Genomic DNA, 247,500 nt, shown 5'->3' with positions numbered 1-247,500 from the left:
ATGGCCTCATGGACATTCCCAATGCTCATTATTTACCTCACCAGCTGTTTGCATGTTTAATTTAACATTATGTCACCAAACTCAGATGTTCCAGAATTCAGGTCTCTGCTTTTGTACATCAGAACCTCTGATGGTTTGATCCATTTTTTAATCCACGATGAATCCTCCCCTCCCCTCCTCTCCTCTCCTCCCCCACCCTCCTCTCCTCTCCTCTCCTCTCCTCTCCTCTCCTCTCATCCCCTCCCCTCCCCTCCTCTCCTCTCCTCTCCTCTCCTCTCCTCTCCTCTCCTCTCCTCTCCTCTCCTCTCCTCTCCTCTCCCCTCCCCTCCCCTCCTCTCCTCTCCTCTCCTCTCCTCTCCTCTCCTCTCCTCTCCTCTCCTCTCCTCTCCTCTCCTCTCCTCCCCTCTCCCCCTCTCCTCTTCTCTTCTCTCCTCTCCTCTCCTCTCCTCTCCTCTCCTCTCCTCTCCTCTCCTCTCCTCCCCTCCCCTCCTCTCCTGATTGCATGCAGCAGAACAGCACAACTCTCTTTCGGTCCACTCTCAAATTCCCTTTAATCTTTCTTTCCTGCTCCTGCTCTCATTCCTCCGCAGCATGTGGATCCTCACAGTTATGATGATGGACATTTCTTTGATGTGCACGTAAGACCAGTCCCTGCAGGTGCACCTGACAGCTGGGAGGGGGGTTGGTGATGGCCTCAGTCAGAAGGTGCAGTGCAGACTCACCTCCTGATGTCAGTCTGTCCATCAGCCTGTCATAAGTTGCCTCCACCTTCCTTCCTTGTGTCAGCTGAAACCTGAAGAGAGAGGAGAATCTCCTTCACTTCTCCTTCAGTCAGAGCTCATCTTTTCATCTATTCCCAAAGAACGCCTCCACGTGTGTTCGTTCTGTGGCTGTCACACTGAGTCCTTTTAAAATCAGTCCCCAGCTGAAGAAATGCAATTTACACATGCCCGATGGGTGACACAGCAGCTCACCAGCCACTCTCAATTATCAAGGATATCTTCACCAACATTACCCACGATGCAGTGGGGTTGTTTGTATCTGGTCCTTTCATTACCAGCATCCCAATAAGATGAGTTTTGTTGGAGGTGTGGGGAATTAACGAGTCTGGAGTCAGTATGGGAAAGAGAATGGAGAACCAGGGTTCAGGATTTGTTGTATTGTGGATTAAAATGTGATTAAACTGATCTAAAATGTGCTGTGATTCAAATGAAGGAAAAAGAGGTGATAGAGGTGATTTCAGCAGCTCGCAGCGGCTCACACCTGCATCTGTCTGAGGGGAAACGACGGGAGAAAAATCAGTTTCATCTTCTTGTGGCGGTAACAAAACAAGAGACGTTCCCAAATGTTACCAGCGGGAACAATCTGGTGGGAAGAACTCGCGTCAGGTGTTCTGCCTCCGCTCCTCCTGAGATTTCCTCATTTGGGGTAAGTTCATGTGCTAAAAGGTTTCTCCGATAAGACTGTGAAAGCAGTAACATCGAGCAGGGAAAGAGGCCAATCTACCTTCTGTAACACCACCCATGCAAACGAGTTCTCCTCATTAACCCAGTGGGTTCTCTAAATAAGGAGCTCTCCTGATCACCAGACTCTGCTTCACTCTGCACATCACCCACTGGAGCTTCGTCCACTCACGGTAAAGTAGGTGCGTTGACCTTCTCTCCCTCCTTCTGATTACCACTCTGCTTTTCTCTAAAAGTGGAAGCTGATCTAATCAGAGCTGATCCAATGCAGCACCATGATCCAATTCTCTTCTTCTACCTTTCTCGCATTACCATTCTGTTTCACCATGCAACTCTTCAGGCCGGTTTTCCTGCTGTTCTCCTGAGGCGTCTTTCCTCGCCTTTTCCTGTGGCACCCATTAATTATAAATGAGACAGAGGTCTCTAAAGAGACGCTGCGGTGATGGTACAGGGCCAAGGGCGGGCAGGAAAGCCTGGGAATTTGAGGTCCTCTTCCTTGAAGAGGACCTAGAGAGTAAAGGTCCTGCAGCCCTGATGTGTTTCTCAGGAAGTGGCTCATTAATGCCATTATTTCTCATTTGCAGAGATGTAAAGAGCGGCAGCACTGAGCAGCGTTACTCAGCGGTGCAAGGCTGAGCCTTTGTTGTAATCAGGTTCAGGGGTGGGGGGTTACAACATGACAACTGAGTGCATTCAGTTTTTTCTGTGCAGTGACAACTTTAACCTTGAAAACAACCTTGCAGCGGGGCGGGGGTCATATTATCTCTTTTCTGCAGATTCTCTGCAGCATTTGGGACCCTGATGCACTCTTCTGTACAATATGGGTGCTTGTCAGACAGAAAATGATTAATGAGGAGCTCTATTTAAGACTTTTTCATAATTACAGAGAAAATAGAGGGAAGCAAAGTAAATCCATGGAGGGAAAACCCTTACAGTAAGACATCTATGATGAATTGAGAGCTGAGCCTCTATCGCGTGTTCTACAGAGAGCCCCATTAATGTTAAAGCTCTTTGACCTAGAAGTTTTCCACCTTATTAAATGTACGGCTGAGGACACGTGATGATGGCTGTGTGAAAATGGAGGAATTCCCCCCTCTGGGAAGACATTAAACCCAGTTTTAATTTCATATTGATAACTGGAATCAAGCCACAATGGCTGCTCTGTAGAACCCATGTTCAGTGACGATAACAATGTAATGAAATAATACTTTGGACCGCAGCGGCTTCCCTCATTGATGTTAATTACTGTCCTCTGTAAAATATCAAACCAAAATTCACACATCCAAACCTTTAAACAGTTTGTGCTTCATTGATGAGGTAAAGCAGCTTTGTGGTGCTTCGGCAATCATTTGGAGAACAATATAAAAATCCTTTATGAAACATTTCTTTTCTGCTCAACTCCTGATTCAAGCTGCCCAGACGGTTAATTGAACATTTTATATCCAAAGCAAAAAAAATAAAAAATTATTCAAGGCTTTTGTGTGCGTGGGACTGCTTTACATAAAATCGGATTTTCTTGCTTTGTATCATCCTGGAATTCACTTTGTTCACATCCTGTTCTTGCTTGACGGCTTTAGGAGAAATGACTGTCTATATTTGTCCTTTAAATCCATCTCAGATCAGCACAGATCAGCTCCGTCTCAACTGACCTTTAAATCCCCGCAGAAAACTCCCTTTTTCATTGGCTTCTACATCAGTTTAAGTGGTGCCTTTCTACTGTTTATACGGTTTACTGTCGTTAGCTAGCCTGCATACTCAGTGTCCCGGGAGAGAGTGCATGTTTGTCTCTGGATGTCATGGTGGATCCTGCACATTAGCCTTCTTATAACGGAAAATATGACGCTTGTTAAAACTCCTATAAATGACCAAATATGAAGTGAGAAGCTTGGATGAAGAAACCTGGTTCGTTTATCTGGGTAACTGATGGTGTCCTCGGCCAGGAACCATCTGCTGGGCTGGTTTAGTTAAACTTGAGCAGCACAAGTTTGAGAATAACAAATAAAACCCACATAAAAAGGGCAAAGAAGCAATAAAGAGTTTAAACATCTACAAACTATGTTCCCACTGGCCAGACTTCGGTAACGCGGCGGAGCTGCCAGCATGCAGACACGTCATTGTCTCCATATGTCAACAGGCAACAGGCTGCAGCTCAAACAGCTGAGTCAGGATCACCGTTTGACCTTTACATCCCAGCGCACACATGCAAATGGGATACAAAAGATTTGGGCTTACAGTGAAACATGTGGTGATGAAAAATCATGAGTTTTAAAGGAGAAAAGGCTTCTCTGGAGTCTCAAGGAGCCTCGTCACTGGAGGAGCTTTGATTTTACTCCTCGCTGCTCTTTGTGCAAGTGGAGCTTGAGACTTTCAGCTCAAGAGAAACTTTGAGATTGTGCAGATAATGTTGGCCTCTGTAGAGCTTTTACAGGCAAAAAGAAAGCAACAAAAACTTCCAGAGACACGTAAAACTGTGCTGCAACATCTGGGCCTCATTTCTGGCTCTGTTGATAATACAGTTTGACACAAGAAGAAGAGTTTTTTTCGGCTTTTAATTAGTGTATTTAATCTTTTATGTTATGTAATAACTTTGCTTTCAGGACTTTGCAAATCCACAAAAGGAGCAATTAACTGTAATGAAAACTCCTGGTGCCGTCTTTGAAACAGGCTGGTGGCTGGTGAAACTGAGGCAGGATGCATACTAATCCCCTGGCCAGAGGTGGTTGCAAATCCATGTTTAAATTTTAAACACATTCAGTAAAAAATGGAAGCGAGACCAGGATTTAGTTCATGAATATCCAGTATTAAACAAGCAAAACACATAACACACACAAAAAATAAATGTTTTAGCAGTTAAAAGTGCAATAAAAGCAAAATTGATCTGAAAATCATTAGAGGACATGATTCTGGGTGAAGAGAAGGATCCTTTTCCCTCTCCTGCACACTGATCAGCTGCCAGAGTCACAGCTGTGGGCAACCCCGCCTGAGTCCTAGTTTGCCCCGCGCACCTGTGGCGAATCAGCACCGTAACGAGCCCCCTTTTTAGTTCCCGGAGTTACGCTGCCTCCCTGCCAGATTGTCCTGTGATTCTCATGACTCTCCAGTGTTTTGCTGCTTGCCTTTTGCCTGGACTTGACCCTGCCTGTCCCCGATGAGTCGGTCCTGCCCGCTCCCCTGTGAGTCCTGTCTGCCTTCTGTTCCTGTAAATAAAACTGTGTTCAACCGAACTCTGGTGTTGCTCTTGGGTTCTCATCTGGTCCCTGACAGCCGGGCTGCATGTGGGTCGTGCATATAGGATGCTACCTGGGCAGGTTTTGGTGCCATGTATTGTGAAAAAAATCACATTCAGGCAAATAAAAACTCAATTTGTAATACATCTCTGGTAAAACGTGCTGTGGCTGGAATAATACAAATCAGTAAGAACAATAATTATTCTTATTTCACCTGTCATGCACTCAGGCGTTAGTTTTGACATCAATGATTTCTGCTGCTTGAAATTCCTGATTCCTCCCAGTCTTCCCTGCAGCTGCAGTTGTTTTTGGAGCTCTGTCTGTTTCCCACTTCTTTTTCCACATCCTGGCAGCAAATCCTCTCAGTAAATTAGCCAGACACACCTGCAGAGGGAGAATTTATGTGGTGCTAATGTTTAGCATTGGTGCTATTTTAGGCAAGTTCCTCTTCCCTGTTAGTAAGTTTCACTGTGTGCAGACAAAACCCAACGCTGATAACAGGCTGGAACAGACACAACAGATCCAACAGAATCATTCTGGCTTCCATTTTTCCATTTGCAATATACCTGATCAACTTACTTTTAAACTGCACATCAGACTAAATTAGTCAGGTCGTTAATCAGGCTCAGCATCACTGGCACGTAATCAAAACAGCGCTGACGAGGGTCAAGAGAGGAGACGTCAAGAAGTTTTGGTGACAAAGGAAAGTAATAAACAGGCAATAAAAATGCATCGTGTGCAGGTGGGAGGGGAGAGAAAGCAAACGTCTCTTCTTCTCCACCGTCACTGACAACATGTCACAGAGCCCCTCATCCGAGAAGGTTCATCATCCCCTGTGAAGACAACCTCTGCAGGGTAAAAATAGGACGTCTTCCAGCTTCAGAGAGGTTCTCAAAATAATCCCAGAAATAAAAATAACTACACGCTTTCTGGAAACCATTCTGAGCGCTGATGCGCTGGTCAAAACGTCGATGAAGGTTTATGCTTCGCTGAACGCCACCACCACCTACGTTGCCCAACCAGGATCCTTGCTGACATATCACCAAAGAGGTTTAAGTCCAGAAGATCAAACAGTGACCCTAAAGGTGAAGATGTTTCCCTGTCTGGGCAGTTTTGGCGCCCCAGCCCGTGAGCTAAAGGTCCAGAGAGGCTGTTCAAGTCTTTGTCTTTATAAAAGTCACATGAGGAAAAGGAAGAAATAGTGTTGGCGTGTTACAGAACCATTTAATCCACTTGTTGCCCTGAGAAACTAATTACATAGTTTTGCCTGCTGTCAGTTCTATTTTTGATGCCAACTTCAGTGAGCATATACAATTTCCACAAGTGCTCCCCCGCCGCTCTGTTTATCTGCAGCTCCAGATGAGTGCAGATAAGACTCTGAATTATTGATGCACTCTGCCAGATTGTCATCGATAGCCGCGGCCGCTAACACAGAGCCCACAGACTGTAATGAGCAGATTGATGGAGATGGGTTTTGATTTCCATTGGCAGCTTGTGTCTCCTCCGCCACTGCAGCGTAGCAAATCAAACAGCTGGAGCAGAAGCTGCGGTCTCTCACACACAGATTTAGACGTCCACTGATGATGTCAGCACAGGGCTCCTGCCCTCACCCCCTTTCTTTGGTCAATATTGAAATGTTTAATTGTTTCTTGTTCCCACAAAATTCTCCGGAGAGTTTGGTCAAATCACATTTCAAAGGCTGCTAAAAATACACATTTGCTGTCAGCAGCACTAATGAAATAATTCATGTCCTCGCTGAGATGAACCGTGCCAAAACCACTTCCAGGAATGAAACAGTATCCGTGTGAAATAGATCAGAGCTGCTGTTTACTGTGCTGCTGCTGCTGCAGAATTTGGGTCAGTTGCAAATCCTCTCTGAGCTCGGGATGATCTGGATGGCTGGTGGAAACACTGTCCTCAATGCCAGCCGTCCAGCTGCCAGAAGTCGTCCACCGGGGACACGTGAAGCGGCCCGGTAGCCCCAAACGGTGCTGCCTGTGGAGCCTCAGAGGAGCAGACTCACTTTAATCCGTCGTTTCTGTCTGTAAGGGATGTTTTATAGCCTCACCTGTGAATTGTTCATCGGGTTTTCTCGTCCTGGAAACATTTCTTGTTTGAGTTTGAAAACCAGCTTTTGGGGTCATTTCAGGCTGCTTTGCTTCCTGCCCATGTGAAGCTTCACTCACCCTCATAGCTTCCACCTGTGTTTAAACCTGTGTTTTAATCGTCTTCGTCCTCCCCGTCCAGTTACACCGCGGTGGGAGATCCCTTCGTATTCTAGACCGAACACACAGACGCCCGTCCTCGATTCTTCACATGCTGATCATTTTGATTCTATCGGCTGGAGTTTGAACCCCACGCTCAGCGTAAAGATGATGATGATGATGATGAGAGAGAAGGTCAGGACGTGCTCCTGTAGTTACCGGGGTTGCGAGATCCAAAATGGCTCCGTTAGTTTTCTCTGTTCAATTACAGCAAAACCTCATCATCATTCCGGAAGCAGCCCGGGTTTGCCAGATGTTTCTCGGGATCACACGGAGACTTCGGCGGCGCCGCCGTGCTCGTGCCTCAGCGTGACTCCAGGGGTGTTTCAGAAGCTGCAGCACAGGCGAACCAACACTGCAATCATCCTGTCGAGGATTTGTGGCAGCTCTGTGTTGGAAGTAGTCCAAAGCTATGATTGTAATTGTTTTCCTCTGACACCGCCAACAACAGCGCAGCACACGTGACTGACATCTACACCACGCTGTCAGGTAGAATAAGAGACCTGAAGGAGACGCCGTCCAACCTGCTGCCGGGAAGAGAAAAAGAGAGGAATCAACCGTGAAACGGCAGTCGGAGGACGGCGGGCTGCTCCAGCAATCTTTAAAAATGGATCTGGATCATCATCGTCCGAGTCCAAAGACTGCAAATTAAAAATTAAACTGATTCCTATAAAATGTGTCTGCCTTTGCGATTCTAGCAATTCTCTCCCAACACACACACACACACACACACACACACACACACACACACACACACACACACTCAGACTGTTTTTGGCAGCTGTTTTGGGCTCAAATGAAGGCCTGTGAAGATGTTCCTGCTGCAGCGGTGGTGAGCAAAGCGCTAGCGTGGACCAACAAAAGCAAAACAAACCATTTCCCTCAGCTGTTTGGTGAATCAGCCCACCTTTGTTTATCCCCCTCCAGTGTGCCTGAGAAGATGGCGAAGACTGAGAACAGATGGAGCCGAAGCCTTGAACCATCTACAGGGAGCAGCAGCAGCCGCATGAGGAGGAAGAGCAGGACTGGGATGGCCTCTACACAGGATGCAAAAGTGATGAAGCCCACTCCATTATTGGAACAAATGAGTGGCTTTGTTTTAAACATGAGAGCTGGTTTGTTCCCGGCCAGGAGCACTGAGAATGAATGATTTATGCGGCGATGTTACCATTGAAGGACTCGGAGGGGGCAGAGAGGAGGGCCGAGGCGAATGGAGGAATCGATGATACTGGCAACGATCACAGCCTGCTATCTGGGTGAGAAGGTCAAGAGGTGGAAGCCATTCATGGACAATATTCGTTGGGGAAAAGGGGTTTAAAGTGCTGCATTATTAATATGGTGACAGATGAACAATCAGCAAAAGTGTCCTTGAGTCCTGTCCAGATCCGAAATCGAGTGAAGAACAGGAAGCGGACGCGACTGGAATGAGCAGCTGTTCTGCCGCTAGACTGACTCTTCTCTTTTTGTGGCCACATCTTTGAGTAAGAGTTGCCACTAAACACACAAGTATTTGGTCCAAACACTCTTCACTTGAGTCAGAAGCTCAGTAATAATCACAGATGTTTTCCAAAGACAAGAACTTCTCCATGAAAAGAAGTGTCTGTTGGATGAGCTCCAAACCTCCAGTGGTGACCTCCTCAGCCTGAGGAACTCATCCAGAGTTCTTAGAGTGGCTAAAGTGGGATGAAGGTTCCTCTGAACAATATCTAGCTGTGGGTGGAGCTTTGCTGCTGTGGATGAAGGTTCATCATCCTCATCATCACTAAGATGCTCGCAGGCTGACCTGCTAATGTTGGTGGATCGAACGCGACCTCGAAGAAGGTTCCTGGAGTAGCCCCTCAAGTTTGAATAACATCATTCCCAACTGCTGCCAGTTAGAAGAGGGTGTGAATGAAGTGGTCTCTTAGAGTCATTCAGTATCGTTTCCCTTCATATTCCCAGTGTTTCAGGAAAACATTGCACTTGATTTTGTGTGTTATGAAACCATTAGCTCCTCTAATAGCGGCCAGAGGAAGCAGAATGACTGCGGGAAGAACCAAACTCTCCAGCGTTTACTTACTTGCTGTAATGTGAGGCTGAGCGAGGCAGCGCCGACTCACTTACTGAAGCACTCCACTCATTCAAAGGTTCAAAGATCAACAACACAGAAACAACACAGTTTACACAGGTGGAAAAGAGCACAATCTATTAGCTGATCTCACCCAACAAACTCACTCCCCAGCACACGCACACACACACACACACACACACACACACACACGCAGATCCAGAGATCCCTGCAGGGATCAGCTGAGGAGGGAATATTTGATATAAACAAGAGGATCACTGTGAATGTTTATTAATTCCACTGATGCAGACGGTGAAGCTAAACCCTGAGACTCACCACAACTGCAGAATAAAGCTGAGTAAACAACATTAGCATATTACTAATACAGCTTATTATTATTTATTCTGTTATCTTTCTATCTACCTTGCCATAGAACATCCACAAAAGCCTCCCTAATACTGATTAACTCTCTGCTCAAGACTGCGCTTCAGTTTTACAGCTTTAAAATCCAGTGAGAGGAAACATGTTCCGATATATTCCCTGTGTTATTGTGATTTATTCATATGTCAGAGGATTTCTGTTTGTGTATTAACACTTTGCATTTCTCTGATCCTCTACCAGAGAAAATAACAGAAGCTCAGGCCTGAAGTTCTTTTAATATGGAGGATGTGTCCAGAGACGTGGACGTGGTGGGTGCAGCGTGGAAAATAAGCGCCATGAATTTCTTAGCTGAAGATAAAAGCAAAGCAAAATGAGGAAATGGATGATGTTGCTGCTCAGTTCTTCACATTTTGCACATTCAGCCTTCAGATCTTTGTGTTGTGAGTTAAAAATAACCTCGCTCCCAGCTCTGGACAGCGGAACCTCCTGAGACAGCAAATCTGAACAATGCTGCCAACAAGCGGTGACTTTTGTTACTGCAGGTTTACGGATGAACCCCGAAATTAACTGGAATGTTGATGAAAAGCAAATCTCTCAATTACACAATAAAAATTTATAGACATGACAATGTAATACACCCTCTCTCTCTCCCTCTCTCTCTCTCTCTCTCTCTCTCTCTCTCTCTCTCTCTCTCTCTCTCTCTCTATATATATATATATATATACATATATATATATATATATATACACAGTATATATACTGTACATACATATAAAGGTATAGATATATAGTCATGGATATACATCAACAGATCTTTTATTAGTCGAACATATAGAGAGACTTCTATAATAATATTTAGTTATTCATAAATGTTGAATCATCTTATGATTTAAAGTGTCCAACATATGATATAAATTAGTTATTGATACCAATAATGGAAATATATTTTTTATACTTTAATCATGGCTTAGGCATTGTTTCAAGACATTTTTTATTTATTGCCACTTGACTTTATTTTATTGCTGACTGGTTTTTTAGACAATCCCCCATGTGAACAGCAGATGTACCCCCCGCTGCTAAATCTGCTGCATCACTTTTCTGCAGCATTTCAAATCTGCAACATTTCAAATCTGGGAATAAAATATACTGAGTTGAGCATAAAAAAAAGTTTTTATAGTTAGAAATGGCTCCCTTTGATCTTTTGAGTCAGAATGTTTAAATGATGAAATCAGAAAATTAATTCAAAAGAAGCATCAAACAGCAGGTATAACTTCACTAAATTCAAATGATGTTCTCAAGCTACAAAGCAAAATAAGAGCCCCCACATTGACTTTAACGCTTAATGCTGTCACGGACAGATGGTTGAAAATGTCAGGAGGATAAAGTGAGAATGCAGACACTTCCTCTATAACAACTGCAGAAAGGAAAAAATAGTAGTAATTTTAAAATGTCACAATGGTGGGAGCACAACCAATCTGCCTGCTGTGCTCGATCAGTTCTTCATTGGAGGAAAAATACACGTCAAAGACAACGGGAGATAAAAAGGGATCAAAATACAGAAGAGGGAATTGGCTGGCAGTGGAGGATCATTAGTGAATTTAAGGCAGGAATTCACAGAGATGCCGAATGTGGCTCTCAAGAGAAATAAAAAATAATAGAAAAAAAGAAAGTTTCAGACTCAAGGTGAGGGTGGAAAAAGTTTTGCAGACGTCATCTCTCCAGGCTTAAAGTGTTAAAGTGTGTTTAATTCAAAACAAATTAGTGAATCATTTAACAGAATTGTTTTTCTGTTTGAAGTACTTTTATCACTTATCAACAGCCACCCCAGAAACTCAGCTGGGAGACTGACATTGAGCTGAAGAAAGGTTTCCATGGGATAAACCCTCAATCATAATAATAACGTACTCAAAGAAAGAAAGAAAAAACACCAAAACACTTAGTTTTTACGTCTTTTACTGGCTCAAATCTTATCTGGTGGTTATTTGCACTCCATCCAATAGAGGGCAGTGATGCGCCCAGTGTGTCGTTGCTCTGACGTAATTATACCGAAGAAGAAGCTTCCGGTGCAGCAGCTGGGCATCATCATGCCTAGTGCTGTGATGATGGAGGAAAATTTTGATAAGTTATTAGACCAATGTGAAACTCAAGAGCTGGAGGTAAGCGTTGGATGCCAGAATGCATATTCCCTTTCGTGCTGTAGTAAATGTCAATCCCTGCTGTCCCCCTTTGACAGATTTGTTTGTGACAGTTACCTGAAGGTAGGCTAGCACCAGGGCTAAGCAGACAAGTTGTTTCAATCTTTCCGAGAAAACTCTATTTTAGATAATTTTTGCTTGAGGTGTGCTTTGAATCAACTCGTAGACCAACGAATACCATGTAAATACAGTAGGCAATCAAACTGTATCGTCATTCCTACTCTTGTTGCTGTTAGCGCACAGCAGATAGCTGAGCTAGCTAACGCAACTCATCATTACATTCATAGTTACTCCCGTTTATTTATTTATTTTCTGCATCTAAAACGTGTAATGTTGATCTCAAACTCGGGAAAGACCTTGTTCGTAAATATACAGATGTTACAAGAATTCGATAACCGCTGTAAACTGTTTCTCTATGTTACGCTTTGTGGTATTGAATGAGGAGACTACAGTGAAATGTTCTAGATAATAATTAGTCGATGAGATTTGTCACGTTATACGTTAAGTTTTCTTTGGATGCATTTCCTTATGTCATTCATGTGAACAGGCTCCAGGGGGCATCGCCACTCCTCAGGTCTACGCTCAGCTGCTGTCTCTCTATTTCCTTCATAATGACATGTGAGTTGACTCCACGCAAACTGCAGCTGGGATCGGAACCCTTCGCAGTTGGTGTTTGGCCTCCTGAAAGTGAGGCACAGCACCGGCTTAATTTAGAGACAAAAGCCTTCAGGAAATAAAGAGAAAAATCCCCAAGTCATTGTAATGTTGTGGTGTTTTGTCAAACAGGAATAATGCCAGATATCTGTGGAAACGGACCCCACAGGCAATAAAGTCGGTAAGCAAAAGGTTTACTCACCCATACACCTCTAAATGATAAATAGCCCACCATATTTCTTCTAATTGACATATATATCTTTTATCTACATGAAATAGGACTTTTGTCCATGTCAGTTATTAATTTTTATTTTCAAACCTCCTAATGTGGTTGTTTTTAATAGTTTTTAGAAGCTCGTAGTTCACACCCAGGGGCCTGACGGGGGGGGGGGGGGGGCTTGTGTTAATGTCCACAGTTTACAGGAGTCACTGATTCGGGGCCCCTCTGGTTGTATCTAGGAAATCAAATGCTTCAATGTTTATGTGCAGGCAAACCCTGAATTAACGGCTATTTGGGCTGTCGGCCAGCGGATTTGGCAGCGCGACTTTCCAGGAATCTACACAGCGATTGCAGCCTTCCAGTGGTCGGAGAATATTCTTCCAGTCATGGAAGCCCTTCGAGGTAAACATCTAATCGTATCGATTTCTCCATCTATCAGTTTGTCAAACAACCATTACGAGGAAAGATAATGTTTCATTGTGCTTTCCTAGCATGAATTTCCATCAATTTTATTATATTATTCACTCATAGGGAAGTGCACGTGCAGGCATGTTATGTTTTATGGAATTTAGGATCGATTTGGTTGTTTTGTTGACATGAAATGATTTCCCTCGTGCTCAGAGGTTTGGCTGTCTGTGTTGTAAGAGCGTAAGAATAGCTTCTCCTGCGTGTTCTCGGTACCTTGTGTTGATGTCCTCGAGCTGCTGATGTGGATGGTGTCATAAGACAGTTGCGCAATAACTGCTGATGACATCTCGGTTGGGGCTGTGAAGTGGTGAATTTAATGGAATTAAATTTAATCACCTGGATGGAACATGGAACATAAACATGGTGGCAAAAACAATAAATCGGAGCGTCTAAATGACCGAAACAGCGCAGGACTCGTGCACTGTTGACATCAACATGTTTACCATTTAGACCTGGCTGTGCCCCCCAGCAGAGGCTCCTGAGTCATGTCACATGGACCCTGGTGTTCTCAGCACAGTCCACCGTTTCTGACCTTGCCAAGAGGATACAAAGTGCCCACTGGGACATGTGACACATGCAGGGGTGGGGGGGGGTGCATTTCTTTGAAAAGGTCCCAAGGCAGCAAGCAAGCAAGAATGTGTGCTCTGGTTGGTGGAGCGGATCAGATGACACCAGCTGTGAGGGGCTGCTATAAAGGAGAGAGCGGCTAAAGCTCAGCCAGATTAGTCGTCCGCACATGAGGCAGGACATAGCGAGGACAACACCACAGGAGGGGGACAGTTTTCTTTCGTGAGAGTTAGTCAGGTCAGCAGTCTGACTGTAGACGAAAACCTTTGCAGGATGGACGTTCAGAGGACAGGATCGATGGTTCGGCCACCGAGCCCCATGGATAGCCTGGAGAAGCAGCTGAGCTGCCCCATCTGTCTGGACATGTTCACCAAGCCTGTGGTCATCCTGCCCTGCCAGCACAACCTGTGCCGCAGTTGTGCCAGCGACCTCTACGACTCCCGCAACCCGTACCGCTTTTCTGGCGGCGTCTTCCGTTGTCCTACCTGCCGATTTGAGGTCGTTCTTGACCGCCACGGTGTGCACGGCCTCCAGCGCAACCTGTTGGTGGAAAATATTATCGATATTTACAAGCAGCAGCAAGAACTCAGCGGCGGCGGCGGCAACACAGAAACCAGCCTGAAGACTAAAGAATCGAACGAGCCCATGTGCCAGGAGCACGAAGGGGAGAAGATCAACATCTACTGCGTGACCTGCCAGGTCCCCACCTGCTCGCTCTGCAAAGTCTTTGGCCAGCATAAAGACTGCGAGGTTGCAACTTTAATGACCGTTTACGAGAACCAGAAGGCTGAGCTGAGCAACGCCATCGACACCCTGGTAGCCAGCAACGGGCGCCTCCAGGCCCTGCTCAACCAGATGGAGGACGCCTGCCGTGCGGTTCAGGACAACGCCCAGAATGCTAAGCAAGGGCTCTCTGAACGCTTTGACCTGTTGTACGCTGTCCTCGAAGAGCGCAAGGCCTTTCTCCTGGACCAGATCGGCAAAGAGCAAGATCAGAAGGTGGCGTCCCTCCGGGAGCTGGCCAAGCGTTACGGCGAGCGACTGCAGGCCAGTACAGAGCTCACGGACACGGCTGTGAGGGCGCTGGAGCAAGGCGGCGCTGCGGAATTCTTGGTGGCCTCCAAGAACATCATCACGCAAACCAAAGACGCAGCCAAGTCCTCCATGGGACAGGACAGGCCAGAGCCTGGGTTTGAGAAGATGGACCATTTCACCGTGTCAACAGAGCACGTGGAAGCTGTCCTGGCCAAAATGGACTTTGGAGTCACTGACGATGAATTTGAGGATGCAGAAGAAGAAGAGGAAGAGGAGGAGGAGGAGGAGGAGGAGGAGGAGGAGGAGGAGGAGGAGGAGGAAGAAGAATAATAATAATAATTGAATATGGACTGTGGAAAAAAAAAATAGGTTGTTTTTCGTTAGTTTTTGGTACAGGGAGGGTCTGATGCAGAGAAAGAAATGAAGAAATCGGTTGTTGATGAGCTCAAAGGGCTTGAATCTTTTCAGTGCAATATTTCAGTGTTATTTTCTTAACTTTTTTTTATACTTTTGTACTTCTGATCAATTTGAATGGACAATTTCTGTTGATAGATGTAAATACAGACCGAAGATTGATCCTTTTTCTTGTATGTAACATCTGAGAAGCTTTGGAGTCACTGTTTAAGTTTGTGATGGATCCGTGATCAGTTCCTGTAGGCACCAACCCTCTATAATGGAATGTGGAATAAAACTGCATGATGTTAAACAGCCAGTCGCTTCACTGCCAAACAAAAGGAAGAAACAGAATTTTATTTAAGTCGCAGTTCAGTTTTTAGACCCCCTTCCCTCAGGCCAGGGCTGCTCTTACTTGGCAATATGCTGCATTTAAAAATAAAAGTCCTTGCCATGCCCTGTCTGCTTTGCCTTTGCTGGTGAAAACTTGGGGCTATATTTAAGAGGTGAGAGGGGGAGAAATGATAGCGACCCTTGAATAGATTGTCAGGACGGGCCAGGTCCTGTTTCTCTGCCATAAACCTCACGGACCTCTTGCTCAGCAGCTCCCACCCAGCCCCAGAGCGTCAGGAGGGCAGACTAAGAAAGGCCAGTCCAGCTGCCACATGAGTCAGTGCTTAACGGTCGAGGGGCCAGAGGTAAAAATACACGTGTGCTTTGAGGACCGGGTTACAAAAAAGCCCCCTGTGGTGACCTGGTTGGTACTATTTGGAACGTCTGCTCAGAGACCTCATTTCATTTCCTGAACATTCCAGTTCTAGACGGTTGTTCCGTCACAAAAGAGCAGATTTATGATCTGAGATAAGAGTTCCCATTTAACTGATGGGACTTTTCCACCCACAAGTGTGGGAAAACAATCTGACTTCATGGTGAAACAATATTTCATCAGACATCACAACATGATTCTATCTTTCAAACGTGGTTAAAGCACAACTGACAAACAAAAAAATGGCTGTTTTGACAGTCTTTCAGGTTCTAGTTTCTTTCACCTCATTTGAGACAACAGGAGGCTGTTTGGAGGAGCGGGCGGGAGAAGGTTCTGGACAAATCTCTGGCCTTCCTCACAGCTGTCTCGCCTCATCCCACTTGTTATTGTTACTGCTGCTAGCTGCTCCAACAGACCGTGTTGGTACACACTACGCGTTGCTAGGCTATAAAACAGGCAAGGCCACAACCCCTGCGGCCTCTCTGTGATAGAGGCCGCGGCGGCAGCAGATACGTGCTGCTGGAATCACCTCGTACACTTGAAGTTATCTCCTCCGTTCCAAGGCAGGTCGGATATTTAGAGCAGCCGTGACGTTATGGAAGCCAAAGGTGGCGTCTGCTGATAAACGGGGCGGCCTGTGAAGGGACCGGTCTCCGTCCATCACGCCATTCGCCATACAGCAGAAAGAATCAGAGAAATCCACCGCTTTTGTTTGGAGGTTGTCCACATCATGGGGCAAAGCTGTCACTGTAGCCTCCTCAAGATGTAACATCTGACGGTCGAACAGATTTGTGTTTTACTGCTCACCCGAACGCTCAATTGGAGCATTACGAGAGGAGCCTGAACCAAAACCAAGAAGGGATTATCCAAAGAATGTTCGTCAGCGACTGCTAATAATGCTGGTTTGTTGCGACGTTTCCTTGTGATAACGAACAAACCCACTCAACGCACGAACGCACCCCTGTTGTTGGTATTCACAGAGAGCACGCGGCAACGAGCGTACAGTCTGGTCGCTCAGGCGTACACGTCCATCTCCGCAGAAGACTTTGCTGCTTTTGTGGGCTACTCAGTGGAGGAGGCAGTTAAAGGTATGGATGTTTCCACAGGCTGTAATAGAGTTAATGTCCCTCTCTTTACTGTTGTAGGGGGACTCACCCCCCCTGTTTTTTCTTTTCTTTCCCCCAAAGGTGTTGTGAGCCAAGGCTGGCAAGCAGACCCTGCTACCAGGATGGTTATGCCCAAAAAGCCCGGTAGGTGGCAGTGTCGTGCTGTGAAATATTTGGAATTCCGGCCTCCACCTCTCTGTCTTAAGTGGATGAAGCTAAATGTGGAGAGTCGTGATTTAGGAGCCATTTCACTCCAGCAGAGATAAAAGACTCAAATCATTTGAAATGTTAAAACTCCCTCCAAGTCTTCTTCATCCTTTTCATTCCTCGTGTGGTTATTTGTGTTGGACTTCTATCATGTCCTCAATTCCAAGGAGACATTTACTGATCTGTTGATCCAACTCGTTGGATAAATGTGATTGATGTAGAGAGAGAAAATAGCTGCAGCAAAACTAGCAAAAACCCATCTTTGACATTTTCTGGCCTCCCGTGAACGTTAAAAGAACAATTTCCCTTTATTTGTCATTTACTTCACACATCAGTGCTGCTTCAAACAGTTTTGGAGGATTGCAAAAATAAAAGATTTGGTTTTCCAAAAAGCCTTTTTGTGACTTCTGGCGAGGGCAGAAGTCAGGGGTTAAAAGGCGAACACGTGGGCTTGTAAACCACCCAGCTCCATCTGGGGGGACGCGGGGAGATAGATGGTGCTTGGCACGCTGAGGAATCCCCCTCTGACTCAGCTTCTCCTCCTCTCTCCACAGATCCTCCCCCAGTCTCATTGGTTCCAAATGAGCAGCAGTTGGCCAGACTCACTGACTACGTGGCTTTCCTCGAGAACTGACAACCCACCGCGGCCGCATCCCCTTGTCTTTTTGTGTAGCCTGAAATTTGGACAGACCCTTTTCCCACGTCCAGCAGGGACCCCCCCCCCCTCCCCATAAAGTGAAAGCAGAGCGGCAGCCATGGTCCTCTCTATGTTCGACTCGCTCTCCCCCCGCTGCTGCCGAGTTAAATCCACCCAATAAGTTCCCTCGTCAGTTCTTATCGACGCACTTGGTTCGTGTTCTTTTGTTCCTGCAGCCCAGCTGAAATATCTGATGTTTGGAAGGAGGTGGAACATGTGGAAGAGGAATAGAGCCGCTTTTGAGAACTTTTCAGTTCTTAGATGTATAAATAAAGAGGCAATTATCCAAAACTTGTTAGAATTCTGATAAAGTAATTCAAACACATTTCTGTGCGACGATACAAGAAGAAGAGTTTGAATTCACAAGGAATTCTGAAGTTTCTCCACATGTGGCTGGAAGCCTTCCGCCGGCTCAGGAATGCCTTTCCCATCGGTGTCTGTCCCCCCTCCTCTCCCTCCAGCACCCTTCGGTCATCAGCTGAGTGGTTTTCAGGATATTCAGCACGTATGCATCAACATATGGATTCACTCTTTATGACTGTCCACTTCTTGTTTTGACTGCTGAATAAATATATAGTTGTTTCTTATTCAGTCTTGTGTTGTTGTTTACAGCACAGACTGCTTCCATTCATGGTTGATTATTGGCTTCTGTTTGGCTCTTGTTACCTTTTAATATCCAGTAATTTAAGGAGAAAAAGGAGCCTTTTAACCCCTGATGGAACAATAGTGGAAGGTTATATCTATTCATTCTAATAAAATACACACACTCTCAGTTAAAACCTGACGGCTGCAAATGCCCTTTTTATTGTATAAATGGAATGTTGCTGCCTTGTAAAAAGTCCCTCCTCACCAGACCGACTTGCTTTCATTCAAATATTACAGATTTTCTACACATCAAGACTCATCCCTTTAAATCTATGTATAGACGGTGTTTTTCTATAGCAGCACGTGTTGCAGCCGCCGAGATGCCAGGACCACTGGGCAGGAGTGTGAACAGTAACTGACCCGGGGTCTGTCATCAGGGCCAGTCTGAGCCTATATTTAGTCTATAGCTGGGTAACCGGAGAACCCAGATCAGATAAAGCTTCACTTATTGTCCCCCCAGAGCTTTTTAGAAGGTGTGTCTGCTTCATTTCTCAGAATGTTCAAATGCAATACATTTACTCCCCCTCTGTGTGTGTGTGTGTCTGTGTCTCATGAACATTCCCAGTGCTCATTATTTACCTCACCAGCTGTTTGCATGTTAACTTGTGTGTCTCTGTCATATTTTTATGTGTGTGTGTCTGTATCTCTCACTGTATCGATGTTGTGGCAACAGGTTGTAATGTAAACAGTTGTACCCCCAGTCACGTGGCCGGTTAGCTCAGTTGGTTAGAGCGTGGTGCTAATAACGCCAAGGTCGCGGGTTCGATCCCCGTACGGGCCATGTACTTTTTCTTGACTATATTGAATTTATATTATATTTTTTTATCTATCTAAATATCAAAGAAAGTTTGGAGTGTCACCATCTCGAATCCCAAACCAAGGAAAAGATTATGGGCAACAGCCCATTTAATAAAATATCCCTCTGCAACTGACCCAGAACAATGATGGTTTATCAGTGTCCCTGGTGTGACCTGATAAGCTTCCCAGGTTTTCAGAGGTGGGCTTTCCATGCCTATGCGGCATTTTCAGATGCTAAAATTCTTTTAGGCGGTTAATGCTGAGCAGCTCAGCAACTGTCAATAAACCAGCTCAGTTTTACAGGTTCCTTATTAAAAATGTCAAAGCTGTTGCAGAGCAGATGGGAGGACACTTTGAAGTGAGGCCATAAGGTCAAGAGTTTCCACAAAAGCATTTTTACTGAATGCTGAGGCTACTTACGGCATATACACATGTTTGACTTGGTGCCGCGGTTTCAGCGAAGTTTTGGAGGTTTTCACTGCTGTTTGCAGCATGAAACACTCAGACAAGCACATGTTGCTGCCCACAGCCTCGACAGTCCACAGAACTCATACTTTTACAATGTGCTGGGAATTCAATTAGTAACCTTTTGTTAAAGTCTGAGTGTATCTGACAACAACAAATATTAACACTCTTGCTCTCTGGTGCTCAGGTGGAGCTGCAGGGTCTTAGGCTCTGTTGAATGAGGTCATCTTTTCCAGGGGTCAGAGGTCACCTCTGACTATCATCATAGAACATGACATGACAGAGGACTCTTAAGATGGTATTCCCACACAGATACAGGCTAATGTGCTTGTTTGTCTTTTGGGATTTGGGCAAATTATCTCTAAAACCTAATGTTTAGTTATAAAAAAGGAGCTTGTTTAAATCTGGGCAGACTTGTAACATTAATGAGGCACAGAGAGTGTCTGATGCTCACTGAACATCATGTAAACTGGTGTATAATGGACTGAAGGGGGTCAGTGAACTCTTTTTTCAAGCATACCATCGAGTTCTTTCTAAGATAGTTCTGAGGTCTCCCATGGCCAAATACCAGATCCGTCTTGGTTCAGGATGCTTCTGATTCCACACACGTCACTCACCCTGAATCCATCAAACCAGCCCCAGACCATCTCGCTGGCTCATTGTGTTTGGTATCAGAGGCGCCTTAAGCTTCAGGAAAATGTGGAAAATGTGGCCTCATGCATATGAGCCGTTAGTGAACTGTCGGGGATCTGGCAGTTCCACTGTTTGGCCAGTAGGAGGCATCGTTTGCTAACATCTGGGGTGATGGCGGTTTAACTGGCAGGTTTTAATCATTAAAGCGTTCGAGCAATTAACAAAGTAACGTTTAGTCTGCATTATAAAATGCAGGACCATTTATTTCACAGAAAGATTTTTTTTTTTTTATTTCCCTTTCCAGTTGCAACTTTGGGGAATTGTTTGACAGAGAGCAGCAAACGCTCCCTCACATTCATGGAGCAAATGTTTCCATGTGGGATGATGAGTCATGAGAGCAGGAGGATGTGGGAGAGAGAAGAGGGGATGAGAAAAAAGAGAGAGAGCTCGGGGAGGAGGAAGAGGAAGAGCGTGACGGAGGAAACCTCGCAGAGACATTTGTGCATCAGAGCCAACTGGATGGACGAGTGAACGAGAGAGACTGGAAACTTGATGAATGAAATTAAAATCAATTGTCCACCACTTGATTATGAACAACGTGGAAAATATGGCAGCGTTTCAATACATCCCGCCAACATTCCAACATTTACGCAGATTTCCCTGAACTTTACGGCCACAATTCTGGACCTATTATCAGAATTCAGATCCTCGTTCCAAGTTTAATCTGATCATTTTTTGATTTAACCTCAGACGGGTTCCGTTGTCAGATTCCCACATGTGGCTCCAAACATCCTCCGGCATTCCAGTGAAACAAAGGAAAGATAATGAAAATCTTTCTCTGTGATTCCAAAACTGCTTATTTCACGTTTGCACACACGTTGGAGGTGACAGAGGTGTGAAGATCCGTCCTCTCGCACATTAGAAACGGCCGGCAGTTTGTTTTGGGTGCAGATGTTTTCCGCTCAAAAACAAGTGAAACGTTCCCAGAACAGAGTCGTGACCCCGGATCCTCTCATCCAGGAGCCGTTCTATTCCAAAGATGAGATCCTGAAGGTGCCGACAGGGAGCTAAAGCGGCTCTGCTGCACTCATTGGAGCTTTTATGGGCCCAACATGTTTCCTTCACTCGTGTTCTGATCCAAAACTGTCTCACATTCACATTTTGTTGAGTGGAAGAAAAAACAAAAGAATAGTGGACACAAAATATCATGTATTACAAACTAAACATAAAAAAGAAGTTTATACCGAAAGATTTTTTTTTTTTTTTAACTGAAGACCATTTTACAGTTGTGTAATTATTGGTTTTATTTATAATGAGAAGCTATAAAAACGGTCTGACTGAGAATTAAAGGGAATCCAGACCCGATCCTTGAGGGCCGGATCCAGCCGGGAATTCTATCCTACCAGGCAGACGAGCTCCCACCTGATCCCAGGTCAAAATAGCTGAGTACCTGGCCCAGCTGACAGGAAGCGACACAGTTTTTCCTTCACTGAACGTTCATCCGAGGTTGCCTGATTTTGTTTCCTGGAGCTGTGGAGTTTGGGCCAGTTGCTGCGGCCAAAAGCTGCAGAACTTTCCCAGTTTCAGTTGCTCCATCAGGTGCAGAGGCAGCTTCAGCTTCTGCACACGTTCACAAGGTTCCTTCACTTTTGTCTCATTTTTCCCAGGCGGCTGGAAAATCTTCCGCTCCCCAGACTTGAGAAAGACCCCGTTTGACATCTGGAGCGTATTGTGTGTGTTGCCGTAGTAATAAATCATTTCAGGTTGATGATTTTAGCGGCTCCGCTTTGACCCCTGGAACAGTGACCTTTGTATAAAGGAGTTTTCTCTTTCGGGTGTTTTTCCCTCTGGCGGGAATGTCGGCCATGATCTAACCGGCTCACATCAGCGGACTCTCCTCCACATTTCCTGTTGGCAAAGATTAACTGGCCACATTATTTATCTTTCCTCTGCCAGCCCACAGCTCCTCCACACATCAACTTGGTGCCATTTACAGTAAAAAGCAGCTGTAACTATTAAAAAGTCTAATATATAAAGTCCAAACTCAACATTTCTGGATTGGAGCTTTTCTCCCATTTGCTCCCTTTATTGATGGCAACTTTCGGAAATCTGATAAAAAGAGTCAAATGAAACCCAGATATTGGTGATTTTTTCTGCTCTGGACTTGGAGCAGTCGTGACTGGATGACGGTTAAGAGGACGTAAATTAAGTAGCATTTAAATCTCGTCCAGGCTGTTGGGGTGATTGGACAGGCTGATGTAAAGCAGCGCAGCTAACGCAGTAAATCTGATGGGAATCAGTCCAGAGAATCAACTCTGGTGACACCTCACGTCTCTAAATCCTTCCTCTGTGGAGTTCTCAGGAACATGTTGGGGATTTGAAGCCGGACGTTGAGTGAAGCTGCTGAGAGGATCCTGTGAAGGTGAGCAGAGAAGGTCGAGAGCTTGGTCACGTCTCTGTGATCTGACACTTCCTGAAAACGTCCTCATCAGTAAAAAAGAAACCGCTTCCACTGGGATGAAGTTCTGACCTCATGGTCACTCATCTCTGCTTGGAAAGGAGAACTCATCGCAGCTCAGGACATCAAAGACTTCCATTAACTCCACTCACATAAACACACGAAGCAACATTTTCTTTGGTTTATTTGTGTGTTTGTTTCCTCTTGGCAGCGCCGTCGGTGTTAACCACACACACGTAATCCCCACAGAAAAACAACTTTATGCATTTGAAAATAGTTTAACGTGCAGCCAAATCCAGCCGGACAGAAGAGTGGAACGTTTTCACATCTGTCCAAACATTTGAGAATAACGATGCATCGTGGAAATTACAACCGTCGTTGATTATTTTGTGATCCTTACACATTTCCATGGGAAAGCAAACATGAGGCCAGCGAGGAGATTACCGTAAATAAAGACCACCTTGTTTATCAGCCCATCAGAGGAAAACATGGCCTCCACCCAACAATGCTGTCATCCAGTTATCTGAGCATCCTCGACCCTCAGACCGTCTCCTGCTCGTGTTCCCCTATTTTAAAAGTGGACACACCAACGCTGACGACGGTAAACGGGGAGTTAAAGGTGTGTTATTCTGCAGTGAACGCGGGTTTAACCTCTTTCAAATGAATCAGATCTGTATCCCATTTTGAAAAACTGTGTGTGTCGGATGCTTTGGGCTGATTTTCTCCAATAAAACTATGATACAAACATTGATGCAGCGATTCTGCAGCATTTAAAAGGGAAACGGTCTCAGATTCAGCCCTCAACGCTCCCTCCCACCGACCCTCCTCCGATCGGCTGGTTGTTCCTGAGTCCTGGAACGTTCCAGCTTGCGTAGCTCTTGTGTGATTGGTGTTGACTCTCTCTCCTCACCTGCTGCTCCTCATTCCTCTGCCCGTCACACCAGATTCTCATCAGCTCGTCCAGGACCGGGGAGAAATGAAGCGCCGCCTCATCGTTTGCAGATCAGTCCTGAATCGGACTTTAATGGCAGCTGAGCAGCAACAACTGCAGGAAATCTCAGCGCAGCAGCTGTAAATAAAGCAGCTGAAGGTTGTGTTTAGTCTAGCCAGCGTGCTAACATGCGTGCTGACCTTAATGGAACTCCTGGCTAACACTTGCGTCCACCATCTTGTTCTCATGAACGTGGCTGAGGTGGAAAATGTGAAGCGCACGTACACCTGCGAGGACAAACAGCCGGTTGAGACAATTAAATTTGGGTGTCTTAAGGTCCGAAACAAACGTCTGCGGCTGCCAGGTTTCGGGGTGGTGTTTGCAGATTGCAGCAGATTGTGGTTATGCTAAGAACATGATAGCTGCTAACTTCCAAATGCTAACTTCAGCTCATCTACACAGGGGGGAAATCTGACCACAACATCTAAACGGCTGTGATAAACTTATTTCCCAGTACAGTGCATGAGTGCTTGTTCTTTCCAGCCTCTCTGTGGGAGTTCTCCTCTGGAGGGAAATTAGTTTGGGATGGGACACAGACACACAAACCAGTGGGAACTGGGAGAGGAAGTGAATGTGGTTGCAATCTTGTCACAGCTCAGTGAGGAACAGTGACATTTTTTCCACAAAAACAATTGATTTAATTTGGTTTAGTTTGAGTTTTGAGGGGAAAGTAAACAGCAACTAATCAATGACAACCTTTTAACGGAGAGGCAGGTTATTGTAATGGAGTATAACTTATCAGATGTTGCTGGTTCCCAGTCCTGAACATTTGTGTTGAGTCCGTTTGTGTTTGTGTAATGAGTCATAATGGGCCTGTGGAAAAACACATGTAATAATTAGTGTGAAATTCATGAGCCCTGCTAATGCATGTCTCATTTTCAGCAGCGTTGGACAGATGGGACTTCTTAGTTTTATGGCGCCAACACACAAGAAACAGAAGGTTTATGTCTGAAATGTGGACTCTGCTCTTAAACGGCACAATGGAGCCGTTGTTGCCGTTTCCTTCGCTTCACAAAAGGCATATAAAGAAAAGCAGAGTGAAAACACATGTTTGGAGATGTGTCGTTAGAGTCTTTCATTAACGCCTTGTTTTCTCATTGTGGGTCTCAGTTTTCATATTTACTGATTCTACAACCAAACTGAGAACATTTTTACAAACTGAGGACATTTTGGCCGGTCCCCATAATTCATTTTGACATTAATTAACATTAAAACTTAAGACTGAGTTTAGCTTAGGGTCAAGGTTAAGGTTAAGGGGTTAGTGGTGATGTGAGGGTGGGGAACGGTAAGGCCAACGGAGATCTCCAAAAAGATAGAAATACGTGTGTGTGTGTGTGTGCGTGTGTGTGTGTGTGTGTGTGTGTGTGTGCGTGTGTGTGTGTGTGTGTGTGAGAGAGAGAGATTCCCTGAGAACAATGCTGACTCATAACATGTGCTGCATTCTGTGTTTGCTGTTGGAACATCAATGAGAACTTAAGTACATGCAGACTATTAAATTGAAGCCATTTGTGGAAAATAAATTGAAAAGTGTCTCAAAATCTTTCCGGAGTTCTGCGGTCATTTTCCCAGGATTTGGACAGAAATGAGCCTCTGATGCTGAAAGGTCTCCGAAAACATCCATCAGGCTTCTTACGTGATCGACTCCACCTGTGGATCCTACGATCTGTACCGGGCTGACAACAGCCAATCACAAAGAATTCTAGTGGAGTCGTGGTCACATGACCTGTATGAGGTCAAAGTGTGTGATTTTGTCATTTATATCAGAAGATAAAACTGAGAAGTGTCGCTTTTACAGTACAAACTGGACGTCATTCCGCCATAATCAAGTTCCAGATGATCAACTTGTATCAGTCTTATTTTGAAAGAATCCTGACATCTTTAATCATCTCTGATCTGCCCTGATCACTGGGAGAACCACGAGGCCGAAACCTCGATCTGGTGGGCAAAGCTATGAAAGCAAAGCTCAGGGGCCTCGTTGCTCTCAGGTCCTGGTGAACTGATGTTGGGGGAAGCTGCAGAACGTCGTCCGTAGCCCAACACAGCCAGCAGAGGGTCACCGATGGACCCGTGTGCTGCTCCAGTGGCTCTTCCTCCTCCTCCCCCTCCTCCTCCCCTTCCTCCTCTTCCTCCCACGTTCCTCGTTTCATTTCACCTAGATCACCATTTGGAAAGTAGCTGAGCTGACCACAACTGCACGAACATTCAGCTCCAAGAATCCACTGAAAACACACTTAATGATGAGGTTTGTGGAATGTGTGCAGACGGAGCCGAAGCGCTTTGATGTGCAGAGCTGGCGTGCCGACGTGCTGGCGGCCGTGCATGAATCACGGGCCGGCAGACAAACCCACACAGCTACTGGTTTGCTCACGGTGGAGCCAGTTCATGGGAACGCTCTTCTTGCTTCTTTTGGCTCCCGGTAATGTTAAGGAGGACCTGACAGTCAGGGGCTGTGCCTTTTATTTCAGTTTCCATGAGCGGCTGCCTGCTGACGGGTTTTCCCTGGCTGGTTCGAGCTGAACGTTCTGCTCACCGTGGAAATGATGACAGAACAACCAGGCGCTGCAGACTAGTGTGTGTTCCTCCCCTTGGCTCGACCTGCGGCTCCTGTTGGGTGAAAGGAAACCAGTGTGCTGAGTTTCAGAACCACCTCTGTCTCGGGCCCCCGTCAAGATGTTCCGTCAGTCACCAACGTGCTCAACAAGGTGCTGATACGACGTTTTCCTTGTTAACTGTTTTAAACAGAAACACCCGAGCACCACTGCGGTTTATTCAGAATCCACGTTGTTGGACTGAGGTACCAGCACAGCCCATAAAGTTTCGCCTGACGTGCACTTCAGCTTCAGTAATTCAACGGGTTCCCACAGAACGTTCCCAGAACGCCGGAAATTCAAAGCAGAAATCCGGTCTGGAATTCTCTGAAGGACCAAAAGGAGGAAATGTGATGAGACACAGACAGACAGACAGGCAGGCAGGCAGGCAGGCAGGCAGGCAGGCAGGCAGGCAGGCAGACAGACAGACAGACAGACAGACAGACAGACAGACAGACAGACAGACAGACAGAACATGCCCTCGATGATAACTGGGACTCATGAAGGCGCTGATGGGGGCTTCTGATGAAGGTTCTGCACGGACCAGTTCCGGCCTTGGGCTGCAGAACAGCCCAGCACATGAACATGAGTTGGATTTTACAAAGGGAACGAGTGATGGAATGGAGGGAAATTAGGAAGAGTTCATCAAAACAAAACTCTTTCAAACAAGCTGGAGGGAAAACATCTGGATGTTTTGGCTGGAGACACAAATGTCCCCGAGAAGGTCTCCTCTATCACTGACAAAATATTTAATGTTGGACGCTCCAGACGATGACAAGACGCCACTCAAAGTCCTCTCATTTCTCCAAATGTTCCCAAAGTTTCCCTCTGAGTGTAAATCGGATTTTGACGGCAAACCGACCTCTTGCTCGGTCAAATGAAATGTTCGATTTTTTCATCTGGACCAGAGCCGCAACTGGTCGGTTCCCCTCACGGTTCCTGGAGGTGGAGGGCAGGTTTCAAAAACACTGCAATTATGTGGAGTCGGCTGAATTCCTGCCTGGGTCATTCCGGACTTTAATGTAAACATCTCAGTCATTAATCCTGACGCTCTACCTCCCTCCCACCGCCCCCCCCACCCCCCACCCCACACACACACACACACACTTTGAGCCAGTTGAGGTCCATCACTGAACAACGCCGGCTGTGTTGGGACCAGATAGCGTGTGGAGAACAGACACTCTCTGCTCTGTTTTGTCCTTTTCCTCATCCCATCCTGTTTTATTTTGAAGTCTGGTGTCATCCTGGGCTTCCTGTCAAGTCTCCCGCCTGTGTGATTGGGTTGCCCTCCCTAATGTGTTCCACCTGTGTCTCGTTGCCTCCCTCCACCTTCTTTATCAGCTGTACTTTGCCTTCCTGCTGTTCCAGATTGTCTTGTGAGTGTTCTGGTGTTCTTGGTTCCGTCAGTGTTCTCTGGGAGTCCCTGACCTTTGAGTCTCTGGGATATTCGTAGCGCTGCCTCATTATTTGACCCCCCCCCCCCCAGTAATTGAGTACTTTAGAATGAAGGGGCACCACTGTCGCTGGTCATGTGACGCATCTTTCCTGGGACATTTAAAGATTGTCTACGTTTACATCTGTTTGTTCTGATTCCAAATAAAGAAAATTAGAGAGTTTATTAGAGAGTCTCATTCATTTTTATTTCCTCTTTGCTCAATGAAACACAAAGTTCAGCAAAACCAAATGAAACATGATGACTAAAGTCTGACAGGTACATTCCATTTTTCATTAGCTGTGTGACTCTGAGTGAGTGAATTCTGAAGCGCTTCAGAATCCGAGCACGTGGTTCTGCCGCTCCAGTACACGCGCCGCCGTACTAGACCTGCGAAACCGTTGCTGTGGATGGCGTGACTGTGAAGTAGTGATAGAGCCATTCCCCAGGGATCAGGTGAGCTCCATGAAAGGAATGAATCAATAAAAGTGAACGTGGAATGTAGAAAAATGAAATAACAACAGATACTGGATTGAATAATGCCGTTTTTGAATGTGTCTTTGCTCATCTCTGTCCAAGATATTCATATGTTTCTTGTTTAATTATAAAACTGCCTTTAAAAAAAAAAACACATTAATGATGTCGGCGCCAGAAACATGACTGAATGTATTTAATAACTTTACTTGTAAAAACATACAAACTAGCACCAGTACGTTAAACAAACATGCAGCAAATCTCCCTTCTTCCCTTTTTGATGTGAAAAATGACGACTTCAAGAATTTAGGGGGGCTAAAGTCCGTGAATCCAGTGCAGTCACCATTACGTTGGTATTGCAGCCTGACAATGGTCAGTTCTCCTTAGAATCCCCAGAACAGAAGGTGAACATCTCGCCACGGGTTGTTGGTTCTATGTTCTTATTGCAGCGGCGACTCGTTTGACGTTTGCTGCCAATGGAAGAGAAACGTGCAGAGAAATTGAATCAGCAGACGGGAAAAAACAATTTCAAGTGGAGCAAATTTAAACAGAAGCCAGATTAAACTAAATGATTTAATCTGGACTGCAGGTGATTATGTATCTGCTTATTTAATGTAACCAGAAAAATGAAACTAAAATATCCTATTTAACTTTTGGACTCATGAATGAGAGCCGCTTCCACAACAAGAGTCAGTTGAGCAGCATATCGGCACCGGTCCATACTGGGACGGCTGGAAATGTCCCCACAGAGACAGTAAAACCACATGACCTCCGGTTTAGAATTCACCAAGTGCCGAGAGTAAAACAAACAAGACTGTTTTCTTTCTGGTTTAATCTCAGAGATTATCGGACGGCCAAAACCACGAGACAGTGAAGAAGTGTACCTTGTTTCCCACACGCCTTCAGACACTGCTCGTGCGTCTCAAAGCGGTTGGCGTTTCCACCGCAGCCGCCGTACCAGAAGCGCGTGCAGCTCCCGGTGGCTGCATCATGGTGCCATTTGAGGACAAACTTGGCACAGGGTCCCTCCGATTTGGGGAGCTGGCAGATGTTCACAGCTGCAGCGAGCGCTGAGAAGAAAGAAACAAAAAAAAAAACGGGTTTACGTGCAGCTCTGTGAGGAACAGCTCTATCTGCACTTATTAAATGAGCGTTACACGTAATGAGACGTAATAACTGAGTGTTGCCAGTGAGCCGTTGTGGAGTGGAAATCTTTATAAATCCTCTAATAAAAGGCTGAAGGAAAGCAGAGCAGACATAAAATACGGCACATGACGTTCTGAGTAAACAGCGGGAAGACGTGCTGCCAGATTTCTCCAGCAGTCAAACCGGCTGAACGAGGCTTTCCGTTACTCTGTGGTTGCTGCTTGGCTCACTCCCTCACACAAAGCCAAGGAGTCTCCGGCTGCACCCTTGGCCCCCTCCTCTTTCTGTCACTCATTTAAGACCATCTGAGACAGCGAGGAGGTGGGAGGCTTTCTGGTGGTGAACAAAAATGCCGTGGAGATCGTGGAAGTACAATTACGCACCATGGATCTATCATCTAACCTTGGCGACCTGATGTGGCCAGATGTGCAGCCAAAATCAGAGGTGGTCTGAAATGCTTGACTCAAACTAGTTTTTGATGATGTCAAGCACTTTCTCTTCCTATTGGCATTCACGGAAACCGCATCAAACAAAATGGTTAAAAGTTTCCCCAAGACAGAAAAAAGAGAGCAACGTAGATGTTCTTGGTTCCCAAAAGCAAAGGAGCAGAAATGCTAAAAAACCTCTGGGCTTCATTGGCGGCTAACCCCCTGGAAGAGCTTCGGTTGGAGCGTGGTTGCTGTTTGCTGCTTACATGTGCACAGCGGTGTTCAGGTCTTACCGGGAGGGGGGAGGATCTCCTCCTGTTCAGTCTGTGGCACCTTTGGTCGAGGTTCCGACACTGCTGAAATGGAAAATCAAAATTCATCTCAATAGGTGCAGCAGCTGAAAAACTACCCATGTAACACATAATAAGACGATAAAGAAAAGGCTCGTTTTTATTCCCTCCCATCCCATCACAGCTGTGAACCATAATTTACCCAACATGCACTGAGATCAGCTCAGACTGTCAGGGAGAGACTGAGATGACGGCAGCAGAAAGATTTCCCTACTAATTTCACACATAAATGCCAAGACTCACTTCTGTGGTTTATATTAACCAGTAAAAGCTAATAGTGAAGGTTTATAAGCTGCTTAAAAACTGCCTCCAGGTGATATTTTTTTAAGTGTTAAATTGAGCACTGATGGGGACCTAGATGATGTTATGCTGTCAAAACAACACAAAACGAGATGACGTTTAAAAGCGGAGGCGAGTTTGAGTGTAAACGTTAAACGTTCGGTTCAACAGAAGGAAAGAGCGGTTTGTCATACCAGCTCTCGAAGAAGCGGCCGGGCCCCTCGATCACAGAGGACCATCCCCCGAGCAGCCATTTTCCCAAAGTAACCTGTAATCTTTTGTAATCTTGTGGAATGAAAACACGCCGCTACCTCTGGATGCGACCACAGCTTACTTAGCTTCTTTCCTTCCTTTTCTTCTTGTTCTAGTTTTAAAATGTTGATTAAAACACAGCTGTACGCTCTGTCACGGCTTTGTTGTTTGTGTCATTTCCTGTCATATGGTTTTTAAAGTTTTATGTTTATTTTCCCATGTTTGTTCTTCCTGTGTTGTGGTTTCGACCTCATGTCTGCCTGGTTTCCATAGAGTCCTCCCCTTCTTACACCTCCCAAATCAAAAAGTCTTTACCTATAATGAACTGCAGTGAGACAACAAAACGGTCTATCACACCTCAGACACTGGCTAAAGGTCAGATTTCAAGGTTAAACCCTATTTAAGACAGCAGGTAATAAATTGCATTCTCAATAAACCCTTCTGTTGGTACTTCGGCCCTAAATGATGATCTGAACTGATTTGTTCTCACTGTAAATTTCAGTTGTACCAGATTGGTCAATCGTTTATTTATGCGCCACATAAACTCTTCCCAGTTAAACATCTGGAGACTAAACCCATAAAAGATGTGCCATATGACGCCATCGCGCTAGGAGGAGCTTTATCCCGGCGAGTCTGCCGATGACTTACCTGACCTCAAGCAGTATTTCAAGCAGTGGGTCTTGGAGTTGAACCTATTTCTATTTCCTCCACAGCCTCCATAAAAGAACTGTGAACAGATCCTGTTCTTTCTGTCAAAGAACCATTTAGCCTCATAGCCTCTGCACGGCATTCCGGGATCATAGTCAAGAGTGCATGGGTCTGCAAAGTTATTAACAGGAACATGCAGCATAAAAGAGACAACAGCAATCATCAAAGACAGCGACTCTGTTAGGTATTAGGTAGCAGATCCTCAGAAAAGAGTTAAATGAAAATGACTACATGATGAACATGCTGCAGACAGCTAAGAAAGGTTTAGTGTCAAGACTTTAACGAGAGGAGCACATTTTAAACATCACTACGCTCTCCTTTCAGCCATTCCTCGACAGCTTTCACAGTTTTTCTTCTGTTCAATTTGCAGCCTATATTTTCTACTTAAGGGCTTCGCTACACAAAAAACAACGAGCAGTAGTTTAGTGTGAGTAGATAAAGTTTAGGAGCTGACCCACAGGTTGTTTGGAACATGCTGGTCACTTGATTCACAGCACATTTGTATAGCAGCTGAGATGAAGGTCTGAGCATTACAACAGCTGCGTTAGGTTAAACCGCCAGATTTTATTTATGTGACTAACATACCGCAGAGCCAAACATAAACATACGCAGCACATTAGCGTCATTAAAAGCAGAAAAATGCCAGATGGATTACTGGGAGATAACTGGTTTGGGCCTTATGTGGCACATTGTTGGAATCGCCAGAAACGACAGAAGCTGGCGGCACAGTCACTCACCGGGGGCCGTTTTGGACCTTCGTTTACTGCCGCCGCGGCTGGTGGGCCTGTGCACGGGTCTGGGATCTGCAGGCTCTGTCAAAGAAAAGAGCCGTCGTGAACGTGCATCTGACAGCCTGTGATGCCACAGAGAGACTGTTTGACTCAACTCCTACCACAAAGGTAGGATTCTACCGTGGTTTGCTCTTCTAAGGGGGCATTTTGTCAGATAAAAGGGGAAGAAGGTTGTTGGGGGGGCTTGTTTGAGGACTCACTGGTGGTCATGATGCCTTTACGGGTGGAGACAACTTGGCCGTCTTCAGTGCGGGCAGTGACCACAGCGTGATACGTCTGAGAGCTGTCCAGCTCGCCCACCATCAGTTCCGTGCCGGACACGTTGGTCTTCAGAATCACAACATGGTCACGCAGGCGCGTCACGGTCACCTCAAAGTAGACAAAGAGCTTGGGCTCTGGGTTGCTCCAGTGCAGCTTCAGGCTGCTGGAGGTGACGTTGGCGATGTGAAGCGGCTCTTCCTCTGTCAGGGGGGCAACAACCAGTGAAGTCTAGGATCTACCCCCACTATCAGTGCATGCATTGGTGAATAAAAAAACACCAAATCCTACCTGTGTGCTTTTCTGTGACCACTGATTGGTGGTTTTCATGATGCTTCTGTTGTGGCCTGTAAAAAAAAAAAAAAAAAAGACAGCTCATATAATAATTAAGGTTTCCAAATCACAGAATGAAGAATTTAGACTGTCTGTACTCACTGGTCCTCCTTTTGCTGTGGGGATGTGAAGGGGTTTTTGTACGGCTGGTCACTCTGGAACCACTTGCAGTTTTTAGAGACTTCCGGTGACATGAAGAAAGCATTTTCAACTGAAAAGGAAAAGCAGGATTCACTCAAGCAGCCTGTGAATGCTGCCAAATAATTGGAACTCATTATGAGGAACTCGCTGCAGTCTGGAGCACAATTAGTGAATAATGTTGCTAAATGTTTGGGAGGATCCAGGTGTGGCATGTTTCATGGATAAACCGTTTTGAATTCATGAATAAAACAGACAGATGTGAACTCACTGCTGATGTATTTTGGCATCAGCTGGCCGAAGGTCTGCAATTGTCGCTCGTAAAACTGTGATAAGCTGTTCAGACGCTTGAAGAAGACATCGGTTGGCTCGCTCGCCATGTGTGACAGCACGCGGACGTCTGCAGCGCTCAACTTCTCACCCACGCCAAAGATGACCAGGAAGAAGCCCCTGCATTTGGCCTCGGTGGCAACGCGCGTCAGCTGCACTGCGTCTTCTTCCACACTTCCTGTCACAAAGAGCACCAGAACCTTCCTGTCCCGCTGCAGAGGGGCCTTCTCGAACACATGCTCCATGGTTGCTTCCACGGCTGCTGCCAGCGCACGTCCGCCCTCTAACTGTGGAGTCTTCTCCAGGAGAAATTTGACAATTTCCTGAGCTGAGTGGTGTTGGGTGAGCCCGACGTCCACGTGGAGAGGAGAGCTGGTTTTGTTGTGGATGTATTCGTACGGTGCTTGCTGGATCACAGCCACTCTGGCGTGGTGGAGAGATGATGTAGGGTTGGAAGACACCTGGAGCTGCTCTACTATGTGCGCTATGTAGCGTTTAATCTCTGTGAAGACTGTTGGGTAGGTGGACTCAGAGCCGTCCACGAGGAAAGCCATATCAATGTCAACGTCTGTAGCGGAGGATCTTCTGTCTCGGCCAGCTGGTGGTGGCACGTAGTCACAAGCTTGGTCTGGAGCGCAGGTATCTGAAAAGACAAATAGATAATAATGACCCCTTCTGTTGTCAGAAACCCTAGCGCTGTAAGGATGGGCTTGTGCAGCTGGGCCTCGTGGCTTTGGAACCACCGAAGAGCTTACCAAAGCAGACGTGACAGCTCATAACCTTCTGGATGACTGAATTGTATTGGGCACTTCCCGGGTTAGGAAGGAGAATCACCTGTCCAAGTGCCGTGTTGTTGACCTGGTGCATAAAGAAAGTCAGAAATTGAGTTTGTCTGAGCAGCAGATAACTCAGATCCATTCACAGCTGAAATCTTTTAGCTGCATAAGCAGATTGTGGTTTCACCTGCAGGGCTTTGGTGAGCGCTCTGTCTTCACGGTTTACCAAGAACAAAGAGGAAATTCCAGCATCGTGAAGGCGAAGTGCTGCGTTAGTAAGTGTTTGCAGTTGCCCAGCTGGTCCTCCGACGAAGAAGATGGCCACCTTCCTCATGAGGAAACCACTGCGCACTCTCTTGAAGGTGTTGTGGGCCACAAAGTTCATGGCGTTGTCCAGCTTGCGCTCCTTCCTGGTCTGCAGCGTCTGCAGCCCCTCGATGTGTTGAAGCAGGGCCCGTTTCTTCATTGCGTCAGCGAAGCGGATCTCGGTGGTGACTTCATCATTGTACAGGGTCAAAGCAACGCGAGCGCCTCTGGGACAGTTGCTCTCAGAAATGGTGATGTCTCTGACCAGGCGCAGGACTGCGTCACGCATGTTGTTGAAGTTCTGGCGGTTGTTGCTCTGAGAGACGTCCAGGGCGAACGCCAGCTCGGTGGGGTAAAGAGGGCATTCCTGCTTACCTAATGTGCACATGGACGTCGAGCATACACGCGTGATCAAGTAAGAGCGACGTGCACTGTTTAGCTGTTTATTTTTTACTTACCAAAGCAGCAAGCTGGAAAAGCACAACACAACATAAGGTGAGAAATGAACCCCGCAGTCATTTGTGTTTTTATAGGGCTTTTTCTTATACTTACGACAATTATCCCTGATTTTCCTGACCAGCTCACATTGCTATGGACAGAAATTTAGAGAACATGTTAAAAGAATCTGTTGAAATGAATTTTATATCAACCTAGTAGAATAAAAATTGAATCCATACCACAACCCCTGGTCCCCTCGGTCCTTTCTCTCCCTGAGAAAGTGGTGACAAAATATAAGACGTGGAAATGACACAAGTGTGATTCTTTTGGGAGCATCCATTCCTTCATATGCAGAGAAGTTTAAATTACTTACAAAAGGCCCTGGATATCCAACCTCTCCCTTCTGTCCGGGTGCACCAGAGTTTCCAGCAACACCCTTTCGAAGTAGAGAGATGTCTTTTAAATAGGACATTCATCCATATCACTGGCTACCAAACCTGAATTCCCTATTGAGCAAATACATCATTAAACAAATAATTCAGTTATATCAGCAAGATTTTACCCTCTGTCCCAGATTTCCTCTGGCTCCAGGTATGCCCTTGGAGCCTGGATCACCGGCAGCTCCCTGGAGAATTCAATGAAAATAAATGACTAGACACCCTCAAATTAAAGGCACAAAACCTATTTTCATGCTGTGTCACCTTTTGACCTGGGAATCCTGGGAAACCCTCATCACCCTGCGGAGTGGGAAAAGAACTTTTAGTTATCAACATATCTAATTTTCATTAAAAAAAATCCTTAAACTTATTTCAGTTTTATTTTTATTACCTTTCTTCCATCAGGCCCCAAGCCGCCATACCCATCCCTACCATCTTCACCCTGAAAAAGAAAAAGCATTTTCATCAAGCATACTGTTCATTCATTCATTCATTCATTCATTCAGTTCAGTTCAGTTCAGTTCCTTTAGTAAAGACAAACAGAAACAGTTTCATCCTTACAGATTCTCCACGTGGACCAAGAGGTCCGACCACACCCTTAGGTCCTGTATCTCCTGGCTCTCCCTACAGACACCGAGGCAGAAATGTTTTATTAGGAAGTGAAGCTTTAAATAAAACGCCGTTGCTGTTTTCCAATTTCGTGTTCACGTGTGCTCAGTCAGTGATCTATGCTCCTAAGACTGTGTGAAGAAGAATGTCTCTTCCTCTGTGGTACCTTACGACCCGTTGGTCCTCTTCTGCCCTTGTCTCCAGCCGCACCGGGGTTACCTCCTGGACCCTGGTAGTACGACATCATTATTTGACATGTCCTTTTTGCACTTTCAGTATGGGTAGTTTTGACTTAATTGTTTTTAATGTTATTCTACTTCATGTTTTCAGAGAAACAACTGACATACCTTCTCATTTTAAAATAAAAATCATTTTACAACTGAAAATATATTCTTTCTATTCTATACTAATTATAAATGTGTTCCTATAACAAATATATGCTTTCTCACCCTGGGTCCAGGGTTCCCTTCTTCTCCTATGGTGCCTGGTACACCATTTGGTCCAGGTGGTCCCTTCAAAATGCAAGAAAGTGATGAGACAGTGTCTCATTTGTGTCATGTTTTAGTAATAATGTAATAACATGAATTTCTAATTAATGGGAAATCCCGCTTCAAACATTTGTCGTGTGGACCCTGCAGTTGAAAAAAGTATGATGCAGTTCAGTGCGACTGAAGTTCTGGGCTTCTGTTTGTATTATTAAGAAAATGTAGTGCAGCCAAACGTCAGCTTACTCTGGGTCCTCCGATACCAGGCTCTCCTGCAGGACCAGACACTCCTGGACCACCAGGGTTTCCCTTTGAACAGCAAATTGTGGTTACAACCAATGTTACTGAGGCTGACTCGAATGTTGAGCAATGCATGATTTCATTCAAAAAACACACTTACAGGCAGTCCGGGTGAGCCTCTTCTACCATCAGGTCCCTGATGTGTGAGAGCAAAAACGAGACTCAAATAAGAATCCAAAATGGTTTACACCTCCCCGTTAAGCCAAAATGATGATAGTCAGCTGTTTACCGTTCTTCCGAGTTCTCCAACCGCCCCCTTTGCTCCATCTTCTCCAGGTGCTCCCTATCATTGCAGAGAAAATATATCAAATTAAAGACACTCACTGCAAGACAAACAGCCATCCGGTATTAAAACAATTAAAGCACTTGGGAGAAAAATGCGGAAGGATAAGAAATACCACTGGTCCAGCATCCCCAGGGTCTCCTTTAGGTCCTTGTTTAGTGTTATCTTTTCCACTTGTTCCCTGTTAAACAGGTCAGAAGACTCGTGACCTCAGTGTTTATTTTCTAAATTAATAATCTAATGTTTTCCAGTAACACTCACCGGGTCCCCTCTGATTCCTGTTGGTCCTCTCTCTCCAGCTTGTCCTTTGAGACCTTTGGGACCCTGAAATTATGAGTAAATACACATTGGCAAAAATGCAATGACTAAGGCCAAGCAGACAGACTGCAAAATAAAGTACTCACTCTTCTACCAGGATTTCCTCGGTCTCCTGGAGGTCCGGACACTCCACCTTTGCCCTTGAAAAATGTGTGAAATGCCATGAAATTAATAGCTTTGTCTAAAACTGTTCACTTTCACACACACTGACGCCTGTGAGTCCACTGCTTAATTTATGTTAAAATATAATCCAGATGATGTCTTGGCCTTTTTTTCCCCCATGATTTTCCCTCTTTAAACTGTGTTATACTTGCATGCATCATCGTATGAAATGAACTTACCTCTTCTCCATTAATTCCATCAAGTCCGATGTCTCCATATTCTCCCTGAAAAAATGTGCCACTTAGTCAGGAAATCCGTTTATCCTTGAATTGTTTTCTTTTTGAAAACAGACCAAAGAAAACTCACCGTTTCTCCTGAATACCCACGACCACCCTGAGGAGAAGCAGAAAAACAGTTAGACCATAGATAATTAAAGTCACATTACAGACATTAAAGATGTTTCTTTTTTTTACCTTGACGCCCCGCTGACCTGGGCATCCCTGAAATCCTTGAGTTCCATTCACACCAGGAAGGCCTCTTTCCCCCTGTCATAAAATGGAGCCAGTTAAATATTTAATAAATTAGAGTTTTGGTGAATTTTTTTTTCACTGCAGCTTTTGGAGCATGCAAGTTTTTTGTGAGCTGTTTGTTCACACTTACAGATGTACCCTCATCTCCAGGATGTCCTTGACTTCCTTGTAATCCTGGACTACCCTAAAAAAACAAAAAAATATATATTATAATATTTCTTTTACATCACATAATACCTGAATGGCCTGGATTACTACCTTAGTCCCTGCAGTTCCAACTGATCCACGGTCACCTCTGGTGCCGATACACTTGCACGGTACTGCGCAGCACTGCCTCTCTGCAATGTTGTCCTATAGGGTAAAAGAAAACTGAACGTTAGGCAAGGGTTGGAGTAAACACCAAAATCCAGTTCTTACTTATGTCTACTTACCAGCTCTTCCATTAGTTCATAGTCCAAGTCCATGACATTGAGTCGCAGAGGTCTGGTGTACCTGAAGCCACGGCCAAACTCTAGCTGCAACGCCTCCTCAAATTTAGGCACCCGCTCCAACCCAACCAGGATGAAACTGCTCACTCCTGTTTTTCACAGGGAACACAGCCTGTTGTGATTTCACATAACCTTATAAATAGAGTTGTAGTCCTAAATCATCCTTTTACCTGACTGCTGAAGTTCTTCGACGCGGTTTTTCATTTCAACAAATGGTGCATCGAGACCATCAGTGAGATGAACAACAATCTAAAGACAAAAAATAACTGAATACTTTCAATCATTTTCCATATGATTTAATTGGTAATTTTACACTTATTGTATAAATGTAAAACTAGTGTATTAACCATGAACCTGCTGTGAGTCCTTCATTGATATATAATTACTTCTATCATTATTTTGAAAACTCTCCCTGGATCTAACAGTGCTTTTCAGATGTAGTACATTTTTGACCACTGAACCCTGGATAAGTCCCGTTTTACACAGGATTGATAAATAGACATGTCCAAACACATTCACACCATTACCCATTCAAAACCCCCACAACAAAGGTAGAAAGGGAGTTCAGAGCTGGAAGGCAACAGTACATATTAAAACACCACACCAGCACCGTTCTGCATAACAGCCCCACTTTGAAAGAAACTGTGATGTTATATTAATGAAAACATTGAAATACAATCACACTTTTTCAATAACAGACCTTGACGGCATTGTCCTGTCTGCCTTTGAACCTCTTGGTGTAGGCTGAGATGGTCTTGCCATTGAGGACAAATGGACCACGGGAACGCAGTGCCCTGAAGGCCTCAAATAGTTCATCAGCATTATCTGTGAAGTCAAGGTGGGCAGGCTCAGAAGCGGAGTCCATGGCCAGGATGCCCACTTGCACTGATGGAATCTGCCCGGATGTGCAACTGATAGCTGCCATTTTGGAGATTCTTTGCAGAATGCTGCTCATCTTGCTCTGGAGGTTAGGTTGAGCAATGAAGATGTTCTGGGCAGATACATCAAATCCCACCAACACCTCTATGTTGCATGTGGCTGGAAAACAAATAATGGTTCATTCGAAGGCAAACATTTTTAGGAAGACAAATGTTGTCTAGGAATTTAAGTTTTCAAATTTGTTAAACAGTTGACTAAACAAATGTCTTACTTGTTAGACTTTCCAGCAGATCAGTACACAGCCTCCCTTTGACTTCATCTTCCAAGGTTTCCAGGATTTGCTCCAGATGATCATTAAGTCCATCCACATCGCTTGCCCGTGCCACCATAGTTGATGCACTTGCAAGGTTTTGTAGCTCACTTTCGTTGTCACCTATTCCTAAAGCAAAGACTCTCACTCGCTTGTTTTTCAGACCAAGGGCAGCTGTCTTGCTCTCATCTGCTAATTTTCCTCCGGTGACAACCATGAGGACTTGAGGAACACCCTGATCTATTCTACTACCTCTTTCTTTGGTAAAGTGAACATCTTGAACATGGCGAATGGCTGCACCTGTGTTGACTTTATTTCCTCCTTTGTACTCTACCTGTTTGATGGCATCCATAATGTCTTTCCTGTTCTTGTAAGTGTTGAGGTAGAAAGCATCATTCACATCGGTGGCATATTGTGCCAAGCCAAATTGCAAGTTATCTCTCTCGGTAAAGAAAAGGTCAACAATATTTGAAATGAATGTCATTAAATTATCAAAGTTGACCCTGCCCAGGTTTATGGAGCCATCTACCAAAAACACGATATCAGCCGTCTTGGGTGCAGGCAAGTCTGCTGTTGGGAGAAGAAATAAAGGGTGTTAAAGTTTAAAAATTGAGAATTTGGTGACTAAAGAAACCATGATAATAAAGCTGAGGTGAGCAGAGTAAGAGATAAAAGCAAATTGGTGTCTAAATTGTGCACTACTCACTAGGTTGCTCATAATCTGGACTAGGCAACACTGGGATGGTCCCATTCAGTCTGGTAATCAACCTCTCTCGAATTTGCGGCAGACCCGAGAATGTAGGAACTTGAAGAACATCCTCTGGGCTGGTAGCAAGTTGGACTAGCTGCTTTGTGTTAGCACCAGCTGCACCAACGCCGATGCAGTTGACCTGAGAACTTTTGAGCAAAGGTCCATAGATGGAAACATCCTGTGGAGACCGTCCCCCTGTGATAACAATTAGATGCTGCGAAGCATCAAATTGACGACTGCCGGAGGAGGGTTTAAACTCATTCTCTGTTACGTACTTGAGTGCATCACCTAAATCTGATGACTGACCGCCCATCAGACGAAGTCTTTTGATAGCTGATATAACAGCTTGCTTGTTGTTGTGCGAATTTAGGGAGAATTCTGTTTTAACTTTATCTGAATACTGGACAATGGCCACACGCACTTGATCAGGCTGCACATCAAGTTGCTGAACAACACTGAGGATGAAGTCACGAATATTTGCAATTCCAGATACATCCGTAGTTTTTGAGCCATCAACAAGGAAGACGATGTCTTTTTTGCCTACAAAACAGGCACAACAAAAGAATGAATATTTTCTGCCAAAATAACTAAAATAACTCTTGGTATACAAGTTTATACTGAAGTCTTTCATCAGTTGCAGAGCTAGACAGAAACAATTGCTATTCATCACTATAAAACCATGATACATCCTTCAGTCACTAAGAAGTTGAAAGCAAGTTAAACCAAATGTCAGCTTTTCTTACCGAAGTCAATTGTCGGGCGGACATAACTGCTGATATCAGCAGCAGATATTGTTTTGACTGAATTGATGAGAGTTGACTCCACTTCTGGTAGCTGTTGGAAACTGTTGACAGTGTATACAAGTTCAGGCTTCAGGGAAATAAGTCTGAGTTCATTTGGATCTGCATTCCTTGAACCGACTGCAAGAGGTGCAACCAGGTTTCTCTTTAGTTGGTTGGCTGCCGGAGAAACATCATCTGTAGACTTTCCACCTGTTACTAGAATAAGGAATTGGGGCACACCATCTTCAATACGGCTTCCTGCTGTCCGCTGATAGATATTTCTTGAAACAAATTCAAGGGCCCGGCCTGTGTTTAGGCGGCTACCACCTTTGCTTCGAAGCTGAGCAATGGCCTGGCGTACCTCACCTTTGGTGGAGTAATCATTCAGGCGAAATTCTATTTTTGGATCGTCACTGTACTGTACCACAGCAACTCTGACCTTATCTAAGCCGACATCCAGCTTCTCAACAACTCTTCTTATCATGTCCTGGATGGCAGGAAACTCACTTTGCACAGCTGTGGTGCCATCAACTAGAAATACAACGTCCCTCTTTTCTCCCCCTGTGGATGTTGTGATGACTGTTGAAAAGACAGAATGTGAGGACAAAACATCAATAAACAAATCTGCTTAAAAATTTGTTTCAATGTCTATAATTGTGGTTAAGGTGGTTTGTGAGAAAAATTACCATCATCGGTTGGGAATACTGGAACCAGTGTGTTAATGTATTCATCTGGTAACTCAGTAAGAATGTTCACTAATTGCTCTTGTGCAGTGTACAGGCCAGGGATGTCATCAACAGTGAGGACAAAGTTTGGCACATATGACACTACTTGGAGCTCTTTTTGATTAACATCCCTGGTCCCAATGCTGAAGGGAAGAACCCTGGAACGTTTCAAAGAGGTTGCTGCACGATTGATGTCATCTGTCGAAGGCCCACTGGAGACCACAACAAGAAACTGAGGCACTCCTTCTGGCTTCCTGCTGCCACGTGCTGTAGTCAGAACATTACTGCCTACAAACTGCAAGGCCTGACCCAGGTTACGCTGTCTTCCTCTCCTCTGTTGGAGTCTACTGATTGCATCCAAAACACCCTCTTTGGTTGTATATGTGTTAAGATACATATCAACATGAGGAGAGTCGCCATATTGGACCACACCAATACGGATCTTATTCTCGCCAACATTGAGACTCTCCACAATCCTGCGCAAAAACTCCTGGATGATTGGAAATTCGCGTCCAACACCATCGGATCCATCAACAAGGAAAATTATGTCTTTTTTGGGGCCCTGAGCCTCAGCTAAAAGAGAAAGAAAAAAGAAAGCTTTATTTCTAAAATAAATAAATAAAATACAATTACTATCAACCAGACAAGGTTAAAAAAACAAACCATTTTTATTTCTTATTTTATGTTTCCCTTTGCCTTTTTGAGTTTAAAAGGGGACTGATGTAAGATTTATATATATATAATTTATTTTTGACTGCACATTTTCATTGACTAAATATCCTCATCATTTTAAACCAATGGAAAGATTTTGGAGAATCCATCCATGCAACTGAATATTGAAGAAATGCAAGTCTCCCAAAAATAATGGAAAAAAGCTAGTGTAGAATAAAAGTGTAGAAAATATTTTAAAATGTGCCTTAATTGTCATGATGGAAAGTATTATTCTCTTTCGCAAATTAACACAAGGATGGTAAACTACCTTGAAGAACTTTGTTGACTCTCGTACACTCAGTTTAAAGTTCCAAGGAACATTTTTTTTACAAGTTTTAAGAGAATTAGTTGAGAGAATATTTTAATATTTTAATTTGAAAATATGGGAGATAACTAGTAGATATTTGCATGCTTTCTGAAAGTGTACAGAAAAAGCACTTTTAAACATGATAATGGACAGGTCCTAAGGAGCTGGAGATGAAGATGAAGAATATGATGACAACTGCACATGGAAGAATGAATGTGATGTAATATTCTCTTGTCTTGTATCAATGCACGAGCTGAACAGAAAGTTATCATTACAATATTCTATAAAGGAGAAAAAACGATGTTCTTAATTATAACAAAGGAGTTGAAAAGGTATCCAGCAAGTAACAAACTGCATAAAAGCGCCAATGCTTGATACTAAAAACAAACAAGAAAATGATGAAAAATAAGGCGGCAAAAAATATGCTAAGACCTCCACGATGGAAGATGAACTAAAATCAAATTTAGGTTATGTATTATGGGTGTTCACAAGAAAAGTTATATGACCAAAAATAATCTTTTGCGTAAAGGGTTAATTCTAGTGTGCTTGAGCTGTCAAATTGTCACTGTCTGAGTTTAACTTTTAACATACCAGCAGTGGTTGGTAATTCTGGGTCGACATCAGTGACCACATCCCTCACTGAGGTCAGAAGTTGCTGTTGGACACTGGGCAGGTCAGTGAAATCAGGTACTGCCAAAGCAGAATTGGGATGGCATATCTTCTGGAGTTCTCTGTTATCTGAGCCCCTACTTCCAATTGCAAAGATCATAACACCCAGCTGTTTAAGAGCAGAGGCTGGTGAGTCAACACTGTCAGAAGACCTTCCACCGCTTAACAATAGGAGAAGCTGTGGAACTCCTTCTGTGCGTCTGCTTCCCGCAGAGGCCGTGAAAACATTGTTCCTCAAGTACTGGAGGGCTTCTCCAGTGTAGAGAGCTCTTCCGCCCTTGTGCCTCAAACCTCTGACAGTGTCAATAATCTCACGTTTTGTTGCGTATGTGTTCAGATAGAAGTGTACAGCCGCATCTCTGCTGTACTGAACCACTGCCACGCGGTCTTTCTTGTCATCTACACTCAGTGTCTCAACTACTCGTTGGACAAAGTCTTGCATAGCAGCAAAGCCACTCCTTGTACCATCAGACCCATCCAATAAGAACACAACATCCTTTCCACCTGGCTGTCTTTCCACTATGGAAGATAAAATGGAGACATATTTAGGTTATGTTCTGGGTATTGACAAGAAAAGTTATACGATCAAAGCTGATGTTTCGCGTGATGGGTTGATTCTCGTTTGATTGATCTGTCAAAGTTCCACTGGCTGAGTTCAGCTTAGTGCAGCACACTTTAATGCAGATGAATCCAGGCGTTTCCCTGAGCCTTGAATGCAAATGTTGGTTCTGTTTCTTACCGGTTACAGTTGGTGGCATGGCTGTGGCCCTCACTAGCACCGTGCTCATTACAGAGGACAGCTGTTCCTGGATACCGGGGAGGTCACTGAACTCAGTCACTGCAAGAGCGTAACTCGGTTGGAATGATATCTTCTGCAGCTCGGTTCTGTCAGAGTTTTGTGTTCCAATGCCAATCACAAAGACACCCTGCTGTTTGAGAGAAGAAGCTGGGGTATCTACATTGTCCAATGACCTTCCTCCACTTAGCAGGATCAACATCTGTGGAACACCTTGTAGGCGTCTGCTTCCAGAGGACTGTGTGAAGACGTTGTCCCTGACATATTGCAGGGCAGCCCCAGTTTTGAGGGGTGCACCTCCTCTGTGCCTCAGCCCTCTGACTGAATCAATAATATCCTCTCTCGTGGAATAGGTGTTGAGATAGAAATGCACCTCTGCATCTCTGCTGTACTGGACCACAGATACACGGTCTTTGTTTGGTCCCATACTGAGTTTTTTCACAACTCTCTCAACAAAATCAAGCATGGCAGGGAAGCCATTCCTTGTGCCATCAGAGCCATCCAGAAGGAACACTATGTCCTTTTTGGCAGTGTCGACTAAGAACAGACAGCAAGAAAACATCATCAAGCTTTGCCAAATGCAACACTGGTAGAGTAAAAGGGAAGAATTGGGTGAGTTGTTTCTTCTTCGTTGTCTTAAAATCACATTTGTGAGCTGAACTTAATTTTATACAGTGGCTAAGAAGTTTGACAAAACAATTGTACCTAAGTGTATGAGGATAAGATTTTAAAAAGTCTTTCAACCAAGTTCATTAGTAGGCTTTGCTTGTTTTAACATACCAGCGGTGGTTGGTAATTCTGGGTCGACATCAGTGACCACATCCCTCACTGAGGTCAGAAGTTGCTGTTGGACACTGGGCAGGTCAGTGAAATCAGGTACTGCCAAAGCAGAATTGGGATGGGATATCTTCTGGAGTTCTCTGTTATCTGAGCCCCTACTTCCAATTGCAAAGATCATAACACCCAGCTGTTTAAGAGCAGAGGCTGGTGAGTCAACACTGTCAGAAGACCTTCCACCGCTTAACAATAGGAGAAGCTGTGGAACTCCTTCTGTGCGTCTGCTTCCCGCAGAGGCCGTGAAAACATTGTTCCTCAAGTACTGGAGGGCTTCTCCAGTGTAGAGAGCTCTTCCGCCCTTGTGCCTCAAACCTCTGACAGTGTCAATAATCTCACGTTTTGTTGTGTATGTGTTCAGATAGAAGTGTACAGCCGCATCTCTGCTGTACTGAACCACTGCCACGCGGTCTTTCTTGTCATCTACACTCAGTGTCTCAACTACTCGTTGGACAAAGTCTTGCATAGCAGCAAAGCCACTCCTTGTACCATCAGACCCATCCAATAAGAACACAACATCCTTTCCACCTGGCTGTCTTTCCACTATGGAAGATAAAATGGAGACATATTTAGGTTATGTTCTGGGTATTGACAAGAAAAGTTATACGATCAAAGCTGATGTTTCGCGTGATGGGTTGATTCTCGTTTGATTGATCTGTCAAAGTTCCACTGGCTGAGTTCAGCTTAGTGCAGCACACTTTAATGCAGATGAATCCAGGCGTTTCCCTGAGCCTTGAATGCAAATGTTGGTTCTGTTTCTTACCGGTTACAGTTGGTGGCATGGCTGTGGCCCTCACTAGCACCGTGCTCATTACAGAGGACAGCTGTTCCTGGATACCGGGGAGGTCACTGAACTCAGTCACTGCAAGAGCGTAACTCGGTTGGAATGATATCTTCTGCAGCTCGGTTCTGTCAGAGTTTTGTGTTCCAATGCCAATCACAAAGACACCCTGCTGTTTGAGAGAAGAAGCTGGGGTATCTACATTGTCCAATGACCTTCCTCCACTTAGCAGGATCAACATCTGTGGAACACCTTGTAGGCGTCTGCTTCCAGAGGACTGTGTGAAGACGTTGTCCCTGACATATTGCAGGGCAGCCCCAGTTTTGAGGGGTGCACCTCCTCTGTGCCTCAGCCCTCTGACTGAATCAATAATATCCTCTCTCGTGGAATAGGTGTTGAGATAGAAATGCACCTCTGCATCTCTGCTGTACTGGACCACAGATACACGGTCTTTGTTTGGTCCCATACTGAGTTTTTTCACAACTCTCTCAACAAAATCAAGCATGGCAGGGAAGCCATTCCTTGTGCCATCAGAGCCATCCAGAAGGAACACTATGTCCTTTTTGGCAGTGTCGACTAAGAACAGACAGCAAGAAAACATCATCAAGCTTTGCCAAATGCAACACTGGTAGAGTAAAAGGGAAGAATTGGGTGAGTTGTTTCTTCTTCGTTGTCTTAAAATCACATTTGTGAGCTGAACTTAATTTTATACAGTGGCTAAGAAGTTTGACAAAACAATTGTACCTAAGTGTAGGAGGATAAGATTTTAAAAAGTCTTTCAACCAAGTTCATTAGTAGGCTTTGCTTGTTTTAACATACCAGCGGTGGTTGGTAATTCTGGGTCGACATCAGTGACCACATCCCTCACTGAGGTCAGAAGTTGCTGTTGGACACTGGGCAGGTCAGTGAAATCAGGTACTGCCAAAGCAGAATTGGGATGGGATATCTTCTGGAGTTCTCTGTTATCTGAGCCCCTACTTCCAATTGCAAAGATCATAACACCCAGCTGTTTAAGAGCAGAGGCTGGTGAGTCAACACTGTCAGAAGACCTTCCACCGCTTAACAATAGGAGAAGCTGTGGAACTCCTTCTGTGCGTCTGCTTCCCGCAGAGGCCGTGAAAACATTGTTCCTCAAGTACTGGAGGGCTTCTCCAGTGTAGAGAGCTCTTCCGCCCTTGTGCCTCAAACCTCTGACAGTGTCAATAATCTCACGTTTTGTTGCGTATGTGTTCAGATAGAAGTGTACAGCCGCATCTCTGCTGTACTGAACCACTGCCACGCGGTCTTTCTTGTCATCTACACTCAGTGTCTCAACTACTCGTTGGACAAAGTCTTGCATAGCAGCAAAGCCACTCCTTGTACCATCAGACCCATCCAATAAGAACACAACATCCTTTCCACCTGGCTGTCTTTCCACTATGGAAGATAAAATGGAGACATATTTAGGTTATGTTCTGGGTATTGACAAGAAAAGTTATACGATCAAAGCTGATGTTTCGCGTGATGGGTTGATTCTCGTTTGATTGATCTGTCAAAGTTCCACTGGCTGAGTTCAGCTTAGTGCAGCACACTTTAATGCAGATGAATCCAGGCGTTTCCCTGAGCCTTGAATGCAAATGTTGGTTCTGTTTCTTACCGGTTACAGTTGGTGGCATGGCTGTGGCCCTCACTAGCACCGTGCTCATTACAGAGGACAGCTGTTCCTGGATACCGGGGAGGTCACTGAACTCAGTCACTGCAAGAGCGTAACTCGGTTGGAATGATATCTTCTGCAGCTCGGTTCTGTCAGAGTTTTGTGTTCCAATGCCAATCACAAAGACACCCTGCTGTTTGAGAGAAGAAGCTGGGGTATCTACATTGTCCAATGACCTTCCTCCACTTAGCAGGATCAACATCTGTGGAACACCTTGTAGGCGTCTGCTTCCAGAGGACTGTGTGAAGACGTTGTCCCTGACATATTGCAGGGCAGCCCCAGTTTTGAGGGGTGCACCTCCTCTGTGCCTCAGCCCTCTGACTGAATCAATAATATCCTCTCTCGTGGAATAGGTGTTGAGATAGAAATGCACCTCTGCATCTCTGCTGTACTGGACCACAGATACACGGTCTTTGTTTGGTCCCATACTGAGTTTTTTCACAACTCTCTCAACAAAATCAAGCATGGCAGGGAAGCCATTCCTTGTGCCATCAGAGCCATCCAGAAGGAAGACTATGTCCTTTTTGGCAGTGTCGACTAAGAACAGACAGCAAGAAAACATCATCAAGCTTTGCCAAATGCAACACTGGTAGAGTAAAAGGGAAGAATTGGGTGAGTTGTTTCTTCTTCGTTGTCTTAAAATCACATTTGTGAGCTGAACTTAATTTTATACAGTGGCTAAGAAGTTTGACAAAACAATTGTACCTAAGTGTAGGAGGATAAGATTTTAAAAAGTCTTTCAACCAAGTTCATTAGTAGGCTTTGCTTGTTTTAACATACCAGCGGTGGTTGGTAATTCTGGGTCGACATCAGTGACCACATCCCTCACTGAGGTCAGAAGTTGCTGTTGGACACTGGGCAGGTCAGTGAAATCAGGTACTGCCAAAGCAGAATTGGGATGGGATATCTTCTGGAGTTCTCTGTTATCTGAGCCCCTACTTCCAATTGCAAAGATCATAACACCCAGCTGTTTAAGAGCAGAGGCTGGTGAGTCAACACTGTCAGAAGACCTTCCACCGCTTAACAATAGGAGAAGCTGTGGAACTCCTTCTGTGCGTCTGCTTCCCGCAGAGGCCGTGAAAACATTGTTCCTCAAGTACTGGAGGGCTTCTCCAGTGTAGAGAGCTCTTCCGCCCTTGTGCCTCAAACCTCTGACAGTGTCAATAATCTCACGTTTTGTTGTGTATGTGTTCAGATAGAAGTGTACAGCCGCATCTCTGCTGTACTGAACCACTGCCACGCGGTCTTTCTTGTCATCTACACTCAGTGTCTCAACTACTCGTTGGACAAAGTCTTGCATAGCAGCAAAGCCACTCCTTGTACCATCAGACCCATCCAATAAGAACACAACATCCTTTCCACCTGGCTGTCTTTCCACTATGGAAGATAAAATGGAGACATATTTAGGTTATGTTCTGGGTATTGACAAGAAAAGTTATACGATCAAAGCTGATGTTTCGCGTGATGGGTTGATTCTCGTTTGATTGATCTGTCAAAGTTCCACTGGCTGAGTTCAGCTTAGTGCAGCACACTTTAATGCAGATGAATCCAGGCGTTTCCCTGAGCCTTGAATGCAAATGTTGGTTCTGTTTCTTACCGGTTACAGTTGGTGGCATGGCTGTGGCCCTCACTAGCACCGTGCTCATTACAGAGGACAGCTGTTCCTGGATACCGGGGAGGTCACTGAACTCAGTCACTGCAAGAGCGTAACTCGGTTGGAATGATATCTTCTGCAGCTCGGTTCTGTCAGAGTTTTGTGTTCCAATGCCAATCACAAAGACACCCTGCTGTTTGAGAGAAGAAGCTGGGGTATCTACATTGTCCAATGACCTTCCTCCACTTAGCAGGATCAACATCTGTGGAACACCTTGTAGGCGTCTGCTTCCAGAGGACTGTGTGAAGACGTTGTCCCTGACATATTGCAGGGCAGCCCCAGTTTTGAGGGGTGCACCTCCTCTGTGCCTCAGCCCTCTGACTGAATCAATAATATCCTCTCTCGTGGAATAGGTGTTGAGATAGAAATGCACCTCTGCATCTCTGCTGTACTGGACCACAGATACACGGTCTTTGTTTGGTCCCATACTGAGTTTTTTCACAACTCTCTCAACAAAATCAAGCATGGCAGGGAAGCCATTCCTTGTGCCATCAGAGCCATCCAGAAGGAACACTATGTCCTTTTTGGCAGTGTCGACTAAGAACAGACAGCAAGAAAACATCATCAAGCTTTGCCAAATGCAACACTGGTAGAGTAAAAGGGAAGAATTGGGTGAGTTGTTTCTTCTTCGTTGTCTTAAAATCACATTTGTGAGCTGAACTTAATTTTATACAGTGGCTAAGAAGTTTGACAAAACAATTGTACCTAAGTGTAGGAGGATAAGATTTTAAAAAGTCTTTCAACCAAGTTCATTAGTAGGCTTTGCTTGTTTTAACATACCAGCGGTGGTTGGTAATTCTGGGTCGACATCAGTGACCACATCCCTCACTGAGGTCAGAAGTTGCTGTTGGACACTGGGCAGGTCAGTGAAATCAGGTACTGCCAAAGCAGAATTGGGATGGGATATCTTCTGGAGTTCTCTGTTATCTGAGCCCCTACTTCCAATTGCAAAGATCATAACACCCAGCTGTTTAAGAGCAGAGGCTGGTGAGTCAACACTGTCAGAAGACCTTCCACCGCTTAACAATAGGAGAAGCTGTGGAACTCCTTCTGTGCGTCTGCTTCCCGCAGAGGCCGTGAAAACATTGTTCCTCAAGTACTGGAGGGCTTCTCCAGTGTAGAGAGCTCTTCCGCCCTTGTGCCTCAAACCTCTGACAGTGTCAATAATCTCACGTTTTGTTGTGTATGTGTTCAGATAGAAGTGTACAGCCGCATCTCTGCTGTACTGAACCACTGCCACGCGGTCTTTCTTGTCATCTACACTCAGTGTCTCAACTACTCGTTGGACAAAGTCTTGCATAGCAGCAAAGCCACTCCTTGTACCATCAGACCCATCCAATAAGAACACAACATCCTTTCCACCTGGCTGTCTTTCCACTATGGAAGATAAAATGGAGACATATTTAGGTTATGTTCTGGGTATTGACAAGAAAAGTTATACGATCAAAGCTGATGTTTCGCGTGATGGGTTGATTCTCGTTTGCTTGATCTGTCAAAGTTCCACTGGCTGAGTTCAGCTTAGTGCAGCACACTTTAATGCAGATGAATCCAGGCATTTCCCTGAGCCTTGAATGCAAATGTTGGTTCTGTTTCTTACCGGTTACAGTTGGTGGCATGGCTGTGGCCCTCACTAGCACCGTGCTCATTACAGAGGACAGCTGTTCCTGGATACCGGGGAGGTCACTGAACTCAGTCACTGCAAGAGCGTAACTCGGTTGGAATGATATCTTCTGCAGCTCGGTTCTGTCAGAGTTTTGTGTTCCAATGCCAATCACAAAGACACCCTGCTGTTTGAGAGAAGAAGCTGGGGTATCTACATTATCCAATGACCTTCCTCCACTTAGCAGGATCAACATCTGTGGAACACCTTGTAGGCGTCTGCTTCCAGAGGACTGTGTGAAGACGTTGTCCCTGACATATTGCAGGGCAGCCCCAGTTTTGAGGGGTGCACCTCCTCTGTGCCTCAGCCCTCTGACTGAATCAATAATATCCTCTCTCGTGGAATAGGTGTTGAGATAGAAATGCACCTCTGCATCTCTGCTGTACTGGACCACAGATACACGGTCTTTGTTTGGTCCCATACTGAGTTTTTTCACAACTCTCTCAACAAAATCAAGCATGGCAGGGAAGCCATTCCTTGTGCCATCAGAGCCATCCAGAAGGAACACTATGTCCTTTTTGGCAGTGTCGACTAAGAACAGACAGCAAGAAAACATCATCAAGCTTTGCCAAATGCAACACTGGTAGAGTAAAAGGGAAGAATTGGGTGAGTTGTTTCTTCTTCGTTGTCTTAAAATCACATTTGTGAGCTGAACTTAATTTTATACAGTGGCTAAGAAGTTTGACAAAACAATTGTACCTAAGTGTAGGAGGATAAGATTTTAAAAAGTCTTTCAACCAAGTTCATTAGTAGGCTTTGCTTGTTTTAACATACCAGCGGTGGTTGGTAATTCTGGGTCGACATCAGTGACCACATCCCTCACTGAGGTCAGAAGTTGCTGTTGGACACTGGGCAGGTCAGTGAAATCAGGTACTGCCAAAGCAGAATTGGGATGGGATATCTTCTGGAGTTCTCTGTTATCTGAGCCCCTACTTCCAATTGCAAAGATCATAACACCCAGCTGTTTAAGAGCAGAGGCTGGTGAGTCAACACTGTCAGAAGACCTTCCACCGCTTAACAATAGGAGAAGCTGTGGAACTCCTTCTGTGCGTCTGCTTCCCGCAGAGGCCGTGAAAACATTGTTCCTCAAGTACTGAAGGGCTTCTCCAGTGTAGAGAGCTCTTCCGCCCTTGTGCCTCAAACCTCTGACAGTGTCAATAATCTCACGTTTTGTTGTGTATGTGTTCAGATAGAAGTGTACAGCCGCATCTCTGCTGTACTGAACCACTGCCACGCGGTCTTTCTTGTCATCTACACTCAGTGTCTCAACTACTCGTTGGACAAAGTCTTGCATAGCAGCAAAGCCACTCCTTGTACCATCAGACCCATCCAATAAGAACACAACATCCTTTCCACCTGGCTGTCTTTCCACTATGGAAGATAAAATGGAGACATATTTAGGTTATGTTCTGGGTATTGACAAGAAAAGTTATACGATCAAAGCTGATGTTTCGCGTGATGGGTTGATTCTCGTTTGATTGATCTGTCAAAGTTCCACTGGCTGAGTTCAGCTTAGTGCAGCACACTTTAATGCAGATGAATCCAGGCGTTTCCCTGAGCCTTGAATGCAAATGTTGGTTCTGTTTCTTACCGGTTACAGTTGGTGGCATGGCTGTGGCCCTCACTAGCACTGTGCTCATTACAGAGGACAGCTGTTCCTGGATACCGGGGAGGTCACTGAACTCAGTCACTGCAAGAGCGTAACTCGGTTGGAATGATATCTTCTGCAGCTCGGTTCTGTCAGAGTTTTGTGTTCCAATGCCAATCACAAAGACACCCTGCTGTTTGAGAGAAGAAGCCGGGGTATCTACATTGTCCAATGACCTTCCTCCACTTAGCAGGATCAACATCTGTGGAACACCTTGTAGGCGTCTGCTTCCAGAGGACTGTGTGAAGACGTTGTCCCTGACATATTGCAGGGCAGCCCCAGTTTTGAGGGGTGCACCTCCTCTGTGCCTCAGCCCTCTGACTGAATCAATAATATCCTCTCTCGTGGAATAGGTGTTGAGATAGAAATGCACCTCTGCATCTCTGCTGTACTGGACCACAGATACACGGTCTTTGTTTGGTCCCATACTGAGTTTTTTCACAACTCTCTCAACAAAATCAAGCATGGCAGGGAAGCCATTCCTTGTGCCATCAGAGCCATCCAGAAGGAACACTATGTCCTTTTTGGCAGTGTCGACTAAGAACAGACAGCAAGAAAACATCATCAAGCTTTGCCAAATGCAACACTGGTAGAGTAAAAGGGAAGAATTGGGTGAGTTGTTTCTTCTTCGTTGTCTTAAAATCACATTTGTGAGCTGAACTTAATTTTATACAGTGGCTAAGAAGTTTGACAAAACAATTGTACCTAAGTGTAGGAGGATAAGATTTTAAAAAGTCTTTCAACCAAGTTCATTAGTAGGCTTTGCTTGTTTTAACATACCAGCGGTGGTTGGTAATTCTGGGTCGACATCAGTGACCACATCCCTCACTGAGGTCAGAAGTTGCTGTTGGACACTGGGCAGGTCAGTGAAATCAGGTACTGCCAAAGCAGAATTGGGATGGGATATCTTCTGGAGTTCTCTGTTATCTGAGCCCCTACTTCCAATTGCAAAGATCATAACACCCAGCTGTTTAAGAGCAGAGGCTGGTGAGTCAACACTGTCAGAAGACCTTCCACCGCTTAACAATAGGAGAAGCTGTGGAACTCCTTCTGTGCGTCTGCTTCCCGCAGAGGCCGTGAAAACATTGTTCCTCAAGTACTGGAGGGCTTCTCCAGTGTAGAGAGCTCTTCCGCCCTTGTGCCTCAAACCTCTGACAGTGTCAATAATCTCACGTTTTGTTGTGTATGTGTTCAGATAGAAGTGTACAGCCGCATCTCTGCTGTACTGAACCACTGCCACGCGGTCTTTCTTGTCATCTACACTCAGTGTCTCAACTACTCGTTGGACAAAGTCTTGCATAGCAGCAAAGCCACTCCTTGTACCATCAGACCCATCCAATAAGAACACAACATCCTTTCCACCTGGCTGTCTTTCCACTATGGAAGATAAAATGGAGACATATTTAGGTTATGTTCTGGGTATTGACAAGAAAAGTTATACGATCAAAGCTGATGTTTCGCGTGATGGGTTGATTCTCGTTTGATTGATCTGTCAAAGTTCCACTGGCTGAGTTCAGCTTAGTGCAGCACACTTTAATGCAGATGAATCCAGGCATTTCCCTGAGCCTTGAATGCAAATGTTGGTTCTGTTTCTTACCGGTTACAGTTGGTGGCATGGCTGTGGCCCTCACTAGCACTGTGCTCATTACAGTGGACAGCTGTTCCTGGATACCGGGGAGGTCACTGAACTCAGTCACTGCAAGAGCGTAACTCGGTTGGAATGATATCTTCTGCAGCTCGGTTCTGTCAGAGTTTTGTGTTCCAATGCCAATCACAAAGACACCCTGCTGTTTGAGAGAAGAAGCCGGGGTATCTACATTGTCCAATGACCTTCCTCCACTTAGCAGGATCAACATCTGTGGAACACCTTGTAGGCGTCTGCTTCCAGAGGACTGTGTGAAGACGTTGTCCCTGACATATTGCAGGGCAGCCCCAGTTTTGAGGGGTGCACCTCCTCTGTGCCTCAGCCCTCTGACTGAATCAATAATATCCTCTCTCGTGGAATAGGTGTTGAGATAGAAATGCACCTCTGCATCTCTGCTGTACTGGACCACAGATACACGGTCTTTGTTTGGTCCCATACTGAGTTTTTTCACAACTCTCTCAACAAAATCAAGCATGGCAGGGAAGCCATTCCTTGTGCCATCAGAGCCATCCAGAAGGAACACTATGTCCTTTTTGGCAGTGTCGACTAAGAACAGACAGCAAGAAAACATCATCAAGCTTTGCCAAATGCAACACTGGTAGAGTAAAAGGGAAGAATTGGGTGAGTTGTTTCTTCTTCGTTGTCTTAAAATCACATTTGTGAGCTGAACTTAATTTTATACAGTGGCTAAGAAGTTTGACAAAACAATTGTACCTAAGTGTATGAGGATAAGATTTTAAAAAGTCTTTCAACCAAGTTCATTAGTAGGCTTTGCTTGTTTTAACATACCAGCGGTGGTTGGTAATTCTGGGTCGACATCAGTGACCACATCCCTCACTGAGGTCAGAAGTTGCTGTTGGACACTGGGCAGGTCAGTGAAATCAGGTACTGCCAAAGCAGAATTGGGATGGGATATCTTCTGGAGTTCTCTGTTATCTGAGCCCCTACTTCCAATTGCAAAGATCATAACACCCAGCTGTTTAAGAGCAGAGGCTGGTGAGTCAACACTGTCAGAAGACCTTCCACTGCTTAACAATAGGAGAAGCTGTGGAACTCCTTCTGTGCGTCTGCTTCCCGCAGAGGCCGTGAAAACATTGTTCCTCAAGTACTGGAGGGCTTCTCCAGTGTAGAGAGCTCTTCCGCCCTTGTGCCTCAAACTTCTGACAGTGTCAATAATCTCACGTTTTGTTGTGTATGTGTTCAGATAGAAGTGTACAGCCGCATCTCTGCTGTACTGAACCACTGCCACGCGGTCTTTCTTGTCATCTACACTCAGTGTCTCAACTACTCGTTGGACAAAGTCTTGCATAGCAGCAAAGCCACTCCTTGTACCATCAGACCCATCCAATAAGAACACAACATCCTTTCCACCTGGCTGTCTTTCCACTATGGAAGATAAAATGGAGACATATTTAGGTTATGTTCTGGGTATTGACAAGAAAAGTTATACGATCAAAGCTGATGTTTCGCGTGATGGGTTGATTCTCGTTTGATTGATCTGTCAAAGTTCCACTGGCTGAGTTCAGCTTAGTGCAGCACACTTTAATGCAGATGAATCCAGGCATTTCCCTGAGCCTTGAATGCAAATGTTGGTTCTGTTTCTTACCGGTTACAGTTGGTGGCATGGCTGTGGCCCTCACTAGCACTGTGCTCATTACAGTGGACAGCTGTTCCTGGATACCGGGGAGGTCACTGAACTCAGTCACTGCAAGAGCGTAACTCGGTTGGAATGATATCTTCTGCAGCTCGGTTCTGTCAGAGTTTTGTGTTCCAATGCCAATCACAAAGACACCCTGCTGTTTGAGAGAAGAAGCCGGGGTATCTACATTGTCCAATGACCTTCCTCCACTTAGCAGGATCAACATCTGTGGAACACCTTGTAGGCGTCTGCTTCCAGAGGACTGTGTGAAGACGTTGTCCCTGACATATTGCAGGGCAGCCCCAGTTTTGAGGGGTGCACCTCCTCTGTGCCTCAGCCCTCTGACTGAATCAATAATATCCTCTCTCGTGGAATAGGTGTTGAGATAGAAATGCACCTCTGCATCTCTGCTGTACTGGACCACAGATACACGGTCTTTGTTTGGTCCCATACTGAGTTTTTTCACAACTCTCTCAACAAAATCAAGCATGGCAGGGAAGCCATTCCTTGTGCCATCAGAGCCATCCAGAAGGAACACTATGTCCTTTTTGGCAGTGTCGACTAAGAACAGACAGCAAGAAAACATCATCAAGCTTTGCCAAATGCAACACTGGTAGAGTAAAAGGGAAGAATTGGGTGAGTTGTTTCTTCTTCGTTGTCTTAAAATCACATTTGTGAGCTGAACTTAATTTTATACAGTGGCTAAGAAGTTTGACAAAACAATTGTACCTAAGTGTATGAGGATAAGATTTTAAAAAGTCTTTCAACCAAGTTCATTAGTAGGCTTTGCTTGTTTTAACATACCAGCGGTGGTTGGTAATTCTGGGTCGACATCAGTGACCACATCCCTCACTGAGGTCAGAAGTTGCTGTTGGACACTGGGCAGGTCAGTGAAATCAGGTACTGCCAAAGCAGAATTGGGATGGGATATCTTCTGGAGTTCTCTGTTATCTGAGCCCCTACTTCCAATTGCAAAGATCATAACACCCAGCTGTTTAAGAGCAGAGGCTGGTGAGTCAACACTGTCAGAAGACCTTCCACTGCTTAACAATAGGAGAAGCTGTGGAACTCCTTCTGTGCGTCTGCTTCCCGCAGAGGCCGTGAAAACATTGTTCCTCAAGTACTGGAGGGCTTCTCCAGTGTAGAGAGCTCTTCCGCCGTTGTGCCTCAAACCTCTGACAGTGTCAATAATCTCACGTTTTGTTGTGTATGTGTTCAGATAGAAGTGTACAGCCGCATCTCTGCTGTACTGAACCACTGCCACGCGGTCTTTCTTGTCATCTACACTCAGTGTCTCAACTACTCGTTGGACAAAGTCTTGCATAGCAGCAAAGCCACTCCTTGTACCATCAGACCCATCCAATAAGAACACAACATCCTTTCCACCTGGCTGTCTTTCCACTATGGAAGATAAAATGGAGACATATTTAGGTTATGTTCTGGGTATTGACAAGAAAAGTTATACGATCAAAGCTCATTTTTCGCGTGATGGGTTGATTCTCGTTTGCTTGATCTGTCAAAGTTCCACTGGCTGAGTTCAATTTAATGCAGCACACTTTAATGCAGATAAATCCAGGCGTTTCCCTGAGCCTTGAATGCAAATGTCGGTTCTGTTTCTTACCGGTTACAGTTGGTGGCATGGCTGTGGCCCTCACTAGCACCGTGCTCATTACAGAGGACAGCTGTTCCTGGATACCGGGGAGGTCACTGAACTCAGTCACTGCAAGAGCGTAACTCGGTTGGAATGATATCTTCTGCAGCTCGGTTCTGTCAGAGTTTTGTGTTCCAATGCCAATCACAAAGACACCCTGCTGTTTGAGAGAAGAAGCTGGGGTATCTACATTGTCTAATGACCTTCCTCCACTTAGCAGGATCAACATCTGTGGAACACCTTGTAGGCGTCTGCTTCCAGAGGACTGTGTGAAGACGTTGTCCCTGACATATTGCAGGGCAGCCCCAGTTTTGAGGGGTGCACCTCCTCTGTGCCTCAGCCCTCTGACTGAATCAATAATATCCTCTCTCGTGGAATAGGTGTTGAGATAGAAATGCACCTCTGCATCTCTGCTGTACTGGACCACAGATACACGGTCTTTGTTTGGTCCCACACTGAGTTTTTTCACAACTCTCTCAACAAAATCAAGCATGGCAGGGAAGCCATTCCTTGTGCCATCAGAGCCATCCAGAAGGAAAACTATGTCCTTTTTGGCAGTGTCGACTAAGAACAGACAGCAAGAAAACAACATCAAGCTTTGCCAAATGCAACACTTGTAGAGTAAAAGAGAAGAATTGGGTGAGTTGTTTCTTTTTCGTTGTCCTAAAATCACATTTCTGAGCTGAACTTAATTTTATACAGTGGCTAAGAAGTTTGACAAAACAATTGTACCTAAGTGTAGGAGGATAAGATTTTAAAAAGTCTTTCAACCAAGTTCATTAGTAGGCTTTGCTTGTTTTAACATACCAGCGGTGGTTGGTAATTCTGGGTCGACATCAGTGACCACATCCCTCACTGAGGTCAGAAGTTGCTGTTGGACACTGGGCAGGTCAGTGAAATCAGGTACTGCCAAAGCAGAATTGGGATGGGATATCTTCTGGAGTTCTCTGTTATCTGAGCCCCTACTTCCAATTGCAAAGATCATAACACCCAGCTGTTTAAGAGCAGAGGCTGGTGAGTCAACACTGTCAGAAGACCTTCCACTGCTTAACAATAGGAGAAGCTGTGGAACTCCTTCTGTGCGTCTGCTTCCCGCAGAGGCCGTGAAAACATTGTTCCTCAAGTACTGGAGGGCTTCTCCAGTGTAGAGAGCTCTTCCGCCCTTGTGCCTCAAACCTCTGACAGTGTCAATAATCTCACGTTTTGTTGCGTATGTGTTCAGATAGAAGTGTACAGCCGCATCTCTGCTGTACTGAACCACTGCCACGCGGTCTTTCTTGTCATCTACACTCAGTGTCTCAACTACTCGTTGGACAAAGTCTTGCATAGCAGCAAAGCCACTCCTTGTGCCATCAGACCCATCCAATAAGAACACAACATCCTTTCCACCTGGCTGTCTTTCCACTATGGAAGATAAAATGGAGACATATTTAGGTTATGTTCTGGGTATTGACAAGAAAAGTTATACGATCAAAGCTCATTTTTCGCGTGATGGGTTGATTCTCGTTTGCTTGATCTGTCAAAGTTCCACTGGCTGAGTTCAATTTAATGCAGCACACTTTAATGCAGATAAATCCAGGCGTTTCCCTGAGCCTTGAATGCAAATGTCGGTTCTGTTTCTTACCGGTTACAGTTGGTGGCATGGCTGTGGCCCTCACTAGCACTGTGCTCATTACAGTGGACAGCTGTTCCTGGATACCGGGGAGGTCACTGAACTCAGTCACTGCAAGAGCGTAACTCGGTTGGAATGATATCTTCTGCAGCTCGGTTCTGTCAGAGTTTTGTGTTCCAATGCCAATCACAAAGACACCCTGCTGTTTGAGAGAAGAAGCTGGGGTATCTACATTGTCCAATGACCTTCCTCCACTTAGCAGGATCAACATCTGTGGAACACCTTGTAGGCGTCTGCTTCCAGAGGACTGTGTGAAGACGTTGCCCCTGACATATTGCAGGGCAGCCCCAGTTTTGAGGGGTGCACCTCCTCTGTGCCTCAGCCCTCTGACTGAATCAATAATATCCTCTCTCGTGGAATAGGTGTTGAGATAGAAATGCACCTCTGCATCTCTGCTGTACTGGACCACAGATACACGGTCTTTGTTTGGTCCCACACTGAGTTTTTTCACAACTCTCTCAACAAAATCAAGCATGGCAGGGAAGCCATTCCTTGTGCCATCAGAGCCATCCAGAAGGAACACTATGTCCTTTTTGGCAGTGTCGACTAAGAACAGACAGCAAGAAAACAACATCAAGCTTTGCCAATTGCAACACTGGTAGAGTAAAAGAGAAGAATTGGGTGAGTTGTTTCTTCTTCGTTGTCCTAAAATCACATTTGTGAGCTGAACTTAATTTTATACAGTGGCTAAGAAGTTTGACAAAACAATTGTACCTAAGTGTAGGAGGATAAGATTTTAAAAAGTCTTTCAACCAAGTTCATTAGTAGGCTTTGCTTGTTTTAACATACCAGCGGTGGTTGGTAATTCTGGGTCGACATCAGTGACCACATCCCTCACTGAGGTCAGAAGTTGCTGTTGGACACTGGGCAGGTCAGTGAAATCAGGTACTGCCAAAGCAGAATTGGGATGGGATATCTTCTGGAGTTCTCTGTTATCTGAGCCCCTACTTCCAATTGCAAAGATCATAACACCCAGCTGTTTAAGAGCAGAGGCTGGTGAGTCAACACTGTCAGAAGACCTTCCACCGCTTAACAATAGGAGAAGCTGTGGAACTCCTTCTGTGCGTCTGCTTCCCGCAGAGGCCGTGAAAACATTGTTCCTCAAGTACTGGAGGGCTTCTCCAGTGTAGAGAGCTCTTCCGCCCTTGTGCCTCAAACCTCTGACAGTGTCAATAATCTCACGTTTTGTTGTGTATGTGTTCAGATAGAAGTGTACAGCCGCATCTCTGCTGTACTGAACCACTGCCACGCGGTCTTTCTTGTCATCTACACTCAGTGTCTCAACTACTCGTTGGACAAAGTATTGCATAGCAGCAAAGCCACTCCTTGTGCCATCAGACCCATCCAATAAGAACACAACATCCTTTCCACCTGGCTGTCTTTCCACTATGGAAGATAAAATGGAGACATATTTAGGTTATGTTCTGGGTATTGACAAGAAAAGTTATACGATCAAAGCTCATTTTTCGCGTGATGGGTTGATTCTCGTTTGCTTGATCTGTCAAAGTTCCACTGGCTGAGTTCAATTTAATGCAGCACACTTTAATGCAGATAAATCCAGGCGTTTCCCTGAGCCTTGAATGCAAATGTCGGTTCTGTTTCTTACCGGTTACAGTTGGTGGCATGGCTGTGGCCCTCACTAGCACCGTGCTCATTACAGAGGACAGCTGTTCCTGGATACCGGGGAGGTCACTGAACTCAGTCACTGCAAGAGCGTAACTCGGTTGGAATGATATCTTCTGCAGCTCGGTTCTGTCAGAGTTTTGTGTTCCAATGCCAATCACAAAGACACCCTGCTGTTTGAGAGAAGAAGCTGGGGTATCTACATTGTCCAATGACCTTCCTCCACTTAGCAGGATCAACATCTGTGGAACACCTTGTAGGCGTCTGCTTCCAGAGGACTGTGTGAAGACGTTGTCCCTGACATATTGCAGGGCAGCCCCAGTTTTGAGGGGTGCACCTCCTCTGTGCCTCAGCCCTCTGACTGAATCAATAATATCCTCTCTCGTGGAATAGGTGTTGAGATAGAAATGCACCTCTGCATCTCTGCTGTACTGGACCACAGATACACGGTCTTTGTTTGGTCCCACACTGAGTTTTTGCACAACTTTCTCAACAAAATCAAGCATGGCAGGGAAGCCATTCCTTGTGCCATCAGAGCCATCCAGAAGGAAAACTATGTCCTTTTTGGCAGTGTCGACTAAGAACAGACAGCAAGAAAACAACATCAAGCTTTGCCAAATGCAACACTTGTAGAGTAAAAGAGAAGAATTGGGTGAGTTGTTTCTTTTTCGTTGTCCTAAAATCACATTTGTGAGCTGAACTTAATTTTATACAGTGGCTAAGAAGTTTGACAAAACAATTGTACCTAAGTGTAGGAGGATAAGATTTTAAAAAGTCTTTCAACCAAGTTCATTAGTAGGCTTTGCTTGTTTTAACATACCAGCGGTGGTTGGTAATTCTGGGTCGACATCAGTGACCACATCCCTCACTGAGGTCAGAAGTTGCTGTTGGACACTGGGCAGGTCAGTGAAATCAGGTACTGCCAAAGCAGAATTGGGATGGGATATCTTCTGGAGTTCTCTGTTATCTGAGCCCCTACTTCCAATTGCAAAGATCATAACACCCAGCTGTTTAAGAGCAGAGGCTGGTGAGTCAACACTGTCAGAAGACCTTCCACCGCTTAACAATAGGAGAAGCTGTGGAACTCCTTCTGTGCGTCTGCTTCCCGCAGAGGCCGTGAAAACATTGTTCCTCAAGTACTGGAGGGCTTCTCCAGTGTAGAGAGCTCTTCCGCCCTTGTGCCTCAAACCTCTGACAGTGTCAATAATCTCACGTTTTGTTGTGTATGTGTTCAGATAGAAGTGTACAGCCGCATCTCTGCTGTACTGAACCACTGCCACGCGGTCTTTCTTGTCATCTACACTCAGTGTCTCAACTACTCGTTGGACAAAGTCTTGCATAGCAGCAAAGCCACTCCTTGTGCCATCAGATCCATCCAATAAGAACACAACATCCTTTCCCCGTGGCTGTGTCTCCACTGTGAAAAAATGCAACTCAGTGAATTTTAGGATCCTGCCTATGTTGTGATCATGTCTGATTCAAATTTTTTTGCGCTACACTTCCATTGTTTCTTTTATTCAGAAAAAATCGTAAACACATAAGTAAGCACACTAAGAACTTTTGCATTCCTTACACCTATGTAATCGCTTTCAATATTTCCTGCAATGTTGGGTCCCATTTATGCTTACCAAACACTTCTAGTCTTGAAAAGTCTGGGTTGAACTTTTCTTCTCCAATTGCAGCTCCAACCAACTCTTGTATATTTGGAAGTTCTGCCATGTCAGAGACTAATATTGAGTACCGTGGAGCATGGGAAATCTTTTCCATTTCTTTGTGGCCAAAATTTTTCCTTCCAATGGTTATTATTGTGACATTGTTCTTTTTTAGAGAAGCAACTGGCGCATCAACAATGTCAGTTGACGGTCCACTACTTAGTACCACAAGAACCTTTGGTACATTTGCATTTGGTCTGCTTCCTGATTCAGTTGTGAATACATTTTCTTTAACATAATTTAGAGCTGAGCCCAGTTGTCGACGTCTTCCACCTCTGTTTGAGAGCCTTCTCACTGATGTTAGGACATCTTCCTTCCGTGTAAATGAATTCAACAAGAAATTGGCTTCAGCATCATTGCTGAACTGAATCACAGCAACTCTGTTCTTATTTGGCCCAATCACAAGTCTGTCTATTACTTTGTAGAGGAAATCTTGAATCGCTGGAAAATCTTCTCTGGTGTTATCTGTTCCATCCAGAAGAAATACTATATCCTTTGCACTGTCCCCAATTCTCTCTGTTCAAAAAACACTCATTAATTTTAAATTCCTTTTGAATGCCATTTAATGTTTTCAATGTCTTTAGAAATCAAATTTCTTACCTTCTTCAGATTCTTGCTGTAATCCTACTTGCGCAATATTACTGATCACTCTCTTTTGAATCGTAGGTAGATTCACAAAGTCAGGGACAGAGAATGCATTGTTTGTGGCAGTTGAAATAAATTGCATCTCTGCTAAATTTGATCTTCCTGAACCAATTGCAAGTGTCGTAACTCCTGCAGCCTTGAGCATATTTGCTGGTCCCCGGGGAGAATCTCTCGATCTTCCACCAGCCAGTATGACAAGTATCTTATTTGCACCTTCATTGTGTCTTCCTCCCGCACTTGAAGCAAAGACATTGTCCCATGCAAACTGCAGTGCTCTTCCAATGTATTGAGGCCTTCCACCCATTGGTTTTAGACTTGCAATTTGTCTCACAACATCATCTCTTGTGTTGTAAGCACTTAAGCCAAAAATGAGCTTCACATTGTTGCTGTACTGCACAATAGCAATTTTGTCATTGCCTCCTTCCAGATCCAAACTGTCAACAACTGCTACAACAAATTCACGTATGGCAGAGAATCTATTGCGGATGTCTTCCGATCCATCAACGAGGAACACAATGTCTCTCTTTGGTTTGGAGCTTGGGCCTAAACAAAAGTCCAGTCATGTCAAATGTGTTACTTCCAAACTTGTCTAAGATATGACTATTTATTATGTTGCATAAATACAAATACAGGATTTATATTAGATATTTATGTATATCTACATTGACAAACTGTAGGCATGCACTCACCTCCTGGAGGAGTCACACCAATATTTTGTGTTCCAATGGCTAAGAGTAGCTGTTCTCTCACAAGAGGAAACTTGGCACTCTCTTTGACAAAAAAATGACTTGAAGGACTGTGTGCCAATTCTTCCATTTCCATCTTATCAGCATTATTCACCCCAATGCTGTAAATAATAATTCCAGCATTTCTGAGACTCTCTGCTGCACCTTGGACATCATCGTCAGATTTTTTCCCACTGAAGAGAACCAGAATCTGTGGGACATCTTGCTCTTTTCTACTTCCCAAGGAAGCACTGAACACATTGTTTTTTATGAAATCAAGGGTAGCACCAGTATTTACAGTTTGCCCTCCTTTCAATGTTATGTTGCTCAAATGATGCAAAATGTCAGTTTTCACTGAATATGTGTTCAGGAGAAATTCGTTGATGGGCTCTCTACTGTACTGAGTCAAAGCAATTTGTACTTTTCTTGGACCAATTTCTACTTGCTTGACAAACTCTCTGACAAATTCCAAAATTTGTCGTTCACTTCCTCTCATAGAATCAGATCCATCAAGAAGAAAAACAATGTCAGCAATCTGGTTTTCCACTTCTGAAAATGTAGATACAATGCATAGACATATCAATGATTTTTTTTTCTACAGAAAAGAATTCCAGACCAGTGTGCAATATGTCTGTGTCCCCTCAAGCAGGACACAATTAGTTTAACTGCTTACCCGCAGATGGAAATCCAGTAGTTCCTTGTCCACCCCTCAGTGTACCTTGTACAAATCCATATATGTTTTTCAGGTGGTCAAAATGTTTTACAAATAAAGAATGTGCTGGGGTGAATGAGACAGTTTGCATTTCCAACGTATCAGCATTTGTTGTTCCAATGCAAATAGTCTTTATTCCATTTTCTCTTAGTGATTGTGCTGGTCCTCTGACATCATCATCTGATCTCCCTCCGCTAAACACGTACAGATATTGAGGTACCAATTCTGCACTTCTGCCTCCAACTGAAGCAGTAAATACGTTGTCTTTGACAAACGTGAGTGCTTTGCCAAGGTTCAAGGGTCTTCCCAACTTATGCCTCATTGTTCCAATGGAATTAAGTACATCATTCTTAGATGAATAGGAATTTAAGTAGAAGTTGACTGTGGCATCACGGCTATATTGAACAACAGCCACTTGGTCTCTGCTCTCTTCAAGGTTTAAACTTTCAACAATTTTTTCAATGAGGCCTCGTATCTCCTCAAAACCTGTTCGTGAGTCATATGACCCATCTATAAGAAATATTACATCTCGTTTGTTTGAATCTGTAAGAAAAGATGCAGAAACAAAGGAAACATGTTTTTGTGCAGGTAGCAGTAGTTACAGTAACATTCCCTCATATTTCAATCATATTTTAAAATATAATTTCTATAAACCAAAACATTACATCTTACCAAAACTCTCTGTAGGAGGGATATTCTCAACATGCTTAGAAGCATCACTTAAAAAAGAAAAGATATTTTGTTTAGCAGTAGGAAGTTCTGCATAATCGCTAACTGAAAGAGCATAAGTGGGTTTATGTGCTATAGTCTGCAGCTCCAGGGTATCAGCCCCAGTTGTTCCAATGGCAGCTGAAATGACACCAATCTCTTTCAGTATTGTGAGTGGTGTTATTATATCATCTCCAGATCGTCCACCACTCAACAGAATGAGTATCTGTGGAACTCCTTCAGAGAGTCTACTTCCAGACTCAGAGGTAAATACAGAGCTCTTTAGATGCTGCAGAGCTGCCCCAATGTTAGAAGGGTAACCTCCTTTGTGTTGTAGGTCCCCTACTGCATGGACAACATCATCTGCTGTTGAGTAAGTTTTGAAGTTGAAATCAGTCTCAGCAGTGTCACTGTATTGAACCACAGTTACACGATCTCCATCTGCGTCAACGTTTAGGTCTGTTACTATACTTTGCACAAATGCTTTAATTTCCATGAATTTCTGTTGTGAATCATCCGAACCATCAAGCAGAAAAACGATGTCTCGTCTGGTATCTGTAATTACATTGAATAAGACATGTTGGTTCATAACTGTGTTGGGAAGTGTTTTATTTCCAAAATATTCTATTGCTATTGTCTTGAGTAATATTCATAATGTTATGTTGATGGACATTTCCCATTAATTTAATCATGCTCAATGCTATGCAAGCAACAAAAAAAGGGGAAAAGGGGAATATTTGTCATCTTACCATACAATGCTGGTTTAATAGCAACGGTTTCATGTTTGATGATGGCAGAGAGTATTTTTTGTTCAATGCTTAAAAGATCAGTGGTGTCTGATGCAAAGAAAGCATGACTGGCTTCCTGTGTCACAGTCTGAATTTCAAGGGTATCTGCATTCTTTGTACCCACCACAAACACCATCACACCACGTTTGTTTAAGTTTTCCACAGCGTTTCTCACATCATCGGTAGATCGTCCACCAGTGAAGAGAATTAAAAACTGAGAGACACCTTGCTGGTGCCTACTTCCAGAAGAGGCTGTGAAAACATTATCAATGACATACTGAAGGGCAGCACCAGTGCTGCGTAGCCTTCCTCCTCTACCGCTCAGTACTCTCACATTGCCAACAATGTTTTGTAGATTTTTGTGTGTGTTTAGAAAGAATTCAACAGTGGGCTCTTTGCTGTATTGCACCACTGAAACACGATCTTTGTTGTCATTCACATTGAGCTTCCCCACCATGCTCTCAACAAAGTCACGCACTGATGCAAATTCACTTTGCATGTCGTCTGAGGAATCCAATAAGAACACAATGTCATGCTGACCAGATTGTGTTTGATCTGCAGAGACAAGAATGAAATTCTGATGATAGATAGATAGATAGATAGATAGATAGATAGATAGATAGATAGATAGATAGATAGATAGATAGATATTCTTACCATAGGTCTCCTGTGTTGTTAACCTTGGCTGTCGGGGGACCCTTTTGACAAATGTTAACACTTTTTGAGCGATGCTCCCAGTATCATCAACTCCAAGCCCAGTGAAAGTGTATGAAGGGTCAAATGCAATCATTTGCTGTTCAAGTATATCTGCATTTGTTGTTCCTGCACAGAATGGAATAACTCTGGCCTCTTTCAAAGCAGCTGCTGCACTTGCAACATCATCATGAGATCTTCCACCACTTAAAAGAATCAATATTTGAGGGACCCCATCTTGTTGACGACTTCCAGAAGAATCAGCAAAAGCAGAATTTCTCACATAATTGAGTGCAGCCCCTGTGTTCAGCGGCCTCCCCCCTTTATGGTTCAACTGCTGGACAACAGCAAGAACATCCTGCTTTGTTGTGTAGGAGTTCAAATTGAAATGTGTCTGTGGATCTCTGCTGTACTGGACCACAGAAACACGAACTCTGTCATCACCAATATTGAGGCCATCTACAATGCTTTCAACCAAAGCTTTCATTGCTGGGAAGTCATTCCTTGTGTCTTCTGATCCATCCAGTAGAAACACTATGTCACTCTGTTGGGACTCTAATTCAACTAGGAAAAAAAGAATGACATTTTGTTGAACAATAAGCTATAATGTGTGGTGGTCCAGTTATTACACACAAGTTGGTGAAGCATCTGAAGTGCAAGTTAGTGTAATATTTACAAACGTGCTAGACACCAGAACATTTAAAAACAGAAAAATACAAGATAAGAAAGACACTCCTCTTTCACAAATGAAAGATGGTGAGCTCTGAAAGCTAAAAGTTTTCAGCATTCTCTTCCACTAATGATATGACTATCATTGGCTCAAAGAAGAGCATAAGACAAGACATGGCAGACGTGTGTCACTCAAGAAAGAAAACTCAAGAATCTGGACAAGAGAGCAGAACTGTGAAGGATCACTGATGTGGCACCAGTTTGAGGAGCATGAAACTTATTGAATAATGTTTCAATGCATTTCAAACTAGGAAGGAATTAGTGTGGTAAAACAGCAGGAGAGTTTGCCATCTAATCATTGATATGTCTTACCTACAATACCAGGATGCTCAGTTCTCTGCCGAACAAATGAAGCTAACTGTGGTTGAATGGACAAAAGTTCCCCAAAGACAGGCAGGTTGTACAAAAAACTGGAGGAGGAGGCAATTTTTTGCAGCTCCTTCAGTTTAGCTTTTTTCAATCCAATTGCAAAAGACTGAACACCAAATTGTCTAAGACTCAATGTAGCTTTGGAAACATCATCATGGGATTTTCCAACTGTCAGTAAAAACAGAATCTGAGGCACACCCTCCAGATGTCTACTTCCAGACAAAGTTGTGAAAACACGGTCAAGCACAAACTGTAGGGCAGCCCCAGTCTTTCGATTTTTTCCTCCTATATGGTGAAGATTTCTTATAGCATAGAGGAGAGCCTTCTTGGATTTATGAGATTTAAGATTGAAGGAGACCGCCACATCTTCACTGTACTGCACGACAGCCATTCGCACCACATCATCATTAGTATCCAGCTCTTTTGCCATTCGTTTGATGAACTCTCGAATAGCAGGTAGCCCATTTCTGGACTCGTCTGACCCATCAAGGAGAAAGACTATATCCCTCTTGTTGCTCCCTGTGTTACAAGGATATACATGGATAGATATAATGCAAATTAAGGAACTGTGGTTTAGGATATTTGTGCAGTCATGACTTGCCAATGACAGTGAAGTCAAACAAATAAACCACGGAAAGAACGATTAGTAATCAAGGCAATAAGAAATATTTTTCCTGTAAAATAAGTTTCAAAGAATGGATGGCTTCTCATTAAGTGGATAATGAAGAAGAGGTATAACAGATATACATTTTATATTATGTAAATAATTGGTGCAGTTCTTTGCGATTATGTTATTAATAGTTGTGATATTCACAGTCCCCTTTTTGATTTATTCAGTGTTACCAGAAGTTGCGATTGGTTTGAGAACATTTAAGGAAGAAATTGTGACATTATGATTGAAATCAGGTGTGAAAGCAAACTCTCCATTCCCAACTCCAAGGCCCCACTGTTACATTCATAAGCTCTTTAAATACACGCTTTCTTGACCTTTCAAATTACAAGTTGCAATTGAAACTCACACCATAAAGACAAGCTTACCTTGTTTAAGAACTATGTTCAGCTGCTCCCTTGGGAGACTCACATAGTTATTGAGCTTTTGTGGTATGGTATTAAGCTCACTGAACTCTTTAACAGTGAAGGCAAATGAAGGGTTGTGAGAAATGGCTTCAATCTGTTTTGGGTCTGCATCCTTAACGCCAACACCAAACGGCAGGACTCCCCCAGTCTTCAACACTCCAGCGGGTTCTTTCACATTGTCCCTGGATCTGCCACCGCTCAAAACGATCAGAAACTGGGGGACCAGCTCATCAGCCCGGCTACCAAACCTTTTGGAGAAGAGGGTGTCCTTAATGAATTTCAGAGAAGCTCCCGTGTTCAGGCCGCGTCCACCAACCAGTGCCATGTTACGGACAGCTTGCAAAACGTCATCTTTGGTTTGATAGGTGTTAAGGTAGAAGTTTGCATGTGGTCGTTCACTCTGCTGTACCACTCCAATCCGCACCTTGTCTATTCCAATGTCCAGAGGGTTAATTACTTTAATGATAAAGTCCTTGATGTAACGGAAATCTGCCCGAACATTGTCTGTGCCATCAATGAGGAAGGCAACATCCCTTTCAACTCCAGATGCTGTAGGGAAGAGTACGATTTTCACATCATCACGTGACAGGTATTTCATGATTACTAAGAGAGAAATAATACTCACGAGTAGAGTCTGGCACTGGTGCTTCTACGTTGCCAACCACCCGTATTAACAATGGCATGATTTCTTCCGCTTTTGCTGGTATGTTTGAGAAACGAGGATCGTGGTAAGCAAGCTCTGAAGTAAAGGCAACAGTTTTTAGGGTTTCTGCATCTGCTTGACCAGAGCTGACGGTGAAAGTCACAATTCCAGCTTTGGCCAATTCATTAGCCATGTCGATAACATTATCCTGGACTGGACCACCTGTGACCAAAACCAATAGCTGTTGGATTCCCTGCTGTATGCGTGAACCAACTGGTGACTTGAACATGGTCTGGAGGGCATACTGCATGGCAGCAGCTGTATTTAAAACTGAGCCTCCCACAAGCCTGAGTTGAGAGATTCTATTTACAATGTCCTCTCTGTTGTTGAAGGTATTCAGATAAAACTCTATTTTAGGCTGCTCTGCAAACTGCATCAGACCAAACTGGACACGGTCCGGACCTACATCCACTTGGTTGACCACATTGATGAGAAAGTCTCTCACATAGGGAAAATTACTGCTGCCAATGTAGTCAGATCCATCCACCAAGAAGACAATGTCTCTGATCACTCTTTGTGTCTGCACTGTGGTTATCTCCACCACTGAGAGAGAAGCACAAGAAAAACACATTTTTACAATACAATGCCCAAGTACAGTATTTATTGTTTTAATTTCTTAAAATTCATCTGCCTTTCATGTTGAAATTGGATTTTTTGCTGTTTCATTTTTCCTAAAATTTTTGTGGAAAGCTTGAGCTACATCACTTCCCCAGAAAGCCCTCTTTAGTTTATTCAAATTGAGAGCACATTAATTGTTACCTGCTGGTGTGTGGAGTGCTGCTTTCCACTCAAAGGCTTCAACCAAATTGTTTTCCAATGTATAGGAAATTAAACGAATGTCAGAAAAAGGCAGATGGAGCAGTTAAGTAAGCGATAAGAAGATGGATGGAAGGGTGGATTTGTGCACCAAGTTATTTTGTTGACTACCACTGACAATTTATTGCATAAAAGTGAAGAACCTACCTGGTTCTGTTGGTATCTCTGTCACAATTATCCCAGCCAGTGTTGACAAGGCATCAATAATTGCCTTAGGCTGTGGGGCTGCAGGGCGACTCAAAACACGAATGTCCCTCAAAACGTACTTGGCATCCTCAACAAAGGCAATCTGCCTGAGGTCCTCTTCACTCGCGGACTTGGCGCCTATAGCTATTGTCATTATACCCTTGCGCTGAAGTTCAAAAGCAGGTTGGACCACACTGTCACTGGACTTTTTACTGGTCAATAAAACCAGAAACTGAGGCACTCCAGTTCCAATACGACTGCCTTTCTCGGCTTGGAACATATTTTCCCGCACAAAGTCCAAAGCTGCACCAATGTTGACTGTCTGTCCAGGTCTGGGTCTGATACCACTCAAAGCAGCAGCGAGTGCTTCCCTGGTTGCATGTGTGTTGAGATCCATCTCTACTCGAGCGACATTGCTGAACTGGGCCACACCGATTTGAACTCCATTTGGACCAATTGGCATGGTTTCGACAATAATCTTGAGGAACTCTCGCACAGAGTTGATTCCCTGGGATCCCATTGTGCTGTCAATAAGGAAAATGATGTCTCTTTTTTCTACAGTTTTGACTGAAAAGGGGAAAAAAATGGCATATTAATGTTTTTGTTAAAAACCCATTCTTCTACAATTAATTATTTAATGTTTTGTCTTTTTGTCTTTTTAAAATTATTCTCACAAGGTAAACATTATTTTTTATAAAACCTAACTTTTAAGATCTTTGCTTATTAATGGATTACATGATATGCTGAAAAAATGCACTATACATGCTGCAATGGTCCCAAAACCAAAGTAAATGAACTCACTCCATTTTTTTGTCAACTACCTTTTCAACTACCATCCAAACTTTGAGTTTGGATGGTAAGAATTGGTGTTGGTCGTGCTGAAAATGGGTTACATATTGATTAAGATTAGCGTTCAGTGTGCCTTCCTTAGAATAAATGACTTAGATTATTGGTAAAATATGAATGGAAGTATGGTAATACTTAAAAATATGTAGTCATTCAAAATGTAATGCAAAATCATTTACTTCTGTGAGAAGAGACTGTCACAGAATGCACAAGTAGATTTCTTTTTCTTGATTCAGTATAGAACTAAAATATCTGTCATTTATTGAGTTACTATAATCTTTTTTTTTTTAGAATTTCTAAGACTGGCACGTCTTCCCACTACGTGGTTCCTCTCGGCTAGCATTAACTCTGCCCATTCAAGGTGTTAGGATCCTGTTTCATTGCAGATACCCTTCAATATGGTTAGTCATGTCACAGGTAATACATAATAGGCAGAAACAATATTATTAGAGCTTCTTTAGTGCATGGTTTCAAGTCTAATAAGGGAATGAATCTGTTATTTGCTAACTGCTAATTTAACCAATCACTCAAACAGAAGGGATGATGGTGGACCAGTTGGAATAATCAACCAAGTATCTTTCTTTTGCTTTTCTTTTAACCTCTGTTGAAAGTAAGTCATTTTGATTTTGTACCAAGAGTTGTTTACCTTTGGCTTTATAAAACATTTATAAACCATTTCATAGCCAAAGTTGTTGCACCAATATTTACAGAAAAATTACATACCTTCTCTGAACTCATTCTGAATTATTATGGTGCGGTGGATCAACCCCAAAACATATTGGAGCAGCTGGTCATGAACACTTGTTCCCACTGTTCTGAAATCAGGGGCTGACAGGACAAAAGATTTATCCGTAGCAACCCTTTCCAGATCTACAGCAGCAGTGTCACCAATCGCCACACCGAATGTGACAATACTGGCACGCTTAAGAGCCTGGTCACCAGCCTCCGTATCATCATCAGATGAACCAGCAGTGATCACCACCACCATCTGGGGCGTGCCATCTTCTGCCCTGCCGCCAGTTCTTTCACTCAAGAGGTTCTTGACCACATCCTCCAAGGCAGCCCCAAGGTTCGATTCATCTCCCCCTGGGTAGGTTAGACCCCTCACAGCATCCAGGACCGCTGCTTTGCTGTCATAGCTATTTAGATAGAACTTTATCTGTAGGTCTCTGGTGTAAAAGGCCAAGGCCACTCGAACAGCATCGCTGCTTACATCAAGGGGATCAATGATTTTCAAAACCAAATCACGCACAAAGGGGAAGTTGGCTTCTCCAACGTTCTGTGATCCATCAATTAAGAGTACAAGGTCAGCGGAATCTGGTGCTTGAATGAGAGAAAGAGAGAACACAACAAAATGGAACTTGTGAAAGCGTTAACACAGTGAGACATAGACAAGAACTCGTGCTAGCATATCACTGCACGTGTCAGGTTACATTCAAAGTGACCAAATCAACAACATTGCAAAACACATCATGCTGCATGTAGGCAGAACCAGTGAGATTCTGTTCACGTATCATGGGGAAGTTTGGCTGGGATAGAATATTATCTGCATAAAATCTTTGAGTTGCGTTATACTTTTACTAAGGCCACTCAACAATTAGACACCTATTTACGAGTGTGGTTTTTGTTTTGACACTGAGGACGGGTCAAAACTTTGACCTTCAACTATAGTTAATATCGTTAATAATAATAGTTATACTATACCTTTGGTCATGATCTGCAACAGGTTGCAAAGTCAGTGACCATTATTTAGAGTTCCACAGTACTGTCATCTTTATGATGACTCATTTATTCCAATTTATTAGCACTAAAAGAATATAGAAAAATGTTACAAAAGTCTAGATGATCTGTTGCAGACTAAGACAAAAAAGATGAATGTTGTTGCAGGACTGTATCATAAGAATCTCCACTGAGTTCAGCCTTTCCATGCAGGCTCTTGTTATGGACCTCAGATAAAGTGACCAGTCATGATCTGCCAGCTCGTCCTTGGTGCCTACATGTTTGCAGCACGTGAGAATATTTTCAGGTGGGTCAGAATCGTCCACCCAAAGGTCGTTTCTATGTTGGAAACATGGTTCATTGGATGATCATGATGATCATCAAAATAATGAAAAGCCAATTTGTGAAAAAATTCTCAACGTACTTTCTCATGGCAGGTCAAGACCGAGACCAAACAGCCTCATCACTGTTTCAAAATACACAATACTTCAGATGTTTAACACATAAAGATTATATGACTAATGAAGAAAGACATACATACAAAGTGCAAGGCTCATAAGCAGTTGTGCATGGTTAGCTATGTTAATATCAATGTTTGATATTAGGGTGAGATTTCTTTTCAAAGAAGCCATCGAGAAGATCTTCCTGGGATTCTGTTATGGAGGCATCGCTCTAAAGATTTAATTCTGTCATTTGTTATGTTGAGTGCTGAATGACAACACATTTTTGAAACTTTTGCATGGAGGACATTGTTCATTCCACAATCGCCATATTTGCTCCGACCTGGCAGAAACATCTATACGTCTGGTTTGTGACCTAAGATGCTGTAAGGGTGTCAATCACATGCAGGCCTCATTTTGAAACTGTCAAGCAGGAAATAAAGTCAAGTGATGTTAATTCGGCAGTTGGACAATGAAAAGATGTAGTTGATTGTGTTAATGATCAACTTCTAGTCACGCAGCAACTTCCTCCGCCACACGTATGCGCATTAGTATGGTAGTCACACTGTTCGCATTTCATTACCTGTCCCTCTTTGCGACACATGGGCCTTGATTGCCAGAGGAGCGCCCCCTGATTGGGTCACAGCCCCACATATCCCCACTACTAAATCCTGGATTATGTCCCGCAACGCCAGGAAAGAGTCTACACTGAACACATGGGTGTCATAGGGCTGGCTAGCCATCTCCCTGAGCTCAGAGTCCACCGCGTCCTGAACTCCCACCGCGAAAATCTCCACGCCTGCGAGTCGCAGCACCTGCGCTGGCATGGCCACATCATCCTGGGAGCGCCCGTCTGTTAGCACCACCACCACCTGCACGGCTCCTTCGACAGACCGGCTGCCCGAACCAGTATTCAAGTGCACACGAGTCAGGAAATCCAGGCCCAAACCGGTCCGGGTGCCCCCACCCCGGTACGGCATTGCCTCGATGTGCCCTAGGACCCCCGCCATGGTTGGGTAGCTGTTGAGCTGGAACTCAGTGTGCGGTTTGTTATTGTACTGCACCATTGCGAATTTGAACTCATCCCCTCCGCCGTGGTGCAGTGCTTGCGTCAAACTGAACAGAAATTGTCTGACATGCTTAAAGTTCTCCTCTCCAATACTCCAGGATGAATCCACTAGAAGGTATATATCTGCAGCCAAACCTTGTGCACAATCTTCAAAAGAAGTGAACACCAGAAAAAAGTGTTTGGTGTTTGGTTCCACTGAGATTGTTTGTTTAAGATTCATGATGCTGAACACAACTTATTAATATGACATTTTAAGGTGGATACACAATAAAGATGGACAGTCCACAATTGTCCGCAGAGCCCGGTTCCCTTATTTTACCTCCATGGCATCAAGTGACTGATTCTGTTCAGACAATTTTTATATTTTATATATTTCATATTTCAAAAACGAGCAAGGTGACTTACATGTGTCTATAATTTCACTCATTGAGGGAAAGGAATTTAAGATCTACAGCACAATGCCAGGAGCATGTTGGCGCTCTTGTAGTGTCCATCTTTATGTACTATTTGGGTTACTTTTTTTGGATTCAATTTAATTTCTATTGAGTCTTTTTCAAACCAATGTCATCTGAACAACATTCAAATTACATTTGTTGTGTGTGTATCTATTTAAAAGCTTCCTTAATCCTAATGTTTTATGTATTTATTCATTTTATTAGACTAAAATTATGAATAACACACTTGAGCGTGACTGAATTTAAGGAGATTCAAAAATACTCAAGCTGGCTGATCATGTAAAAAAGAGCTTTAGATCAACTTACAGTCCTGCGCATCAAGATTGTGGATAAACGCTGAAAAGAGGACGCCCAGAAGGGCGCACAGCGGCAGCAGCCGAGGCCCCATCTTCTATCACCAACACAGAAAAGGGGACACCTGAATGATGAGAGGAACATAAAGAAGCACATCAACAGCCTCTCAAAGCAAAGGTTTGCCTTCAGGAAATATTTGAATAAACATTCTGCAGCTATGCCTCTGCTCTTTCAACATCCAGTTTGTATTTCTGGAATGTTTTGGCTTGGTGGAATATCGCTTATTTGGGGTTTTGTTCACTTTTAGTCTCTTTGCTGCGCGGAGCCTGTAGATGAAACCTAGCGTAACTGTTTCACTGGCACTAAAGAGCAACAATTGATCTTTGACACACTGCACAGAGGAAAGAAAAGCAGACTTCATGACTGGTTCTGCTCATTGCTGTTGAAGCTTTCCAGCCGCTTCACAATAGGAGGAACAATTTTCATATTAAAGTGGAAACGTTATGCGTCCAAGTACCTACAGGAGGGACTGTGTGAAGGCGGGAGGAAGGTTGAAGGAGGAAGCTTCCAACGTCCTCAAACACTTCACACATGCAGCCTGTTCTGCTGTCTTCATCCAGGCAAACGTGGAAACAGGAGTTCACACATGCAGCTCTGGATAAATATCCTACTAAAACCAGGACGGCCGTGCATGTGGCAAAGGGGCTTTACGGACTTACAAAAAACATAATGAGCTCCAGATGACATGTGCAAAAAAGAAGGAAAAAGAAAAGAATATGTGGGAGATATAATTGAAGATGGAAAACGCTTGGTTTGTTCATTCATTTGGTCCATTACTCCCATACTTCAAGAGTTCTGGTCCAGATTGCTGAGATTAAAATAAACTCAAAACTACTTTAAGTGCAGATCGGCACTTTTAAACAGTGCGGTTTTGCAACAGTCCAATCTGTGATTACACAGAAGATTTATATTTGGGCTTTTATGCTGGATGCAGTTTATTTTGTGTGAGAAAACAGTTCCCAAATAATAATTCAGTAATGGTGAATTAACAGCTGACGGGCATCATTCTGAAACAATGCAGAGGGATAAACAGAGGGATAAACAGAGGGATAAATTTCTTCCAGAGCTAAACTATCAAGTTCTGCGGGATGTGTTGTGAAAAGGAATCCTACATGTTGATCAGAACCACCTGTTCAAACCAGCACATAATGTACCTGCAACCACTGATGCTGTCTGACAGAAGCAGGAAGTGAGGTATTCTTTAGTGTGTGTGTGCGTGCGTGCGTGTGTATGTGTGTGTGCGTGCGTCTGTGTGTGTGTGTGTGATTAAAACTGTCACAGGAAATGAAAACAGTCCCACATGGCTCATTACTGTCATGATACAGGAAATACTATATCACTATATACTAAATCACTATATGCTATATACTATATACTAAATCACTATAAAAGCAGTTTTGCTGAGCTCACCCTAAATTTATCTGTGGAAGACTTATCAGGTCCCCTTTCGTCACTTTATGTACTTTTGGTGTCAAATGAGCTAAAAATAACTGATTAGCTTGCGTCTCATCCGATTCTGAATTGTTCTGATGTGTAGGCCGGTGTCATACGGGCACGGACACGTTTCAGGAAGTAACGATGGAACGTTGCGTCAGGATTATGAGCTGAGAGACGCAGCAGCATTTATTCAGCAGAAAAAGGAGGAAGGTTCGTGTTTGAATAAAGTGGCCCCTGGGATGCTTTTACAGTAAAGGAAATTTAAAAATAAGTCTATGTTTGAGTGGAATCGAGGTGATAAAAAGCCGCCATCATCGCACTCAGCGTGTAATGTAAATATGAAAGAGTTTGGCTCAACTTTCTGCTCAGTCCGTCTCCGAGGAGTTTAGTAATATTCACATATGACCGCCGTCTATTTTTAAAATGTTAAAAACGGGATCTGACTTTGGCCACATTACTTCCCTCCTGTGGAGAATGTGGGTATAACATCAAAAGATGCGTTCTGATTTTCCATAGAACATGTTTTAATCATAATCACATTTCAAAGACACATACTGGCATCAATTATGGAGCAGTGACATTTGAAATGTGCCGATAAATCCTGACACATTCCCAGTCTGAGCCGCCTCTCCGACCTGCACATCTAACCGACAGGCTGCAGCACGCATCACAACCCAGAGTGATTGTCTCCACCAATAAAGGACTGAAATCAAGCTCAGTATAAACTCAACATTAAACAAGTGTTTACACATTTGAAAGAGTTATTTAAGGACACATTCTGGCACTTTTAAGGTAAAAGTCAGGGAAAGGTCAGACAGACAGTGTTGTGGCTTTTCCTCTCTGTCTGATTACTTAATAAACGTACACTTTTCCTAAGTCAGAATGCCTATGTCAGTGCCAATGGGTTGAAGCAGAGTTGCCACGATGAAGTCGAATAATGAGTCAGGGTCAGCTGGTTTACGGTCCGATGATGGTTTATTGTCGATTCACAATTCACCATGCATGAGAAGTAGCCCGGGCTAAGTCTGAAATCTAGCAAGAAATCTCCAGCTTTTATACAATTTGGAGCCTGGGTTTACTCCTCCCCGGGCTCCTCCTTCTATTTAGCCATTTTCCCCATTTTCCACCATTATGTACTTTTTAGTATTCTTATCAGAGGTTAGGTGTACTTTCCCATGTTTTTTTAAACAGACAATATCCTTTAGCCATTCCCACTTCTTGGAAACCCCCACTTTCAGGCCATGAACAAACAAAGACCTCTTGGTTATCATCACAATCAGGCCTATAAGCACGAAGGCGAACATTGCAACCGTAAGGAAGGAAAACATTAACATGGAAATTTAGTCTGGAAACTGGGAACAAAACATTAACATGGAAACTTTCCTTTTACCCTTCACTACATTTCCCCCTTGTGGTCCTGGAAAGGACCACTCAAACAAAAGCAAAACATGTTTCAACAAACTTGTGCACAGAGAAAACACACCAATAAGTGAGGTATATATGTGTAATCACACCAGTGTAATACTTGACCTAACCATCCCTCAGTAAGGATCACCACAAGGTGAAACACCAACTGGAAGGGCAGTTGGATAATTCCACCTGAAACCCATCCTGGGACTTGCCCATCCTGATGGTCCGGTGATCGTTACTGCTGGGCTCCTAGCTACACCCCGCAGACATGGCCAGGGAAACATCCTCCCATGAGCAGTGAGAGGTAAAACCCCAACCAGGTGGCAAGGGTAGCGTCACATTACAAGGTTACATACAGCTCACACATGAGTATAAGGTTATATGTAGTTCACACAGGAATATGCAGGTCGGATATACTCATGATTATATCAGCATACACCCACAAACCCAGTCTGTTCTGTTTACACAGCCAGTTACACTTAGTTTGTTTTTGGTTCAAGGAGCACTCTCCTGGTACACTTATGAGGAGTACTCCTCTTAAGACCTTTTTTTTTTTTTTTTTAGAATTTTCAGCTTTGTTTTCTCCAGCTACCTGTCCTTGAGACCGGCTTGCTGGTACAGGTAGATACCCTCATTGATTTCTCATCATGCCCATGTCATTACAAGCGAAACATTTCAAACCAGGGGCTTATGCTCCCATTCTATTAGCACTATACTTATCTACCTGTTATCACGGCGGACCAAGCCCTATCACTCAATTACTATCTTATCTGTTTTTCCAGAACCATAAACATTAGCCATAAACATCATCAAGAGTCGTCATCATTCAGACACCGTATTTTTCAGCATATTCATCAATTCAAACACGGCATCTTTTAACACATCAATTCAATCAAACCTCATGCCTTGCTGATCCCTTGGTTGGGAGCTATGGGGTGTTCGTAGGGGATTTCCCCCCACCCCCCTTCGTAGATGAGCTTCCAGTCCAAACACTGCGGTGCTTTGTTGTTGCAATCTAGAGTGGCAGAAGCTTGTGAGGACAGTGTTGGCTTGACGTAGTTGTGTCATAGCTTCTCGGACTCGGTCGTAAGCACCCTGCAATCGACTCAATTTGCCCTGAAGGGTGAGGGCTGTGTGCCGGGCGTGGTCCAATTGTCGAGCCAGTCTTGTAGGGAGTGGGCGCCGATCATTGTATTCCTATTTCTTTTCCTACTATTCCCGTATTCCTGTGAGCTCAAAAGGTTCTGGATCAATTTGCACTTGTACTACAGGATACTGTCCTGTTATACTAACTAAAACGCGTGATACTAGGGTGCGGAGCAATGGGATGATGCAGTAGACCACCAGCAACACCACCAGCACTATTCCTCCCAGTACCATCCCGGCCATTGTTAGATATTTTAACCATCCCAACTTTCCCAGCCAATCCCAAAAACTCTTAATTTGGGTGTTCCAATTAGAATTTCTTACATGCTCATCACGTACCCTTCTCATTTCGTTCAGAACGTCTGTCAGACTGCCACTGGCACCCGTGTGCATGTTTGTATCCCATTGTGACGTTCTTAATTTATTTAGATCTCTCTTCCGCCTTGTATTTAGCAATTTTACTTTAATTTCAGCTTCCTTCACTGTCATGCTTTGTCCTGTTTGCTCATTCTGACACCCTGTCTTAGCGCATCTTACTTGAATGATCACCGTCCCTTCCCCACGACAGTCCGTGCTTTGGGGATATCCCAGCCAATGCTTACCCATTGACTCGGTTCCCACTATTTCTTCTGTTAGTACAAAATCATAAGTGTCTGCTTTGACATGCATTATATGTTTGATTTCTCCATTATTTCTATCCACTATCCCCTTGTGAGTTGCTAACGTGATCATTGCCAGGGCACACGTGTCTAGCATTGTATGCTGTGTGTTCGGGTTTAAGTTAGTTGACATCAAGACTTCCCCCGTTGTTAATCCGCAAAGGGTTAACATCATCATGCAATTAATCGGAATCAGAGACAAGCCAGCCCCTCCCCGGCGTCGGCGGGTAAGTGAATGCCTGTGGGCTAGGCGAGCCTGATGTGCCCAGTGTGTCGTCTTGCAACCCATCACCATCAGAACCGTGTTGCTGATGGTCAGCGTCAGTTGTGTGTGGGCCGTCCGCAGGCTGTGTTGCGTCTGTTGAATCACCCGTATCAACAGGAGGCTCATCAGACCCAGGAGACGGAGTGGGAGTATCAAGATACTCCGAGTCAGTGGACTGTGATCGTCGAAGCCGGCGGGCCGCCAACCGAGCAGATCTCCTTTCTCCATGTGAGGAGAGCGACTGTGAGCTTGTGGAGGAGGAGGAGGAGGATCTCGGACAGAGGGTGGCCAGAGGGTGACCATACGTCTCCCTGTCAGCATGCTCAGACTCCGATGGGCCTGGATAGTGTCCAGGAGGTCTGTGGCGGGTACAATGGTTCTTATGGAACCAGAAGGGCTTACCTTCAACTTTTAGGGCAGTGGGGTAGTGAGCACAACCTTAAAGGGTCCCTCCCTACGGGGTTCGTTCCACTGACGCCTAAATACTCGTATGAATACGGAGTCCCCCACTTGGACGTCACGAACGTCAACGGGGATGTGCGTCTCGTCCTTGCCGTGGGCTTCTTTCACCTGTTGAAACACAAGTCTGTGGATTTGAGTCAATGCACCTAGATAGTCACCCAGTTCTCGCTCCAGTTGTGCAATGGCTGGTCCCTCCACAGGACCTCTGGTTTGTGGGAGAGGCATGGGTCGACCTGTATGCATCTCATGAGGCGTTAGATGGGTTAGTCGGTTAGTTTGAGAACGCATTGCCATCAAAGCAATGGGCAGTGCATCTACCCATGTCAGCTTACCATTACAGTCAGCCATGATCTTAGCTATTTTAGTCTTCAAGACACCATTAGCCCGTTCAACAGAAATCTGAGACTGGGTGATAAACACACCCATACTTCTGTTTGATCCCCAAAATCTTGAACATTTCCTGTATTACTTGTGAAACAAAATGTGGACCATTATCAGATGATATAGTATCTGGCATGCCAAACCTGGGAAACACTTCTTTGCAGAGAAATTTTGCTGCGGCCTTGTGGTCCGCCTTAGAAGTGGGACATGCCTCATTCCACCTACTAAATCTGCAAACAACAACAAGCATGTATCTTTTTCCTTGTATGCGATCAATCATGTCCACATAATCCATGACCAGGTGTCGGAAAGGACCATCTGGCATGGGAATGTGAGCTAATGGCTGAGTGAACATCTTCCGAACGTTATACTTCGGACAATGGGGACAAAATGAGAGCTCCCTGTCAATCCTGGGAGTCATGTATGGGGACCACCAAACTGCCTGTAGTTTCCTGATAACCTGAGCCCTGGAGCAATGATCAGGTTCATGCATTTTCTTAATGGCAATGGGCAGTAAAGACAGTGGCAGAACAAAATGTCCTCGGAAACCCCGGATGGGGATGTGAGGTTCGGATAGCTCCCCTTTGAACCCAGAGGCGTTTCTCTGCCTCCGAAACCTTGTTTTGTGCTTCCATTAATGAAGCCAGGCTTGTAGTAGGAGCACAATCTTCTTCAAACAACATAGGCCCTTGTACTGCCTGTCCTGTTGCTTCTTTTGCAGCTTCATCTGCTAAGTTATTTCCCACTGCAACTGGTGATTTGCTATTTTGATGCGCTGCGCATTTAACTATGGATAATGAGGTAGGAAGCTGCATAGCTTGTATTAATTCAGTTACTGCCTGTCCATGTGCTATGTACTTTTTAGTATTCTTATCAGAGGTTAGGTGTACTTTCCCATGTTTTTTTAAACAGACAACATCCTTTAGCCATTCCCACTTTTTGGAAACCCCCACTTTCAGGCCATGAACAAACAAAGACCTTTTGGTTATCATCACAATCAGGCCTATAAGCACGAAGGCGAACATTGCAACCGTAAGGAAGGAAAACATTAACATGGAAACTTAGTCTGGAAACTGGGAGCAAAAAATTAACGTGGAAACGTTCCTTTTACCCTTCACTACAACAGGACCAGAACTGGGACGGAGGTTCTGGGTTCCAGTCCATGACTGCTCTCTGAAGGCCTCTAGCAAGACTCGATTTCTCTCCATAATCATCGTAGATTGTTGAGATCACATCACCCGCAATCACACTTTCACTTAAGATTATTCTAACATCTTCTAAATCTAAATCTAACATCTTCTCTCGCTGTTGCCATCAGCTTTGTTACGCTGCGAGAGCGACCACGATCTGTTCACTGCTACAGTCCACCGCACGATTTATAGCTAACAGTGTCAGCATTAGCTCACATAGGGAGGCACTGCCAGAGTGCCCATGAGCATGTTTGCAGATGGACCACACACACACACACACACACATTTAGAGGTAAGACCACACAGCAACAGAGTCACAGGACAGTAAAAGCCCTTGAAGAAGAAATACACTCGCTTTGCGAACGTAAGCAATGTTATTTATGTGTCTCTATCGCCCCCGTGTGGCCATAAAACGAAATAATCCGGTAAATTATGGCACAAAAGTTAAAATCTCCTTATTTAATTTTTCTCTTTTTAAAAAATAATAATTAAAATCATATTTTACTTTGGAAAAAAGATGGTTAAAGGGCAAAATCATCCACTTTATTTTGAAATCGTGTACATCCTTTAAGTCAGAACCCACAAACATCAAAACCAGTACACTTTAAACTTCATTAACAGGAACTGTAACTAACCACTTTCACGTCTTTGCTTATTCACATCACATCTGTGTACAAATTCCAAGTGTTCACAGGATGTGAGCCGTCACGTATGTTCGTGCATCAGGCTTGTTTAGCTGCAACAGCGGTGACATGTGTGGTACAGCTGAGAACATGAAGGGTGTGTGTGTGTGTTTGTGTGTGTGTGTGTGTGAGCACACATGGCCAGACTCAAAGCATTTATGCCTCAGGATGACTGTCCAGAAATGATTAGAACCAGTGAGGGAATATACAGTAGTTTTATGTCAAAATTATAGAGTTTTAAGAAGATGGGGGGGTTAATAATCCTGATTTGTAATCTGTACATGCACACAGGACGATTAGCATATTTGAAGATCCTAACTGATGTATATTAATGGATGGAATTATTTTTCGGTGTAATTTGGCTTCCTTCTAAGACAGAAACAGTAATTCACTGAGACCTTTTGGAAAAATGCTCCAACCTTCCAAACATCTGCGACACATCATGAGCACAAAAAACACAAGACTAAAAGTTGGAAAGAAGTCGTAAAGTAAAATGATTTACAGTTTGTGTCTAAAAAGCCTTTGTTATTTCAAAATGTCTGAGTAAAAAAAGACTTTTAATAGCACCAAAGTGGAGAACGCTGTACCGCTGTAATCTAGGTGCTAAATCTTCACTTCAGTCAAATAATCTGCGAGCCGATCTGAACCAATGAACTCGCAGCTCTCCTCCCACCTTCAGGCTATACCCTGGCCATTGCTCCCTGTATCCTAGCAACCAGTACAGGCAAACAGTGGAAGTCATGGAAACACATTTGTGACAAAAAGTCACTGAAAGTGGTGACGTAGAGGGAGACCTTCTTGGTCCCTCAGAAACCCCCAATGATGATGGTCCTCTGGCGGCTCCGGTCGGGCTTGTGAAGAAGGTTAACAGCCCACACCTGGACCAGTAAACCCCCCCCCCCCCCCCCCCCCCACCACCACCACCACCACCACCACCACCAGCAGTGCTCCACTCACAAGTGTGGGCTCATTAAGTGACAAGTGTGGAAAACACTTTCTTCACCCTTTTCCACTCGTGCGCTCCTTCTACTGAGGGCGTGGTTTCGGGGCTCCTGCTGCTGTGGAAACACACGTCCAGCGACTCACACGCCGCTCATGTGGGCGTGCACGTGTTAGATGGAGAAGGTAAGAAGGTAGAAGAGGATTCCATGATAGAGAGAGAATTGAGAAAACAGCCTCTGAAACATCCTCAACCTGGTTTTGGAGGTTCTGTGAGGCGACGTGACGTCCGATGATGAACCAGCGATCAGCACATTCAAGCACATTTCAACCAGTTCCCAGTTTCCAGGTGTCGTACTGGGACGCTGGGGTCCAGTTACATCCGTGGGCACTCAGCAAAAGCGTTCTAGTTCTGTCCTGACGCACATCTGGAGCTTCTTCCTCCCATTTCTCACATGTGTGCAGCAAGTTTAACTTTGCTCACGTTGACACGTGAAGAGGAGAACAAGACATGACTGAGGTTTCTCACCTATGGCCCTCTCGCACCACTCTCACCACTAAACGTCAGGTTTCAACCGCTCTGGTAAACCAGCGCTGACTGATATTTATGAGGACAAAATGCCAGAAAGTCTGTGCAACGTTGCAAACTGCAGCTGGATCAGTGCAGCTGAGCGCACTCTTCACGGTTTGAAGAGGAAATCAGAAATGAAAACACACTTTATTTTGCAGCACAAACAGGTTAAACACTCACCTTTTGCTGAAGTCGCTGTATCCCACCGTATTTGTTAACAAGGAAAAAATAAAAACCGCTTATGTCAAATGAAGGCACGCTGGACCTTTGGACATAATCCTCCCTGTAAATTCCTCTTGCTGGGTTTTCCAGAGGAAATTCTTCAGGGCAAAGAGTGATAAGAGATGAGCAGGAAGAAAGGGTGGTCCTGGGTGAAAGGGGGGGAACGGTAGAGACAAAGACAGACACCAGCTCCAGTCTCCAACCAGAGGAGCTGTGGTGCCGAGTTCAGGAACGGGATGACACAAAGTCCTGCCACCTCCTGCTTCCTCCTCCCACTTTCCCTAAAGAAAAGGGGGAAAAAAAGAAGGAGAGGAGGGGAGGAAAGGTCTAAATGAGAACCAGACACATGCAGTACTGTAGCTCTGTTTGGTCTGGAGCTGCGGGGACCATGATGATGAGGAGGAGGATGATGTCAGTGATCCTGTTGCCTTTTCATACATTTTACAGTTTCTCCGCTTGTCAGCTAAAGTCAATAAGCAGTGGTTCATTAAACATGCCCTTCCAGCTCTTCCATGCCGTTCTGCAGCATTGTGTGCTGACCCGAGCCTGGTGTCTCTGACAGACGCCGGAGGACTTAACGCTCCACATCTTCATATCCTCATTAAGTCCCTCTGCACGCTCTTGGACTGAGCACGAAATGTGGTTGTGTTTAGTAAGAGACTGACGGCTGTCGGTGCTGTTGGCTGGTAAATGAGGTGGCCGCAGAAGAGTTTCCGGTTTTAACATCTAAATCCTCTGAAAACATGAACCGATCAAACACGTGTGCCTCCGGGTGTCCTTTTGAGCCCCGTGGCCTCAGCGCACGACTAGACCATATCTCAGAGTCGAGATCGTTGAGCTGTTTCCGTCTCTCTCGATGTTCACCAGGCCTGGGATGAACGACGTGTCAGGAGACACATTATAGCACATTTCCTCCGTCCGACGTGCGTAATGAGAAACTCAACTACGAGGTGAGATCCTTTCTGACTCCTAAACGACAGCAACATTTTCAGGACGTGCACCTTCCTCCTGGGACCTCCCGACCAAATGGTGAACAGATGATCATATCCATCAACCGCTGCAACCGTGAGTGACCTATAATCTACTGTAATCTAGAACCACTTCATCAAGGAAGGCAAAACATTCCGCGCTTCACCAGAAAGGTCACGAACAGTGTAGCAACTGAGACTCTGGAATAGCTTTAATACTGTGATTTATCGATTTTATAGATAAAATAAAGGGTCCAGGAGTGGATTCAGATCCCTGTATGAATCTAGCGAAGAACCACACAGTTCATGAGCGCCACAGACACAAGAATCACAGACTAAACAACTCGAGCAACAATCTGGTCAAACCAACGACAGTGGCGAAGCGTCAGTAAACTGCAGGACCACGTCCACAGGCTGTGATTCGTGTCATCAAAGATAGTCGTTCCAATACTTTTCAGTTCTAAATAGTGGGGGATTTCATGGAAAGTAGAGCTCATAAACATGCTGAGTCATGTTTGCATTAGCCAAGATTATGATACATAAATACACAAATACTGAAAAAACATCAAAGCGTCACGGATGTCGGAGTTGTTCGTTCTGAAGTTCCAAACTGTAAGTTAATCTCAACAGGAAAGAATCCTCATTAGCAACTTGTTGCTCTATTCAGGTCAAGTCAAGGGAGGATAGCTGCTGCATTTTTCTGTCAGTGAGCTAAAACAGACGTTTCACCCCGCGGACGGAACACTGGGGGATTTATTCCTGCTGTTAAATGGGAATTAAAGCAGAAAGCTGAAATGATCCTTGCATTTGTTTATATCTTCTTTCACCGAATGGATCATCTCCAGCACGTGGAAGCGTTTGTAGCAGAGCAGCTGCAGCCATGTTTGCTGCTCCTAGCATGCTAGTGGTAGGAAGCCGCTGTGGAAAAGCTAGCAAAATCTGTTGCCACTATCAGTAGACTTTGGATTAATGATGTGTAATCTCACGCTGTGAGTTGACTTCAGCATCCTCACTCTTTGGACCACAGCTCTTCCTGTCCTGAATGGACCAAAATAATTTGCAGCACCTGAAGGTCCAATATCTGAAGTAGCTTAGTGGTGCTACTGGTGCTATTTTGTCCCCGAGGGAGGCTCATTAATCGCTGCCAGACTCCATCATGCAGCCTCGCAAACGTTTCTCCTGAGCACAAAAAAGTAATTTTCTTGATCATCAAGATGATGTTTTGGGTGTAAACGCAATACTCAAACCTTCCTACAGTAAATGGAAATTCTGAAAAGCAGAGGAAACCTCCTTAAAACCCACTGAACCATGAACACACACACTCTCCGTTTATTCTGCCGTGACACCACTAAAGTGCAGCATTCAATCAGGCTCATTGGAACAAAGTGTTCACTGGTCCCTTTGAGGAAAAAGCATCTTTAGCTTCCACCAGCGTCGTAATTTCCACTAAATCTTATAAATAAATAAATAAATAAATGGGTGGAGGACGGCGTCGGTCGCGCCGCCCTTGTATTAATACTCAGAGTTACTGTAAATGTTCAACAGAGGAGGTAAAGACTTTTTTCTTTCACCTTTCACTCCTTCAGTCACTGTTTTTAGGTGTCCCAGCAGAAATCCTGTCAGCCGTGAAGAAAAGACTTTTACTGGACATTGTTACTATTTCTATTTAGCTTTTAAATCTCTCCTTTTGTCCACCTGATGAATAAATGAAAGATTTGTGTGATACAAGTTGATGCGTCTTTATTCCAGTTTCAGAAACTCTGAATAGTGACCCAGGTGCCCGCGGGTGACCCAGCAACACTCCTGGGTTTAAGCTTTCCTGAGAACTTCCCACATTGATGAAACACTGAATGTGTTCTTGAACGCAACGCTCTCTTTTCTTTTCTTTCATTTTAAACTCTGAGTTCAGAATGGAGAAAATCTGCAGGAATCTGCTCTGCGGTATTTAGAAAGTGCATAAAAAAGGTTAAAAATTGAACAACTTCCCAAATACAAAGTCATAAAAAGCAAAAACACCTGAAATTAAAGATTTCCCTCAAAATAGATCCTGTGTATCTATTAAAAAAGACGCGCTGTTGTTTTAAAATGGTGTAATCTGACAGCAGGACCAAACAGAAAGTCCGTCTGCCAAGAAGGAGAAACGTCTGATCTCCTGCAGGGCCAGTTTAGAGAGTTCGGCGATGAAGGTCAGGAGCCAAATGTTCTGTCTGTGCTCCAGAGGCCTGCAGATAAATGAGCGCCAGTGACGTGTCTGCTGAGGTGTTCTGCTCGTTTTGGACCTCGTTCGTTGGAGCATTCCTGTCCGGTTGATCCCGCCTCAGTGCGACCGAAGAAGCCCGAAATCACCTTCCGTCAGACCATCCAGCAGCTCGCTGTGTGACCAGAAGTACAAACATCTCAGTCAGAACTTCATCTTTTTAGTGGTTTTTCTACTTTTTCAGCTATTTCCTGTCTTGAACTTTATTGGTTCTTGTCTCTGTGTCCTCATAAAACCAGCAACGACGGAAGCTGTGCCGACAATATTCCTCATCTAACAAAATGAAAATGTTTGAGGTATCCCAACGTCTTGAGGACTCCCTGGAAAGCTACCAGAAGGTTCACATCTGGGAGACCCAAAGAGGGGAGACCCTTGAATCTGTATGCTGCATGTTTGCATGAAGGGTCAGGCAAGAGCGTAGGAAGACCTTCTGTTGTTGCAGGGGCAACCTGAGCGTGGCATTAAAGCGTTCATTTCCTCTCACAGTCTGCGTGTGTTATTTCAACAAATATTCCAGACTGAGGCTCTTTCAGGACAGAATCAAGAGCGTAAAAACGCGTTTAATTTAGAGCAGAAAACAAAGAGAAGCACTTTGTGGTGGTGGTAACTTGCACCGCACACGCCTCATTTTAAACGAGCAGGTCAGCATTGTTGACACATTATTTATTCCACCCCAGCTTGTGATCCAGGTACTGGACTCGTTTTGGGACAGACATGAACAGGATGACTGGCACGTTTCCTTCCTACACTCGTCATCAACATATTTGTCTTATCAGGCTGCACACAATCAGGACTGGTTAGGCAGGCCCGCGTTTATCTGGCCACATCACCAAGAGCTCTTCTAAAACACAAACTTCCGGTTGAGACACACCCAACTGACCAAAGACGCCCTCGACCCCCCCCCCCTCCCCATGGTGGCTGCACTCACTTCTGAAGCTACACTTGTGAGGACATTTTAGCTGATCTCACAGCTTTAAAAGACTGCTGCGGCTTAAGACCTGGTTTTCAGGTTCTGGGTAGAACTAGTTTTAGGTCAGGATCAAAGTCAGGGTCAGGGTCTGGGTTAGGATCAGGATCAGGAACAGGGGGCTAGCTGGCATGGTTAGAGTAAGACACTGGGTGATGCATTATAGCTATGGAAGTCCTCACAAAGATAGATGTGTGTGTGTGTGTGTGTGTGTGTGTGTGTGTGTGTGCGTGTGTGTGTGTGTGTGGGTGTGTGTGTGGGTGTGTGTGTGTGTGTGTGTGTGATTAGAGCCACAGCCATTTTGTACTTAATGACTCTCATGTGTTGCACCTGTGTGGTCTGGTGACATGGCCCCGCCCCCTTTTACCTCCTGCATCATGTTTTGTGGGTCTGGACTGAAAGGCGTCGCTCAATATTTGTCTCTTTTCATCAGGTGTATCAGAAGCGTGTTGTTGGTGTTGGTGTTGCAGCGCTTCATGACGTTCTTCCTACCGTTCAATAGTTCACCAAAAGGTAAAAAAAAACAGCCAAAAGCTAAAACCTGAACGTGGAATTTCTGAAATTCTGGAAAACGTTGCTGGGTTTTATTACCCGTTTGTCTAGACGGGGTTTCAAATCCGGCGTGCGTGCTGGTGCTGCACAACAAGCGGCCATGCTGCAGCCATTCCTGTAGCCTGCAGTGGTGCAGCTGCTCCGCGAGGCTGCAGGACTCATTAATGGAACGTGGTTCTGGCCTCCACCGAAGCTTTAACGACCATCTCCCTGTTGTGAGGCAGCATCCAAGAGCTCGGAATACGTCTTACATACATGTTTCACAGTGTGTTTGGTGTGTGAAGCGTTGCCGAGTGACGAGCTCAGGAAGAAGGCCAGAAATATTTATATGGGCCATTTCCTCTGTGGGGATGAAGCCGCCTCCTTACATCTGCCAAACATCGACCGAGTCGGAAGATCATTTCTTGCTAAAACCTCCGTGAATCTCCGTTATTCCAGGTCAGCTGTGAACAGGAAGAAGCAGAGGAGGTTTTTCTTCTGCTGCGGCGTCTCAGATTTCACCAACATCAGAGGAATTCCTCCAAACATTTGATCATCGCTAAGGTGGACGGAAGTCACGCAGCTCTTTTATTTATCTGTCTGTACACAGTGGGAGGCGCCCATGTTTATTTAGGAATGTTGTTTGCGGAATAACAATAGCAACCCTAACTGGAAAAACATGGATTATTTGGGGAGATATGACTGCGTAATCTGTCATCTGCCCCGAGCTGCTAACCGTTAACAGAAATCTGATCTCATTTTCACACAGGTCCACAAAAGACAGTGCTTAACGAAGGAGTTTCTGGTGTTCTGGAGTCAAATCCTGATTAAGAGATGTGCGATCTCATGTAAGGTTTCCTGGCACGCTCTTTGGGGTCAATTCTTAGAATCTGGAGATTACCGCGAAGGCCAAAGCTAAATGAAAAGCAGAAAGAGGTAACAGTTGGCCACGTTAAGCAAGAGCAAAAGTACAAAACAAGAGTTTTAGGCCCACATGGACACATGGAGCAGCGCTGTGAAAATGTGCTGCGCAGCTGCGCAACATCCCTCGCGGCTCGCAGCGCCTTTGATTTGCCTCACTGTTGAGGATCTCAGCAGAAGGTCGGCCAGATCATCAGTGGGCGGCGGCAGCAGCCTCCCGCCCGCAGCTTCACCAGCCTTGTGCAGGAACAACAGTGGACCTGGCGGCCGAGCTGTCAAAACTGCTAAAATATGCTGACATCTGCAGGAAGAGACAACAGACAACGTCCTCTCATCCTGGTCTGTGATGTCTGTTTGCATCAAGGTGCGATTGTGGAGTTTCCTGCTCGGCCGTGTTCTTTTGTGGCCCCACCCACTTCTGCTGAATCCACTGGGGAAACTATTATAATGGCAAAGTTAGAGGTCAGAGGTCAGTTTTTTGATTATAGTATAGTATAGTATAGTATTAGAGTATAAAACTGATTATTTACCAAGCGCAAATCTCTAAATGTTCTCTTTATTTAATCTGCGTCGCCTCCCCCGCTGTTGAACACTAACTTATCAGCAGGTGCCAGCCAAGACCTGATCCTGGGTCAGCTTGTGCTGGAGCAGGTTGTTCCAAACTTCCATCCTCTCCCAGGGAACGCTGGCCTTCCCGGAGCAGCTGTAACTCATCAGATTATTAAAGAATCCCGATCAGATGCTCAAATCCCCCCGTGAAGCCTTCAGATGGGAAGAGACGGCTGCGCTCCCCAAGCGGATGGTTTTATTGCTGTGTGATGAAACACTGATAGTTGCTACGGTTTCAGCACCACCAATAACTTCTGGATCTTCATGAGGAGCTACAGACGGACTAAGACAGCAACTGGGACATTTCTAATTTTAGAAAAGCACTTTTGGACTAAATGTGAGTGTTTGGCATCACTGAGCTTTACATACATCACGTTAAATGTGACTTTTATTGTAGCTTAAAGCTCTTAAACAGACAAAAAACTCACAATTTGATCCCAACCGGTTTCATTCATCTTGATCCAAATGCCGTTACATGTTCGGGTTCTCTTTGAACTTTATTCACATGGCCACAATTAGTTTTTTCTTCTTCGGTTTTGAGGAGTAGAGCTCTACTAACATGGCCGACCGCATGATGCGCCCCCATCACCGTTTCCATTGGGCTTTGGAAAACATGTTGGAATATTCCCGTTAGTCGTCCCAACCTCAGAAGGCCGTTGCAGCTCTTCCACGACCATTACGCAACCGTTCAGACCTTCTCCCCCAACAGCTACCACTTCCCATCTCCACAGTGGGAGCAAACTGGAGCTACTCCGCTGGCTCGCCAATGATTATTGTTTTCTATTATTGAATTTGGAACTCTCAAATGTTCGGCCCCACTGTAAAAGTCTGCTCCTTTTCTTCGTCTCCTTCTCGTCGCCCCACAAAGAGGCAGGAACTTGCAGTATTTCCAGCACTTAACATCACTGCAGCTCTGCTGTATCACATCTCCCTCCTCCTCTGCCAAGTCCAGCCACATAAACCCCCACCCGCCCCCTCCTCCTGCGGTGGCTCTGACTCACCAATCCTACTGAACAATGCCCACCATTGAACTAATGCCTTTAATTGACAGCTGGAACCTATTAATACTGAAGCCAGCAGCCATGGTTACGGCACAATACAATACATATGTGCATATTCATGAATGAAAATACATTTTCAGCAGGATTCGTAGGAGAACTGTGGAAAGTCTCTGTGTCACAGGGCTTTGGTCGTCCTGAAAGGCCCTTGAGACGTGCAGATGTTTGGAGGCTGACTCACGTATGCGGCTGCCTTTTCCAGGCCTGCTCCATGAGTGGTATTTACCTTGAGAAGTTATAATTTCCAGGTCTTGGACAAATGAGTTGACTTATTTAACATCTGGAAATGTTTTAAATATTTCTCCACATTTTTGTTCTTCACTGTTCCTTAAATTCAAGGGTATCGTGCCTAAAATTGATAGTTATACAAATTTAAGGCATTAGATGCCGTAAAACAGCGTCTAACAGACGTTGTTTTTGGCTCTTCCTATTAAGGTAGTTTGGACCAGCTACAATGGTAGCTGAGCAGATGTTGTGGTACTGCAGAAGCACATGTGGACCTCTTCCCAGACATGAACATTGAGTGGATGTTGAAGAACGAGGCAGCTCAGAAAAGCACCATCCAACATGGATGCAAGAGTTTTATCCTGTTTTATTAAAGTTGAGGAGGAACCTGTTTTGACTCAGCCCGACAGAAATGCTACCAGAAGTGGAGACCAAGCCGGACAGATGTGAAGCTGCTCCTCCGGAACCATCCTGGGAGCCCGATGATGGATTTGTCTTTGTAAGGACTTCCTATTGGGTAAAATGATGTTTGTTAATTGGAAACAAAAACTATCAGTGTTTTTTTCTCGTGTCCAGCAGATGCATCAGTCGGTAACTGAAAACAGGCGCACGTTGTTCGGTCGTTAAAGCAGGAGGCTTTATTGCTCCAGTCTGTGCGGTTGTTTGCCGAGTTTTGGAAGTGATTGTTAACATCACACATTAACCTAATCGCTGCAAAATCCACTTCCTGGTCAGATTGCCAAATGACTTGGAAAGAACGCCGCGGAGTAAACAGCTGCTGCTCTCGGCGTCAGTGGGAACGATGGACCGTTCTCAGAACAACCCAACGCAAAGTCCAGAACAGTGAAGCTGGGGGGGTTGTTGCTTTCAACTTTGGGTTCTGAAGCCTCTCGGGTTCCTCCTGCATTTCACATCCGTGTTTGTTATCCTCCCAAAGTTCTGCCTTTAACATCCAACAGGTTTTGTCCAATTGGAGGTCCAGTGTTGGTCGTTCTGTCTGGAGTTTGCATGTTCTCCTCATGATTGTGTGGGTTTTCCCGGGGTATCCAGTTGCCTCCCACGGTCCAAAACTCCAGTGTTGGGTTGATTGGAGACTCTAAACTGACTGAGTGGGCTCTGAATTGGCTCTGATCTGGTATTCTTATGGTTTTGCTTGTTCCAAAGCCCAGAAGTGATCAGAATAGGAATAAGACAATGTTCAATAAATCGATGATTGTTGTAAGGAACCCAACAGTGATGTTCTATCTTGAGCTCCAGGTGGATGGGTTTTGAGTTCTTGCAACCATTTTGTGGTTTAATGTGTTGTTGATGGACTTTTGCAGCATTTACCTACCGTGGAGTGCACGGATTAATGGATCATGGAAAAGATTCCTCTCTGTCTGGATGTGTCATCTTGTCAAAAATCCCTTTGATTGTGTGGAACATGTGACTTTGTGCAGCGATGCTGAAGAAGCTTCTCCGTTCTGAGGCTTTCTCATTTGCTCCACACACTTTTCACATGAGAAAAAAAAAAAGCCTCTGACTGCCAGCTGGTCCCAGCTGGACGTAGGAAAGGAAACTTTTCCTGCTTTAAGCTTCCAACTCTGAAAAACGGGAAATTCCCATGACGCCCATGTTGCTGTAATCCTCATTTGCAAAGACAGTAAGAAGCTTCTGATGGTCATTAAGAAAAAAATCACTGACTACGACATGATCGGCACCTGAAGATGAAACCAGCGTGTGATGGCAGAACTTGGTTTTATTGTGGAGGAAATCACCAAAAGTCTTTTTCCTGCGCTCCAGATTATAAGAGTGGAGACACAAAAATACCAATGGTCAAACCAGGAAGAGATAATCCTCAAGCCTGTGTCAGAGTGACTGTTTATATAAGCTGCTAAAAGCTAAAAAACACACGATGGCGCTTAAATTCTGCTGTGTTTACATTCACTCCAACAACCGAGTAGGAAAAAGTTCCATGATTGAGTCCACACATGCCAGGTTTATGTAACTCTGCTTCCATTTCCTCTGAGAGAGCGTTCCAGTGGCAGAGAGAGACCATCTTCATCAACGTGTCAACACGTATCGCAGACAAAACACACGGCAAAGAGCAGGACTCCAGTTTCAACTGCGCTAGCTGGTAAAACAGTCAGCGACACATCCGAGTCCTGCCGGTGGAGCCCACTCAGAGGGACCCCGAGCAGGCGATGGGGGATGTGAGGTGTGGGCCCACCGCCCTGCCTGGACTGAGAGTCTCTGTTTGTGAGTGATCCAACCCCTTAAATCACCAGACTCTTTTGTTCAGGATTACATGCAAATGTAACTTTTGCACGAATTATCTGCTAAACTTCCTTATTTGATGTCAAACTTTATCTTAGTCCTCGCAAAAAACACTGTTTTATAACAGTCAAAACGAACTTAAACACCCTGGCCGGAGGCAAATCTCGGTTCCTCGGTTTTGGTCGTAAACGTTGATCCATTTGTGGAGGATCAGATCATCTAAACCCTCCCTGAGACCCTAAACCCTCAGCAGTTAGCTGGGCTGTGGTTGTAATTAGCCCCGATGAGCCATGGGAAAAACAAAAATTTGGCCCCAACTCCAGTTCTGTTGGAAGGTCTTTGTAACTCGAGCGGTGCACGGGCGGTGTGCACCTACAGGGAAGTACGGTTGGCTAAGAATACTATTAAAACTGCTGCTAGAACCGCTGTGGTGTTTTGGTAACAGTGTGTCACATCTGACCAAAGCATTCAGTCTCTTGGCTACGAGCATCGCTACTGTAGCTACAGCCTGTAAAACTGCTCTGAGAAGACAAAATCCAATTTGTAAGAGTATTTCTTAAAGTGTCACTGCTTTCATTTCCTGATAAATTGACTGTATCTGTCTTAAATTAAGTCTCTGCTGGGTTGGAAGTGAACTCCCTGAAAGGATTGACATCTCTCTCTCTCTGCTTAACTTGAGTGCTAATTAGCGAGCATGCTAATTGGTGCGAGGAGGCTTCGGGCTACATGATGATGGACCATTTAAGAGCTTTTGAAATGTTTTTTAGTCGCCCTCTGCTGGTTGTCTGCAGTAAAGTGACCGCTTCCCCTTTATTGGGGGACTTGAGTCCCTGTGAAAGAGTCCAGCGTTGCAGCACAAATGTGAATGGAGGGAAAGTCTCAAGAAAATACTTGAGTAATTGTGCTTACTTCCATTCCCCCCCTTTTTCAGCGTGTTTCTGTGTCTGCTGGCTTTTCCTGTCTATTTGTGTGAGCTGCATTGTTGAGGTCTCTCAGCTTCCATAGAAAACAAACCATGTGAACAGTCTCATCGCCCAAACATCGAGTTCATGTCTGTTTACTCCTCAGGAGGACGACTGGGCCCAGTGGCTGAACAAACAAGAAAATTGGATTATGACTCGACACACACGGCCCAACTCAAACTCAGGAAGCACAAGCGAGCGAGGGAGGAACCCGGAGGGAACCATTGGGTTTAATCCCTCAAATTCAGGTGGCTTCTGCTAAAAACTACAGATTATCACCCTGCTTCTTTCCTTATTATATGAAGCTTAACGCTGCTGATCACCTGTAGCTTTCATTCAGCTGGTAATTCCCTGGGTAAATGTTTGACCACCTCTGGAAAAGTGACCCGCCCTCTTCGCAAATGTGCCCGTAAAACCAACAATGCCTGGAGGCGATGAAGAAGCAGCCCTTACAGTCTGCACGGGCACATTCTCCTGCTTTCCCAACATAAGCGCTGTCAAAAACATCCACTTGTCAGTTAGATCACGCATCAGTACCCTCCCCTGTAATATTGGTTCCACAACATGTGACTGGAATTAAGCCCAGTTGGCCGCCCCATAACCTCATGATCACTGCACCATTAAAGGAGCAATCAAATGCTTCAAACCCGCCGTAGCGATTTAGAATCAGTCATTTGGATTTTAATGTGAAATCGCTGTGAATCTCTGTTGTTGTCATGTTTTATTCCAGTGTGAGTTACGGCCAGACAGGTCCAAGCATGCAGACACACTCTGTTTGAAGTCAAGTCCAGGAAGGCGGAGAGGAAGCTCGTGTCCCTGCCTGACTTCCTCCTGATAAGTGGACATGTGATTAGCATTGCCGTCTGCTACTTGCTTTGCCCTGCAGTCAGCCTGCTCTGCCTTCAGAGGACACACTCGCCGCCTGAGGCTCATCCACCATCAACCAGGTAGGCTCCATGTTTGTGGGGGTCAGAAAGCACAGATGTGTTTTAATCCTGCTTTTCTGCTGGAGGTTCGGGTTCTCTGTGGTTAGAAGGTTTTAGAGTCTTTTAGCTCTTGATGAGACAAATGCATGAGAAGGTAAATGCAAATTAATGTATTTGTATTTCATGGCACATCTGCCAGTTGAGCACTGAATCTAATGTGACTGGTGACTACCAGTTAAGAAATAAGATAGAATAAAGTCAGGAGCAGCTGGTTTTCTTAATACAGATAGTGGTTTACACCTGCTGAACAAACAGAGCCACGTAGCGATGCACAGCCACAGAAATCCGATGGACCCATTACAAAAGCAATACTGAGCCGCAGTTGTTGAGCACAGCGTGCACAGATTTGATGTGTTGGATTCACACGCTGGTATATTGGGAGCAGAAATTCGATTAGGTCACGTACATTAGCTGTTGGAGCCTCAGGGACTAATAAAATCATTAACATTCCTGGAGACATCTGTGATAATAGTGAATCCACACATCGTTCTCAGGCTCCCCCGGCCAAGCTAGCATCACATAAAGCTGCATATTAGAGAAGGTTTTAGCAGCTAAAAAGCCTCCAACTTGAATCAATGAATCTACTTTATAAGTTTAAAACAGTAACTGCTGTTGGTTGGGTCACGTCTAACGCTAACGCTAGCAGATGGAGATTAAAATCAAGGATTCTAACGCATGTAACACTCCCACGCTGTAAAGATCATCTCATCTTCAGAGCACCATCACTTTAAACTGGTTTCTGAGGTGATTTCATCCACCGTCTCACCTGCTGCTCTGTTGGACACAAACATAACTGATCATTTGGAATAAATGCTTCACGCTCTTGACTCGACACCGTCGGCGCTGACATTAGCCTCATTTATCCCCGCTACAGCTCAGGATGAGTTTCAGATTAGCGCTCATGCCTGGAGGAAGTACAGGCAAGAAGCTGGACCTGACCAAGCTGACGGATGAGGAGGCCGAGCATGTTTGGGCCGTTGTCCAGAGAGATTTTGACCTCAGGAAGAAAGAGGAAGACAGACTTGGGTAAGTTGGTTTTATTTTTAATAGTAGAAAAACATTCTAATGACTAAGGAGAAAAAGTAGCATCAACCCAGAGGGGGCAGTTAGCGATCATGTGTCAACCTGCTGGGCACCACAGGGCTCGTGCAGCCCCCAGCTGGGTGCCTGTGCAGAGGTAACGCTAGAAACCGAGTCAGAAGCTTCGTTCTGTTGGTCTTGGCCAACGTCAGCTGCTTCAGATGTGCTGAACATGCGACGTGCTGCTGAAATTGGATTATTAGGTTATTTTTTGTTGCGTCATTCCCCACAACTTCAACCTTTGTCATGAATTTTTTTTATCAAAATTTTGAAATAAAGGCGTGGTCATTGTGCAACATCTGCAAAAGTAAATCAATATTGTAACTAAAATCAACATTGTTTAGTTACACCATCATTGTTTAATTTAAAAACTTAAAATGAGAAAAACAAGGTCTTAAATGCTCCCAGGAGAGCAGCTGTGCACAATGTTTAATACCAGGCTCTGCCCACAGGTACCTGCAACACACACACACACACACACACACACACACACTATCCTTGTACAACAGCAGCAGCGTCACATTTTGGCTAAAAATAGCTGTGTACATTTGCTTATAATCAAGTATTAAATTAGGCAGGAAATAAATAAAATGCAAAAACGATGTAATTAAAGCCAGATTGGAGGTTGGCGCCGCGATCCGGATGTTATGGTGGAGGAACACACGAAGCGCTGTTGGTCGATTTGGGATCAGATTAGAAGATCCTCTGAAGGAATCGGCTGCAGCAGCACAGTTGTTTCCACTAAAGGGAAATAAAAACCCCAAGAAGCGCCTCGATGCGATAGATCATCTGCTGCCTACTGTTGGTTTCAGATATTTGTCTCCCATGAATTGATTTCCTGGTTGTTGTTGCATAAAACAATCAGATATTCTTCCTCTTTGGTGGATGCAGGTGTGATAAATGGGCCTTTTTCCATTTTCTTCTCGTCTCATCGCTCCAGCTCTTTCTGCTCTGGTATCTTCATAAAGAGAGAGTGAATCGGACCCCCTCCCAACCCATGAGCCCCCCCACGTCGGTCGGATGTCAGCCAAGGGGGATTTGATCTTTAAGCAACCTACTGTTATATAACCTTATATTACTGTTACTGCCTCCGTAAACTCCCCCAGTTCAGGTGCAGACAGTTGGAACAGACCTGAGGGTGAACTTTCCCGTTAGCGTCATGAATCCATCTGTCCACCTAAAACACAGGACTTCTGCTTTTGGGATTCTGTCAATCATATTTTCACAGGATTTGGATTTAAATTATGCTCTAAAGTTCCAGATTTTCACCCACTTAGAGTTTCTCTGGGGGGGGATTATGACATCGAGGTTTTGAGATAAGTGCAGCGGCTCAAACAGGCTGAAACTGGAGGCTAAGCTAAACTCAAGAGGGTTTTATTTAGGACAGGCTTGGTGGGAAGATCACCATGTATGGGAACGCTCAGCTGCGTTGGTCTTCATCTCTGCCTGTGATGAAGCCAATTCTGGCTGCTGCCCAGGAGCTCCTGAGCTCTGCCAATGCTCCCAATCCTCCACAGAACCTGCTTTTAATCAACCACTGAGGTCACATGTGAAAGAAACTATGCAGGAATGCAAGAATCTATGGCTTTAGTCACATCTGTGCACTTGTTTTAGCGCTGGCCATCAGCAGAGGACGGACCTGCAGCTCCTCGTCTTTGGGCGAGCGTGTGACGTCCATTACAGCTCAACGTCAAACAAACATTAAACATCTTCAGTCTCTTCTGGACGTTCCCCAGCCTCTTACTCCTGCACCGCTTCTGCTAGCACAGCCACCAAACGTTACAAACGACTTTTAGGGTAAAAAAAAAACCTGCATAAGCAGACGTGAAGTCCGACCACTGAACTGATCTTTGACGTCTGACCCTTGACCCCACTGAGGCTGTAAAGGACCACAAAGGGTTATAAACACACCTTGCATTCGTCTCAGTGGTTGGGGGCTCAAAAACAAACAAATAGATCTGAAAAAAAGGCATCCTTCCACTTCCTGCAGCTTTGGCCAGGCTCCGCCCCCTCATCCCACATTTGGGATTTGTTATCTAATGTTTTCTTTTCTGCCGTCGTCAGCGTCTCCCATCGCCGAGCGAAGGACACGTTTCTTTCAGGATTGCGCTAAAGATCTTGTCTGACTCCAGCAGATGAGGTCACCGCTGACGCAGCAGAGGAGAGGTGTGTGCTTACGTGGGATTTGGCCGTTTGTGCGGCGCCCATCACACAAAAGCTGCCATTGCCACATCTCAGAAAACACCCTCGCGCTATTCAATCTGCATCGTGTTTAAAACGCATTAAATAGTCAATAATTTCCTCAAAAGCTTCTTATTAAGCATTAAGAGGGATAAATCAGTGTCCTTTAACGCATGCGTTGCCAAGACTGTCTGTTGCCTCAGCCTGCCGACGCTGCGTTCAATGACACTGTTATTTTAGCTTTCAACAGCACAATTGAGTAGAAGGTTGTTCAGTTGTTGGGGAAAGTGTCTCCACATGGTTAGCTTAGCTTATAGCGTAGCTTAGCTTAGCATACATGATGGAGCCAGTGGGACTGGAACGTCGCGCCGCGGTCCAAAAGCAGCGACTGCAGCGTTCTTTCATTCTGTGTAAATAAACATGGAAAATGAGCATTTTGTGTTGTCTTGGAAAGGTTCCTGTTAGGCAACAGTCTGCTCTGTGTTCTGCTCTCTGCCTGCCAAATAAAGCCAGCACCAGAAAATCAGGATAAGAAATCAAGAAGGTCATTTAGCTCCCATTTCTGCTACCAAAAGAGCTTTTCTGTTGGTTTTATTCTCTGTTCAGTAGGACCGGACAGGCAGTAATCAGCAAATTACTGACCAGAGCTTCTGACATAATAACGTGAACGATCAGAATAAATGTTCCTGTAGCAACAGACCAGCTCAGATTTCGTCTTAAATCATCTAATCCAAGTATTACTGTAGCTATCAGACACTGCAACGGTACAGATGTGTTTCAACAAAATCATTTTCTGTGAAATCATCTTGATTCTGACCCAACCTGGACCAGTTACATCACTAACAAAATGTCTTTAATTCAGGGACCTAAAGACAAAGATTGAGAAAGAAGACACGAAGAGAGAGTTGCTGGGCAACCAGACCAGGCTGACTGAGAGCTACTGCATCCGGTGTCTCCAGCCCTTCAAGTTCCTGGTCAACACCAGGCGCCAGTGTCTGGACTGCCAGCTGCACATCTGCAAGTCCTGCAGCCGCTACAACAAGAGGGAGCAGGGCTGGGTGTGTGACCCCTGCCACATGGCCAGGTAGGGACCAGCTGAGCGGAGATCTGTGGCCGTCGGCTCCAGGAATAAGCAGCCCCAACAGGAAACGGTGTCACCAGTGTCATAAAGCTGTGTGACCTTTGACCTCCATGGTGACGAGTCAAGGCTGAGAATCTGAGGTTCAAATCAGACAGAACACCCCAATGAGGGCACAAAGCCACATTAGCAACAGCATGTTCGTGGGGACTCTGGGGGATGCTGGGTCTGGGACCAGCTTGAACCAGTTTTTGGGTGAAGTTGGAGGTGAAACATCCCATAATTATACACTGAAGATGGCCCGAGATGACGCTGTTCTTCAGCTCTCTGTCAAACTCTGCATTCGTTCACATCCATCAAGGCAGCAAGTTTACTTTAGCTGCGTTCGTCCCATAATCCAGCAGCAGGCCACCACATGTGGGGTCCAGGGGCCGGGAGTCGGGGGCTTGACGTCACTTCCAGACCCCCCCAGGTCTGGTGGGCTGGGAAAACTCCTAATGTGTTGTAGTCTGTTCTTATCTTAGAGCAGCTGATTAAAAGCTGTTTTCAACACAAGTCATTGGAACACGTCTCATCCTAATCGATGATCTGTGGATTTACGGCGCTCGTAGCAACAATAAAGTACTTTTTACTCATTACTGGATCCTCCAGAGGAATAAACGAGTTCTCATGTTATAGATGAGCAGGATAAATCAGGAGGAATCTAAATATCGGAGTACGAGCGCCTCGAGTTTCACTTTTAAATAGTTGAGTTCTGCCATTTTAAATTCCTGCCCTGACAGACTTTAGAAACATCTCGCTATGCTAATTTATAGTGTTAGCTTTACTAGTTTACCCAAATCTCCTCCCTCCCCCGTGTGGCCGAGCTCAACCAAACATGGTCGTAAAGGTTTTTCTGGATGTTTTAAGTCCGTTTTGGTGCGAGTGGGTGAGAAAACTAGAGGCGGATCTCGGGATAAAGGGGCTAATCCAGATGTTTGTGGCTCTGAGTGAAGCTTCTTCATCGTTTCTATGCTTTTCAGCACTTAATAGACGTTCGTTTCTCCGTTTGGATCCTCAGTATTTGCTGAAACGGATGAAAAAACAAATTTCTGAACAAATGTGATCTTTGGTCCTTATGAACCCAATAAAGATTAAATTATTAGAAATGTTGGCGGAGGCCTCGTCAACAGGAGCAGCCAAGTTCGCCCTTGCAGGTCCGTTTCCCAAACTCCGTTTCCATGGTTTCCTCTCTCCAGAGTCCTGAAGATCGGCACTCTGGAGTGGTACCATGAGAACGTTCGGGCCCGATTCAAGCGCTTCGGCAGCGCCAAAGTGATGCGGTCGCTGTTCAAGAGGCTGAGCGGAGACAACAGCAACGGTCCCACTGAGGCCGAGGGTGAGACCTGTCTGTCTGTCTGTCTGTCTGTCTGTCTGTCTGTCTGTCTGTCTGTCTGTCTGTCCGTCCGTCCACACATCATCCATCCACCCATCATCCATCCATCCATCCATTCACCCACCCATCCACCCATCTATCCATCCACCCACCCACCCATCCATCCATCTATCCATCCATCCATCTATCCATCCATCCATCCACCCATCTATCCATCCATCCATCCACCCACCCACCCACCCATCCATCTATCCATCCACCCATCCATCCATCCACCCACCCACCCATCCATCCACCCATCCATCCATCCATCCACCCACCCACCCATCCATCCACCCATCCATCCATCCATCCACCCATCTATCCATCCACCCACCCACCCACCCATCCATCTATCCATCCATCCACCCATCCATCCATCCACCCACCCACCCATCCATCCATCTATCCATCCATCTATCCATCCACCCATCCATCCACCCATCCATCTATCCATCCACCCATCCATCCATCCATCCATCCATCCATCCATCCATCCATCCATCCACCCACCCACCCACCCACCCATCCATCCATCCATCCATCCATCCATCCATCCATCCATCCATCCATCCATCCATCCATCCATCCATCTATCCATCCACCCACCCACCCACCCATCCATCCATCCATCCATCCATCCATCCATCTATCCATCCACCCATCCACCCATCCACCCATCCATCCATCCATCCATCCATCTATCCATCCACCCATCCATCCATCCATCCACCCATCCATCCATCCACCCACCCACCCATCCATCTATCCATCCATCCATCCATCCATCCATCCACCCACCCATCCATCCATCCATCCATCCACCCACCCACCCATCCATCTATCCATCCATCCATCCATCCACCCACCCACCCATCCATCCATCCATCCACCCACCCACCCATCGATCCACCCATCCACCCATCCATCCATCCACCCACCCACCCATCCATCCATCCATCCACCCACCCACCCATCCATCCATCCATCCATCCATCCACCCATCCATCTATCCATCCATCCATCCATCCACCCACCCACCCATCCATCCATCCATCCATCCATCCATCCACCCATCCATCTATCCATCCATCCATCCATCCATCCATCCATCCATCCATCCATCCATCCACCCACCCACCCATCCATCTATCCATCCATCCATCCGCCCATCCATCCATCCATCTATCCATCCACCCATCCATCCATCATCCATCCATCCATCCATCCATCCATCCATCCATCCATCCATCCATCCATCCATCCATCCATCCATCCACCCATCCACCCATCCACCCATCCATCCATCCCTACCTCAGCCTCTCTTATCTTATCTCAGAGTATCTTTTGCTCCACATTTATTTATCAGCAGGGTGAATTTAGCTTTAGGCTCTTGGGTGTTTTCTTTATTTTGCTGCTTTAGCTGATGCTTGAAAGTCGCTCCTGCCTGTGAAGGGACTCGGTGCCGTCCGAGTCCATGAGCACAGCCACCCATTCTGAGCAACGGCCAAACGTCTCCACAAATGTGAAGGGAATTTCAAGTCTCTGGTCAATTTTCCATCACTCCAGGTCAGAGTTCCAGAGCCTTTTACTGGAAGTCTGCTTCAGCTCAACAGAAATCCTCCACAAATGAAAGTTTTTCAGGGGATCCAGCAGCTGCAAACTGGACTGCAGCTGCATGGAAAATATGTATCAGCCACTGTGCTCACGCTCTGGCACCAGAAACTGGTAAAACACCCCCATAAGAAGCAGGAATGGTGTCAGTTTTGGGTTCGAAAATGAGATTTGATCATTCTCATTTCCTGTTGATCAGAGTTTTATCACACCAGGAAGCTTTTCCTGTTTTCATCCTCTCTGCCATGATGTCATGATGTTTTCCCTCAGAGCTGAGCTAAAGTCACTGACCTGGTTGTTTATCAGGGTTTTACTTCATGGCTTCATTCCTAGAAAAATCCGGCAAAAAAATGTTTTTCCCAGGAAATGAAGTTAAAAAGATGGAAAAGATAAAATGAGTTTTAAAAACTCAATGTATGAGCCATTATTTCCTAAAGCAGGATGCCACATAACAGAAGTGTGTAGCTACGCTCGTATCAGGCGTGCGACCTCGTCCACGCTGCTCCCGGGCCCCCTGGTGGTGAACAGAGGCAGGTGACACACCCTGACGGAGCCAGAGCTCGTCTCCACTCCAGATCAGCGGAGGTCAGAGTGACGATCCACCAGATGATGATGGAAACCCTGAAGGCAGCTCCAAGTGCCACCCATCAGTCTACAGGTCGCTTCGTTTCTGCGACCTCGAGTCACAAGAATAAAGTTTCCTGTCAAAAATGAAAGAAGCCATCAAAAGGCTGCCAGAGCAGTCACAGGGGTTTAATATCTTCCATCCTTCTGCTCTTTCCGGTTCTGGCTCATCACAGCTGCGTCGAGTGATATCACAGATGAGCCTGGAAGCGGCTCTGGCCCGGTCCTGCAGGACCCCCCCCCCCCCATGTGGGACGTTGAGCTGCCTGCAGCTCTGCAGTTTTTATTTTCAGGCCTTCTAATGTGCTGAAAAGTGCTGTCTCAGTTTACTGCTCGGAGCTCGGCTGCGATGGACCCTTTCAAACATTTTCCATCGCTTTGCTTGTTTGCTTCCCACAAAGTCCTGCCAACATCCCCCAACATGTGTTGGGAAGCTGCTTATTTCATCTCTCAGCACTATCATCCAAGTGAGATCACCGCGCCGGGACATGTGTGAATGGAGCATTGGCAGCGCGGGCTGCGCTCACACTGAGTCAGCCTGAAGGACTTTGGAAAGTCGGGGGTGAGGTTTAGCTGGCGGAACCCAGCAGATCTTGTGATCATCTGGTCACATGTCTGCAGAGACAGGGGGGGGTGGGGGGGGTTGCATGCATTAATCCTCCATTCAGGCCGCGCAGATGCATGTTCGATGCATGTTAACAGATGATCGGCAACTCACCACACTCGTGACGGACCAAGTCCCACACGCACGGCTGCGCTCGCACACATTCCACACAGTCTTTGTACGACTGGACTGAACCTCCTCTGGGCTGGTCCGTCGGGCCCCCAAAGCTCAGAGGGTATCAAACCCAAATGAAACAGCAGCGTCTTTGTTCACATATACGGAATATAAAGGGACAGGAAAAAACCCACACGGCTGACCATTACACCAGTTACACCAGTTACACCAGTTTGTGGTCACTGGTGTGTGATAGTCAGAGGGTGTTTGGGGTTAATGTGAACTTCAGCAAATGTTATTAGCATCAGCACTCATTTTGGTGGTGGTTAACTCTACATTAACCATACATTAATAGTTATAGTTATCAGTTAATTGTCAGAATATGTGCTACTTCTTGCTTTTATTGTTGTCTGTACGCCTGTTCTGCCCCTGAGGAGCAGTAAACACCACCAGTGTGGCTCATCAGACGGATGACATGGTGGCCCAGACAGGTTGTGTTGCCACTGTTTGCTGTGGCAACAGTGGGGGTTGATACTCCACAGACAGCAGATACGCTTCCATCTGCAGACATTTAAGCCCCTCACGTCCCCGTCGACCCCTCTGGAAACACGGTCGGCATAAAGGTCGACAAGTTTGACCCGCCGCTGTTGACAGGAAACATGAAGGAAATGGGTCACGGCGGATAAAATGTGACTTCATCAGCACTGCTGCTGCGTTCGGGACATTTCTAAGTCATTTCGTCTGTGAACACATGAAGGGATTCGCAGCTTTTTTCAGTGAGCGTCTCTCCTCTGAAATCGGCCAGAAGCTGGAACTCAGAAACTGAGCTGCACTGTTCGTCTGAACAAGTTAAACATGTGGAGTTAAGTTAACCTAATTAACCAAGTTAAACCTAATTAAGGGTGATGCGTCACCACGGTGGTGACGGGACAGAAGAATATGCATCAAGGTGCAGCTATTGCTAATGAGAAGATGGCATCTGTTACAGAGGTTAGCCAGGTCAGCAAGAGGATGAGGGTGGTTGATGGTGGTTGATGGTGGTTGAGGGTGGTTGATGGTGGTTGGTGGTGGTTGAGGGTGGTTGGTGGTGGTTGATGGTGGTTGGTGGTGGTTGAGGGTGGTTGGTGGTGGTTGATGGTGGTTGATGGTGGTTGATGGTGGTTGATGGTGGTTGGTGGTGGTTGAGGGTGGTTGATGGTGGTTGGTGGTGGTTGATGTTGTGGTTGGTGGTGGCTGGTGGTGGTTGATGGTGGTTGGTGGTGGTTGAGGGTGGTTGGTGGTGGTTGATGGTGGTTGGTGGTGGTTGAGGGTGGTTGGTGGTGGCTGGTGGTGGTTGATGGTGGTTGGTGGTGGTTGAGGGTGGTTGGTGGTGGTTGATGGTGGTTGGTGGTGGTTGATGGTGGTTGGTGGTGGTTGATGGTGGTTAGTGGTGGAGGTTGATGGTGGTGGTTGGTGGTGGACGGTGGTGGTTGATGGTGGTGGTTGGTGGTGGATGGTGGTGGTTGACGCTGTGGTAGATGTTGTGGTGGTTGTGGTGGTTGATGCTGTAGTAGATGTGGTGGTGGTTGGTGTTGGTTGATGGTGGTTGATGGTGGTGGTTGGTGGTGGTTGGTGGTGGTTAATGGTGGTTGCTGGTGGTTGTGGTGGTTGAGGCAGCAGTTTGAGGAGGAGGACAGTGGTTAAATGTCTGTGGAGGAGAAGAGGCTGTTTCTGTGTTTTGTGTTTCACAGCTGTGTTTTGATTGGAACAAAGACTCTACGTGTCAGATCACTGATCACTGATCACAGATCACTGAACGAGAGGTTTGGAGTTGAGGATTGGGAGGAGAAAGGGGAGTTTATCTGGGGTGAAAGTTAGTGATGATGTAAGAAAGAAAGAATTATTGGAAAATAAAAAGGCTGGCATAGAAAAGGCCTCAGATTGGACTGATGTGTAAACATGGCCGATTCTGCAGCCGGACACAAGGGGGCAGTAGAGGTGCTCTGTCCGGGGCACCAGGGAAATACTTGCTAGTCTTATTCATGGTAACATGTCATGCTAAGCACCATGTTAAATTAGGAGAAATTAGAGATTCTGATCTTAATGATCTGAAATGAAATCATTGATTTGGCCCTTGGAAATCTTTCCAGTCTTACGTTGGCTTTAATGTCGGAAAAGTCAATAATCTCTGGCCAGAGATGTTGGGTTTGCAGAAACCAAAGTTGTGGATTTGTCTGAATTTCGTTGGCGGAGAAGAGAAGTTTAAAGGAGCCCATGTCGTTTGTCCAGCGGTTGTAGAAATTTGAGATGTTTCTCAGCCAAAACCTGGTTTTCCTACTGAAAAGAGAATGTTGTGGCAGCAAAGGCCTTTTTTATTTCATTAACTGTGGTGTTAAAATGTGCCCAGCAGCACTGATCTGAGTACAGTGGCTTCATCTGCAGGCTGGTCTTTAGACGGTCCTCGGGGCTCCTGCCCACACACACACACTCACACACACACCCTGTGTGTTAATTAGCCACTTAAGAGATGTGTTTGGCACTGTACAAAACTTTACTACCTGTTTTACCGTCCTGTATGAGACCCTCACATGCTCCTTCATAAATTAGATTTTCAGCAAATTAACACACACGTATGGTCAGACCTGCTCCTCTGGTGCTCCTTAGAGACGTGTATGTGTGTGTGTGTGTGTGTGTGTGTGTGTGAGAATGTCGTTCACCTATACAACATAAATATATAATATATTTATTCATTTTACCTGTGAAATTGGTTTATGATCATTTAACTGAAATGTATTTTGGCCACTTATCCCTTCCAGCATCCAGATGTTTTTGAGCTTTCTTTAGTCTGTTTGCTCCATTTCCACAGACATTTTCCACGGACTCACTGTCAAAGTCCTTGTTTTCCCCTGCAGGATGTTTCTGCAGGAAACATCCGATATTAAAAATGTACATTTGCCACATTTGTGTGGAAATCAGTGTTCTCTTATAACAGCGTGATGTTGTGCAAGTGGTGGGCTCAAGTTTTCCTGAAGGTTTGGATAATGTGACTCTTGGGTTTGCTCACATGGGAGATGCACAAAGAGAATACAAAGAAATGCTTCTTGTAAATAAAAGGACGATCGCTTCTGCCTTTCTTATCTGCAGATGGGTACGAGGAGCACAGTATGGACGGAGCAGAACCGCTGAAGAGCAAAGAGGTAACCGAGTCTTTGATCTGATCTTTGGGGCAGAAGTAGTGGACAGATGTGAAACATCTTCATTTCTGAAGCGCATCTGGTGGAAATCCAGGGATTTTAGACGGGTTTTGCCTGGTTTTTTGCACCAGTTTTCGAGCGTTTGTCACTCCTGAAAGCGGAGGTGTTTCCTGGGCATCCACGCCAACCTTCCGCAACGGCTGGAACACTTTGACAGACTTTGGTTAGGTGAGGCTGAACGCTGGCAGTGGTGCATTCTGGGTAAATACCAGTCTGTCTCACGTAATCATACAACATAAAAGTTGAGAGAGCCTCTGAGTTTGGTCCAGGGGTTGTAAAGCCAGGCCTCTGGGTTCGGTGGAATTCTTCATAAAACTGAAAGCTTCTATTGTTAACGCCACAGTCTGTGTGTAAAGTGGGAGTTTAACGGTTTATTTCAGTCGCTGCAGCTGCTGCTGGGGAGGAAAACACTCCATGGGACTTTTAGGCTCTTCTGGGTTTCTATCTGTTGTTCTTAGTTTCCATCATGACTCAGGGAGACATGTTTGGACAGAAAGACCTTTGCTACCACGTCCCCCCCCCACTCTTGTTTCCATTTCTATTGAGCGCCCCCTGTTGTCCACAACAGAAACTGACGTTTGCAGAACACAAATCCTAAATGGGACTGGCAAGACTTTCCCACTCTGACTAAACTAAAGTCTCATGTAACTGTTGCATAAGATGAGCAGGAAGAACGTTGACGTCAAGTTTAAAAGACGCACTTTGGCGCAGAGTGGCTAGAAGAACATAGCAATTAACAAACATTCTAGAAACCTACAGGAGGCTTTTTCCTGCGTATCCAGGCGAATCGAACGCTAATCCAATGTAACTCCGATTAAAGACAGATTCTTCTGAAGGAGACATACAGGCCAGCGTGCTCCTCAGTGCCGGAGACCTGAAACTGGAAATATTCTCTTCAAAACTAGACTTAACTGCTCGATGATGCCTGAAAAACAAGTTCTCTCTGATTTACATGACTTAAACTTGACAGGATGAGACGGAACAATGTTTAATTGCTGTTATGTTGTTGCTCTCTGGGCCTCCACCCAGTTGTGTCTTCACTCTTTCTTCTTCTGTCTTTTTGTGGTGCTATTTCTGCTAAAGATGAAGAAGGCCAAGAGGAGGCTGACGGTGGATCCCATCGATTTCGAGCGAGAATGCGACAACAAATCGGGACAGCGGTCAGATCAGGTAACGTTTGCATCCTGAGGTGTTGCGATGGAACTGTAATTCGCTGCCGATGTCTTTATTTGGTGACACATTGTGTCTCCGCTGACACGTTTCTCCAAGACGATCTCCGTTATCCTCTGTTTACTGAATAAACAGTCCCGTTTTGCTCGTCCGTCTCCACCATCACAGGCTGCGCTCTCACAGGGGGGCTTCAACGAGGATGAAGGTGTGAGGGCGTCGACGCTCACAGAGGCTAATCTGGCTTCTGTCTTCCACCACATTCTTCAGGAACAGCATGAAGGTTTGGACCAGCCAGCTAATTAAATGGATCTAAAATGTTTGGAACAAATCTAGCTAGTTTAGTTTTATATGTTTCCTCCCAGAAGTGAAGCAGATGGTTTATTCTTTGATTGTGAAACCTCATATCTGCATTTCGTTGACTGCTATTTCCTCCAGACAACAGAACGCTTCCATCTCGCTCCGTCTCCCAGCTCAGCTACTCCTCAGTGGGCAGTGGAAGTGGTTGGGGCCCCCACTACAGCAGCAGCAGCTACCTGCCCGGCCCTGGCGACTCTTCAGGGGAGGAGGAGCAGGTCCAGCCATTCCCGTTCTACCAGTCTCAGCAGGGAGCCTTGAGCCACACCTCCCAGGAGAGCCTGAACTCCCCCCACCCTCCACCACAGGTCTTGTCCTCTTCAATACTGATTTGAAACATCAGAAACAAGATTAGAGGGTCGAGAATGTTGAGAACCACCGGTGTGATTGGCGCTGATCCCGCTGTTGTCACGGAGAAACGCGCAACACTTTCCTGGAAGCCACCAGGCGTCTTTTTAGTCGGTTGTTGTGTTTAAAAACGGAGTCACGTTGATTCGTGGCGGCGGCCCGACGCGTGCGCGGTCGTCAGCAGCGCCTCCATCAGTGGAGCCCCTCTGGGGCGCGGCCCAGACGCAGCCGGGGTCTGCGTTTAATCCTGTATCGCCTTCTTTATCGTCGATTGATATCCAGCCAAAAACCATTTTGTCGCATCGTTCGCACAACAACGCAGCCATAAACACATCAAGATGTCACTAATTTAGTCGTTAACATCCGTGCACAACAACCTTCTGTTACTGCTCAGAAATCTGATATCAACCAGATTCATGGAGCCTCATTTTATAGAACCCATCTGCTGCTTTATGATGGCAGAGTGCTGTCGGGCCTTTTTTCACACATTTGACACAAAGATTTTAGGTCGGTTTTACAGAAACAAGGATCAGCAGTTTAGTAAAATGTTGCCGTCTTAATTTTGATGTCAACATTTGGTTCGATCCAGCAATATTTGACCTTTTGGTTTTGGAATCTGCTTCGTTAAACCGAAGAATAAATTTGGCAGTGGGATGATAAACAGAGCTGTTAATCTTGTGGGAAACGTTGACGGCGCGTCAGTGGCTCTGTGGGTTTGGGCCCCATTTATGGAGTCATTCAACAAATGAGAATTTTAATTTTAATGCAACGGATCAGACTTGAGGCCACTTTAAACTTGGTCTTTCACCAAGTGCGTCGTCGTCTCCTCAGACTGAGATCAGGGAAGAAAACCACAAAATAAACTCTGCAGAGCACAAGATGATAAATAAATTCCTTTTGATTTACTAATCCCGAGAAAATTCTAATTTTTTGCAGGCTTATTTTCTGATCCTGTTTATTTTGAAGCTGCGTTTTTGCTTCATGAGAGTTGGCGACTGTGAGACCTTGATGACGGAGCAATCGCGAGGTCAGAGGTCACGTATGTCACACTGCAGCCAGTAATGTGCCGTCATGATCTGCGGAACAGACTCCGACGATGGGCCCAGACCAGTGGACAGAGGCCTTGTTCCAGTGCCTAAAGGGATATTTTAAAAGAAAACATTTGAACTGTGTGACTTCTACACCGAGGTCTTTGTGATGAGGGTGGGGGGGTTTAGAAGGAACGGTTCATTATTCCTGTGTGTGTGTGGGGGGGGGGGGGGTTAAAGCTTCACCCGCGGAGCCTCTGCTTTACTTCCTGATTAGAATCAAACCACGATAGAGTCGCTTGCTCAGTTATTCCAGTTGACATGTGGGGAAAACCCATCTAAATGGTTTTGGAAGCAGCTTTTTAGGACCCACTACAGCTCGATTCTTTAACTTAAATTAGATTTGTGATTCAGCTCCGACTCTGATGAGCGCATGTTCCTTCATGAGGTCTCCTTCATGAGGGTTCATCTGAAGGCCCCTTCCTGCAGTCCGAGTCAAACTGGTATCATGTGAATCGCTGCATATTTCCACCCCCGTTTAGCTTCTTTCTTCTGTCGGGTTGCGTTCTGACCTCCCACAGATCAACGACTTGAACAGCCGCGTTTCAGCCATCGAAAACTTCCTGAACCACCTGGAGCAGAAGGTCGCTTCCCCGTATGAGCAGGTAAATCCAGGACATCAGACCTGGAGCCAAACTTCAAGGGCTGCCAAACACATGTGGATTTGTTGAGCTGAGTTCATCTTTACTGAGTCTGACATTTCCTGGAATGTTTCTAGAAATACAACTAAATGCACAAAGATAGAAATTTGAATTCTATCTAATGTATCTAGAGCACATTAGGCATTTCTGATTAAGCTGGACAATAGGCTAATGAGGTTAGCATGTTAGCTTCGTTCAGACGCGGCCTCTTTGGTTAGCTTATCTTTGGAAAACTACAGCAGCCAGATGTGATCTTCAGAAACACATGAAGGCACCTTTTTTTCTCTTTTTACACTAATCAGCAGACGCCTCCAACTCCAAACAGCACATCTCCTTTTTCTCAGTGGGAGGAAGCAGATTTAGAAGAGCAGCAACTGAGGGAAAAGCTGGATAAGATGGCGGAGCACATCAGTGACCACAGTGAAAGCTCTGAGGAGGAGGAGGAGGAGGAGGAAGAGGAGGAGGCCAGCAGGGCCCCAGAGGATGCCAAGCCCTCCAGACTACCTATCAGAGCAGCTTCCAGATCCAGCATCATCCTCTCCAGGCTGGAGGAGCACCAGACCGACTCTGAGAAGGTAGAGAGCTTTTCAATTTAAAGCTTCAGTTAATGTCAGGAAGGCCATGAAAAAGAGATTTGTGCTGCACATCTGGACGGTTGATCTGCACTCAGTAAATTCCATGACCGCTGGATTTCAGTTCAAACATAAACGTCCGTCATTAATCACTCCGCTCCGACATTTTCCCCTGACTCAATCCCACATCTAGGAACTATCTCCAATCTCATTTTACTGCCTTTTTGCTGCCACAGCTCAATGTTTGAAAGCCAAACATCTAAAATTAAAGCTCTTACGTTGAATTAAAGCACTTTAGTCCAGCATTGATGTGGTGCGTTAACGTTTTATCGAGATTTCCTTCAGGATTTTACGGGATCTTACGTGTTCAATGTCATTTTACACAACTTGTCTCTTGGAGAACGCCGAGGTGGACGTCCCGGAGCAGAGGTGGTGTCCTCTGGAGGAGGGGTCAAAGGGCGGCTTCAGGGGCTCAGCAGCTTTATTGTTTGAGCTGGAGGACAAGGTAGCACAAGCAGCCGCCAGCGTCCAGAGCGCCCAGAGCGAGGTAATAAAAGTCAACTCTGGAGCAGTTTATTGGTGACAGGAGCTGCTGACGTCCACTGGTTTTCTCCTCAGGTGTCCTACATAGAGGACAGGATCGCTGCTCTGAACGCCGCTGGGATACAGGGGGACAGAAGAAGAAGGGTAACCATATCTTGTTTCTTTATTTAAACAAAGAAAGGCAGGATTCCTGCCTAAGTCTCAGATAACGATGCAGATAACGGCTCCTTCGTGAATACTGAGCCCTCTGAGGTGCCGCAGAACCTGGCTGGACACTGTCTCACTTCCTGCTGTCTTTCTTCCTCCAGTCTGCCATCCCAGTACATGCAAGACGACTTTCCCACAACCCTCCCTCAAGTAAGCAGCCACACGTTGACTCTGACATTAACCTGTTGTTGTTCCAGAGGTTCCACAGCTCCATCTCCAATGTTCTGCTCCCTGCAGTGTGTCACTAAAAGAGGTTCCTCTTTATCACACACGCCTTAAGCACAATCTCCTCGGAAGTGGCACATTTAACGGCTCTATTTAGCACATTTTTCCATATTTTTCCTTAAATTGCATCCATTGGAGGTTGAATGTACCATGTAGTTGCTGTATGTCTCCAGACCAGGTGGACAGGTTTGTGAGGAACAATATCCACAGGGGCTCCCTGACACAGAGGAACCCAGTGGCCAAGCCCAAGACTGGGTCTGTCTCTGCGGTATGACGCCGGAACGCTGCCGGTGGCGAGTTTGCGTCCCGTATCACGTTTACTCTGTACGTTTGATCCAGGCCGTTCACTCTGTGGTGAGCTGCAGGGATCAAGAAGAGAGATACCAGCCCCACATCTGTGACAGGAAGTAGCTTATAGAGAGACACCTGATCCACCTTAGAGACACCCCGCCCCCCCCCCCAGTGAGACGCCGTTTGGAGTCGGCTGAATTATTGGTATTCTGTATTAGTGGTTTTTTAATCCCATCCTGTCAGACCATCACAGCTAGCTCCACCTACTGGTGTGGAGGTGTAAGAACATGCAGGGTATAGTTACATTAACCAGTTTAGGAGTGGTACCACTACCCATCACCTCCCAATTTCCAGATAAACGTTCTACTGGAAGCAAACTCTCACTTTACTGGTTTAACTGGGCTTTGGTTTCTGCTCATCGATCACCACAGGTTGCTTTTCTAATCAGGCTCAGTGGTTGGTTGGTTGATGATTGACTGACTGACTGACTGAGGTTTGTGTTTTGCTGCTTACGCTGCATTAATTTCTGTTTCTGATTGACAGCAGCGCCGTCGCTTGTAAAAATAGACTTTTAGAATCTGTGCGCCTGCTTCTGATTTAGTCTAATCAGGGAGGGATTGTTTGCTGAGATGTTGGACGACCCGAGTGAGTTTGCGACCATGTGTGTGTCAGCGGCCCTCAGAGCTGCGGAGGGTTTTTTGAGACGCAGCCGCACGGGAAATTCACGACATGCAACAATAAAGGTGACAGCTCTGCTCTGTTTGGGGTCACATCTCTGCAAGCCTGCGCCCACAGTCTGCTGCTCATCTGCTTCCACGTTCTCGTCTGATTGTTCACATCTTCTCCCGTGATTCAGCAGCAGGCTGAAGTGTGAATGAACCCAATCAAGGCAGGTTACTGATGAGCTGATGGTCCACCCAGCAGACAGTGGTTGTGTTTGTTTCTTGCAGAAACCAGTCATGAATCAGGCTACGTGAAGCGGAGGCTGAGCATCCTGTGAAGGTCACTTCCTTCTCTGATCCACTGGAATTTAGCTGCACCTCAACCAGGCCGGGAGCTTCTTCACGTCTGTTTCTGCTGTTTATGCACATATAGTTTGAGGGTGAAATTACTGGGTTTTCTTTAATGATGTTTTATATATCAAACTTAATGTTAAGTTAACTTTTCTTATTGAGATTTTACATACAAGCAAACAGATGATTGTAGTTTGTTTGTTTTTACTGCTTATCCAGTCAAAAGTGCAATAACTATATAAATCAGTCCTTTTAGAATAATAGACGTGTAAACAGGGTATATGATAAAGAATCAAATAAACACAATCGGCGTATAAATTTAGATAAAACTTTGCTGTTGTAAATATTTTCGAGTTTCATATTCAGTTTAAAAGCAAGAAGAACTTCTCTTCTTCCAGAGAATCATGCTTAGATGCCAAAGCCACAGATCTTATTTGATTTGTACTCAGTTGTTCTCAGATCTCTTTCCACCTGATTTCCTGCTCTGTTTTTACTTTGTTCTAAATCTGACGATTATTTGGAAATCTAAGAAATCTATAAATAGCACAGACTGATTTGTATGTGTGGCACACCACCAGAAGACGACCTTCCTGTGTGGGACGTGTTCCCTGGGCTGTTTCTCCAGTCACAGGAATCATGTGTGTGTACTGTGGTGGAGGGGAGGCATTCCTGCCTCTGGCCCAGGGACCACTGGGATAGACCCCAGCACCCCAGTGACCCTAACTGGGAATATGCTACTGTTAACTGGATGGGTGGATGGATGGATGGATGGATGGATGGATGGATGGATGGATGGGTGGGTGGATGGATGGGTGGGTGGATGGATGGATGGGTGGATGGATGGATGGATGGATGGATGGATGGTTGGGTGGGTGGATGGATGGATGGATGGATGGATGGATGGATGGATGGGTGGGTGGATGGATGGGTGGATGGATTGATGGGTGGGTGGGTGGATGGATGCATGGATGGGTGGATGGGTGGATGGATGGATGGATGCGTGGATGGATGGATGCGTGGATGGATGGATGGATGGATGGACGGACGGACTCTTTACGGTCCGGCATCACAACCACGTGTGTGCTGGTCACACTTTGCTTCCGTCGCTAACGAACACTTGCAGCTTTACTTGGAGCATCGGTGTTTATACCAAATCATGATCTTTGTCCATTTTTACCAAATCAACACGTTGTAGTTGTGATTCAACATACTGTGCAAATGCTAAGTAGCATTAGCCTACTGACTGTAACCTGCTTCAGCTCAACGCTCATCTGGAACGAAGCTTCACAAATTCCTCAAACATTAACTGAAATGAGCCAAAATGTAAGATCGTATAAAACGGAAGGTTCAGGATTCGTGTAATTCATGTGGTCATTAGTCTCTTCCCAACTTCTTGATTTAGCAAAACAAATCAATAAATCAAGTGGGTGAATAGAAGTGATGCAGTGTCGGAACCGTCTCTAAGGAGCCTCAATGCAACATAAACGAGTTGATAGTTTGACTTTAGGATCCAGTCGAGATGAACGGTGTTGTGATTTTCTAGCAGTTCGCTGATGGAGACGTGTGTGTGGATGAATATTCACACTCTTTTTGCCTCTAACTTCAGCGTGACTCACAGATTCTGCTGAGGGTGGCCTCTAATGCTGCAGATTTGTCACGTCACAATGACACTCACATCATTCCTCTTTAATCCCCTTTAACGTTTCTTCTGAGCCCTTTCTTCATCTCATCCCGGCGAGACATAAACAGCTTCTTTGTTGAAGGATCCAAATTAAAATCAGAGCCTGTGGTGCGACAGAAGCTTCGAGCAGCACCAAAAGGCTGCTGCAGCCACAAGAATGAGCTCAGAAAGATGCTAAATCACAGTGGAAACCGCTATCCTGCAGAGAAAAACTGTTTATTCCACAAAGAACAAGAGGCTGAGAGGGAGACAGACGTTTATACAGGCAGACCACATTATTTAGGATTCTGCTTCCACACACAGTCACTTTAATTCAAAGCATATTTAATTTCCCCGGATGTATTCACAATTGATATTGTGATTAAAAGATGGAAATTTCGAGTTATTGCCCAGAATCCAAACTGTTTTCAGATTAAATGAATGGAATGGAGCCTCATTCCATTTCTATATCATAAACAGATCTATTCATGGACGATCATCTGGGATTTTCAGGTTGTTCACTGGTTTTAATGGTTTGGCTGAGGAGTGGGAGCATATTTTTACGGTGCTGATTTGTGAAACACGTCTAGGAAACATGACTTTTATTAAATATGTTCACTTGATTTATAGCAGTCATGATTTGCAGCAGGATGTGAGAAGGCTGGACATGTCTCTGTGGTGCAGATCCTCACAGGGCTTCTCCTCCCACTCCGACAGGCCGCCCTGCTGACCTCCAACACACTCGTACACTCTGTGGGCTGAGTCACATGACACTCACTGAAGACGGCTTCACACACACGCTCCTTCGATCCCCACCGATCCTGTTTTTACGTTCATTTCACTCTCCTCCAGTCTGAAACCAGAAGGTTCTGCTTCTGTTTTACTCACCAACCTGTTCTGATGCCAACTGTGAGGGAAGCTATGATAGTCACTACCCAAATGATTTGTGAGTAAGGAGGAATATTTATCGGATCTGGTCGTAAATATAAATTTACATCCGATAAGATTTCATGTTGGTATCTTCTGCCCTCCAGTGGATAAACAGTGTAAGTTCACCTGCGGTCAGCACATTCACTCAACTCAATGTGTTAACCTGATATTTTAAATCTTACAAATATTAACCATAAAATTCAGTTAATCCAGTATTCAGACACCTACCTACATCCTGCAGCAGCTCGTCGACGTGATCCCCCGACAGTGCTGACGTTTCAATAAAATATAATCCCCTGTCAGCAGCCAGACTGTGTCCCTCCTGTGTCATGATGTGAAATCAGCAGGAATGAACTTAAACCCGTCATCAATTGGGTTTAAATGAGCTTCCCCATTCTTGTACCTGCTCTGAGACCTGCCGAGCGTGGCCCAAGTCTGCCTTGTTGCCGATCAGCCACATGACAGTCGACCCAGGGATGTAATGTTTCTCCAGCTCCTGCAGCCACAGCTGGACTCTGTAAAACGTTTCCTGGAAAAAACTACTTATTTATTTTTGAGATGATTAACGCCAAATGTCAAAGGTGATATTTGTATTTTCATATTTGTAGGTAACGGCTTCTGCTCCTCTTACCCGTTTGCTGATGTCGTAGACCAGCAGTGCAGCGTGGGCTCCCCGGTAGTAAAGTGGGGTCACGCTGTGGTACTTTTCCTGCCCTGCCGTGTCCCATATCTCAAAGCGAAGGGACACGTCCCTCAGATGGATCATGTGGGTCATGTAAGCACCTGAGCAGAGCAGAGACGGTCCGGGCTGAACTGACAGTTCAAATCTGCACGGACTCATGAAAGCCACCATCTATTCCCACTGGAAACACCGGTCCTGAAGTATCAGAACCTGGTGTCTCTTCCACTGACGAGGATCCCACCATGCTGTTGTTGCCATGGCTACAAAGATGTTCTTAGCTTCTCAGAGACGCTAAGACAGTTTTTAAGGCAGCTTTAAAAAAGACAAGTTGACAAACGAACACTTGCAGCTTTCAGTGACCAATGATTCCTAAATATATCATTAACTTGGGATAATTAAAGACACCAACTTGAACTTACAGCCCACTGTCGGCACAGTGCTCCTGAATTCACTCCTGACAAACCGCAGAGCCAGGCTGGACTTCCCCACACCGGAGCCTCCCAGTAGCACCATCTTAACTCTGAGGGTCCGGACGGGTCTCCCCAAAGTGTCACTAGAGAGTTGGGTGGCCACTGGGTCCCTCTGCGTGTTCATCACCACCAAATGAGAGACAGAACATGCACAACCTTGCTTTTCCAGATAATGAAAATAAAAGCAAAGTCCGGTCTCGGCATGTTTAGTACAGATAGCATCAGCCACTTCCTCATGAACCAGAGCCATAAAACCTTCAGCCAATTAGACAAGAGAAGCACCTGCACTTTGTGCTCCGGTAGACCTTCAGGTAGGCCTGAAAACAGAAATATACCAAACAGAAGCTGTGCTCACATCTGCTTCTTCTGTTTCTTCATGAAAAGCGCACCGAACGCATCAAATCCACAAAAGTCTAGTTATAGTAATTATCTCTGATGTGATCATAAAAATATAATTGAAACGTGCCGCACCGTGAGGACCCATGTTGGACTCGCGTGGTGTAGAAAACAGGTGCAGAATTCCGAAAAAAAGGAAACTTATTTTTTTTGTAGTACGTGTGAGATATTTAATGACCACCAGAGGGCAGCACTGTAGTAGTCCCTGAACGCACCAGCGTCATTGAGAACTATACGGGTCACATTGTCACGTTAATATAGCCACAAATATCATCTGACAATAGTCATTCAAATATTTATTCACAAATGATCATTACTTCAATTCTTTATTATGCCCAGTCGTAATTATTGCAAGTGTAAAATGAAATCAGTGAAATCTATAAATGAAAAACTGGATTTGAGTAACTAGATTTTATCAAGATAATGTTTGGTTGAAAACTAAAACTTACTTTTTAAATGTTTATAAATATACATATAGGAGTCGTTTCAATACAAAATACAGATTTAAATGAAAATTAGATACAAAAATAAACAAATAAATCATACAAAATGTCAAAGCTACAAATTCCCACATTTATCTCTCTCTCTCTCTCTATCTCTCTCTATATATATGTGTGTGTGTGTGTGTGTGTGTGTGAGTGAATTAAGTATTTTCCTGTAAAGTTGTGTGACGCTGACTTGTGTGTCTCTTTAAGAAATTTAAGACCGTTTTCGAGCTTAGTGGTCACCATTAAAAATAGCAGAGTGGGTGTGAGAGAGTGGATACAAGAGCTGCGGTTTCTGACTGAACATGTATGGATGGACTCCACGATGGAGGTGGCTGCTGCCTTCATGGACCCGCGGAAACCCCGATCTTAGAGGGGAAAGAGACATAAAACCTGTAAAATGTGATTAACTGTAGATAATGTTTCATTGTAAGTTACAATGTAATGTGTTATTTTCCCCCTAGAATTACTTTTTAAAACGACTTTTTGTACATCAAACAACCAGTAATAATAATAATAATAATAATAATAATAATAATAATAACAACGTATGTTTTGATTTAAATACATACTTTCAAAAATACGTGTAAATGAGCTTATAGAGACTTCCGTGTTCATCATTACTGTTCATCCAAACTTTTATTTATACTATTTCCCTCAGGATTAAATCCCAAGGATCAAGTTGGGGGAGTTTTTATTTATTTTTCTATTATTATTATTTTTTCCCGCCATTTCTGAATTTGTGGTCGGGGTGAGTCAAATGACAACTTTAAAATTGAGAAAAGTATACACTTAAAATTTCCGATAGCCATGAACGCAGCTCGATGGAGCGTCGCGTTTGAAGTTTGTCGTTTGTCACAGTTTCGAGCCTCACTTCGACGGTGCGTCTGCTGCCTTCATCAAACCACCGCCAAACTAATGCGAATTCGATTGAAGATATATAGAAAGAGTTCACATCCACATTGCTACTTTATAGTGTGACTTTATGTGATCACAGGGAGCGCGTACAGGATGACAGAGCTTTCTGTAACAGGGTTTCAGCGGACGCTGTGAAGCTACAAGTGAATGCCTCTGGTCGTAAACGCACCACAAACGCACGTGCTGACAGAAACACAGGAAGAAGTTAAAAAAAGGGAGAGCAGATAACGAGCGCGTGCGCGGCGGTCGGTGCCTTTGGTGTCTGTCTGTAACTGTCGGTAGTTTCAGCCACACATGAGAGCCGGGAGGCAGCTGCTCCTGCTCCGTCTGTCTGGATTATCCGCTTCGCTGTCGGACCACCGACCTTTTTGCGTCTAGGGGGCCGAAACATGGGGACTCAGGGTACCGGACGGAAAAGATCCACCAAGAAGGAGCGCTCGACGGCGGAGGACGATGCCCTGAACCTCATAGCGAGAGAGGTGAGTTCCCGGAGTTTGGGCGGAACCGACGCGCATGTGGACGCAGAAGGACCGCTCCAAACTCCCTGTCCTCACCCAGCTGCTTCCCTATTGTCCCCTTTTTGCCACGCTAATAATTGGTCCTCCTGATGGGAAAATATATTTAAATGCCTTTAAATTCATCGCCTTTTGAAAAGGGCAGGTGAGCCTTTATTGACCGTGATATTAAATGAGGCCCAAGTCAGAATAAAGTCAGACTGGAAGATAAAAGTCGTTGGTGAAACAGCTGATCACTGCGCAACTTCCTGCTTTTGATCGAGAGGAAACGGTTTAAAATGCATCTAAAAGCCATGAGGGGTGAAATAAACCTGAATTGAATTGTAGAGCTGCCAGATTGGTTGTAGAATATAGTTATTTATATTTATAGTAGCTGAAGGGACGTTGGCTGTTATCAATGAATCTGATTAGATGCTTTGGATTTTAGGATTGACAGCTAATAAATAAAATATTTGGGGTGCTGAAACAGATCTGATCTGCAGTAATTATGTGGTAAACCCAGAGTTGTCTCGCCAGGGTGTCACTTCGTGGCAGGTTTCTAATGTCTTTATGACATGAAGGGGGCGTTGGGTCGGTGGACCGTGACAGGAGTCTTCCTGGTTAAAGCTGGAGATTAGGCCACCTTTGTGGGTCTAAAACTAGTCTCTAAGTTAATCGTTAACATGAGAAAAATGGCAGCGATCTAGAAAAGGCAGCCGTGCGTGTTTGGGGACGGTGCCCAGCAGTGAAAGTCACTCGTCTCCAGTTTGTCCTCCAGTCCGGTTGTGATCGTGACCTGATGAAGGGAAGCTCTGACACATTTCAGTCGGTTTGAAGGAAGTTGAGTCGCTGCCAAACCCAACCCGGATGTTTCGGCACAGTTGCACTTCACTCCCCAACTGACAAAACCCTCTCTTGTTTTCATGCTTTTTCTGCTTTTTGAGGCAGAACCTTTCACAGATGGAGCGTCAGGAGCCGTCACTATTTCTGCCCCGGCGATGTGCCTGAGCCTGCACATTCCTGCACACGTGAACTTGTCGTAGACTATTTTCAACGGCAGAAACGCTACCCCGCCGAGGCTTTGGGCCAAAGAGAGTAGCAGCCGTGGATGTCCAAATATTTAGAAAAGAATCAATTCTCCTCTTGTGGCGGTAGCAGCAGAATCCTCATTGCAGCCCGTTTCCTGTCATGTAAAGCAGAGAGGCTCCGTCTTTAAGCAGCAGGAGGGTCACGTCTCTCCCTGGCAGTCCCCTGACAGGACGGAATGTAGGCCTGTTCTGCAAAAGTTTTAAAAATAGACCCTCCTGAAAGATCAGCTGTTGCTCTAACCTAGTTTTGCATTGGGGTGGTGGGTGGGGGATGGGCCCAGACCAACAAATAACCATCTCACCAGCTTGGAAAAAGGGAATTGTTGGACCCTGGGGCAGTAAGTGTGGATGAAAGGAGCAGAAGTTTCCATCGAGCAGGATTCCAGTGACATGAGCTTCTGGTCTTGGATGTCATCCACGGGCGTCGTGTCACCGCGGGCCTTTTGCAGGGTTCAGTCTGGGCCCGGTCTGGGCCCGGTCTGGGCCCGGCTGGGCAGCCAGCAAACGTTTGGAAGGAAAATCAGGATAAAATAACTGAGAGCAGAGAGGGTTGTAATTCTGTTCTTGAGGGAGTTGGTTTGTTCCCATGTCAATTTTAATACTCCTACAAGTATTTATTGTAGCACGTCGCTGCCATAAAAACCGGCGAAGCCGCAGAAGCAGGTCGGATGTTCCAGGTTCCTAAGAGGAGCGCTCGCTGTAGCCAAGACGTTCTCCGGACCTGTAAACACTCAGATGCCCATGACAGTTTATACTTTTAATGAAAGCCCGGGAGGCGGCGCGGGGCTGTTTACAGGCGCTCACGCTGGGCACGTCGCCTGTTTGCTTGTCCTTTGGTCTGAGAAAAAAACAGTTTGTTGATGAGCGGGCCAACTGAAGCTTTTGGTTATTTACCAGATAGCTCAGGGGATCACAATTTGGTTGGAAAGGATTAGTCCAATCCCCACAGGCTACTTCTAGCTGTTGGATTTCAGTGTCATTCTGCTCTTTTCCCAGCTACAGCTCAGCGTTCTGCCAACATTTGGACTCTTTAAGGTGAAGATTACGTAGCCGACGGTGATGTGCGATGTTCCAGCCACGCCCTCTTGTACCCCTGTCTGGTACTTGAGTAATAAGCGGTTCTATTACCTCTATGAAAAACACGGGCGTCACACAACCCACTGGTGGAAAGGTAGAATGAGATTTGGGCATGGGCCAAATGTCACGAACACATGGAACAAGAAGAATGAATGTGAAAATCTGTGTTCGTATTCCAGGTGATCAAAAAAAAGCAACCTAAAATCCTGTTTTTCCATCATGTGAGTGGAGCCGTGGCCCTTCTGTCAAAGGGGATCAGCACATTGTCTCATCTCTGATGGCACAACAGTCAGTTTGTGTGTGCGTCTTGTCTCTGTCGCGCTAACGTCCACCAGCATCACCGTCCTGGGGACAATGGTCCCAGTATGACACTCAGATCACAGCCAGCGTTGGGTCACCAGCTCACAGCTACGGCCTGTGAGTGTTCAGATTAGCCCGACGGCACCCTTGATAAGTGAATTCAACTGTTCTACATCACACAAGATTATAGTTTAACTGTTAAATTACAAATTGATTTGCTCTTTTTAAAAAACCCATCAACATACAAGACAATACGATGGAGCGTTGAGCATCGCTTGTCTCTCACCAGTTTGTTTTCTTTAGACTTTTCTGATCCTATGAAGGCAAATGTGGTCGTCTTTAGTCTTTTAAAGAAAGAAATGAGATGGTTCTCTTTGATTTTCTTTCTAAAATCCTTTGGTCGTTAGTAGTAATAGTAGTATTTCCTGTCTTCCATGGTCTCTGCTGTTTATTCTGTTTATTCTAAAGCCACCAGGTGAACTGGGGGATTATGTCAGAGGTTTGTGGTCGGTGGTCAGAGGCTCGGGGAGAGACCGGAGCATTTAGAGGGGATTAGTCTGGGCCTGGATGCTCACTGCACAGTCTTCCTGGTCATTCTGAAGGTCGCCTAGGGCTAAAATGAATGAATCCGCACTTCCATCCAGAAACGCTGAATTCTGTCTAAACACGATGGGATGTCTTCCATTAAACTCTCCTCACCTGGTGTTACTCAATAATGGTACAAACAATTCCTCTTGTATTTCCTGATACTTGTTTCTCTTCATTGTGACTTGATGGTGGTCTCCTTAAATGGAAGAGTGTTTGTGTGTGTTAGTGTGTGTGTGTTGATTTCCTCTCAATGACATCACCACATGCACAGCCCGTGCAGATTGTTATCCCGATCTCCTTCCTGTTTATTCACCACTGCTGGTTTCGGGTGATGGAGTTCTGCTGTGCTGCCTGGACCCTGGGCAATAATGCTGCATTAGCCATCAGGGTCCATATAAACCCATTCATCCGCCTCGTTTATGGGCTGCATACACCCTAACAGCGCGTTGCAGCTTGAATTGAGCTGCCTCTGGAAGACCCTACAGCAAACCTGTTCTGTTCTGTTCTATTTCTGAGGAGGAGGCAGGTGTGGAAACGGGGTTCTGTGAACGTGCTCCTTCCAGCTAGCAGTGAGAATTCCATCCATTTGCTATCTTCTTAAGTCAACATGTCACAAAAAACCTTCAGAAACAAGCGTCAGTTCAAGGATTAATTGAAGGATTAAATCAGATATTTAGGGGTCAGAGGTCGGGGCCGGGGAGTTGAACCCCTCTGGGCTGGGAGTGGGACTGGTTCAGAGGTTGGTGGAAAAGCATCCTCCTGAGGTTTATCTGTTCAATTCTCTGACACGTGGAATAGTAACTAGTTGAACTAGTAACTCCCTGTGGTGGGAGCCTGTGCCTGACCTCCTGCCACAGAACAATCCCATAGTTGGCTGTCGGTGTCCAGAGGCAGCGAGTAAAGTTCAGCGTTCTCCCACCCTACCAGGGCAGCACTGGGCTGCGGATCCCTGAGCAACGAGGTCGGGGAATTATTGCTTCCATACGGAAACGGAAGGGACCCCACAGCGAACGTGTGGTTAACCTAAACCGAAATAACTTAAATGGATGGTGGTGGGTTGTTTTTGTTGTTTTCCTGAGTTCTTCTTGACATTTCTTCAGTTCCAACCTTGGCGTGATTGTTCCATCGCACACAGTCGTTGAGGAAATCGACAAGTACACGAAGGATTGCGTAACCATCCCGAGTCTGTGAGTTGTGAGATGATGAGTTTGTTCCATCCCAGTTTATGGCGTAATGTATTTCAAGAGTTGCTTCTTCAGGCTCGTGGTGACTTGGAGAAGACTGTTCACACGTCTCCTGCCAGTTATCTGGTTAAAGAGGAAGTTCAGATAAATGACAGCCTTGGACAGATTAGACCAGTGCAGCTTTCTAGTGTTTTTAGTCTGATGCTTCCATGTTGGTTTACCTTTGTTCCAGAACAGTTCCTCTTAATTTTGACCTGATGAGAAGCTGCTGCTGCTACCTGAGGTTTGGCACCATGGCCGGAGACAAGAATGGGTTTCCTTTATCAAACCAATTTAACAATAAAACTCAAGAACATGCTCATTCTCAAACGTCTTCATTTGTCTGGATGTCCTCAGTGGACCCTCCTCATTTAGAACTCTATCAAAACTTTAGCTGTTAGCAGTTCTTTCCGTTTGCTCTCTTTGTCCAGCTGTCACCACCTCACAGCTATTAATACGCCGTTTATTTTGGTGGCTGACTGGTACTCGGGTCGTGGGAGTTTAGCTCTGGAGATGGAGACAGACCAGGCTGGCATTTTGATCTGGTGGCACTAGAGGTGTCTGCTCATAGGCCGTCTATGAAATACCAGAACACAGTTGACACAGCCTGAAAAACCTGGAAATAGGTTCAGAGGCAATGAGCCAGTTGCTGTTTTATTAGATGATCAAAGATCTGGCTCATGTACTCTCACAGGGACGGTTTCCACACTGAAATGATGCTAAATGAGAACAGCTTTTATTTAACCTGAGACCATCTAGGTTATTCTCAATAGTTCTCAAACTGATTCAGTCTTTTGTCCTACTTCTGCGAGGCCTTCAGAAATGTGGCAGGTTTAAACTGGTGGGTTTTTACTGGATCTACAGTGATCATTCAGCTCCTGAACGCCTCACTTTCTTCAAGCTCCTGTGCTGTTCTGTCCAGGGGCAGTTTACCCATGGAATTAATGTCATTGACTATCAAATTTGTGCTTGAGTGGCAGAACTTCTGTGTTTTGTGTTCAAACACGGCAGCTTAGACGCTCCTTCAGGCGTCTGCTGTGACCTAAAATATGAGGCTGTTTCCCTGTGATCAGATGGGGCTTTTAGATATTCAGCATGTCTGAGTGTGCGTTTCTTATATACCGTAAATATACTGAACTTTAAAATGATTCTGTAGAAGTTAAATCTCCCAAAAGGTTTAGTTGGTCCATCAGCAGAAATTATAACTGTTGGCTTTGGTTTCCAACTTCCTGTTAGTTCAGTTGGATGTCATTCACAGGAAAACCCTATTAAAGCTGATATGATTGTGTTATTGTGTATTTTGTGCTGCAATAGTGTGCGTGTGTGTGTGTGTGTGTGTGCTACAGTGGTGCCCACGCCTCATTTACTTTCCATCCTGAACTTTTCCCTGTAACATTCCCACAAAAAAACCTTTGCGTTCTGAATGAGCCTGTTTGAAAAGAAAAAGCCAGTTATGGTGGAACTTGTTAACCTCCAGCTTCATGAACATTAAAATGTGTTTCTGGCTCACATTGGCCTCAGTGCCAGCTAGTTATCGCCATGTTGGGCCTCATTTTATACGTCTTTAAGGGTGCGACCTTGAAAATTGCCGAGGATGATGAGTAATGAGTGACTGTGAGGAAATGACTTGATGCACTTGATGCACGGCCGGTTAAAACTATTCCTGGGTTATCTCCCTCATGGCTCTGATGACTGTCAGGGGCTTTCTTGACGCTTGCCTGATTAAATATTTTCATGCTGGATGAGAACAGCATGCAGAACTTTCTGCGTGTCCTCACTGTTGCACCCGTTCTCAGACAGGTGGTGGACACACACACACACACACACACACACACACACCCCTCCAGGCTGCTGACTGCAGGGTAGAGCCATCTCTACTGGTGCAGCAACAAGCCGGCTGTTCCCTTTCAGGCCACCGTCGTCCAGAATCTTCAGGCCGATGGCTCTTACGTAATTAAAGTCTGGACGTGCAACAGCAGGCTGAGAAACAGTTTGAAACATCCATTGTTGTTGTTACAGAGGCAGTGTTGATATTAAATATTATAAGTATGTTATCAGGGCTCAAATACTCGCAATAAGAGTAATCACAGCAGGATGGCTTCCATCTGGATCCCTTGGTCTATAAACAAACCATCCATATGTGCTTATTTTATGCAGATATGCTATAATAAAGCATAAAAGATTTTTCTTTCTCTTTTGTCAGTGTAAAATGAATGTTTGGTTCATAAAATCCATCAAACCATTCATGAGATGTTGTGCTTCTAGTCTGGTTTGTTCTGTAGCTGGAGGGAGAAGCCGAGGTTTAACTGAGTCACCACTAAATGCTTCTTAATGCCGTGCGATCGTTCACGTTTCCTTTGAAGCCGACTCTTTTCTTTTTGGGTCTGCTTTCCTGTTCCTCGGTCATGGTGACTGGCATCAGCGCGATTAGAGGAGGGTTTACAGTGACCCCGCCTAGACGGCAACCACACAGAGTCTGCCACAAAGTTAGAGGAAGGAAATGCTCACACACTCGCACAGAACACTGCAAGAGCTCCTTTTAAGGAAAAGACCCTGCTCTTGATTTAAGTTCTGAGTGGAGCAAAGGCAAAGCCTGCACATGCATATAAATACACACATTCACACACTGCGGGGACCGCCTGAGCGCTGCTCACGCCACATAAATACACATCGATGCCATGTACAGCCTGTGAAAACTGGACATTATTGTTATAGGAAAATGTGAATTGACGTGTAAATCTAAACATGAGCCCTCTTTGCCAAACAGGACTCGTACCTGTTGAGGAACTGGGCGCCTGATTTATGTACCGACGTCTCTTCCCTCCAGTCCAGCCACATTAGCGGAGGCCTAACTTCTCTTTCTGTGCTTCTGTTTGTGTCCACCAGGCCGAGGCCAGGCTGGCAGCGAAGAGGGCGGCCAGGGCAGAGGCCAGAGAGATCCGCATGAGGGAGCTGGAGAGGCAACAGAAAGAGGTGAGAACCCGTCAGAGTGGCGTCATCCACCACCGCGGTGCACAATAAAGCGGATTTCCTGACTTGTTGGTACTGCGTGGGCAGTTTGGACCAATGTTTCCTGTCACATTTCCCTTTGGGGGGGGGGGGGACTCAACTAATCTGTGGGTCAAAGGTCACAGGATGTAGACTGAGGACAGCCCGGTGCGCTGCTCCCGCTTGACCGTTCATAGGAAATGTTTTTTTTTTTAAAATAAAAATAGTTGGGATGTACGTAAATATATGACTGATGCCTGATGACTGTTAGTCTTCTTAGTTAGTGAAGTATCCTAAAATGGTTGAATGTAAAGGAGTCTACGTCCCTCTGTCAACATCTTTACTGACCAAGTCCCCAACATCTAAATCAATCAATCAAAACACAACAGGAGAGCCTCACCTCTCTCTTGCTCTGCTGGGTTGGAAGCAGAGCTCAAAAGTCCACGTGTCGTACTTGAGGTTCTCTGGGGTTGAACCTCTCATCTGTGCGGGGAGGCACGACTCTTCCAGCTCACTATTCTTAGCCTGGATTAATCCCAACAGGTCGTCTCCTCTCACCTACTGAACCTCTAAAGACCAACTCAATGCTACGTGGAGGGCAATTTGGAGTTAAGATCCTCCAACTCTAATGGTCTGTATCCCTGATGGACTTCAACCTCTTCCTGAAGTTTGTTAATCCTGCAGAAGGCAACTTTTAAAATAACTTTTAATTTAAAAAAAATTTCTGTTGATTTAAAGGGTGCAGCTGAAATTGAGTAACAGTTATTGATTTATTTTGTTTTTACTGATGAAACTTAATAAATCCTGCTTCAATCCTGCACTGGAATAGATTAGTAGAACCTAAAAGCAACATTAAAATCAAGTATCTACCAGAAAAACTGCAAAACAATTTAAAAATGACCATAAACACTTAAATGAATGGAGTGAATAGCTTTTATATTCTATATTTTAAGGTTATACACTCCTTCTGCTGTTAAATGCTGCCTTTCATGGCGTTTCGGTGCATTTCTGATGCCATGTACGTGGCGGCGCAACTACATTTGAGTTTAAACAACAGTTTGCACGTGCACCCACAGACATAGATAAGCCATATGCGATGGATTAACAGTCATTGTTAAGCCGAGTCTGGTGCGCGTGTGTCTGAATGACCCTTAAACCCCTTTAGCTGAGTTCCAAAGGAGCTTAGCGGGTGGTGCTTCACGGTCCAGCCTGCCTCAGAGCAGTCCTCGTTGTGGAACTCCAACTATGGGTTTTTACACTCGTGTCAAGACTTGGATTCTCGGATGTTCTCTAACGTGCTGAGGATGACATTTGTGGCTGGACCTTCGACTGCTGCAGCAGAGAAGTGGACGCGTGTCCTGCTGTGAGCCGCACCATCAAGGACTTGGCTGAGTCCTGACTCCCCAACCATGCCATCCTTTCTGATACCGTAGGGAGGTAGGCAGGACGGCTGGGCGACGGCTGGCAGGGAGGGGGCTTAGGGCTGCCATTACTGGGCGCCCTGGAACCCCTCCGATCAAGACAGGGAGTTCGGTGAGTTGAGCAGAACGGGTCAAAGGCACTGAAGCCGATTGTGTAACCGATGTGATGAATGAGCTTATGATGGCGCCTGGCTCAGTTGCTAATTAGCTGTCCAGACATTTAATGAGAGATGATTAGACGTCTCAAAGAGCACTACTCATTTATAATATACATTAATGGCACGGTTGTGTCTTTTCTCCTGCCTGTTTCTATCACTGACCGTCCTGACAGGTCAAAGGTCAGGACAGTGGGAGCAGAGGAAGCATAGTGGCACAAAGGTTGCTGTGGATCAATGTGGTACCTAAACCATGTGATTTGGTATAGAGTTAGATAAACGATCGGATATGAGTCAGGTGACCACTGAAACATGAGTGGATCGGGACTTGGGTCACATGACTTTGGCGGTGACCTCGTAATCTGGTATTGAGAGCAGTAGGCTGCGAGGGCACGAGGTTCTACACCGAAGGGATCCAGTGGTCTGCTGAAAATCCCTGTCCGGAAGTTTACAGGTTGGACACGCACAGGAAGGAGAGAGTGGAAGGTAAATCCTGCTTCCTGTGCTGAAATGAAGGAATGGAAAGTTCTCTGGTGTTTTTGGTGAGACTTGTGTAATAGTGCTAAAAATAAACCTGATATCATGATGTTGTTGGTTCTGAGCAAACCAGGTGAGAGTAGTCCACTCGTACAGGGCTGAAAGACTTAAATGTACTTTTCTCTGCCAAAAGGTATCGTTTGTTTTCTTTGCTGCTGGACGTTTTTAGCCTTTTTGCCGTCTTTTGGACAGTGTTATTTTTGAGCGTATTTTTTACAGTGTCTGCGTGGATAACCTTCACCCGTCAGCTCATTCATTATTCTGATCTTTCCCATCTCGACCTTTGACCCCTGGGTCTGAAATAATCCCCGATCGTAATGGTCGCACCACGCCCACAGGCTTGTTGTGGGAAACTACGATGGCGGCTGAATTTTATCATAATTTTCCCAAACTGGAAATGTTCTACCAGTGTGACTGGTGTAAACGAGTACAGGTGGAAAAGCTCTCTCAGATAAGATTTTAGGACCATTTCTTTGACCCAACTGGCCTCCTGCCACTGATGCCAACCTAAGGGGACCATGGGAAAATGCCTGTTGACCCAGGTTGCCAGTAAATCTCCAGTGAACTTGTCTCCTTGGGTCAGTCAGCGCCACAGCGGGGCCATTTCACATTCCTCAAACTGCTCTCGTCTGCAGGAATCTGCCTCTCTGCGTGCCGTCTGTCCACACTCTGAAAGCTTTCATCTCGGAATATTTCCCCCTTTTTAATTTCTTCTTCATCTTTGTGTCTCCCGTCTCCTCTGGTGGGTGCTGTGTAGATCTTTCAGGTGCAGAAGGTAGGCAGCCTCTTCCTCATTGATCCTAACACTGTTATCTTATTATCCCAGACCTGAAATCCAATTGTGCCGACCTCCTTTCTGTGTGTTTTTTGTTCCTGCGCTGGTTTTCCGTCTCTTTTAGAAATATTACGGCTTGGACACCCGATTAGATGACCGAGGGGACAGCAAATGGGGAGATATTGAACAGTGGATGGTACCGTTTCTGCATTGCTGCATGTTTCCTCGCCCCCACGTGTATTTATCTCTGATTATCAGGAAGCGATTGCTTTGTGCCAATCTGCCTTTTGAATTGCACATAATTCCCATTAAGCCTTTTTAGAAAATAACGGATTATGAGGAATAAAAGCTTGGTCATTAATGGTAATCCACTTATTCAAAGGAGCACGGTGCCTGGTTGGCCCTGGCTCCATACAACCATCTGCCCCATCACCTCCTGAGGTTCTTCTCCCATCAGAGCTTTAAAGGCAGCCCTGACTAAACCAGGAGCGGGTGGTCTGTGATTTCACTAATGCTTCATTTATTGCACATTTGTAGTGGACTAACTGTTGGTCGTTGGTGGCGGTGACAGTTTTTCCTGTTGTTTGTCGGCTGGATTTGTTTTAGCATGTTTTAAGCACGTGCATGTCTGCATCTGGATTTGTTTAAACCGAATTCTCTCTAAATGTGTTCAAATGTCAACGTGCGGCTGCACACCGTGCCCAAACCACCAAAGGTGATTTAGTTGTTCACCTTTGGAGCAGCCAGACCTGCAGCCTGAGAAGGTGCATCACCGTGAGCTGAATGCTCAAAGCTGCTGACTGTTGAGCATGAGTTTGACTTGTATGACAGAAAGAGGTTTGTGCTGAGAGCCTGTGTGACCAAAAGTAGGATGTTAGAACAACACATTTTAACAGAATTCCAGACAGAATTTTTTAACACAAATTTGTTACATGTTTTGGAATGAAGGGAGTTTTATACGAAATACTTCTGTTTTTATGAGCTCAAACACCTGAGTCATCATTCATCTCTCGTTGCTTGACTGATCTGAAACATCTCTCTTCGTCTCCTCCTCTTCGTCTCCTCCTCTTCATCACCCCTCCACCTCCAGGAGGACAGTGAGAGATACTCACGTTCTTCACGGACTCAGACGGTTTGTAACCTTCCCTCTGCTCGTGTCTTTTCACCCTGTAATCCTGTTCTTCACCACTCATGTCAGCTTCCAGTTAAAACATTTGCAGTGCAAAAAACATATCAAGAGAAATTCTTAACAATTGTAATTCATTAAGCCGTACTTCAAAAACATTACTGTAGATCATTATAAATGTCAGGTACATTAAATAAGCATGTCTAAGAGGTTGAATTTTGGTCATGTGAAATAAGTGGCGCGCCTGTTTGAGCCTCCACCTCTGACAGAACCCACTGAAGCCATGTGGTTGTAGCACTGTTTGCCATCTTTATTCACTCTTTTCCCACTTTCCCAAACCCTTACGCAGGATTCAATGTGCCGCTCTCTCACACAGCGTTCAGACGATGATGAGAGGATGTCGGTGGGCAGCCGGGGCAGCGTCAGGGTCAGTGTTACAGTCCAGCGAGTTTCAGGAAACGTCATTTCATGACCTACGTGTTGCATTTACCACCTTGTCCACTGTGTTTCCATGGGCGACCCTCTCTGGTGCTGCTGCTGTGCAGTCGGATCTTGAGGCTGTTGGCGCTTACAGTGGAGGGGTAAGGAGGGAGGGGGGACGTTGCCCATTGGTTTTTAACTGGCTACCTGAAACCTTGTGAGGACTAAATAGTGACTAACAGTTTTAAGAACCTAAAACATGCTCTGTGTGCTGTTCGAGATTAACAAGAACTCGGAAAAACGCATGTCTGCGCACGTTATTGATTTTTACTGATGTCATGGTGCATAACAAGATAAGCTCGTCTTGAACTAAAACATGGCACCAGATGCACGAGGGGGATTTTCCTAGTAGATGTTTGACAGAATCAGGTGAACGTGCAGGACTTCGACTCAAACTCCCCAGAACTTGGAAGAAGTGATTCTTGGTGTTCCCGTCTTGCATGAACTTGTGTGCGTGTGTGTTCGCACATGTGCGTGCGTGTGTTTTCCTTTACCAATGGTGATACTGGTACGAATAGACTTGTCTCGTGTACTTCGTGTTCTTCCCTGTCTCACTCCAAGGGCTCAGTTTCGCACAAGAAGTCAAAGAAAAAGAAGAAACATAAGCACAAAGACAGAGATGTACGTAAATGCTCAGCCTGTAAATGTTCGGGTGGCGTGCCTACAGACACTTCTTCAGCCGTGCTCTTTATTTGCAGAGGAATGGATATGAGGACGACTACAGCGTAATATCCAGCAGGGTCAGTAGCTGCGTGGAACAGCCTGTACACACCTGAATATGTGCACATTATTCACAACCGTGCACTTCTCTTGTTAGCAGAGCTCCAGACTCAGTGACGAGAGCAGAGTCTCTCGCTCCTCCAGGCTCGACCTCACGGTGCGTTAACAACCTCGCTAGCACGCCGATTACAGCAACCCTGAATGCATCGTCCATCCCTGCACGTGTACACCTGTGCTAACTCTGCTGTCTACAAGCGGGAGCCTGCCAGAGAAATGCAAAGGCACCGAGGATGTTCTTGTGTTTCCTGGCACCATTAGGAGCTCCCAGTTTAATGCCACCCTGAGCAGCTTCATTTGCTCAGTAAAACAGGAAACAGTGGCTGTTATTTATCTGGCAATCAACCAGTAAGATGGTCCAAACCCACAGCATGAAATCACTGGTTATTTTAAATGTTTAGAGCCATTAAAACAGGCCAACGGAAGAGGGTCCGTCAGCAAAGAGATCCCACAATGCATTTCTGTACCGACACAAATAGCTGCCGTTTCAGTAACACTTCTGAGTGTTAAGATATCTCATCTGGCACATTTTGCAGTAGGTGTTATATTTCTTCTAAATTGGTTAATTGGTGGCACTGGTTGCCATGGTTACGTCAAGACGTGCTGTGTGGAACAGTATGTTTGACACGTGTTATAAAGACTTGGCACATTCATTGACTCGTTGATGTTTTACGTTTATACACATTTTTGAACTTCAGGCTACAGTTTTTTTTTAGTCTTTCAAGCTGAATTATTGTGAGTCAACTTAGTAAAAATACATGCAAAGAAGTCACTCTTTGTGAGGCTTGTGTGAATGTTAAAACACTAGTTTTGTGCAACATAGACCTCTGTGCTACTGACAACGCTGTGACTCAGATGTTTTTACGATGACGTGCAGCCTCTGTGATGTTTGACCCTCAGAGCTCCAGACTGAGCGATGACAGCCGGGCGTCTCGTAGCTCCAGACTAGAGCTGCAGCCGGTGGGTGGCGCTGCACTCCGCTAACAGCTTGTGGTGCTCAGCTCTCACCTAAAGATGTGTTCACTACAGCCTAGTCCTGATTCCTGGGTGAAGGTTGCATGTGAGCGCATGAATCAGCTCAGCGCCTTCATTTAGTGGACGTTTTAGATTGAGGGGGCTTTTTTTTTGTGCTTTCGCCTTCCTTTTCCTCAAAAGCTGCTTGTGTTCACTGACTCAGCTGTATTTTCCACCTGTCCCCCTGCTTCCTCCTTCTCTCCGCTCTCTTATTTCAGGCCTCTTATGCTTCCTCTGACTTGTACAGTCTCAATGGTCTGTCAACGTCCAGAAACACCAGTTCAGCTTTCAATGGTTACCAGGTCTGTATACAGACGGTTTGTGTCTGGGTTTTCTCTCTTCCCGTGTGTGGAGGGGGAAAGGAAGTAGTTAAGTTTCTCATCCTTTGTTCCAGTTGTGTGGTTCGCTCGGTTCCATCACCCAGCAGCTCTATCGTAGGGTTGGTTTCCAGACGATTCCCAGTTACCTTTTTAACAGTGTTGAACACAGGAATATTAACCCACGCCAGTAAAACAAAGCTTGTTTGTCACTGGAACCAAGATTTGATGAATAATTCACTATTTGAATTTAACCTGTCACAGCTAACATCGTGTGCTGTCTGTTATGGGTGGCGGGTTTGTAGTGAAGTCCCGTTACTGTATGTAGAGTGAAAGACAACACTTGACATGACTGCACCGTTGATTAGGTCCAAAGTGTAAGTTCAGAGCTTATACGCGTTCTATCCGGTGCTGTGGAGCCTGGTCAGCTGTTGCCCTGCGTTGATGTGGTGTTTTATGTTTCTCACGTGTAGAACTCCTTGTATGAAGACAGTCTGTGCAGCAGGTCTCGCCGCGCTTCCGCCTCTCATGTAAGACTTTGAGTTGGTTTGTGTTTGAGTGTGAGAACTTATTTTTCTGCATGGATTGGTTCTGAAATTATAACCCGTGTGAGTTTAGATCCGATTGTGCTGTCGGGCCTCAGCCTTGTGCGTGTGCTCGACTCGGGGATTTGACAGAGATGTAACAGTGAATGTGTTTCCTCTGCAGCCTGTAGAGTACAGTAGTTATCGTGGCTCCAGAACCTCCTCCAGGGCTAGTTCAGCCCGCACCAGCCCAGTGGTGAGCCCCCCCCCCTCCCCAGACACCCTCACACCAGCAATATAGGATAGATGTAGTTTTTAAAATCACACTTGTCTCCTCACACGTGTCCAGTCATAGACGTTAAACACATTTGTAATCTGCATCGGTGCATCAGAAAAGATTGATTCTAGAAATCCTCCAGTAAATGTAGCTTAATCCAGCTTTGTAGCTATTTATTTTATAGCAGTTTTCTCATTTTCTTAGAACTTCCAGAGGAATCGCTGTGTTCGACAGGCATGTGGTGCCTGAATTATTTCACCTTTTATTTATTTAAATTCAGATTTCACTAAAGAGGGCTTGTAAACATTTTAACTATGTGACCTTTCTGGAAGTGGTGACCTGGGCTGAAGTGTTTGGGCTTCCTCTCTTGTTGTGTTTCCCCCCCTGGTGGCCACTGCAGGACAACTGCGGCTCGGTGGCCAGTTTCCTGAGAAGCGCGGCCAGCAGCCTCCCGCGGGATCTGGACGATGTTACTATTCCTGACTTTTCTGACGTGAGTTGCTCTGCACCTGCAGGGGGCCAAGGCTGCGATGAGAGCTGCGCTCCTGCTCCGTCGGCCTGTGTTCTGCCGTTTTTCCTGTGGTTCCTTCCTTTTTATACACCTCCGAGCTGATTTTGCACGTCGCGTCGGGCGTCGATTTGCGTGTGGACTCTCAACGTGTGCGGCTTCTCTTGTGCAGCGGTTTTGCTTTTGAGTGCGTATTTTTAATCTCTGATGTGTGAGACTAATTTTGGCAACGTGACTTTGGGGATTTTGTTTTTTATCCTGGAGGTGTTTTTGTCTCATCTTGTTTGCCTGTTCACCTTTCTGTTAATATGCTCACAAACCAAGAGCAGTTTGGAGTGTTTCAGTTAAGTCTTCCTACCTGAGGGGACATTGGGACCTTCTTCCTCCTCACCAGGTCTTCATGCTCTGACTGTATTTTACTGTCTCAACAGGTGGAGGAGAGCGATTATCTGGAGAAGGTGAGCGGCTCTATTTCTCAAACTTTTATCTCCATTTATGAGGAATTGGACTCTAAAATGAAGCTTCCTCTTTTTAATTTCTCAGGGATCCCGAGCAGCTTCTGCCCTGACAGCTGGAACTCTCACATCCTTGGGTGGGACGTCGTCGCGGAGAGGAAGCGGCGAGACGGCCTTAACTGTAGATGCAGAGACTTCGTTGAGGGAAATTAAGGTAAATATATGTTACAGTGGGTTCAGAGAGGGTGCTGATGCGCTTTTCTCTGTTCTCTTTAAGCTACTTCTGTCAGCACATTTAGGCCTCCAGTAATGTTCCAGCAGGCAGAGAATCTTCCGATGTTTATGACTATGGGGAACTAAACAGTTTACTGTAATGGCTATTGTGACGCCCAGATTTTATGCATCAACAAATGAAGGAATTTTATTTCATCCATTAACGTGTTCAGCTAAAAAATGTCCTCTGAAGTTTGTGCCTGTTTCCCCCCGCTAACACGTATTGCTGCTGCTCGCTTCTCTGTCGCTCTCATGCTGCAAATCGTCTGCTCACTGCTGCTCTCGCTGCTGCGCTCTTCTCCAGGAGATTCATGAACTCAAGGATCAGATTCAGGATGTGGAAATCAAGTACACTCAGAACCTAAAAGAAGTCAAGGTATCAGCCCGAGTCTGACTCAGAGGTGCAGCTTCACTGGTGACTGACTGACGGTGCTTTTCTTCACTGGAATCACTGACAAGTCGAGTAGTGATAGAACTGTGGAAAAGCCCCAGAATATGAGCCTGAGTTGCTGTGGACGTTTTCTTCTTACTAACACTGGGACAAATATGCAGGAACACGCATCTTTATTTTAGAGGGGATTTGTGTCTTGAGTGTGTTTCGCATTTGCAAAAATGATCGATCAGATATGATCCAATTGCTTTAATCAGAATTTGGACTCTATTAATATCAATGTTTGTGTGTGTGTGTGTGTGTGTGTGTGTGTGTGTGTGTGTGTCAATAAGGTGTGATTACAGGTCTTCTACTGCATGTTTCTGTGTGTGTGTGTGTGTGTGTGTGTGTGTGTGTGTGTGTGTGTGTGTGTGTGTGTGTGTATCAATAAGGTGTGATTACAGGTCTTCTACTGCATGTTTCTATGTGTGTGTGTGTGTGTGTGTGTGTGTGTGTGTGTGTGTATCAATAAGGTGTGATTACAGGTCTTCTACTGCATGTTTCTGTGTGTGTGTGTGTGTGTGTGTGTGTGTGTGTGTGAATAAGGTGTGATTACAGGTCTTCTACTGCATGTTTCTATGTGTGTGTGTGTGTGTGTGTGTATCAATAAGGTGTGATTACAGGTCTTCTACTGCATGTTTCTGTGTGTGTGTGTGTGTGTGTGTGTGTGTGTGTGTGTGTGTGAATAAGGTGTGATTACAGGTCTTCTACTGCATGTTTCTATGTGTGTGTGTGTGTGTATCAATAAGGTGTGATTACAGGTCTTCTACTGCATGTTTCTGTGTGTGTGTGTGTGTGTGTGTCAATAAGGTGTTATTACAGGTCTTCTACTGCATTTGTGTGTGTGTGTGTGTGTGTGTGTGTGTGTGTGTGTGTGTGTGTGTGTGTGTGTGTGTATCAATGAGGTGTGATTACAGGTCTTCTACTGCATGTGTGTGTGCATGTGTGGGTGTGTGTGTGTGTGCGTGCCTCCTTCCACGCATGGACTAAAGGATGTTACAAGCTTTGAAACCATATTTGAACGCTGACTTCATAGATCTGTAAAGAAAGTCTGAAACAGTCGGTAAGAAGATTTGATCCCAGCACGTCTTCTATCCATCCTTCTATTCATTATTAGTATACACTAACTGAGGTGGAGGAGAAGTATCGTAAGGCCATGGTGTCCAACGCACAGCTGGACAATGAGAAGAACAACCTGATGTACCAGGTGGACACACTGAAGGACTCCCTGATGGAGCTGGAGGAGCTGCTGTCTGAGTCCCAACGAGGATACGAGGATAAAGTCAAGGTGAGTGTGAGCTCCGAGGACAGCCGAAGGCCAGAAAAACCTTGGTGATAAGCCGTCTCCTGTGTCCCCCCAGGAGCTGGAAAGAGAGAAACACGCCCACAGTGTGCTTCAGTTTCAGTTCAGTGAAATAAAAGAGACGCTCAAACAGAGCGAAGAGCTGCTAAATGTGAGTATTTGTGTGAAGGTGTGTCACAGTCACGTCAGGGCAGAGACTGAAAAACAGCTGCTTGGAACTACTTTGTCACCTTCCGCACGTCTCTTTTCACAGCTTTATAGTTCATATGCTGTATAAATGCATGGACCATTATTTTCTCTCCTTCTCAAACATCTGCTCTTCGTGCTGTTCAGGAGATCCGTCAGCTGAACATGAAACAGGAGGGTTTTGTTAGAGAAATATCCGACCTCCAGGAGACGGTGGAGTGGAAGGATAAAAAAATCGGGGTACGACTGCTGAGCCTGCAGCGTTGCCTTACCTTTTCCACAGTTAGCCTTCCGTTTCTCTCGTGCACGACACTGACTTCTACTTTTCCTACTTTGCACGTCTCAAATAACTGGTCACCTCCTTTCATGCTGCGACACTCGGGGCTCTGCTCAGGCCTTAGAGCGACAGAAAGAATACACAGATGCCATCCGAATTGAGCGAGATGACCTCAGAGAAGAGGTGGTGAAGCTCAAAGACATTTTGAAGGTACTTGGCCAGACGTGGGTGCTGCCGATGGGCCTCTGTGGACACTTCTGCAAGCAAATGTGGAAAAATCACTTTTAAGAAATGTATAAAATCTAAAGTTTGCTCTTGTATTGTGACTAGAAACACGGCGTAGTGCTGGGATCCGATCTAAACGTCAACGGGGACGTCGGAGAGGCGGGTGTGGACGGAGCACCCAGCACAGAGCCCGTTTCCTCTGCAGAGCCTCAGGCCTCCCCACCAGAGGGGAACAGCATGCTGGGTAAAAAAGACTTCCAGTTCACACGTGTCATTGCACCACTTAACATCCAGTTCATTCCAAAATCTAAACATAAAGGACAAAATTTACCCAAAACAATGATTCACTTTTTGTTTAGTTTAACATATTGAACCGATGATGTGGAATTTTGGAGTGAACTTAAGTGTCCTGTGTTTTTTGATTTGCACTGATCTGAAGGTAGGATAAGTCTGGTGATTTAAAAAAATTGTTAATAAGAATATTTTACACACGTTTCAGTGGAGAAATGAATTGTGTGCTTCCTCTTTCACTGTCTGTCTTTTAATGGCATTAATTAAAACACCAGCCTCATCTATCTAACCTCATCTATCTTGCTTTTTTCTTTACAAATCTTTATGATTTATGTTTTGTGATTCTTGTCCATCTGTCTTCCGTGCATGTGTTCTGGATCACAGTTTAGTGAGGGTGGTACGTGTGGCTGGTGGCATTCTGGAGTCTAAAACAATCTGCTTGTCATTGGTGAAGTTGATATTCTGGGACTCGGGAACTTAAATTTACCGTTCTTCCAGTTCTTCATCTTCTTCTTCTTGTCTTCCTCTTGACCATCTTGGCGCTCTGCTTCTCTTTCTGGCCACTGATTGAACCAATCAACCAGTCTTCAGCCTTATTTTTCCCTTTGCTGTTTCAAATCCTTGTGAGGATTAGTCTTCATTTTCAATCACTTTTGGCTCTTCATGATCTCTCAGGCAACCCTGAGGAAACTCTGGAGGAAGAGCTGCAACCGAAACAACACAGAGAGATGTTTGAGGAAGCCAAAGAGAATCAGTTGGGTTCTGAAAATGTCGGCGTGCCCATGCTGGAAGCGCCAACAGATGAGCTGCCGGCAAGAGAACCGGAGTCTCCAACAGAAGATGTTGAAGAAGTAGTTCATGAACATTTAATCACAAAAGACAAAGATATATTTCTAAGTGATGACAGTCCTAATCTGCAAGCAGTGACATCCTCTTCTGAAAGAAACCCTTCACCAACTCTTGAAGAGGGAGTTTCATTAGAGACAGATAGCGTAGTGGAGATGGAGAGTAAAGGCATGTTGTGTAGTGATTATCCTAAAGAGTCCTGTAACATCTCTGAACACCAAGAACCTCAGTTAGATGCGTCCAGCTCTGCTCTTCAGAAAGACCCTCAGAGTAAAGAAGAGGCAGACAAGGATGAAGAGGCAGATAAGGAAACGTCGACCAGGTCACAAGGTGCCGCTGCTGCTGGGAAAAAGAAAAAGAAGAAGAAAAGAGCTAAAAAGAAAGGAGGAGTACATGAGGATGAGAAGCGACACGCGAATAAAGAAACGTGTTCAGAGGAAAAAGCCACTGAATCCACTGCAGAACTTGCTATTGATGGTTCCATAACTAAAGTTGCAGATAAAGCTGAAGACAGGCAGGACAGACAAGAAACTGGAGAGGGGGAGCTGACCAAACCCACTGAAAGCTTCATCCCAAACGAAGCGATCGGAGAAACGGTGGTCAACGATGATGAGAAACAAGGTTCAGAAGTCGACAACATTGTGGTTGAAGCTTCAACCGCTCCAGAAAGTGTTGCTCGTGTTCCAGCTCACGCGCTCGAGAAAGAGAAGGATGAACTAAATTTGGAGAGTGAAACAGGAGAAGCAGCAGAGGCTGTGGAAATCTTCCAACCTCCCAGAGAATCCAGAACCGATGCCAAGAACGACGAGCAAGATGATGAACAAGGTTTGGAAACTGAAACCGTGGAAACGGTAGAGGCGGGGAAACCCGATGAACCTTCTGACATTAAACCTTCCTCCGAGTCCAGAGCAGATGGCAGAGAAGATGAGGAAACACCAAAAACAGAGGAGAGATCAGAAAGGTGCTGTGTTCCAAAGGAGCGCTGCAGCAGTTCTGAACATGTTCACCACTCCAAAAGTGGGTTTAACGCTGATGGTGTTGACAAAGTGGGCAGAACCGCTGTGGCTGAAAGTTTAAGGGAACATGACACGTCAGCCGGTTCCATCCAAACTGAGTCAGGAAGTGTTGGTGGTGCAGGAGAGGATGGGCACGTTGATGAGATTAAACTTGACAGCATGAATAGGGAACCTGAAAATTCAGATTCGGAACCCAGTGTTCTGAGAGACGACCACATCAGCACAGTCCAGTCTGACAGTGAGGGTACCTCACTACCTCCTGGTGATGGGTTCGAGTCCTTGTCCGGTTCAGGACCTGCATCTGTGGGGGCAGATAAGGTTGTTGATGAGGTTTCAGAGGAGGAAGATGAGAGAATGAATGATGAGGAGGACAGAGGGGAGAACTCAAATCTAATTATCGAACCTGAGCTGAAACCAGAAGAGGAGCTGAAGGTTGATTTAAGGGAAGCTGGAGTTCCCTCCGAGTCCAATTGCTCCTCGTGTGAAGAAAAAACTGATGGTTTGGCAGCAGAAGTTGCTGCTGTACTTGAGTCTGAGAAGAGTCTGGAAGCACCAGAGCCAGCTGAAGCACTGGGGGATGCAGAAGACCAGGGGTTCCAGGGTAAAGACCAGACTCCTGAGGTGTTCCCTGACACCACCAACATGTTAAATAACCCAGAGCCTCCACAAGCTGAAGCTCTTCATGGGTGCCCCGAAGATGACCATGTCCACAGCACAGAATCCGCCGTTTCGGAAGTTGCTGAACACAAAATGAGTCCCAATAATCGGCTCCACGAGACACCTCTGAATTCAGTGAGGGGAACGCTTGAAGAACCCATCAAAGATGACTGGGATGACGAGTCAGCGCAGCCAAACCTGCACGAGGCCGAAGAGGATGAAGAGGAAGGACAGTCTTTTGATTTTGACGACATTGACGTGGAAACGGCCGTCAGAGCAGATCTGCGAAGTCCCAAAATGGAAGCGTTTGAGGAAGGAGTTGAAGTCTTGTCCGATGAATGTGACCCAGGCAGGTCCGGTCCTTGCCAAAATCCAAGCCGTGATCCAGCAGGAGAGGAGAAGTGCACGGTTGATGCAGGTCAAAGGTCAGATACACCGGAAACGGTTGCATCTGAAAATATGCGTGAAGAACAGAAGAATCCAGCGGAGGAAGAGGCGTGTGTAGAGGAAGGACCGGGTCCGGTTGTTGGACAGGCGGTTCCTTCACCTGTAGAGGAAGGTTTGGATGCACTCCAGCAGCTGCACGGTGGAGATCTGCTTTTGGAAAAGGGTCCCGAGCTGGTGGCGGGAAATCCTGAACCCCCACAGGCCCCAAAAGAGGCGAAGAAGAACGGCAAGAAAGGCAAAGCGAAGGGCAAAGAGGACTGTAAGATGTCTTAGCTGGCGGCTGGTTGCACATCACGTCCAGGCACTTTGATTCTGTCCTAAATTAACAGTAAAACTGCGCCGATTTCTTCCAGTTGAATTTTTATTGAATGTTTTCGGTCTTTTGACGTCATCTGGTTGTTACCATCACTCTACCAAACGATAGTGCCGTTCTTGGATTGAGCTGCTGAACACTGAGATGCTTGTAGAGCTCCGATGAAGACCCACCTCAGGGTGGTCTGGTGGTGCAAGGTGTTGCACGAGAGGACCAACCTGAGTTTCTTGCCTTTACAAGATCACCATCTGTACATTCTAGTGAAGTGTGTAATCATCTAGTCGTCTTGTAATTAGTCAGTAACGACAGAAGGATGTGTTGGTGATCCTGTTGTTAGAGAACATCCAATCAGCCGTCCTCCCTCCATCGGAGGAGTTTATCAAATAAGTCCATCCCAATCTTGTATTCGTGTATTTTATTCAGTGACGTACAACTAAAACGTGAATGTTGTTTGTAGCTTTTACATGTTTTCTCAAGGGAGGTGTGTAAACGTGTGTGTTTGTTTGTGATGAAGATGATGGTGGGAAGCCTTCACTGAACTGCTAATAAACCTGCTGTTCCCAGACTTGAGTGTGTTTTCTGTGATCGGCTTGGTGTGTGTGTGTGTGTGTGTGTGCGTGCGTGTGCGTGTGTGTGTGTGGCCTTGACCCTCTCCTCCACAGTTGTGCATGCTAACCTCACCCCTCACACTCCGTCACTGCCCATGGATGTCTTGCATGCATCAACCTCCCACCCTGACCCACCCCGCCCTGCCCTGTCCTGCCCCGTCCATCATCTCCTTGGCACCTTCCAACCCTGGTATGTCCTTGAGTAATTTGTCTTTTAAATTGGGACCGTAGCATGTGCAGTTTTTACTCCGGCGGCCTCACGCCTACGTAAGGTTTCATCGACGTGATCGCGTCAGACTGTGAAACGAAAGAACCTTTTTTTCTTTCAGAGATTCGTCTGAGGAAACTGGTGGACGAGCGCGAGAAGATGATTGAGCAGGTCTGTCTAACTTTAATAAGGAGTGATCATCCGACGGGAACCTGTCATCTTTTGGGGGGGGCTAAACTTGACGAAACACCGTTGCTGTCAGGAGGTGAAATCTGCTCAGTTACACGCTGAGTTAAAAGGGTCTGAGTGCTTCAACGAAGCAGGACAGAGTTCTCGGGCTGTTTCTCCTCCTTTATTGGCATTTAGTAAAGAGAACCAGCTAAACTAAAACGCAACATGTCAGGTTTTACAGTATTTCTGAGCATCTGGATCTCAAGAAGAGAAATGATGGTAAATGCAGCACATGTCAAGGAAAGATGGTTGTTTGTTTTAGACGCCTCATTTGATGTTATAAAAGGAGGAAAATGCTTTTTAATAGGAGAACAGAGATATTCTGTGTTCTCAGTCTTTGCACACCTGCTGAGCTCAGCGTTCAGCTGGGATGTGATCTGCGTCCACCTGCAGGTGAAGAAGCTGAAGGCTCAGTTGGAGCAGAAGACGCATAAGAACGGCACAGAGAACGGTTCTAGTCCAGACGGTGACATCCTTGAGAATGGCACTGATCCAAGCATTGTAGAACTTCAGAGTAGGAACCCACTTTCACAAAAATACAATTGTTTTAATTTTTTTAATGTCATTTCCAAATAACTTGACCCTGTTTGCTCTCCTTTATCCAGGAGATTCAAACAGGGTCATAACTGATCTGAAGTTCAAGCTGGTGAAGGCAGAACAAGAATCCACGGCCTTGGAGCAGAACGTGAGCCGAGAAGAATGAATTCACAGATCATATCCCAACATGATGATGGCTGCTCGTTCCACATGGCTGCTTGTTGGTTTCCAGGTCACCAGACTTGAAGGGCAGGTGATGCGCTACAAAACTGCTGCAGACAACTCGGAGAAAGTGGAGGATGAGCTGAAGGCAGAGAAGCGAAAACTCCAGAGAGAGGTAGCGTCTTTTTCTGCTCCAGCCCACGTCGTCAGGGAGGAAGGGGGGGGTTCTGACTGTATAAACCAGCTTAGTCATGCCATTTAAAATTTGCTTCTATGAAACAGAAAAGATGGTGAACATTTGTTTTCAGGGCCAGTCGAAGCACATCAACTTCCTGTTTAGCAGTTAAACAGATAAAGGAGCCAATTGAGATCTTTTAATCCGAGAGAGATCAGAAATCCAACATCTCCTGAAGGATTGTGTTGATTTTTGCTTTGTTTCAACTGGATGAATGAGCCTCGTTGAGTCTAGTTATCTTCTCTCTTCGCTCAACAGTTACGCTCGGCGCTGGACAAAGTGGACGAACTCGAGTCAAACAACAGTCACCTTTCTAAAAGACTGGAGAAGATGAAGTCCAGTCGTGGGATGGCACAGACTCCGTAACCCCTTTGAGATCTCTCTGTTATCAGGCTTTTTCTTCGGTCTGCTGGAGAGCAGCCGTTAAGACGTTAAATTATGTTGTCCCAGTAGACACCAAAAATGTGCCATTTTTTTGAGGATTCTTCCTATAAGGACCTAATGTGATGGGCAGTGGATGCTGAAATGGAGGGAATGGGCCAGAGGGAGGTTCCAGGCCAGAAGACGACGCTCTCCGTGGCGTCTCAGCTCGGCCAGAGACGTCCTGCCTCGCATCAACATGATGTCATGTTGGGGACAGAATTTAATGGCTCAAATCTGCTCGGCAGAAAGGACGAGATATTTCTTGAAATGAAATGTTTTCTTTAATTGATTTTTTTTTTCGTCCTTATTTGCATCCAAAGCCAAAATGTGTTGTAAAAACAAATTGGTGTCTTTTGCACTTGTAAAACTTTGCAGGCAAGAACAGGTTGCCCAGTTTTGTGGAGGCAGCATTAACAACTTTCCCTGAACTCCTGATATTCACGCTATCATCCAATCAGGATCTTGGCAGACCTGAGAGATCCAGTCGGCCCAGTAGCTCCATGGGTTCATCAAATCCACATCCAACGCATCAAGAGAACCAAAAAACAGTCTTGTTGCTCCACCTGTTGTTTAAGGTTCCTCCAAACTCTTAATTGTTGCCAGTAGTCTGACAGCTTGTTTAACCGTTTGAGCCGCAGCTGCTAAACCACTCGCGTCTTTGGGCTTCCATCTGCTCCGTGCTGCACCTCCAGCCCAGGGACGACTCTAACCACTGAGGGTTCAGCAGGAACACGGTCAACTCTGGGGACAGGACGCGTCACCATTTACAAAGCTTTACAATATCTGCAAGGAAACAAACTGCTTTCTTTGTGCAATAAAAGCTGAAACTGTCTTTTTATCTGCGTGTCTATTTCATGCGTCCATGTTTGAGGCCAAACACTCAGGATTTCATTTCACAAAGATCAGTGACTTTTATAATGGTAATAATTATACACAGTAATTGTACAAATCAGTTGATATTGATGGTTTTGCTTTTTGTACTATTTTTGCCTCTAAAATTAAATCTTTGGCTTGCAGGTGTTGCTTATGCCATTTACTAGTCATAACTGAACTTCCATCCCTCTAAAACCTTTAGCCTGCGTTGCACCGAAGCAGTTTGTTCTTTCTTTTTTTTTTTCAAATAAATATTGTAGGTAAATGTGACAATCAAAGGTGCTCCGGTGTTGGTTTATTTGTATCATTTCAGTGACTGGTGCTGAATGGTAACGCAGACATGATGTCCTGACTGCTCATCCTGGTTTAGTGAGTGGACCGCTGTGTAATATGCTGTCAGCAACCTGTGCCCCCACAAATGTTCGCTTTTGGATGCGTTGTATCATACGCCGTCCGTAAAAATCCACGTAATCTGCTGGCAGTTCATCCAGAGCCTTCAGAGCTCTCTCCAGTGCTTGAAGGGCCCGGGACGCCGCCACCGGGTCCTTATTACCGTATGGATCCTTCTTGTCATAGCTGTCAGCAGGTAGATGGCGCCAGAACACATTGACACCAACTCCAAACTGCTGGGCCAGGGTGTTATGGAACCACAAGGCTGAAGTAAAACCAGGAGACGGGTGCATTATTATACAGCTAAACTGTCCTTGTAGGTGTGCCATGTGTAGTGTCATCTTGATTTGTTCATATTCATCTAAACTTAGAAGTAAAGTGCAATAACTTTTGTGATGTAGCTGATTGAAAGTAAATCAAACCTCATTCTAATTCCTAAATTCTCTTAAATGAGTTGTAAAGCTATTGAAAACATTAACGGTTTAAGAGCATCTACCAGGGATGAAAAGTAGATCTCCCGGCTCCAGCACACACTCGTATCGCTTCGCCTTCACAAACTCAGGAAACTGCTCCAGGTCCGGGCTGTCGATGTCCAAGACTTCAGATTTATCACCTGATGGGACAAATTGTTATCATTTATTATAATGTATTCACCATTCTGTGGTGTCAATAGGTAAACATCAACTGGCCTGACAGGTAGAGGTGCAGTGCATCCTGGGGACTGTACAGGACCACCCTCTTGGTGCCCGTTACCTGCGCCAACAGGTTATCCATCACCTACAAGAGTGAAAGGCTTACAGAGGTGTAATAACTCCACAAGATAACTTCAAATAAAAAAGTTGATTTTGTCTTGTACAGAGTAACACTACTAAAATTAAAAGAAGGCTCACGTCGTAGTGTGTCCACAACTGCAGACCACAAGAGCTGATGCGGAACACACTGGAGAAAAACTGCTCTGGAGTAAAGAACTGTGGAATGTGAAAATCCTCAGCAAGGTCAGGAAACTGTCGGCTAAGATCGGCAGGTTCCTGTTAAAGAGTCAAACGCTGCCATGAAGAGCTTCTGCAGGAAAACAACAGCATCTGTCTTCAGCTTCATGATCCTGTTTTGTACCTTGCGTACATCCTCTCCCAGCGAGCGAAGATAGTAACTCTCATCCTGCAATGAGGCAACACTGAATATGACAGTCGTAACTATTGTGCAACGAATAAAACGTTTGTTACCTCACACAGGAAGAAGTCGGAGTGTTTTCTTTCAGATGCCCTTTTGACAAATTCACTGAATGGCAAGGTCCTGTGAATAAACCAGTGTAGCTGAGGAGGTTTGTCTCTGCATTTCTGGGTGCGTTTGTGTGAGACAGCTCACTTGTACGCGAAGTTTTTGCGAAGAAAGTCCATCTGCGGGACAGTGGATACGTGGATCTTCACTTCCTTATCTGATCCTTTCTGTCGGAGGTATTCAACTGTCCACTTTTTCAGACATGGCCCCAGATTAACCCCTTTCAGCACGGCTGGTTTGCGCTGGGGGCAAAAAGATAACTCGGTAAAGTCACTCTCACCCAGCAATGTCCTTTAATAAATGTTATAACACTATGTATTTGATTTATCCTGTCATTCTGTCTAAGCACGTTAAAACATACACTGCACTGCTATATGGAGACTGTGAGCACATGTTCCTTCAAAGAAAATCTAAAGAAGCAAAGATTCGTCTTACCTGAGGATAAATGTCTTGCAGAAAGCTATCCTTGTTTATATCTGTGAATACAGGCACGTGTATCTTTTCCTGACATTCCATTTTAAAATTGTTTTTTTACGTCGTTCGTTCAGCCGCAGAAGTGGGGGAACAGCCGCATATGCCTGGTGTCACATTGTTGTTGTTCCCTATAAAATTAAAATAAGACGAAGTTGATCGTACAGATAATTTGATTTATTTGATCTACCTTTTAAATTGACTTGGGGAAACAAAACAAAAACAAAAACGTCTTACTTTGCATTGTTGTACAGCATCGTAATTCAAAATGTATAAATAAATTTGTTTCACACCGGAAGATACAAGTAGACGGACCTGAGAGAATTTCCGGCAAACAAAGATGGCGCTGCCCATATTAAGACGCTGTCACAGAACATCACTAACAGCGAGTTTTACTCGTTTCATTTTAAGTGAACGTACTGTACTGAACCGTTCGTGTAAAACTCGGTTAACTTCTCCATCACTTTCCGCGGTGGTAACAGCGGTCCGTCCTTATAGCTCCGACCGGGATGGGTTGAAACAGAACCAGAAAGTGGTCTTTGTTGGGATCCCAAATCCCTTCATCTGGCTGCGCACTAGAATATACTACTTTCTGATCAAGACTTACTTTGATAAAGACTTCACTATCGAAGATTTCACAGAGGGGGCGAAACAGGTCAGTATTATGTTCTGTTCAGGCTTTGACGAAGAAATTATTGGGGTTTTTTTAATGAGCGTAATTACTTTTGTTCCATCTATTATTTGCCACAATTTCTTTCTCTTGCAGGCCTTCTCTCATGTGTCCAGACTGTTGTCACAATGTCAGTTTGATGCTTTAGAGGGGCTGGTGGCTAAAGACGTGAGTGAGAGACGGGTTCAAGGCTTTATCAGTCATTCTTCACCTCCGTACTGTTTAACATCTCCTTCTTAATCCTATTTTGCCATGATTATTTACTGTGGATTCAAGTTATATTATATCATACATCACGTATATTTAGTTAATATCCTTATATGCATGGCTTCTTCCACAGATGTCAAATTCAAATTTTAGTAACCCACCTGCATTTGGAAAAGATTTTATAGTATTAAACAATTAACATGCATTATTTTAAAAACTGTAACCAGTCAATACACACTGTAATGTTTATACCTAATATTATTTAGCTGACATTCAATTTTTCTCAGTTGATTGGAAAACTGGAGGAAAAATGCAACTTGCTGCCTTCAACCCACAAGAAAGCGCTGTCTGCAAACTCTGACGAGATCATGTACTCCACACCGGGAGATGTGGGAATCTACTATGATGATAATGGTCAGGATGACATAAAGTTACCTGCACAAAACAGTGTGAATTGTGATGATAATTATGGGTTTTTTTAACCAGGGAGGAAGTTTGTCAGTATCCTGATGCGTTTCTGGTATCTGACCAGCGTCTGTCTTCCGGACGACACCCTGGAGGGGACACACATTTTCCGTGTAGCCATTAGTGGAGATAGAGAGGCAGAAACCAGAAGGCTGCTAACTGCTAACTATGAGTATGACTTAATTCATATAGGTCATATATATCTTGTTATTGTATATATATCAAGTAGCTGCTTTATTTTAAATACTGTATATGCTTTTATTACTCTGACAGATTCCAAAGGGAGTTTACCCAGGGAGTGCCTCCAGACTGGACGATTACAAGGATAGAACACTCCAAACTTTTGCAGTAAAATACTTTTGATTGAGGTGACCTAACCAATGACATATCTCTAAATTGGTTCTTACCGTTGTTGTTTTTTTAGTTAGACTGAGTTTAAAAAATCTGGGTGAGAAAGACTTAGTGGGAACTTAATGAATAATATTAGATCTGACCAGTATTTACCATTATGTGATCTCATAAAGATAAAGATGGTTTCACCATATGATCAGTCTTTTCATGCTATATATTTGACCTGTGCGCTTTACTTATCAGACTTGGAAATACATCCAGTATCCATCTATGTATGACACAGACTGTACATGTGTTCACATGTTTGAAAAATGATAAGGCAGTTTATTGTTTTTGATAAAGGACTGAAAAATTGAGAAGCTGGTTGTAATTCCTTTTCTTTGCTCACGTGGTTGAAAAGTGAATGATTTTACCTGCACAACTTTTTTGGCTACATTAATTTCTAATTTAATGTAAGGGTATATAATCCCCAAAGAAAGAGTCCACTCTTGAGGGTGAAGACCTTTATTCCTTGTGGTGTATATGTGTGTGGGAATGTGGACACAGACTCCTCGATCTCCTACTTAATGCTGACCTGCAGATGTTTGGAAAGATTGAAAGAGGTGAATAAATGTGAGAATATTGGGGAGTTGTTTATTTTTTAAAATACGTTTTTATGCACAATGCCTCATTTTTATAATCAAAATGATTCTTAAAGTCAAACACATTTTTACTACTAAAATAAAATATTTATTAGAATCCGCTTACTATATCCTCTGCCTACCACTTCCTGTTTTCTTATTGCGTCACTCATTCTCTGGTCTCCTATTGGTCAATCCACGCGTCTTTGCCTCCCATTGGATGTAGAACCTGTCAATCTCCGCGGGTACTCTGGGTCTTTCGAAGTCGCCCGGCGAGGGTGACAGCGTTACAGCGTCTCAAACATGGAGGCGAAACACCGGTGATACCCAAGAAACAGCCGACCGGAACCATGAAAATCGCCACTTTGGCCCTTTACGGCTTCGCTGTCGTGCTACTGGCGGTCGGCCTCCGGGAGCTGCTGACCGGGTTCGAGGAGAACAGATGCAGTATGACCTACATGTTCGAATACCCGGAGTATCGGGTGAGGAGCCAGGCTAATATTTCATTCCACACCTCGACACCTACCTTTTCCCAAGCTTAGCTTCAAGCAGCAGGTTGTGCTGCTGCCGAAGCTGCACCTTCTACCATTTCTGCTTCCATATATTGTTTAAACCTGAACATAAACGACCGTTTCCTATCATCTTCTGATCTCCTGACACCTGCTAAGATTCCACTGTGCTTCCTGTTTTTCCACTCACCTGTGCTGGGGGGGGGTTGTGTGTCGCTCAAATGTTTGGAAGACTAAATATAAGCGCAGATCTGCCACGTATAGCCACACATCTGCACCTTGTGGCTACAAAGGCAGCTGGAAATGTGATGCAGGTTTTTCTTTGCTCGACTAATGTGTCCATCTGTCCAGAAGTGGAGCACAGCTGGGGGCAAGTGTGCAGTATGAGAGTCAGGCTTAGCAAACAGCCTTTTGTTGTGTTGTGTGACTGGAAGAAATGAGTAGAGAAGCTGGGGGGGTGAGTACAGGACAGGGGGGATTCAAAGAAAACTGTCCATTCAAAGGAAACTGTAAAGTAAAAACATGAACGAGAGGCTGACCTTCACTGGTGTGTGTGTGGTTGGACAGCGTGTCGCCCTGCCTCGTCGTGTGGCCAGACTGTACCCTGCATATGGGCTCTACCTCTATGGAGAGGGCCTGTACGCCCAGGAGACCAGAGCCCTGAAACTAGCCGGGGCCCCGGTGCTCTTCCTGCCAGGAAATGCAGGCAGCTACAAACAAGGTACCTGTGAAATCACCCAGCTGATTGTAATTACATAGAGCTGCCTCTTAGATTCAGTCTTGTCTTTTTGGAATCCTTCTTAAGCCAACTGTTGCATCGTGTAATTCTTTGGTGCTACATTTTTAAATGAACCCACCGGCCGGTCTCACCGCCGCCCGTCTTCTTCCCACCTCAAAGCTCGCTCTCTGGGCTCAGTGGCCTTGAGGAAGGCCGAAAGCATGGAGGGCGGACTCCACTTCAACGTCTTCACTGTGGACTTCAACGAAGAGCTGGTGGCTCTTTACGGCGGCAGTTTGCTCAAGCAGACCCACTTCCTGCACGAGAGCATTAAGGCCATCCTGAGGCTCTACAAGGTCAGGCCTCAGATGCATTTAGTGGAAATGAACGTTTAGATTCGTCGGTAATCACAGCTTTAACTGTATTGAGAGAAATCTTGAATGTCCCTGAAACAAAGCAATTCACACCCGTGCTGTTAATAATCCCAAAGGATGAACCCCGGCTCTACCGGAGCATCAGTCGGCTCTTCAAAGCAAAGATTGGAAGAAGCAAAAGGCATCAGACAAAAAACATGCAGTACGCAGAATATTTCCAGGCAACATTAGCATTTCGTCAGACCTGATTTTCACTGTTTAACCCTTCAGGGATCACAGATGGTCGGTCTGAAGACCGAATCGTGCTGAAGCCCAGCCACTTTACTCATGCTTACGTCTGCTCCTCCTCCCCCATCAGCACCTGAGGACCCCCCCTCAGAGTGTGGTGGTGGTCGGCCACTCCATGGGAGGAGTGGTGGCCCGAGCTCTGTACACGTTACCTCGCTTCAACCCCAACCTGGTCAGCCTGATCATCACCCAGGCCTCCCCCCATCTGGCCCCTGTGCTGTCCTTTGACCCGTACCTGCTGGGTAAGGAAAAACTATTGATCAGATAGTTGCGTTACATACAGTAGATTATTTATGTCATCACCTGTATTAATGCGTAGCTTCTCCTGTCTCCTAGATTTCTATTCAGCAGTGAGACAGAGGTGGGTGAACCAGGCCAATAAGCTCAGGAATGTCACAGTTCTGTCCATCGGGGGTGGTTACCGCGACTACCTGGTTCGCTCTGGCCTGACATCTCTGCCTTGTTCCCCCAAAGACCCCAACAAGTTGTCACTCGTGGTGAGTTTTTATTCTTCTCTTCCATTGTTATCGACTCAAACCTCCTTCCTGTGTTTAAACGGGCGGTTTGTTTCTGTTGGTGCATTTTTAGCATAATCCAACAACCAAATAATTACTTTTGTTTCAGGCAACTGCAGTGCCCAGGACCTGGGTGTCCACGGACCATCTGTCCATTGTTTGGTAAAATTATGGATTCTATATGGTTTCCATCTATTAGAGCGGTTCTGTCATTTCCCAGGTCCATTCTAAGCAGCCTGTTTGCGTTTCAGGTGCAAAGAACTAGTTCTTGCTACTGTCAGGGCCTTCTTTGACCTCATCGATCCTGAAACCAGACAGGTGAGGACACGCCGCATCTGTCCTGGGGGGGGGGGGGTTAAAGTAACTTTAGCTTATTTTTTTGTTGCAACATAAGGAATGTTATATGTTTACTAGTTTACGGATAATGCAGAGGCCAGACTGTCTGTGCTGACTCATCACTTCATCAGAAATCCTGTCAGGATGTTGGGAGACGCACAAGATCAGCCCGTCTCCATCGTAGGTGAGGAAGAATAAAACCTTGAACGTAGGAGCTGGACTAGGAGCTGGTCCAGTATCTCCGTCTGCTGCTACTGTTGCTGCCGTCAGATTTATACCGGAACCTGTTTCTGTTGCGCAGATTCCCCTGAAACATGGAGCGAAGTCAACACGCTGCGTCTGGCGTACAGCACGCCGAAGGTCCTGCACGCTGTGCCGTCACACCTCTACCGCCAGTCAGACGATGTTAACGCTTGTGCTCTCCCTACAGGAAGGGCAGGCGAAGTACTTCCTGTTTGCTCTGTCCAGTCGCAGGAGAGCCTACAGCCATTTCTACTGCCGCAGCAGCGACCTGGTGAGGCTGCAGCTTGTGCTCCTCTGGCCCAAAAGCAAAGAAGTGGCCGATTATTCTGAAGTTTTTGTCCTTTACAGGAGATGAGCGGCTGGGTGTTTGGCTGCAAGCACAAGAGCGGTTCTTCATGGTGAGAGTCCCATTTCACCTCCACGCTGCCTGAATCCTCAACCAGTATCCGTTTCTTTCTTGTGTCTATATTCCTCGTGCTCCCAGTGCCCATGCGGTGGATCTCTCCCTGGGGACTGAGCTTCTGTCGCCGTACAAGGTAAAGAATCATCTGCAGGGAGGCCCAGTTGAGTGTGAGCTGCTGCTGTCTCCTAACCTCCTGCTGCCCCCTCAGGTCCTGGTCCTGACTCTGGCTGACCTGGCAGCCGTCACTCATCTGGTTGTTTCTGCCTCAAACCTCAACGGCAAACAGGTGATCAGAAAAACTCTCTTCGTTTTGACAACCCGCCCCCTGCTGTGGCCGTCTTTTAAATGTGACGTCAGCTCAGTGGTGATCGGGTCGGTCTCTGATCTGCTCTGACTCCCGCCTGTTCTCCAGTTCACGGTGGAGTGCGAGTGGCAGAGACGAGCGTCCCAGACTCTGACTCTGCCGGTGACGCATGTCCTGTCCTCGGGTGAGCTGCCGCTTTCTGCCTCTAACTGACTGGGAGAAAAGACGCGGGTTGAGGAGGCAACGTTGTGTTTTGCAGGTTTAACTGTGAGTGAGGCGACCATCCCCTCCTCTGGACTGCTACACACCATCAGGCTGCTGCACTTCCACCAGGTCACGCTCATTAAAGCAACACCTTTGCTGGGTTTCTAACTCCTCCCTCAGTGTTTATAACTTCCCAACACGTCTTCAGGTCTACCAAGCCTTCAGGATCACTGTTGCCAGCCAGTGTAAAGCTCAGAAAGGTACGTTTGTGTATCCATGCCACTAGTCTAAAACAGGTGAGATTACGGTGGTTATGGTTTGTCCGCAGAAAGACTTCCTAACGTGTACGTCATGACTGTGCCCTGGTTTCGGGAGGACTCTTCCACCACGGTCGGGTGAGTTCCGTCAGGGTTTCTCTTCCTCCCTCTCAGACTGAGCTCACACCCACTGTTTCCGCTCACCTGTTTGCCAGCGTGCCCTCGCTGACCGAGATCTCAGGGATGCTCCACACCAGTCGTTCAGACAACAGCTCCGACGTCCTCCTGCAGCTCCACACGGCCCCCAACTGCCAGTACAGGGTGACGTCTGTGGCACCAATTTTGTGCTGAAAAAAGGTGAAATGTCACCAGGAACTAAACAACCTGTTGGGATCCCTTTCTAGGTCTCTGTGAGGACTTCATTACCCAGAGTTCTGGGACAGGTGAGATTCATTTTTTAGCTTCAACCTTTTTTTTTTTTGATTGAACGTTGTTTGAAACTGTCTATTGTGTGGCAGATTCTGAGGTTTTACGGTGCCGTTGTGCCAGTGTACACAGCTGTAACTCTCCTCCTGGCCTGTGGGGGGCAGTTGTCCTCCATCTTGGAGTCTGGAGTCGCACCAATGAGCCGGGCGGTGGGAAAAGGCCTGCAGCCCCACAAAATCAGCCTGACTGTTTATATTCTGCACTTCCTGCTCAGGTAGACCAGTCTAGTGCTGAAGTGTTTTCCATTTCAGTGTCCAATTGTTATCTTGAGAGCCTTTCAGTGTTGCTGATTTGCCCTCCTCTCAGCTGTAGCTGGTTTCAAGAGATCTGGTCACTTTTCCACCTGCCCGTCATCGACGTCCTTCCTTCAACCACCCCAGATTTGACATTCAACCAGGACGCTGCGCCGCCCGAGACGTGGCGTCACATCGTGTCGCCGCTGCTCTACGTCTTTGGCGCAGCGGTGGCGTATTGGGGCAGCGCTCTCCTGCGCGTGGCCATACGACTGTTCTCGCTAACGTTAGCGCCCCTCCACAGGTAAGAAGGATGCGATGCGGCGCTTGGCCTTCTTGACGAGTCCCTTCAACGTGCACTCGTTGGGTCTTGCGTGCAGGCCGTCCGTCTCCAGAGACTGCGGTACTCTGCGACCACGGACGCAGCTCCTCTTCGTTCTGGGTCTGGCTGTCATCGGGGGGACGTCCTGCTCCGCGTTAGCCATGTTCACCGTCTTCCTGCTCCACCTGTACAGGGTGAACTTTCCCACAATATTTGTGTATAACAGCAGCATTGTCCGTGTTAAATATTATCGATGGACTGTTTGTGGCCGCAGGTCCTGAGGCTCCAGATGACGGAGAGGTCGCTGAGTCACATGCTGAATCTGGTAAATGTTTAAAGGCCTCTCCTTCGATTCCTGCCGAACCCCTTTGGAAGCTCAGTGTTTCCACCATTTTCCAGGCACCGCAGAAGCACAAGGAGGCTGGGAACGGCACGGTGGGCAGGAGGTCTGAGGAATGTAACGGCGCCCCCCTTCTGTCCGAGTGTTCCCTGCAGAATGTGAGGGATGATTTGCAGCTGCACCTCTGCCTGTCGGCGCTCTTCACTCTTCCGCTCGTGCTCAACGCGCCGTCACTCATCCACTGGAGCCGTAACCTCAGGTAACGCAGCTCTATGAGGGTCCTGGAGACACAGGCAGCAGCCTTCAGCTCATCCTGGCTGTGCCCCCTGTAGGTATTCCAGGCAGCTGGATCCTGACCCCTGCTGGCCTCACATCGGGCCTTTGATCATCGTCTACATGCTGCTTATTAACGGCAACACCTTCAAACTCAGAAACAGGTGAGATCGCTCCACCAGCGCACGCCCTTCGCCATTCTACAGTTTCCTAATCGACATCTCCCTCACCTCCTCCAGTAAACTCCTCCCTCTGGCCTCCCGTCTGCCGCTCCCATTGGCCGTCGCCGTGGCGACCTTCTGTCCACTGCATCTCTACAGAATCACCTACTTCCTGCTGGCGGCACTGGCGCCCCTGGCCCTGTGTGGTCTGCTCTGACGGTATCTCTGCCATAACAAGCCTTTCTGTCATTTACAGACCACCCCAGTGCCATGGAGCAGAGCCATAGACACACATATCTATAATGTTGCCACCAAACACTCCATAGCAATCATGTTCTATCACGACAGCAGAGGAGTGCAGATACTGCTGAAGATTTGCCCCGAGACCGTCTTTGCCTTACTCTGTATATCTATAGCTCTGCCTCGGAGGATCCCAACCGGGTGTCGACCCGTTTCGGTGACACCCGTCCACGTGGCCACTGTGCTGTGAAGTCCTACACTGCCTAACGCTTACGGGGATTTCTGGCTGCGCGTCGACTGTTGCCGCTGCCGCACGTAGAACTCTCAGAAACGAGCAGTGTTCAGGCAGAGGAGGCTTGAACCCGTCATTTGTGGTTTGGGTATTTTAACTTCTGTTGTCTCCAATGATGAGTTTTATTGATTCAGGCCTGGACGTCACTCACATCTGCGCTCTTGCTGTCAGACGGGCGTTTTTACGCCGTCCGAGGTCAGACGAGGCTTCAGCTCAAAGGTCACGCTAACATTAGCATAAGCGCTGCGGCTCATTTTAGCTACACTTGTGTATTTAAGAAGCTTGAAGAGGAAAATGGAACAAGTTTAAGAACAATCCAGTCCAGCTGGAGTTGCCACGGTTTGGCACATGAGGCCTGTTTTACCTTAATGTGTTGGGTTTTTTTAACTTTTGAGATTTTTAACACTAATCAAGTCACGACATAAAACAAATCAAGTCTCTTTAAGGAATCACTGGATCCCGATCGGGAATTGAAATGGAAATTGAATCAAGCTGCTCCTAAATAATTATGTCACTTTGCAGTATTTTAATGTCGTCTTTGTTGCATTTTCTCGTTAACAAATGTGCACCCACCCTCGGGCTTCTGTAAGGCTCCCATGAGGCTGCACCGGTCACCACAACAGGAGTGAGGATCTAATGTCTGATGATCCGGAGTTGAGGACAGAAGCACAGATCACACAGCTGCACTCGTCCACTCACTTTTTACATTTTTACCAAAGAGAAACTCCCCAGTTGTTTTTACCACATTACATCAGTAACATTTATGTCGTAGTGACGCACCAGGTGTTATAACATAGTAAATCAATGAGGATGTCAGTTATAAACACTTTTAAAGGTTGCTTTTAGTCCCCTCGGTAGTTGAACGTGTGTCTGCTGGCACACAATGATTAAGGAACACAAAAAAAACTCCTGCTTATTTCTGCTAAACCAGTTAAACTTTCTTAACAACAGTTAGTGATACAAATCAGGTTCAAATGATCTTCTTTAGGTAGAACATGGAGAGATTGTTAACATCACGAGCTGCTGTTACCCTCCTTCATATCTGGATTTCTATGCTTCCCAGTATTCCACCTCAGTCCCGTATTGACCCTCCCAGTAATCCCAGTAGTGGAGCTCAATCAGCTAATTTCTTCCTGGATTTTTTTCAGTTTAGCTTTATTTTTTTTAATCACAAGTCACCCTGCTGTTGCTGTTGCTGACGCAGTGCCTTCCTGCTTAATCCCGAGGCAGATTTTAATACCGGTTATTTATTTCACACCTGTCTGCCTGGTCAGACCGTCCACTCGTAGTTGAAGAGTCACAGCAGCGAATGTACCTGCACGGCTGCCTTTGTGTGCTGAGCTCACAATAACGTCGCTTCTCTGACACAGTCGCATTTTAAAGGTGTGCGCGTGGCGTTAGAATTCTGATGTGTTCTTTATGGACCACTCAAGGCCCTTGTTGTTCCTAATGTGAATGTAGCTGCACTGAATGTCTCCGTGTGCATCTCGACAGTGACTAGTGGTGTTGGTGATCCGTGCACTCGTCCATTTTGTGCTGTTTTAGTGCTTTTGATGCACATTATCGGCCTTGTGATTCAGTGGTTTTCACTACTTTAAAGTAGAAGACATGAGTGTTTTTAATAAAAATATATAAATGTGCTGTATATCTATATCTGTATTCACTGTGATCATGTCGTGGTACAGGGTTTAACCCTCCAGGGTGTTGATTCCTACAGAGGGGGCTCTTTTTAGATGAACGATATATGGTAATTCTTTTTTAGGATTGATTTCTTTGTCCTGTTTTATTTAATTTTTAAAAAGTGAAGCCAAAGTATCTACTGTAAGATACAAGTGCAGCCATCTTGTGCTGGTGGGGTTATTTTCAGATCACCAGGAAGTGGAGCCGCATTATTGAGTCAATTTTAGAATTTAAATTGAAGGGGAAGGTTTTATACACAGTCAATACATGGGACAAAATATTTAAAGTATCAGATTTCATACTACTACTTATTTCATACTAATGATATGTGGTGGTTTGTCTTTAAATTCCGTATCTAATTGTAGCAAATCATTGTTTGAGATCCAACCTGAATTAATGTTTTACATTAAACGAACTGTGATTCTTCTGCTGGTTCATTTAAGGTTGATTTTTTTTTTTTTTTTTTTTTTTTTTTTTTAAATATTCTTCGACCTGGAGTGACTTTTAAAACACTGCTGGCTGCCCCATGTGTGTTTTTTATTTTATTTTCTATCTGGTGAACTTTGAGTACTTTTCCCTCAGGTTTAATCATTATTCATTCTGTTAAAATGTTTTGGTTTGGGAATTTTATATATCACATTTTTATCTGTCATTATTGTAAATGTGCAACTTTTGGCACCTTTGTTACAATAAAAGCTAAAAATGTACAAAATTTCTTGATTTGTCCTTAAATTTCTTTTAAAAATCCAGTTGAAGGTACTTAGGCCGCTTATATTGTTTTGAACTTTTGCTTATTCATTTTAGCTGAACAGTTACTTCCTCTTCATGTTGTGGCACAAAATTCCAGATAATTTACAAATCGAAATCTCCAGTTCTCGGGTGATTTGCTGCCTTGATATTTAGTAAATTTAAAAATGTGTTTTAGGATTAAAAGACAAATGTACTAACTGCTCCACCATTGCTGCACTTCTCCGCTTTGACCACTGGAGGTCGCGGTTTCCCCGGTCGGAGCTGCGGCAGCCGCCGCCGCGTCGACGCTGGAGGTGATTTCTCTATTTCCGCCTTACATCCTTACTGCCTTCAGAAATGGGAGATAAAATGGGCAAATCTGAATATTTCTTGTATAATTTGTAAATAACACAACAATAGTTATGAATGTGCTGCATTATACACCGTTGCTTGACTTTAAATATTGCACCACGTAATATTGTCTCCCGGGCAGAATAGATTTCCCCCTCTTTTGAACAGAGTTGTGTCATTCGTGTGTAACAAAAAAATTGTGTAAGGGAAACTCGTTGAATTGGAGATCAGAAGTCTTGTAAATGTGCAGCAGTCTTTCTACAGGTTGCGTTTGTCTCTGTCTCAGACTCACTCTTGATTCTTCTCACATTAATATGCAGCGGTGTGCGTGCGTGTGTGTGCGTGTGTGTGTGTGTAATGGAAAACTGAACAAATCCCTCCTCACTGAAATCTCCTCACTTGTCATGACAGAACATTACGCCACCCTCCGCCAGGCTTCGCGTCTTTCTCTTTTTTCAAGCTGACACTCCGATTTTGAGCATCTGCCGGGACTGGTGGGAGGACTCGGGCACAGACTGCAGCGCACTGCGATGCAGATGATGCCCGTGTGAGCTGCACGCCTGAAGCAGCAGAGTGCGCGGAGGCTGCCTTCCCTCCTGGACCTACTGCGCACCTCTGGACGCTCGCTGTGGACGCGGTACCGAGGCGTCTCTGCAGCGATCCGGGCTCGATGCATGATCGTGAGCCCAAATCTGCCCTGACTCGGGATCTGGGCGGCAGGAGAGGGGAGGGGACGCGGCACCCCGCCCGTCGCTCCTCATTTGGACTGCAGGGATAACGACCTGAACCGTGAGATCCCCGCGCAGAAATCACCGAGCAGGTGTCTGCGGTACCACCGCCGTCGTCCTCCGCGTCCTCACCCCTGCACGTCTGCGCCAAAAGGTAAGCTCGGCGCCCCGCTGGGGCTCTTCGGGGACTGTTTGGCTGGTGGTGCCTCGCAACTGTGATGCTGATCATTTTGATGATGTGCAGCCTGTCATTAAACAGCCGCAGCGCCTTCTCGTGCGCTTCGCGTGCTGGTTTTTGCCTCCGCACTGAGGAGTCGGAAGGATGGAAAAAACCTGATCGGAGGCATTTTGTGGCTCCGTTTCGCGGAGGAGACGCATAAGAATAAAATGACGTAGGGAATTCCCACAGTAATCCAATAGTGGGCGACGACACCTGCACATTCCGCCAGTGCGGTCCCCCTGTGGCCTGCTCAGTCATGTGCGCAGAGCGGCCGTGCGCGGCCTCGGCGGCGCGCACATCGACTCGGAATGATTAAAGTTGGAGACACGTTGTTATGTAACGCGATGTTTGCTGACGTGGAAGCGCCATAAGCGGGGGGTTACCTGCCCGCCTGCCCGCCGCACCGCGGCGCTCAGATGAAGGACGCGTTCACGCCAACAGCGCGTTCACGTTTCTGTGCTTTCTTTCCTATTCTTTTTTTTTTGGAAACGACAGAGAAAACATGCTGGGAGGAGTTGGTCCTGGGAGGAACGCGCATTCCCTCTCCTGGGAATGAAGAAGACTGCGGGATGGCAGCATATCTACTACATTAATGCTGCTTTAAGCGCGTCCCCTAAAGAAATTCTTTGCCAAAAGTCCATTTTAGTCTGTTGGGGAAGAGAAACCAGCACGTGAGTGTGTTGGTCCCACCCCAAATGTAATTCTCCATATCGCTACAGCAATTATGCCACTAGATTATGAACTTTCCTTTCCTATTTTACCTGAACGCATCCTCTTGACTCGGGAGGAGACAGACTCCCACCAAAGCTCCGTTAATATGTCTTCAATTATAGTAAATTTCATCCTCCAGATATTTGCTATTGTCTTAAACTTGATGTATGACAGATCCGGGCTGGATGATTTCCAGCCGATCCTTCCTCAGACCCATCGTGATGCCGCCCTCAGACCTCAGGGGGGCTCCGCTTCGGATGGGTGGGTTTTCCTGGTCTTCTGGGGGGGGGGGGCAGTAAGGTCAGACGACTGCTCGACCTGCGTCAGCCAGCCGGTGCGAAGCGTGCTGGCACTTCCTGTCTTTACCAGCAGAATCTCCGCCTGCATCTTATCCAGACACCATCTTAATCTTCCCCCCGTCAGGCTCGTTCAGCAGAATGTTGGGGTGCCGCCTGAAGCTTTCAACACCTACAAGTGGGGCTGTCTGACCTGAATAAAGCAGGTGCAACCATTCCCATTATCACTGCTGGTTCCACTCCTGACTGGGAACCAGTGTGACCAAGAGCACAAGTGGAAGTGAGCCATCACTCAGCTCATCATGTTGGAACGTTCAGGCTTTAAAGTTGATGTCAACAAACAAGCTCAATACCTCATCGCTGCTGATGAATCATTCAGGATTAACCCACCAAACCTGCGACCTCCGTTTCTTCCCTTTTACTGATTTTATAATATTTGATTATTCTTAACTGCACATTAGAATCGTCCATTCGGATTATTGCTGAGTCAAGTACATTTCTATCGGCTGCCCTCTTAGTCTCTGTGATGTCCAGCAGATCCAGTTTGAAGAGCAGAATCAGGAGAATCCGTCCAGAGACTCTAAACTCGTCCCGCACAACCATCAGCGTTCACTTTTATGGCGTTAATTAACCCAAACACAGCCCACTTTTGTGTTGAAGGAGCCGTTGGCCTCCTGAACTGGGAGAGGACAACAGCAGTCTGTCTTCTGCAGCCATGTTCGCCTCACTGAGGCCTGTCATCGGGAAATACCTCCCACCGTGACTCATCCCAGACGCATACAGCCACTTTACAGAGAATTACCCCAAGTGGGGGCTGCCTCTGGGCCGTGGGGGGTTCCACAGCCCACCTGACTGGCTCAGGAGGCGTCACTGAACTGTCACCAGGTAGAACCTTCATTCTTCACCTGAGTGTGTGTCAAGTGTGACGTCATTTCTGTCTAAGAGCCAACCAAGTGCGTTTTCATTTGTTCTCACCACGCTGTGTGTGTGTGTGTGTGTGTGTGTGCGTGTGTGTGTGTGTGTGTGTGTGTGTGTGCGTGTGTGTGTGTGTGTGTGTGTGTGTGTGTGGGCCCAAGGTGCCCGTTCTGTCAAGCTGTAAAGTGCAGTGTTCACCTCCACAGGGGTGCAAAAGAGTGCCTCTGCCGACACACACACACACACACACACACACCCACACACACACAGTGTGATGGAGGAGAGGGAGATGAGGAGGAATCCCTGTACTGACATCACAGCACCTCCATCAGAGTATCCTGAGCCGGTCAACACAGGTGCAAAAGTGCATGACTGAAGTTTGAAAATGACTGGTTCTTTGGAACCACTTGTCCCGGGACGTCTTTAACGTGGTGTTTTGTGTTGGACCTCGTCTCAGCAGGTGTCGCCTCAGCAACGCTCCCGTCTCCAGTCAGACATCCCAGTAATTCTCTCTTCCATGCAGAGATATACGGCGATATCCGCCTTCCCTTTTTAAACACTCCAGCACATTCCCCTGCAGATGCTGCAGTGCACAACGTGCACACTCTGGTGTCTCACTGGCGAGACGTCCTCACCCTCAACACCTTGTTTACGTTTGCCAGGTCCTGTGAATTAATCATTAATCCCAGCAGCGGAATCGGATTAAACTGCATCTTGATCCCATTTCTGTGCCGTGTGGCGACTCCACTGTGCTGGGGGGTGTCTACGCCACTTCAGGGGCATGGTTGTCCCTCACGTCGGGGGGGGGGGGGACACTTGGACTGCACAACGACTTGCATAACAAGTCACCGTTTGTATTTTGGTTCCTTCTTCTTCATGTTTACGGGAAAAGCTCCTCCCTGCTGGTGCCCATGACTGTGCACGAGGCCTCGGAGCGCATGTGATTGGGATTAACGTATTCTGTGATGAAGGTTTTATTCTGTCATAAATCCGCGTGTGTGTGTGTGTGTGTGTGTGTGTCCAGGCTTTCCCCCATGTCAGATGCAGCAGATCCTATTTCCATATCAAGCGATCTGCATCCATCAGCTCAGCGGCCGGTTGTTTCTGCTCAGTCAGTCCTAAATCCAAAGAGAATTGATTGCGGAGCTCAGCAGCCGTAGATTCACAATATTAGACAATATCTGTCATGCAGGTTCCCGCAGAGAAATCACTTTTGAAATTATTGCCAGTTTTTGCACCGGGGCAACTCTTACCTGATCTCCCTTTCTGGTATTCCAAGAATAAACTGGAATGCTGGAAATGGGCGCTGTCACTGGCTCGAGACGGTGCCCGCAACTTGTTTCTTTACCCTCTGGGAGGCTTTTTTTTTTGGGCCAGACTTAATTTTGTACTTAATGTCACTTTGATAGATGGTGCAGTTACTTTGGGTGCAGTGGAGGAGAGCAAATGAACAAAGTAAAAGAGGAGAATATGACAATGTTCCCAGAGGGAGGCGTGCGGAGACGGAGGGACAGGCGGACAGATGTACAGATGCAGGTTAGGTAATCAAGTCTTTGACCACACAGCAGATTCAGCAGCAACAGTGGCTTTAATGGAGGCCGTAGAAAAGACTCTGCTCACTACTGCTCACCAGCCGTTGCCTCAGAGTCCAACACAGACTCTTCGGTATCAAGTGGCCCGTTGACGTCCATCTCAGGTCAACTCAGGTCTGGAAATGTGACTGTAGCTGTCAGATGATTTTAACCCAGCCTCTGTGTATGGAAACGAAAAGCTGGGACCAGAAATGTCTGCCTTTGACAGATGCGATTGGAGTTGGCTAATTTACAATCGCTGCACTCTGGTTCGGTTACCAGGGCAACCCATACACTCCTGCTTCACGGCAGTTCTCTGAAAATGGCAACTGGAGCGTCCTTTGGTAAAGCTAAGCTATTTTCAACCCACCTCCCACATTTCAAAATTGTGCTGTGCTAAACTGGGAGGTTACTGGTGTTAGATTCTCCCAGTCGAGGGGTGGTTCTAGTTATGGTTCAGGTAAAACCTTCTCCTCTGCCTGGGGAGGGGGGGTGTGGTCCTCCCCCAAAGCTTTACATGTTTGTTGGTTAATAAAGAGCACACAGTCTGGGCCTTCAGAGGTAGAATCACTGAGCAGCTCCGCTTTTATGTGCTGTATTAAAATGCCAAAGATCTGAAGTGCTGGCTCAGACTGCAGCTCCTGCACCAGGCAGATATAAACACACTTCTCTGCTTCTTGGTCCTTCAACAAAGAAAAACCAAAAAACAGCTGCCTTTGGCTAGTGTCAAGTCACATGTCGTCCTTTCCTCTAAAGACAAAATGGCTGTGGTGGAGACTCTGACAGCAGTCTGCAGAGAGTTCTGGAACAGGCCTTGGCTGATTGAGGAGGGTCCTGGGAGGCAGACATGGCTTCCTGGCTCCATTTTCTGTTTTCACTAGTCTGACAGAAACTACAGAAACCCGATCAATTTCATTTTCCCTCTCTTCTTTCCCCACCTTCAGGCTTATGTTCAGCTGGATAAAACAACAGTTGGATATTGGCGCGTCAAGAACTACTTCCAAGAAGAAAGTAGTTGTTAGTCTTCAAACACAAGGATATAAATGAAGCCGGCAGGGTTGAAACCATAAATCTCATCATCTTTTCCATAAGAATCCAGAAGAGGATTCTGCTCCTCAGCTGATCGTTGTGGGCTCGACCAACTGTTCAGCATGCGTCCTTCCCTCGCCACAGCGGTGCTGCCGCCCAGGACCCGTTCCCACAATCCCCCCAACCTTTCAGTGGGAAGTCGCGAACACCTGTCAGCGCCACGGAGACGCAGCCCCAACCTCCGGCACACCCTCAGCCCGGACAACCTGCGAACCCTGGCGGAGAGGGGCGGCGCCGCCGCTGTTGACACGGTCTCTGTTGTCAGCGGTCCCATTGGACTGACACGGGCCAACAGCGACACAGACCTGGTGACCTCCCAGAGCCGGTCCTCGCTGACGGCGTCCACTCTGGAGTACACGCTGAACCGTGGCCAGAACCTCGTCATATCATGGGACATCAAGGAGGAGGTGGACGCCACCGACTGGATCGGGCTGTACCACATTGGTGAGACACCGATAGAGGTTTTGCTTTGTCCAGATCTTGAGTTTTTACAGGTATGACAGGTAATCAAGGGTCTTTTCCAAACCCTCGAATGCCATTTTTCCCCCAACGCTGTGTAATGAGGTGTTGTGGAAACCCACCCAAGTAGCTTTGACCCTCTACCTGTCCTGAAGGCCTATTAGCTGAGCCAGGTGTCTCATTATCCAAAGCTGAAAATAGCTCTGTGGAGTCAATACGGCAACGGGAGCTTTTACGCAGGACTGGAGGCTGACTCAACATGCAAGGGCTCTGCCGCGGTGTACAGTGACTAACACGCTATCACTAAGCGTGTGTGCACCCCGGTTGTGCACGGTGGTCTTCATTAATGTGTGACAATCCTGCTTAGAGACAGGAATTTGACAGGGGGGGATTCAGTGACCTGTGGGCTGCAGGAGGGTATCAGGCTCGATCTGCCAGGTAGATCTGCACATCCTGGTGAAAGGTAATACAGCAGCAGTGAGAGTTTCCCAGGACCTCAGAGGATCAGAACCCAGACCCTCTGGTAGCTCTGGGGACATGGTGTCCTTGCGCAAAATACATTTATAAACATTAACAGGTTGGACAAAGTCGACCTGAATCTTAAATACAACTTTGCTCTTTTGTGAACAATTGTACACTTTTGTTATACAATTATACACAACTAAATTCAATACGTTTGAATCATTTTTATTGGATGCTTTCTAAATGTAAATTATCATATTTAACTGAGTTGTCCAATGGGGAGCACCTAGATGATGACAGAGATGGTAGTTATCCAAATACTGGACCTTGGGGAACGCCAAACTAAAGAACTGAATTGTGAAAAATAAGGGTTTTCACAGATCTCCTCTAGTAGAAAGTTTGCTGTAACTTTACAACAAAATTCAGTTCAAAGGGGGTTTCAGGTTGCTTCTTATTGATTTGTCACGTCTCTGATGACCTTCAGGCCTCAAGCTGTCTGGATTAGTTGACAAAATTGTCCCGTGTTGATGAGAATGCAGCACAGGTGAAAGACAGAGCGTAAAGTGCTGGTGCCAGACGGGGCGTCAGGTCAAAGCACATCGATCACGAGACTTCATTACCTCCTCCAGAGTCTCGTTCTTCTGAGGGGATGCTGTTTTTGTTTTTTACTAGGAAGACGTTTGATGACAAGAACCTGGACTCTTGTTTGAATAGTCACTGATTTCTGAGGTAGTTCTGTGTAATGTGATACATTTGAGGTCTGCATTTTATCACACTGAGATATAAAAAAGGAAGATCTGACTGTAAAATAGGGTACAACACCACATTATCCATGAAGGCCTCAGATATGAGGGGGAGGGGAATTAAAATGAGTCTCAACTCAAAAAGTGTTGATGTGAGCTGAATCCACATTAACTGACTTGGAAGTTCTGCCCTGGGTCAGATGAAACCAGCCCATCCAACGTGTGGGAATGTAAGAACCGAGGGGTGAATGGCACACAGAAGGGTCAGATCGTGTGGAGACTGGAGCCCGGGCCCTACTTTATGGAGCGTAAGTTACTCAATCGGGATAATATAATAACTAATATTTGTGATCTGGTCCTCTGATGATCCGCTGCTTCCTTTGTAGCTGAGACCAGGATCTGTTTCAAGTATTATCATGGACTGAGCGGAGCCCTGAGAGCCACGACCCCCTGCATCACCGTGAAGAACCCTGCAATCCTGGTCAGCACCAAATGTTGGCATATACCTGTAGATATATAGAAATATGCATTTATATATATGCGCACAAACAAGAAAGGGATCGTCAGCAGACAAATAATTTACTTTTCGGTTCTATTGACGGAGACATGAAATGACAAATGCTGCCAGGCTCTCTGCTTATTATTCCCTTAAAAATACATTAAGATATTAGAGATGTAAGGGAAAGTATTTTAATAGAATAAACCAGCTTTTTGCTTGGCTAAAGGAGTCTAAAGACTGGAAATATGGGGAAATTTAGCCTTATGCAATGTTTTAAACTGTGCAATTTTTCATAATTGGCCAAAACTGAACTATGGTTTCTTAGATTTATATTATTAGACACATATATTCATAATATGAGGCCCATTTATGTTTAAACCTGCTCAGGTGGAAGGTTTGGCCGAGCAGGTGGGGGTGGAACATCCACGGAAACTGATCAGCTTCACTCTGACAGGTGAGATGAGCCGTTGACAGCATTTTACCTTCGACTTGCTCGAGATTGTGATTTTCGTGCTCATGTGATGTAAAGAAATATGACAGAAGCAATTTTGGAGAAAATGATCCTGTCCTTGGATTAAACCCTCTAATCCCCAAAGCTCACTGTCCATGCGTTTCATTTGCAGATCTGCGAGCTATCGGCCTGAAGAAGGGCATGTTTTTTAATCCAGACCCCTACCTGAAGATGTCCATCCACCCAGGGAAGAGGAGCATCTTCCCCGTCTTTAGCCACCACGGACAGGAGCGGCGGTCGGCCATCATTGCTAACACCATTAACCCCACCTGGCACGGAGAGGTGACCTTTAAGGGCTGTATATCACATTAAATAGGCTGCATTATTCCCCCGAGTGTGTTTATGTGTGGCTTTGCCTCTCTGCAGAAATACACATTTGTTGCCCTAATGACAGACATCCTCTACATCGAGGTGAAGGACAAGTTTGCCAAAAGTCGACCCATCATCAAACGGTTCCTTGGTCAGCTCGCCATCCCTGTGCAGCGCCTTATCGAAAAAATTCCTGGGTAAGACGGACAAGGCAGAAATCCCTTCCGTCATGCTGTCACCGCCATCGTGCACAACTCGCTATTGTCGTGTAATGTTTCAGAGTTCAGCCCGTGAGCTTCTCCCTCTGCCGGCGCCTGCCGACCGAACACGTGAGCGGCCAGCTGCAGTTCAAAGTGGAGCTCACCTCGACCGGGCCTGACGGTAAATCTGCCCCAAGAATCACCTGCTATCATGGGCAGTTGGTAAAAACGATGCTGCCAGCTCTTGTTCATAACTTGATTCAAGTGACCTTCAGAAAATTCGAGAATTCCATCACTCATTTGGAATAAAAACTCAAATGAAGCGGCACAAAGCCGCCTCTGTCCTGGTGAATAGTCTCCACTGTTGCCGTGGTGTTTCTCTTCCAATGTTGCTCTCAGCGACGTAATTTTGCCCCCTCTCTGTCTGTTGTAGGGGCTTCTCCTGATTCTATCATCGGCTTGTCGTCTTTGAATGGAGCTCCAGGGACTCCATCCGACGATGAAGACCTGCCACATCATCTCCCCGGCATGGTCTCCGGGGCCGCCTCTCCTACTGGTTCGCATGGCTCCCATAGCTTGTGGGACAGTGGTGTCATGGCCTTGCCAGAAAAAGATCTCCCTCTTGTTGCATCTGAAAGTGCATCACATCACCAATTGCTTCAGAGGTCATTGGCTGACAGCCTGGATGCCATCGAGGCCCCCAAAGGCCCCGGTGAAAGGCCCCTGGGAGCCGCCTCCCCTAAATTGCGTTCGAGCTTCCCCACACACACAAGACTCAGCGCCATGCTGCACATCGATTCAGACGAGGATGAGGACAGGTCTGGTGCCAATGACATCACCCCGCTGCCGCTGTCCCCGCTGCTGATGAACGGCGAACCTGCAGATGGCGGCGCCGCCGATGAAGAGGAGCTCTTTGCTGAGATCCAGCCGGAGCCTGAGCAGCTGGAACCTGAGGGGGAGGAAGAGGAGGGCGCAGGTGGCACAACAGAAGAGCTGGTCCTGGAGCTGGGGGCAGGACTGGACCTGGAGGATGTTCTGGAGCCGGACGTCTTCTCGGAGGCGGAAGAGACTCCGTTTGTTGATGCTGCGCTGCAGAGAACGTTTCCAGAGAGCGATGTGCACGAGGAAGGACGGCGGCCCAGCGAAGACCCCTCCTCGGAGATCGACTCCTGCTCCATGGCAACAGCCCCCCAGACGGTCTTCTCAACATCAGAGAGTTGTCCCGTCACACTGACGACTGCTGTGGTGAGTCCACCATCGCCAACGTTCACCACGATTAAACTGTTTGTTCCCCCAGAGATGAGTAGGTCCCAAAAATTGGGTTATGCAATATCTGGGGGGGGGGGGGGGGGGGGGGGGGGGGGGGGGGGGTGGGGGGGGTTAATGTGGAGTCACATAATTAGAAATTTAGTTTTCCTTGTAAAGTTTGTGTTTAGATCATTTTTCAGGTTAATAGTTTTTATCTCCTGTGTTCAAAAAGAAAACTTTTTCAGCACAAACTAGCAGAAAAGGCTTATTTAACGTAAATTCACCCCTAAAATGCAGCACTCCTGGAGACCTTGAGGCCCAAAGGGCGTCAACCACTATTGCTAATTAGAGATATGATAATTCACTTAATAACCTTAATGAACTGATCTTTGATGAAGAGTTTGTGCCATTTTGAAGGTCAATGCAGTCAGAATAAGTAATAATTACACTCATTTGGTGTTTTTATACCTCCATGTCAGGAGAAATGGAAAATGGTTCTTCCTCTAAATCCACCTCTCTCAGCACTGGCATTAATGCTACTTTTATCATCTTGTTCGTGTTTTGCTTCTTTCCATAAATCTCTAAATGTTAGGCGCAGTCCGCCGGGCTGTGGATGGGAGCCGTCACAGCCGGCGCAGCGTCCAGCCGAGCCTTTACTGGGTCAATGCCCCAGCTGATTCATGTGACACTGCACCATAATGTGGTCACTGCAGTGCCATCATTCACTCCCGTCCTGGGCGGCTATTTTCATATTCAGCAGTCAGTCCGTCTGAGATGGTAGATGAATGAAACACTGAACCTCAGCTGTGATATTAATAGCAGGTGGCTATTTTTTGCCTCTTAGCTGCGACACCAACGCACTAAGGAATTCAATTAAATGTTCCCAGCTATACTGAAACGGCCACCGAGCCAGTGAAGCAGCGTGTTTCGACCCCCTTTTCAGTCAAGACTTTTTTATTGGCATATATTCGCTCTGCCAGGTGTTTGTTACCCTAAATCTAATTAATACCAAGATGCAAATCAATCAATATGAGGTTCGTCGAATGTTGATCAAAATGATTCTGGTCATCCAGGATCCTGGAACATCAACAGCTGACTGATGTAAATGTGGGCAAGTCAAATCTTTGCTCTGGTGTATCAGCATGCTACCTGAGCAGCGGTGTTGCGGGATGTTTTTGTAGGAAGCTGAGGAGGAAGCCGAGACGGCCATTGATCCAGGGGGAGATGCTGTTTCTGGAAGCCCACCGCTCGGTGGAGCGGCGGGTAGCGAAGGTGGGCAGGTTGAGATCACTGAGGCTGAAGAAGAAACTCCAGCAGCTGGAGAGCAAGTGGAGGTGGAAGAGGGCGTCACGAGGAGGCCGAGCCTGCAGGCGGCCGGAGGCGCCGCCAAAGAACAGGAGGAGGAGGTAAAATTACGGGAGGAGGGAGGTTCTGCAGATTCAGAGCAAGGGACCACAGAGACGGATGGAGAAGAAGGTATTTTAAACAAGTCAGAACATTGTGAACTCCCTCAAATGTGGCCTAAATATGTTTCCTGTCACCGAACCGGAACCCTCAGGTGCTCAGGTGAATGGCCACCCTGTGCAGTCACTTCCCTCAGTGCGCCACGACATCCACCGATACCAGCGGGTGGACGAGCCTCTTCCGCCTAGTGAGTGTGTGTGTGTGTGTGTGTGTGTGTGTGTGTGTGTGTGTGTGTGTGTGTGTGTGTGTGTGTGATTAGTTGTCAATATCATTGCTGATTCTTTGTTTTTGAGATGGTGCGACATTGAACACCTTCCCTGCTTCACTTCCTGTCCATGTTTCAGACTGGGAGGCTCGGATCGACAGCCACGGGAGGATCTTCTTTGTAGACCACGTGAACAGAACCACCACCTGGCAACGCCCAACCGGACCTCCTGCCCCACAGGGCCTGACCCGCTCCAACTCCATTCAGCAGATGGAGCAGCTGAACCGCAGGTTCGTTCTCTCGCTGTCCTTTAGAAGAATGGAGAACGAACAAAATGACTCAGACGTCCGTCATGACTTCCTTTAATGGAAGATTTGCCTGAAGGGTTGGTTGGAAGTTACATCATCTCAAAATAATACAAAATGTAGAAAAAACGGAGGCAGGAATTGGCAACAGCTATTAATAAAGAACTAGAACGTGACCTTTTCTGTGGATGACAGGTACCAGAGCATCAGGAGAACCATCACCAACAGTGATCGGACAGAGGAACCTGCGGTAGACCAGCTTCCAGAACCAGAGAGTGAACTGCTGCCTCAGTCCATTTCAGGTGAGCCGCTTCCGTTCAGTATTAAAGCCTCTTTCGGCTCGTGAACTCAGCGCACGTGTTGTTATTATCTCGCAGAATTTCGCAGGGACAGCGCCGTCGCTCACTCCAGCAGCCGTTCCCGCCTCTCGCTGCTGCTGCAGTCACCCAGTGCCAAGTTCCTGTGCAGCCCTGACTTTTTCACTGTGCTGCATTCAAACCCTGTTAGTCCAACGCTGGTGACCCTACACACACACACACACACACACACATACACACACACACACACACACACCATGTCGCTACAGAACGTTTAGCCAAACCCGACTGGTGGGAGGCCTCACCTCACTGCTGTCTCCATCCAGAGTGCCTATCGCATGTTTACGAGCAACACCTGCCTGAAGCACATGGTCAGTAAGGTGCGTCGGGACGCTCACTACTTCGAGCGCTATCAGCACAACCGTGACCTGGTCACCTTCCTCAACATGTTCTCCAATAAGCAGCTAGAGCTCCCCCGGGGCTGGGAGATGAAACACGACCACACTGGGAAGGTGAGTTGTGTGTCTTGTTGCCTTCTCGTTGTCTTTTAAAGGCTGGACATCACTCAGGTGTCCAACAGGCTGTCTGTCTCTCCCATGACTCTGGGTTTTTCCGTCTCTCCTCCCAGCCTTTCTTTGTGGATCACAATTGTCGTTCCACGACCTTCATCGACCCGCGGCTGCCCCTACAGAGTTCCCGTTCCACCGGCCTGCTGGCCCATCGCCAACACCTGAGCCGCCAACGCAGCCACAGCGCTGGGGAGGTGAGACACAACACGAGCCGCCCAGGCACCACTTGTCCCTTGGAGCCAGCGTAAGCTTGGAATAGAATCCACAATTTTTATGAGGGCGCAAAATCAACGATGACCTCGTGGCTGAAGCAACAGAAGCGGTGAAGGAGGGTCAGAAGCATCTGCAGCTGCTGAGATATAAGATATTTTATCATTTTATTATTATTTAACTCTTTTTCTTGTCTCGGGATTAGAGGTTGTATTTAAATAGAAGCTGTGCAGCAGGTGGGTTGCTCTCAGAACTAGGATGCGACCTGAGCTTTAGTGCTTCCTTTGGTCTCAGGTGGTGGACGATTCTCGCCAAGGTAACCCTCTCGTCATGCCCCGCCCCTCCAGCACCTTCAGCGGCTCCAGTCGAAGTCAGCACCAGGACTCGGTGCCCGTCGGTAAGTCTGGCAGGACGCACGAGCCGGAACGCTGGCAGATCTGAGTTCTTGTCAAATGCATTCTCCTGACTTCACCCAGCCTATAACGACAAGATAGTGGCGTTTCTACGGCAACCCAACATCTTGGAGATCCTGCAGGAAAGGCAGCCCGAGCTCGCCAGGAATCACTCGCTCAAGTATGTGTCAGGGTTGTTCTTTTGTTTTTCACTGTTCCTCATCTCTCCTCTCTGCCACTGTCTGCCTTCCTCCCTAACCTCCATCATCACCACCATCATCATCACCACCATCATCATCATCACCACCATCATCATCATCACCACCATCATCATCACCACCATCATCATCATCACCACCATCATCATCAGTCACCCTGAACACACAGTTAACCTTTAATCCTGATGAATCGTGGCAGTTTGCCTCCTGACGTGTGTGTGTGTGTGTGTGTGTGTGTGTGTGTGTGTGTGTGTGCGTGTGCGTGTGTGTGTGTGTGTGTGTCAGGGAAAAGGTGCAGTTCATTCGCAGTGAGGGAGTTAACGGGCTGGCTCGCCTCTCCAGTGATGCTGACCTCGTCATGCTGCTGAGGTGATTTCTGCCTTTCCTCCTCTGAATGATAAAACACTTTGGAAGTGTGTAAAATACGATGATTTTAGCTGAAACGTCACCATTAGCTCACAGATATGTGACGATCCTATAGAATATGAGCGTAAACTCCAAACCAGAAAGAAAAAGGTACTTTAGAGTAGCTCCCACATCAAATCTATGACTTGTAATAAAGAGGAAATGCACATTATTCTGCTAGAATGGGTTTAACTGTTTGTTAGCGCTGGTGTGAGTGTTGTTTCCGTGACATATGTGTGTCTGTCTTGCTCTCATCTCCAGCTTATTTGAGGAGGAGGTGATGTCATACGTTCCTCCATTACTCCATCCAAATTATTGCCTCTCCTCTCCTCAGAGCTCTCCTGGTAAGTCACGGCTGGTTTTGGGGGACGAAGGCACAACGTTTATTGTTGAGACACGTTTTCCTGTTCTTTATTAAATTCCTGCCACTGCTATTGAATTTCCGGCCTCGTGTCCTGAGGTCATTTTCTCACCAAACAACAGAGGCTTTTTCATTATTCCCTTCACGCGGCTTCCTTTTTTAACGCCACGTGTTTTTTCTCTCCCGTCTGGCAGGCACGCAGAGAGCCAACGCCCGCGCTCCGGCTCCATACAAGCGGGATTTTGAGGCCAAGTTGAGGAACTTCTATCGAAAACTGGAGACCAAAGGTTACGGACAAGGCCCAGGAAAAGTCAAGTATGTTTCAGCGTGATTTATTCACCAACGGTCCGAACGGTCCTTTGTTAGCATGAGCACACACTGAAGGTTATTCGCTGCTCACTAGAGCCAGAAATGTGGATTAATACACAACAAAAAAAATCCAAAATTCCAAATACGCATACGGTACTTTTACCTTCAACACCAGTTGTTGTCAAAGTACTGTGATGCCACTGATCCAGTTCTAAGTACGCAAGTACGCAGTTTATAGGTCAGATGTGACGTGTGGACTTGGGACAACAAGGTGTCCCACAATGCATTTCACCTCGGCCAGTGACGGCAGCAGAAATGGCAGAAAGTATGAACATCTCATTACATTAGGTGTGTGTGTGTGTGTGTGTGTGTGTGTGTGTGTGCGTGTGTGTGTGTGTGTGTGTGTGTGTGTGTGTGTGTGTGTGTGTGTGTGTCAGGCTCATCATACGCAGGGATCACCTCCTGGAAGACGCCTTTAATCAGATCATGTGTTACTCCCGGAAAGACCTGCAGAGGAGTAAACTTTACGTGAGCTTCATGGGCGAAGACGGGTGAGGCCACACAACAGACTTTTAATCAAGAGGAAACTTTTCACACTTCTAATCCATCAGAACGAGTAATTTTGTCCAACTCTTGGGAAGGAAGGAGAAACTGACATGACCCTTTAGTAATGTATTTAAATCAAACACACGCGGATGTTAACAAGACAAATGATCTCATGTATTGGAACAGATCTCCCATTAAACATCAAGCATTGCTAATATATTGATGTATCACCATGGTTTGTTTAGCTTTAATGCTAGTAGAGGTGGCGGCAGAACAATATGCAGACGTCAGTGTGTTGTCTGCAGGCTGGACTACAGTGGACCCTCCAGAGAGTTTTTCTTCCTGGTGTCCAGAGAGTTGTTCAACCCGTACTACGGCCTGTTTGAATACTCAGCCAACGACACGTACACCGTCCAGATCAGCCCCATGTCTGCCTTTGTGGACAACCACCATGAATGGTGAGGACGGATCTGACGCTCCCACTGTGAAGGCTCGTCGCGCCTCGCTCGGCTTCTTTCCCAAAATAGTTGATTTATCAGGCTGTGTGGAAACATGCATCAGCAGTTTGAGTCGCGCAGCCAGTTTAGCTTTTTCTTGGATATCTTTGGTTTATAGTAGCTGTTTTGGCAAAGTCAGCCCTTAAAAATGTTTATATTTTTATTGAATCTATTTCCTGTTAATCAGATATAAAGGGGGGGGGGGGGGGGGGGGTCCTGGAGTCTACCCCAATGTCTGGACCACTGTGATGATAAGGTATATTTTCTTGTCTGTATTGTGTCAGGTTCCGGTTCAGTGGCCGTATCCTGGGCCTGGCTCTGGTCCATCAGTACCTGCTGGATGCTTTCTTTACCAGACCTTTCTACAAGGGGCTCCTTCGCATGTGAGTTCCACTGGAAACACTGCAGACACACAAATATCTTTCTATCAGAAAGTGTTCTCTTTCTATAAATTAATCCAAAAGTATTTCCATCATTCCTCCAACTAGGGGGGGTCCTTTAAATAAATGGGCTTATTTATTAAGTTTGTAAAAAAAAACTAAAAATCAATGCGATCAGTCCAGCCTACACCGAACCCACCAGTGTTCCCACATGCTATTTTCTATTTTCTTCCATCTTGTTTTTGTTATTAAAAGCTGATTTATTCATTTTTTATTGATGACAGTTGAGCTTTAATTGACTATGTTCAGTCTACGGTGCCTCGTGAGGGAGGCAGCACATCAATAGCTTGTTGACCCCTGTGTCCTGCAGCCCGTGTGACCTGAGCGACCTGGAGTTCCTGGATGAGGAGTTCCATCAGAGCCTCCAGTGGATGAAGGACAACGACATCGAGGACATGCTGGACCTGACCTTCACTGTCAACGAGGAGGTCTTTGGGCAGGTCCGCTTGGTTCCTGATCTGATTTCTTTTGATGAGCCTGCTTTGAAGAACTTTGTCAGTTCCATGTGTGACGGTTCCAGATTACAGAGAGAGAGCTGAAGCCAGGAGGAGCCGGTATCCCCGTGTCCGAGAAGAACAAGAAGGAGTACATCGAGAGAATGGTCAAATGGCGAATTGAGAGAGGAGTGGCCCAGCAGACGGAGAGCCTGGTCCGAGGCTTCTATGAGGTATAAACGAGGCTCTGGACGCCTGACGTAATGGTAACAACCATGATTCTGGTGTTTTATTAGATTGTGTTCCGGGTTTGGGCCCAGTTCAGAGGTGGCGCAGTGCTGGAAAAGCTCTCTGGCTCAGTGGGATAACCAGCCTGTCTGTGTCTGCTAGGTGGTGGATGTGCGACTGGTGTCCGTGTTCGATGCCAGGGAGCTGGAGCTGGTGATCGCCGGCACGGCAGAGATCGACCTGGCGGACTGGCGAAACAACACCGAGTACAGAGGAGGTACGGGGGGCTGGGGGAGGGCGGCGGAGCGGAGACAGGAACTCAAACAAGACGCCGGCTTATTTTCAGCCCGTCACATTTAACCACAAGCCGCCACGTTTAGCGTCTGTTCCTGAGCAGACGGGGACGTGTTCCTCAGGATATGTGGGGATTAAAATCAGCGTTTGCCGGGATGTAGGCAGACGTCTCATGTGAGGGGTGTAGACGTGGGCCAGAGTAGCAGGCACATGCACCCAAAGGCAACAGCAGGGGATCGTCACGGCTACCGGAGGAGGGTCAGAGCGGTGCCTGGAACAGTTACTCCAGCCTGCAACCTGCTAATTAAAATCTGACGTAATTTTAAAGACAGACGGTGAGGGAGGGATTGATTTCTTTCCAATGAATTTATTGATCTATTCCTTTTAAAGCCTAATCCTCCAAACCTTTGCCTTCCACGCAAACAGAATGTGACAAATGCACGTACTGTTGATTCCAAAAATGTCTGTCTGGAGAGCAGTAATCGACTAAATCAGTCGTGCAAGTGGGTCACTCAGTCAGTTATTTGAGATTTCATGCTTTGTGAAAAGAGCTCAAATCTTTGGGATCCGCCGCTCTTGTTTGTGTCCGAACTGATTAGAAGGAATCACTTTAAAAGGCTTTTAAGTGGAGCCGCCAGCGGCAGAGACGAGAGGCTGAAGCTGACATTTGGTCGTGACTCAGTGAAGCTCTTTTAATAGAAGAATCGACCGAGGTGGATCTCCCAGCGTTAAACATTGGACGGCAGAGCTCACTCACAGAATAAGTAAATGACTAGAGGAAAGTGGACAGCTGTGAGGAACAAAGCCCGGTTTGTTATCTGACTGACTCCAGCATCCTCATCATCATCATTATCGTCGTCTGCCGTCCTCTCAGGTTACCATGACAACCACATAGTGATTCGCTGGTTCTGGGCAGCTGTGGAGAGATTCAACAATGAGCAGAGGCTGAGGCTGCTGCAGGTAAGAGCACGTGTTGGACCACATGCGCGCCTGGTGCCCCCGTGTGGAGGTCTTGGGTACTGCCGCGGTGGGTTCCCCAGACTCGCCTGATTAATTGCAGAGTTTAGCATCATGTTCGCCCTCTGATGTTCTTCTGTCTCTGTCCAGTTCGTGACGGGAACCTCTAGTATTCCGTATGAGGGATTTGCCTCCCTACGAGGCAGTAATGGACCTCGCAGATTCTGTGTGGAGAAATGGGGGAAAATCACATCTCTACCCAGGTGAGAAGTTCAAATGTCTTAAGTTACTGTAAAAAATATGAACAGGTCCATTAAGGGATCGTTGCTTTGTTTCATCAACCAAAAATAAAACAGTTAGCTCCAGTAACGCACCAATAAACACAAACTACCAGAATTATTTTAACCCTAATGTGGGATAAAGTTTATATATTTTAGTCCAAAACTATGTATTTGCTTACTGACCAAAGCTCCCCTTTTAAGAATGGTGGTAGAAATGAAAGATCTGCTGTACATGGGTTTTTCTTCATGAATAAATGTCCTGGCTGCATCTCTGTAGGGCTCACACTTGCTTTAACCGTCTGGACCTCCCGCCATATCCTTCCTTCTCCATGCTCTACGAGAAGCTGGTGACCGCCGTCGAGGAAACCAGCACGTTTGGGCTGGAGTAACTTTCTGTCAGCTCGCATCCAGCTGAGGAAGCGTCTGGAAGTTCATCGTTCTCACTGAGGAGAGACAAATCAGACTCACACCCTCAAAAGGCAACTAACCCCCCCTCTCCAGAGGAGGGCTCGGCCTCATCACTCTGCCTTTCTCTCACATATCTAAGAAGCAATTAGCTTGATTTCTAAAAGAAAGGCAGAGAACTGGAGAATTGTTTGAAAAGCTGTACAGTTTAATTCTTGTTTTCATGGTAACCGGTTGTCCACTGAGCCACATGTCTGCTTTAGTTAATGGCCTTGTTTATTTCTAGCGCCTCCTCCTCAGACAGCTGCTCAACATCCTCCACTCCCCCCTTCCTCCCACTCTGGACCTCAAAACTGTGTCCTTTTTGCACTGGGGCTGCAAAAATATGAACTATAACACACACATACATGCTCACAAATCGTCTTTACACATCACACACACCAAAAAAACAACACATTTTGTTTCTACTGTCATGCAAATTTTCCCAGATATTTATTTTTAAATCAGCGTGGCGCAATGTGATGTTTAGAGACTTCAACGGTGTTTTTAACTGAACATTTCCACAACATCTGAGACATATGATGTACAGCCACCCCAGTCTGACATGCAAACGTGTGTGTTCTAAGTAACAATGTTAGCTTTGAAGCTATGGTGCACTTTCCTGCAGTGCTGCGCATGCAATCACTACACAGGTACAGATGCATGACAGAGATGCAGGATTTCTGCTTTTGAAACTACTTCTCACACTGACCACGAGTAACGGGAGCATTTAGTCACCTAGACGGCCAGAGGAGCTACGGTGTCTTCCCACCCGGAGAAAGTGATGAATGTACCACACAAGAGACTGAATGTATGAACTTGAAGCAACTCTGATGCTTCTAAAAACAGAGAGATCACAGCAGAATGTGCACAGTTTAAAGGGAAAGGTAGCTTCTGAAGTAATGGCACCTGCGGGTGGAGCCGTAGCGGGGGGGGTCGTTTCAGTGCCTCTTGGGTTTTTGTCCGACCGCAAACAGAAGCTTCATAAGTCAAGTTATTCAAATTTCACTCACAAATTTAAGAGATGATAAGATTTGAATTTAAGTAACAGACACAAGAGGGCAGAGACCCTGGCCAAGAGAATGCTGATGGATGCGATTAAGGAATGAACAGAGGAAAACACCTGATAAAGATGGACGACACATCCGAACCTCCTCCAGCTGTGCAAACGCGTCCCAGATGTGAGTTCCTCCACCGGGGCAGCGGAATAATGTCAGCACGTTAGCGTGAATATAGATGACCTCCTAACCCAGTTAGATGGGGATTACTCACATGTTAATCATCTTTGTCCAAATGAAAGTCAAAAACAGATTTCCCATTTAACGGATGCAAAAGATCAAAGATCTTGTCTAAAGCAGATTTGCTTGACACCAAAACAAACTCTCTGTGACAGACCTGTGGATTAAAAAAAATAACCCAGCTAAAATATGACAAAAACGGAGGGGGGTTGTACTTTAGCCCCCCAGCAGAGGGCAGTCGAGGCATTTTGGGGGAAGCTTTTGGGTCGTCCATCTTTACATACGCTCGGATGTCTTAAAGGTTTAAGGCTTGTATTTTCTTCTCCTAGTCATGTACACCATGGCCCTGAAGGTTTCAGTATTGCACGCAGGCACACACAAACACACACGCACACACATTTTCTATGGGGTGCATGCAAGATTACATCTACTGTACAAAGTCCAGTTGGAGTTAGACCACAGGGGCTGGAATAGTGTAAGAGAACCCCACATGTGATGCCAAATGTGGAGGCAGCTTTCAGATCCCAGCCCCTCTCTCCTCCTCCCAGTCCAATAATGCATGCAGGATCTCTCCAGTGAGCTCTATGAGCAGACCCCTAGATGGCGTTGTGTAATAGCCCAATATTGCATGCTGAAATAGTGCAACATTGTCCTTGCTAGCTTTTTGCATGAGGATATGACTATCCATTGAGAAAATGGGGTGCGGGAGTTGGTTTAGTTGTGTCACTTGGGGCAGAAAGCCTTATTCTCACCTGACACTGTCCTGTCTGTGAAAGTTATGCTCATGGGAACGTTAGAGGACAATGGTTGAGTGCAGTGGCTTGTTTCTGTGAGGGTGATGCTGAGTGTTTTGGCAGAATGATTCAAACGCGCATGTCTGTCTCCCTGAGGAAGCCCATTTCTGTCAGTGTGATGAAAAACATGCTGAATTGTCATAGACTGCTCACTTGTACACTCACTGGGAATATAGCAAAGGTTTTTAGTAAAATAAGAAATAATCATTCTTAAAATGTTGACCTATTTTCATAATTCTATCTAAATATTTCATAAATCAAACTAATTTGCCTTATCCCTTATCATTATTTGGCAAATTAAATATTTGTAGTTTAAAATAGTTTTTCATTCTTCCAAAACAAATGCACTTCCGACCCAAATAAAAATCATTTTGACTTATTACAGGGATGCCAATAACTCATTTATAAACTAACGTAACGTGATAAATTTCATAGTTTAATAATGAACTTTTGAAAATGGTTTTCACAGTATTGACAAAAATGAGCTTCCATATTCTTAGTAATAGGCTGATGGTTTATGGTTCATTGCTTATGAGCAGTTGGTGAGTCAATAGGGCTGTTTTGATTTTGTAAAACATGAGAGAACATGTACATGTATCATGTGTATGGTCCTGTTTGTCTCTTTGTATATAAATTGTAAATGTACGTCCATCCTGATGTGCGTATAAATATATATTTTGCACCAGATGTACCAAAGGTTTGGGGCTTGCGCACTTGACCATTAGCTCTGCTCTTTTTCTCTCCGTTACAGTCTTACAAACATGTCCTCTGCAGAGCATTGGTGGCATGGCTCGAGCAACTTCACGGTAGTTTGCACTTTCGTCTGCTGATTGAGTGATTAACTGATTGCTTATTTATTCAAAATTAAGAGCGTTGCACCTCACTTCTGACAGAATCCTCCGTCTCCTCTTTCCAAAATTCCACTCTATGCAAAGCTCCTGTATGTGTTTCCATTTTACCACCATGATTGTAATAAAAAGAAACAACTGGCAAATTTAGATTAATGACAAATGACCTTTACTAATTTTTACATGTCAACAAAAAACAAGAAAAGATACATTTGGGGAAAAAACCTTTAGAAACAATAAACTCATCAGTGACAATGTTTAGATTTTAATCTAAACAAATAGGAGAAATAAAAGGGCAAAAAAAACCACACTTGACACTGAGGAGCTGTAGTCTTCCAAGATTAGCATAATTAGCATAATTGTGGATGCGATATATTAAACCAAATCTTAACATCTTTTACTTTGACAATCTTTCCATCATTAACAACTTCCGGTCCCGCCGGAAACGTTTTAAACAAAGCTTGATTCAAATGGAACGATCTGCGCACGCGCCGCGTAGTGACGTGTCGGGAAAGTGTCAAACCGATGGATGTAAAAAAATGAGCCGAAACTCCGCAAACTAACCAAAGTTTTCCAGGTGTCGAGCGCGAAGGTTCTTAGGTTGGTTAGTCCAACAAAGTTATGGGATGAGTTAGGGACGGTATAAAGTAAACGATAGGTGGTAGAACCAAGAAAATCTCTTTTAACTTTTGTACTGTCGACATTGAGTGTCGAGCTAACTCAGTTAGCTAACTTAGTTGGAGCTAACCGTAAACCATCCGGTCAGATTAACATGTAAGTTAAAGCAGGCGAGTTCTGTAAATGTTAGTTAGCGATCTAGGTTAGTTCCGCTGTCTTATTTACACGGTACCGAAGTCGGCAGCAGAAGGGAAGATGTCTCGGAGGCGGATGGACGGTCGCAGCGGTGCGTCTGCGGGGCTTCTGTGCGACATCCAGACCCCCATCAGCACAGAACCGATGGAGAGTGTCTACGAGCTGACCGGAGAGCTCGGACGGTGAGTTCCGGACCTGGGATCAGCTTCAGAGCTCTTCCTCCGGGTTCCGAGTGCGCTGATCAAATTCCCTGTTTTTGAAAGGAGCTTCAGACGTAAGCGAGGTTAAAGCTGAGGGACAGGTTTTCCTGCACAATCAGGCAGGGTAATAAGCTTAAAAATGACTTTTTGATTATAGCCCTTCGTCAATATTAAAGTTTGGAGGCTCAGATTTTAGTTTGGCAGCATCGTGTTCACGATATAGTATTTTAATTGATTGATTAGCATTGCAAAGCAAAGAAATGTGAATATAAATCGACCCTTTCCCATCACATTGACAGATACTGATAAAATATTTGGGATTATTCATTCGTTTCATTGAAGGCTCATATGTGGTCCCTCCACTAGGCAAATATACTTTCATCCTGATTTGTGGAGGATGATATTTAGGTGAATCTTGGCTTATAAACTCATTTACCAACGGTTAAAGGCAGGTCACGATTATGTTTGGCACAGAACAAGGAAATCTAACACCTGTTGTTCTTGTCTGGACTCTGAACCTCAGCCACAAACCTGACAGCAGCCACTAAACCAGACAACGATACATATATTCATGTGTTTGTTACTCCGGGTCGCCGTGGCAACTGCCGGTGGCTGGTAATCCTGTGTTGAGAACTCTCGAGGTGTGTTTGATTTTTGCGTGATGTGTCATGTTGCAGTTAGGGTGTGATTGTGAGGGCAAAACAGGAAGAAAAGCACCAGCACATGCAGAAGCCAGAAAGGAGAAGCGGCGTTCATGAAACGGGAAGACGAGACAAGCTTTCCTGTCATCGTTCGGTGGATGCAACACCTATGAAGTGGCTAACTTTGCATCAGGATGTGACACAAGTGCAACCATTGTGACACAAAAAGACTCTTTGTCAAAGTCATTTACATGTCCTGCTTGCTCATTCAGGCTGGTCGAATGTCTCGCTGTGGGTCGATAAACCTTTATTTTAAGGGATTTTCTTCACAAGAAAATGCCAAAATGTGCAGAAAGTCACTGATCTGGTGAATTCATGAACACAACAAAGACACGCACGCATACAGATCCTTATTGTTTCCATCCTTCTCTTCTTACATCCTTCTCCTCGGCCCGTAGACTCCACAGTCACAGTAGTTTTGGGACTTTCCTGGAGCAGTTCTCATTAGACCTTCAGGTGAACTGTTTCCATGAATTCAACACGAAAGTCTGATGTGAGTCGTCCTGCCAGTTCGAAAATGATTCAACACCTAAAATATTTAAATGGCACTAAAGTTTGGAAAGGAAGGGAAACTCCAGTGGGTGTATCTTTAGTATCTTTAATGTCAGGTCACTTTCTGAGCTCTGTGCTTTTGAGAGGATTTCAAACTGTGACACACACCTTAATCACACACACCTTAATCACACACACCTTAATCCAGCAGCAGATCGTGTCCTCCCCACTTCCTCTACTTTGTTCGTGTTCTGATAAGAAATGACCCTAACGGCGTGATTGTGGCTCGCCAGGGGGAAGTTTGCGGTGGTGAAGCGCTGCGTGGACAAGGCCACGGGGAAGGTCTTCGCTGCTAAGTTCATCCGGAAGCGGCGTCGAGGTCGAGACTGCCGGGCCGAGGTCACCCACGAGATGGCGGTCCTGGAGATGTCCCGGAGCAACGCCAGGGTCGTGAACCTCGTCGCCGCGTACGAGACGGATCACGACATCATCTTGGTGCTGGAATAGTGAGTTCACAACCTGCAACACGGCGTCGCTGTCGGGGAAAACGACAGCGACGCCGTCGGTGTTCACCGGGCGTACAGAGCTGCTATCTTCACGTACGATCCTCAATCTCCCCGACAGGTTTATCAGGACCGGTTTCATTGGCTCCCGTACAGTTTGTGCCAAAGATACTTGAACAGTTTCATCACCTCATTTGTTTCGTTACATTCTGAGCAGTACAAAGAGGATGAGGAACTTTTGTTGATCCGAGACACAATAGAATTGAAAGTGTGCGCTGGTACTTCGGGCTTTAGAGCAGCCTGGACTCGCACCGATACAGGAAGCAGGAAGCTGGTGTGAGGTTTCTGGCTGGTAAGTTTATCCAGATCCCCTCTGGCAAGAAACTTGTGTTCAAACCAGCAGAAATCCGCCAGCCCATCATGTATCTCTGTGTGAACGTGAGCTTTCAGGCTGCCTTTCATGGAACCTGCTGGTTCTGCTCCCCCGGGACACTTTATTGGACGCTCATCCTATGGGTCTGGGGTTGAATTGTGTATTGACTGTGTCTTCTTTACCCAGCGCGGCAGGTGGGGAGATATTTGACCACTGTGTGTCTGACGAGCTGCTGCCAGAGACTCAGATCACCCGTCTGATCCGACAGACACTGGAGGGCGTCCACCAGCTCCACCAGAACAACCTGGTGCACTTGGACCTGAAGGTTTGTGCACGCAGAACCGTCCCGTCCCTCATTACAGCAAATAACCCCTGAATCCAGGGTCCCCACGTGTTATTCAGGGGTCCTTATGAAGCATCATTTTAAAAAGAAAGAGTCGTCCTGGAATTTCATTAAAAACAATCGGTTCTTTTCATCAGTCAGCACCAAAGACGGAGACAGAACCCACAAACGTTCTGTCCCACAGCGGCACCGTCGGCATAATGGCTGTGTGTTTCTCTCTGTTCCTCCCTCAGCCACAGAACATCCTCCTCACCAGCCTTTCACCTCTCGGGGACATTAAGATCGTGGACTTCGGCCTGGCCCGCAAGCTGGGCAGCGTCGGCGAGCTCAGGGAGATTCTCGGCACCCCAGAATACGTGGGTGAGTAGCGAAGGAGCCACTCGCAGGTAGCAACTCCCCCACGCAGACACGGAGGAGCGTCTACCTGCACCTTTGGGAGTAATTACTGAGCTTCCTGCGGAGGGGGAAAGGTTACGAACCCGGAAATACCTCATTTAGCGGCGTAAAACTGTGATTTGTCCTCTTTCAGCCCCAGAGATCCTGAATTACGAGCCCATCACCACAGCAACCGACCTGTGGTGAGTCCATCCCGATCAAAGCCGACGCCGTTTTGAACAGCAGTTCAGGCCCCCCCCCCGAGTTGGAGGTGCTGAAGGTGCTTCCTGTTTGTCCCCTCAGGAGCGTGGGGGTTATCGCCTACATGCTGGTGACGGGAGAGTCTCCCTTTGCTGGGGATGACAAGCAGGAGACCTTCCTGAACGTGTCCCAGGTCAGCGTGGACTACAGCCGCGACGCCTTCTCCAGGGTGTCCGAGCTCGCCGTCGACTTCATCCGCAAGCTGCTGGTCAAAGCGCCAGAGTGAGTAAAGACTCGCCGTCCGATCTTTTAGTCTGAATGATGCATGTGGCTGAACCTTTCGTCCTGGTCCACGTCCAGGGACCGGCCCAGCGCCGCCGAGTGCTTGAGTCACCCCTGGCTGTGGCAGCTCTGCCTGAGTCCGGACTCTGTTGCCATCATCAGGGAGAGGATCTCCGGTTCCAAGTGGGGCGCCCCGTCTGAAGACCCCGAGGACAAGGAGAACTTCCTGGAGTCCCCCCACGTAAAACGGTTTCGCTTCGAAGAGACGGCGCCTGCCGAATTCTGCTGAAGAGGAGCGACGAAGGGCGGAGGCAGCGGCGCCGCGTCGCTCCTCTGAGCTTTTAAATCGTTTTAAACCTTCAGAAAACCCGTCAGCGCTCAAGTGTTAACCTCCCTTACACCGACCACTCGTGCCAAAGATAACCAGCTAAACATCCCAGAGCTGTCTCGTTAACGCTGACGTGTTTGACGGCGTTTCCCAGCTAAACTGTTGTTCAAAGACGGAGAAGCTGGCGCGGCGCTGGTCTCCGTATTAACTCAAGAGCCGCCTCTTTTCTGCTCGTTACTGTCGTTAGTAGACGTGCGTAACTCGACACAGGCTCCCGTCAGCGGTGAGGTTTGTACTTAGTTAGCATGTCGTAGAGATTTAGACAGCTGGAGCGTTCCAGATGTTTCCTGTATTGTTCTGCTGATCAAACCTGCTGCTGTCTGACCTCCCACTACCAGCAGCTGCATTCCTACAGACAGTTTTTATTCTCCGTGATGGGACGCATGTTTAGATTTAGCTCAGGGTTTTAGCTGGAATGATTTTTATGATCAATATTTCTCGTCCACGTGTGGCGCTGGAAAGGCTTAAACGGAGCTGCTAATTTACCCCCCCGGGCCAAAACGTTACAGCAGGAGTTCATCCCCAAAGGAAAAAGCTTCCCTCTTCCCTGCGTTGCTGTATCGAACAAACGTTTCAGTACCTGAGACATTGAACCAACGCTGTAGTCGCTCATATTTTCCCTCTTGTGCATATTAAATGAGAATTTTCCCCACGAATCCTCTCGCAGAGGAAGAGAATGAAGCTGGTTTTGGTCTGAACTGCTGCTGGGAGTCACGCTACACCCACACTTACTCACCGGGGTGTAACCTTCCCCTCTGAGGAGGAACGCTTGTCTTTGAGCACTTAAACACAACACTCGTGTTCCGCCAAAGTCACTCAGCACAATTATCTCAAGTGATCTCTTCCTGTCGTTATCTCAGGGCCTGCTGCTCTCTGCTCACTGTCTTATATTATTCTTGTATGCCTATTTACTATTTATGTGCTGATTTATACATTTTAATGTAAATAATGTGCTGGTGTCTTAATAAGGAGGTGTTGAGGGTATTCTGGAGACGGTTTGAGGTGTTGGAAATGTTGGCCAGATGGAAGTGCAGATGAGTTTTAAGGTGGGACTGGGAAGTAATGTTGAGGAGTCGGGTTTCTTTTGGGAGGATTAATGGGAATGCTGAAGGTTTAGTTTGTGGGTTTTGGACTCTTCCTTTAAGTGTCGGCTTTGAGTGCCAAGAGAGTTAGGTGGAATTTCTCTGTAGTCTTGTTTTTTAGAAAGACGCGTTTGTCTCGTGCTGTTTAACGTCAAACACGAGGTGCTGCGTTGCTCAACCGACCTGCACGAGAACACGTCACCTCTCAAGTCCAGATTTATCTGCTTCCATGCAGACATTCCTCTTTCTATCCAGAGGTGCCAAACCGTGCACGTTGTTGTGTGTGTGTGTGTGTGTGTGTAGCTGTGCTGTCATCCTGGAAACTGGAAAGCCTTCCCAGATCTTCTCGGAGGCAGATGCCTGCTGCTGCTGCCTCTGTGTTTAAGCTAAGTGAGCCTGAGTGTGTGTTACTCGGCTGTTCTCGGTACCTCTCCGGCCAGCTGACTGGGCCTGTGATGCTCAGACGATGCCGCTCCGTTCCTTGAGCAGCATTGTTTGGCAGCGTGGCGAGATCGGGCGACGTCACCGGGCTGAGGGCGCCAGGCGGAGCCTGTTTGTGACCGTCGTCGGCTCGTCTCCAGCACCGCTAACGCGTTAGCCTGGCTGTTGTTCTCTCTACAGCTGTGTGTGTGTGAATGAAAGTGTTGTACTCCAGGGGGAAAACGTCACAACATTCCCGTTTGTCTTTTGATACTGAAGGATTCTGTAGGTTGGAGTCAGAGCAGCCACCAGCACAATGTCCAGGAGATGTATGTTTATTTTGCATTTTATACATATATATATTTTAATGTACGGGCATTTGAAATGACTAAAAGAGATAATTGAGTTGTGATCATCTGCAGGCTAATATTTATGCATCACAAAGCAAACTGGAGAAGCTGATTAAAGGTTGTAGACAATAACGGCTCGTGTGGTTTTTGAGCCGCTTCACAACAGTCACAGAAGCTTTAATGTCACCACACAAGGCCCGAACACGTAAATGTAAACGTCCTGGAATGATCCGAGTTACATTCAGCAGTAACACAGTGCAAAGATGCTCATTAGGCTCAGAACCAAAGGCCCAGCGAGAGGAAAACATCATTTTGGATGAAAAAATAGTCGGTTTGGGGTCTGATTCAGAAAGAACTTGCTACCAGTCTAGTATGTCTTAAAAAATAATCTTAAACGTTATTTAGTGTGTTTTAAAATACATGTTAAACCTTTTTCACGCTAAATGAAAATATTGCCCCTTGAACTAGAAAATCTCTTAAACTCCTCCGGACACGAGAGAGTTGACCGAGGAGCAATTAGTGGAACCATCGTCTGCGCTGACACCACACCAAAGGAATGAAAGCAGCTACTTAATCTTAATTAATCACACGGAATCAAACATTCATGTGTCTAAAAATGCTCAACACGAGTGCAAAGAGAGAGGGAGAATGGAATAACCTGCTTCAGCCAAAGCTGTAATCATTTAAAACCCATCACATGTTAACGTCACACGAAGCAGCAACTCAGAATTCCTGGATGACCCTGAAGTGGTTCTCGATGGAGGCGGGCTCATCCTCAAAGTGCAGCTTCTTACTCGGACACGCCCCCAACTCCTCCAGCGTCTTGATGAAACACCCGTACTCGCGGCCCACCCAGGCCCGCATCGGGTCGCGCACCTCGTAGGGGGTGACGTGCGCGTGGATCGACACACCGCTGGATGCCAGCTCCTTCAGCACCTGTCTGTCCGTCACCCAGGTGTCGCTTCCTCCCGGGTGGCCGCCGTCCAGCCAGAACATGTCTGAAATGCACTTGACAAATTCCGCCATCTGCGGGTCGGCGCGGGCGCCGGACAATTCGTACACCATCTGGTTCAGGACCACGCAGCCTTTGCTGAAGCCCACCAGCGTCAGCGAAACCCCGCTGTCGGCGCCCGCCTGGAGCTGGAGCGGGTTGGGCAGGTGGGCTCGCTGCATGCCGTGGCTCAGCAGGGCCCTGCAGACACAAACACCCGCACGGTCACAGACGGACAACAGACGCCCCAAAACTGAGAAGAAAGTTGTTCTTATTGCCACGGGGTGCCTGCGAACACTGGGGCATCGCTGAGGAGTGACCTTCGCCACTAGAGGGCGACCGAGCGCGACTGGCCTCTTTAATTCACTTGAATTAAAGTGTTTTAAATGATTAATTAAAGCAGACAATCACACTATAATTTAACAGTAAAAACATCCTCTTGTCCTCCATCTTTATCAGAAAATATGATTTATATTTACACCCCTAAATCACAAAGTAGCAGCCACCTAAATACTGATAAATGGCTTATTTTACTCTTCTTTATTTTACCTACCAATTCTGATTTATATTGTCTCAAAACTCCTGAAAGTGATGTTAACAAATGTCTGCTGTCATTTTAGCATGAGTTAAAATTCCCAAAATATGCTGCCGTTTATCTGAGGTTTTTTTCCTGACTTGCCAAGAATCGTCAGGGCAAAAAATACAATAAATAAAATATTCAATGTTGATGTCCTGTCGCCATAGAAACCTCGAACAATGCCCCAAAAATGATGCCTTCATGCGTCTGAAGCTCGTTCCTGCCTCCATGTGGTCGAACATCGGTTCGACAGGCAGAACTTCAACATTTTACACTGATGGACAAATGAGAACGTTGTGATGGGAGGTGGTGACGTCACCGTGCTGAAAGTCTGTCGAAGGTTAACGAAGCGCCTGACATGGCGGCCAATAAATACCTGAGGTGGTGGAACGCTCCAAAGTCACGGGAGTAGAAGGAGTGCGCCGGCGCTCCGAACATGTTGCTGTCCACAAAGTTGTGGTAGCAGCTGAACTTGTTGAGATACAGGGTGGAGGCTCTGACCACCCAGATGTGTTGGTCGGGGAAGCGGTGGCCCAGCGTGACGGCCACCTGCTCCAGACTCCAGCGGAGCCACTGGGCCGCATCGGGCTGCAGGGCCATCTCATCCTGGAAGTTCTGCATGAAGAAAGAACCCATCAGGAGTGTCATCAGCACGCTATCATTTTAACATTTCCACATCAAAACAAAGATGGAGTGAGAAGCTTCATTAACGGGCGGAAAAACAGTTATTTAAGCTTCACGTTATTTTTCCCCATGACTGATTAAAAACAGGGAAAACAAACAAGATGCCACATAAATACATAATCTGATATCTTAATGTCAGCATTCCTTTCACCGGGATGGCTGATAATGAAAAATATTCTCAGGTTTGTATGTTGTTTATGATCAGAACACTTCACTTAATGCTGCAAGTGTATTTTGACCTGCAAAGCGTTGGAACAAATGTTTTCTTTATTCACTCCTGACACCAACCTGGATATCCCCGTGGAAAAACACCACATGTCTGTTGCTGCTCTCCTCCTTTGCTTCTGGATCCCTGTGGCCGCCCGGATCAGGCCGGAGCAGCAGCAGGTCGTTCACTCGCCTCGGGTCGCTGCCTGGAACCGACAGCAGCTTCTGCAGCCTCAGCCCCGCAGTCCCGCTGTGCGCATCAAAGCCCGGGGACTCACGCAGCCCCGGAGCTTTAGCGGATGCTGTCGCTGCTACAGAGGTCATGGTTGTAAGAATGAAGCGCACCGAAACCGAAGGGACAACTAACATGAACTGTACAGCGATTTGACGTTTTCCCCCTTTCTTCACATCGCTGCTGCCAGCTAGGTGACGTTAGCATTCGCTGCTTGTAGCTAACATCAAACATTTAAACACTACTACATTAAAAGCACCGCATTGGTCGCCTGTCATATTGGTTCAGGTTGAAATGAAAAATAATATATTTTTTAAATCTTGTATTCACTTATTTTGTACATTTGTGGGGGCGTTTTCTGTCCATAAAGAGGCGCTGTTTGGTAAAGACACACTGCGACACTCGCTGCTAACATAAATACGGAAGCGGAAGTGATCACGTGCTACACCAAAGACAAATGAGTGGGGGTGAAGGCGAGATGAACACCTTTCTTACTTCCGGTTTTGGATAATGGCGTAGAAGTACCTTAAGTAGTTCTAAGCTCCAGAACAGAAAAATGAAAATGTATATTCATAAACTGTAATATCTATATTACTTTATTATATACGGGCAATCAAATTATACTGGCAATCATTATGTTTCTGAAATCTTTTCATGTGTATGGTCAAAACAGTTTAAAAAAATGAATTCCTTTACACCAATTTAATTTTCCCTCTTGGATGCATACATTACATTAACAAATGTATATAAGAAATTCACAATATGAATACGTAGTTTGGCACAGTTGTAGGCAGATGTATATTCCCAAATCATATTTAAGGTAATACAAACCCACTTTAACATAGAGGTGAACTATCTTGTACCGGTGGCGCGTCTCTAACGACGTTTATCTGTAGTGTCCGCACGTCTAAACTTTCTCCGCAGTTGCGCAAACTTTGTGCTCAGCTGCTGACAACGCTGAGAAAATAGGTAAACTATGGTAAACTATGCATTTGAGCTGCGGTTCAACTGCATCCAGTGAACGGTCTCTCGATGTAACTAACGCAGCTACCGTAAGACACATGTTATGGACACTAAATGATTATTGTCACGTGTGTAACTTGCATGCCACAGTGAAATGAATGAACTTGGACTTTGAACATGGTTGGTAAACATGTAGACCCTTAGCACTGATACATTAGGAGCTGTCAGTATAACTTTTACAATAGACCTACAGTAAAATGCGTGGAAACCAATGTCAGATTTCCAAATACAGCCTGTTCGATTTTTCTCTGCAGAGTGCCTTCTTATTCTAATTCATTTAGAGTTTTATCAGTTTCTCCGATTAATCACTGCATTTAAATGCTATTTAAGCTTTACTCCAACAGTGAATTAAAATTCACCATTCATCAGCAAAGGATTAATAAAAAGAGTTAAGGAACAGTTTGCTGTAGCACAATTAACTACATTAAATTAATACGGCTAAATCATTTTACTTCAGAATAAAGAAATATAGACTTCAGTTTCAAATATTTCTGAGTATTAGATGTTTGGTAACATTACCAGAACAGTGAAGTCTGATCCATTCCAGCTGAGCAGCAATGTAGCAAGAATATTTTGATGATTAGATTTCTGGAGTTCATCTTGTGACATAATTAACTTGGTTTCAGAATCATGGCTTCCAGTTCTTTGGGTAGAAGACTGGTGGCTTGTCTTCTCAATGTTTCTGAAGCTCGCAAGAAAGATCTGGTGGAGACTGTGGCCAAGGCAGCCGTGTACGACACCAACGGCAAGTCGGATTCTGTGTCCAGTAGAACAGGCTGGAAATATTAGCAAGTCTCTGCTAACATAACACAATAGTCTAACAAAATAATGCAACATTAGCTGTTTCTATCCTTTTGACTGAAATTTGTGTTGCCTGAAAATGTGGATTCCCTCTGTGGAAAACAGATATTAAAGAAAAGAAAATATTAGATTTGTTATTTGTTTGTACATATTAAATATGTATTAATTTTATTCAAATAAATCAAATCTCATTGATCTCTCTTAAACTCCTTTCAGAGCATTTTCTTTTCCACATTTATTCCCGTTTATTTAACAGGAGTATTCTTGTGTGTGTCCTTGATGAAGCTCCTACACCTTTGACTCTCCTTTCCCGACTCTTTTGTCAGGAGTTCGGCGTGATGGAACCACCGTGCTGAACATTTTTAATGACCGTGACTACAACCGCTCCGTCATCACCATCGTGGCCAGCGTGGACTCCATCCGTGAGTGCAGAACTTCCATACTGCTCATTTATCCTCCGTTTCTCCCGAATCCCTGCTGCCTCTGCAGGGATTCAGCCCCCGTCCTGCTTCTGTAAATCCCCCCGAGAGGGAAAAAAAATCCCTTAATAAGCTTTGTCACGGATTTGAACGCACAAAAATATGAGGCTGAACATTTTCTGCTGAAAATCCCAGTGAAGTTTGAATCTTCTGACAACGCAGACGGAGACGTTGCTGTTTAGAGTTTTTATGTTCTGCACTGTGTGACAACGACTAAATAAACGGTGGTAATCCCGTGGCGTTCCAGGGGAGGCCGTCCTGTCTGCGTGCGTGAAAGCCTGCGGACTGATCGACATGCGAGCTCACTCGGGGATCCACCCATGCATGGGCGCCGTCGACCTCGTACCAATTTACCCCTTGGGGGAGGAGGTGGGGGTGGAGGAGTGTGCGAAGGAGGCTCGAGGTGAGAAGGGAAGTGTGGGCTGAAGGACTTCTTCACCTTCCTGTGCTGTTGATTAGTTTCACAGTTTACTGAGCAGCCGTCTGTCTCCGTGACAACGAGCAGACCTGGCGTGTGGCGTCTCATCTGCATGCGGTGATTGCGCAATATAATAATTAGCACGTTAGCACTAACAAGAACGGTCTTCACAGATGGGTTTCGGGTCCACGTGGACGCCGACACCCCAGCTCTGGTTTGTCTCACTCTCTGTGCTGTGCGTGTTATAACACCTGCGATCTCGCCTCGCCCTCAGCGTTAGCTCAGGCTCTCACCGAGCGCGTCCAGGGCGCCAGCGCCTTCCTGTTTGGTTGGGCGGATTATCCCCTCCAGCGGGGGCTGGCGCAGAGGAGGAAGGAGATGGGCTGGTTCCAGAAGTCGCTGGACCTGCAGACTGTCAGACCAGATGTGGGGCCGGAGCCGCGGAGGAGATTCGGTGTCACGGGTGCGTCCGAGTTTCAGATGATCGCACGTGAGCAAAGTTCAGGATGTTGAAAGTGTGACTGGCTGATGTGCCGCAGGTGTCGGGTCCAGTCCATACGTCATGAACTGCAACGTCACCATCGACACGCGGGACATCGCCATGGGACGCAGCATTGCCACGGCCATTAGGGAATCCACCCCGGGAGGCCTGCCGGGGGTGCAGGTGTTGGCTTTGCCACACGAGGGCGCTGTGGAAATTGCCTGTAACGTGGAAAGCGTGACAGGCGGCTCGCCGAGTCACGCGGACTCGGGCGAACCGTGGCCGTCCTTCAGCATAGACGGACAAACGTACTGGCACGTTCCGGCCTCCCTCATCACGGCGAGGGTCACGGAGCTGGCCGGGAGGCACGGAGTGCGCACGAAAGGAACGGCGCTGGTGGGGTTCACCCCCCAAGAATGCAGGGGCTTGGCAGAGCTTGCGCTGACACAGGGGATAGCAGAGTTCTGGAAAGAGCTGCACAAGATCCGCATGTGAAAAATAAACTTGTATAAACCCATCCGTCATCCATCCATCCATCCATCCTTCCATCCATCATCCTCAGCAGGGCTGAGGGGGCTGAAGCCTTCTCCAGCCGCCCTCAGGCGAGAGTCACCAGCTCCTTCTGACGCTGTCAGATAGAAACGAGCGACTATTAAAATTAAAAATACAATTTTCGCTGTGTTTTGATCAGCACTTTGATCAGCTGCTGAAGAAGTTTACAATACTAACAGTTGGAATAAATATTTTGCAGTTTACCGTTAGCATGCCGAGAACCCCTCGTTGGTTAATGGGCCATAAAAACGGTTTGGATGTAGGTCAGCACAGACTTTCAGGACATCGCCGCGGGACACAGCATCCCCATCAGGGGGGTCAACGCCAGGAGGCCTGACTGCGCTGCAGATGCTGGCTTCGCCACATGGGGGCGCTGCCAACCCTCCTGGTTAGAGATTCATCTGAGTCTGATGTCGCAATCGGCCACAAGGGGGTGTTTTCTTTAAGAAAAATGTAATCCTATAGTCTATATTATGTACACACTGATGTTTTGCAGGGAGTTGGACTTGCTGTAGTCTTTTTACAGGTGATTGTATTCAAATTTTATTTCATGAGTTTATGCTGTAATGTAGAAAAATGGAAAATGAGGTCTGTATTTCCTGTCTGAAGCAAACTGGACACTCGTGTTTACTGAGAGGTTTCTGCTAATGAGCCTTTTCCCATCATTTCCCACCGTCAGTCCCAACATGAGTACGTGTGTGTGAGTGTGTGTGAGGGAGAGAGAGCAGCTATTTTTGGTCCACATCACAGACTGCATCTTCTAGAAACAGCCAGTGCTTTTGCAGCATTTACCAAACAAATCTACGCTGCTAATTCAGTTACTCTCTTGACGATTTCAACCAATTCTCAAGGTCTTGACGCAGAGGATTAAGTGCTTAATAATGTAATAAAGACAAATTTGGCCAGAGGACAGGTCAGGAATTAACTGGGGCGAGATGATTCCACTCATTTCTTACATAAGATCAGTATATTGTGTTGAATAGCAGCACATTCATGGTATGGATCCGAGGCACTGCACCAAGATCACTTCGGCTGTTTGTCATTAAAGACGGAAATAATTCCCACAAATAAATCTAATCTGCTGCGTCTCGCCTAAAAATGAGCCAATAAAATCAGCGGCACCTAAACGTGGGGAAGGGAGAGAAAGTCAAATCTGACTTTGGATTCTTGGGAGCTCAAACATGCGCGTGCGAAGGTTTCGAGGGCGAACGTTGTGGTTTTTCTGGCTACATCCACTCGCTTCATCATATTGTGTCATTTTTCCTGCTCTTGTGCGAACACAGAAGGTTCCCTCTGAGGTCATTCTCCACCATTTTCTGCACGCTTCCTTGGATTTAAAATCTCATTGCGTCACGCTCACCTCTTTGTATATCATCCAGCTGAGGCTCTTATGCACTCTCTCTCCCCCTTTCTCTCTCTCTCACACACACACACACACACACTCTCAGCCTGCCAGGCTTGGAAGCATCCAGACCTAATCTAGGTCACATCATAAGCCCAGAGGTATCCTGCTTTCTACACACATGCATGTGCTTGTTTTTTAGAATTTAGATTGACTCGACTACCCGAGAGGTTAAAAACAACATTCTGACGGGCATTCTGACCTCCCCCCCCCACACACACGCACACACACACCCCGCTGTAACAGCCTAATTGGTTGTGTGAGTCAGTCTAATAGCTCGTATGATCATCACGAGGGAATCGCTTCCTTGATGAAATGTGTCTTGGGATCTTTCGCCAAATCACTGATCCATTATCTGGTTAGAAAAACACTTTACAGAGAAGCCTGAAACACACGTCTGCTGCTCTGCTGCTGTGATGCTGCTGCTGCTGTGATGCTGCTGCTGCTCTGCTGCTGCTGCTGCTGCTGCTGCTGCTGCTGCTGTGATGCTGCTGCTGCTCTGCTGCTGCTGCTGCTGCTGCTGCTGCTGCTGCTCTGCTGCTGGGATGCTGCTCTGCTGCTGATGCTCTGATGCTGCTGCTCTGATGCTGCTACTGTTATGCTACTACTGCTGTTACTGCTACTGCTATGATGCTGCTCTGCTGCTGGGATGCTGCTGCTGCTCTGCTGCTGGGATGCTGCTCTGCTGCTGATGCTCTGATGCTGCTGCTCTGATGCTGCTGCTGTGATGCTGCTACTGCTGTAATGCTGCTGCGTCGCTGCTCCTGCTGATCTGACTTGGCCTGACAGAGAACCATCCAAGACGCAGCCATGTGTCAGAAATAGAGGAGCTTATTTCTTCACGCCAGGCTCCAGCCTTCTATAAATATTCCACAGCTCTCTGTTCACCCTCTTCGGCTCGTTCTTGCTGCTTTCTCTGGTTCCCCCTTTAATCTTTGCCCAGTTTGGAGCAACATAGTAGAGAAGGGAGGTTATTTTCATAAGCTAAATCACAGAAAGGGTGATTTAATAAAAGCTCCTCCATTGTGTCATCGATGCCGTTTCAGAGACAAACCTGCATTTTAATCTGCAGGTTAGAAACAAGCAGCAAAGTGATGATGAACACAGAAGTGGGTCAGTGGAGGGATCCAGCACCGCGATCATGTGACCAGCAGCCGCCCGTCAGCCACCATTTACCTTAATTATTACGAGTCGTGTAGATTAGTTAACTTTGACCAGGAAGAGAGAATTATTGCACCTGCTTTCATCCCAGCGCAGAGGTTCCAGAGGTCACCTGCTTTATATGCTCTTCTGAGGTCATCCATCCCTCCATCATCCCTCCATCTTCCCTCCATCATCCCTCCACCATCCCTCCATCATCCCTCCACCATCCCTCCATCTTCCCTCCATCATCCCTCCATCTTCCCTCCACCATCCCTCCACCATCCCTCCATCTTCCCTCCATCATCCCTCCATCTTCCCTCCATCATCCCTCCACCTTCCCTCCATCATCCCTCCACCATCCCTCCATCTTCCCTCCATCATCCCTCCATCTTCCCTCCATCATTTGTTTATTCCCGACCCTTTTTTCCCTCCAGCTGTGATCAAAATGTTCAAACTCTGATGAGACAGTTTGAATAGTTTTTATCTAAGGTCACGTTTTATGTTTTATGGATTTGGAATAAATTAGATAAAGAATTCCAGTCAGAAAGTCTCATCTTCTACTAGTCATTCATTTATCTACTAATTAAATCAGCACAGTCTCCTAAATCAGTAGCTCCAGGAAAGATCCAAGTATCAGGCTCAAATATTCAATATCGCAATATTAAAATTGGGATTTTTTCCCCCTTGAAATGACACGAGCTACTAAAAGGCACATTATTTTAGTTAGCTTTTTAAAAATAGGGTGGTTCGATTGAATGAGAATTCAAGTCCGTTCTATATGTAAACCGCTGATTTGTTACTTCCTCGGAGGTGATCCGGTCGGTCCACGTGTGGCCATCAGCCACAGCAGCTCATCTCCGCTCGCTGCTCCTTTCAACCTTTAACGCCAAAACCCAGAAAAACAGGGGTGAGCAGACTTTGATGAGAGTGAGCACGCGCGCCGCCATCCTGCCTAAACCTGTCTGTGTGGGACGTACAGCGCAGCACCTATGAAGCCAGCAGCCCCCAACCCCCACCCTGAACACATGTTCAACATCCTCTGGGCACCGAGCGCTGAGACACAGCTGAGAGTCAGAGAGCGAGGGAGAGAGGGAGCAGTGAAGTGGAAACAAGGGTGAGCATCCGACGGAAATAGAGTGATCGAGCAGTGAATTAGGCAGAGCGAGAGAGCGAGAGGAGGAGGAGGAGGAGGAGGCAGCTCTGTTGCGTGCAGACGTCGGCGTTTTGCTCCTCGCAGACCTCGACGCGTGTGGATGTCAGAACCGTGCGGCTCCCAAGACTCTCTGTGGAATTTCGCTGCAGAACGGGATGCGACCTGGATTGGAGGCGAGGACCCGCGCAGGCCTGTGAGCCGTGCGCTCGCCTCCGTGGCTTCTTCTCAGCCCCCCTCCTCCAGTCGAAGATGCACCCAGCATCGCTGACCTAGATTGCGGAGCTCCTTCCCGGGCGACGCGGACGAGGGATGCTCGACGCCGCCGCTGACGACCGCCTGTGTGGGTTCCAACAGCGACTGGCAGGGTAAGGGTCCACATCCCGGCTACGACCTGCCCGTGTCGGTTTGCATGCGTGTGCACGTGCTCGCGTGATGTGTGAATGCAGCCGTTTGCGTCCCTCCATCACGACCGGCTAATAAATGCAGAAATATATTTGGATTTCCTCCCCGGTTAAGGACAATAGTACAACTGTGGCGGCGGGGTGTGCGTGCACGCACCGTGCAGGAGAATTCCATGAATGATGCATGAGCGGGGGGGTATTATAGTGAGCAACAAGTCCGTGCATTTGCCCCTAAAGTGCCCAAGAAAGTAGGTTAGGGTTCCTCAGACTGAGCCGGCCTGAATAATGAAGGTATTAATGACCTCTGGGTTCCCGGAAGCTTCCGTCAGCTGCAGGCGGAAAAGGGACACGAGGACAAAGTTCCTGCTGGGAGCCAGACAGCAGGTCCAGTTTAACCACCTCAGCAAACTGGTCAGAGCAGTTCAGCTCAGGACAAGAGGTCAGCAGGTCAACAGGTCACCTCCGCTGGTGCAGGACACACCTGTTCTCCAAATACCTGATGCTGACACTAAAATATCAGTAAATATTGGAGTAAATAAGAGTAAATGTGGAGGACACCTCTGCACAGCTACACTTAGGCAAAAAAACCCCTACGTTTAATCAGCATGTGCACTGTGCGCACGTTTCATTTCTTAAAGCTGTATTTTGGCAGGAATTCCAAATCAATTTGAAGATTAAAACTGTGATAAATGCATAGAATGTTGATTTTGGGCATTTAGACATTTAGTGTGACTTGAATGCTAAATGCTAATTTAGAAAGGTGACATCATCATGAAGGCGTTCGGCTGTACTTAGAAAAGAAAACCATTTCCGTACATGTGTAGACGTCTAAGAACTACTCCTCCATAGATGAGATGTTCTGAGCAGCAACATTTGTCTTTTTTTTAATAAAACTAATAAGTATGATTTATGTTTACGCCCTTAGAATGAAATTATTTTCAGCCTTTTTAAACTCCTGCAGGAAGTGAAACTGTTAAACTGCTGCTTGTTAAAATGAAATGCTTCCAAAAGCTGATCTGGGCTCCAACAGGGACACGAAGGCAGAAGTTGGAGGGTTTTCACAGACGTGACTCACGTCCACGGAGGAGGCAGAACTCCCTGTGCTACTGAAGCCGCCCACCAGGGGGCAGCCTGGGGTTTTACCTCCACTGGGCTCAAATCACGTTGTTCTGAAGGGTCGCGTTAATCAGCTCAAAGCAAAATAGTGCAGCTGTGTTTCCCCAGACCAGAACTGGACCAGCAGCTGGTCAAAGTTTCCCTGTTGTCACTTTTGTTCCTGTTGCTATGGGAAACCAGAAAAAACAACATTTCACAGTCAGCGTGTAAAAGAATCATTTTAGCAAACATGATCTGTATATTTCTTACTGGAGGAAGCAGATCAGCGTGACCCTGAAGGGTCCGAGCGGGGGAGGACACGGCTCAAGTGATACGGAACCTTTTAGAATTAGATCTGAGCTCGTTTAAAGGAACCGTAAATTTACATCCGTTAAGAAATAAAGTGCCCAGAGTCAGGTCACGTTCACATTCATGTTAGTGTTTATGGATTTCATCAATCATTCCATCTTATTGTGTCACTTCTGTCCAGTTTTCTGCTCCAGTTCTGCTTCTTCCTGTTTCCCACTGACACTCTGAACGTCCATAAAAGATCGTTTACATTAACGCTGCGTCATGGCCGCAGAATTCTTTAAAAAGTCCACGTTTCGCAGAGACAAAAACAACTGAAAAGGGCTAATTTTAGCCTGACGATGACGCACTTTCAACCCTCCAGGAAGAGATTTTAAATAGTTCATTTATCCTAAATCTAAAAAGAAACACGCGGCTGTTTGAGTGGTCACGAAACTCCCAAATAAATGAATGTGGAGTAAATGTGAGCTGAGAAGGGAGGAGCGGCGCCGAGCGGGAGCCAACGTGACAGCGGTGAATAAAGAGCATAAAGAGAAGTGAACAACTCGGCGCCGTCCCCAGTGGCAGGAAGAGAGAAAACCCAGAGTCTGACCTGTCACATCAGAGCGAAGGCGTCTGTGACGTGACATGTTTGAAAACAGGCTCGCTCCTCTCCACGCGTGTCCCTGGGCCATGGCGCCCGGATCACCCACCTGATATTATGAGGCACGCGCCTCGTTGGGGGGGGGGCAAAAGCATGTGAAGAGTAACATGGCTGCTGACGAGTGACCCGACCTTGATGTAGGAGAGGCCTTTAAACAGGAGCGCCGCTCCAGGCGAGCGCACGGCTGTTGTCTGAAGCTGAGAGGCTGATGTGTTCGATCGGGAGACGGAGCGGAGCTTTGTGCTGCAGCAGAAAGGGGTCAGAGGTCGCCTAAAGGTCAGGAAATGACCCGGACAGGCGGAGTTCTGCTGGAGCCTCCAGTGGTGAGAGGGAGGGAGGGAGGGAGGGAGGAAGGAAGGGAGGGAGGAAGTATGGATGGTTGGAGGGATACAGGGATGGATGGATGGATGGATGGATGGATGGATGGATGGATGGATAGAGGGGTGGAAGGGAGGGAGGAAGGATGGAAGGAAGGAAGGGAGGGAGGAAAGGAGGAAGGAAGGAAGGGAGGGAGGGTGGAAGGGAGGGAGGAAGAAAGAAAGAAAGAAAGAAAGAAAGAAAGAAAGAAAGAAAGAAAGAAAGAAAGAAAGAAAGAAAGAAAGAAAGAAAGAAAGAAAGAAAGAAAGAAAGAAAGAAAGGAGAGAAGGAAGGAAGAAAGGAAGGAGGAAGGGAGGGAGGAAGGAAGGGAGGAAGGGAGGGAGGGAGGAAGGAAGGAAGGAAGGATGGAAGAAAGAAAGGAAGGAGAGAAGGAAGGAGGAAGGAAGGAAGGAAGGGAGGAAGGGAGAGAGGATGGAAGGGAGGGAGGGAGGGAGGGAGGGAGGGAGGATGGATGGGAGGGAGGGAGGGAGGGAGGGAGGGAGGGAGGATGGATGGTTGGAGGGATACAGGGATGGATGCATGATGGGTGATGACCTTTCACAGACGTCACTTCCTGTTGACAGTAAACTGGCTAAATGAGGCTGTTTGACTGTTGATTCGCACGTTTTCACACAATCGTCCACATTAGGAGCGAACGGCCATAAAGACGTGTTTGTGTGTTTTGTGTCATTTGTGTGTTTTGTGTGTTTTGTGTTCTCGACCCAGGATTGTTTTATTGGTGACACTGGTTTGTCAGTTGTGTGACGACACAATGAAACTGGCTGGTTGTTGGTGGACAATCGTGTTTTTAGTTACGGGAGCAACAATCAGCCACTAAAGAGCCACTAAATTAGCTAATATACAGCTAATATTCAGCTAATATACAGTTAATATTCAGCTGATATTCAGCTAATATTCAGCTAATATACAGCTAATATTCAGCTAATATACAGTTAATATTCAGCTAATATTCAGCTAATATACAGCTAATATTCAGCTAATATACAGTTAATATTCAGCTAATATTCAGCTAATATTCAGCTGATATTCAGCTAATATTCAGCTAATATTCAGCTAATATACAGCTAATATTCAGTTAATATACAGCTAATATTCAGCTAATATTCAGCTAATATTCAGCTGAGGAGCACAGAACACAACTCCCAACCATCCCTGATAAAGGTGATCACACTTCAGCATCAAACGCTGCACAGCCAGACTGGCGAGTGCACGACAACAGTCAACAGAACCTTTGCAACTTCAAGGATGCACAAAGCAGCAGAGCGCTAAAAATATCTGGACCAGAACTATTTATAGAAGAGAAGGAGAGAGAGATGCATCACATTTCCATTCCTCCCAGCAAACAAATCCATTTTAATGCTGTTTACTCTGTTGTGTGTGTATAAAAAAGGACTTCTACAGGTGAAACACTCACCAAAGCAGATGTTTGATCAGAATGATTTTTGGGGGGGGGCAGTTAAGCGTGTTTTGAAGCCTGTAAACTTTACAGTTCCCTTTACACTGTAAAGGGAGTTTTAGCAGCTACATTTCATCTGTTATTGTTACGGTATTCACAGTCTTTTTTTAAATTGTTTTTTATAGGACATTATGTTCTGATTTACACCTTTTACAGCACAACTGAAGCTGCAGCTGTTGTTACTCTTGTTTTTCCATATTTGTGTTGAAGGCGAATGTCTGATTTTTACCCATTTTTGCTGCATATATTAGCAGCTACTGAACCTTGTTGATGTGGTGGTTTGAGGGGGTTTAATTAAATGTCAACAGCTCGATGGATCACATCAAATCCAGTTTGTGCTCTGCAGAGGAGACGTGATTTCTTCTCTTTTTTACCCCCATCATGCATTTGTAGATAAATGTGCCTGATTAGGAAACTTTGGATCAATAATGACTTTATTAAAACTCATTTCCTGAAGAAAATATTGGTTGTTACTGAAATATCTTAATTTCGTGAGCCTAAATCAAATCATTCAACTATAATCTGATCATAAAGTCAGGAGGTTGTGCACGTGTGCACGGTCACATCCCAGAATGTATAGAGGAAGTTTGATACCCTGGAGGATTAGTAAAAAGCATAAGAAGGAATAAAGTGACAAAATCTTCAAAGATTAATATTAGAGATTAAACGAAGACACATTTGATCACAAATTAATGACCTTAATCTCACTGCTGGAGCGCTTCAGTGTTTTTAAAGTCGTTATATTTAACAAAAGCACCAAATTATTCTAGAGATTAATTTACAGAAATGTGATTGGATGAGTGATCGGGACAGAACCGTCCTGTTCGGCCCTTTAATGCCTTTGGCTCCGCGGGGCCCTGGTGGTGGCGCGCGGCGGCCATTTTGATGGCGAGCTTTTCTTTCTTTTGCCCTTAGATGGATCGGCCAAAGAGTTAACTACTGATGCAACCTGCAACCATGGCAACCAAACCTGCGTTGTAAAGAGAATGACATCTGTTGACTGTGCTGACCACCGTGAAAGGGTTCAACGAGCTCTTTAGCAGCCGCTTAGCATCTGTGAGCCAGCAGCTTGGTTTTTTCTGCATCTTTGGGGAAAAGATGCAGAATTGTCAGGAAATCCTGACAGAAATGTTTCAACTTGCAGCCTTACGGACGTCCTCATTTGTATGGAAAACCAGCTGAACAACAGGAGTTTGGCTCCTGCCGTTGTCGTCCGTCCCAGTTCGGGCAGCATCGCCCACGTCTCCATTCAAAACGGGCCGTCAACGCCGGCTCAACAACATCGGCAGGATGTGATTTGGGGTAGAACTATGCGTCCAGTAAATACCCCAGGGGGGAAATCCCTGCACGCTCTTGTCCCACTTCACTCCAACGTCAGTGCCTGAGGCTCAACTGCTGCCTTGATTACACCAATTTAGCCTCCTTCCCACCCAAAAGGAATCCGTGTAATTACACTATTTCCTCTGCAGCGCTCTCAGTAAACACCCCAAACTACAATAAACCCAACAAGCTCCTGTAAAGTCCTGTAATTGATGAGTGACATCTACATTCCAACAAACTCCTCTTATATTAAACTGTCTAACAGCTCCACTCACACCAGATAAAAATATAGAGATCGTCAAGTTCATCAATGTACAAATGTTACTGTACGAAAACAGTAGCAAAGAAACAGGCCATTAAATGCACACTGTAGGAATGAATGAATGAATGAATGAATGAAACCAGTATTAATTAAGTGTTTGTTGTTGTGAAACTGAGCTCTGTTGTTCAATAAGGACACTGCTGGTCCAAAGAACCGTTTGTTGCAGCTTGAATTAACAAAAGAACAAAAAAGGAGAAATAATTCTGGACCTTCACAATAAAATACAGTTTAAAGGTGCATTAACCTCGTGCCTCTTCTGTTTGGATCATATAAATAGGGATAATTATATTAAAGGTTTAAATTGAACGTTTGCTCTAAATCCTAAAGATTATCAATATAAATAAATGAAGTGAGACACCTACAGTCCAAAATGAGGTATTACACTATTGTCACTTTAAAACGATCAAAACAAATTGTTGCATTTTTAACTAGACCACTTTTAAATTTACTTTAAATCCACATTTTTAACACATTTGTCATCCTTTATGGCTGCTTTTAAAACATTCCTCCAACATTTCTGACCTACAAGCTGGTTGAATGAATGAAAACATTTTCTCTCCAAATACATAATTAATCAGAATTTATTCATTTTTTATAAAACGACGCGTGGAAGAGACTGATAACAGCGCGCCCTCTAGCGGACACCTACGACATAACGTGTTCTGTGATAGTAATTTTATTCACTATTTGGTCGAAGTTTAGGGGCTGAAAAGACATTAGTTAATGCGAAAATAAATCTAATTATCGTATTAAACACTATACAGTTATGGTGAAATCTGTTCAGGTCAGTTTTAGAAGTGTGTAAAATTGATTTTAAACACTTCTTTGGACGTATCTGACTTTGATTTATACAGGAGTTCATTACAAGTTGATCGCGTAACATTTGAAATTTGAAATCGTAACATCTTTAATTGATATATAATATTTACACATCCTCCCTTAACAAGAAAAAGAGGAAGTTCAGAAGTAACATTTAAGTTGTTGACATGAATGATTACACTGCACACATGTTTTTTTCTGGCTCATGTAAGTGAACCATGATTGTTCCCCTCAGACATTTTAATGTTTTTCTGAAGCTTCTTTTTCCAAACGTGAACTTTTATCCTGAGATTCTTGTGTAGAGTAGGACTCTGTAACAACCACCAATAGTCGCTAGGTGGCAGTATTTTACCTCCTAGCCGATCATCCCCATCATTATCATTCAAAGTTTTTACCACAGAATTCAACAGAAAGCACGTTTACAGTTTAAAAGTGGTAATTTAAAGCTTCCATGTCCCAATGGGGTGCAAAGATTAGGTAATCGGTATTAGCTCTCAACCCGTTAAAGCACTGACCCCCCTTTCCCAGACACACATGTTTTAGCTGATCAATGACCACAAATCAGACCTTCGGCGTCCCAGTGGGTCGATGACGCCGGGCACGGACCTTGAGGTCACATGAACAAATGCTTCAGAACTTCAGCCTCCATGAATGCCAGGCCAGGACATCCAATAGTTGAGAGGTTACAGGCCTGTCTGGGATCTTCAGTCCAACTTAGTCCACAAAAACTCTGAACAGATGTTGTGCATCTCCGCAAACCTTCACTGGGATTCCAACCAGTGGGATTAACAGGAAAACTGTTGTCTTTGCCTGCAGCTACACCGACAACGCTGATCCAGGAGCGCACTAATCTGCAGCTGGAGGTCAAACCACATCTGGGTGTGGAGAGAAGGGAGGGGCGACGTCTCTGTGGGGCACGCGGCAGATGGTGACGCTGCAGCAGCACTTCTCCAGGTAGGCCAGGACTCGAGCCCGGCAGGGCCGTGCACCTGACGCGGGGAACGGGGGCATTTCCAGCTGCTGTAAACACCAGCGAGAGGATATTGGTTCAGAAACTCCAGCCAAGCTTGCTGGCACTGTGGCCAGGAAGGTTCCGGGTCCTTTCTGGAGACTCTGATTCCTCCCACAGTCCAGGAAGGAACATTAGGTAACTTATGAGTGGTGTGTGTCCTGTGTTCCTGCCCCCAGGACCAACCCCAGAACCTCTGTAACCCCAATTATAATCCTCATTAAAAGGAACTTGTCCCATCCTGCAGCTGAAGATGGGCAGGAACCACAGGCTGGTCTCCTTCCAGGCTCCCACCAAGACTTATTAGAACACGGACGGACTTGATGGAATCTTTTTCTTCCTTCTTCTCTTCCTCTCCTGAGCACTCAGGGGGACGTTAATTCCCGCCCCGTCCTCTTGGAGTCTCAGAGGTCCACACTTTCCCTTTGGCATCCAGACCGCTGATGATTCCGAGTATCTGTGCAGTTCCTCTGATTTTAAATGAGCGTCGGGGCTGTGAGTAGGTGGGGGAACTGACCGGGGGGGGGGGGGGGGGGCAGACTGAGTGAGCGAAAAGTGAGTGATGAATGAAATATTGGCCAGAATAACATGAATTTTGATAGGAAACCTGGAGCACGATGAGCTGAGAAAAAGTACAAACTACCCATGGTGCACTGCGGCAGTTGAGCCCCGTGATGAGGATGACTGTGGGGTTCCTGCAGGGGGGCAAAGGGGGGCAAAGGGGGGCTGGGGTGTGTGGGGAGGGTGTGTGTGTGTGTGGGGGGGGGGGGGGGGGTCACCTATCACCCATGCATTCTCTGGCATCACTGCTAAATCAATGACTGCATAGTCGGCTCCTGCCTATTCCAGTGGGCGGAGCTACAGATGCAGCAGACCTCAAATGATAACAAACCTACAGAATTATGTGCACACAGCAGGCTGGGGTGTGCACGTACAACCTGTTAGGACCAGAGCTAAATATTATTTGAGCTTTACTCCATAATACTGCTCAACATTCCTCTTTTTTCCATATTCATGAGGTGTTAAACAGCTTTCTTCCCCCACAAACTCTACAATACCAGCATTAAATTGCTTTCTGTTATCAGTGGAGGTTCTGTACGGACGTGGAAAGTGTGTAGGTCATCAGGCGCCACTGAATGGTTCTGATGGAACAATGAATGGTTCTGATGGAGCCACTGAATGGTTCTAATGGAGCAGTTGAATGGTTCTGATGGAACAATGAATGGTTCTGATGGAGCAATGAATGGTTCTGATGGAGCCACTGAATGGTTCTAATGGAGCCGTTTAATGGTTCTGATGGAGCCAGTGAATGGTTCTGATGGAGCCACTGAATGGTTCTGTGGAGCCACTGAATGGTTCTGATGGAGCCACTGAATGGTTCTGTGGAGTAAATGACTATTTTAAACAAACAAATCCTCCATCTTCAACTGTTTCTGTGCGTCTCTCCCACTGTCTTTGAACGCAGCATGGAGGAGACAGTGCGCACCCTACTTCAGAACCAGGACTCCCTGGAAGGGCCCAAGGTGGACCTGGACCCCCTGGACCTCATGAAAGCATACAAGGTACCAGAAGTGCTTGAGGAGTGGGACGTTCCTGCGATCAAGCTTTCATCACTTTATTTCCACCAGAATTGAATCAAATGAAAACTGGATTTTGAATGACGACCTGAATCTACTGGGATCATTTAGCTGACCCCAGTAGATCCGCCATGAATCTACTGGGATCCATTAGCTGACCCCAGTAGATCCAGTCACAGCCTTTCCCCTCTTTTATCAAACAAACCCAAACCCAAACCATCACACACCAAATTCACAGACCAGACGAGCACAACGCTCTTCGTGACCCTTCCCCCAGAAGGAGGAGATGACATGTGAGGTGTTGTGGAGCTCCTTCTGTGGAGCAGAACCTCTTCCAGAACCTCTGAGGTCTGCGCCTGTGTTTCAGGACAAGCTGCTGGAGGAAATGTGGAAGCAGCAGGACAGTCTGGAGGCCCCCGCAGCCCCCGGGGCCCGGAGCCCCGGCTCGCCGGAGGCCGACGGGGGGTCGGAGGAAACCTCAGAGGACAGCAACCCTTTGCTGGAGCGACTCCGAGCCCTGGAGGTAAAGTGGGTCACAGAGGCCGCTGCGTCCTGTTATAACACGTTTATGACCTGAAGGTCCGGATCGCCCACTGTTGGTGGGATTGTTTGGGCCAGAAATATCAGATTTAATGACGTTTATGCTCAACATCGGTTTTGATGATGTATTGAACGTTCCGGTGCCATCCCAGACGGGTCCTGGACCAGCTCCCGCTGCTGTTGAACATCCCAGAATAAGAGAGGAGATGAGGGTGGAATGACTCAGCAGAGGGGAGAAACCGCTTCATATCCAGGAGCTGATCGTTAGATCCTGACGGGGACGTTTCCCTTCTGTTCCCAGACCTCAGACAGATGCTGCCGAAACAGCCCCGAGGCCCAATCGCCCCAAATCGCTCCTTTCTGCTGACTCATGCTTTGAGCGGAGCTCCATGTTCTGCTCGTCCTGATGAACACGTTCTGTCCAGCAGCTGGTGTTATGGAGGCCAGGCGCGTGCACGTGCCTCCATGCACATCGAGAGCGATCGATAACGAGGAGCAAATGAATAGAACAACGACGTTACATCGAGTCCAGATTCTTTTATTTGGGCAATAAATCCCCAAATTTCCTTCGCAGTGTTGCGAAATAGTGTTTTATTTCACTACCAGACTGTGGGGAATTAAATAAAAACATTCTAATAAATTAAATTAAGTCATTAGACTGATCCACCGTTTCCAGAGGTCTAAATAAAGCAGCTCTTCGCCGGTCCGGTGACCATAAGGGACGGTTTTAACTCTAACGTCACGCTTGCTGCCTTCATTTCACCCACATTTGAAATTAAACCTTTATGCTGAACCCAGAAACATTTTCCCATTTAGCTGAGAGCTGCTTCCCAGTCGTCACGGTACACTTGACTACCTTCTACAGTCTACCTCGAAAATGTAAGAAAGAAAAAAAAAACCTGCAGGACAAATAATGAAATAATTTGCCCGTTTCCTCAAGCACAAAATAATCTTTAGTGGAAGTGAACGTTCGGGCCCCGACTGAGACCGATGATGTGCTCGCTGGGTGTGAGAATAACGTGCAGGAGGCTTCATTTTGGATCGTTTAGGGATATAACACATCATAGCGAAGTAAAAAACACAATCGTTTATTTGCCAGCCGACCCCGGGGTCCACTCAGAGGACCCGGTTCTGACAGGCTCGGGTCTCCTCTGCAGGACGGATGCTGATCGATGGAGACTGAGAGGAACAGATCAATAAGATAACGGCGGCAGCTTTAGCTCGCCGCCCCTCGACACAAGTGAAAAACATTGATATTGGAGAAATGATGGTCGCCGGTGTCTCATAGCGAAGGTTCAGAGCTCTACTGGAGGTTCAGAGCTCTACTGAAGGTTCAGAGCTCTACTGAAGGTTCAGAGCTCTACTGGAGGCTCAGAGCTCTACTGAATGTTCAGAGCTCTACTGGAGGCTCAGAGCTCTACTGGAGGCTCAGAGCTCTACTGGAGGCTCAGAGCTCTACTGGAGGTTCAGAGCTCTACTGAAGGCTCAGAGCTCTACTGGAGGCTCAGAGCTCTACTGGAGGCTCAGAGCTCTACTGAAGGTTCAGAGCTCTACTGAAGGTTCAGAGCTCTACTGGAGGCTCAGAGCTCTACTGGAGGCTCAGAGCTCTACTGAAGGCTCAGAGCTCTACTGAAGGTTCAGAGCTCTACTGGAGGTTCAGAGCTCTACTGAAGGTTAAGAGCTCTACTGGAGGTTCAGAGCTCTACTGGAGGCTCAGAGCTCTACTGAAGGTTCAGAGCTCTACTGGAGGTTCAGAGCTCTACTGAAGGTTCAGAGCTCTACTGGAGGTTCAGAGCTCTACTGAAGGTTCAGAGCTCTACTGAAGGTTCAGAGCTCTACTGGAGGTTCAGAGCTCTACTGAAGGTTCAGAGCTCTACTGGAGGTTCAGAGCTCTACTGGAGGTTCAGAGCTCTACTGAAGGTTCAGAGCTCTACTGGAGGCTCAGAGCTCTACTGAAGGTTCAGAGCTCTACTGGAGGCTCCACGAAAGGTCTGAACCACACTTTTGAGTCCGCACACACTCCCGCCGCAGGCCTCCGGGCTGGTGTGTGGCCTTTTCCACCACGTTCTCATCTGCTTTATCGAGCAGGAATTCTCTGGCCATCATCAGCCGTGAGGGGGGGAGCAACTCCTGGAATACTGCGGGTCAGCCTGGAATATTTACGGAATCGGTTATTTCGCCTTGCTGGAGCCTCGCAGAGACCTGAGAGCTCTGCAGGGAGGCCTCAAAAATAGCTTAAAAGCAAAGTTGTTCGCTAACGTGCTGAAGGGGTTTAATGTCTCGGATGAGGAGGCTTTTCTCTACGTCTCCGCTGCTCATTTCAAATCAGAAATGAGTCTTCTTTTACAATTCATCCATCTGTTTCCAGGCGGAGAACTCTGCCCTGTCCATGGAAAACGACAACCAGCGGAAGCAGTACGAGCGCTGTCTGGACGAGGTGAGGCTTCTTTTCAAGATGGGAAGTTAGCTTAGCTTAGCATGAAACCCTGATGGAATGGGAAACAGCTTTTTCTTCCCAGCAGGAACGCCGCCATGAGGTCTGTTTCTGCTGTTGATTTGAGCAATTTCAAACCCGTAACTGTTGAAAGCTTAAACAATTTAAAGCTTAATCAGGTTCTGCCTGCAGAAGAGACACACGGATTCAAGTCTATTTGCATTCATCAGTGGTTAAAACAGGCGTAGAAATCCTTGTAAAGCAAAGCTCAGTGATAAGATCTCTGAGCTTTGCTTTGGTGGCAGCACCGCTCCGACTCTCCCGTCCTCCTGCAGGATTAGCAGACCCACCGTCTAGAACCCAGGGAGGGGGGACATGTTAAATTGATACCGTCAGACATCGGAGCCCTGGGCGCTGCGAGAATGAAAGCTAAAGGCTCAACACCCAGATCCTGCATGTCTGCCTGCTCTCCCTGCCCATTTTCTCCCAGACAGCACCGTGATTGTCTCTCCATCTCTTTCTCCATCGTTCCTTCCATCTCTCAGAGAGCCAGATGACTCCATTTCATTATAACAGCCTTCTTCTAATGGGCTGGAGACCACAGAGATCCCTGCTGCCCAAGAGGGCTTCACATATTTGGGCTGAGGAATTGTTTTCCTTATAGTGTCTTTTTGGGTATTAATTATTTTGGGAGGGTTTCAGACTGAAAGAGACTCTGACTGAGCTGAAAAGGGCTTTTGTGATGAGAAAAATGAAAGAGAGGGAGGAAATCACATAAAGGCGCACATTATTATTCCCATGCAGAGGTCTAATATGTGTCCGCTCCAGAAATCAAAATAAAGACGGTGATTTGAAATGATGATGTTTCCTATGCACACACACACGCACAAACGCACACACTCAACTTTTGATTATCTCTGTAAACATCAAAGCGGAAAAAGTTCTGGCAAATGTCTGCAGGGCACCGTCTGAAAACCCATTTGTTTAGGATTTTAGAACTGTTTTAGTACTGACGTCTGTGTTGGAAGCTGCGATGCGACGCCTCACTTTGTCCTCGCCGCTCATCTTTCATGCCCTCAGATTCAGGCTGTCAGGGCCCCACGGGCCTCTGAGGATTTCAACCTGTAACTCACTTTTTCTCTTCGCTTTCTTTTGATCAAGGTGGCCAACCAAGTGGTCCAGGCTCTCCTCACGCAGAAGGTGTGTTTGCTTCACACGACCGATCCTTAAGGGCCGGATGTTTCATATTCTCAATTTAAACAAAGCACTTCCTACATAAAACATCGTTGTGAAAGTGAAATTCGACAGGAATTATTGCCACAGTAAATTCACAGACCACGGATGCCACTGTGGCATTGTGGGTGTTGTAGTTTAACAGTGAACTTCACAAACCACAGATGCCACTGTGGCATTGTGGGTGTTGTAGTTTAACAGTGAACTTCACAGACCACGGATGCCACTGTGGCATTGTGGGTGTTGTAGTTTAACAGTGAACTTCACAGACCACGGATGCCACTGTGGCATTGTGGGTGTTGTAGTTTAACAGTGAACTTCACAGACCACGGATGCCACTGTGGCATTGTGGGTGTTGTAGTTTAACAGTGAACTTCACAGACCACAGATGCCACTGTGGCATTGTGGGTGTTGTAGTTATGTGAATGAGACAATCTGATGTCTAATGCCATCCAAACTCAGACGCCTCTGAAATGGCTCACAATCAAATCTTTTACAGAGAAAATGTGATGAATGGCAATCAAAAGCATGCTAGCTGTGTTCTGAACTTCTGAATGCAGAGAAAATGAACCAACCCCTTTAACACACCCACTTTCTTCAAGCATTTAACCTCATTCGTGGTCAGATTCCCAACCTGTCTCTCCTCTTTTCCAGGATTTAAAGGAGGAATGTTTGAAACTACGCACCCGTGTGTTTGACTTGGAGCAGCAGAACCGCATACTGAGTTTGTTGTTTCAGCAGCGTGTCAAAATGACCTCGACGCCCGTCTCCCAGGTAGCGACACATCCAGCCTGCCATCATGTTCTGTTTCAGTGCAGCGGAGGCCGTTGCACCGTTGCTCTCATCCGCTTGTTTAATGCGCAGGAGAATGTAGGTTCTGTGTCGCTGTAAGGTGACAGAAACGAAGCAGAGAACTGTTCTTGATTCTCTAATTGGGAACTTTTGAACTGTAATGGGGATAATTGGCTGAAACCTCTTTCTTCTTCTTCTTCTTCTTCTTGTAACAGAAGAGCGCTAAACTTGTTGTGTATTTCAAGGACTACGTCATAAAAGAGGCTTTCGTTTCCTGAAAATATTTGCACCAAAATAGATGAGAAATTGCTCTGAATGGCAACCGAACCTTTTTGTCACAGCTGACAGTCTATTATCACAATGCCACAATGGAAAATGACCAGATTCCTCCCTGACATAAGAAAGAACATGTTGTTCCCTTTTCCCCGGGTTTGTGACATAATGAAGCCGGGTCGTTATTCACACGCAGACGTGACAGCTACCCCTCTAGTGTCTTTTTTGCAGCATAGGAGCTGTTCAATAATTCCTGATGTATAATTACATGGGCTCCCCTGCGGTTACGGCACAAAATATTACAGTAATTCATCATCATTCATTCATCATCAACCATCACATTTCTGTCGGCTGTTGTGGAATTCTAACAATCCCAACGCAGGCGGAGAAGCTGTGAAACGGCCGCCGTCATGAACCGTCTCTCCACGTGGAAACGCACGGCTACGGGAGAATCACAACGCGTCTGATGAATGTCTCGCAGAGCCTCATTATTGGAGGAGAAACACTTGAAAACGGAGAAGATAAAACAGAACCCTGTGAAATAAATAAAGAAGAACATTCGAACCGTCAACATCAAAGGGTTTGGATCATTATGAAGGACTGGAGGATTCCGTGAAGGAACCGGTGCTGGTTTTGAGATCAGTACTCGGATCATTTCCATGTGAAAGCAGGATGAACCGATCAAATGCTGCTGTTTTAGATTTCCTTGGCTCTTTTGACAGGTGGCTCGTGTTCTCAGCCTTGCAGAGGTGAAACGGGATCATCCATGATTTACAAAGTTGTATAGTTCTGCTCTGCACCTTTGGACTCTTTACAACACGTTAGGTTAGGGCGGCCTCGCCTCTTTTGGGAGATGTTTTGAACAAAAAAGCACAATAATGGCACAACGTAAGGCCATTATTTGCCTGTTTTAGGTCCGAGATAATCCCTGAATTCCCTGATGGTGCCTTTAAGATGTTGTGCCTTCCCCCGGCTGGACGTCTGCGTGTGCGTGTTCCCTGCAGCAGTGCAGTCGGGAGGACTGCACCCTGCACACCGTCATTTTCTTGGACCCTTTTCTTCCAGCCTTTCTTTGATGCATAGGTTTGTTTTTTTGACCTTGCTGACGGGTTCAATTTGGCTGCTTTTATCAGCGTCAAACAATAATGAGGTTGTGCCGCTCTCAGGCCCGTGATGTATGTTCAAAGTGTGACTGCTGAGCTGGGCCATTTATATGTATGAGTGTTTCACCAGGAAAGAGATACTTTCAGAAGGATTTTCGTTAATTACCAGGGCTGTGGATTAACTCTCTCCTTATTGTTTTCAAAGATAGAGGAAAAAAAACTAATTATAAAAAATAAGGATAAAACAAATGCATGCACTTAAAATAATGGTGAATTTGAATTGCTTTAAAAACAAAAGCTTTTCTATTCACGCATGCAGGAAATGGCAAAATACCGGGAGACGACGCGCCTTTAAGCAACGTGATAAGTCGTTAATCTTGACCCGACAGATCCGGGAATAATAAATGACAGGCTCGTCCTGATCTGCATGTGGTCGATGTGGTCAGAAACAAGTTTCTCCTGATTCGAAGCTGCATAAATCTAAATTTAAAGTGTGCCGCTGTGACAGGAATGACTGATGAATAAAGAATGGCACAGGTGATCGACAGATTCCTTTCGCTGTCCCTGCTGCAGTCCGACAGGAGAGAATGGGGGAGTCCAGCCTGTTAGTTCTCCATATTTTAACAGCTGTCACTGACAGAGGTTTGGGATCGGGACAGGTGACGTGCGGTCCGTCCACTATTTCACAGTCTGACGTCCCCTCTGTTTGTTCCCTATGTCAGTGAATGTGTACACAACATGTGACAGCGTTGGGGGGGGGGGGGGGGGGGACCTGGCCGGACTAATCAGCTAATAAGCTGATGTTAGAGTATGGGTGCAGGCAGCTGTGATCATAACGCAGGAGGGAGATGAGAAGCTAGCTGTGCTCCTTTTGTTTGTCAGAGCCGTCGGCGTGACGCCCCCCCTCTGACAGACCTCAGCCTTCTACGTTCAGTGGAGCGGTTTAGTATCACACACAAAATTGGCAATTTAGAAAAAAGAGGGACTCTCAGCACAGCAGATTCTGGTCCGGCTGCACTGAATTTGCTATGGGCAGGATCCCACACCGGGTTGTTAACTACGCTGCAAGGCCAGCGGGGCAGGAAACGCTGTCCATCACTGACCTTTTCAGGAAAGGTCAACCTCACTAGGAGAGAGGATATAATGTTCACAACCTCATGCGTGACTGCACAGATGCTGCGTGAACATTTTCTGGCACATTCTGAAGTCCTCTTGAACCGATTCTACATTTGTTTGTTAGTTTTGCACGGATGACATTTGACATCTAATTATATCAGAATTTGTCTCAGGTGGAAAGCTGAAATCTAACAAAAGTCCAGTCTTTATTGAGCTTTCGCACAATCTGGACTTCCTGATCGCTTATAGACTATTTACTGTAGCTTATCCCCTGTAAAATGACACACTTCAAAGAGAGGTTTGCATTTTAAAGCTGTTTTCCAAGTTTATTGACCTGCTAAATATGCAGTTTTGAATTAATCATTAATGAACTGGTACCAAGGATAGACTTTCAAATAAATCCCAGTATCCGGTACTGGTGGGGCATCATTACAAGAGGATGGTGTTTGCTCATCAGTCATCTCTGACTTAAAGCGAGTGAACCGGCACCCCTTCATGGCAGCGCCCTTCTCAGGTGTACTTCGGGGTGCATGTATGTGTTGCCAACAACGTGGAGCGCATAGCTGAACAGAATTCCCCGCTGCCCCCATCGTCTGCTTGTTTGAGCTCGCTGAACTGTTCACCAGCGGCCAGCGAGCCCTCGCTGCTGAACGTGCGGCAGCTCTCTGACAGGGTCGTTTGTCACAATGTTATTGGAATTCTGTGTCAGAGCGACGCTTGAGGGACCCGGGTCTGGGAGAGTTTTGAACAGCAGCCGGTGCCTCTTTTCGTAGATAAACTTCCCTGGAGGGCTGCAGTGAAAGATAAAGGGAAATTTACAATAAAGCCGGATTTACACCCACGCCTCTTTTGCAGGCAACTTAAATGGCACTTGATCTTCCTGCTGTGAGAGCTGAACGTGGCCAAATCTTTTTTTAAGGGGCTTTGCTTTTACCCACAGGCAGAATTTGGCCATCAGCCTCTAAACAATTACATTTATTCTGCTGTCCATTTTTTCCCTTAGCTGCACAGCGGTGGCCAATTTGGGGTATCAAAAGGAAGGTTGTTCATCCGCTGTAAAGAAACCCGCGAGAGTCCGTTATCACATGGTTCCAGTGAACAGGAAATACATGCCTCGCTATAGTTTACCCCCTGCAGGAAGAGAACCATAGAAGGTCCTGTCTGCAGAAGGTTATTCTGTCTGCTGAAATGATGCTTTGGACTCTACTTTGTCCGGAGACACTCAAACAGGGACCTTAATGCATTTCCTCCACCAAAAGGGCAGCCTAGTTGGTTTGCCTGGAGTGGGACTTCACCCCAATGGGCTTATTCAAGCACATTTTTTTTAGCTTTTTTTATTTTATTTTCAAATATCAGGGAACCAGGCTGTCAAATAAAGAAAAATACTTTGTAAAATTGGCCATTGCACAAAGGTTTTAGCTCTGTTTCCTGTTTAGGAACCAACTGTGTAGGATTTGCATGTTCTTGCACATGCGGATGATTAAAGCCTCAACAGTCCCTCAGTAGGAGGGAAAGGTGTTTGGGTCCTGTGACGGACTGGCAACCAGTCCAGATTGGGTTAGAACATCCCTTTAAGTAAAAATAACTAGTGATAATAAAAGAAAAATGGATGGACAGATTTATGGGTTGACGGACGAGCGTATCAGAGCAATTAATGTGTCCTGAGCAGGTAGTGAATGCTGTCAAGAGCCGCTGCTGCTGGGAGACTTCTAGGCTGAAGCCGTTAGCGAATGGCTCACACATGGGTGAAGAATGACTTCTGTGAGTGAGGAGGTCATCTCGGCGCCCCGACTGAAGGTGACCAGATGCAGATGCGCATCAGCATATGGTTTAATATTTGTTCTCTATCTGCGGCGACGTTCATTTGTGTCGGGCTGCTGTCATCCATCAGCTCAGTGCAGAATACGCGGAACTACCGGTGTATGTTTCCGTTCATCCTGCCTCGCCACACTCTCCCACCCCGGGGAGCAGCGGAACATCCAGCCGGAGCCCAACGGGCAAAACATCCAACACAAGTGATGAAGAGAAACAGAGCAGACGAGATGAATGTGACAGGAAAAAGACAGTCGCCATGCAGGGAAAGAGGAAGCTTTGAGAGGGTTGTCCCCCCCCGTGCAGCTCTGGGTGCAGGAACAAACTGTGACGAGGACGTTTTTCCTCATCACTGTCAAACTGCCGCAGTGAGGTGGCGCTCCGGGGAATGATGCCTCTTTAATAACTACATCAATTGTGTGATTTTGATCTAGACAGGCCGTCCGTGTTAAGTGTCATGATTACTTCCTCATTATCAAATTTGCAGCTGTACATTCATTTGCTTTACAAATGAGGCGTGAAGCTGTATCAAGATACGACGCCACCATCTGCAGAAATCCTTATTTTGCTGCCCCTCGTCTGCAGATGAGATGTTTCGGACTAATTCTGTCAGGGTGGGGGGAGGCGGGGACGGTGCCATGTACGCACACATGTTTCCGAGACTCTTCTCGTGTGTTTCTAAAGCAATAAATCACACACAGTCGTAAAAAAAATAATAACGTTACAGTCTCTGCGTGGCTACAAGTGTTGCTGTTTTTTTACCATTTTTTTAAAAATAGTAATTTAACAAAATGACAGCTGTGATCATAGATAGGTGAAATTGGATTTGGTCTGTTTGCCATTTGCTAATATAAAGCGTAAGTGTCCTGCGAAATGGTTGGTTTATGTTATTTGGAAAATGAAAAAAAAACACATTTTTATTTATAATATGATTTTATTTGATCATGTGTTGCAATTCTTCCACTATAAAAGAGTTATCTCCTTAATTAACTAGAGAGGTTTAACCCACAGATTTGGAGTGTTTCTGACTGCAGAAGCACATCTGTTGGAAGCGTAGATGCTCACCGTCCCTAATGATAAAGCTTCGGAGCTCCGTGGAGAGATGTTCCACTTTTATAATGACAATTTTGAACAATGACCAAAAACAAACAAATCACTGGGAATGTTTAGGACAATCTGGGAGACACAGACGGTGTTTGATACGACAATATTGAAGTTATTTCTTTGGCTATTTTTCTGTTTAAAATCAGCAGGCACTTCAGCAAGTTTAATGTGTCATTTAAACAGTGTTTTTGCAAGCGCAAAAAGCACAGAAGGGCCTTGAATTTAAGGACAAACTCCCTGCATGAGGGTTTTGTTGAACTCCAGAACTTGTCCTGGATCTCAGACACCCCCCAGACATGTCGACTGTAATTTGTTCCTAAATTAATCTGCACTTGTACAGTCAAATATGGGCTTCTCCTGCACTGCGCTGTGAATAAAACCTAGCATGGGTAATCACATAATTGGTGAATATCAATGAATGGACCAAGTCATTTCAGTCCCAAGCTCCCTCATGCAATTATTTCTTTTTCACATTAATTATTTTCTAACAGATGACACTAATGACTTTGAGTGGAAGCTGGCATTAGCAGGCTTGGCAAATGATCAATGCTATTTAAAATGGGGCCACGACTCTTGACACTGTGGGGTCTCTCTCACGTAAACAGCATCGCTGGCAGCAGTTTACAGTACGGCGCCGTCATTTCTGTCAAATCCCTTCAGCAGTAGGTCGCTAAAGCCGTCCAGGTGCTCATAGAAAGGGTCACTTCCACTGCAGAGGTCATAGCATTGTCTTATGCAAACACGTTTGGTTTTTTTATTCTGAAACAACACAATTTGCATATGGTCAAATATTCATTATTCACGCGACCTCCTGCAATGTCACAGATGACCCGGCTCAAATTGACCAACGCTCTCTGGTTGCACAAATTCCTCTTCATTTTAATTCCCTCCTGCACACGGATGTGTGATTTACCATCCTCAATGCCACAGTCATCCTCAGAGCCGCTGTCAGGGAATATATTAAAAAGCATTGACATTTTAGATAAATTATTTTATAAGCACCACATTCTCAAAAGAATAATAGCCTAAATAATGCGAGACTCTACTCTCAGAGCATTTAGACATAACAGCATTATTTCACTCTATTCCATCATGTCAGAAGGAATATAAAGTTATATATTTTCCTTGACGTCACACATTATGGGTAACTGTGTCCTTCCTCCTCATAATGCAGCCTTCCTGCCTGTGAAAATGAGGTCATTATTAATCATTGCAGCGGATGCATGGGGTGAAAATCCACAATGGGAGGAGTTGGTGAAGGCTCAGCCAGGTGTGGCGCAAGTTTGCAGACCAGTTTACGTGACTTCGCTTTCAAAAAATGCATTTCGGCCCCGGCACAAAAACTGTTCTCGCCCAGTCGGGGCTTTAGGGGAAGGCAACAGTTGATTCTATCTCACTTCCATCTCCGTATGCTGGCCGATACATCATGTCCTGGAGGTGCTGCCTCTGTCGTGTTTACAGGTTTTTGTTTGGAATGTGAGACATTCGTCGCGTATCTTCAGGGTTCAACATGGAAAATTGACTCACACACTGTGTGAAATTGATCGGGAGCCTGACAGAAAATGACTATTGTGTCTATTGGTGTCACAGACTTCAGGTCTCAACTGTTTCTGCCACATCACAACTGCTGGAACACTGGCAAAATGACCCTTCCTGCTGCTCTTTGTTTTCCCACATTAGGAGTTCTCAAACTCCATCCAGGAATGCTGCAGAGAACAAAGGATGATCCTTTACTCCTTATATGTTCCATTAGTGTTGGTTTTCAGCCTTATTACATGAAGCAGCCAAATGAGACATTTCACTTTTCTTTCCTGCGTCATTCTTGATGTAAATTTGCAAAGAGTCACGTTGGCATTTACAGGAACCTGTTTCACCCCAACACGCTTTCAGAAGTTTACAGCCACTGAAAGATGCGTTTACCAAACCATCTGCGTCACCGGAACACTGTGGGAATGTTGTGGATTTTTCACTTTTCCCAACTCTGTCTGACACAAGGACGCCATCTTTCAACACTTGTTAGGTGTCGTGAGCCTATATTTGAGTTAGGAAGAAGCAGCAGCAGAGCAGCAGCAGCAGCAGAGCAACAGCAGAGTAACAGCAGCGGAGCAGCAACAACAGCAGCAGTACAGCAGAGTAGCAGCAGTACAGCAGAGTAGCAGCAGTACAGCAGAGTAGCAGCAGCAGTACAGCAACAGCAGCGGAGCAGCAACAACAACAGCAGCAGCAGAGCAACAGCAGCAGTACAGCAGAGTAACAGCAGTACAGCAGAGTAACAGCAGTACAGCAGAGTAACAGCAGCGGAGCAGCAGCAGCAGAGCAACAGCAGCAGTACAGCAGAGTAGCAGCAGTACAGCAGAGCAGCACAACAACAGTAGAGCAGCAGCAGTACAGCAGAGTAACAGCAGCGGAGCAGCAACAGCAGCTGCGGCAGCAGAGCAGCAGCAACAACAGCAACAGAGCAGCAGCAACAACAGCAGCAGAGCAGCAGCAGTGAGGGGTTCAGTGAACGTTCTCACTGACTGAATGCTGGACTGCTCAAATCCCAGATGTTATGGGGAAACAAATCATAAATAAAGCAATGTTTCCAACTACCCGACTTACTGGTAGAGTAGAAAATATCATGCCGTTACTCCATTAGCCATTTGATGGGCTTTCAATAATAGACCTGCCCACTGTTCGTTTATATTGATTATTTGACATATGTGAGACTAATGAAGAGCCATGTGGTTTTATTCTAACATGCCGGGCTGAATCATAGAGTGCTATTTAAAACATCAGCTTAATTGATTTCTTTATTTATATCAACAAACCATCATTATTTCATCATCATGAATACATCAAATATCCTAATTCAACCATTTACTATGACATTAATAACCTTGGGTTTTATAAGGGTTTTTCACCGAGTGTGTCTTGTGGGTCGATTGTTTTCCAGGAGGTTCATAGAAACGGAAAGGCAGGTATACCTGCAGGAAGATGGCCCAGTCTCCTCAGCCTAACATGTCCACGCAGCAGTGGCAGTGGCAGCGGCAGCGAGCTGTCTCTTTCCAGTGCTTGCAGTGAGTATTCCAGTGGATCCCACACCTGGGCAGAGGGACGTGGATCTTCAAAGCAGGTGGGGCGTAATCATCTTTCTTTAACTTATAAATTTATGCCCATTTCATAATTCTGTACAGTAACTCTAAACGTGTCCTGTAACATGCAGAGTGCTACTGGCCGGGACAAAAGGCTGAGTGCTGGTTCAGTGTCCAGCAATGCTGCGGCACCCACTGAGCAGATCGACCTGAGATGGAAGGAAGGGCACATTCTGAAAGGTCTGAAGCGTCTTCAAATGAGCAGCTCCAAGGAAATGTCCTCACCTGCATCGGGACCACACTGCAAAGACTGCATGACCTCCAACGAGGGCATATACTCACTTGGTGTCAAGTGTGGCCAACAAGGGAGCACAGCCAAGCAAGAACCCACTTCCAATACATCTTTTAAGGCCAGTGCAGGAATTGCTATTCTGGACTTTGATGACACAGATGAAGAACCATCTAAAGTACAAACCATGAATGAAACTATGAACTATCAATCCAGTGAGCCAACTGGAAAGGAGCTTCTTTGCCTGGACAAACTGCAAGTCAAAAGGGACGGAGACAATAATGTTCATGAGGATGAAGCAAAAGTTGCCGAAGATTCTGGCAATTTTTCTTCACCTGTCATAGACAACTTCTTATTTTTGGAGGCTCCCACATTAAAGCCTGGTGTGAGCCCAACAGACAGCCTCACCCTTCTGGAAGAAAAGAGCAAAGACTCGGACAAATACCAGCCTTCAGGAGTGAGGCAGAGTGACAGAAACAACAACCAGGAGAGGTCTACTGACCGTAAATCCAGACTTGATCATGTGCAAAAGCAACAGGATAGACCTGCAATTAAGCAGGTAGCAAATGATATGAGCTCATCTCTGCAGCATTCTGCAAGAGCTGGTCTGAGTTGTGAGAGTGTGGCCAGGCAACGTAGTTCCTCAATGGAGGTTCAGCAATGCCGAAAACAAGCCGCTCATTCCGGCGGTGAAAGCATGAACTCGGACTTTTCACCAAGAAAACCCAAACCAGAACCCTGTGACTCGGCGAGAAAGGCTTTCATTCTGAGGAGCAAGAGTGCAGATGGAGGTCCTGAACAACAGAAACATACACATTCTCCTCTCCATCAAAAGCTGATCACGGGTCACAGGTCCCAAGGACAACCAAACTCTTCTGGGCAGAGCAGTTCTAACAAAGGTGTTTCTGGTGCAGGGGGATCGTCTAAAGGAGAGAAAGGTGAAGATGTTGTAATATCACCTGGTTCTAAGTCTCTCAAGAGTGTTCAAAAGCGCTCTCCACTAGCATCCCCTGTAAAGCATTCAAAAACCTTTAAACCTCCAGGGATCAAAGACAGCTTAAAAAGCCCAACAAAAACCCCTTTGCAAATCACAAGACATCCATCAAGCAGTGACCCTGTGGACAACAGCATCTATGACAACATACACTGCTCCCCTAGAAAACAACGGCGCCAAGACCACCACCGTGATGCCTCGCATTCGGACCTGAGGTCTCCTTCCCCACCGCCACCACCACCGCCGCCACCAGGTCGGACTACTTCTCTACTCCTCAGACCCAACTGTGACAGCCAAACCAAGACAGTGGGTCAAGCTCAAAGTTCCTCCACTGGAAAGATATTGAGCTCTCCTCAACTCTCTTCAGCTTTGCAACTTCAACCATCCAACCAAACAAAAGAGTTTACTGCCCCCAAAATGGGTGCTGACGGTAAACAACTGAAGGACGTCTCTGCCAAGGTTTACCATTCCCACTCCAAGATACCACCCGAGTCCAAACTTTCAGGCTCATTCCAGTTATCTGTGGACAGGGCTCCCACATGCCACAATGAGGGAGGGACTGCATTTGTTTTGCCAAATCAAAGCATCTTACAAAGATCCCAACAGAGCATTAGTGAGCCAAAACTTTCAGAAGTCTTGCCTCCCACGTATAGTAATGTTTATTACCATGGGATTAACCATAATCTTCAGAGTTCCACCTCAAGAGCTGTGAAAATATCCCTTCCTGTAAATGCAAGATCTCATGAGGCGATCTCTGGACAAGAAACCAGTACGTTTCTGGTTTTAAGAAGACAGAACAAAGACGATAGCAACTCAACCTCGAATGGTCTCCAGACCTTTCAGACTTTTACATGTGACCCTGGGGAGATGCGAGAATGTGGTCCTCATGACCACACTCGCAGGAAAATTGAAACGCGGTGCAACTCATTGGATTCGGAGCCCTTAGTTCACCTGGTTCCATCAGACAGAGGCATGATGTCAGACTGGGGGTTTGATGAAGAAGGCTGGTTATTCAAACGGTCTGTGTCCGTGTCAACCCGACCTCCCCTTAAACCAATCATGGGAATGAATGGAGCAAAGGCCCGTAGCCAAAGTTTTGGCGCACGCTACATGGACAGGCCGAGCTTCAACAGATCTGGGAAAGTTCGGACCCAGATCAAGACACACTCAGGGAGCTCCTTGAACTCCCTCAGCGATGTCCTTCCAGGAAGCATGAGTTGCTCCAGTAGTTACCACTGCCCAATGAATCGGTCACTTTTGAACAGCTTCCTGATTGAAGAGGGCCTGGTGGGTCCCACACATTTGGGCTCCTCCAATGAAAGACTCCAGAGTCTAAAACATCAGCGGGAGCAGGCTAGGCGCCTACAGATTGAGCAGCAATTTTCAAGCGCGTTCGGTGAGCCGGTTTCTGAAGAACCAGAACAGCAAAGTACGATAACCACCATTGAGGAGAAAGTGATGCTTGGCATTGAGGAAAACTTGCAGAAGACTCAGGAACAGGAACGAAGCGTTGAAGTAAAACAAAAGTCTGGCTCAACTCTGGCAAATTGGTTTGGTTTTCGCAAGAGTAAACTTCCTGCTCCGAGCACTAAAAAGTCTGATCCAGCAAAAATAAAAGAGGACAAGAGGGAGCAAAAGATTACATCCCTGCTGGGAGGAAAGCAGACAAAATCTGACAAAAAGAGAGATAGAAGAAAAAGTGATGGGAAGGACTGGTAAGGATTGGGAAAATTACATTTTCAGACCAGTTTACTTGTATACTGTAGAAATTTACCATCTTTACCAATTTCTTTACTCCCGGACAGTGAATTAGTCATATTGCAGCCAAAATATGATTATTTATAAGTGAGATCGCCCTGGGGGTGCTGGGTCAATATCCACCCGTGTCGGTGTGTAGTGGTGCGCTGACAAACTGTTTTCTTTCAGCTCTGCAGGGAGAAGAGAGGCCCACGATGCAGTGCGGGCATGCATCTCAATGCCCTGTCCGGGAATGTCCCTGAATGAGATACAAGGACACAGTGACATCAGTGCGGACCCAAAGGTAAAATAAAGCTCTAACAGATAGAGAACGTGCGTCACGGTAATGGCAGCTGGCTGATTCTCATTCTAATCACACGAACGTGAGCGATATACAGTATACGTTCAAGCTATACTGATATGACACTGGCTTGGCCGCAGGGGTTGGTGAGGGAAATTTCTGGGACCTAGCTGGTATAGAGAGGGATATTATGGCCATTGAGGCCAGCAAACATCCTTACACAAGTAATGAAAACCATTTTTTATCTTGTTTTTCCTTTTTTTTGTGAAAAGAAAGTATGTGCCGGCCCGATGGGCCATTATTGTTACTGGTCCAACGTGGAATGACCGGAATGTAAAAGCCTGTTTAATACGTATGTCCAGCTGATGCCCATTCATTCAAATACCGCATTTGTCATTCCGTATTTGCCCAAAAGCACGACACACACGTGTCAGACAAAAGAAATAACACTGCAGCGCCCTGTCAGTGGAGAGGAATGTGAGGCTCGAGGGTAAAATGTAGCATAACATGGTGGCTAAGTCACCGTCAAATGTCCATAAGATTCAAAGCGAAACCTAACTGCGCCTTTTTAAAATCCAGTTGCAGGTGGGGAACCTGAGAACCAACGGTGAAAATGGATCCACAGTGAGGAGCCCCAACCAGGATTCAGTCATAGGTCAGATTTCTGTAGGACCCGTCTCATTTCTCTGTTTCCGTCCTGTCAGTATTACATTCTCTTTAAATTTCTTGGTGTGCTGAAAACCAAACCTATGGCATGAGTGCAGTTTAAGCTCTCCTAATTCAAGCATTACAGTCTTATCTTTGCTTGCCATTTTGCAGTGTGCAGACAGAAGTGAAGATCAAATATGACAGATGCGTGTAAGTGCTGAATGTGGTGGACATGCTATAAGCAAACAAACACGCAAAACATTGAACTCTGTCAGTGTGTGCTTTTCCTCCATGTCTCTGTTCTTTACCTGTTCATTAAATATTACATTTGGTGATTATTTAATGGGAATACTTCTATATAACCTCCTCATCCTCACTGATCCATGCACTGACAGTTTTGCATGCATGGGCTCATCCAATCAGGAACTCATCCATGTGGGTGACCAGGCTCCCTCTAGGACACGCTCTCAAGAACCCAGAATAACAACTGGAGATGGTCGATTTGTGGGCAATACTGACTCAGATTGTGTGAATTTGATCTTTAAATCAGTCAAAAACACCTATTGAGAGGCTTCTTAGGACTGCTCACATGCATATTCTGGGCTGGTGCAGGTACATTTGTACTCTCTCTCTGTTTTACACGGTCTCATATTAAATTCGACCCACCTGTACAAGCAAAAATATTGCTGTGAAGGATGGATGGCACTGGAACTCTTTGACTTCCAGATCTGAACAAATGTCTTTTAAGTTGGAGTCGTGGTCCAGAGCGAAGGAATGTTTGCTCTTCTGGTTAAGGTAGATTTAGATTTAGAGCCCAACCTGCAGGATTTCATAATCTTGTTCGGTGATACGTTATTGGCACGGCAACAGCTTGAGGATAGATTATTTTTCTCCTTAAATTGAAAAGATGGGTTTCTCTGACTCTTGATTAATAATAATCTCATCGTAAACATTATCTTTAACGGACTAGCAGTGGCTGCTAAACGTTTCTCTTCATAGTGTTGAACCTTTTTGCTGCTGAATGCTGTTGTCTCCACTTTGTTGTCACTTCAGGTCATCAATGTCGCCATCGTCTGATGAAACTATCATAGTTTATCTCCTCTTGATAAGTATTCAGAAGATTTGATTTGCATTTTTGGAAACTAAGCTACATACCCACAGTTTATATCAGAATGGATCCCATTCCTCCCATTCAGGTCTGGGATGGTTTTCCCATTGGTCGTTTTTCTCGCTCAGGATCTTCATCAGGTTCCAGACTGATGTACAGGAAGTAAAACTTTATTCAGTTTCAGTTACTGTGACGAACTGACAGGCTTATTTGGCTCCTGATGACACAGTCTGATGAAATTTCATTGACCTTTGTGACACCATAAGCAAGGTAATGCAAATATCAAACACGTGTAATACGATTGGGCACCTGCCCTCAGGGGTTAATTACACCATTAAAATGTCAGCTACCGTAAGTGCTGTGGTTCAGGCCGTGGCCGACTCAGGATTTGCATGATTGTGCCGCCAAGTCTTGGTAAAAACTTCTTGCCTCTAAAGTTCAGTTTGCAGAGAAGATCAAACAACAAAATGGCCACAATGGCTGCATTTGTATATCATCTAAATTGGAATTTGTAAAAAAAAAAGAAAAAAAAAAAAAGAAAAAAAGTCCTAATGGAGGATATAACATTGAAAATTTCTTCATTTTTTGCCTCCTACTCCTCTAGATCTTTGCCGGTCAGGCAATAAAGGCGCAGTCCAATCCAGGACTCCCATTATTTTACACGGACACTCTTGATACCCCCCAGAAAACGCTACAGTATTGCAACATTGATCCATTATTGACCGAGCCTGGTACATATTGTATGGAGGGGGCCTGAAAGCTTAGCGTGCCTGTGAGGCTTGTTAAAACCAATCAATCCTCAGTCTCATCCAGGGAAGACTGTGTCACACAGCTTCTTGTTAACTTCCAACTAAAGACCAAACCGATCGATAATGTCTCTGCTTTTTGCCTCCTCAATTCAATTATTTGCTCTTGTTTACTATTGGATAAAAATAACCATTTTTCCATTGGAGCGGCACTTCACAGAGACGCTTATGACTCTTTCTTGGAGTCAGAAACACATAAATGCTACAGATGTTGGCTGGCTGCTTTACCGGCACGTCCAGCCTCCATGTGATGCTTTCAACAGTCTGTTTACCAGCCTGTTACGGCAGAATTAGAAGCAGACAGAAAAGACGACGGCCGTTTTTGCCTCCGCTGTTGTCGCCTCACTTGTTATTGCAACAGGAAATGGGACAAATCTGGAAAAACTCGATTCACTTCAGCTTCAAGGAGAAATAAGTGCTGGAACAAAAACTGCTCGAATCTCAGAGGAGAGGCTCAGGTGTGCAAATCTTAATTAATAAAGACGGAGCAGCTGCTGCTTTAGCTCCTACAGTGACTGCCCACTGTTGCCGCTACATTTGAAACTACAAGACTGCGTCAGCTCCCGTGCAAACTGCGGGCACAATATCAGATGACGTAACCGGCTTTGTTGGCAGCTACGTGTAAAAGATTGTGAATAAGATACACACGGAGTGTGTTAAGGCTTCATTTCATGTGCCATGTTATGCATCTCATATTCACGGTGTGTTCAGTGCATGTTAGTCATTACGCACCCATTAAATGACGTCTGTAATGCTAAGCAGTGGTTCAAGTGGGCTTGATTTACATTGGCCGAGGCTCCGTGCCAGTGCCACACTTATGCTCTAATGAGCAAAGCAAATCAGGTTCCTGTTCCGCACTTACAAGGAATCAAATTATACTGAACACTTCTCAACTCGGCTCTTAGGAGAAGGATAATTAGAAGAGTGACTGACACAAAGGAAGAGAGACAGTAGCCATCTGTCGCACGTCTTTGTTCAAAACGGCCAAAATGAAAGAGGACCGGATTATTACGGCCGAGACATGATGATCAATTATCTAAAGCTGCCTCCAGTTGGTAAAAAAAACAAAACATTTCAAGGATTATCTTTGTTTATTTCCGCCAGAGAAGAAGAAACAGTTCAGAATAAGAATACAAAGTTTGCAGATTACTCAACATATTTGTAGCTCCACTTCAACCATGGCCATCCTACTGTTCCAGTCCTAATGTGCCCCCTTCTTCCCCCCCCCTTCCTGAGCCACTTCAACTGTTCTTCCTGTGCTGCAGGCTTTGGCTGCAAGATGCGAACGTTGGACAGTGGGATCGGGACCATCCCCCTTCCTGAATCCTGCTCCTTCTTCTCCTCCATCCTGCACCTTCTCCCCAAGTCTTCATCAACCCCCGAACAGTCGCTCAGTCCTCCCAGTGTGCCCGGTTCCTCCAGTGAGGAGGTGTCTCCTTCCCCTTTACCCCGGTGGAGAATACCCTCTGGCTTTAAGGACGGCAGCCGTCACGCAGGGGTTCCAAACTCCCTGTCAGACTCCTCCATGACCCATGTCCAGTCAGTGCCTTTCCCCACTGTGGCCTTCCTCCAGCCCATCCAACCCCAGTCTGAGTTTATTGTGCCCTCTGCGAGTGTGTGTGATACCCATAGCAGGATACCCAGATCACCACAAGGTACAGTTACGCCACAATCGTGACAATGTCTGCAAAAGAAGTAAAGGTTGTCCTTGTTCTCTTCAGTCTTTATGGTGCCTCCGATGGTTCGTTGAGTCAATTATTAAAGGAGGGTTCTAATAAGGAACTTGTTAATTTATCATTCCGTTTTCTATTTTAAGGGGTGTGGATCCATTCTCACATCAACTTTCTCTTTCATGTCTTTCTTGTTGTACCCTCCTTTAAATTGGGGAACAACTGAATATGATTCTACAGCACAGAAATAAATAAAACACATCATCAACTATTTAGAGTTGATGCTGTGGTTTGTTTGTTATGCCTGGGTTTTTTTTATAACTAATTAGCACTGAGATTTGAAAATATTAATAAATAATTAAGTTTTCACATAATCAGGCTACTATAGAAAATGGTGCAGCAACAACAGGAAGCTAAAGAGATGCCGGCCTATAGAACAGAGCGTATAAAATGTGTACATCCTCACCACATCTCACACTTGATGCCTTTTTGGTCTGTTTTTGGTTACACAGTTTCTTCGAGCTAGTTCACAGCTGCTATGCTAAGCTACTGGAGATGAAGTGCACAGTGTTCACGACTGACTGACTGACTGACTGACTGACTGCAGCTAAAACTGTAACTACCGCAGTCTTTGAATATGGAGTGATTGCCATCGCGTTATTTAATCCAGATATATTACAAATTTAGAGCAGCATAAACTTTGCTCATATCTTCCCATCATTTCACACACTGAGTTTTCAGCAGTAATCAAGATGCCAGACGTCTGTCAACTTCAGTTGTGTCGGTGACGGGAGGGAATCGAGTCTGACAGCTGAGGAGCCAATAATGATTTGAACCCTTTGCTCTTTTTCTCCAGGTGGATTGGAACCAAAGAAGTTGACCTACATCAAAACAAAAGCTCGAGCTAATACGAGTCAGCACAAAGAACGGACCAGAATCCAGCTGGCCAACTGTAAGAATCTGTGAAGCAGGTTAATCTCCCAAAGTTCAACACACAATCATCAACAAGTTTTTTTCGCTCTTCGGCGTTTCCGAGTTCTTTGTCGGGACAACAGGTTTCAAAGAGCCACTCTGAGTTCCACGACCACGGATGAGATTTAGTTTCTCTGGTTTCAGCAGAGTAACCTTGGAGCTGTGACCTTGGAGAATAATGAATTCTGTAATTAAATTCCCATTACAGCAGGATCACAGGTGGCTGAACATTGACAAGATGGCAACAACTGAAGACTAGCTTGAGTTTTCATTAACCGATTTCCAAGTTAATAAAACAAAAAACTGCATAGTGTATCCAAAATAAAGGACAAAATGTCCTATATATTTATATCAATTATATTAGCTAGTTTGAAAACAATGTCAGTGATATGTTGTTCGAAAAACGTGAAATATTTCCAGGCGCGTTAGCTAACATGCGGTTAGCTCAGGCTTCCAGACGCAAAGTCATAAACAATGTAAACCGCTCAGATCGCCACATCGCGTCCTTCATTAGCGTATAAAGGTTGACTCCGGCTCTGCGCCTTTCCCCTAAATAGCATCTGAGATGCAGCAGCGTGCGATGCGCTGATGATGCTCTCCGGGGGCTCTGCGGCCCTCGGCTGCAGGATCCAATCACAGGGTAGATTTCTTTCCCAGATACTGCGAGTGAATGATTACTTGACAAGAGCCACTCTGTGTACCTTTGAGTGACTCGTTCATGACTCTATCCATCACCTCCGCATGATTAGAAGGCCACTGTTTATTGCCTTCGCTTGAGCTTTGACAGATTCGCGCGTCCGCGTCGCGTCCGTGAGCCGGCGAAGCTCCGCCGAGCACCGAGGAGACGCGCTGCCATGCTCATCGCCTCCTCGGGTACAACGTTACGCTCAAAAGCAGCCTTTGCCAGCTACGCTCGCTCCTCTGAGCCCTCAGTTCAACGTCACCTCCGTTTCTTTCATTCCTAGCTCATTTCCACGTGAATCGCTCCGACTTTAGGGTCAAAAGGTCAGAGCACTGAATACAAGGCGACAGGAGTTGAAGCAAAATTTTTTAAAAGTTATGTTCCAACTTTAAGAATTGTCACGAGCGTAAAGAGCTATAAGCCTTTCTCACATTTCAAAGAGGCAGCATCATTAAATAATAAATAAAGCATAAATGTGACACCTTCCAGTACGTTTCCACCCCTGCTGAGAAGGACACAAGATTAATGGTGCCGACCAAACCCATCACCGCCGCCCAAGTTTCCCACATCATTTGCATCTTACAGAACATTAACGCTGGCATTTATCAGGAACTGGATCAAAACCCGGGTTTCTCTGGGTTAAGATGTAAAAAACAAAAGCATCAAGAGAGGCTTCCGTCGAACCTCAGCTGTGAACTCCAGTTCTTCCTGTTTGGATCTAAAGTGCATTTATGATGCACCAAGGCTGACACCAACACATGCTTAAGCAGCTCCGTCTGTACCATCAGCCCATATGGACCGTTGATACATGCAAAAGACAACAAATAAACAAACTAAATGATGGGAAGTCACAACAGTTCATCCAAAAGGAAATGCTACAGGCAACTACTTTACTTTACGTTATTTTATTGTCATTTCCTGGATTAAAGACTGTGGATGTAAAAGATGGTACAGTCCGCAGCATCTTGTGGTAGAAGCCGCCAGCCAAGGGGATGTCAACCATTTCCATGGCAACAGTGGGCTCCATCAATCAGTTAGGATACTATAACTCCGCTGTAGAGGAGAATGATTTTGATTTTTCCAGCCAGAACCACCTGACTGGGCTCATTCTTTCCTTTTCTCTCCACTCTCAACATAAACATCGACAAGATTGATGAGTTTGAACCAACCGATTTTCTCACTGTTGATCTCGTTTGGATTGTGCAGCTCTTTAACGTGGAGCATCGCTGTGGATTAGTGATCATTTCATAAGTAAAAAACCTGCAGATGCTTTATTTTTATACAGCCTGGCTAATGTCTGCACTTCCTCTTCCACTTCAGAGGTTCTGGAGCTGAACGAGTCCATCCGAAGAACTCGGCTAAAGATTTATCACCCAAAGACACGACTGGACCATCCTGAAATCCCACAGAACTCCAAATCAAGTGAACTTTGTAGTCTTTCCAGCTCTGCTCGGTGCAGTGTTGAGATACTGAGCAGCCTTTCAGGCGCAGCCATTTTGGAGGTCTGCAGCTGGGGAGCATCTGGGAGCTGCTGAGCTTCTAAATGTGCTCCGTAACGTCATTGTTTCACTAAATAACAAAAACCCTTGAATGTTAAACACAGCAATCACCCTGCAGCCATGATCCAAGCAGGCCCAGCTAAGCTAATGCTGACGGAAACGTTTTTAGTGGCCATTGTTTTGTTATTTAGCCACCAAACTGTTCAGGAGTTACTATGAAGCTCACATCACTATGATGGGATTTGAAAAAAAAAAAAACTGCTGCAACCTACAAACGATGTGCTCATTTGGACGTGAATGTGCACGCCTCAGTACTAATTTATCCAATCTGGTTGAGTTTTTTTTTATAGGCTGAGGTGATTTCTATTTATACACCTCCAACTGTAGCTTTGGTCAGAGCAGAGTGTGTTAAATTGGCCCCAGACAGACACAGTGTTTTATTAGTGCTTCTTATTATCAGATGTTCTGATTGCTTTACTTATCGATACGTATTTGGGGGGGAAAGTGCAAACCTTTTAACATGATTTCATTCTTGCTAAGCTCGAGGGAAAGCCGGACGAGGTGGTTTGATGAGAGCCGAGTGTGTTGCTATCACGTGTAGCATCATCAACAACCCAAATCCCTCGTTCCTGCCCTCAGAGCGAACTCCAGACCTCCATCATGGCAGCTGCTGTCCTCACTGTTGCAGCCGGTAAAATCTCCGTCCGGATGAAGCTCCCGCGGCTGCAATTCCAGACCTCTGAGGAAACTCGGTCAGAACCACAGACAGTCTAGCACAGACAGAGCCACCGGTCACCATTCATGAGCTCTTTAACTGACTGAGCAATGTGATTCTTTAAAAATGTGCACTAGATTGTTGATAATTGTTTTTATTACTATAATTATTGTTCCTGTTCATATCGACTTGCATGCAAAACCCCTCTTGACTTATTCTAATCACAGAAATGCCTCATGAGTGTGATAAGATCCAACACATGAAGAGTTTTTAATGGCAGCAGGTGTGTGTTGCTCACATTACACACAGTAAAACGTGCTGTCGTGACACCTTCATAGAGGTTTTTCCATACATTCACATCAATACACTGCTGTACAATGCCGCTGCATTCATGGAAAAACAGTTGCATGACTTAAATAAGCAACGATTGAGAATTTTTCAAGCAAAGAAATGAAGACGCTGCGAGGAAAAACTGCTTCAGCTTTCACTGAATTTAGCACTTTTGCTGAGAGCTAAAAGCTAACAGGCGTCATTTTAAGCAACAGCGTCGTCGGCGTAAAGCCCGTTATCCAAACCTCTTCACGCGTGAACTTTAGATTAAACCTCTCCACAGTTATGACATCAAGACAGAGCAGTGAGTTTTGCATGTGACCTCAGTTGTGAACCTGTAGTCGGCACATTTGTTGTGCTATAGCTCAGGGAAAAACGTTCATCGTGTCTGATAGATGCTGTGGGTTTAAGACGAAGACCTCGACTTCACAAACGTGCGAGCAGACGTGGCGTTGGGATCCTGCATTTCCCGGCTTTGGTCCCTGCTGTTAACTGTAACGCCCTGCATACTCTCCCTGTTTGGTAGCTACGCCCCATCCCCGTCTGCTGTGTTGGTGTCTCCTGAATGCACCCCCACACGTTTGAGGCCTCCCTCCTCTTCCTCTTTGCACCTTTGCCAGCTCACTCACCTTCCATCTGTACATATTTGCCAAAACGCATACTTGCCAAACAGGTCACGATGCTAACCGCATAAACACGCAACGAATGCAACCGAATCTACATATCAAAGCTGCGGTGGTGGTTTATGGTGATGACAGCCATATTCTTTGGTAACGCACTCGAGGCAGTTTAATGTGACGTAGCGCCGTCGGTGTCGCACACTGTCGTCAATCTATTTACCTCTTTCTTACATCTTTACACACGTTGATTAAAAGGAATACACGCGACACGAAAGTGTTGAGTGACAGAGACATGTAGCATACGCGGGTAAGGCGAGGCGTCCGCTGATCAGGGAGCAGTCTGGCAGCACGGGTCGACGGAGCATGGCGTCCGTGAGCGGCACTCTCACAAGAGTATTGTATTTTTTTAACACTCACTTGTAACGCCCCGTATTTGTATCAGCACCGACTAACTTACCGTTTACTGCACATATTGTTACTCACTCTTACAGCTACTCTGTCTCTATGTTCTTTTTCATAATCCAATTTGAACAGTGATGTTTTTGTGTGACAGCCACCTTAGCAGTATCAATTCAAGAATTGTATATTACTGGGATTCCTTGATTTGTGTAAAAGAGCAAAGGGGGAAATAAACTATTTCAGTACCTTATGAAAGGATCCGGGTTGGTGGTTTGTTGTGTGCGACCAAATGTACGTTGCAAAGACCAGCAGGAGCCAAGAGAAGCTGCATATGCGACAAAATCAAGTTTTTTTTTAATTATCTCCGAACAAACAAATTAGAGAATACTGTACTGGTGCTCATGACAACTGGTGAAAAGCTCCTGCTCTGCTATTATTAGATGACAACCCGAAGGAACAAAGTATTCTTATAACTAGGAAACAAACTGTTTTATTGATTCTGCACAAACATTATTACATGAATTTGCCTCATTTGGTGTAGAACCAAAAAGACTATTAGCTTTAACAATAGAGTGTAATATTTTTACAAAACTGTCTAATTACAGAGGAATTTATCATGATTTTTGTGTCCCCTGATCCTGTCAATAAGTTGAAAAATCCTGTTTGATAAGGAGGAAGAGCTGCACATAGATGACCTCGTGCTAATTAGCTTATCTTAATTTATTGGCTGTGAATGGGATGTCATAATCTGAGTGTAAAATCATATTGTAAAGAAGTCGTAAGACGCAAACGGGAGCATTGAGAGTTGTTCAAATATGTATCCACTGACTTTTACTCAAGTAATTACTGTAATTCTAATTAGCTAATTTTAGTTGGAAAAGGAGCATCTATCATCTTGTCTAAGGGGAAGGAGGAAATACTGAAAACAATGTTCTCAGTATGCAGGGCAGTCTTGGGAACTTGTGAAGTGCACACTTAGAAATCCATACTTTGAAGTACACACTCTGTCATTAATGCTGCTCCAGCTCTGCGTGTGTGCATCCACACCGGATAGAAGGAGCAGAGCAACACTGGAGCGTACTCGGCAGGTCGTGAGCTCTCAATTGGAACCGCTTCACAAGAGCACGAGAACAAGGCTCAAGAAGTGGCGGGTTGAGACACCACCGGGGTCTCCAAGTTCACACTGCTACTGCGGGAACAGTCGAAATGACACCGTAGAAATCTCCAGGAACCAGCTTTAATATACCAATAAAATGATCAGCAGGTTGGTCTGCAGAGCCTCATCTGGTGTTAAACAGTTGGGCTGTTTTCTAGCTCTGAGTTATGCCCACTGGCTTCCCTTCAGCCTTCAGACAGCAACCGCCAACCATTCTAATTAAGGCAGGACATCCACAAACACATATATATTATTGTTATTGATTGTCCTTTTTTTCTTGTGAATTATTTCTCTGGATGCAATAACTTGAGACAGCCTATTACCATTTTTATCCACTCAGATCTTCGCTGATGTGAGCCGACGGTGTGCAGACTTTTAAATCAACCTTAATGAAATTAAGGGTGGGGGCACTGGAAACTGGTCCTTTGTCCTTGATGACAGGAGGGAAACTTTTAAATATTGCATTAAAATTGAAAATTGGGTAAACAAATAGCCTGTCAGAGTCTGAAGGTTCCTGTAACCTTGGGCAGCTTCAGCCGTCAGAGGAAATCCAAAGCGTTCAGTCTCATTTCTAAACTTTGTGTGCTTTTAAGTCGCTCATGTTTAAAATATCCTGCATGTTATTTGTGTCCTTCAAAAGCCCGACTGAGTGATGCAGGGGGCTCCGGTTCTGGCCTGTCACTCATCCCATAATGCCTCCCGGGCGCTGTGAACCTGCCAAAGCGCAAAACTCATGTTGACAAAACGCCGAGTTGATTTTAACGTCTAAAACACAAGTTATCACGTGACAGCTTCGATGGCTGCGCACTACGTCCAGCACGCGCAGCTTCATTATCCAGCCGCACTTTTAATTTAAGAGCAACACTCTGGTTGTAAATCTGCTCCAACACTAAAAGGGGAATCACCACGGGCAATTTAAAGTTCAGCCCAAACAGGGATTCATAACATTTAAATGTGTCTTAATGTGTAATTATCTAACTTCTAATTAAGCTGATTAGCGCAGTAAATCACAAACAACATCTCTACAGCTCCTCGACGCAGCGCCGGCGCAATGATTCCTCCCCTAATTACAACAGAGACGGAAAGTTCCGTTTAGATGGAGGACCGAGCAAACCCCCGTCAACCCAATCTCCCTTTCGGAGGCTCAAACTCTCACTTGCATCCATGACTCATTTCCCTAAGAAGAAAGTCTGAAAAAGTAACATTAGTGACAGCAGAAGTGGGTATTTGGAAGGAGGGGAGACGTATGTGCATCATCCAAGCGGAGACAATCAATCAAAAACCCAGAGACGAACCGAGGAGCCAAAAAAGGTTCGAAAAGGGTCAAATCTGATTCTGAGTCACCTTCTCTGAGCATCCTTTCATCCCATTTAAGTCATCCTATTGCTATTAACAGGTTTAAATTCTTATTTAATCATTTTAGTTGTTGTCTCAGGACCATATATTTCCCTTGTTAAAGTCAGATGTTTATTTTGTATATTTTAGCGCACATGAACAATAGCCGAATTCCTGATCACGTGGTGGCGGTCGACCGCGTGCGTCAGCGGCGGTGGATAAGAGCGCGGACGCGTCGGGGGAGGCGGTGCGCGCTCGTCTCAGCATGCCCGGCTGCAGGCTCCGGAGTCCGTGTGCAGCCCTCAGACCTGCAGAGATCCGTCTCTGATGCGCCAGCGCGGAGGAACATGCGGCTCCTCAGCGTCTCAACTTTGCTCCTGTTCTTCTGCACCTCAGGTAAGGGAGACGCGCGCGTGGACGGGGACTAAACATCACTTTGGGGTTTTTGTGTGAGTGTTTTTTCTTGCATACAGTCTGTTTTTGTTTGTTGCGCCGCGTAAAGACGCAGCGCGGATCCGCGCGGACGCGCCGATTTTTCTTTGGAGTTCAGCAGGTTTCTGACTTTAACTCATCATAATGAATAAAAGCCCAAACTTAAACGATCATTTGCGGGGTAAGGGGGGGTGGGGGGTATCAGTGACCACAGGGAGAAATTACCGAAGGCTCTCCGTGGTGCTTTAATGGTGGAAGAGAAACGATCAGCGTGGTAAAAATGCGGAGTTTCCACCTGTTCTGCTGCGCAGTGGTCGCGGGGGTTTAATTAACGCACCGGAGCAGAAAATGTTGAGGACTCAACCCTGAGAAGTCTCATTCTAATTCTGCTCCATGCTGGAGAACCTGATGTATGACACGATCCTCTGAGCCTCGTTTCAGAAAAGATGGTGATCAGAGGGAACATGGTTGGCACTTAAAAATTAAACTTTTCCACGTGACTGGCTTGTTAAGGTGGAAGGTAGAAGGTGGTGGGGGGGTGCCTAAAACAAGTCTGGAAGTTCAAATATTACCACAACATGAAAGGTTGCTGTCGAAATACCGCCGCCGCCGTTAGCTGCAGATCAATAACTCGCTGGGAAAAGCAGATTTCCTTCTTTTAACAACCTTTAATTCCACCTGTGCTTGTGTGCTGCAGGCCTGGCTCTGCAGATTCAGTGCTACCAGTGTGAGATGACGCACGACTGCTCCACGCCAGAGTTCATCGTCAACTGCACCATCAACGTGCAGGACATGTGCCAGAAGGAGGTCCTGGTGAAGGATGACGGTCAGTCGTTAACTCCGCACCTCCAGCCATCGCTCAGCGGGATGAGCGGCGTTTACTGGTCTGATTACTGCTGATAATGGACGTCATCAGATAACAAACGCCGTCAAACAGCAGGTGGCGACGAACGCTGCTGACATTTAATCATTAGAAATGGAAGACGAGCGGGAAATCAGCCGATCTGGCAGCGTTTGCGTCAGTCCTATAGAGACGTAGATATCTATAGATTTGAACTTGATGCGCAGGATTGCTGGTGTCAAGCGGTTTATCATTCTCAGCTATGAGAACCCAGCGAACGACAGAAGCCAGTTTTGGGTTTTGCATTTTGCACACGGAGGCTCGAGCCCATCCGAGATGCCGCCTTGTTTTCAGTCTTTGTTATCGATTCCAGTCATGAGTCCAGATTCATCTGGAGGCGGCGATTTGCAACCGGCCACCTTTGCCTCCCTGTTTAATGCACCTCCTGGATAGTTAATGGCACCAAATGCTGTGCGTGTCACACAGCGGTCCTGGATCAGGCTCAGAGAATGTCTGATATCATATCTATATTCTGCAACAGGCAGAACGTTCAGTCGTCTGCAGTGAGGTCTTCAGCAGGGACATGACCTTCGCGGTCGCTCTCAGAGTCTGAGAGGCTGTCCACAAACCTTTACCTGGGTATAGAGGCAGTTAACCAGAAACGCATGTTTCACGGCTCTGGCTGAGGAGTTCTTCTGTAGTTCTAAGTGGAGCTTTTATGTTGGTTAGAATCTATCAGAAAGAGAAGCACTAAAGGTCGGTTCGTTGACTGTAAATTAATCTGCACATCGATTTGGAAAACATTAAAAGCCAAACCAACAGCGGCACATCGCTGCAAAGGTCATCTGGGTCCTGTTCAAACACCTCTGAACACCCCCAAAATCAGGACGCGACACGTTTACTTAGAAGCAACTGTCATTTTAGCGTTAGCTAGTAGATTAGCTAATTCATTGAAGACAGACAGACGGACGGACGGACTGCCCCCGTATAGGGGCTAATATCATTAATCTGGTGTCCAACAGGTGAATCTGAGGTCAGTTAATGGAAGAGACGTTTGCTGTTTTAGCATTTTCCCCGCGCCGCCGCGCTCTCTTTCAGTCGACCGTGTTGTTTTTATGTTCAGTTCATAAAAGTTAATTTATTCACTTATTACCCGCCTGCATCCAGCCTTTCCAAAACAATCCAGTGCAGCGGAACTTTATTTATGCTAACAGGCTGCTCAGTGTGGATTATTGGGCCTCAGCAGGATTTTAGTGATGAGTAATGTGCCTCTCCGTCTCAGGTGGTGCAGCTCAGACAACGAAGGTCACTCTCCTGACCCGGGTCCACCTCATTTTCACACCCTGACAAAATTGTGAGCCCCCCCCCACCCCCACCCCACTATTTCTGCCACTGATGAGAAAAAGCAATAAGCTCTTGTCTTTGGGAGAGGGTTCCTGATCTAAAAGGGCAGCCGTTCGGCACCACAGAGTCGACGCTTCCTTAATAAGAAAATTTCTGCATGAATACTCGTGTGCATTTATCTGGCGCCGTTATCGTCACGCCTGCTCTGGCCGAGCCTCATCACCACTTAAATGCAGAGGATACGTTCGCCATTGTGCTGCCACCTCTAATGCCCTCAAGTGTTTGGAACAAAGATGGGCGGCGTTGGAGTATCCTGACCTGTGCGGCCGCCGTGCGGCTCTGCATTACATTTCTAATGTAAATGTGGCTTCGATGGGACGGCGGAGGAGCGAGCGCCGCTCTTAAGTGCGTCTGGAGGACGTTACTGGGGACACCTTCGCTTTAATGATGCTAATGAGATTTAGAGGATTTGAATTGCGTGATGAGACGTGATGATGTTTAGTTTTGCTCGGTTTTATTTAAATTATTTGCTTTACTGCTGCTAGTAATTCACTCCTCTAGTTACAATTTTACCATTAATATTAACAGATATGATCTAAGCACATTACGTGGAATCAGATTACGTCCTATGATCAATATTTTACATCATGATCCTTTTTATTTCTACCTTTTAAACTTTAAAATGAATAGATCAAAGTGTGTAATTAGACAACATCTAATCAGATTACATGTAAACCGCTTAAATTACAGCTTCTCACCTTTTAAACTATGATAAAGTGGTCAGATTTATCCAGTGCTGCTCTTCTCCTACTTTTAACTTACTTTTTAAATGAACCTGATTATGTCTAATCACCCTACGTGGTATTAGCGAGAGACATGGAAGCTCCTCGTTTTTCTACCTCGAGGCGCTTCTCTTACCTCATCTAATCGGAACAACTTTAATTACGTGAAACCTCCTGACAATTTGCAGCTTTTTAAAACGAAACATTCTAAAACAAACAGGCCACACAGCAGATTATAAGAACTTAAACAATACACCAGGACGCTCCTTTTCCTCGCAGGTTGTTGTCGATACCTCAACGAGAACAAAGAAAAAAAAAATTTTAAAAAAAAAAGAAACGACAACTTCGTTCATTTTAATCGCCGCTGCCAAACAGCCATTAATCTAGGCGACATCTTTATGCCGCTTCATCAAGCGAGTGCCATCTATTCTCAGCTCCGTCAGTTTGATGGAGCTGGATAATAAAGTGCACGCGGCAGACTGACACACGATTGGGGAAACAGTTGACTCTTCACCACACTACCGTTCATATAAGGTCTCCTGTCAACCCGGCTCTGCGCCCACAGCGTCCACCACTCGTTATTTGATAAAAGATCTCATTTGGAGGAGCAATCTAAAGTTCTCCAGACTGCTGGACACGTCCTCATTCAGGGTAGCTGACCATGACGATTCTCATTAGACTCAAGTGTTCCACTTCTCTCGCAGCTGATAAGACTTTTCTCCCCTTTTCCACCATAAATTAACTCAACGTTATAATTTGGACTGAAGTGCCGGATCTCGTTCCCACGGATAAAGAAAATTAAATTCTCCCCCGAAGGCCGTCGGTGCCTCTCGCTGTTTTGGATTTTGGAGATTCTTGTTCGCTGGTGACTCAGGACTAATCGTGATCCAGTGGAGATCCACCAGGTCTGACTGGATTTCCAGGACATTCGCGGATGAAACAAAGACTCTTCGTTTTGTTTTAATAGATCAAAACTTCCCTCAATTTCATAAAGTTAATAGAAAAGTCAGGAGAGGCTGAAATCACAAGACGTATTCCTTAATAACGTGTTTAACTTAAGCTAGCAGCTAAGAGTGCAGCCTCACATGACGTACCGACGGCTGCAGAAGCTTCTGAGGACCAGAGTTCTCTCTTTTAGCTTCACCTGATGAGCTTTGACACGGTCCGACCCAACGAGCCAGCGTTCTGCTACAGTCTGGCTGCGAAGGCGCCCAGAAGTTAGCGAAGTTTGGACCGTTACAAGGCAGAAGCTGGACAAACAAGGGCGCCCCCTACTGTCGATGAGATCGCCAATAAAAAGCCCCAAATTCCAAAGTCATTCTCCCACTGACTGACTGTTTCATCAGCTTTGGGCATTTTCCCAACAAACTGCAGGAATAAAAGCAGTGACCCCCACTTAAGATGAAGCTGTTTTCTAAACGCAGTGATTTTAAACTGCAGCCTTTGTGGACACGTTTCCCCTGCAGGCCTTTGGAGCCTTTCACGCTGTGCTTCCACTGGATTATCCTCCAACGCCGTCTGGTCCCCCCCACTGATATTTACAGCATCGAAGACACAGCAGGATGCACAATTTAAATGAATGTACAGCACTTACGTTGTTTGACACACTCGGCTGGGGGGAGGTATCAAGGGTTCGGAGGGTTATTGGAAGTTTACGCTCTCGTATCTAAACTCTTCTGAAGTTAAATGTCAGGTAAATGTTAAGTCCTCTCGCCGCCAACCTCGCAAACATTGTTGACATTTTTCTTTAAGCTTATAAATTAATTTACAACGCTAAATGTGTCCAGGACAGCGAGCTAATGTCATGCTTTAATTCCCTTCCCAAACCTTGTTCAGAGGTGAATAAAGACAGCGGGGGGAACCTCCAGGTTTCCTCTGAGGGGAGTGATTTAATCCTCACAACACCAGCATTAGCACTAGCATCACCAGGTTAGCTGGTGTTAGCCAGGTGTGGCTGGCCAGCAGCTTTTTTTTCCTGCTCATACAGGACCAACACGTGCTTCACACCATAAACGCCTCCCAGACGGTCTCGGTGGATAGAATCAGCTATGTCTGAGGGTGGGGGGGGGGGAAACAGCCCCCGCTGTCCATCGTGTTTGCATCGATGATGCAAAATAGTGTCATAGACATCAGCATCAACAAATCGACTCGCTCATTTAGCCATGATTATGTGAGCAGAAAGCCTGAGTTTGAGCTTCCAGAGACACAGAGGAGAGTCAAGTGTCCTGACTTCAAATGAGCAGTACAGCATTATACTCCGATTCAGGATGTTCCCTTTGATGAAATAATGGATCCAATTTATTCTTAATTACAAGCCCTCCTCTCGTTGTTTCTGCCCGTGGTTCATCTCCCTCTCTCAGCCACTAATCCTCTCATTATGAGCCTAATGCGTCCATTCTCCTGTCCTCATTTCAGGGGTGCACTACCGCAAGTCCTGCGCCTCTTCGGGAGCCTGTCTTATCGCCTCCTCTGGCTACCAGCAGTTCTGCACCGGCAAGCTCAACTCGGTTTGCATCACATGCTGCAACACGGCGCTCTGTAACGGGCCCCGCCAGAAGAAACGCCCACAGTCATCAGCTGGCGTCGCAGCGAGCTCGCCGTGGCCCCTCGTGGTCGCTCTTCTTTCCTCCGTCCTCTGCTGACAGACCACCGTCCGCAAGGAAATGTCGGTTCGGCGAACTGGAAGTCTATAAAAACAGACATCTGGACCGGGTTCTGGAAGCCTTTCGAACTGTTTGCCGAGCCGAGGGAAGATTTCGCCATCACGTTTGTCGCATTCACGTGTTTGAGGTGATGTGGAGGACGTCAGGGAGGACGGAGCAGCTTCAGGCCATTTCAGAGGACAGAGGACGGCTCATTCATGCATGGTGTGTTTACGCCCTGCAGGAGGTCAAAGGTTCACTTCCATCCTCAGATTCAGGCTCTACACCCACACGCCCTCCTGCCCGCTCGGCCTCTTGTCCAAACACAATAAACAAATATCCCAGAAACACATTTACGTGCACATGATAATATAGAGCCACATTATTTTTGGCCTTATTACAAATATAACTCTGTATGTCCTGGAATAAGAAATAATGCCGAATGGATAACGGGATCCAATCAGTTCCGTTTCTCATGAGTTATCGCTGCATTAGCACATTTACAGTTTTGATAAATAATCATTAAGGTAGATTTAAACGCTGCTCGGACAAAGTGGCACTTAATATAATAATGTAAGGACAAAACTTTAACGTCGCAATTTAAGAAAATCTGGAAAACTGACACTGTAAAATGCATCATATTATAATGTTCTTCTCTCCTACGTGATGTTCAAATAAGGTGAATAAAAACTAAAACCATCACTTAAACTTAGATTGAAATAGTAGATTGAAAATATGGAACTAAATTTGATGAAAGGGATTATGACGTCTCTGTTTATTTAAAGTCGATGTGTTTCAGCAGCACAGTGAGGGAAACAGCCTCAAACCGGCACGTTACTCAACGCCAAACATCCATTTTGACTAAGGAATAACTGCGGGGACGCGCAGGCGTGATTGCGTCCCGCACAGGCGTGAATGCGTCCCGCACAGGCGTGATTGCGTCCCGCACATTACGGTCCTGGAAAACGTCCGAGTTCAGCGCGTTGACTCACCTGGTTCGTCAGTTGAGGCAGACCGGACAGAACCGGCAGGTGGAACACGTGAGGAAGTCGCGTTATCTCTTACAATCCGCCCTCTCAACTGTCTCACCTGTTTCAGGTGTATTCAGTTGTGGGAGGAGCGTAAGTGGCGGGTAAGTCGGTGAGGCGTTTACGGCGCCTCCGTAAATTTGGGCTCTAGAAAACCATCATGAGTGAAGCAAGGTCACAGGTCTCCAAACTCATGAACCCAAACTCGCCGCATCATGTTGACAGTCTGATATTTTTACAGCAGTGAAATGAAGCCTGGAAACATCAACAATAAGTAGAATAATGTTTCATTTGTACAAATCCCAGTATAACCAGTCCAACCATCCACAGACATCCACTGTCGCTACTCTTGTAGAAACACAGGGAAACAGAAGGAGAGAATCCATTTATTAAAAAATGTGTTTGCTGAACACTTTTACCCATTGTTAACATCTGCGCTCCATCGCTAGGCAACCATTTGGTTTTTTTCCATCGGTGTTTCTGTCCCGCTGCTGGTCCAGCAGAATCAGGACGCAACATTTATGCAGTTCAAGGTGACATAAATCGAGATCCTGGAGTGTTTATGGTTGTCAGAAACAGTTTGTCCAACATTTTAGTGTCATTGTGTGATTACTGCGTCAAAATGGAGTCAGAGAAACTTAAAATGTTTGAGTACTTCATTTCTTATTTAGCTAACGAACCACCCGGGTGATCCCCTCGGACCTTAGCCAATCACATAATCTCTCTTCTCCCTTTTAACATCTGATCCCAAAACCTTTATTTAAAAATGAAAGTGTAAAATATTAAAATCAGTTCTAAAGTGAACTGTCAGGTGGGGGAGGCCAGTATGGGGGTCATGTGGTCTGTTCAACCTGGCGTTTTTAGACCTGAGAGCAACCTCGTAGCGTCGACCGTGACTTTTATTCTGCATACTGATTAAAGATGGATGTACCTAAACTGCCCAGTGCTCTGATTGGAAATAACCTTTAGGAGGTTTTAAAAAATCTAGTTTTAAAGATCTCATGGGGGTCAGGAGGACTCCAAGGCAGCCCAGGTGGACCACATGATGTGTATCAGCTCGTCCTGAGTAGAGGAATCAAGAATAAGATGATGGACGTTGAAGAATGGGCCCAGAGTGGTGTGAGGGTTACCTTAAACTTCACTCTCTGATGGCATATCTGCTTCACTGGGAATGACATTGGATTCTTCGGTCTTGCTGAGAGAAGCTATTCCTGAATCGTTCTCCACCTGAACCTTTGGAACGGCTTCGTCTTGGGCCTTGGCTGACCTGCCGTCCTTGTTGCGTCGCAGAGATCTCAGCAGCGGCTGAAGGGAGCGCGCGGAGACGCGGGAGGCCGGGGCGTTGGCAAGGGTGCGTTTGTTGGCATGTTCGATGGTGAGGCGGCACCGCAGGACCTGGACAAACACCTCCCTGAACTGTCTGGAGGACAGGTTGTACAGGAACGGGTTGATGACTGAGCTGAGGTAGAAGAAGGTGTCAGCCACGGGGGAGAGCGTCACATAGCTCCGGAAGAAATAGGAGGTCCAGCTGGACTTGGGCAGCGCTGCCATCATAACGCGGCGGATCTGGGTGGGGAGCCAGCACAGCATCAAGGAGGCAACAATGAGCCCTGGAAGAAATGTCAAATTAAAATAGCCATGATGACAAAGTTCACAAATGTGGTCATTACTTCTTGTGTTTGACAGGCACATTCTTGGCAAAGTTGTCGACACCGTCACCCTGGCAACAAGCCTCCTGTAGCCCTTGGCAATGACTCTTAAAAAGCCAAAGTCGGAAGATAATTGCCAATAAAACTTAAATCAAACGGTAATCAGGAAATCATCAAACACCAGGACATACGTTGGAGTAACTCCATAGTTTCACATGCACGCGTGGCCAAATGAGAGGATAACGACGGCTGTGAGGCGCGACCGATCGGCATTTTCCTCCACCCAGGGCGCCAGCGTGCGCGTGAGGCCCAGCGGCTGACCTCCAGGATGGTGTTTCTGCTAAACCCACCAGCTCGCTAATCTCACCTGTCACGTCGGAGTCATGCGCTCGCTCTTCGGAGGCACCAACACATCCTTGTTTTCTAATCTGCCGTTTATCCATTTCCCCCCTCGGCGTGTTAATGGGACTAAAAGTGTGCTCAAACAGCCTTTTAGCATTCACACAGGTATCTGTGCTGCGATGTCATATCCTGCTGCAGAATACAGATAAATGTGCTCACATGATTCCACCGTGGCCGGGGGGAAGGGGGGGGCAGACGTAGCTTTACACGCCTCTCTACGGCTCCCTCTTCCTGTGAACAGGTTACACAGGTGAACGTTTATTATCCGTGATAGAAGGAGTTCGGCTCTGGGGTCACGGTTAAAGCTGCGACTCGGATTCTTCGCTCGCTGCGAGTCCGGGATGGAAAAACCGGCAATTTTTTCCTCAGTGACGGTCAGGGAATGAAAAGACTTATTCTCTTTCTGGCAGACAGAGCAGAGCCGGTTTCCTAAAGTTGCATCTTCATACGAGGGAGCAAGCGGCATGCGTGGCGTCTTTTCGTCGTCCCACACCTTCTGCGGCACCTTTATACACAGACAGAGACACCGTGGAGCAGCTCAGCATCCGTGTGCCGTCTGAGGGAGCCGTGGAATGGTGGCAGCACTTCCAGCACTCATTTTTCACGATGCAGCGCGGCTACATGACAGCGCCTACAAATGCAGCTACATGACATGAGCCAGAGGCCATTCCATTAACCGTGTGCATGTGACACCAGCCGCACCACCACCAGGAGATTTAGATCAAGAGTTGCACAACAGTGCTGCATGCTGTTGCTTAGAGACTGACACTGGCCTCTCTGCCCCTCCCTGTTCGAATAGATCCCCCAATTCCCTCCAAGTCCCACCTGGATATGCTGGTTTTATTCACATCTGGCCAGTTGTGGTCAGCAGTAATTTTTCCTTTTTGTAGTGGTTTTCTTGCTATGAGAGCCCAGCCCAGGAACACTTGGATGGATCTCGGTGCATTTTGGGAGTTTATGGGAAGCTTCACACGGCTTAAATCGGAGTTCTGGCTTTTTCATTCATGGTCTCACTTTGATGTCTGGAAATATCAGGATCCTTTTAATGGATTTGTTTTGGATTGGTGCTGCTGTCACCTTCGCTATTGCAGCCAATCCATTCAACTGGAAAATTACCAGTGAAATTAGATGCATCCCAGCAGAGAGAACTGTGTGTGCGTGCATGTGTGTGTGTCTCAGTGGTCATTAACGTCATCTTTCCAGTCTTCTCTTTGTAAATGTGGATGTAGAATCTGAAAGTCTCATCAGCGATGGTCCCAAAGCTCCCCGACTCAAATGATGGGAAAAGGGTAAACTGCTAATTAAAGGGAATTAAACAAGATTATCTAAGAATTAATTGACTGTCTTTTGATTTCTATGGACTAATAGTGTGTAAGGGAGAGCATCTGCAGCAGTTAAACCTCCACACACACACACACACACACACACACACACACACACACACACACACACACACACACATTTTGGTTTAAATCCTATGTTCCAAACTATCAACACACCAGGACAGAAGGGTTTAGAGCTCTCTAAAGCTCAAAAGTTCTGGTCCAGACTAGCTAGTTCTGGTAACTCCACTTACATGAAAGTAAAAACCTGGAACAGAACCAAATGAGAACAGAACTATTCTGTAGTTCTTTTAAACGTGCTTGTTGGACCCATAGGAAAATGAATAACTTGGCATCAATTTCAGTAGAATTTCACTTTAAAAGAGTGTTAATGAAGCTGAAGACATGATCGGCTGAGTTGATCATGACATATTGTTGTGGTTAGGATCCACTAGATTCCTGAGGGGCTGCAGGTAACATTGGAGTTGAGCTTCATAGCTAATCCATCCGATTCCCTCGTCCATCACAGGACCCACACATCACTCACTCACACCTGGGGAAGACTCGGAACAAGCTGACTGTGGCTCTGGGAGGAAACTGGACAAAACACATCTCCCAATTTAAAAAAATAAATAAATAAATAAAAGTTCCACAAATGGCTAAACAAAATCGCTAAGGCCATAATGTCTATAGTATAATGTAACGACTAGTGTATATTTATATGCTGCTGCTGTGTTAGAATCACAGTTTGTTG

General features: G+C 45.8%; 17 protein-coding genes, 1 long non-coding RNA gene and 1 other non-coding gene across 52 annotated transcripts in view; 13 read left to right on the top strand and 6 right to left on the bottom strand.

Moving 5' to 3' along the window:
* The first annotated feature begins 11,396 nt into the window (after nt 1–11,396).
* cops8 (COP9 signalosome subunit 8) lies at nt 11,397–18,322 on the top strand. Its single transcript, XM_029846003.1, has 7 exons — nt 11,397–11,538; nt 12,125–12,195; nt 12,364–12,412; nt 12,721–12,853; nt 16,661–16,768; nt 16,868–16,930; nt 17,548–18,322. The coding sequence occupies exons 1-7, from the start codon at nt 11,467–11,469 to the stop codon at nt 17,625–17,627; spliced, it is 576 nt and encodes a 191-aa protein (XP_029701863.1). The 5' UTR covers nt 11,397–11,466; the 3' UTR covers nt 17,628–18,322.
* LOC101067000 (E3 ubiquitin-protein ligase TRIM63-like) lies at nt 13,588–15,370 on the top strand. Of its 3 annotated transcripts, none has more exons than XM_029845994.1 (2): nt 13,589–14,811; nt 14,842–15,370. In XM_029845994.1, exons 1-2 carry the CDS (start codon nt 13,760–13,762, stop codon nt 14,849–14,851), a joined length of 1,062 nt encoding a protein of 353 aa, XP_029701854.1. In that variant the 5' UTR covers nt 13,589–13,759; the 3' UTR covers nt 14,852–15,370. The 3 variants fall into 3 exon arrangements, with proteins under 3 accessions (XP_003962190.2, XP_029701854.1, XP_029701849.1); XM_029845989.1 differs by having other exon boundaries at nt 13,589–14,791; nt 14,822–15,368; XM_003962141.3 differs by having other exon boundaries at nt 13,588–15,370.
* Nucleotides 18,323–19,042: 720 nt separating the features above from the next.
* trnai-aau (transfer RNA isoleucine (anticodon AAU)) lies at nt 19,043–19,116 on the top strand. The gene has a single exon. It is a non-coding gene; the product is annotated as a tRNA-Ile (tRNA).
* An 8,770-nt stretch (nt 19,117–27,886) lies between these two features.
* On the bottom strand, nt 27,887–85,028 carry col6a3 (collagen, type VI, alpha 3). 7 transcript variants are annotated; one of them, XM_029836430.1, is made up of 75 exons: nt 84,759–85,028; nt 75,388–75,499; nt 72,122–72,721; nt 70,514–71,119; nt 69,473–70,093; nt 68,809–69,396; nt 66,637–67,236; nt 65,941–66,534; nt 65,156–65,746; nt 64,445–65,026; nt 63,736–64,320; nt 63,002–63,589; nt 62,318–62,917; nt 61,510–62,106; nt 60,673–61,266; nt 59,856–60,452; nt 59,019–59,612; nt 58,202–58,798; nt 57,365–57,958; nt 56,548–57,144; nt 55,711–56,304; nt 54,894–55,490; nt 54,057–54,650; nt 53,240–53,836; nt 52,403–52,996; nt 51,586–52,182; nt 50,749–51,342; nt 49,932–50,528; nt 49,095–49,688; nt 48,278–48,874; nt 47,441–48,034; nt 46,624–47,220; nt 45,787–46,380; nt 44,970–45,566; nt 44,133–44,726; nt 43,316–43,912; nt 41,668–42,279; nt 40,943–41,560; nt 40,155–40,739; nt 39,410–40,018; nt 38,960–39,297; nt 38,430–38,508; nt 38,203–38,348; nt 38,030–38,122; nt 37,902–37,955; nt 37,715–37,786; nt 37,608–37,634; nt 37,481–37,525; nt 37,226–37,279; nt 37,083–37,145; nt 36,937–37,002; nt 36,768–36,821; nt 36,639–36,674; nt 36,485–36,547; nt 36,203–36,265; nt 35,920–35,982; nt 35,706–35,768; nt 35,536–35,586; nt 35,409–35,444; nt 35,270–35,332; nt 35,081–35,143; nt 34,947–34,979; nt 34,822–34,858; nt 34,728–34,739; nt 34,151–34,644; nt 33,943–34,045; nt 33,129–33,830; nt 32,822–32,930; nt 32,678–32,733; nt 32,329–32,589; nt 32,075–32,149; nt 31,278–31,448; nt 30,042–30,104; nt 29,059–29,244; nt 27,887–28,644 (listed from the first exon to the last, which is right to left on the bottom strand). In XM_029836430.1, the coding sequence occupies exons 2-75, from the start codon at nt 75,467–75,469 to the stop codon at nt 28,607–28,609; spliced, it is 26,691 nt and encodes an 8,896-aa protein (XP_029692290.1). In that variant the 5' UTR covers nt 75,470–75,499; nt 84,759–85,028; the 3' UTR covers nt 27,887–28,606. The 7 variants fall into 7 exon arrangements, with proteins under 7 accessions (XP_029692290.1, XP_029692296.1, XP_029692303.1 ...); XM_029836436.1 differs by having other exon boundaries at nt 30,042–30,101; XM_029836443.1 differs by having other exon boundaries at nt 39,410–40,015.
* LOC115249899 (collagen alpha-3(VI) chain-like) lies at nt 73,213–75,375 on the bottom strand. Its single transcript, XM_029836463.1, has one exon. It carries the CDS (start codon nt 74,844–74,846, stop codon nt 74,118–74,120), a length of 729 nt encoding a protein of 242 aa, XP_029692323.1. The 5' UTR covers nt 74,847–75,375; the 3' UTR covers nt 73,213–74,117.
* A 7,562-nt stretch (nt 85,029–92,590) lies between the features above and the next one.
* Nucleotides 92,591–115,263, top strand: mlphb (melanophilin b). Of its 3 annotated transcripts, none has more exons than XM_011612799.2 (17): nt 92,591–92,853; nt 95,661–95,802; nt 96,285–96,501; nt 97,415–97,566; nt 100,664–100,885; nt 102,118–102,257; nt 108,373–108,425; nt 109,566–109,652; nt 109,821–109,932; nt 110,088–110,314; nt 111,964–112,047; nt 112,386–112,658; nt 113,056–113,202; nt 113,274–113,342; nt 113,507–113,555; nt 113,804–113,898; nt 114,872–115,263. In XM_011612799.2, exons 4-17 carry the CDS (start codon nt 97,421–97,423, stop codon nt 114,896–114,898), a joined length of 1,731 nt encoding a protein of 576 aa, XP_011611101.2. In that variant the 5' UTR covers nt 92,591–92,853; nt 95,661–95,802; nt 96,285–96,501; nt 97,415–97,420; the 3' UTR covers nt 114,899–115,263. The 3 variants fall into 3 exon arrangements, with proteins under 3 accessions (XP_011611101.2, XP_011611112.2, XP_011611116.2); XM_011612810.2 differs by having other exon boundaries at nt 92,752–92,853; nt 112,428–112,658; XM_011612814.2 differs by lacking the exon at nt 113,804–113,898 and having other exon boundaries at nt 92,755–92,853.
* A 1,547-nt stretch (nt 115,264–116,810) lies between these two features.
* Nucleotides 116,811–119,187, bottom strand: LOC101076251 (ras-related protein Rab-17). Of its 3 annotated transcripts, none has more exons than XM_029851608.1 (6): nt 119,148–119,187; nt 118,626–118,788; nt 118,156–118,307; nt 117,928–118,053; nt 117,753–117,846; nt 116,811–117,352 (listed from the first exon to the last, which is right to left on the bottom strand). In XM_029851608.1, exons 2-6 carry the CDS (start codon nt 118,717–118,719, stop codon nt 117,228–117,230), a joined length of 591 nt encoding a protein of 196 aa, XP_029707468.1. In that variant the 5' UTR covers nt 118,720–118,788; nt 119,148–119,187; the 3' UTR covers nt 116,811–117,227. The 3 variants fall into 3 exon arrangements, with proteins under 3 accessions (XP_029707468.1, XP_029707471.1, XP_003962230.1); XM_029851611.1 differs by lacking the exon at nt 119,148–119,187 and adding an exon at nt 119,032–119,122; XM_003962181.3 differs by lacking the exon at nt 119,148–119,187 and having other exon boundaries at nt 118,626–118,906.
* Nucleotides 119,188–120,401: 1,214 nt separating this feature from the next.
* lrrfip1a (leucine rich repeat (in FLII) interacting protein 1a) lies at nt 120,402–146,106 on the top strand. Of its 15 annotated transcripts, XM_029848339.1 has the most exons (29): nt 120,402–120,954; nt 128,132–128,218; nt 131,104–131,121; nt 131,246–131,317; nt 132,212–132,253; nt 132,597–132,674; nt 132,793–132,828; nt 133,289–133,348; nt 133,426–133,467; nt 133,545–133,604; nt 134,405–134,464; nt 134,737–134,820; nt 134,913–134,957; nt 135,309–135,365; nt 135,544–135,615; nt 136,037–136,129; nt 136,576–136,602; nt 136,688–136,813; nt 137,177–137,248; nt 138,420–138,590; nt 138,664–138,756; nt 138,939–139,031; nt 139,186–139,278; nt 139,399–139,537; nt 143,801–143,850; nt 144,304–144,424; nt 144,516–144,595; nt 144,680–144,784; nt 145,103–146,106. In XM_029848339.1, the coding sequence occupies exons 1-29, from the start codon at nt 120,865–120,867 to the stop codon at nt 145,208–145,210; spliced, it is 2,274 nt and encodes a 757-aa protein (XP_029704199.1). In that variant the 5' UTR covers nt 120,402–120,864; the 3' UTR covers nt 145,211–146,106. The 15 variants fall into 15 exon arrangements, with proteins under 15 accessions (XP_029704199.1, XP_029704145.1, XP_029704126.1 ...); XM_029848266.1 differs by lacking the exons at nt 143,801–143,850; nt 144,304–144,424; nt 144,516–144,595; nt 144,680–144,784; nt 145,103–146,106 and adding an exon at nt 140,260–143,428 and having other exon boundaries at nt 120,408–120,954; nt 133,548–133,604; XM_029848261.1 differs by lacking the exons at nt 143,801–143,850; nt 144,304–144,424; nt 144,516–144,595; nt 144,680–144,784; nt 145,103–146,106 and adding an exon at nt 140,260–143,428 and having other exon boundaries at nt 120,408–120,954.
* LOC115252640 (uncharacterized) lies at nt 120,963–128,101 on the top strand. Its single transcript, XR_003890967.1, has 2 exons — nt 120,963–125,209; nt 125,439–128,101. It is a non-coding gene; the product is annotated as an uncharacterized lncRNA (long non-coding RNA).
* On the bottom strand, nt 145,557–148,442 carry tyw5 (tRNA-yW synthesizing protein 5). The gene is made up of 8 exons (XM_029848366.1): nt 148,244–148,442; nt 147,896–148,050; nt 147,754–147,823; nt 147,644–147,688; nt 147,421–147,558; nt 147,220–147,307; nt 147,027–147,143; nt 145,557–146,795 (listed from the first exon to the last, which is right to left on the bottom strand). The coding sequence occupies exons 1-8, from the start codon at nt 148,322–148,324 to the stop codon at nt 146,497–146,499; spliced, it is 993 nt and encodes a 330-aa protein (XP_029704226.1). The 5' UTR covers nt 148,325–148,442; the 3' UTR covers nt 145,557–146,496.
* Nucleotides 148,443–148,487: 45 nt separating this feature from the next.
* maip1 (matrix AAA peptidase interacting protein 1) lies at nt 148,488–150,328 on the top strand. Its single transcript, XM_003962144.3, has 5 exons — nt 148,488–148,934; nt 149,046–149,117; nt 149,444–149,570; nt 149,643–149,793; nt 149,895–150,328. Exons 1-5 carry the CDS (start codon nt 148,620–148,622, stop codon nt 149,971–149,973), a joined length of 744 nt encoding a protein of 247 aa, XP_003962193.1. The 5' UTR covers nt 148,488–148,619; the 3' UTR covers nt 149,974–150,328.
* A 379-nt stretch (nt 150,329–150,707) lies between these two features.
* Nucleotides 150,708–159,483, top strand: pgap1 (post-GPI attachment to proteins inositol deacylase 1). 4 transcript variants are annotated; one of them, XM_011612858.2, is made up of 26 exons: nt 150,708–151,074; nt 151,669–151,822; nt 152,000–152,175; nt 152,552–152,723; nt 152,818–152,978; nt 153,106–153,158; nt 153,248–153,314; nt 153,411–153,516; nt 153,634–153,692; nt 153,763–153,846; nt 153,924–153,973; nt 154,060–154,111; nt 154,187–154,264; nt 154,391–154,466; nt 154,542–154,615; nt 154,695–154,746; nt 154,815–154,881; nt 154,959–155,064; nt 155,148–155,186; nt 155,262–155,443; nt 155,536–155,766; nt 155,843–155,978; nt 156,059–156,109; nt 156,184–156,383; nt 156,457–156,561; nt 156,637–159,483. In XM_011612858.2, the coding sequence occupies exons 1-26, from the start codon at nt 150,943–150,945 to the stop codon at nt 156,773–156,775; spliced, it is 2,802 nt and encodes a 933-aa protein (XP_011611160.2). In that variant the 5' UTR covers nt 150,708–150,942; the 3' UTR covers nt 156,776–159,483. The 4 variants fall into 4 exon arrangements, with proteins under 4 accessions (XP_011611160.2, XP_011611171.2, XP_029704215.1 ...); XM_011612869.2 differs by lacking the exons at nt 150,708–151,074; nt 151,669–151,822 and adding an exon at nt 152,310–152,395 and having other exon boundaries at nt 152,034–152,222; XM_029848355.1 differs by lacking the exons at nt 150,708–151,074; nt 151,669–151,822 and having other exon boundaries at nt 152,034–152,222; nt 152,310–152,723.
* A 761-nt stretch (nt 159,484–160,244) lies between these two features.
* On the top strand, nt 160,245–181,406 carry hecw2a (HECT, C2 and WW domain containing E3 ubiquitin protein ligase 2a). The gene is made up of 30 exons (XM_029848411.1): nt 160,245–160,732; nt 165,236–165,824; nt 167,245–167,352; nt 167,431–167,525; nt 167,931–167,997; nt 168,167–168,336; nt 168,421–168,560; nt 168,644–168,744; nt 168,997–169,808; nt 170,993–171,287; nt 171,370–171,462; nt 171,620–171,770; nt 171,981–172,087; nt 172,163–172,287; nt 172,429–172,614; nt 172,731–172,865; nt 173,176–173,278; nt 173,358–173,454; nt 173,777–173,860; nt 174,158–174,240; nt 174,452–174,572; nt 175,004–175,117; nt 175,418–175,570; nt 175,894–175,992; nt 176,360–176,489; nt 176,570–176,716; nt 176,874–176,988; nt 177,880–177,965; nt 178,113–178,225; nt 178,521–181,406. Exons 2-30 carry the CDS (start codon nt 165,443–165,445, stop codon nt 178,630–178,632), a joined length of 4,524 nt encoding a protein of 1,507 aa, XP_029704271.1. The 5' UTR covers nt 160,245–160,732; nt 165,236–165,442; the 3' UTR covers nt 178,633–181,406.
* Nucleotides 181,407–182,051: 645 nt separating this feature from the next.
* On the top strand, nt 182,052–188,219 carry stk17b (serine/threonine kinase 17b (apoptosis-inducing)). The gene is made up of 7 exons (XM_003962185.3): nt 182,052–182,562; nt 184,067–184,279; nt 184,836–184,974; nt 185,226–185,352; nt 185,522–185,570; nt 185,671–185,850; nt 185,929–188,219. Exons 1-7 carry the CDS (start codon nt 182,441–182,443, stop codon nt 186,137–186,139), a joined length of 1,041 nt encoding a protein of 346 aa, XP_003962234.1. The 5' UTR covers nt 182,052–182,440; the 3' UTR covers nt 186,140–188,219.
* c1h2orf69 (chromosome 1 C2orf69 homolog) lies at nt 188,060–191,199 on the bottom strand. Its single transcript, XM_011612888.2, has 3 exons — nt 190,631–191,199; nt 190,035–190,273; nt 188,060–189,282 (listed from the first exon to the last, which is right to left on the bottom strand). The coding sequence occupies exons 1-3, from the start codon at nt 190,916–190,918 to the stop codon at nt 188,814–188,816; spliced, it is 996 nt and encodes a 331-aa protein (XP_011611190.1). The 5' UTR covers nt 190,919–191,199; the 3' UTR covers nt 188,060–188,813.
* Nucleotides 191,200–191,624: 425 nt separating this feature from the next.
* Nucleotides 191,625–195,569, top strand: ftcdnl1 (formiminotransferase cyclodeaminase N-terminal like 1). 2 transcript variants are annotated; one of them, XM_003962187.3, is made up of 6 exons: nt 191,625–191,750; nt 192,431–192,549; nt 192,932–193,027; nt 193,332–193,487; nt 193,777–193,965; nt 194,042–195,569. In XM_003962187.3, the coding sequence occupies exons 2-6, from the start codon at nt 192,435–192,437 to the stop codon at nt 194,476–194,478; spliced, it is 993 nt and encodes a 330-aa protein (XP_003962236.2). In that variant the 5' UTR covers nt 191,625–191,750; nt 192,431–192,434; the 3' UTR covers nt 194,479–195,569. The 2 variants fall into 2 exon arrangements, with proteins under 2 accessions (XP_003962236.2, XP_011611203.2); XM_011612901.2 differs by having other exon boundaries at nt 191,651–191,833.
* Nucleotides 195,570–197,571: 2,002 nt separating this feature from the next.
* Nucleotides 197,572–234,063, top strand: LOC101078066 (nck-associated protein 5). 3 transcript variants are annotated; one of them, XM_011612909.2, is made up of 14 exons: nt 197,572–198,598; nt 205,793–205,930; nt 207,451–207,547; nt 207,930–208,085; nt 210,471–210,539; nt 211,698–211,736; nt 212,424–212,543; nt 220,905–221,084; nt 221,175–224,041; nt 224,253–224,367; nt 224,944–225,019; nt 228,192–228,581; nt 229,453–229,567; nt 231,571–234,063. In XM_011612909.2, the coding sequence occupies exons 2-13, from the start codon at nt 205,902–205,904 to the stop codon at nt 229,560–229,562; spliced, it is 4,248 nt and encodes a 1,415-aa protein (XP_011611211.2). In that variant the 5' UTR covers nt 197,572–198,598; nt 205,793–205,901; the 3' UTR covers nt 229,563–229,567; nt 231,571–234,063. The 3 variants fall into 3 exon arrangements, with proteins under 3 accessions (XP_011611211.2, XP_011611217.2, XP_029699796.1); XM_011612915.2 differs by having other exon boundaries at nt 197,573–198,598; nt 229,453–229,548; XM_029843936.1 differs by lacking the exons at nt 229,453–229,567; nt 231,571–234,063 and adding an exon at nt 225,184–225,222 and having other exon boundaries at nt 197,573–198,598; nt 228,192–228,329.
* A 2,436-nt stretch (nt 234,064–236,499) lies between these two features.
* LOC105417695 (ly6/PLAUR domain-containing protein 1-like) lies at nt 236,500–243,047 on the top strand. The gene is made up of 3 exons (XM_011612926.2): nt 236,500–236,700; nt 237,434–237,562; nt 242,119–243,047. The coding sequence occupies exons 1-3, from the start codon at nt 236,652–236,654 to the stop codon at nt 242,343–242,345; spliced, it is 405 nt and encodes a 134-aa protein (XP_011611228.2). The 5' UTR covers nt 236,500–236,651; the 3' UTR covers nt 242,346–243,047.
* The window catches only part of gpr39 (G protein-coupled receptor 39), a 12,420-nt gene continuing 6,893 nt past the window's right edge, over nt 241,974–247,500 (bottom strand). Inside the window, exons 2-3 of one of the 2 annotated variants that reach the window (XM_003962145.3) lie at nt 244,504–244,983; nt 241,974–244,435 (exon numbers count right to left, since the gene is read on the bottom strand). In XM_003962145.3, the coding sequence (XP_003962194.1) occupies nt 244,505–244,983 (479 nt within the window). In that variant the 3' untranslated portion in view covers nt 241,974–244,435; nt 244,504. 2 annotated transcript variants of the gene reach the window in all.

The sequence above is a fragment of the Takifugu rubripes genome, chromosome 1 (assembly GCF_901000725.2).
Source record: "Takifugu rubripes chromosome 1, fTakRub1.2, whole genome shotgun sequence".
Taxonomy (NCBI): Eukaryota; Metazoa; Chordata; class Actinopteri; order Tetraodontiformes; family Tetraodontidae; genus Takifugu; species Takifugu rubripes.
This window is presented reverse-complemented; position numbering and strand designations above follow the sequence as displayed.

What these genes read in the sequence shown, in the direction of transcription:
- tyw5 (XM_029848366.1), bottom strand. Translation starts at nt 148,324, where the DNA reads ATGGAATGTCAGGAAAAGATACACGTGCCTGTATTCACAGATATAAAC. An exon ending in ACTGCACCTCTACCTGTCAG is followed by an intron (nt 147,144 to 147,219) that starts GCCAGTTGATGT and finishes TTGTCCCATCAG; the next exon opens with GTGATAAATCTGAAGTCTTG. An exon ending in AGATCTACTTTTCATCCCTG is followed by an intron (nt 146,796 to 147,026) that starts GTAGATGCTCTT and finishes GTTTTACTTCAG; the next exon opens with CCTTGTGGTTCCATAACACC.
- LOC105417695 (XM_011612926.2), top strand. Translation starts at nt 236,652, where the DNA reads ATGCGGCTCCTCAGCGTCTCAACTTTGCTCCTGTTCTTCTGCACCTCA. An exon ending in CCTGTTCTTCTGCACCTCAG is followed by an intron (nt 236,701 to 237,433) that starts GTAAGGGAGACG and finishes TGTGTGCTGCAG; the next exon opens with GCCTGGCTCTGCAGATTCAG. An exon ending in GGTCCTGGTGAAGGATGACG is followed by an intron (nt 237,563 to 242,118) that starts GTCAGTCGTTAA and finishes TCCTCATTTCAG; the next exon opens with GGGTGCACTACCGCAAGTCC.
- LOC101078066 (XM_011612909.2), top strand. Translation starts at nt 205,902, where the DNA reads ATGGTGACGCTGCAGCAGCACTTCTCCAG. An exon ending in CTGCAGCAGCACTTCTCCAG is followed by an intron (nt 205,931 to 207,450) that starts GTAGGCCAGGAC and finishes CTTTGAACGCAG; the next exon opens with CATGGAGGAGACAGTGCGCA. An exon ending in AGCGACTCCGAGCCCTGGAG is followed by an intron (nt 208,086 to 210,470) that starts GTAAAGTGGGTC and finishes ATCTGTTTCCAG; the next exon opens with GCGGAGAACTCTGCCCTGTC.
- pgap1 (XM_011612858.2), top strand. Translation starts at nt 150,943, where the DNA reads ATGAAAATCGCCACTTTGGCCCTTTACGGCTTCGCTGTCGTGCTACTG. An exon ending in GACGCATGTCCTGTCCTCGG is followed by an intron (nt 154,467 to 154,541) that starts GTGAGCTGCCGC and finishes TGTGTTTTGCAG; the next exon opens with GTTTAACTGTGAGTGAGGCG. An exon ending in ACGTTAGCGCCCCTCCACAG is followed by an intron (nt 155,767 to 155,842) that starts GTAAGAAGGATG and finishes TCTTGCGTGCAG; the next exon opens with GCCGTCCGTCTCCAGAGACT.
- ftcdnl1 (XM_003962187.3), top strand. Translation starts at nt 192,435, where the DNA reads ATGGCTTCCAGTTCTTTGGGTAGAAGACTGGTGGCTTGTCTTCTCAAT. An exon ending in GTGTGCGAAGGAGGCTCGAG is followed by an intron (nt 193,488 to 193,776) that starts GTGAGAAGGGAA and finishes CCTCGCCCTCAG; the next exon opens with CGTTAGCTCAGGCTCTCACC. An exon ending in GAGGAGATTCGGTGTCACGG is followed by an intron (nt 193,966 to 194,041) that starts GTGCGTCCGAGT and finishes GATGTGCCGCAG; the next exon opens with GTGTCGGGTCCAGTCCATAC.
- stk17b (XM_003962185.3), top strand. Translation starts at nt 182,441, where the DNA reads ATGTCTCGGAGGCGGATGGACGGTCGCAGCGGTGCGTCTGCGGGGCTT. An exon ending in CTGACCGGAGAGCTCGGACG is followed by an intron (nt 182,563 to 184,066) that starts GTGAGTTCCGGA and finishes GTGGCTCGCCAG; the next exon opens with GGGGAAGTTTGCGGTGGTGA. An exon ending in TGGTGCACTTGGACCTGAAG is followed by an intron (nt 184,975 to 185,225) that starts GTTTGTGCACGC and finishes TTCCTCCCTCAG; the next exon opens with CCACAGAACATCCTCCTCAC.
- hecw2a (XM_029848411.1), top strand. Translation starts at nt 165,443, where the DNA reads ATGCGTCCTTCCCTCGCCACAGCGGTGCTGCCGCCCAGGACCCGTTCC. An exon ending in GATCAGCTTCACTCTGACAG is followed by an intron (nt 167,998 to 168,166) that starts GTGAGATGAGCC and finishes TTTCATTTGCAG; the next exon opens with ATCTGCGAGCTATCGGCCTG. An exon ending in GCCAGGAATCACTCGCTCAA is followed by an intron (nt 173,455 to 173,776) that starts GTATGTGTCAGG and finishes TGTGTGTGTCAG; the next exon opens with GGAAAAGGTGCAGTTCATTC.
- cops8 (XM_029846003.1), top strand. Translation starts at nt 11,467, where the DNA reads ATGCCTAGTGCTGTGATGATGGAGGAAAATTTTGATAAGTTATTAGAC. An exon ending in TATTTCCTTCATAATGACAT is followed by an intron (nt 12,196 to 12,363) that starts GTGAGTTGACTC and finishes TTTGTCAAACAG; the next exon opens with GAATAATGCCAGATATCTGT. An exon ending in GGTTATGCCCAAAAAGCCCG is followed by an intron (nt 16,931 to 17,547) that starts GTAGGTGGCAGT and finishes CTCTCTCCACAG; the next exon opens with ATCCTCCCCCAGTCTCATTG.
- lrrfip1a (XM_029848261.1), top strand. Translation starts at nt 120,865, where the DNA reads ATGGGGACTCAGGGTACCGGACGGAAAAGATCCACCAAGAAGGAGCGC. An exon ending in TGAACCTCATAGCGAGAGAG is followed by an intron (nt 120,955 to 128,131) that starts GTGAGTTCCCGG and finishes TGTGTCCACCAG; the next exon opens with GCCGAGGCCAGGCTGGCAGC. An exon ending in ATAAGCACAAAGACAGAGAT is followed by an intron (nt 133,349 to 133,425) that starts GTACGTAAATGC and finishes CTTTATTTGCAG; the next exon opens with AGGAATGGATATGAGGACGA.
- LOC101076251 (XM_003962181.3), bottom strand. Translation starts at nt 118,800, where the DNA reads ATGAACACGCAGAGGGACCCAGTGGCCACCCAACTCTCTAGTGACACT. An exon ending in CTCGGCAGGTCTCAGAGCAG is followed by an intron (nt 117,847 to 117,927) that starts GTACAAGAATGG and finishes ATCATGACACAG; the next exon opens with GAGGGACACAGTCTGGCTGC. An exon ending in CGAGCTGCTGCAGGATGTAG is followed by an intron (nt 117,353 to 117,752) that starts GTAGGTGTCTGA and finishes CATGTGACTCAG; the next exon opens with CCCACAGAGTGTACGAGTGT.
- mlphb (XM_011612799.2), top strand. Translation starts at nt 97,421, where the DNA reads ATGAGTTTCAGATTAGCGCTCATGCCTGGAGGAAGTACAGGCAAGAAG. An exon ending in TCGCTTCCCCGTATGAGCAG is followed by an intron (nt 112,048 to 112,385) that starts GTAAATCCAGGA and finishes TACACTAATCAG; the next exon opens with CAGACGCCTCCAACTCCAAA. An exon ending in AGGGGGACAGAAGAAGAAGG is followed by an intron (nt 113,343 to 113,506) that starts GTAACCATATCT and finishes TTCTTCCTCCAG; the next exon opens with TCTGCCATCCCAGTACATGC.
- col6a3 (XM_029836430.1), bottom strand. Translation starts at nt 75,469, where the DNA reads ATGGGGCCTCGGCTGCTGCCGCTGTGCGCCCTTCTGGGCGTCCTCTTT. An exon ending in CATGCCACCAACTGTAACCG is followed by an intron (nt 60,453 to 60,672) that starts GTAAGAAACAGA and finishes TATCTTCCATAG; the next exon opens with TGGAAAGACAGCCAGGTGGA. An exon ending in CTGGGGATGCTGGACCAGTG is followed by an intron (nt 36,822 to 36,936) that starts GTATTTCTTATC and finishes CTGCAATGATAG; the next exon opens with GGAGCACCTGGAGAAGATGG.
- c1h2orf69 (XM_011612888.2), bottom strand. Translation starts at nt 190,918, where the DNA reads ATGTTAGTTGTCCCTTCGGTTTCGGTGCGCTTCATTCTTACAACCATG. An exon ending in TTTTCCACGGGGATATCCAG is followed by an intron (nt 190,274 to 190,630) that starts GTTGGTGTCAGG and finishes TTCTTCATGCAG; the next exon opens with AACTTCCAGGATGAGATGGC. An exon ending in GGAGCGTTCCACCACCTCAG is followed by an intron (nt 189,283 to 190,034) that starts GTATTTATTGGC and finishes TTGTGTCTGCAG; the next exon opens with GGCCCTGCTGAGCCACGGCA.
- LOC115249899 (XM_029836463.1), bottom strand. Translation starts at nt 74,846, where the DNA reads ATGAATCTTAAACAAACAATCTCAGTGGAACCAAACACCAAACACTTT.
- maip1 (XM_003962144.3), top strand. Translation starts at nt 148,620, where the DNA reads ATGGCGCTGCCCATATTAAGACGCTGTCACAGAACATCACTAACAGCG. An exon ending in TCACAGAGGGGGCGAAACAG is followed by an intron (nt 148,935 to 149,045) that starts GTCAGTATTATG and finishes TTTCTCTTGCAG; the next exon opens with GCCTTCTCTCATGTGTCCAG. An exon ending in AATCTACTATGATGATAATG is followed by an intron (nt 149,571 to 149,642) that starts GTCAGGATGACA and finishes TTTTTTAACCAG; the next exon opens with GGAGGAAGTTTGTCAGTATC.
- LOC101067000 (XM_003962141.3), top strand. Translation starts at nt 13,760, where the DNA reads ATGGACGTTCAGAGGACAGGATCGATGGTTCGGCCACCGAGCCCCATG.